Genomic DNA, 281023 nt, shown 5'->3' with positions numbered 1-281023 from the left:
ATCCTCCCTCTCAGAAGGTTGGAGCTTAGAAAAGAACCGGGGATGACTGAATACAGCTCACTCGCTTAACAACTACAACCACTTAAAAGGGTCTAACTTCCAGGCACTGTGTTGTTTATTTTCTACGTGTAATTGCATTCCATCTGTCAACACTCCAACAAGCAAGACCCATTGTGTATATACAAAGCACTACACATTCTACATATAATTCTTAATTAAAAGTATTATTTACTTGTCCTGGCTGGGTGGCTTGGCTGGCTGGAGCGTCGTCCCATACACCAGAATGTCGCAGGTTCAATCCCTTGTCGGGAAGCATCTGGGAGGCAACCAATGGATGCTTCTGTCTCACATCAATGTCTGCCTGTCTCTCTCTCTCTCTCTCCCTTCCTCTCTCTCTAAAATCAATAAACACATCTTTGGGTGAGGACTAAAAAAAGTATTGTATATTTAAAATTACTTTTCAGAATGACACAAAGCTCTCACAAATGCTAATAATTAAGTCAAATGTTTGCTAGACCTTCTGATGACCTCGCCCATTTTTCCCCTGGTCCTTTGCTGGTGTCGCCAACATGTGCTTAGTCCTTCTTTGAGGTAATTCAGCACTGCCCACAGAGAGGGAACATTATTATTATCATCATTTTGCAGATGAGGAAACGTAAGTGCAGATGGATAAAGAAGAAAGCCCTGCAGTTTGCAAGTGGTAGAAACAAGGTTCCAACCCAAGTCTGTCTGTTTCCAAAGCTTCCCCCTTCTCTTTCACAAAACCTCCATCTCAAGTGGGAACACTGAGACCCAGAGAGGGCAGGTGGCTTTCTCAAGGTCACACACATAGTTGAGGTCCAGAGCCAGGTTAGAACATTCCCTTTGGCTCCTTCCACCAGAGCCCTTTCTCCCTGATGCGGGGCCTCTCTCTCCAGCCACGGGGCTGCCTGGGTTCACTCTGTGGCCGCCATCGATATGAAACGGGTGAAAACATTTCAGTTACATTTTCTCCTCTTGATAGGTGAGAATTTTCCAGGTCTGGGCACCTTTGAAATCTCCCAACGTCAGCCCTCATCAGCTATAACTGGCACTTCTGCTAATAAATTGAGAATGTCACATCTCCCGAACTGCATTATTACTGTTTATAATTTTGATTGTTCATTTGCATACGAAAATTAGTCCTGTGACATGCGTGAATTTTATTTTATTCTTGAACTAATTATAAACAAGAATGCCACATTATTTACATAACTAATTATTGTCCCTTATGTTCCAGTTTTTTAAATCGGGGGGCCCATTCGCCATCGGTTAACTATGCAGATGAAAAATCCAAGAACATTTCTAAAGTTTAGGAACTTGTTCTATTTGCATCAAATACAAATTTCTTTGAATGAGAGATAATATGCTTTCCATTTTAATAGGCCTAAATTAGGTTGATCTTAATTTATGGTTAATTTGAATGAATAATTTCTGTCTACCTGAGTCTGTTTTTTCAGCTGCTCATTGTAAATGTTTATTAACCCATAAATCTGCTGCCTGCCTTTAGGAGGGAATTTTAAGGCCTCCCAGACTAGAAGGAATGCAGTGTTGAGGGGGCGGGGAAGTAATCAGGAAACCCTGGAATGTGTCCCTGCTCTGTAAGTCACATGCTGTGTGCCTTTGGGCAAATACCTAACCCTCTCTGAGCCTCGGGTTTGAATTAGATTGCTGCTAAGGTTCTGATGCTCTCTAACATTGTGGCAGGGCCCAAAGGGACAATGTGAAGAGGTCTTGGTATCTTCTTCATCTGGCCTTTGATTATACCTGCTCCCAAATCTCCCTTTTCACTAAGATCTTAAATATTCTCTCATTGGGAGCTGACCCATTTTGTTGGCTTCTACAAAAAGAGGCCAAAAGATCCTACCAAGAAAAGTTCTGGAAGGGCTACCAAGTGAATGATGGAATTCTAGGCACTGGTGACCCTTTGGGAAGACGGGCTGGGTAGATAGATGGCTTTGCTGGGACTCAGTGGAGGCTCCTACCAGCCTTTAATTGCACCAGGAAGATAAGACCACACTGCTGTGTCTACAGGAGAAAGAAGGCTGTAGCCCAAAAGACCTGGATTCGAACCCCTGTTTGGTCTCTTCCCCTGAAAGATGACTTGAGCTCTCTGAGAATTAGTGTGTCACATTAGAGTAGTGACCCTGCCTACTTCTCCAGAGATTGCTGGAGGATTAAGTGAGAGAGTAATAACCCAGAACACAGCACGTGCTCAAATGCTGAATCCGTAAACAAGACACGATGTCGAAAGTCCACAATTTGGGTAAGGAATTCAAGCTAATGCCAAGACAAACGTTTTCCTCACCCAATGTCCCCTGACCCTGCATCTCCCCCTCCCCCTACTGCTGAGGTCAGTGACCTCAAACCCTCATCTCTTCAGGTACAAGCCCAGCCTGTACCTAACAATTCCCCCGAAGTTCATGTTCCAACAGGGAAATACAAGGGAACTTGCCTCCTTTACCCTGCCCCAGATTCTGGGATTCTTTGGTCCAAGACAGGGAACAACTACCAGATACCTGGGACTGAGAACATAGACTGTAGGCAGCCACGTTTGGTACCACATGACCGCCTGACCCTCCCCAGCCAGAGCTGACTGGACCAAGGGTTGTCACCTGACTGAAAGGCAGCCAATCCACAGGCCTGCATGCCCGGCTCTATGCCAGGCACCTCTAACCCAGAGACCCTCTCCCCCACTGGATGTTTGGTTGTTTAAGTAAATGCCTGAGTATTGTGTGCCAGGTCCGCACTGGGGAAGAAAAACAATAACTCACCTATTCTACATTTTGTGGTTGGTTGCAAAATAGCCACTAACCCCACGCCTTTGGCCATGGGATTCTGAAGTGCCCTCCCACACTGGCACTGAGCTGGACCATGGGACTTGCTCTGGCCAATAGGACTCTAGCAGATTAGTCTGTGGCTGGAGGATGGGACAGGGCTGAAGGCCCCAGGCATCTCAGCAGGGTCCATCCCAGACCAGCCAGCAGCCAACCCCTGAGCAAGTCCAGCAGCGCCCAGAAGGACTACCCAGCTGGCCCAAGCCATAAACAATAGTGCTGTGGCTTGCGGTTGTTTCACAACATTATTCTTTTCCCACCTTTACTGACATACAATTGACACATACATTGTATAAGCTTAAGGTGTACAGTGTGTTGACTTGAGATATATTGCAAAATGATCGCCACCATAACCTCAACTTTGTCACACAATTGCCATTTCTTTTTTGTGGTTAGAACATTTAAGGTTGATTCTCTTAGCAACTTTCAAATACATAGTACAGTATTATGGACTATAATCACCTTGCTGTACATTAGGTTTCCAGAACTTATTCACTTTATAACCGGAAGTCTGTACCCTTGGACCAACATCCCCACCCCCCAACCTCTAGTAACCGGAGCTCTCCTCTCTATTTCTGTGAATTTGCCTATTTTAAGTTCCACATATAAGTGATATCATACAGCATTGGTCTTTCTTTATCTGGCCTATTTCACTTAGGATAATGCCCTCAAGGTTTATTCACATTGTCACAAATGGCAGGATTTCCTTCTTCCTCGTGGCTGAATAATATTTCACGGTGTAAATACAGCCCATCTTTTTTACCCACTCACCCACTGATGGACACGTGGGTTGTTTCCGTCTCGGCCGTTGTGACTGCAGCGACCGTGGGAGTGCAGACCTCTCTCTGAGACCCTGGTTTCACCTCCTTCGGATACCAGCCTGGGAGTGGAATTGCTGGATCATACGGTAATTCTATTTTTTAAATTTTGAGGAACTTCATGCTGTTTTTGATAACGACTGCACCAATTTACATTCCTACCAGAAGTGCACCAGGGTTCCCCGTTGTCCACATTCTTGCCAACACTTGTTACCTCTTGTCTTTCTGATGATAGCTGTTCTCACAGGTGTAAAGGGTATCTCATTATGGTTTTGATTTGCATTTCCCTGATTATCAGTGATGCTGAGCACATTTTCATGTACCTTCTACGGCATCACTGTGTCGATAGATAACCAATACGCAGTCGTATATCGCTCTACACTTCACTAAGCAAACTCCCATAAATCATTTCATCTGAGCCCCCATTTCCTCATCCATAAAAAGAGATAAATTGCTTTCTCTAGCTCATGCAATTAGCAAAGAAAGGGAGGCCTTGTTCTCCTATTCATTCATTTCCACAGTCACACGCACAATAAACAATTAGTTCTCACCTACTGTTTACCAAACATGGTCCTAGATGTTGTATTTTCAACAGGAAGAAAAACAAAAGACATAAATCCCTGACCTCATTGAGCTTAAATTCAATTTCCCTTTTAGCGTTTATTTATTCATTCATCACATGTACACAGAATACTCCCGGTGCCTCTGGCACAATATAAGCAGGTGAGATTAGCCATTTGCCTTGAAGGTATGAGAGTGTCGAGGAGCAGATGCAATTTGGCTTATTGCCTGTCACACCCACAAGATGGGACTTCTAAAAACATGAATAAGAGAGACAAGAACCCCAGACAGGTCACAAAGACACACCTAAGTCTGGTTGCAGGCAGAAGTGAGAGTAAAATCCTTGTTCTCCTGGCCTGGGTGGGACTTTGCATTCACACAATTATCCTTCTGCTAAATTGATAGGTTAATTTGTTCAAACAGTTGTTTCTGTAATTAAATGAGGGCATCAAAGAGAAGCTACAGCAAAGGTGTCTTACGGAGCTCTGCGAGCTGGAATCCGGTGACCTCTGCCCCAGCCTGTTCCTTGATCAGACAGGGGAATATGGCCATTAATTGGGTGTTTTAGATACAGACGCAGATGTCCAAGCAGTTGTAAAGCTAAGTGGCCCCAAAGTTGCCAAGGAACTGTGGTTGGCAGCTTAGCTAATGACACATCCTTTGTTTTTCTAAGTCTCGCTATCTATTTATTATTCAAAGACGTTTGGAGTTGGAAGGGACCATAATTAGAATGAGCAGCAACTCTCCCTTCTCGCAGACAACCTCTCCAGAGCGTTCCTGAGAAATGAGAGCCCTCCAAGCTTCTCAGAAATGTCCATCAGTATGGAGCTCAGCCGCCTCGTAAGAAAAAGGAACCAAAAAGCAATTCTTTATGAGATATCCATGTTAGACACTAAGTTCACCAGATCTTGAGCATTAATTGGCTGCTGCCCTTCTTTGCTGCACAGCTCAGCTTAGGGTGTGGGGGGAGGGGTTCATTTGTCTCTGTCCGTGGTCCTTAACTGAAGTCTTGGCTCACGATGGCCCTGTGTAGTTCCTTCCGCCCCTGGAACGCTGGTGAAAAGAGAAAGGAGGGAGAAGGAAAAAGGGATGGAGAGGAGAAAGAGACAGAGACAGATGTTACTGGAGAAACACCACTGTTTTGATATGGTTTTCAAGTAATTACAGTTACAAGGAAGAAAATTGCTTTCCCGTGGAAAGTCAAGAGAACACTTGCTTCTCCTTCACCACCCACAGCGCGGTGTTGGTGAGTGCCAGGCCATCAGCCTGTGGCTTTTGTTAGGCTCCAGTTCCTGTGTGCAGGTGTGGCCCTGCCCAGGCTTCGGGTGCAAGAGAATGTGCAGGATCCCAGCTTTTGGGACTGAGTGAGGCTGCTTCTCATCTCCGCAGTGGGGCTTATGGCCAACTGCCAGGTGGCCATCACCAACTAGAAAGGCTAAGAGATCAAACTGAAGAACTGGGTTCTAATCCTAGTCCTGCATTCGCATGCTGTGTGACCGTACACAAGCATCTTTCCCTCTCTGACTCTCAGGTATCTCAGCTCCAAAGCGAGGGAGCCAGGTTAAGTGGATTTGAGGTTCTCCATCCATCCTCTGACATTCCAAAATTCCTCAGGCCAGTTTTTTTTCAAGGAGTAAAAGAAATGACCATATTTCCATTTAAAATTGCCAAGAAAACATTTCACTACTACTAAGCAAGTACTCGGCCAAGCAGCAGAAATTTAGGAATGTAAGTTCTTTAGCATAAAAAATACACCTTTGCTTCCCCTAGAGCAAGCCCCTGACCATCCAGGGCCTTCTGTGTTCACTGCTTTACCCACCTACTCCTCACAGCAACCCTAGGATGCATACAGGTTCCTATCCCTAGTTTGCAGAGGAGAAATTGAACTCCCAGGAAACGAAGTGACTTGTTTAAGGTCACCCAGAGGAGCTGGCACGCTACACACTACCTGTTTGAGTTCAAGTTATTTCCACTCTAGTGGGCTGCCACTCAAGGGTCATTTTGAACATACAACCAGATAAGACATATCCCACACTGACTTCAGGGGAAATGCCCAGGCTCCCCAGCCCCTCTCCAAGAGCTCTGTCCTGACTTCCTGGGTACCCAGTTCCCACTAACCCTCATTATCTACTTATTATTCAAAGACATTTGGGGTTGGAAGGGACCATAATTAGAATGAGCAACAGACGAGTTGTGCTTTTTTTTTTTTACTGGAATACGGGTGATACCAAGCTTCCGTCCCCAGCAGAGAAACCTGAGGCTGGTGTTTAATTAGGAGGCCCCTGATTTCTGTTGTGACTTCAATAACAAGCGCTCTGATATCTGTGGAAATCGTTAACAAGCAGAGAGGCAACAGGGCCTGCTCAGGACTCGTGCTAGAGAACGTCCAGGGGGAGAAGGAGGGAGGCAGTCCCTTCTCCGGAAGCGGGCTGCTGCTTCCGGGCCAGGTCTAGGACTTGGAACCAGACTCAGGTCAAGGAGGGGAGCGCTGGTCTGTTTCCAGCCCCCCCGCCCAGGAAAAGCTACTCTGTCTTCGGCCCATTCTGTGCAACCAAGGAAAGGTCTCCTAGAGTCTTGAGTCTCAGAGCTGGAAGGGACTTGAAGGCCACCCCTGTCAACTTGTGCCAACTCTGGACAGCTCCCAACGTGAGGGAGCATTTTCTGTGATTAAGATGAGATCCGCGTCCCTGAAACTTGTACCTCTTTGTGTCTGAGACGGTCTTCTCTGCTTAGACACTCCCCGAGCACACAGGCGCTGAAGCTGATGTTCTGTGTCAGAGGCTGGGCAAGTTTCCGGGGACATAATGGTGAGCAGGAATAGTCCTCGTCATCAGTGGGGACGTGGACACGTCTGACATCCCCCGAGCCTGCTCCTCTCCCGTGAAGAAACTGTAACACACATTGGTTCCTCACTTGTGTCTTTGAGGACACGGTCTGGCCACTCACCCATTCGTCATCTCAGAGTCACAAACCTGACACACATGTCAGCTCCCTGGGACACGTGATCACGTCCCACCTCACACACACCTGACGCCCACACTCACATGCTTATAATTCAACCTGTCGAAAGACAGTCTGTGGGTAGCTACCAGGCCCCAAGGGGCCACGTGTGAATAAAAACGGGCGTAGGTTTTGCCTCCCCAGAGCTTTCAGGCTGCTGAGAGTGAGAGGCACCCGTCCAACAGGCACAAACTACGTGTACCAGCGCCCCTGGTGCCAGGTGAGACGGTGGGAATGAACAGGTGTGATGAGTGAGGGAGGGTGATGAGGGGGGGTGGGGATGGACTCAGTTGGGGATACAGTGTTGGAGGGGGCTCCTAGGGGGAGATGAGCTTTAGGTCAAGACTTAAAGGCTGAACGGTCGCAGCCATGTGACGCCAGACAGGAGGACGAGCACAGGGAGGCCCCACGGTGACCATCCAGATGGTCTTATCCAGTGTGGGCGGGGCCACGCCCCCTCTGATGGCTCCAGGGCAGGATCTGTCCCAGGCCTCCCTCCCAGCCTCTGCTAGTTCCTCCATAACTCCAGTCTTCGGTGGAGTCCTCCCCGTGGGTGTGTCTGTCTCCACACCTCCCCGCTTTTTACAGGAATACCAGGCATTTTGGATGAGGGGCCAATCCCACTCCAGCATGACCTCATCTTAACTAATTACACCTGCAAGGTCCCTATTTATAAATAATGTCACGTCCTGAGACACTGAGGGTGAGAACTGCGACACGTGAATTTGGGGCGGGGGAGACACAATTCAACCTATAGCGCCTTCCAGTCCCACGTGTCTTTGTCTAAAGGGAGCAGGTGAGTAATGAGGCTCTGAGGGACGAGGACCGTGACAGGTGTCAAGCCCCCTCCCTCCATTCTGTGCCACCTGCCAGCCTCACCCCTGTGTCCCTGAAGCCTAAGGCTCTGCTTCTGGTCCTAGGGTCATCCCGTATTAGTGCAGCGTGGGGCCGCGCTCTCCACAGAGGAGCAGCCGGGAAGCAGAGCGGAAGCCCCGGTCCCTTCCAGACGTGGCAGGTGAATATTTCATACAGTGCGACGGAGTGGAATTCCATACAACCACCTTCTGCAAATGCAACATGACACCTCATAATGTGGCGATATCAGTACAGATCCAGCCTCCCAGCAGCCTTAACCCTCCCGGTAATTCCTTCCATATTGTACTCATGTTACTGTAAATACGATCGCCAAGCTCGGGCCTTCGCCGTGGCCAGACGATCAGGGGGGATCGTCCCCATTTCTATAGCGGAGAAGACTGAGCACCGCAGAAGGCAGCAGGCCCTCGATCCCGCAACCGGTGAATGGGGCAGAGAAGAAAGCAGAGGAGGGATGGGCAAGGTTACTCCCCATTCCACGTGAAGGAAGACATGGGGAGAGGGACAAGGGGCTTAGCATGTCAAGGCATGGTCGAGGGTAAGGTGGAGGAGGAGTGAGGAACAGATGTGATTGGACAGAAAAAAAGCTCAGTGCTGGGGTACAAGCAGGAAAGAAATGGGGCCCAAAGGAGTCATTAGTGATGGATGGGCTTGAGCAAGAGGTGAGTGGATGCTGGGGGGAGAGGAAAACCAAGGTCAGGCCTCCATAGGGGCAGCCCTGGGTGTTGGCAGAGAGAGGTCCCATGCCAGAGGCAGGTGCTTGCATGCTTCCTCCTCGGGGTAAGATAATGAAGCAGAGGTGGGTGGGGGTCCGCCAGTGCCAGATGCTAACAGGCCAGCAGAGATCTCACCCCATGAGGAGAGGGACTGCTAGAGAACATAGCCATCCAGGAAAAAAGAGAGGCTGAAAGATAAATGCCTGTGAACTTTATTGGGGGCACCTGGATGAAGCCATGCCTGAAGGCCTACTACTAGAGTTTTCAACTAGATGATCCAATAAAGGCCCTTTTTCCTTTAAGCTAGCCTCTACCTCCAAGAGTCCTGCCTGGCTCAGGTGACCTGGCAGTATTGTAAAAGGAGGGGTTCACTTGTAATTGGACTGACCAGCATGTTCATCACAGCTCTGCATGACCTTGCATAAGGCACACCACTCTTTGAGTCTGTTCCTTCACACCCATGATGTCCCAGAGAGAAGGACAGAATAAAACAATACCTGTAAAAGCAGCTAGATTATATTAGTTACACCCAGTCAATGAGAGCTTACCTTGAACTCTCCCCCAACCCCCACTCTCTGGTCCCGGTACCCCAATGAGGAAAATGTGGATCTTAGCATTAATGATCTGGTATGTTCCATACCCCATATACTATCTTATACTGTCCTGCTCTCCCCCACCCTTTGCAATATTAACAAAAGCAATCATCCTGTGTGATCTTGTGCCAGCGACATAACTTCCCTGGGCCTCAGTTTCCTCAACGTGTATAATGAAGACATTAATGTTACTTACCACATGGGATCGTTATGAAACTGAGGTAATGAACATAAAGTCTTAGAACAGGGTCTGGGACATAATAAGGGCTCAGTAAATGCTGCTGAGTTTGTTGGTGGTGGTAACGCTAGTAACGAGTATCATTGTTATTGAGCACCTGCTCCGGCCTTAGTTATGCATTACCTCCCCTAGACCTTGGCGACAGAACTCTGTGAGGCGGGGGAGGATGTCCCAAAGGCACAGATGGGGATGCGTCTCAGAGAAGCTGAGCTGCTCACCTCAGTGTTTGGGCCGGGATTGAACACGTGCAAGCCCCAGGTGTGTCAGGGCCACATGACATCGCCGCCCCAGGGCGGCGTCCCCACCTGCATCCAGCCCGCCACGGTCCCCGGACTTAGAAAGGCATCTTTTTGGCACTCAGTGGTGCAAGCCCTCCTGAGAACGTTCCCAAGTCTGCTTCTCGAGCCATTTCCCTCTTAAGCACACTTTCTGTTCGTGTGAACGAAACCCACTAAATGGTATGGTGTCTGCTCTAATTATAGGCTCCCTGGCCCGTGCCAAGTGGAAGCTGGTTAATGTACACTTGAGTAGATTTCAAGTCAGATTTTGCGAGTCCCCAGCATGAGGGAAGGAGGCCAAGTTCTCCTTTGGAAGAAAAATAACAGGAGACGCTGGCATCGTGTGCGCGTTCCCAGTTCTCCTCCGGCTGGAGCAGGTGATGCCTTCCGCTTCCCAAGCTTCTTATCCTCCTCGCCCTGCCCTTTTCCAGGAGCTGGGGAGCTGAGGGTAAGGCCTGGGAGGTGCCACTGGGGAGCGGCTGGGACGGAGGGGGTGCAGCAAAGTGGAAACGGGGCTTTGGAACCAGGGGAGACTGGATTCTGGGCACGGCTCTGCCTCATTTCAGCTTCCGCTGCCTGTCTGAGCCTCAACCTCAGCATCTACCCAGTGGGGGTGCCAGTACTTTCCCCAGGGGGATCCAAGGACGTGTGCCACCGTGCTGACTCAACACTGATCCAATATTTACGTATGGCCTAGCTTGTGCTGCCTCGTACCAGTTACTGCCGCGGATGAGACGCAGCCCTGGGATCCTTAGGATGCCTGGCCTCTCCGGGAGCAGGCCTCGGATGCACATCTTGTCCTATACTGTGACCAGACAAGGAGAAGGCCCCGTAGGAAGGAGGGGCACCTGATCCAGAACTGATGCATCACAGAAGACTTCCTGGAGGAGGCTTCATGTGGGAAGAGCCCATGCAAAGAAAGACCCAGAAGGGGAAGAAAACAGCACGTAACAAAAACATCATTTAGAATGGCCGAAAATGGGGGTGTGGGAGTGGCATAGGCAAAATACAGAAATGTTTTTTTAAACCATAGCATTCAATAGAGCCAGTCAAAATAACATTAACGAAGAATAGTATGTAATGTGGGGATTATTTAGGAGTGCTTGGGTGAGTAACAAATGGTGAGGCATAATGATATAAAAGATAAAATAAAGTAATATATGTGTGAATGTGCTTTAAAAGAGTCTGGAAAGATATATATAAAAATGACAATAGAAATTATCTCCTAGGGTGGGATTGTAAATGTATTTTTTTCAATTTCCCAATTTACTGCAATGAGCATGGATTGCATTTGCAATCAGAATGTGGCCCTTTCAATAGCAGGACTGTCAGTAGTGCAGTCAGCAATGTGTAGCCGTCTCCCCAGCCTCACCGGGGGATGACGTCCGAGCACCGCGCAGACCTGCGTGTGGGCCAGCACAGTGAGGCCAGCCCTGGCTCAGCAACGCCCAGGCTCCTGCCGAAGGGACTCGAGCTCCTGGGTGCAGGGTCCAGGAGTCCTTTCCTCCCGCCCCTTCACTCCCTCGTCCTACAGGTATCAGTGGGGCAACCTGTGGCTTGTGGGGGCTGAGGCTACGGAGCTCCACAAGGCCTGCCTCCGACCTCCAAGGGCGGAGTCTGGGAGGAACACAGGTGGGAACTCAAATGCCAGGAACCAGTTCGAGTGGGAGTGGGTTCCACCCTGGGGAGGAAGAGCAGTCACCCAGCACTTCCAGCAGACACACACACAGCACACACACTCAGGTCACCCACACTCACACAGGCCCCCTCACTCCTCAGCACATTCATGCGCACACTCATGTACTCTTACACTCGGCTCACACATTTATTCACCCCTCACCAACACACTCAGCTCATGCAGCACCATTTATTTATTCCACAACACATTCACACACACTCAGCACATGTAAACTCACATGCACGTCAGTTCAGCAACACACATACATGCATTTGCACACACACACACTCACCACACAAGCTAACCAACAGCACACTCATACACATACTCAAAATACACTGAACACACACACAATGAACACACCCATAAGCTCACCAACAACATACACAGATACATTTATGCACACTGGACCCACAAAGCTCATCGAGAACAGATCACCTACACACTCACACTTATTCACATACACACACTCACACACACCCCTGAGTGCTGCATGGTGTTCAGTCAGGGCTTCCTTCATCGTGTCTCTTGTTTCCCCAGGACCCTGACGTCTCCATCCTAATCCTGACCCCAGACAGCTCGGGCCACACCCAGCTCTAGGGCCCCCTGCCTACCACCCAGCGCCCACGGGCTGTTTGGTAAGTGATGCTGTCCTGCGAGCCCCTTGCTCACGAACCTGCACGGCTCCACTCACCTACGAGATCAAGTCAACGTCATGTCTGGGGCTGCAACATCACTGCTTCTCTCACAGCTCGTAGCCTCACTGACTTGCGTCCCAGGCACAGCGCTCGGTGCCGAGTGGACACCCACAGTGCTGTCCGTCGAGGCGGCCTCTCCGCCGTTCCTCAGCGCAGGTGGATTGCCCTGCTCAGGCCGCCGCCCTTCCCCTCCTGTTCTGGCCCTGCGGGACTCGCAGTTTGTCTGTTCCCGGTTTCCCTGGGCTTCCGCCGCTTTCTCATCAGAAAAGCATTCAGCAGCCACACGTGAGTGTGCCGGACTGCACAGCGGGCATTCTGCACTCACGGTACTTCAGTGAAGCCCGCAGGAACTCTTCATAGGGGAACGAGAGGCCAAGAAAAGACTCGTGCCCCTGGACGGGGTGGGCGTGGCTTGATCACAGCTGAACTGAGCACTGATTGTAGTCAGACACTGTGATGAGCAATTTACGTGCATTATTTTACTTAACGTCAATAGCAACCCTACGAGGCATTATTGCCATCCCATATTACAGGTCAGGAAGGTCCCAAAGGATGAAATCACATTCTACTACAGTGGCTCTAACAGTGGAGACTCAGGGCTACTCTTGACATAAATCCAATTCAAAAAAATAATAAAAAACCTCTTAAGCCATGTAACAGATAAGTCAAAGGGGGACAGCATCAGGCATGGCTGTATCCAGGCACTCAGTGTCTGTTCTCCATCTCTTGGTGCACTTTCTTTTGGATAGTTTTGCTCTCAGGCAAACTCCCCTTTCTGAAGGTAAGATGGCCAAAAGAGCTCTATGGGTACCCCAAACCAACTCAGCAACCACCGCAGAAACCCAAGGTCATTGGACCAACTTGGGATTACGTGACCATCTCACCCACTCTCTGAACAGAAGGACTAGAATGTACTATTGTAGAAGAGGGTCATTCGTGTGAACGAAGAAGCAGAATCTTTTACCAAAACCCACGGAGCCGATATGAGGCGGCCGCGCTGCCATCGCCGCTACACAGGGATTTGACCTCACACCGCCTCGCTCTCAGCCTGCATGTTAACCAGTGTGCCCCAGTCCCTCTATTTTGATTGCCTCTCCCTAATTCCCTGGCCCTGGACTGACCCCTCTCAGAGTCCCCTCCTGCAGCCCTCGGCACTGAGCGCTGGTACTTAACAGTCATGCCAGCTGAGTGATGGATGGCGGCTGCCGCAAAGGCTCTTCAAAGGGGACGGGCAGCTGCCGGCTTGGAAAGGACACTTCTGCAGGGACAAGGCCCACATGCAAATGCACGCCATGGGGCTACCTCAGGTTTTTCTGTGCCGGCCCCTCTGGCCCCCTGCCTAAGGACCGTGAGCAAAGCAGAACAACCCAGGCTGCTGTGGAAGGCAGAAATCTTAGCAGAAATGAAATCGTGAGTCGATGCTGGCAGCCCAATAGCTGTGCGCCCCTTTGGAGTCTCAGAGTCAGCCCTGGATGACGACGCCCCAGGTGGCTTCTTGCCCCATCTCTCCATCATGCAAAGCAGGTATAGACAGGGAGACGCCTCACCCAAAGCACGCATAGCCAGGGAGTGACAGCAAGGCTAGAACTCATAACAGGAAAGAGAAAGAGAACTGATATTAACTGTGCACCTACTATGTGCCAGGCCCTTGCAGGGGGCTTTTGCCAAGTGTTAGCTGCTGTTCCAACCACAGGGCAAAGCCTTAGGGACACATAAGGGTCCCTCAGGAAAGGGTCTGAGTCCTGCACTCTGGCCCAGCTTGCAGTGTGCCTTTCTTTGCTCAAGTCCCTGCTTATCTGGGACCTGGCTTCTCCGTTTAGAAAACAGCATTGAAGCCCCCAAGGGCGCTTCCGTCTCAGTGTTCCAGATGGGGCAATAAAGGCCATCCCTGCGGTATGGGGGCCCCTCTGAATGCCTCGTTAGCTGCCAGAGCCAGAGCTTTAGCACTGACACCTGGGAGGGGAGCCTTAACTGACAGGATAGTCCTCACTCAGAGACCAAGCCCCTCCCTGGGCATGGAGAGCACGGGCCAGCCCCTCTGCCCTCCATGCCCAACCTCTTCCCTCACACTCTACACCCAGGTGGTCTGGAACACTTGAACTTCTAGGAACAATTCTGACCTCTCACCCCCAGGCCTTTGGTTGGGCTGTTCTCTCTACCTGGGGCTCCTTTTCTCCCCACCCGTTCTCCCCTGCTAGCTCCTACTCACACTTGTTTTTCCACTGATTTTAGAGAGAAAGCGGAAGGAAGAGGAAAGAGAGAGAAACATCGGTTTGTTGTTCCACTTCTCTGTGCATTCGTTGGTGGATTCTTGCATGTGCCCTGACCGGGGATAGAACCCACAACCTTGGCTTGTTGGGACGACGCTCTAACCAATGGAGCTACCTGGCCAGGGCCATCACACTTCTGTTCTTGCTAGGACATCACTCCCTCTTTCCTTACTTCACCCCAAGTTTATTTAGGAGCCCTCACCCCTGTGCAGCCCCAGGACCCTGTACTCCCCCCATCAGAGCACTTTTTTTCATTTTTTCATTCTGCAGTTACAGTGGACATTCGACATCGTATTAGTCTCAGGTGCACAACACAGCGTTTGGACATTTACATGACTTACAAAAGGATCCCCCGGTAAGCCTAGGACTCACCTGACAGCACACGCAGTCGCTGCAATAGTATTGACTGTATTCCCCGCGCCGCACTCTCCACCCCCGAGACTGTTCTGTAACTGCCGGTCTGCACTTCCTAGTCCCTTCGCCTCCTGCACCTGCCGCCCAACCCCATCCCACCTGGCAACCCTCGGCTGTTCTGTCCACAGGTTTGTTTCTGCTTCTTTGTTGTTGTTGTTGTTGTTGTTGTTGTTGTTGTTGTTGTTTAGATTCCACGTATAAGTGACATCGTATGTCATTTGTCTTTCTCATTTGTATTTGTCTTTCGGACAATACACCCTAGCTGCAACCATACAGTCCCAAATGGTAAGGTTTCACTTTTTACAGCGAACTAATGTTCCACTGTACGCACGCACCACGTCTTCCTTGTCCACTATCTTTTGATGGGAGCGTTTCATTCATGTACCCTTAACGTGATTATAAATAGTATTTGTGTAGTTATTGCCATTTCATTGTTTTCCAAGTGTTCCTGTCACCCTGCTCTGTCCCTTTCTTGTCCTCCTACGCTCTTCTTCTCTCGCATGCTGATGCCTCTCCACGGTGTCGTGTGGAGAAGACCCTCTGGGGACACTTTCCCTTGGGCTGCAATGTCCCATCAACCTGTCTGTCTCCCCTGCCAGACGGTGAACTCCTCGGCGACCGGACTGAGTCAGATCACAGCTGGAGCCTGGGTTCTGGTTCTGTGCCGCCCGCTTCCTGGCCATGTGACCTGCAGGAAGCCTGTTCATCCCGCCGGCCTCACTGCCTCCCCTGTGAGCCAGGGAGGATGCAGAGCTCACGGGAAGTTGCTCTGGGGTCCGAGTGAAGTCGGGTTCACAGAGAGAGCTCGGCGGGGGGATGGGACGAGTCACATTCCTGGCAATTTTTAAGAGGCAGATGGTTTACAATGCCATCCTTACTGTCTGTCCCTCCGGTATCCAGACTCCACTTTTCTTAGAGCTCACCGAGCCTCCTGTGGATTGCTCTTGGGGCTCCTGGAATGCTTTATTGTGCATCTCTTTTAATGCATAGGGAGCTCCGGGAGAGAAGTGTCCTCAGCATCCAACACGTGGTAAACACTCAGCGGATACTGAATGAATGAATGAATGAATGAGTGAATGAATGAATGAGTGAGTGAGTGAATGAGTGAGTGAGTGAATGGCGACACCATCCAAAAAAGGCTAGCCTGCCTGCCTCTCACCTGAGTAAAGGTTGAACTACTTTAATCCCCTTCTAGACTCCTAAATCAGGCACGGGGTGACCTCTCCCACAAAGCCCAGGCCAAGGTCACGGCAGGGAGCTGGGAGATAAGGGAAGCAGGGGGGCTGGGAGGGGGCTGCCGGTCTGAGCTCATTGGAAATGCGGAGAGAATCCCAGGGCGGCTGCCTTCCCTGGCAGGGAGCGCGGGAAAAGACAAGAAAAATGAAGCCACCGCAATCTCATTTTCTGAGGCCTGCAAGTCAGCCAGGAAATAGCTATTATTCCATCGCTCTGTCGGTATTAAGTTATTTCCTTCACTAAATACGGGAATGTTCATGAATATCTATTGAGTCCCAGGTACGACACCTCCTGGCTCTGAGGCTGAGGCGCTCTGCCTTTACATTCCTCCAACAACACCCCTCAATCTTGCTCTGAAGTGAGAGACAATAGTATTTTAAATTGGTTAATAAATCTCAGGATTGATGCCCCTCGAAGGCCCGGGAACTTCGTCTCTATTACTCGAATAAAAGGGATCACATTTTACCCACCGCCAGGCTGGGAATTTGGGAGAGTGACCCGAGCCAGCTGCTCCCAGCTCTCCCCGGGGAGGGGCGGGACCGAGCTCCCCGGCCCCGGGGTCAGAAGGAGCCCCTTTGGCAGCTGGGAAATGCTCATTTTTCTAGCCAATTTGGGCCAGTTGGACATCTTGGGCCACTTTGATTTTGATGTCTTTGTACTCAGCCAGTTCCCCTGGATTCAAATAAAACACTCAGAGCAAACCTCCAGGGCCTAGGGGGGGCGTCTGGCATCCTTTTAAAAAGCACCCGGGTGAAGAAGATATGGATGGGGGTGTGCATGCATCTCTCAGTGGTTGGAAACTAACTCCAGGTGCTGGTTTTTCCACCGCCTTCCTGGGGGGCACAGGTGACCTTGGCATCCCCCTGGGCATGGAGGAAGCTGTGAAAAGCCCAGCTGATGGGGAACAGAAATGGTATACCAAAACACCTTCCCCTTTGAAGAATTTCTTGCACCTACATTGTGTCCTTTTCCTAATCCATCCCCACATCCTCCCTAGGAGGAGGAGGAGACCCCAGTCGTTGTCCAAAGAAAGGCATGTCCTCAGGTCGGGATGTTCCCTGCATACCCAGCACCCAGCGCAGGGCTGGGACTGAGAAAATAGTGGCAGGACAGGCTGTGGTACAATGCCCCCAATTTAGAGATGGGCCAACCGAGGCTCAGAGTGGGCACATGGCTTGCGTGGCATCACGCACTGAGCGTGGCCTGTCAACGATTCAGCCAAGACAGCCTGTGCACCCACATGCCCAGGCACGGAGCCAGGTGCTGGAGACTCAGGTGCAAACTAAAATGACTTGGCGGCCACTCTGATGGAGCTCCCATCTCCGGGCGGGGCTGGCAGAGAGCACTTGGGTGAATAAAGAGATGAGCAGGTCGGCTTTAGGTACGACTAACCGCCGAGAGGAAATGAAACCAGACCATGGGGTGGCCAGTCCTGGGAGTGGTGGACTATGGGAGTGGGGCTGTTCCTCACCCCTCCTGCAGACCCCGGAAGGCGAGGGAGCTGAAGCATGTCTCTGAGACCCAGCAAGGTCTTCGGGGGCAGAATTATACCTGATCAGTGCCCGGCCCAGGACCTGGCTCACAGCTCACGTGCAGTATTTTGGGGTGACGGATGAGTGCAGGGTTTTCATTATTATTAATAATGCTCTTCCCGTGATTCCCCATACCTCTTTCCCAGAGCTTCCCTCAGAACCCTGTCTGTGCTTCGTGACTGTCTCAAGCCAACAGCCTACGAACTCCAGCCGAGGTGAAACCCTGGCCAGGGGGCATCATTTCCTAACCATGTCACATACATCCCAGGCCTCCTTGTTGGCCCCTCCACCTCTGATCCCACCCTCTCCAACCTGTCCCTGCACGGCAGCCATAAGGACACCTCAGAAGCACCAAGTGATCATGTCACTTGCCATCTGGAACCTTCCAGGGCTCCTGCTGCTCTGAGCACCAGATCGAAGGCACCAGACTTACCTGGCACTGCTCCTGCCTCACCTGCTCCCAGCCACCACGGCTGAGCCTCCCACGAGGGCTTCCATGCCTTTGCCCACACTGCTTCCTCCCCCTGGACCGGCTTCCCCTCCTCCCCGTCACCCTGTTCAGCACCACCTTCACCCTGGGAGCTCCTGTTCAAATGTTAAAACTCGGATCAGGAGTGATCTCCTCCAGGAAGCCTTCCTGGATCTCCAGAGAGTGTTTGGTGCCGCCCTGGGCTCCCACCACTGCCCGGACTCTCTCCATTACGACACGGACCCTGGGCCACGACCCCTTATTTCTTTCTGGTGCCAGGGGAAAGGGGGCTCTTCCCCCAAGTCCGGAGAAACACACAGTGACCCACCCATGGGGGGTGAGATGCAGCGGTTAGAGTTATTGGAGTGGAAATAAAAGGCTGCTGCCTCGTGGGCACCCATCCGCTGTGGAAAACCCAGCCTTGTCTTCACCAAGCCCAGAGGAAGGGTCGGCAGTTCTGTGCCATTGGTTCAGGCCCTGTCAAAGTTCGCCCAGTTCAGTCTCTGTCCCCATCTGGCTAGCTTCGTCCCTGTTTCCAGCTGTGCCCAGCCCACGCCGCGTTGCTGCACCCAGGCCGGTGCTCAGAGCCCACACAGGGGCCTGAGCAGTTGCTACAACACGGAGAGAGACCGTGAGAACAAACGGGCAAACACGTGTCATCCAGAGAGAGGCCTTTGTTATGTTTTCACTACATCACCTCGGGCTTGGGACAGACCAGGGGCCCTTTCAAACTGACCACGCTCTTTCCCGACCTTCCGCAGGCTTACGCGAAGCCTTCCCCCGAACCAGCCCGTGTCCTAGATCCTCAGGGGTTTGGTGTCCTTAACTGATCCACACCTTTTCCCAGGCTAGGCTCGGCCCCTTAGGGCCACCATCTAACTTCCTCCTGTGCGAGGCCCAAAGTAGGAGCGCCTGTGCCGTCTTGGCTTCTGCACCCCGCGGAGGAATATCCCCCCCTCTTCCCCCGATAATCCCATCACCGCACCCACCGGAGGAGACTAAGTCCCTTCAGAGAAGGAGGCAGCGGTTCCCTGGGGAGCCTTCCAACGCCTCCGTGGCTTCCTAGTGAATGGGGTTTCGTGTCCAACTCGGTGTGCTCCCTCCCTTTATTTGTAACTGACCAGCTACCTACGCTAACACTTCCATGCCTGCTTCTTGTCCTCAGGGCGAGACGATGAGAATGCCTCATATTCACTTTTTATCCCGGCACCCAGCAGGGGACCCACATAGAGGTGCCAGCCGTCACTGTCGGTGAAATGATTTCTCTTCATCCATTAGGAGAGACGGCTTACAAAAAGGCCCCCGCTCTCTGCCCTCCCCAAGCCCACGCGCTGTGCGATGTGACTTTGAATTTCTTCCCATCAAAAGAGGAAGACTGCCCCCCACCTCTAGGAGCTGGGCTGGCCGTGTGATTCGCTTGGGCCAGTAGAATGAGGTAGACATGACATGACCAGCCTGTTAATAATGCTTTTCTTGTCATTTAGGCCAGTCCTGACCTTGCACCGGAAGCAGCTCTGCAGCTTGAACCCTTTACCATGCTGCCAGCCCCCAGACAAGCAAGTCCAGGTCAGCCTGCTGGAGACCCAATAGGACATGTGACCCAGTCAATTCCACCACCCCAGCCAACAGCCAGTCAACCACCGAACTCAGAAGCGAGGCCACCCCAGACCAGCCAGCCACTAGCCAACTCACCAGCCTGCATGAACAAGCCCAGCTGGGGCCTGCCAAGCCTAGCCCAGATCAGCAGAACTATCCAGCTAACCTGTGAGCAGAAAAAATAACTTATTAGTATGTATACACTTCTGACACTATGTTGCTGCTTGTTATGCCGCATTATCATAGCAATGGATAACCGATACATTCACCTAGCAGATTGGCCTCCCATGCCTAGCCCCGGGTACATGGCACATCACCGCTTCCGATCCCTCCTGGAAACTGCCTCCCAACCCAAAGGCTCCAGTCATCCAGGTCTCTTTGAGATTGGCCAAAGCACAAGTCCCAAAGCTGCCTCTGAGGGACCAGAGGGAACATGACCCCCAGCTGACCAAGTGACATACTGTCGCAGGTGAGATGGAGGAGCTAAGCACCAAGGCTCTTTCAGAAAAACCTCGCAGTCTGGCAAAGGCCTTGGCCAGCGCGCTGAACTCCATCACGGGAATAAAGCCAGACACATCACTCTTTTGGACAAGCAATTTTTTTTTGCATAATTGACATTTCTTGGCATATTCTCTCCTTCTCTGTGCACAGCCTTCCTTTCATGTCACTCATGCACGTACCAGACACTCTGAGGTGACTTCCCTTGAAAAGAGAATGCCAAAGGGACCTCTGGCTTCCTACCCTTAAATATTCCACTTGTTATTAATTCCCTGAGGAGTCTCCTCAGCTCCAAATATCAGGGGAACAGAAAGGGGGAAGGAGGGGGGAAACATGTTCTCAGAACAGTTCTTTGTGCTTGAGATTCTTTGGTTTGTATTAAAATATTCTCATCTCCCTATAATTTATGAGCACTCTTGGCACTAAGAGGGTTTGCTTTGTCCCTGATCCTCTGTTCTGGAAATAAAACTAACAGTGTCAGAGAAGAAATCGCGGGGGGGGGGGGGGGGGGCAGGGGGAGCAACGGGCCAGATACTTCCAGAGTGCCTGATTTGAGTGGTCAGAGAAAGGCTGGGCAGACTCATTTCCTGCCCCCTCTTGGCAGGGAGGAGGCCCAGCAGTAGGCAGGCACCTCCTCACCCTCGATCTTATTCAGTTTCCACAACAGTCCCGCCTGGTGGATACTATGGTCATCGCCACGCCCCTTTCTCAGAGGAAGACGACATGTCTTCTCAAGAGCCAAAGCTGGTCAAATATGGGTCTAGGACTTAAATCCAGGAGTAGCCGACACCCCAATGCTCTTACCAGCCAACCATACCATCTGGAGGAGGAATGATCAGGGAGGGCTGCCTGGAAGAGGCAGGACTTAAACCTGAGTCTCAGAGCTGCTGGAGTCCCAGTTAGCTGTGTTTTCTGGGGGCAGAAATGCAGCATTCCTCATGTACTCAGTTCTCTCTAAGACCCTGAAGGGAGAAGGATCCCTAATTCATCCAGTATCATTTTTTTTAAGTACATGGGTTCTATATTTCCTCCCTTTCATAAAGATCTCTGCTGCCTGCATGCCCGTGCTAGCTGAGCAAAATTAAGCCTCCTGAGCTTGGCATTCGAGGTTCTTGGTAATTTTCCTCAACTCTGCTCCTCGGCTTTCCACCTCATTACTTCCACCCACCTACCCACACACACATCGGCACACAATCAGCACTTCACCTCTGCATCTCTCGTGGCATTCCCACTGTCCGCAATTCCCTTCTCTGCCTAGTAAACTCCTATTGATCCCTCAAAGCCCAAGTCAAATTCCTCCCTTGGAGGGAAAGCTCTTGCTTCACCCTGTCACCAGCACAGTCCTCTGTACCTTTCTCTGATGAGAACCAGCACAGCAGTAGCGGGTCCAGTGTGATGTCTGCCCCCCATACAGACAGCTAGCTTCGCAGGAGCAGGCCAGGTTTTATAGTTCTCTGAATTCCCACGGCTCTGGCAAGGGGCCAGGCCTTTCATCCAATTGTCAGTAACCACAAGGGTTGGCTGGAAAAATGAATGGAAGAATGAATGAATGTATGAATGAATGAATGAATGAATGAATGAAAAATTTTAGGCTTTCAAGAATATGAGAATCACTCTTCTGCTCCAACCTCCAAGCCCGTGTCTCTCTCTCTGCAGCTGCATTGGCCAATAGGTTGGCCATGAACTACGTGTGGCTTTGAGTACTTGAAAGGTGAATAGAGGCTCTCTGTAAAGTAAGTGTGAAATACCCTTGGAATGAAAAAAAAAAAGGTTAAAAATCTCATTAGTCATCATTCATTTTGATTACATATTGAAATAACAATGTTGATTTATTGGTTAAGTAAAATACCTTATTGAAACTAATTCTACCTGTTTTGTTAAAATAAGGCTATTAGAAAATCTAAAATGACATGTGCGGCTCACATCGTATTGGTACTGAGTACCACTGCTGTAAATGACAAAAAAAAACTGTCCACCTTTTGGAGTTTCACTCTGAGTTCAGCCACTTCCTGGCTGTGTGAGCGTGGGCACGCAGCTGGCCCTCTCTGGGTGTCAGTCTCCACACCTGTGAAAGGAGGGCCATCCTTGGAGGTGACTGGGTGGGGTCCCATCATTATATTTGCAGCGCCCAGCACACACTTGGCAGCGAGGGGCCTCCCTTTCTCTCTCACGAGCGGGCTGACTGCCTGTGTGCCCGGCCAGCTACTGCCCCGGCAGGGAGCAGGTGCAGGGAGGGCGTCCTGGCCAAGGCTCGAAGGCTGTCCCCCCGAAATCTCCATGGGACAAAAGTCTCAGGTAGGGTGTCAGACCCGTCCTTAGACAGGCTGGTCCTGGAGTGAGGTGAGGCGTTCCAGATGCATCGATTGCAAAATACGACTGAAGATTCTTCCCATCACTGTATCCATCCCTCACCCGGACCTCCGGTACCTCAGAACCCTCTGTGACCCTTGCCCTGTGCCCACCCCTCGCTCACAAAGCTGTGCAAATAAGGAGGCAGGTGAGAGAGGCAAGACCTGGCACTGCCCTCCTGGGATTTCCTGCCACTTCCAAGACTCTGAGCCGCTGTGCACACCCTGCTGGGAACATCTCCGGTTTCCTGCGTCGTCATCCTTAGGGTTCTCGGGGCTGCAGGAAGCGGGGGGCTCTCTAGCCAGGGAGAAGCCTGGCATTGGCTGAAGGCAGACAAGGCAAAGCGCCTGCTTGCCTTGCGTCCCTGAGAGCAGAGGATGCCTGCCGTCCGACCTTCCAGGGACGGGAGACAGCTGACTGTTCCCAGGCAGCATGGAGACTGATCTGCCCCGACGAAGCCCACAGAGGTTGTGATGACCCAGGGACGCACCTGGCAGGGAGTGGGGACACGGGGACAGGGTCCCGGGGGCTCTCAGGCCACCTTCCCATCCAGAACATACGCCTGCTACCCGAGAACCCAGACCGAGTGGCAGGGCCAGAGAGACCTAGGGCGGACGGGTCTGGTCCTCACCCGCCACCCCGCCCGCCGTGTGCCCTGTGAGACCCTGAGCAGCTGCTCGCTCCTGTCCGGGACTCAGCGACCTTTCAGACCCTCCGTCGGGTGTGAGACGGACAGCGTGCGTGATTCTGAATGAGACGGGCGCTAACAGTTGCAAACTTGTCACTTTGGGCCAGTGGCCACACACAACTCTCCAAGCCTCAGTTTCCCCATCTGAGCTACGAGGACATTGATACTTCCTCCCTCGCGATGAGGTTTCCGTGGAAACAGCGTTTTTTAATCAAGTGCTTAGCACAGCGTCCGACGCCCAGCAAATATTCATTACACAGAATTATCCGTGGTGGGCTGCTACACCACCTCGAGGAGCGGGAGGAGGGGAAGGAGGCGAACTGATTTCCAGCACCAGGCGATTTGCACGGAGCGAACACTTGCACCGTGACTGATTTCGAGCCAACGGTTTAACAACTGGCTTACAGAACTCCTGAATATTTAACAATGGGCTCCAGTGAGCCGGCTCCAGCACCGCGGGGCCATCTACTCCCGTTGTTAGCGTTGTTGTTGTTATTATTACTCAGCCAGGCAGCTTTGCTTTGGTTTCTCCTTTCACAAACCCACGTAAGATTTCCCATCGACGTCGGGCTCTGCAGGCTGAGAGTGGTCTGAAAGCCATCGAAGCAAATGATCCGGCAGGGTCTGCTGCACCGCTACGTAACGCCCCAGGAGTCCCGTGCCTCTTTGGAGACCACTGTCCACAGTCCCCGCAAGGCACAGAAATCTGCCCTTGTCCCTCACAGACCTACGATAGGCAAGTTAGAAAATAAACCCAAAGGGGAGGCACAGAAGGACTGAGAAATGAGATGCTTTCTGACATTTTAGCTGTGTGGCCTCAGGCAAGTCACTCAGCCTCTCTGAGCCCATCTCCTCGTCGGTTCACAGAGATGCTATGGGGGGTGGGGGGCGGTTAAGGTGGTGGAACATATTTGAAATGCCCATCACAGAATAATGTTCAATAAGACGTAGTTATTATTAAGAATACTACTGCCCTGGCTGGCCAGGGTGTGGCTCAGTGGGTTGAGTGCTGCCCTGAAAACCAAAGGCTCACCTGCCTTTTGGATTCCCAGTCAGGGCACATGCCTGGCTTGTGGGCCAGGTCCCCAGTAGGGGGCGCAAGAGTCAACCACACATTGATGTTTCTCTCCCTCTCTTTCTCCCTCCCTCCCCCTCTCTCTAAAAAGAAATAGGTAAAATTAAAAAAAATACTACTAACAACACAACCACCAGGTTTGGGGTCCCCACCCCACCACAGAGGGGGCTCCCAGGCTTCCTGCTAGCTGTACAAGTAGCACCACAGAGCTGGGCCCCCGGACCTGAGCCTCCCCATCTCCCCCGCTCCCCACTACCCGGCTTCCACCCCCGTGCCAGGGCTAATTTATTTCCTTCAGAATCCTCAAAGTCTATCAAGCTGCGGAGCGGTTGGACGGATTCTTTAATTAATTGATGCAGAATCAATGAAGAAGTGATTGTTTTGGCCCTGGCTGGGTAGAGACCCATCTCAGCTGCGGAAAATAAATAGATGACTTTGAGCAAGGTGGTGGGGGAGGTGTGATTTATTGAGCTGTGTTTGGGCTGTGAGTCCTAAGACCCAAGAGGCCCAGCACCTGCCTGGGGAGACAGGACGGAGAAGTAAAAGGTGGCCCACTCACCACCCTTGAGTCCAGGAGTTCTGAGTCCAGGCCTCTACAGCCCCACTTGCCAGCTGTGTGGCCTTGGCAAAGTCATTGCCCCTCTCTGGGCCTCAGTTGCCCCAAGGACTGCGGTGAGGATTCAATTCTGACTCGTGCTTCAATGGGGATGAATCTTGAAAGCATCATGCTACGTGAAATGAGCCAGATACAGAAGGACAAAACTTGCGTGATTCCATTTACCTGGCGCACCTCAAATACGCACATTCACGGAGACAGAAAGTCAAGTAGAGGTTCCCGGGAACGACGGCAGGGAGGTGGGGAGTTACTGCTTAGTGGATACGAAGCCTCTTTTTGGGATGATGGAAAGTTTTGGAAGCAGAAAGTGTGGTGGTTCGCACAGCACTGTGAATGCGCTCAATGCCACGGCTCTGCACACCTAAAAATGGTTAAAACGTCAACTCCGTGTTACGTCTAGTTCACCACAAGAGAAAACAAGAAAAATAAGGTATGCCATGTGCTTGGTACTGCCTGACTTCTAGAAAGTGCTCACTACGTATACATGATGATGATGATGATGATGGCTATTATTATTATTACTGTTATCATTTTAAGATCACTGGGATGAAGTGAGGTGTTCACAGATGTAGTAGGCTACAAAATATGACCAAGAAATCCTTCCCATCCCTAAATGCATACCTTTTAAAAAGGGACCTTGCAGCTTCCATCAAGAGGAAGGGTCTGCCTCCCAGCCTTGAACCTGGGCTTGGCCACGTAACTCGCTTTGGCCAATGCATTAGCTTCCCACGACCATTGCCAGTTTGTAACTCGCCACAAACTTCGTGGCCTACAACCGCACACGCCTGTTCCCTTGTATTCCCAGAGGTCAGAAGCGATGCTTATCAGGCAAAAGTCAAGGGGCTGATGGGCTCGTTCCTTCTGGACATCGTAAAGGGAGAGTCCCCACCCTCGCCGTCCCCCTCCCACTGCCTTCTCCCCTTCTGGAGTACGGCTGGGCGTCCTGCTGAGAAAAACCTCTGTGAGGACACCAGGCCTGCCCCACAATTCAGGACAACACCCCATCGCAAGGTCCTTAACGGAATCACACCTGCAATGTCCCTTCTGCCATACCAGGTAAAACACATTTACAAGTTCCAGGAAGGAGAACCTGAACACCTGAGGAGGGGGCCCTGGGGAGGCACAGCTGAGTCTGTGACAAGCAATAAGACTTTCAGCAAATGTGACATGAGCAGAAGCTGGAGAAGTGCCGTGACGTAGAGCTGGCCCTCTCTTGCTGGGCTGGAAAATCCTCCGCCATCATGGCTGCAACCCAAGCCAGCCTGTTGGACTGCAAGAGGCACATGGCCCCTACACCCCAGGCAACAGCCAGCCCACCCCGAGTGGCAGAGCCATCCTGCCAACCAGTGGCCGGTGGCCGGCAATCGTGCGTGAGCCCAGCTAGGACCTGCAGGAGAACCTTCCGGCTGAGCCCGGCTCCGACTGCCGACCTGCAGAATCCTAAGTTCAGTAAGTTGTTCTTGATTCAAGCTACCGCGTTTCATGGAGTTTTGCACACAGCAAATGCTAACCAAATCACCAGACAACCACTGAGAAGGTGAGGGAAGAAAATGTTTATTAAGCACCAACTGTGTACAAAGCACACTTTTCACCTGATCTTGTTGAATCCTCACAAATTCCTCACAGGCAGGTATTAATTGTATCCATTTTATAGATGAGGAAACTGGGTCTCTAACACGGGAAGCGATTGGCTTAAGACCACACGGCCAGAAGGTTGCAGAACCAGGTGTCAACCTCAGGTCCACCTGCCTCCAAAGCCATTGACCTTCCAACAGCCCCATCCTGCTCTCAGATCACACTGAGTCGGCATCGTTATCTGCACCACCGCCTCGCTCGTCCCGAGTCGCCCTTCCAGCAAACTCTGGCCACCTGCCCATGCGTCACCCATCCAGCCACCTGGCCACCTGGTGGTTATTTTTCAGGCGGGAGAGCCCAGTATTAGACATTCAGACTGCCACATCTGAGTCAAAGCCCAGCTCTGCCTTTTCCTGGCTCTGTGACCTGGGACAAGTTGATTCACCTCTCTGTGCCTCGGCTTCCTTGCCAGTAACACAGGGAACATGATAGTTTTACTTTGCTGAAGGCTCTGCAGGAGAAATGAGGACTGGCCAGGAAAACACCAAGCCCAGTGTCTGGTACGTAGCACATGCTCAGTAAATGCTACCGTTGCCCTATTCTCAGGAGCCTGCACCAGCGTTGTCCCTGGGCCGGTGAGGAAGATGCCAGGGTTCACCCATTTCAGAACCAGCTTCCTCCACCCGCTGCTTTTTCTTGGCAAGGAGAAGACATCTCAAAGCAGCAGGAAACAAGAGCCAGTCCTTACTCAGGATGCCAGGGCCCCTCGCTTTGCCCCGAAGACCCTCTCTGAGCCTCCCCTTGTCGAGCCTCAGTTTCCCCATCTGTATTATAAGGGGGTGAAGCAGCAGATGGCTCCATCTCCCTCTGCCATTCTGTAAGTTTGAGACTGTGAGCTGTCCATGCCCCTTCAGCCGAGGAGTGCCGCTATTTACTCCTGATGACGCCCACCCCCTCCCGCAGCCCGTGATAAATTTGCATTGGGGGCTGGATCCAAAAAGAGGAAAAAAAATAAATAAATAAAGGCAAGAAAGAAAGAGGGCTGTCTTTGAAGTGAGTGACATGAATTATTTCGACCTAACTTACTAATTAAGACCTCATTAGCAGCCCAAGTTTGTGATAGATCAGCAGAGGGCTTGGCACAATGGTTTAATTTAATGATTTCTTGCATTACTTTGTTAATCATCTTTAGTCTGATTTAATTTATGCCAATGTGACTGTCCTAATTTCTAATTAAGGCATTGATGGCGCAGACGGCCGCCATAGCATAAGAATTTCAATCAAGGCTGATACAAAAGCAGATACTCGTTTTCAAGGCCTGTGCATTGGCAATTTGCTAAGCCGGCCGCTCATTGTTTTATTACCCCACCCCCTGCCCCCAAAGGTTGGGGAGGGTCTGGTCTTTGCCTGCGGCAAAGGGTTTCTCACTGATCACAGACCTTTACAATCATCGATTTTTTTAAAAGGCTCTGAAAAAGACTTTGAGATTAACTAGACCAGCCTCCTCATTTCACACAGGAGGCAGCAGGGACCAGAGAGGGTGAGGGGCTCACCCAAGGTCACACAGCAAGTTATCAAGGCAGTGAGAGGAGACCCCAGGCTCATGCTCTCCTCCACCACCGCCCAGCCGGCAGCCCCATATGGCAGCTAGGGGCTTTTGCAACTGCCAGGGATTGGGGTCTGTTCATTGAAATTGGCATAATGCTAATCACACCCAGTACTTGAAGGTCCGGCTCTGAGCCTGAAATTCGACATGCATTTTTCTCAAATCCACAAATCAGCCCTCCTCATGGGTATTATAACTCTCTTCCACCCGTTTTACAGATGAGAAAACAGAGGCTCAGAGAGGTAGAATGCCTGCCCAGGTTCCCACAGTGAAGAAGCAGGATTCGAACCCAGGTTGGTCCAATTCACAAGCTTGTGCTCTTATCACTGCCCTGGGCTGCCTCGCCAGGTCACATCTGTGTCTCCATAGTTGTTTGTATTAACATGATACCTAACGTGTATTTAGGGCTTACCACGTGCCAGTTGCTGTGCTAAACCTCTCATGGGCGAATCCCATCCAACCCTCACAACACCCTGCAAAGAAGGCGTCATTACCACGCCCAGTTATAAAGAAACCAAAAACCAGAGAGGTTGTGTGAGCTGCCCAAAGTTGCCCAACAAGATGGCAGTGCCCAGGCACTGAACCACGCTCTCCTGTCTCTTCCAACTCCAAAACCTGCTACACTGCCCCTCTCTCCCAGACCACTCTGAGCATGGCTAGCTGCCACGGGGGGGCTTCGCCTGCCTGCCCGGGAGCTACATTGTGCCTCTGGGCTCCTTTTGTGCTGACAAAGGCAGCCTGAGTCATGGAAAGGGCCAAGAGCCAAACGCCTTGACTGCGTCCTAGTTCTGCCACTAATTTGCAAATCCTATCTCCTCCCTGGGCCTCAGTGTCGCCCTCTGCAAAACTCGGGGACCGGAAGAGTGGCCCTCCAACACGACTGCACATCGGAACCTCTGGGGTTTAACCAACATGTGTCTGTCCCCCACCGCAGACCTGATGAATCACAGTCACTGGGGACAACAGACTAGGATGGTAGCCAGCATCCCTGGTGATTCTGAATGATTTCAGCTGGTCACTCTGACATGACCAGAAATATAATCTGGATTATGCGACACAAACTGCTCTTCCCCCACCCTCTTCCCTAGCCCAGGAAGTGGTACCCAGATGTTCAGAGCGAACACTGGAAGTGTCCTTGGTTCCTGTCTCCCTGGCTCCCGACATCTAATCCATCATTGTGTCCTGTCAACTCGACCTCCACATACATCCTAAAGCCCTGACTTCTCCCCACCCCACCCCCCGCCCCGGCCTGCCTTTAATGGCTGCTGCACCTGCTTCCTCCTTGCTCCACTACTGACAGCTTGGCCCCTGCAGTCCGTTCTCCTCCCAGCGTCCTGAGGACTTTGGCAAGCTATAAATCGGACCATCTCCCTCTCCTGAGTCCAATCATCCAGTGGGTTCCCATGATATCTAAAATTAGAGCCAAACTGAGGGTCTTCCCACTTGTACCCCCCAGTACTCTCTCCTTAGACACCCCGCTCCTGCCCCACCTGGCTGGCACCCTGATCCGTGAGCTAGCCTCAGGGCCTTTGCACCTGCTGTCCCCTCTGCCTGGAAGTCAGTGCCCCAGGCTCTTTTTCCTGGCTCTCTGCTCCTTGACAAGGCTCCCTAACTTTCCTCATTAAAGGGACCCTCCGCGTGTTATTCTGCACCCCAATAGCCTGCTTGATTCCCCTTGCAGCTTGGATCACTAGTATTTGAAATGATCTCATTTTCCTTTTGCCCATGTTCTACTCCCCCGTGATGCTGTGATATAACGAGAAATATATATTTGGTCTTTCTTCCCAGTTTTGGGCACAGAGCCCCTGAAGCCCTTGGATTCTCCTGAGCGACCGGGAAAGAGGAATGTCTTTTGTCCTTCACAACAAGCCCCTTCCAACTACACCTGGGTGGCTGTTGGCGAGCTGGCGTTTGGACTGCCCCTGAGGATGGGGGACTGGTCGCCAGTGGAGCCGGTGTGATTAGCAGGTTGGAACTTTCACCCCACCCTCAGAATCCGGGGAGGGGAGAAGGGCTAGAGATGGAGTTTCATCACCCATGGCCCGTGAGTTAGTTGGTTGTGTCTACACCATGAAGCCTCCATAAAAACTCTAAACAACAAAGTTTGGAGAGCTTCCACTTCTGGTGGCGAACACCCCGAGGTGCTGGGAGGCAGGTGCACCTAGAGAGGGCGTGGGCGCTCCGCCCCTTTCCATACACCTTGCCCTGTACATCTCCTCCATTGGCTGGTTCCTGAGTTACACCCTTCCTAATAAACAGGTAACGGTAAGTAAAATGCTTCCCTGAATCCTCTGAGACATACCAGCAAACCAGCAAACCAGATGGGGCTGTGGGAACCCTGATTTGTAGCTGGTTGGGCAGAGATGCAGGAGGCCTGGGCTTGTGACTGGGTCCGAAGTGGAGGCAGTTTGTGGAACTGAGTCATTACCCGGCGGGTTCTGCACTCACCCCAGGCAGTTAGTGGCCGAATTGAATGACAGAACATCCCGTTGGCATCCCGGAATTTGGAGCATTGGTTGGTGTGGGAAAAATATCCACAAATTTGGTGCCAGACCATTGTAAGCAGTAGAAGAAGAAGTATTCTTTCCTTTTAGCTGGCATGCATAGTAGCACAGAAAGAGAGTCTTCCTTTTTATCCCCACTAGAGTGTCACCTCCGTGGGACCAGGGCCCCACCTGCCTGGGGCACCAGCGTCCCCATGGCACAGCTCCCAACACACAGCATGGACCCCCAAAGGACCTGTCAGATGAACAGTGGGGTGAGGGGCAACATCTGTGTCCCTGGTCGGAGCTTCAGTCCTTGGAGACGTCCCAGAACAGGAATCTTTAAGAAAGGACATCCCGGGACCCGGCGTGCACAGGACAGCCTCAGACCACACAGTGAGGACACTTGACCGCACCTTCCCGAGGTCTGCTCCGTCCTGGAGACCCAGGCTCTATGACGCCCTTGAGTCCAATCCTGGAGAACTAAAAAGTTTGAAAGAAAGTACATCTGCTAATGTGCAACATTTATGTTAGTCAATATAGATTTATTTAATGCAATAAATGACATAATTGGACTTTTATTTCCATAATATATTTTTCCAAGATAACTAATATTTTGAGGGCCCGTGGCCTGCTGATGTCTCCTGAATGAACATATTTCCTATATTATTACTCTTGTATAAAACTGACATTTAAGCAGTTTAATAAATGAGCAGTTATTTGACTTGTATCAGTTTCAATACATTCCAGGATATTAATAAAATATATTTCATAAGCCAGCTCCATAAACCATGGCCATAAAAATCCAATGATTTATTAGCGATACACTTGCTATTAGTTGGGACAGATACTCAAAATGCCATTAGGGTTAAAATAATAATCAATCAAACTAATTAGGCCCTATTTTTCATATGCAAATATAATTAAGCATACATTTCTCCATAACTTTAAGGCGAATTATTGAAGCTCAACCTCGTATGAGGAGCCCCTCACTTGAGTTAATGAAATGACATAGAGTCTCGAGTTGGGTATGCAAACAAAACCGATGGACCGTTCCGGGCTTTGAGGATCATGAGGAAGGTGGGGCAGGGGAGGAGAGGCTGGGAGAGAAGACCACCCTTTTCACCTGAGCCTCTTCTTTCTGAGTCTCTTCATCAGGTGATGCTAACTGCAAGAAAGTTTCAAGACTCAAAGTTTCAAGACCCAAGGAGGGCAGGGGTGACGGGTCCCAGATGGTGCCGTGGGCAACAGCACGGGCTCTGAACTCACACTGCTGTGTTCAAATCCTAGCCTCCCCAACACAGTGGACCTTGGGCAAGTTAACCTGCTTCTGAGCCTCCATGTTCCCACCTGTCAAATGGAACAATGATGATGATAGCAGCCGCATACACCTGGAGATTGGCTGGAAGGAGTGCACATGTGCCCGGGCTCCAGGAAGTGCCCCATAAACATGAGCTGGTTTTTTTACTGAGAAGCAGCTTGTTCGCCCCTCCCCACCCCGCCACCCTTCAGCCACTCAGCCACTCACTGGCTGTCCGGCCTCTCAGCCACTCGCTGGCTGCGTGACCCCAGGAAAGTCAGCTCCTCTTTCTCTGGACAGTCGGGGGGTTAGTCTGCATGACTGGGTAAGTCAGAACTAACAGTCGAGGACATTGAGAAGTGATCATCCCTAACCATTTTTCTGCCTCTGTCTGGGTCTAATTCGCAAGCCTAGTTGCACCCAAGGAATGAGGACAGAGGGGCAGAGGAAACCAGACCCAAGTCAGGATGGGTCGCCAGAGCATCTGGGACTGGTCTCTCTGAAGAAACGAGTCCTAGGGAGCAGAAGAGTCTAGACTGCTTCTGGTCCAGCCTGGATGCTTAGTGTATCGGTCAAGACCAAGGGTGGCAGATGCTTTCTGTAAAGAGACAGATAACAAATATTTTAGGCTCTGCAGGCCATACAGTCTCTGCTGCAACAACTCAACTCCGCTGCTACAGCATGAAAGCAGCCGTAGACTGTCCCAGTAAAACTTAATTTACAGACAGAGGCAGCGGCAAGAGGGGTGGGACTCATGAGCCAAGGCAATGTCAGCCGATGCAACAAACAGACCCCAAAATACGCAATGGCTCCACCATGGCAGATGCCTATTTCTAGCTGCTCAAAGCCCAGTGCAGGCATTCCTGGTCCGGCAACTCTCTAGGATGACTTTCTTCTAGGACACAACAGAGACCCAGGTTCTTGCCATATTGTGGCTCCTCCAGCCTTGATTCGAGCTCTCCAAGCTCACTGATATGAATTACATCTGTGGACAGGAGAGAACATGCAGGGTCATGCCTGGGAGGGCTTGTGGACTGGGCCCAGCAGGGGAGCCCATTCCCTCCACACACACTGGACTAGAACTTGGCCTGATGGCCACTCCAGCAGCAGGGGAGGCTGGAAGGGGGACCTGAGCTGTGTGGCCTAGAAGAAGACAAACAGAACAGGTGAGGACGTGGCGGTCTCCACCACTGGAGTGAGAAGAACCTTGACATGTCTGGATGTAACAGGACCCTCTCCCCTTCTCTGTTCCATCTTTTTCTTAAGGCTGCCGCCCTGACAAGCAGCCTAGTTATTCTCTTGGAGGTACTTCCCTCGACTTCCAGGGTCACCTGCCCACCCCCTACCCTCCGTATCCCCTGATGTTTACCCAGGACAGCCTACCCCTTAGCCACCACCTCTCCCCCTCAGCAGGCTCCCTCCGTCCAGGGGACAGGGTCAGGTCTGTCTGTGTCCATCTTCACACTGACCACCTGGGAGATGACCGATGAAAAATAAGTAATGAGTAAGTAAACAAGTAAGTCTAAGATGAGTTACAATGATCAAGCACGTGAAAAACTGGGTTTTAAAAATAACAAAATAATCAAAGGGAACAAAGAAATCGATGTGGCATCTCCCTGGAAGAAAGTTCAAGAAGGAAGAAAATCCGAACATTTTGGAGAGCCCAGAGCCAAATGTAGCCACCAGCTGCGACAGCTCAGCCCTAAAAAATATGAAAGAATGTGCCCATGTGCATGTGTGTAAACGTGTGTATGGGTATGTGTGTGTTTGTGAACATGCATGCGCAGCGTCTTATGTGCATGCATCTGCACGGGCATGGCATGTGTGTAGATGTGTGCATGTGTGTGCATGTTTGCGTGTGTGTGTGCCATGTGTGGGCGTGTGCATGCTTGTGCATGTGTGTCATGGGTGTGGGTGTGCTTGTGCATGTGCGTGCGAGTGTGTGTTGGGTTATACTGATCTCTTTGTCTGAGACAAGACCTCATGACTCCATCCCTAACTCTGTGTGGTTTTCCAGCCCTTTTTCTCCTCCTCGGGTCGGAACACACCAGGGCTCTGGAGAGGAGAAAGGTAATTATGCCCAATGGGTGAAGCGCAAACTCAGCAGTTTTTGCTAAATGGCTGTGGGCCCTCCAAGGGACATCCATGGCCAGAAACCTGGCTTCAGCCGGAAGATGTATTTCCAGCCTCAGGGAGGAAGAGGAATGAGGTGGTTGGGGCTTCTGCGGCAACGGCCTTTTTTTAAAAATCATTTCGAAATTAAATTAAATGATATTAAATTAGCAAAAGTGCCAGGGGAGCCCGGAAGTCACTCAGATAAATGGCCCAGGCTGGGCATCTTAGAATCACGGAGACGTCAGACGCCGGGGCTCCCGCAGACCCCCGTCCCCCGGCTCCCGCCCAGGCCCTGGGTCCGGGTGGTCTGCGCAGTTTTCACAGAAGCACGGAACAGGGCACGCGCTCTCAGAGAGCCTGGCTCTGCAGGTCTCGTGGAGCGGGGCTTGGTCCCGTAGGAAAGCTCCGAGGAGGTGATTCAGACACACGCACCCTTGGTGACACAGCAGGAACTCACCCCACCCCCTGCCTCGTGCTGAGAAGGGAAAGCGGGGGACTTGCTAGGTTCCCCCCACGAGGCGCTGGATGAGCACAGAGGGACATCAGAGGTGGTTCGGTCCCCATACTGTCTCCTTCCCACAGAAGAAGATTCAGGGGGCCTCCGGGGAAGGAGACAGGGGGCGTCTAGGGCGGGGAGGGCTTTCCCGAGCTCTGGCCCTCAGCAACGCGTTCAGCACATGTTTCCCACGCAGCCTCTGTGGCTCGTGGGCTGCTCCGGGCACGCAGGACCCCGCGGCGGCAGAGACCCAGCCAACAGCAAGCCAGGTAATCCCAGCGCTGATCAACGCTGCGATGGGAACAAAACAGGAGTCAGAGACAGTGACGTGAGGGAGGTCACTGTAAGCAATCAAGACGGCTGCTTGGAGGTGGTGACATTTGACCAGAGATGTGAATAATGGACAGGTACATCCAAGGATGAAGAATAAAGAGTATGATGGGAATGTCTAGTGGGCTGGGCGGGGAGGTTAGTAACCTCAGGGGAGGGGTCCAGGGGAAGCCTCCCTGAGGAAGCAATCTTCAAGCTAAGAACAAAAGGAAGAGTCACGGTCAGTCAGGGAGAAAGGAGCAGGGAAGAGGCTCCATCCATCCATTCATTCATTCATTCACTCATTCAGCCTTTTAGTGAATCCCTCTTGAAGACCTACTGTGCACCAAGCGCTAGGCTGAGTGACAACAGCCAGCAGTGACCATGACACCATGTGCTACCTGCCAAAGACAAGGGCAGGTACTGGACAAGGAACCACACCAAAGTGGGGTGCTCGACCTCGCCACTATGGGCACCGGGGCAGGGTCTTTCTCAGTGGTGGTGCGGGCTGTCCTGTGCGTTGCAGGATGCTGGGCCACGTCCCTGGTCCCCGCCCACCAGAGGCCAGTAGTACCTCCTCGTCATGACAACCAAAACCTCCCCAGACATCGCTACGTGTTCACTGGGGCAAATCAGCCCCAACAGTGGTGAGACCCAGCCACTGTGCCAGTGTGGAGAGAGAGACCAGTGATGCCATGTGTGTGTTCTTAAGAGGCGGTAGGAAATAGCAGAAAGAGTTCAGGGAGGGACCTCTCTAATCCAGACCCTAAAACCTTCTGGCTGGGGGGCCTGTGTGACACATTTCTGTAAACCTAGTAGACACAACCATGCCCCTCATTTTAGCAAAGAAGTAAACAGAGGCCCTTTAACAGCTGAATGGAAGGCTGGGGGCGGGGAGGGAAAGGTTGGGGGAGAGGGCAGGACAAGGAGGGAGCAAAGGACACACGGAAGGTGATCCAGATTCCTCCCGCTGGGGTTCGAAACTGCCTCCTGGCCAGGTCCCCGCAGGGCTGCCCCACGCAGCTCAGCAAAGGGTTAACCCTCGATGTTTATTTATGAACTTGGCCTATTACTGTAGCGTAATTTGAATACAGTGCCTATGAAGTTTTTTTATTGCCTGCTATAATTTCATTTTTAAAGCTCTCCCTATGCCATACTTTATAAATGATATCTCAAACAAGAAATAAATTCCGTGTTGCAGCTGTGTTAACTGTATTTACCCATGGGACACACTATTTTGTCCTTGACACAAAGCCCTGGAGATTGGGCTGGGAATTGCTTTGGCAGCTTTCTCTTGCTCCCGCACCATGCGGCTGAGAGAGCTGCCGTGGGAGCCCCTGTGACTCCCTCTGACACCCCACAGAGCCCCCACTGCAGCCTGGAGGGGCCCAAGCCCCCGCCGGCCGGGGGAAGCTCCGCGAAGCCTCTGGTCTGAGAGCGGCCGGGGCCCCTCTGCAGCTGGCTGTGTGGACGTGCCAGCCCCCCTGGGCCCTTCTGAGCCTTTGGACTGGAAAATAAGGGCATCGGGCACATCACGGGCACCACTCCACGCTGCCCCCTCCTCACCAGCCACCGGAAGCCTCCAGAACCTTTCCCTCCTCCTCTCCCGCCTCCTGCAGTCTGTGACGGAGTTTAGATCCTTTCTGGGTCTGCAGAGCAAGGCTCAGGACCCTAAGTCAGCTGCTTCTATCATGTTGAGCTATTTCCCCCTTGAAGTGAAAAGATACAGATCGCGCAGGACTCAACAGACAGTAACAATAGCTTACATTCATGGGGCACGTGCTCCTCGCTGGATGCCGTGCTAAGGGCAGATGGGAGCACATTGGATGTTGACAGCAGCCCTTGGAGCTTGTACAGCTCTCCCCGTTTTACAGATGAGTACACTGAGGCTCTGCAGCCGGAGAAAGTGCCCACTCAGGCCAGCCCAGGGAGATTAGGAGAGGAGGTGATAGGGGATACCATCTTCAGCCCTGCACCCCACGGTGGCCCACATTAGCTCGTCACAGGAGCCTCTCTCCCCGGCAAAACCAGAAGCAAAGGGACCCTGGAAGGACAAGTTCTGATGGCAGAGGGAAGGGTGTGAAAGGCAGGGCAGCCTGTTAGGGGCAGATATGTCCGTGAAGAAAGGCACCAATTAACCAGATGGGGCACAGAGCAGGCCGGGAGAAGAGAGGGAGGCCAGAGCTGGCCCCTTCCTTCCACAGCACAGAATAACTGACTCTTCTGAACACTTCAGCCTCGCAGAGACAGAAACTCAGGGTGGAGGGCAGGCAGCCTGGGGTTCAAGTGCTGGTTCTGGGCTACAAACCTACTTCCATCTCCATGACGAGGGCCAGAGGCCTCAGGTCTCTGCAACTCAGCTTCTCCACCTTTAAAATGGGGACAGCAGGCAGGGGGTAACCTCAGGGACAGAGGCATGTTGGCATGGAGTTAAAGGGACCCGTGTTCCAATCTTGAATTTGTCACATACTCATTAGTTATAAGAGCTTTGACGAGTTGACTCACCTGGGTATCAACTTCCCCATCTGTAAAATGGGGATATGACCAATAGGTCGTTTGGGGGTAAAGATACCCCAGGCAAAGCACTGGCATATACTAGGTGTTTAATAAACAGTGATTGAAGGTGGCTTGAAGTATCTGGCGGTTGAGAAGAACGTGGTCTTTGAAGTGTGAACATCTTAGCTCCCTCCTTAGTGACTTTTTGTTGTTGGCTCTTGATTTTCTCATCAGGAAAATGGGAATAAAAATGTGTGCTTTACAGGAATTCTAGCTGAAAGGATAGACAATACTCTCGCATGCCTCTCCCACGACCAAGAGAATAACAGGTGCCGGCCAGTGCCGGGCTGGAAGGGAGAGGGAGCCGCGTGGACACAGGCCAGCCTGGATGAGCCACACCCCGGCTGCTTGAGCGAGTCCAGCCATGGTCAGCTGAGCCCAGCGTGGATGAACCAACCCTCAGCCACCCCACAAATCAGTGAGAATAAATGATTACTGTTTTAAACCACCACATTTGGGCTGGTTTGTTACACAGCATATAGAATCCTGAGCTAACTGATACAAGGAACTCAGTCCACAAGGTAACGTCTATAGAGTCATACATATGGTGACTGTTAAGGGGCACAGCCAGGTGCCAGGCACTGTATTCAGCTCCTAACGTGTTGCACCTCATTGGACCTTTCCGACCACCCCAGGAGGAGAGTGTATTATTACCATCATCTCACAGACAAGGGAGCTGAGGCTCAGGAAGGCATGGTCATTTGCCCAAAGTGACACAACTAGGAAGAAGTCCAGTTCGGATAAGAAACCCAGACACATTGGACTCCAGAGCCCCCACCTTGAACTATAGGGCCACGGAGGCCTCCAGGCTGTCAGGGTTCAAGCCCAGCACCCAGCACCCAGGACATGCGGGTCTCTGTGCCTGGACAGGCAGGTGGGGGCAGGCCAGCTGCATCTGGCCAACAGGGACCCTGAATGCACGCAGTCTCTTGCCTGCTCAGTGCCCCCACCAGGGCCACCCCCCCCCCCCCACAGCCGTTCAGGCTGAATACCTCCCCTGCAGCCCTCCGGCACCGACCCCATAAATATTAAACCAGCGGTAATTAGGGAAATCAGTCAGTCACTGCACTCGGAGCCCCGCCGCCTCCCCACCAGGCCCAAGCTGCCTTTGACTAGGGAGCTTTGTTTCTTTTAATTTGGGGACCTCATACAAGGCATGTGTCAGGGACCGGGACATCAAGCTCATCCCGTGTGAGCCTCAGCCCCTCCGGCAGAGACCCACCCCCTCGGGGCCTCCACGGGTCTGTCAGGAAGCGGCAGGGGGGCTCCGCATGGAAGGCGGTGGGGGCGGGGGGACCAGAGGGTTCCTGTCAAGGCCTGAGACCCCCCCAGGGGACCCACATTGTTTTTGTGGATCATGTAGCATCAGGCTCTGGTGTCACCGCTTTGCAGGGCTAATGACACAATGCACGGTGACAATGTGTCACATCAGAAAACACAGCCCCACGTGCACTCAGGTGGGACTGCGAGCCCCAGGGGTGCTGAGGGAACCAAAGATGGGGAATCTCCAGCAAAGGGGCTGCAGGGATGAGAAGGCACGAAGCCCACCCGTCCCCCCCTACCCCGGGGAAATAAACAGCCAAACGTCCCGGCAAGCCTGGTGGAGTTGGAGGGAGGGGGAGGAGGAGGCAACCCACACATAGTCACCAAGAATCGTGGCTTCTGCGGGTCACGTGGCTCCCCAAGTGCCACCCCATGGGCCTCAAGTCTCAACAACCGATCTTGCCCGATCCTAGCAACATCCTGATTGGGGAGATGTTAACCCCTTGTACCCACTGGAGACCGAGGTAACTGGCGCGGGCGGGTGGTAGCAGCTGCAGACGTGGGCTCTGGAACCACAGGGAGCTGTGTCCAAATCCCGGCCCCGACAGTCCCTGGCCGTGTGACCTTGGGAGACTTACCTGACCCTTCTGAGCCTCAACGTCCTCATCTGTAAAATGGACATAAAAATAACGCCTACCCCTGAGAGGGTTCCACATGAGCATACACAGGGACTGCGTCACACAGCACCTGGTACAGAGCAAGTCCTCGTCATTGTCATTGTTCTTACTGAAGATCACACACAGGCCGGAAGCGCTGGAGGTGAAATTCAAACCCAGGTCAGTTTCACTTGAAAGCCCATGACCTCTCCCCTGCCTCTCCACTTCCTCCCAGCACCACACCTGCCACCCAGCCAGTCCCCAGTAGAGTTTCCTTTTCCCCGAGATCGGCAACCCATCACCCAGCCGGTGGCATCACGGGACAATCACAGCACCCACATCGGTGCACCGGGTTTCACACAGGGTGTCCACACGGGCCTCAGACACGAAAGATGGAAGAATTCCCATTTTGCAGCTGGGGAAATTGAGGCTCAGAGACGATGAAGGCATTGCCCTGTGGCCCCCAGCAAAGCAAGGACTGGACCCAAGACTAGAACCCCAGTCCCCCAGCCCCCAGCCACTGCCCTTCCACCTTTGGTAAGAACCCCTTCAGCCTGGCTAGCCCCTTAGGGTTGACACAGCAACTGCATCTGTTGTACTTGCCCCCCTGAAACCCTCACAGGAACACTGAGCCGGTGTGAACTCCCCTCGCTGCACGGGGAAGCTGAGGCCAGGCTGGAGGCCTGCCCCGGGCAGGACCTCAGAGCGCGTCAGAAGCGGAGCAGGGGCTGGGATCTGGAAATCCCATTCCCCGGGGCCCGCCTCCCTCCTGGAAGAACTGGGGCCCCTGTCTGTAGGCTGCCTGGGCGGCCCCCATCAAAGCAGCCCCACCAAAAATGACAATGCTCCCCAAAACCAAAAAGCCTGCTGTGCCCAGCCTGCGGCCCGGAGATCCAGCCCCATGGTGGCTGCCCAGACCTGCCCCGTCCACGCACCTGGGCAGGACGAAAACCAAACCTGCGACCTGACAGAGCCCACACGAGTGGCAGGTATTAATTGGTGCAATTAGGCGGCCCCTTCCCAAGGCCGTTGAAGCTGCAGCATCGATAATTAGACTCAGATTGGAATTCCTCTGGCTCTGCGTGTAAACAGGACACTCTTTCTGCAGTTGCAGTAAATGATTCGTTTAAGGGGGAAACATTTACTGTAATTTGAAAGGAACTATTGACTGTATTATTAGCGGATGTGAGTGCCCAGTGGGGTGACAGGCTTTACACTAATCTGCCTTTTGCCCAGGCCAGAGGAAAGAAATCTTTGGAAGGAGGGTCCCCCAGCTATTTTGGGTGACCTGGTATTAGAGTCGGAAAAACCTGGGTCAGACTCTGTTGATCCCCTACCTGTGTGCTGTGTGACCTTGGGCAAGTAGCACAACATCTCTGAGCCTTCCTTTCTTCATCTGGAAAGTAGGAACCATACTAGCCCATAACTTGCAGGGCTGCTGTGAAGATCACATGAGCTAAGCACAGAGAAAGTGCTAAATGAAATGAGCCATTGTCATTGCTATTAATAACAATAATCATCATTATAACAATAATCATCATTTTCATCTTTGAAGAATTCTTGGGGGACCCAGAGGTGCCCACAGTTCACAACCTATCCACAAAGGGAATAAATCAAAACAAACAAACAAACAAACAAACAAAAGTTATAATTCATCCAACAGATAGTGGCTTTGACATTTATAGAGCACCCACTGTGTACAGGGTTGAATCAGACAAGGACCCTGCCCTGTGGGTGCTCAGAGTCTTTGCTGACAGACAGACAAGAAAAAGGGCACTGGCCCAGACCCCACTTCCCCAGAGAGCGCTGCCCAGTCCAGCGGGCATGCCCACCTGCATCAGCCCCTGAGACCCTCACAACTTGGGGGTTGGACATTGGCGCCGCTGTGCTCACTGGAGGGATGAGAAATCCAGAGTTTCAAGTCGCTCACCCAGAACCGCACGGCAGAGACACAAGTGTGGGATCTGAACTCAGGCCTGTCCAGGCCGAAGCCCACAACAGTCTCTTGGCCAGTTCCCTCCATGGGGCGGGGGGGTGGTGACAGGTCAGGAAAGTTCACCACCTGGCAAGGACCCTCCAAAGGCCAAGATGCACCTGCTGTCCCTTGTCCTCCTTCTTGCCACCGCGCCCCCAAGGGCAGCTCCCCCAGGACTGTCTGCACCCCTCACGGGCGCCCACTCTCTGCTTTGCTTGGGGCCTCACCCCTTTGGGGCGCCCACACCCATTCCTACAGGCAGCCCTCTGAGACGAGAGCTGAGTCTGGGTCAGGCAGACCCTGGTGTCCGTCCTTCGTGCAGCAAGGCCGAGCCGGGCGGCCCGGCCCTCAGTTGCCACACCTGCTGAATGGGGACAAGGATAGAGCGGTTGTGGCGTAAATACGAGCTCCATGAGGGCAAGGAGTGTACTTTTCCTCTCCATCAATGCCTTCCTGGCAGGTAGGAGACACTCAAGCATAAAAGGAAGGAAAAATTCAGGACGAAGAGAGGGGAGAAGAGGAAGGAAGGAAGGAAAAAGGACAGAAGGGAAGAAGGCTGGGGAAGAGGGGAGGGAGGGGACATCTCCACCCTTCAATCCCAGCTCTCCGGCCTGCCTCTCCACAAAGCTTCCCAGGGTCTTCCCTAACTCGGGCGACACACAAAATACGCAAAATCTATACACTGAGGCAGGTGCCTCCTTGCCGATGGCACCAACTCTGCAGGGACACCTCCGGTTCCAAGCCCGGCGAACAGTCATCCGGCTCTCTGGGCCTCGAGTTCCTCCTCTGTGGGAGGGGTCGGAAAGCGCAGCAACTGCCCCACTGTGGCGGTCGTGAAAAGAACTTGGGTGGTCTCTAGAAGCGGGTAGTGCCTGAGAAACAGGCACGGGGTAGAGTTCACTTACCATCACCACCCCTGCCTTCCTGAAACTCAGTCCAGGTGTAAAATCATGAGCTTCGAAGCCCAGCTTTTCCCCCTCTTGCCTGGAGGATCCTTTCTCTTTCCTGGGCCTCAGTTTGTTCATCTGTCAGATGGGCATGATGATAGCTCCGCCCTCACAGGGTCGTTGCGGGGTTTGAGTGAATTCATGTGGATACTCCACACAGTGGGAGGCCTAGTGTTTCCGTGTTGCTCCCACCGCTGGCCACAACTGCTCATGGTAGCCCTACTATGTGCCAGGCCCTCTGCTAAGTGGCAAGAAGGCACTGACCAATGCCCTAGGGATTCTCACACCATGCTTACCTGTGGGGCCCCCACACGCATTCTCAAATGCCCTTTTCCTCTCTTACTGTTCCCAGGGAACAGCCAGCCCCTGGGGACCTGCACCATTTTATGAACCTGCCCAGAGACCTCAGGATCTGGGGGGAGAGGCACCCTCACATTCCCCAAGCAGCTTCTAACTTGTCAACTTAACCCACAGGTGCTCAGCCAGCCATAGGCACCTCCCCCGTCGTCCCACAGGCTCCTCCTCCAACCAGGCCTCCGGGGCCCAGAATTGGTTGAGCGTCTTGACCCGCTCCCAGGCCTGGCCATTACCCTCCTTCCCTCACCCTCAGCTCTTAACTAGCCGTTGGTCTCCCGGCCTTCATTCTGCCCCTCCATCTATGCTCTGGATTTTGACTGGAGCCAAATGATTTCTATTCCAACAGAAATCTTATTTCAGGCCCCTGCGCTGAGTCCCTAGAGAGTTTTCCATTTTCTTAGAATAAACTCATCGCCTTCAGATGAAATCCAGAGAGTTGGAGCCTCCTGCCCGTGCTCGGTGAGTCTTTGCCACTTGCCAGCCTTCTGCTCCTCCCTCCTTACCTCCACTCCAACCTCCCTGCCCCTGCCCACCAGCCCCCAAAACCCCTCACCCACCCCCACCCCCAATCACGCTGCCCACCTGCTTCTGCCAGCCCCAGGGCCTTTGCACTGGTGCTTGTGTCTGCCACACAAGCCCTTCCCTCCCCTTCTCTCTGCTGTTGCTTCTGTTGTGTTAGGGCCAGCCGCATGTCCCAGAACCTGCCTGGTCTCCAGAGCCATCCGTAATCACACTTCCAGCCAATCTCCCCCACTTTCCTCCAACTTCCAACCCTGACCTTCAGAAAGGAAGCTCATTCACACAGAACCACCCACCTGCGTTTGCATCTTGCTGTCTGTGGAGAAGGACGAGGTGCTGGTGGGGAGGGCAGACGGGGTGGGGGGGTGATGCCAACGTTTATCCGGTGCCTCCTGGGTGCAGAGAGCTCCTTCATAGGGTGGTCCTGTCGAATGCCCATTCTGCAGATGAAACCACTGAGGCTCAGAGAAGGAAGCACCGTCTTGAACCAAAGGCCGTGTGATGCCGAAGCCTGGTTTTTCTCTGCAGCTCCTGCTGGGCGGCCCTGCTCTGTGCCAGGCCTCTGCTGAGCGCTGGGAGCGCTGGGTGTGCAGCAGTGAGTAAAACCCGCAGGCTCTGCCCTCACACAACGGGCAGTGTGGCACCCTGACACCACTCTCCCCCAGGGAACTCCGGGGGAGAGGAAGAGGAGGACTTTCCCTAAATTTGAAAATTCAGAATATTTGGGGGCCTGCTTGCGCAAAGCTGGTCAAACGGGTCGACTTACGCATCCAGAAAGCAGGCGGGAGGTGACGCGCTTCGCATCACAGGACGTGCCGGTGGAGGCCACCGTCTGGAATTCTGACCCTGGAGGAGGAAGGACTCAGGAGCGGAAGGACCCTGTCTAGTCCATGGGCTGTGCTGTGACCCAAACATCCTGTGAACAGTGCCCCCCATCTTGCCCCCTTCTGGGTCCCCAACACTGTCTGAGAACAGGAGCTGTTTATAAGCAGGTATGCAGGCTGCGGTGAGTTTCGAACCTACGCTCTCTGGGGTGCAGAACTCAGGCTATTTATTCGCTGACCCAGGCCGCCTCCCCGGGAGACGGCACAGGAGCCCAGCGCCTCCTGTGTCCTGGGAGGAGCCTCCTGTGTCCTGGGAGGACCCGCTGGGGCCTCGGAGGGGCACGGGAGGAGGGAGACGTGCGGGTGGGGCGGCGAGCAGCCCGGCAAGGATGTTTTAGTGCCCCATGAAAGCCTGAATAAATAGTGTCTAACCTTTCCCGCTCCCGCTCCCTTATCTCAATATTCCATTTAATAGCACCTTTCAGGCCCCACTAAAAGAATACGAGGGCTGTTATATCAGCTCTAAGTCACTGTTACAACAGGCCTGGCGGTCTCGGCTGCCAACGAGGCCTCTGCTGGGCGATCCTGGCTCCTCCGGTCCTCGTGAGCACCTGTGGTTCCAAAGATGCCCAGCGCCCTCGTCCCAGGCCCACTGGGGCGCAGCGATGACGCCAGGGGGTGGGGCTCTGCCAACAGCCTGCTGGGCTTGCTACGGAGCAAAATGCTCCAAAATCAGCATTCGTGTTCCAGGGCTGCCTTAACCGAGCACCACAAACTGGGGGACTTAAACCACAGGAAGGTGTCACCCTGCAGCTGTGGAGCACAGAAGTCCAAAATTCAAGATGTCGGGGCGTCGGCAGGGTCGGTTCCTTCTGAGGGCCACAAGGGAAGGGTCCGCTCCAGGCCTCTGTCCTGGGCTTGGAGATGGCCGGCTTCTCCCTGTGTCTGCGCATCTGTGCGTGGAACACAATAATCGCAACAGAGGGCGTATCTGCCAGCTAGGTACAGCGTCCCCTTCACCACACCTGTCCCTCTGCACCGGTCCTTCCCTTGGTCCTCCAACGACGTCACGAAGCAGCCACTGTCCTCTCCAATCTTGATGAGCAAGGACAAAGGCCCCAAGCGGTCAGGGGACCTGCCCAAGATCACACAGCCCATACACGGCCAAATGGGGATGCCAGCCCAGGCCTGTGCGTCCTTCCCCACGACACCACCTGTGTGGCCCTGCGACCGGGACATCTGGGCGTGACTGCCTGCTCTGTCACTTCCTAGCCGGCTGTCCTGGTGTCTCCCTGGCTTCATCTGAAGCTCAATCTCCTCATCTGTAAAATGGGGGTAAATAAAGCCAGGCCCACAGAAAGGCTGTTCCCAAAGCGGATTTGCTTTGTTCCCTGACGGTGCCTTCAAATAGATCCTATGTCACTCACAGGTAAACTCATTTGGACTCCGCACACACTCGGAGATAACAGGCAGGCAGGCAGGCAAACACTGTGCCCGAGTGTGCAGCGTGTGTGAAGATGTGTGTGTCCCTTGGGTATCAGTCAGGTGTGCTTGTGAGCAGCGGTGTCTGTGAAAAGGCGCCCGTGTGTTGGGCGTGCGTGCACGCCTGGATCCCGTGGGGCCTGCGTCTGGAGACCTGCGCATGCGTGTGTTTTCGGGGCAGACGTGTCTACCAGCTGGGCTACGTCTTGGTGAAGAGACAGGAAGGAGCACGTGGCTCTGTTTGCGCATGTGTCTGCTCTGTGTTCCTGGGCGCACGGACACCTGGTGCGCACCTGTGTGTGCAGGGAGGTGACTGTGCATCTGGACGTGAGCTCGTGTGCATTTGCCTGGGCGTGTGTGCTGTCCGCCTGCGCTGTCTGCCCAGATGCACACGCGTGTCCCCAGCTGTGCTGACGTGGTTGTTTCCCTGCGGTTGCCTGTCTTGGGGCACGTGTGTGTGTGTGCCCATGAGCACATCTGCCCATCTGAGTGTGGGAGCCTGGGCATACACACTCTGTGCCCGTGACCGGGTCAACCCAGGGCCTCAGGTGTGCGTGTGGCTGCATCCCGTGCCTCCGCCAGCCCGGTCTGGAGTGTGTGTGGTCGCTGCGCGCAGGGTCCAGCGCTGGGGTAAATGAGGCCTTTTCCGCCCCCGGCTGCACCCAGGGCCGGCGAGCGGCTGCGCTAATAAGGCTGCTTTCCCCCAGGCGGTGGCTGCCGGAGCAGGTCAGTGAGTCCCAGCCTCGGGGCTGGGCTCCCCGGGCCCTCGCCAAGGCTGCCTCATCAGCAGGCCCGTTGCCGACCCTGACCCTATGCCCTCCGGCAGCCCAGGGTCAGCACGGCCCCTGAGTGACCCCGGGGGGGACCCATCCCTCTGCAGGCTCCATCTCCCCTTCTTTACTGAGAGACTGGCCCCCAGTCCTGAAGGGCAGAGGGACCAGGACCCACCCGCCTGCACCAGACTCCTCTTCTCTGGGCCCTGACCAGCCTTGAACGTGGCCTGTCAAGGCCTCAGTCTCCCTTGCTATAAAATGGGGCAAGGAGTTGACCTGAAGGCCACGGCTTGGGCTTTTGGGATAGGCCACGTCCCTCAAAGCTCGTGGTAAGACAGCCAGGGGGAGGACGAAGCCGGGAGGGGAGGGGCTCATCTCGCAGTAAGATCCTCACGGTGAAGGAAATGCCCCATAAATGCTCCCTGCAGCCCAGAGCCAGACTAATGATAAGAATAATAATATTAACAAAAGTAACAATAATGACAGCTACTGTTTACAGCTCTTCCTAATCTAGCATGGCGCTGGGATGGTTACTATGATCACGGCGAGTGTTACATGGTGCTCTCTCTGCTTCCCTGCTCAGGATGCACGGCTGCGCCCCACCCATCGCCCCACTCCTGGGAGCTGCCTGCCGGGAACCGGCGCTCCCGACCTCTCACCAGGGCTTAATTAGGTCTTTCAGAAGGCAGAGCTGGCCCAGGGCCTGCAGGGAGCTTGGGGCAGAGGAAGCTGCAAGGAGGGGAGGAGGTTTCTAGAGACAGACAAAGCCGGGCCGGGCGGGGGGACCCCCTGACTTGGGAACACGCCTCTCTTCCTCTCTGCAGCAAAACCCAGCTCAAAGCAACCCGAGCACACACGCACGCACACACACACACACACGCATGCACACACCTTGCTTTTTAAGCTCCTTGTCCATTCTTTAACCTGGAGCAAAAGCTCCACGAAGCTTCATCAAGCCCAGACAAGGCTGAGATGAATCCCTCAGAGTCAGACGCACCTGAGTTAGAATCCTAGCTCTGCCTCTTCCCAGCTGTGTGACCCCGAGTTACCGACTTTCCCTCTCTGAGACGCTGTTGTCCCCTCTTGAAAATAAGGGTGATAGTTATGCCCAGGTCATCACGGGTGTCTGTGAAGATTAAGCAGTAAAATGCAAAGAGTGAACTTATCCCAGTGCCTGGCTCAGAGTCAATCCTTCTGTGTCAGCAGCATTGTTATTATCATTATTCAGTCAGACTGGGGATAAGTTATGCTGCTGCAACAAGTACCTCCCAGATCTTCACAGGTTTATTTCATGCTTGCACTGCATGTCTCTCAGGCTGGCACGGAGTGGGCAGGCTCTCAGTATAGTCACTCAAGACTCAGGGTGCTGGGGCACAGCCCCGATCTCAAATGCTACCAGTGGCTATGCAGAGGGAGCAAGAGAAATCCGGAGGGTCTCCCACCAGCCATTAACGGCCCCAGCCTGGAAAGGAACACAGCCTCGGTTCATGGGCCAGAACTAGTCACATGGTCCCAATACCCACAAGGGAGCCAGAAAGACAGAGATCTGGCAAACAGTATGTTTGCCTCCTGCAATAACAAGGGACTGTGCAGAATTCTAGAACCTCACACACAGAAAGAACCTAGTTTCGGATTAGGGAAGAGACTGACCCGAGGTCACACAGCAAACGTGACTTCAGAACTGGAGCCCCCCACTGAGGTACCCTGGCTTCCTCACCAGCTCTTTCTTGTTCACCCTACAGCACCCCCTCGACCCCAGCAGCTCAAATGCACCAACACGATTCTGGCCAATGAAAAACCTCCTGGGAAGATTCTGGAGGCTTTCCCCCTACTTTTTACAAAAAAAAAGAAGCTGAGAAGTAGAAGTGTCTCCCCTAGTTTTGGATGTTGTTGTGTGAGCATGAACCACAGCAGCTATTTTGTGACCATGAAGAAATACTGTTGAGGACAGAAGCCCACCCTCTGAGGAAAGCAGAGTCAACATATGGAAAGAGCAGATCTTTGATGATGTCATTAGCCCTGGAGCTGCCCTGCCCCACCTCTGGGCCTTTTGTTACACAAGTTGATAAATAAGTCATCTCCCTCCTCCCCCAGAATACTCCGCTGTGTGGGCCCCAAGAACACATCATTGGGCTCCATCTTATCATCTGTGATCAGCACAGCACCGCTCATAGTTGGCACTCAGTGTCTGTTGAAGGAATGAAGTGACTCAGACATGCCTGCTCACTCATTCATTCTTTTCTTCCAAAAAAAAATTCACCAAGCAAAGCTCAGGAGGCCAGACCTCTCTGTTTTATTTACTGCTGGACCCCAAATGCCTGGAACGACGTCTGTCACCGCCTGGATGAGCCCCCCAATGTTCACCGAGTGAATCGGCAAATGAACTGAACTCCCTGCATGGCAAGGGTCCAGGCTAAGGCTCACCTGTGCAGTCGCAGGAAGGGAAGCCCCACGAAGCTGCGAGGGTCAGTGGCAGAAATACTGCGTCAGTGCTGCATGTCCACCGTCCAGCTCCGTAATCACGCAGCCCGCATTCTGCCGGGGGAAGGCACACCGACAGCAACAGCCCGGGATGAGCAACATCACCCTGAACCCCGACCTCCTAGGCTGCAAGCCCCTTGCGGGCAGGGCTGGCTTTTGAGGAAGTGTCCATCCAGGGGGTGGTGAGCCTGGGTCCTGCGTCCTGCGTCCCACGGGAGGCTGAGGCCCCTCCGCTCCTCGCCAGATGGCTGTGCCAGGCTCGGCATCCATCATGGCAACTGGTCTCAGGGAAAACAGAAGTGACGCTTGAGAGATGGATGTCAACAGCAAATGGGCTGTGATGATCATGCGACTCCATTTTCCCCTTAATATCCATGATGAATAAACTTAATTACACGGAAAATTGCTGCCATTGAAGAATGCGGTGCGTGCAGCTTCCTGGTGTGGCTTAGCGCTTCCTCACTCTGCCAGCAGCCGCGCCAGGGTTCTCGGGAGGGGACCAGCCACCGTCACCGACTCCGGGATCGGCCTTCCCAAGGACAGACTCACGTTCCAGGGGAGACAGAATGACCTACAGATGAAGCAAGAGAATGTCAGCTCTGAGAAGACCTGGGGTGTTGGTTTCATCCAACCGCCCATTTTACAGATGCAGGTAACTGAGACTCGGGGGCTGGGTGGAATGGCTGGAATCAGGGTCGGGGAATAAAGCGTGGTCTCTTCCTGTGTGTTGCTCTGACTCAACCGACACACAGCACACCCCTGTCGGTTTCCACGGCTTCAAATATGTGGGAAACTGACCCATGCCAAGAGCCTCCTCCATCATGGGCAAAATTCTGAGCACGGAGCCACACCAGAACCAGTGCTCAACAACAGTGAGCTGTCTGTTGCACTGTTTTTGTTGAAAAACATCATTACAGATTTTAAGCATTTTATAAAATCAGTTCACCCAGAATGGAAGGGAATTAAAAAAATTAGAGTTTGGGAGGTAAGACATCTAGGTGCCGGGACAGCCCCTGTCACTGATGAGCTCTGTGCAATCTACAAAGCCACACCCACGCCAAAGCCTCAGTTTCCTGTCCTGTAAAATGGACATCATACTCTTTCCTAACCATCAGCGGGCTGTTGGAGGCTCCGGGAAGCCAACAAATGTCCGAGTTGCACAAATGTGTAAGAAATTGTGTGACAGTTGAAACGGGAGGGTTCAGCACCCTCTCACCACACAGCCAGTCATTAACAGAGCATCAGCTCGGGCAAATGCCTTGGGGACTTCCGGTCCCTACAAGGATGGGGCCCAGCTTGCCCAAAGCCAGGTGGCTGGGGTGGGATGCGGCCAGGCAGGAATAACAGCTGATATCTGTACACGTCCTTCGTCATGATCCTGCAGACACCAGCTCTCGGGCCATGACCTGCCGAGGGAGGGGCACAAAGATGGGGAAGGCACGGGCTCTGCCCTCAAGGAGCATACGGTCTAGAAAAAGAAGGAGACACAGCATCAATCAATTCACATGGCGAATGGACAACCACCAAAAGTAGCTACAAAGCATAAGACACAATCAAGGAGGACTCTTTGGAGGAGTGTGGGCTTGAATGAATCATTCATTCCATTCATTCACTCATTTGCCATGTATGCACGCAGTGTGTCTAGCAGGCTGGAGATGCAGAGGTAAGTAAGACAGATGTGTTCTTGCTTTATTTGACCCTACAATCTATGAGATGAGACTTCCAGACAAACAAGGGGCAGCAGGAAGGGCACTTGGAGCAGAGGGAACAGCATGGCAAAGGCACGGAGGTATGAAGCATTTCGGTATTACCAGAGCATAGACTCCTAGACAGGAGATGAAGCTAGAAGAGACACCTCTCATAGGCACTTTGCTAAGATGCAGAAATATCTCATGCTCCACCTTGCACCACCTACTCCTCTCAAAGTACACTGTGCAACAGAGGATGGATGAATAAACAAAGTGGTCGATCCACACAACGGAATATCATTCAACCATCAAAAAGGAATGGCATTCCGACACCTCCTTCAACATGGGTGAACCCTGAAAACGTTAATTAAACCAGATACAAAAGAAAAAATATTACATGACTTCACTTATATAAGTCACCTAAAACAGGCAAATTTATAGAGGCAGGAAGTCGAATAGAGGCTGGCGGGGACTGGGGGGAGCAAGAGCAGGGAATTAGCGTTTAATGAGTTACAGAGTTTCCATTTAGGAAGATGAAAAAGTTCTGGAAATGGATGGTGGTTATAGCTGCGCAACAACATGAATGTTCTTAATGCCACTGAACTGTACACTTAGAAATGGTTAATAGGGCCTATGTTATTTATGTTATGTATATTTCACCACAATAAACAAAAGTGCGCTGTGCTACTCTGACCTATTGTGTGTCTTATAAATGCTTAGAAGTTCATTTGCTCATTCAGTCACCCCACAAATATTTATTAAGCACCAACAACATACAAGGCACAGTTCCAAGCACTGGGGAAGCAGAGGCAAAAAAAAAAAAAAAAAACAGACAAGGACCCCTGCTGGCCCGGGGATGACAGGAATGCAGGAGCCAGACAGTAAACAAGTAAATGCATTAATAAACCAGATAATTATAGATGGTGATGAGCTCAGAGGGATATAAACAGGGCGATGTGCTGGGGAGAGACGGGAGGGAGGTTTTCCACTGCGGAGAGGGCGGTCTGGGCTGCCCGAGGAGGCAGCGGGTCCCCGGAAGTCTGCAGGAAGCAGCCAGGCAACCAGCTCAGAGGCCAGCAAGGCCTGATATTTAACATACATGTACCCAGACCTTCCCGGTCCCGGCCCCGCGAGGGTACTAGGGCCTGGGAATCGGTCCAGACGTAGCTAAGACTCAGAGCCCCACATGTAAGCATTTTCCACACTTCCCCATCCGAAAGCACTTCCGTTTTTCTCTTTATGAAATGTATTGGGGTGACATTGGTTAGCAGGATCACAGAGGTTTCTAGTTAACATAGAAATGTATCATAGATACATAGAAAAAAAGAAAATGCTTCCGTATGTCTAACCTTCCCCTCTCTTGCTGCAGGCACCTCTGTGGGATCTTCGTGGAGACCTTTTTTGGAAAGTAGCCCTCACACTGACCCCACCAGCCACCACACCCCCTCCAGACTCTGTCACTGTCACCTGAGACCCAAGCGCGGGGGGATGGGGGGGCAAGGAGCCTGCCGCCACGCAGGTGTTGCGGGTGAGACGCACCAGCGTGCGGGGAGCTGCCGCCCGTCAGCGGCGATATAATTAAGTCCCAAGCTGGGGCCGGGCCCATTAGTGCCTTTAGATCATCCAAAGGCAGTGGTTTCCTTAATGAAAGTTCTCTATTACAAAATTGGGCTTCCATCCATCTCCATTACGGGGGGCAGTTTACCTGCTAATACGCACACCGCGTGCACTCCCTGGCAGGGGGTGGCGCCCGCGCGGAGCTGCAGGCGGAACGGGTTTCCAGGCTCCAGGAGGGTGGCGGACACCCCGCCCCCGCTGCCGAGACCGACGGAACACCGGGTCCTCCGGGGGGCCGCTGTCCGCCAATGTCTAGGGGACGCAAGTCGGTGGAGATGACCTGGGATGGGAAAATCCCGGCCGAGACTAGAAGGTTCTGGCCTCGGTGCGGAGGTGCATCCGGGGTGACTGGAGCGATGACTCTCAGGCAAACAGCTGGGAGACGGGATTTCCATCCCAGCCTGGTCAGGGGGGAGACGGTGGACGGGACAGGCCAGGAGGGCTTTGGGGAAGCTGGAATCTACGTGGGTAAAATTTGGCAAACACGTCACGTCCCTCTGTTTTTATAATGAAACTACCAGTCATATGAGATGCTCTGAGGTGGGAAAAATAAATTATTTCATTCTGATAGGTCCGGGGAACTTCGACCAATTTCTCCCGGAGAGTCGCAGTGCACATCAGAAGTTTAAGTCCCTAACGAGGCCCACAGCCGAGACACTTGTTGCAACCCCAGCTTTTGTAGCATATTTAATCACGGGTCTGAGGGAAGGCGACTTCAGCCAGAAGTTTCTGTTGCCTCAGGTCCTAAGTCAAGAAGCCCCTTGCGTGTCTCCTCGTGCCCCGCAGGGAGGGAGAGGGGGTGGCAGAAGAACGAGCATCCTTTGGGGGTTCACCCTGTGGCCCCCTCACCAGACCACGGACTCCACATACCTTGTCTCATTTGATCCTATGAGGTGTGTACTCTTGTGACCCCCATTTCGCAGATGAGAAAACTGAGGTTAAAGGGAGTCAGTCGCTCCTGTCCCTGTGCCTAGGAAAGGAGCCTTATCCCAGCTCCAAGCGTGAGCTCTTCGGCGCCGAACCACCAAATCCTGCTCCCTGGGCCTGCCTCCCCACCAGCACCTCCGTTCTCCCCCTTCTCCCCCTGCTTCTTCACCTTCACAGCCTGCTTTGGGAGCCAAGAGGTTAACCTCTCCCTCCTGTTTGCCCACACTCAAGTTCATTACGCTGACTAATTGCTTCAAAGTCAGTGATTCCACCACCGCTAATGGAAAATGTATCTGCAAGTAATAGATTAATTGGCCACTTATGATCAGCTCTCAACCAGAGGCTCGCTGGGCACGCTGGACTCCCCCAGAGGGTCCTTGGGGAGCCAGGACGGGGAGCCAGAGGCTGCACTCAAAGGGGCCTTGAGGGTACCAGGCCATCACCCTGAGAAACACCTGCCAGCTGGTTCTGCCCTGAAGGAGATACATTCGGCTCCCTTTTCAAATCATTAAAATGCAAGCCTGTTAACTTGAAACGAATGGAAATCTGATCAGCAGAATAAACCGCCAAATATCAGAACCCCGGCCCATCAGCTTCCCTTCCCCTCACTCCAGACGTGAGGGAAGGAAGGGGGGCTTGCTTCAGAAGAGTCGCAGTAATTAAATACAAAGTAACAGCTACCAGTGTGCACTGTAGCTACGGTAAAGTCTCCAGCATGGTCTCATTTAATCCTAGCAACAGCCCAGGAGGCAGGTGCCACCATTATCTGATTTACCGAAGGGACATGGGGCCCAGAGAGAGGCAGCCACCTTCTCAAGGCCATGAGCAAGGAATTGAAAGAAGTGGCCTGCGGGAGATCGCAGGCTTGCGTGACCCGTTGTATCCACTGTCCCAGGGCTTGGCAGAGGATAGGCCAGGGTGGGTTGAATGTGGCCCTGTGCCTGTGTTTGTAAATAAAGTTTTATTAGAACACAGCCATGTTGTTCATGTATATACTTGTTTGCATGCATTTATCTGTTCACTTGCATACTAAACCATGTTCATTTATATACTGTCTTTGTAGCACAACTGCTGTATGAGTCACTGAAACAAAGACCATAGAGGCCACACAGCCTGAAATATGTACCATCTGTCCCGTTGCAGAAAGTCTGCACACCGACGCCAGACCAACTTCCGCTTCCCGGCAGATGGGACTGGTACCTTGATGAAATGAGGGGGGTGCACCACGGAGAATCTAAGGGAAAGCCGTCCTGCAGACCCACTGACTGACTGCTCCTGGTCATAAGGAAGGTCTTGTGCGTGTGGAAGCCAGGAGCTGGAGCTTACTTAGGACTGGGGAGAAACCCAGGGAGGGAAGTGCTGAGCAGGCACACAGTAGGCGCTCCATAGATGCTCGGAAGGCGAATGAAGAACACAGCGGGAGGTCTCAGAGGTTGACCTCCGCAGAGCTTCCCCGTTGCCTGCCTGGTGCACGCCAGCGCTGCACCCCCTGCCTCCTGGCTCCCCAGCGGGGCTGGTCAGGGAGTTTTACCGGCTGAATGAGTCGCTGGAGGCTGTGAAAACATGAGGGCTTTTTCCTTTAAGTCTCCCCTGGAAGTCACCTCAAAGCATTTCCCTGATCGATTGGCTCTTCTCCTCCTTGTAGGAGCCCTCCCCGGGGAACTGTTTGCCGAAAGGAATCGGCCAGTTTGCATTTAGTCACCTTTCTCTGACCCAGGAGATAAATCTCTCTTAGTTTGGTTTCTCCACAGGGGGTGCGGATCCTGGGAGCCCCCGCCCCCCCCCCCCCCCCCCCGCCCCCGCCATGCACTTAGCAAATGCTAATTCAGATGCTGGTTAGTCCAAAGTGGGACTGATCTGGGGGCTGCGCCGGCTCGGCTTCCCTGGGAAACACGGGTCTTCTCACAAAAGGAACAGTTGGTAAAGGCAGAACTACAAAGGCACGTTTGAGCTGCGTCGAAGCATGGAGACTTCTTCTGGGGACTCCAGCAAGCGGGTCGCAGCCCTGTGAATGGGGGTGCCGTGGAGAGGGAGAGAGAGGCCCGCCCTGGTAGAAGGACGCCAAGCTGGACGGGAAAGGGATATGCAAGCACACCCTCGAGGCCACAGGCTGGTATGGCAGAGCCCCGAGTTCGAATCCCAGCCGCCTTCCGACCCAGCAGCAGGATGCTGGGTGAACAGCTTCCCTCCTGAGCCTCAGTTTCTTTGTGAAATGAGCATGATGCTGACCTCACACGCACCACTCTCACGAAATGGTCTTGAGGACCAAAGGACCTTCTGCGTTTACAGAAAGGGCTTAGCACGGGGTGAACTCTCCGTGAGACGGTTGTTCCCGCTCCCAGTATTATTACCACTACGGCCGTGGCTACCCGAGTGACGCGGAAAAGCAGAGGCTGTTTTGTGTACGCTGACCGAGACCTCCTCCCTCAGACGCACGTGGCTGGCCTGGCCCATCCCCACACCCCCAGCTTCTGCTTCCCTTAGAGGACGTCGTCCCCGATCTATCCAGATCTCTAGATCCAGTCGGATCTGTCCAGAAGAAACCTCTGGCTTCCCCCAAAGAGGCAGACTTTGTGCTCAGAGATGCTGAGCCCCTTCGTTAATAACACTCTGTCCGTCATTGAGAGACCCCCCCTCCTCAGAAGGTTTCCCTGGGCTCAGAGTGGGCCCTTTCAGATTCTGTAAAGTCGGTCTTTCTGAGGAGGGTTAGACTCTTTATCCGCCCCTCCCCAGGGGCGACAACAGGTCGGCGGCGGGGCCCCTACCCATGGGATCCATCATGAGGAGATAGTGTGGGCACTTCAGCCTTGCTGAGGTGGAATATTTTTTTGAATCCTCACCCAAGGATATGTTTATTGCTTTTAGAGAGAGGAAGGAGGAGAGAGAGAGAAAGAGAAACATTTGGATGAGACACATCGGCTACCTCCTGAACGCAGCCTGACAGGGGATCGAACCCTCAACCTGGGTACGTGCGCTGATCAGAAATCGAAACTGTAACATTTTCAGCCCACAGAACGACAGTCCAACCAACCGAGCCACCCAGCCGGGGTGTGAGGAGAAATGTTTTGAAGCAGGCCAGCGTCCTGGTGCCTCTTCCCTCTCGCGGGAGCATAGCAATGAAGAGCCCAGCACCGGACAGACTGACCCCCTGTCCGATCTCAGACCTGTCCGTGTCTAGCCTGCCTGGTGGTTGATGACTCTCTCTTGGCCTCAGTTTCCTCATCAGGAAAGTGGGGGTGCTGGCTGCAGCAGCCTCGTGGGGTTACCCTGAGGTCGGCAGGGAGAAGATACCACACAGCCCCGGACTCAGAGCCTGGCTCGCTCCCTGCGCTCCATAGACGGGCCCCTGACTGCAAGTCATGACCTTCATCTCAGTTCCAGACTACAACTGACTGGTGCCTTTGGGCAAGTCCCTGCCCCGCTCTGAGCCTCAGCTCGCCCCTCCTGTACTCAGGAGCGTCCCTCCCCGCTGGGAATGCACCACGCTGTGGCACGCTCCCTCCTCCCCCGGTGTCCCTGCCAGGTCTGAGCATCTCTGCTCTGGAATCTCTGCAAATCCCTAAATAGGGGAACTGCCTATTCATTATGTCCTTTTTCCCTGCAGCAGCAACTGGGGTTTGCCAAAGCCCGGGTTCGCCCTCTGTCCTCCGATTCTTGGAACCACGTGGGCGCAGACACACACACACACACACACACACACCCCTTGATAGAACAGACACCTCCTGCCACCCTCACCCTCCCTGCCCCCTCCCACGTTCATCCAGAAGTCCTTGTCACAATACCCCTCCTGGGACCAGCAGGTGGGAAATGTCATTTCGGATCCATTACCAGAGCTCTCAGGTGCTTAGAGGTGATCAACACCCGTCCCGACGTCCACCCAGGGAGGGGCAGTGGCCGGGAGCAGCCCACGGCCCTGCCGAGGGGACCCGAGTCGGTCCCCCACCCCCTGCAGCTGCCGGGTACCACCCCCCGGGGCCCGGCAAGGAGGGCTGTCTGGGGACCGGGGACCCCGCCGCTCTTTGTCCTCAGATCTCCCCGCCACGGCTGATTTGAATAATTCAGCAGTGCCAGGTCTCCTGGGCACTATTGTCTTCAGTGAAGGCAAATCCGTCGCCTGCTCGGCCTGTTAAGAGGGGCCTGCCTGCTGCCTTTTTCTGTAAATCAGGATTAATGAGACGGTGAGGGGAAGCGCCGAGCCCTGGGCAGCGGCGCTGGCAGCCAGCTCTTCCGAGCAGCAGGCCTCAGAAGTGGCTCCGTCTCCATGTCCTCGGGCGGTCTTCTGTGGCAGTCATCAACCTGTCGATAACTAGCTATCACCCAGCCTGCCAGGCCCGCCGCGCCTCTCTGCCGGCCCCATGGCTCCGGGGGAAAGAGGAAGCAAGAGAGAGGGGGCCGTCTGCTAGCGGGCTTTGCCCCCCGCCCCTGGCAGCCCAGCGGGCCAGGGTGGTGCCAGGGCCAGGGCTCCTTTCCCGCGGGCGACGCCCAGGAGCCAGATGTGAGAGCTTCCCAGCCCGGGGCTAGCAGACAGCTTGGTAGGTTCCACGAAGGCAGGCCCTCAGTGCCTGGCTTTGTGACAGCTGCCACTCACCTGGGGCACAGGGGACAATGCCCTTGTGCCTCTCCCTAGTGGAGACTCCCTGTCCCTCCATCTTCCTTAGAGGGGCTGAACGAGTGAGCGCTGGTTATTAAATGTATATGCTGTGTGACCTTGAGCAAATCACAGCCTCTCTGGGTCTCCACTGGCTCATCTGGAAAGTGAAGATAAAGACATTTGTTCGCCCAAGAGGATGCTGAGAGGATTCCAAAGTACAGAGGCTTGTAAATCCGTTCCAGCAGCTGGCGTCCAGCCTGCAGTCACGTGTGGTTACATTGCATTAGCGTCGTTATCATTATTACCTCCAGAATCGTGCTGTTGTGCATGGTGCGGTCCCCAGCCCAGGCCAGGTCGCAAGCTGTCACCTGTCCACAATGGGGTAGGCACAAAGAAAAGGGTAATTTGAAACTTTTGTAGTAATTTGACGGACAGCAATTTTATATTTATTGACTCTAGTCATAAAAAGACGCAAGGGCTTGGATTTCACATGTATTTCATTTTTCATTTAATTCTTCTGAAATTCCTATTTTACCAAGTGTCATTCTGCAACAAATTGGAACTTAAACAGAAAGAGAGATACTGTCCCTCAGCACAGGGAGGGACGAAGGAGTGTCTGAACAAACTCCACTGTCACAGGAGTCCCTAGGGGACTTGTTAGGTACAGACTCGGGTTCATGGGCCAAGGTAGGGCCCGAGCGTCTGCATTTCTAACAGGGGCCACGGGGATGCCGACGATGCCGGCCCAGAGACTGCACTAGTGAGGGGGTGAGTACGGAGCCATACCTGCTCCCCGACCCAATCCATTCCCTCTGACCCCCTCACCCCCATAGGTGCTGCGTCCTAGCCTTCCCACAGCTGTGTACTCACCGAGGTCTCCAGACGCAGAGGTTACGACGTTTAGACCCCGCTACGAAAGCGGAGGCCTGTCAGGAGACCTCACAGCAGCAGCATCCAAGGGACATGTGTCATGCTACTGCTATGTGCCAGGCTGTACATGTGAGGCAGTATGGTGCCCTGCCCCGGAATGCCACCTGCAGCTTTTCTCTGTGCAAGTGTCTGAGACAATGCATGCCAACTGTGAGCATGGGGACAGGCAGCCAGCACGCAGCCAGCGGGGGAGCTATTATCACACTTGCTCCTCGTAGCAGCTCTTTAAGATAGAGGTGTATCTGTTAGCTATTGCTGCGTAACAAACCAACCCCAAGCCTAATGGCTGAAAACAACACGCATGTATCCCGCGTTACCCATGAGTCTATGTGTCAGCTGGCTCACTTATGCATCCGTAGTCACCTGGGTACCAGGTGTTTTAGAACAGTCTCAGCTGGGACAACGCACGTCTATTTCATGTGGCTTCTCCTCCTCCAATAGGCTGGCCCGAGCTGCTTCTTATGGGAGCCAGAGAACAGAGTGAACAAAGCCTTTTGAGACCTAGGCTTGAGACGGACATACCATCACCTTCACCACATTCTATTGGCCAGAATAAGCCACATGGACAGCCCGGAATCAAGGGGTGGGAAAAAGACCTTACCCTGAGAAGGGGGGAGGTGTAAAGTCACATTGCACAGGACATGAAACAAAGAGAGGGGGAGACACAGGGTTGTTTTTACAGACTCATCCTTATCCCTCCTTCCAGATGAGGAAACAGAGGAACGGAGAGGCTCGGGGCTTGCCTGGGGTCAGGAAGCAGCTAGAAAGGCACAGAGCTGAGTTCTGGCAGAGTCTGCAAGCCGTGCCCCTGACCCCTCTCCCAGGGTCATCGCTGTGTGCAAAAAGGAAAAAAAAAAAAAAACCATTTTGGTAACTGAATACAGCCAAGGAAGAGGATTTTCAAGCATGCCGACATCTCCAGGGGAGAGCATTGCCCACTCGGGCTCCTGTGCCGCCCCTGCCCTCCAATCACGAGCCTGTTTCCCACCCCCTGCTCCCCACTTTCCTCCCGGGCCCGGCAGCTTCGGGCAACGTACCTTTCCCTCTTTTTGCAATGGTCCCTTTAACACGGGGGTTTCCTAACAAGACAAATAGAAGGGCGTGGGTGGCAAGCAGAGCTCCTGTGTGTGCTCACAGGATGGGGTGCAGCGAGGAGCTGAAGGGAGCCCAGAGAAGCGACATGCACAGGCTGAGGGGTCCCCAAATCCTAGAACCGAGGAATTACGTACCTCCAGGTGCGCTGTTTGCCCATTCGGGGAGCAGGGAACTCTTGTTTTAAAACTCTAGTGGCTTTTGTCCTGGCTTCCTCAGACCCCCACCATCCCAAAGGTACCTGTGGAAGGCCCTGGGAACGGGTCACCCCAGCACAGGTGTTCTAGAAACCCAGGCGGTGTAGAGCTAGAACTTCCCTTGTCTGTCATTGAGTCCCATTTCTGTACAAGCCCGTGTCCCACCCGGTGGCGGAAACGCCATCACAGTCCACTTAGGGCCAAATGCCCTCTCTCTCCAGGGCTGTGCCTAAATTCTGGGGAGATTACAGTAGGCCAGCTTGCACATATTGCTGATCAATAATGGCCTTAAAACAATCCCAAAACGTAGCAGATTAAAATGATAACAAGCATGTCGTAAGCCATGTGGGTCGCTCTAGGTCAGAAATTCCCGGGGAGTCAGCTGGGTGGCCTGGCTCCAGGTCTCTCGGGCCGCGGCCGTCCGGCACCAGTTGGGGCTGCGGGCTCATCCAGAGGCTCGGCTGGGGCTGAAGCCTCCCACTCCAAGGTGGCTCCCCCCCTGCCTGCCTGCCTGGCAAGTCAGTGCTGCCTACTAGCCAGGGGGCTCGAGTCTTTCCACAGGGGTGTGATATCCTGAGAGATATAATTCGGTCTGCACCCATTTCTGGCACAGAGCTCCTGAAACACTTGGCATCTTCTCAGTGATGAGGATGATAAAGGCGTCTTATATTATGTTAACGAGACGACTTTCGGACCTTACCTAAGGAGCGGGCTGGGTGCCAGAAGAACCAAGCACAGGGTCAGAGAGGTGGAGTTCTCGGTCCCATCCCCCTGACCTCTGAGGAAGGGAGAAGGGTTGGGAGGTGGATCACTTGCCAGTGGCCAATGGTTTCATCAATGACGACTGAGTCATAAAGCCCCAGTAAAACTGCAGAAGGGCACCGCTGGGAGAGCCTCTGGGAGGGTGAATGCGCAGCGATTCGGGGGCGGGGGGCGCCCCGTCTCCACACCTTGCCCTGTGCGTCTCTTCCAGCTGGCTGCTTCTGAGTTACATTCTTGTCATTGACACCAGTCATCTCATAAGTAAATGCGTTTCCTGAGTTCTGTGAGCTGCTCAAGCAAACCAGTCAAGCCAAAGGATGGGGTCACAGGAACCCCCGATCTACAGCCTGTGGGTCGGAAGCCCAGGGGACAACCTGGACCCGTAACTGGCATCTGACCTGGGAGAGGTTGGGGCAGGGGGCGGGGCTGACCCCTCACCCTGCAGGACTTGGTGCATTCTCCAGAGAGTGTCGGGCTGGAGTTGAATTGGACACCCAGCTGCGTCACAATTGGTGACGTGAGGAAAACCTCCCCACTTCGTCCCCACCCCCGCCCCACATACATGCACTGACAACTGAGTGCGGCACTGTTCATGAGCTTCCCCTGAGAGCGCTCGGGCATCCTCCCAGCACAGCTTCCCTCAGAGCTGAGGGTCCAAAAGAACAAGGTAGAAGCCGCAAAGCCACTTATGACCTCTCCTCAGAGGTCACCCACCGCCCCACTGTGCAACACAGAGCCCACAGACGTGCCTGACGGAACGCAGGGAAGAACGTAGGAGAGCGTAGCGAGGAAGAGGGGTCACCTGGCTCTTGGTGGTATATTCATCCCCACTGGCTTCCGCGGAGCCATCCTCGCTCACCTGTGGCCCCGGGCACACACACACTGTAGACACCCTCCTGACCTCACACGCTCTGGCCGCCCTTTCTCACGATGCACCAGCGTCCACACTGCCTTCACTTCTCGCCCACTCTGGTTCCACAGCCCAGGGAGCCCTGTCTAGTCTCAGAGACTCGATGCCCGGCTTTGATGCCCTTCCAAATCTTTTGTCATAGGCCCGGTCCCTGGCTGGCTTTTAAAATTCAAAAGCCAGGAATTCAACTTCCTCCGTATCTGTGTTCTGCTGTGTCATCCTTTCCCTGAGGCAAAAAAAAAAAAAAGGCTGCATGGTTTGCCTGCTGCCTGCAGACAGGACTGGCCACAGGATGTAAATAAAGGCACCGAAAGTTAAAAAGAAAAAAGACAAAAAGAGAGAACCTGAGTCCATATTTTAAAATTTTTCCCTGCCAGGGTAAAGCGCTATGTCGATGTAGGTTGTCTTTGTCATTTCTGTCAGCTTCCACTGTGACCCTGGAGGAAATATCTGATAGATCCCCATTGATGGATGAAGAAACAGGATCCGCCCTGGTCAGTGGCTCCGTAGGTTGGAGCCTGGTCCCGCACACCAAAAGGTCATGGGTTGGATTCCCCCTGGGGGTGCATACCTAGGTTGCGGGTTCGATCCCCAGTGAGGGCACAGCGCATGTGAGAGGCAACCGATCGATGTTTCTCTCTCTCTCTCTTCTTCTCCCTCTCCCCTCCTTTCCCTTCCTCTCTCTCCAAACTCAATAAACATATCCTCAGGTAAGGATGAAAAAGAAAAAGAAGCAGGATCAGAGGTTTGATGGCTTGCTCAGCCCATATCCAGGTTGGTAGCCTATGTGGGGCTCAACCCCAAGTCAGCGCTCTGGCCTCTGGCCTCCGCCTTCCTCCCTCTCTGACACCTGCTTCCTTCGAGGCCCTTTCCTTGCCGCTGAACAGATACACTCCTGGAGCATGGTTGCCTGTCTCAGGCATCTTGACAAGAAATAAGAATTCTCTTAAGGTAAAGGTGGGCTTCTAGGCCCAGCCACCAGTGAAACAAAGACCAACAGAAAGTCCCTGGAATCACACACCAGGCGGCCTCCTGCTTCACCCACAAGGGAGTCCGACCTTTCAGGTGGGGCGGGCCAGATCTGGAGAGAAAGAGAAGCAGGTGGACTCACAGACAGAGCAGCGGGAGGGGAACAAATGGGAGCGATCCACTGCACCCTCGTCCGACAACCAACCTCTCCAAGGAGTGCCAGCTTCTGACCTTGAAACCAGCACTAGAAAGTTCTTAAGTTTGAGCTCCTAACAAAGAACAGATGAGACACGGAAGAAAACCGAAGGCCACTGTATGCTTGCCATATCCCTTGCCTCAATGCAACAGTTGTCAGGAACCACAGATTGCCTTTTGCAAGGTGTCACATCCACGATGGGGGACCCCCAAGGCAACGAGGGGCGTTTCGTCTCGTGGGTCTAGGCCTGGCAACCACGGGCAAGCAGGCAGCGGCTCGTGTACTGACGTGTGAGGGTGAAGGTAGTCACCCCACGGGGTTTCCCAGAATCCGAGGGGCTGCCGCCAGAGGGGTGAGAGGCAGAGCTCGGGGGCGTGCAAACCTGAGTGCAGATGTCGGGTCTGCCATTGTTCACATGACCTCAGGCAAGTTCCTCAGCCTCTCCGGGTTCCTCATCTGTAAGGACCTTTAATGATTTAAATAACTGATGCAGAGTGATGGTCTTATGGCAACTACTAAAAAAAGACCAAGAAACAGTACGCGTAGTAGAAATGGTGCCGTGTGTTCACCAAATGCTCATCTGTCCGGAACACACCAAAAACCGCTCTCCGCCTTCCGTGTGGGTGGGTTCACGCGACTGGTTCTGTGGGGGGGAGTGATGAGCACCACTTCTGAGGGGAGGCCATTAGCGGTCCCTCTGGTCCCCTGCACATGAGGCAGCCTCGTGCGGAGACGCAGGAGCCTGGATCACTGACCGCCGTATGGAGCACAGCTGCCCTGGCCACAGAGAACTTCACAGGGAGAAAAAAGAAAAGAATAAAAAACTTTGCTGATCAGGTTAGGGGAAGGTCGCTAGAGTCACCCAGCTTATCCTAACTCAGCATTCACTGTTATCATCGGTGGTCTCTCACATCAAACACATGATGTTTGCTTCATCCCTGTCTCTGCTTACCATCACCCACTTCCTCCTTCCTGCGCCCAGCCCTTGACCATCTGGCATCGTCTCACTCTTCCGGCCACACGCTGGTCCCTCGTACCTGACGGCAGGTGTGGCTACTCTGGTTTTGACCTTGGACGTGGGCAGTGCATGAGACTGCACCCCAGCCACCATCATCCCCAGCACACCCCTACCATGGATGCCCTGCCTCTGGACCAACCGGTGTCTCCCAAGAGGGGTTTGGATGCAGATTTCAAAAAAAAAAAAGAAAAGAAACGGAAACTTTCTTGGAATAATTGAGCCACAAAGTGCACATCCCAGGATCATCATGTCTGGAATCAAAGAAATGCAAAATCAAAGGGCTGTAGGAGTTGAGGATAGAGTGCTGAGGAATCAAAGAATATTAAAACCATCGAATCATAGAAAACCACGGAACTATAGATCCCAGCTGAGCCGCAGTGGAAGTTTGGCATGCTGGGCCTGCTCTACCCTCGGGCAGCTATCTGCATGCGCTGTTATGCAGGAGGGCTGTGGGCTAGGGAGGGGTGAGGCGTGCGCTCGGGATCTTGAAAGAGAGAAGACGAAATAAGTTGTCTCTGACTCCTCTGGCTCCCAGAATCTCACCAGGGGATCTCGGCAGTCTTTTTCCTGACGCTACACTGACCTCTTGGCAAAGAGTTTCCCCTCCCCTTGACTAGGCCTGGACCTTGGCCCTGGACTTGCGGGGTCTGTATCACCCAGTTGTAGAAAGAATCCTGCTAAGTCAGTCTAGAGAGAATCCACCCACCCCCGCCTTTGCTGTCTGGCATCCTGGCCTGCCTTAACAAGAACCCTATTAAGTCAGCAGCAAGCACCGCCCCTACCCTTGTCATCTCTCCGTGATGTTTCCTCTCCCGCTCTCACCCTCAGCCTGCTCCTTGCCTATAAAACCCCACCCGTTTTTTTCTCTCTCCCCTATTGCAGTAGCCCTGAATAAAGTCTTCCTTGCCAGGTTAATGAGTGTCAGAGTGATTTTTTCCTTACCGTTTTTCAACCAATGCACTGTTATACAGTGACCATGAAACTCTGTGCCTGTGGAATATTTTTCAAAATAAAATCCAATGGGCAGCGTTGCTCAGGTTGAAAGTGGGAAGTGAGCCTGAGGCCCTTCTGTGTGTCTCATTATTGCCTCCCTTGGCAGACCTCACATGCCCCGGGGTCCCCAAGCCCAGCTGGGAAGCCACTGGGGAGGTGAAGCAAACACTGGACAGTGAGCCCGGTTATCAGTATCGCAGCAGCACCGATGCTCTCTTCCACGTGCTGCCCTCTGCCACACACGCCAGAAGCCTGGAAACTGCAGTTTCCTACCTCCCTGGCCAGCAGAATTCCTGCTCTGGTGTCCCCACAGCTTGGTCATTGTCTTTTTCTCATAGCACTGTCATACTGTACTCATAGTACATTTTCTCATAGTTTCTGTCATTGCCTGCATGCCCTCCAGCCAGGCTCCGGTATCAGCAGCATCGCCCCCTAGGTAGGCAACCCCTTCCCCTGGCCTGAGCTTCCACTCTCCTCACCTATAAAGTGGGGCCAACCGTGTCTCCTCTGCAGAATTGCTGCAATGGGGTTGCAGACACATAGTGAGTGCTCCCATTCTTTCTTCTCGCTGTCCCTAAAGGGCGGGGGGCTGCTCAGGCCTTGCCCAAGGTTGCAGAGCACTTTAGTGGGGCACTCGGGTTTGAACCCAGAGCTCCCAAGGCCCAATCCCATGCTCCCTGACCGCAGAAGAAGGTGTTGCCCGGCGTTCTCACCAGGTATCCCCGGGAAGTACTCCCATTGTAATTCCTTGGGCTTGGAGCAAATCTTAAAGTTGCTAACAGCCTGTTTGCCACCGTGCCAATTTGTAATATTGATGAATCAGGAGCTGGGCTTGGCGCTGGCTGTGGGTACAAGTGCCCAGAATATTCATGAGCGGTGTTGCCATTCCCTGATGGCATCGCTTTCCCTTTACAGTGTGATTATTCCACAGCACGTCACTCGTTCCAGAGCGGTCTTGTAATGCCACTCCCACATCCCAGCCTGGGCAGACCGCCCTCCTGCCTGGAACTGGATCTGAGGCCCCAGTTAGGACCATCGGGCTGTCATAAGTACATAGGGACACGACAGGACATTTAAATGACCTGCACTCCCACCAGCACGGAGGTGGAGGCACCCACTCTCCACCTTGGCACTCCAGTGACAGGCAACCAGCTTCTCATTCAAGCCCATGGAACAAAGCACCATTTTGCTAACCCCCACCCCCAAGGTCTGACCTGGACATTTTTCTCGATCCATGTCTTCTCCCCAGAGTGAGACAGCCGGCCTGTCCTTGCACCCCCAAAAAAGCTAAGGTGATCTGAGCTGCCATGTGCTCTTCTGGTTAAACATTTATGCTGCAGCTTTGGTGGGTAGATAGATCCATATATGGGTCTGCATGATGAGGATTAAATATTAAGAAGACGCACCGGCAGGGATTTGGCCGGCCTGAATGAAATGAAACCTGGAGGCACAGAGATTGGATCTGAGTTGGGGGGGAAGGGGCAACAATTGAGAGCTTTGAGGCTGGTCCATGGCCAGTCTGGGCTTGGACTGCCCTGGTGGGAAGCAGCCCTGATGCACCTGCATGGAGTGGGCACACTTGTCTTGTCTCTTCTCACCTCTCTGTCGTCTCTTTCCTCCTCTTCCCTCGATCTTTCTGCTCCCTCCAAAGCTGGCCTGAGCAGTCTTTCCTTCCAGCCTGTGCAGGAGCACTCCAGATCTGACTGCATTTTACATTTTTATTTGATGAGGTTTTACGAGCTGACTGGCTCCACGTGGCACAAGTTGCAGGAATGTGTCACAGGCCTGGCAGAGACTTGAATTGAAATGATTCTAATTATGTGTGATAATTTTTGCATTCTAACATAAAACAATGTTACCAAAAAAAAAAATCCCATTACAACGGTTAAAAGACAAATCATTTAGCAAGTCCCTTCCTTTATTACTTTATTAGACAATTTACAAGGCAACATTTTGAACGTTGGGCTCGGGTGATGGCCCAAGGCTATCCAACTGTAAGTTGCACTGAGAAAAGGGAGTTCATCTCTTGTCATTAGTCAGAAAGTCAAATGCAATCATGTGGACTCCAATTGGCTTGTCAAATTAGCCACTGTTTCAAATCATTAGCACGGCAGAGCATTGCAGGCATGGAGAGAAGGTCCCCAGCTCTGGAAAGAAGCAGTTAGCCGTGGCCCAAGATGTTTTAGATCACCTCCTCCAGGCAGGGTCCAAACATCCAAGATCCTTTCCCAGAGGCACCCCCTCCTGGAGGAATGATTATACACCATCCTGCTCCTTGCTGGCCGTCAAGGTCACGTGACTTGTTCTGGCCAATGAAAGGAGAGCAGAAGTCATCCTGCCACTTTAGGGCGGAATCTTTAAAAGACAGTGCTTGCTTTCCCACATGTCTTTTTTCTCTGTCTCAGGAACAGTTCTGTGCTAGAGAGAGGCTGCCCCGGTGACCTGAGTCACAGGTAAAAATCACTGGAAGCAACACAGCAGCCAATGTGGAATGTGATGTACATGATGGAAGTGTAAGTAAGGGACATGCAACGTGACGGGAAAATAAACCTTTATTTTTTTTAAGGGTGACTAACTGCCCTAGTTTCCCAAGGCCTGAGGGGGTTGCAGTTTTAAAACCAGGACAGTCCCAAGCAAATGGCCTCAATTTATCTGGCACTGAGGGACTTCTTAGAATGCTGGACTTTGAGCACTTAAAATCCTGGGCAAAGCAGGACAAGTCCAGCCCCCTATCTTGGGCAGCCACAGCGATTTCTGGAGATGCTTGTTACCTCCGTGTGGACTTAACTGGACTAAGCAGACTCATATGGACTGAGTGTCTGTGTCCCTCCAAGACGCCCACGGTGAAGCCCCAGCCCCAGCATGGCTGTCCTGCGCGCTGGGGCCTCTGAGGAAGCAATTGAGGTGTCTGATCTGATAGGATTAGTGTCTTCCTAGGAGGAAACACCCGCGAGCTCTCCCCCCCTCTCTGTCCCTGTGTGCACGCAAAGGAGAGGACTCATAAGCACGCAGCAATAAGGCAGTCATCTGCAGTCCAAGAGGGGGGCCTGCTGGCACCTTGATCTTGGATTTCCAGCCTCCAGAACTGTGAGAAAATGACTATCTGTTGTGTAAGCCCTCAGTCTGCACTATTTTGGTCTGGCAGCCTGAGCTGAGACAGGGACCCGCACACCCTCACTTGGTAAGTGAGGAAACCAAAGTTCAGAGGGCCAACGGGGCTCCGTCGAGGTGCCATGCCGTGAGGGCAGCACAGAGGCTCTGAAATCAAATGAGTCAAGGTTTGTTTTCTGGCCCTGATGGTTGTGTTTCCATGTCAGCTTGACAGGGCTGAGGGAGGCCCGGATAGCTGGTAAAACGTTATTCCTGGTCTTATCTGTGAGGGTGTTTCTGGAATAGACTGGCACTCGGATCGATAGATGGAATGCAGAACACAGCCTGCCCCAATGCCCACAGGCATAATCCAGCCCAGGGTGAATTGGCTCTCTCTCTCTCTCTTTCTCCCTCTCTCCCTCTCTGCCTGAGCTGGACATCCATCTTCTCCTGCTCTTGGGTATTGGCACCTGTGCTTCTTGGACTTCAGACTTGGGCCAGGACTTCCATCATTGCCTCCCCTGGTTCTCTGTTCTTCAGGTTTGCACAGGAACTACACCGCCAGCTTGCCTGGACCTCCAGCCTGCAGACAGCAGATGCGGGGACTTCTCAGCCTCCACAGCCATGTCAGCCAGTCCCTCATAATAATTCTCTTTCTGTCTATCAATATATCTACATATGTCCTATTGGTTCTGTTTCTCTGGATAAACCTGACTCATGCACTGGCTCTACTGTCTGTGCTCCCTTGGACAAGGGTCACAGGTCAGCCCCCAGTAAGCAGACTCCATAAGACTGAATCTAGTATGCAGGAAGTGCTCCTGGAATCAGAGCCCATGGAAGAGAAGAGTAGGAAGCAGGTCAGAGTAGAGGGAGAGCTGGGGCTGTGATGAAGGTCCAACACAGGTCCAAGTGGACCCTCCAGGGGCTCTGAAGCTGCAGTGACCCTTCCGAGCTGTCTTGAGGTGGGGCGAGGAGTCAGGCATTTATTCTCCTGCATCTATCCATCATGGGATGCAGGCTGCCTCCAGAAGGGAGTATCATTGGGTGAGGCAGCTCCCAAAGAAGACCACTTCTGGCAGCTAAAGAATAAACCCTTCCTTCCCAAGGATCTCAGCGACCCATCATCCAACATGGCAAGTTACTCAAACAGTCCGAACCTCAATCCTCAGCTGCGGAATGGGGCGAAGAGTGCGTATAGGCTGCAAACACCGTGTAGATAATTAGTTGCGACTCACAACATGCCAGGCCCTAGACTAAGAACTTTACATGCATTTCCAGCTTACAGAGATGTTTGGAGGTTGAATGAGTTAAAACAGGTAGGTGCTTAAAATAGTGCACAAAATGATGCACAATAAGCAATGCATGTAACAATGATTATTGATACTAATATCCTGCATTTGCACAACTGCTGCCATTTTCACTGGCCTCCTTCCCCTCATGGTAGCCAGAAGGATCTCTCTCTCTCAAAAAAAAAGTCAATATTGCTAGGTCAGTCTTCCACTCTAAAGCCTTCTGGAGACGGCTGCTCCCTGCTAGATAAAGCCCACGTTCCTTTCCACAACTTCCAGGGCGTTTGCTACTCTCTCCCCCTGCCCTCCCTGCACTTCCGCAGCCTCGCAGCCAAGTGTATTGAATGGCTTTCTGTAAGACCGTGTACTTCTGAGCCTCTGCTCATGCCATTTCACCCGCCTGGAATGCCCACCTGTTCCCCTCCCCTGCTTGGGGAATTCCAGCTTTTTTCTCCAGACTCAGCTCAGGTGTTACCCGCTTCAGAAAGCCTTCCCTGCCTCCCAGGCTACGGAGCCACTTCCCCAGGGCCCCCTGGTCTGGCCCCAGTCATCCTTCCTGGATTCTGATTCTCCACGGGAGAAACCGTCTGCCCCGTTAGACCGAGGAAGCAAAGAGTACTTTTGGGTTCCAAGAGAGCTTTCATTTTTCAGCCTCTGAATTCCTACCCCTCACATCAGAGGCCTGGTACACAGTAGGCGGTCAGCAAACACTCACTGAATGAATGAGCATTTGGCCCAGTCCTTTGTAGTTTAATCATGGGAACTGGGAATCATTTCTCTGTCTCCGTGGAACCTACCTAGAAATTCAATTTGAAATCCCTGAAAACTAGTTGCAAATTCACTAACCCCCTGAGATATAAATGAGTGAAACTGGGCCCATGGCTTCTACAGCCACCAGTAATGAGCATTTTTCTACCTGCAGACCTGGCCGGGCACTCTCGAGACTTGGAAGCAAGAAGAGCCACCTCCCAGGGCCCCTCCTGGCCCCTGCTGGCTGCGTGACCCTGGGAGAGTCACTTCCCCACTCAGAGCCTCCCATGCTTCCCCTGTAAAACGAAGGATGGTGATGAGCTGAGTTCTAAAACACAGGCTTCCCACTCTAAACAAACAACACAAACAAACACTGCTCCCACAGCTCTTCAGCTCATCGACCCGAGACTGCTGTTTACTCCTGAGAATGTCCGAGTGATTCAGGGCCAAAGTCCAGCCCCTGGCCCTCAATGCCCGAGCACCATCAGCTCCATAGCCTCTCCAGGCTCCTCTCCTTGCTGCGCCCCCTGCAGGTCCAGAGGTGCATTTCACCTCCCCTATTGTTTCTCCATCTGCACATCTCTCCCTGGCACTCGGGATACCGTGTGCCAGGTATACAGGCCGTGCTCAAAAAACACTGTACAATGTATGTGTCATTGTGGTTAATTTGTGTCCCCAAAAAGTGGTGTGGAAGTCCTGACCCTGGCTACCTGTAATGCGATCGTGTTTGGAAGTAGGGTCTTTGCAGACGATCAAGTGAAGATGAGACCATGAGGTGGGTCCTCGTCCAGTATGACCTGTGTCTTTATAACAAGGCCAAACTCGGACTCGGACAGACATGCACAGCGGGAGGATGCTGTGAAGACACGGGGAGAAGGCCTTCTGCAAGCCACGGAGTGCCTGAAGCCACCAGAAGCTGGGAGAGAAGGGAGACCAGGCCTCACTGTGCAATGCATCAACCCCCCACGGAAGGAGCGGGGAGCCCTGGACCTGGGCCCCAGGCCTGGCTCCACATGGACTGGCCGTGTGTCCTGGGGTGTGTCACTGTCCTCTCAGGGCCTCAGGGCCCCCACTGTAGACCACATGTATGTTTGTGTCCCCAGAAATCCATGTGTTAAGCTCTACTCCCTAATGCAAGGCTGTTAGGAGCGGGAGCCTCTGGGGAGCAAGTAGGCCATGAGGTGGAGCCCCCACGAATGGGACCAGGCACATGAGGACACAGGAGCTGTCCACGAGCCAGGAATGGACCTTCAGCAAACACCGTGATCTGCAGGCACCTCGATTGTGGACTTCCCAGCCTCCAGAACTGTGAGAAATGCATGCATGTTGTGTAAGCTGCTCAGTCTATGATATTTGTTACAGCAGCTGGCTGAGACGGTCACCATCTGTAAAATGGGGCTGGGTTCGTTATAGAGTTCCTAAACACCTTCTTGTTCTAGGATGAGTCATTTCTATAGGATGAGCACCTACCACATATAAGACACTGGGCTAAGCACTCACCAACCCCTCAACATTCCCCCCAAGTGCCCACTTTGTACCCAGCACTATGCCAGGTGAGGGGAGACAATGGCGACCAAGACAGCTGCAGCCCCTGTCCTGGTGGCACTTTCAGTGTAGGGTTCCACGACATGCGCCGGGTCTTCATATCAGCAAATGTCAGGGGGGTGGGCAGGGGCGAGCTCCCAGTGAGCCCCTCCTTGAGCCAGACAGCATCAGTGGGGCCTCAGGCTCCTGTGGGCTGGGGGCCCCGGGAGCCAAGCAGACGCTTTTCTGATTGTCGGAAGGGAGGCAGCTAGGCTAATAGTGATGCTTCCAGGCTTGGAAATCTGACCTCAGGGTTCCCGAGGGCCCACCACTTCTTGGCTACAGGGCCTCAGTTTTCTCGGCTGGAAAATGGGCTTAACCCAAGCCTACCTCGTGCAGCCGGTGAGCACAGCATGGGACTTAACTCACATGTGGTGCTTGTATGAAGGCCCAGCACCCAGGAGGTGGCCAGTAAGTGGTGTCCACTCTTTATTGACCCCTAGGGAGCAGGCTAAGGCTGAGGGGTGACACCATCGGGCAGCCCTGGCCCATGGGCTTGAGCAACCAGCCGCCTCCTGTGACCTTGTCAATTTTTGTTCTTTTTCACTAAGCAGTTTGGAAACTGAAGCAAGAGGATGAAAAACCTTGCCCGAAGTTATTCAGTGAGCTGGGGGCACAGTCCCCTGGATCGCTACCCAGAGTGCGTCCTCCCCACCCCTGCCCGACTCCTCTCCCTTTTCTGGCTTCCCTTCCCCTCCTCTTTCTGTCTCTCCACAGCATCTGATCACTGACCACCCCTCTGGGCCCAGCATGTGCTCAGTCTTCCCATCCCCACCTCACGGAGCCTCACAGCAACCCCACCAGGGAGAGGCTGGGACTGGCCCCATTTTACAGGTGAAACAACTGAGGCTCTGCAGAGGCAAGTGGCTTGCCTGTAATCACACCACTAGGAAAAACCAGCCTTGATCCCTAAGCCCCCCGTACGCCGTAACCCCGTCCTCGCCCTTCCCACCAGAATAATGAAGCCTGGTGTCACGGGCAAGACACCACCACCCCAGTGGTGCTCACCTACCAAATTCCCAAGCCATCTCTACAAGAGAGGAACTCTTACCCCATCTTACGGAGAAGGAAACCGAGGCTTACAGAGGCCACATCCCTTGCCAAGTGCAGCCAGCAAAGACACTGTGGACCCGGATTTGAACCTAGAGCCTGCTCCCTTGCATCCGGAGTGTCGCCACATGAAGCCACCAGGACAAGAGTGTGTGGCAGCTTCGGGGCTCGGGACACAGCCCGGGATGCAGCCCGGGATGCTGGCGTCCTCCTCACACCAAGGGCAGCCACAGCACAGGGAGGTGGCCAGTGGGCTCAGCTTAAAAGTTCCGCCCTCATCTCTGAAGAGACAACATCTCCTCATCCCCCGCCCCCTGCCCCTCCCCCACAGACGTGAGCCGAGTGCCTGCTCCAAGCCAGGCCCTGGAGACCACAGGGAGGAGCAAGAGCCAGGGAAAGACATTTCTAGAAAGATGCGGGAGAGGCAGGAGGCAGCATCGATGAGAAGTGGGTGAGGTTCCCCCAGTGTGGTGGGCGTGGGCCTGTCCGCCTGCCTGTCAGTCTGTCTGTCTGGAGCAGCAGCAAGGCCGAGCCTTCCCAGGATGTCCCAGCACCGCAGCCCTGGTTTCAGGACGGGAGGCCCAGCCGGGCCGATCCGGCGCTGCTTGGGGTCAGCAGAGCCGTGACCTACAGTCTCCTCGTCTCCTGGTCTCCTGCAGCTCAGCCTTCTGGACTCACCAGCCACCTGCAGCTTCTGGGCCAGAACCCTTTTGTCCGCCTCCGTCCTGCAGCGGGCAGCGCCCTCGGCTTCCCGCTGCCCTGGACGTACCAGCTCAGGCCAGTGCCTGGGGGTGGGGGGGCGTGGTCTGACCACCGCCTTGCAGTGACCCCGGTGTGCGTTCCTAGTCCGCATCTGTTGCAAAACCTTCATCTGCCTTAGTGATCCCAGCCACAGCCTCAGTTACCAAGGGCCCGCTGGGGGCCGGCTGCGTGCTAGGCTTGCCCAAGGCTCAGCGCTCATCCCATCCTCACAGCCCCCCCCCCCACCCAGAGGCAGGAGCAAGGATCCCCGTGGCACAGACGAAGAGACTAAGGGTCAGAGAGTAGTAGGTGCTGCTGGATTCCAGCCCAGACCTGTGTGGCTCCAAGGCCTCTCGTCCTGATGGGGAGCAGGGGCTGCACACTGTAGGCAGGGACCTACCTTCCCAAAGTCCTGGAGCCACGTAGACAAAGCCCACTGTGTGGGGCCTGTCCCGGGCGATGCCTGAGGACTCTCAAGGCCGAGGGCAAGGAGCCCTTCTTTGAGTTGCTCTTCAAGAAAAGGCTGTGTGACCGCCATCAGGTGGCTCTGCTTCTCTGAGCCTCGGCTGCCTCAGCCGTAGCACAGGGGCAATGACGCCTGCCTCTGAGACTTTCCTTCCAGACTCAGGCCTTCCCCACTGCTGACTCCTTCATGGAGCCCAGGCTGGACGGCATGGCCGTGTGGGGGTGAGCACCCAGAGAAGGCCATGCCGCACTGGAGCCACCACCACCCTCCACCTGACTGTGCAATGGTGACATCTGGCTCTCTCTGCTGCCCTCGGAGTCATCAGCAGGACACAGAGCAACTGTGCTTGGTGTTCAGGCTCTAGAGAAACGTTCATTGGACAGCAGCTCGGGGACTGCCGCCCATGTGTCCTGGTACCTGTCACCTGAGGGCGAGCGCCGTGTGTCTCCATGAGCAGCGCCCTGCAGCGTTCTGGGGGTGTGGGAAGCCGGGGGCTCCCCGGGGGAACCTAGAGGCCACCGTCATCCCAGCTACAGTCATTGAGCAGACCCCTTGTGCTTGCACCCCCGTGTTGAGTCTCACAGCAGCCCCCGGGGGAGGTGTGATGATCTCCATCGTACCGTGGAGCAGCCTGAGGGTCGAAGGCACTGAATGGCGATCCCAAGTCACTGAGCAAAAGCGATTGCCCTGCCAGGATCGGAGCCCACACCGATCGGTGTTTGGTCGCCGGGCCGGTTGTCTTCCCCACTGCTCCACCCCTACCAGCCTGAGAAGACCACCAAACCCCGACCAGACCCCCACAGGAGGGCGAATGCCCCTCACCCGATGCAGCAAGAACACTGAGTTCCCAGTCACGCGGAGCTGGGTCCTCGGCCTAAGTTCCTGACACAAAAAGCACAAGCAACAGGCAGAAGAACAGACACACTGCGCTTCCACCAACATCTAAAACTTCTGTGCTGCAAACAAAACCTCAGAGAAAGTGAAAAGACAGCCCCCAAAATGGGAGCAAAATATTTACGAATCACAGAGCAGATAAGGCATTGTATCCAGCTTATAGGAAGAACCCTTGCAATTCAATGATAGACAACCTAATTTCTTTAAAAACAACGGGCACAGAATGTGAATAGACATTTCTCCGAGGCAGATACACCAATGGCCAATAAGCACAGGAATAAAGGATGCTCGAAATCATTAGTCGTCAGGGAAATGCAAATTAAAACCACAATGAAACGCCACTTCACACGCGCTCGGATGAATAGAATCGAAAAGTCAGAGAGTAACAAGTTCTGGCGAGAATGTGGAAAAATCAAAACCCTCGCAGATTGCTGGCGGGAACGCGAAACGCTGCAGCCCCTTTGAAAACAGTCTAGCACACCCTTAAACAATTAAACACAACGCTCTTGGCCGACCCGTCACTTCCACTCCTGGGAATTAAAAACACATGCCCACCAAAACCCCACAATGTTCATACAGCAGTCTTCCAAACAGTCCAAAGGCGGCAACAACACGGACATCCATCAACAGGTAAACAGATAAACGACATGTAGCACGGCGATGGGGTGGAATATTACACGGCCATGAAAAGGGACACAGCACTAGCCCGTGCTACGACGTGGATGAACCTTGAAAACATTATCCTGAGTGAAATACGCCCGTCACAAAAGGTTGCATATGATATGATTCCATGTACAGGAGATAATCCAGAATCAGCAAATCTGCAGGGACAGAAAGCAGATTAGTGGCGGCCAGGAGCTAAGGGGAGAGCGGACTTGAGAGTGACTGCTAACAGGTGGGGAGATTCTTTTGAGGGCACTTAAAATGCTCTAAGACCACACATAGTGGTGATAGCTTCACAACTCTGTGAATATACTCAGAAGCATTGAAATGGTCACTTTAGATGTGTGTTAATTTTATAGCATGTGAATTATATCAATAAAGGTATAAGAAAAAGCCATCCCTGGCAAAACTCCACCGTTGCGTGACCCTAGAATACAGACTTCCCAGCTTCAGCCCTCAGTTTCCCCCTCTGAGAAATGGGTTCATAAACAGCTCCACCTTTCATGAAAATCAAGGAGACTGTGTCTGGGGCTTAGCACACAGTAGGTGCTCACCCCGAACACGGGTGCTCCCCCAGAGTGGGAGGTGACAGGGGGTGGCCTGGGCAGGATGCGCCGCAGGAGGCCAAGCCTGGCCCTGGCGGCAGGAAGGACTGGACAGAGGAGGATGCTCATGGCCCACGACATAATTTAGATGGATGGCGGGGGCCATCCGTCAGGCTGAGAGCGGGCAACCCGGGAAGAGGCCGTGGGGGAGCCCATTACCGTACACGTGTTAACAGCGCATCCTTTGTACCGACAGCCGCGCGGGCGCGGGCAAGGGCCGCTCCCCGCATTGTCTGTGCGCGGCGACCGCGCTGTGATGAATGGGCCGCTCGCGCCTGTGGCACCGCTGTCACCTGGGTACCACGGGCCAAGGGCGACACTGTGTGGTTGTTTCGGGAACTGCGGGCCACCCAACGGTGGGCAGAGAGAGCCAACAGCAGGACCCAAAGACACTGGCGCATTATATAAGTCCTCAAGAAATCCAGAGGACAATCATTACTGTTGGCTTTTATTTCCCAGTAATGAAAAACAAGCACAGCCAAGTTCAAAACCAGGGTTGGTTTCCAGATAAATACAGGACACTGTTAAATTTGAATTTTAGAGAAATAGCAAGTACTTTTTGGTATGTCCCAAATATTTCCTGACACATACACTTTACAGAAATCAATCACTGTTTATGAAATCCAGATTTAAGTGGGTGCCCGGCTTTGCTGTGTTTTGCATTTCTAAATCTGGCAGCTCTGTGACCGGTGACTTTGAAAACAACACTTCCCTTCCCCCTGATTTCATAACATAAGAATAGTCTAGCCCTACACCTATGTGACGATACCGACGGGATCGCTGCGTGGATTCAGCGAAGTGATGTGTGTAAAGGGCTTAAGGAGAATCAAGGTCACAGCCAGTGGGGACTGAAGTTCTCATATTCACACCCCATCTGAGGAGTCTAAGGAAGAAATGGCCCAACATACTAGAAAGTTCCAACAGCCACTTATTTTCCTGGGCGCCAGCAAGCCCCCACCTCCGTGCCTCCGCGGGTGCTGCGCCCTGCGCCTAGGCCGCCCTCCACTCCCGGACCGACTGACTCCCATTCCTCCTCGGGACTCTGCCCCTCTGCTTCCCTGTTCAGAGTCCCACCCACGTGCTTCCTCCAACCGCTCGTCATTCACCATTCGCTTCATCTCAGACCCCCTCCTGCCAGCCTGCCTTTCACCTAATGGGAGAGGCAGCATCTTATTCCACTGCCTCACCAAGCACATAGTAAGTGCTCAGTTAATGTGTGTTGAATGTGCTCAGAGGCATCAGAGATTACTATCTTCCACTTTATGGCTGGGCAATAACAACTAACCGTAAGTGCCTGGGGTGGGGTGGGGTCTGCTCTGCCCCTTTGCTGTAGCCTCAGCATTCGGGGCGCACTAACCAGATCTGCGGAATGAGTCCGAACCGCTGACACCACTGAGCAACGTGTGTACGGCCCAATGCCAAAATCTTTAAACTTTTTCTCAACGATTAACTCTTCAGAATAAGCCTGTGAAATAGATGCTATTATTAGACCCACTCTACAGAGGAGAAAGGGGGGACACAGAGAAGCAGAGTGATACCCTGTACCCAAGACGACATAGCTGTCCACGGAGGGTCCACACCTCAGCCCGGCACCGGCTTGGGTGCCCGCCCTCCCCCACGACTCCCCTCGGGGGTTTCGGTGTCGGACAGACCTGAGCCTGAACACCAGCTCCGACCCTCTCCAGGGAGCAACCTCAGCAAACCTCTTCTTCTGCCTGAGTCCCAGGTCCTCCCATTCATAAAGGGGAGCGAATGAAGCTACCAACCACGCAGGGCGATGGGAAAGAATAGAAACCGTTTGTGGGAAACGCACTCAGCAGGTGCTCAATAATTGGCAGCTGCCCTGGTACTCACCGAGGTCACCGCACAGCCTCTTAGCGCCGCTGCCCTGCCCCCTTCCAGGTCAGAACACTCCGTAGTGGCCAGTTCCTCCTAGAGACAGAAAAACAGTTGGAGAGACTGCCATTGAGTTTCCCCCCAGAAATCAGTGCCCCCGCCAGGCTGCAGGGCAGGGAAGGGACTCTCGGTGCCTGGAGCCCTGGCCCACCTGTGGAGGCTGGGAGACAGGAAGCAGGGGCCGGGCGCAGGACTCTTCAGGGCCCCAGCCAACCCTCCTGCCCACCTGGCCACGGGACCCCACACTAAGGTCAGAAGGGGCGGGTTGGGTGGGGGTGCTTTGGGGGCCCAGAGGCACAGTGGCGAGACACCCTGTCTGAATCAGGATTCTCTCTAGCCCATTTCTGCCCATTTGTTCTTTCCATCAAAGGTCTCACGTCCCCTACTTCATTCATTTATTGTGACTGAGTGAACAAACAACATTTATAAAAATATTCAAGCAAATGAGTAAGAGCCCCTGTGTAGTTAACAGTAGGGGCCCAGCACTGTGCCTCCTACTTGACATAAAACAATCATCTAATCCTCACGGCCATCCTGTGGATTATTATCCCTGTTTTAAAGGAGAGGAAATGGAGGCTCAGAGAGGGAGAGTAGCTTGCACAAGGTCACACAGCAAGTTAGAAGACGGGCTGGAACTTGATCCCAGTGCTCTCGATGAATTTCTAAAGGGCAAAGAGGAGAGGCCAGGCATCCCCCGCAAACCGGCCTCCATCCTGCAGCGCGAGACTCCTCCCTTCCCTCTGCCCAGAAGCCAAAGCCAGTTTTCCTGCCATTTTAAAAGGGAATTTCCCCTCCACCTCTTCCCCCACCCCCAGCATATGCCCCCTTCCCTCAGGCTCCTCCCTCCCTCTCTCTCTCCATCTCCAACACTAAGAGTTACCAAGGTAACCACATCACTGACTTCCTCTTTGTCTGGGGCTCTGGGAGGAAATTCATGAGCCACGCCCCTGCTCACTGCCCCTGATGATGACTTCCACAGGGCAGCATGGGGCTGGACCACCAGTTCAAGGCCCCCTCACTTCACCCCAGCCATTCCAGCAATTAGGCCCTGGTGGCAACTCCTGGTCACAAACTGCAAGTCCCAAGGTGCAGGAGGCTACAGTTTGGGGGCTAACCTCCAGGAGATGCCCTTCTGGAACTCTGCAGCTGGGACACAAGGAAAGAGCACACTCTGTGCCTGGCCTTGGCCAGCATTGTGGGTGGTAGGGATAACACCTACTATGTGCCTGACATTGCAAAGCACCTTGGGTAGCACTGAGAATAGCACCCACTAAATGTCTGGGCCTTAGCTAGACACCAAAGGTGCCCAGAGGACAGAGCCTACTATGTGCTCCCCTCCATAAGGAGATGATGGAAATGAGAGAGGTCTGAGAACTCATTATGGAGAAACAGCCATTTGAGCCAAGCCCTGAAAATCTAATTTGGACATCTAACCAATAAGTGTTGAAGAAACCAAAGGGAGAAAATTATACTCTCTGAGTTGTAACTATGTACCAGGCAGGCTCCTTGCTTTAAGCAACAAAGTCAGGACTTGAAGTCAGACTCATAGGATTCCAAGTCCCCTGCCCCTCACTGGGATATCTGATGATATTCCAGATGGTGGAGTCTTCATCAGCTTGTATCTCCGAATAAGGGGGACAGGAGCCAAGCCCCCACCAGCCTGAGGAGTGTGAACAAAAGATCGGCTTTTGTTGTTTTGTGCCACCAAGATTTGAGCCACCCAAGATTTAGGGGCTGTATGTTACTGCAGCATGTCTTAACTTCTTCTGACACCAACAGTCCAGACCAAAATCCTAGGTCTGACTCTGATTGGCTGGACGTGCTCCTGAGACTCATCATTGAACCAATCACTGAAGGCACAGGGCAGGAGTGCTGTAATTGGCTCAGGCCTGGTTCATGGTCCTGCTTCCAGAGATGGGGGATGGGAAATCAGCCCCACTCAAACTGGTGGATTGGGCATGGCAGGTGGCTGCTTCAGAAAAGTGGGAACAGATGCTAGAGAGGCCAAACCATCATATGTCCCCTTCCAAGGGCCTCCTGGAGGAACCTGGGTAGGAAGTTCCTACATTGAGTGTGAGAGGAGTCCCCAGGCTCCTTCATAGGCCAAGACCTTACACATCTCTGAAATTTGTCTGGAAGGAGATTCCATTGAGTTCCGTTGGCCAATGTTGCTCCTTCCTGAGTCTCAGGAAGTCCTTTGGTTGCTGGACGGGCATGCTGGGCAGGCGGCCATCTTTCCTCGAGAAGCGTATGGAGGACGAACCTTGAGAAGGGACTCACGGGGACGAGGAACGGCCAGCTGGCTCCTAGCTGCCCAGGAAGGTGGAGGGGGCCGTCTGCTCAGAGCGTAATCAGAGGCCAGTGTGGGCAGCGCTGTGCACCTCTTCCCAAAGCCCACATCTTTCCCCATCACGTCTCTCCTTCAGGACCTTATATGACCCCCTCCCACCACCAATTAAAACCAGCATTTAATGAGTACTTCCTGTGACCCAGGCACGGCCCCAGGTGTTCCACAACACCACTGCCTTCTCTCTCCCTGAGCACCTCGTGAGCAGGTATTAGAGTTACCCCGTTAGCGAAACAAGCAGAGGTGTGCTCAGGAGGGCATGGCTCCCCAAGGTCTCACCACTCGAAACACAGCCCCTGGTCTTTATCCACCCAGTCAACACATCCTCTTCTAAAAACTGTGAAAGATAATCTGGCAACACAGAGAGGGAAGAAAAGAGGAAAGTCCCCTAGACTTGCCACACCCACTCCAGCCATCTCCAAAGAAGGTGCCTTTAACTCTCTGTGCACGATGCATCCAGATGGCTTTCTATGCTCGGGAAATACGTGTGAGCGCTTAACATGTGCCATGAATGTGTGAGGGCGTCACCGGTGATTTTGAGAAAGATGGGTGTGCAAATTTCAAATCCATCTAGTTTTTTATCATCTTAACTCGTCAGGATAGGGGGTGAGGGGCTGACAAGAAGTTAAAACCCAAGTTAGAGTAGATCTCTACTCTAACTGGCACCAAATTACCCAGTGACACCCCCGACCCCCACCCCACCACCTCCCCCAGAACAAAGTCGAAGGCCCTGGTACCCAGAGGCCCTGCCAGATCTGGCCCTTGGTCAACCCCAGCATCCGTCACCACCCAGGCTCGCTCCCCTCCAGCCACACCTCGTTGTTTCGTAAACTCCTGAGACACGCTCTGCCTCGGGGCCTTTGCACCTGCTGTCCCGCTGCCTGCAACCCTCCCAGATATCCGAAGGGCTCGTAGCCTCACCCACTCGGCGTCAGCTGTCCCTTTACTGGAATTAAACTTGGATTCTCCCCCCTGAAACATTCCACGACCCTTTTACTTTCTTTGATTTTCTTCATAGCATCTAAGATCCTCCAACATATTGTCCAAATCCAACTAGACTGCAGCTTCCATGCAGTCAGGAACACGTGTCTGTTGCATCCAGGACTGGCTCCCCGGGGCCTTCGAACAATGCCTGCCCAGCACACAGTGTGCCCATGATTTTAAAAAAAACTGTTAAACAGATAGATTAATGAAGGGAAGTTACAGCTGAGTTGTCCACATGGCTCAGACATGCCTGAAAATTTTTTTAGAACATTTGAGCCTCTTACATTCTGGAAACAGCATCCAGGGTTGTGAAACCTACCAGGAGAGTCATGAAAAAAGGGGTGCAGGGTTGAAACAAGACTGTCCCCAAAAGCCACTTTCTGCAGATGTCCTGTCCCAGCTCAGCTCAGGAGGGCAAGCCAAAGGCCCAGTTTGAAGGGTCTCAAATCTGAAATCCTCCACCCTGACCCCATGGCCTCCTGCCCCCCTGGGCCTACGAGGAGCAAGGGTCCTAGAAACCCTGAGCGTAAGCAGGACTGCAGGGGACCCAGCTTGCTTGGGCTGCTCGGTCTCAGGCTGCTGCCGCCGCCACTGTGGGTTCAGGTCCCCAGGTGTGACTTATGCCTCAGGCTGAACTTCATTTTCTACTTTTTGAATTCTGCTCTGGAGTGTTTTTTTTTTCTCCTTGCCCTTTTCCTGGGTCAATGCAGTCCTGGTATGTGATTTACTGTTAATGGTATTGACTGCCTAGGATTGAGCCAAGAAATGGAAGAAATTGCTTTTTCTTTCTTTCTATCTCCTGGTTGACAACCCAGTCTTAGCACTGGGCCGGCCAAGCTTGGCAAATGCACCAGGCAGCTGAGGGAGCGGGGTTCATGTGCCTTCACGGCGGAAAGGTGACCCGGGGACCTGGGGAGGAAATGAACAAGGGACTGTCAGCTAACGGGGGTCCTGTACCCGCCTCCCTTCCAGGTTCCCCCTCCTAAATAAGATAAAGGCTCAGAGAAGGGAGGGTAGGAGCATAGACTTCAAACCAGCCTCGGACTGAAGGCTACGTGGCTTTAGGCAAGTTTCTTAACCTCTCTGAGCCTCAATTTCCACATGCATGTAAGATGGAGATAATATTGTGCTGACCAAAGTGTCCGTTTGTTTTTTTTTTTTCCATACAATGGCTCTAGGAGCATTTAGTTGTCTTTAACTTCATTCTAGACAATTTTGTTAGATGGTATTATGACAGCTGTCACATCAGCATGCATTTAAAAAGAACATCAAAATTGGTGAATTTTTGTGTAGCCACTTTCATATTGAAGTTGAAAGAAAATAAGCAACGTTTCCAGCATATTGTGCTTTATTATTTCAAGAAAGGTAAAACGCAACTGAAACACACAAAAAAACAATTGTGCCGTGTACAGAGAAGGTGCTGTGACAGATCGAACGTATCCAAAGTGGTTTGCAAAGGTCTGTCCTGGAGGTTTCTCACTGGGTGATGCTCCACAGTGGGGTAGACCAGTTGAACTTGAGAGCGATCACATCGAGACATTAATTGAGAACAATCAACATTCTACCACTTGGGAGAAAGCCGTCATACTCAAAATACCCAAATTAATAAAGTTATTGGTGAGAATGAAAAATGTGTCTTTTATTTTACAGATAAAACTGTATGGGCTTTTTGGCCAACCCAATAATATCCTCCTCACGGGTAAACTGTGACGTGATCAGACACAAGAAACACTTTGAATCAAACCTACGTCCTGGTCAGAGCACAATCTATTGTTCTTCTCTCTGCCATCACCATCATCATCGTCTCCATCACTCCATTACTGCACAGTCTCTGCTCTGTCCACACACAAAAGCAAGCTCTCCCTTTGTTCCACGACAAGGATCTAGGAAGCCCAGAGGATTTTGACGGTGTTTATTTGCTGTGGTGGGTCATGCATAACGTAGAAGTCAGCACTGTCCCCGTTGTTGGGTGTGCACTCAGCTCAGCGACGGGGACTCCGTTCATGCTGTCGTGCACCCGTCGCCACCATCCGTCCCCAGAACTTTTCATCTGGCAACGCTGAAAGTCTGTGCGCACCGGACACAGAGTCCCCCACTTCCCACTTCCCAGCCCCTGGCAATCACCATTCTCCTCCCTGTCCCTGTGAAGCTGACTCTTGTATGTGCCTCATGTGGGTAAGAGGACCATACAATATGCGTCCTTTCTCGCCTGGCTTGTTTTCACTTAGCATGATGTCCTGAAGGGGCATCCGTGCATACTGTTGCGCGTGTCAGTACTTCATTCCCTGTCGTGGCTGAATAATATTTTACTGCACGGGTAGACTGCATTTTGTTTCTCCATTCATCTGGGGGGGCGGTGGGTATCTCCCACCTTTCGGCTACTGTAAATTGTACTGCCATGAACAGGGATACAGCCTAGAGATTTGCGTTGTTGTAGCAACACTTCCTCTTCTCCCAAATGAGGGCTTAGCTGCAGCTAGTCCTTGGCACTCAGCAGATATTCGGAGCTCCTCTCCTGGACCACACAGGGAGCCAGGCCCAGGACGTCCCCCGATGAGGGAGGCAGACGCTGCCCTGCTCTCCTGGCGCTCACAGTCCTGCGGGGAGCAGACCAATAAACACACAGCCAGGCAGAGACATCATCACGAACTGCGGTAAGTGTCTGAAGGGAAAAAGAGGGGGCTGTGAGAGGAAAAGGGGGCACCCTGCCTCATCTGAACCAGAAGGACGTTCTTAGAAGGAGCCTCCAGAGCAAGCTCCTTCCTCCTTCGCTCTAAACAGAGAACAAGCCCTGGCTGGCATAGCTCTCTCTTGGATTGAGCATGAGCTGCAAACCAAAGTGTCACAGGTTCGATTCCCAGCCAGGGTACATGCCTGGGTTGCAGGCCACAGCCTCCAGCAACCGCACATTGATGTTTCTCTCTCTTTCTCCCTCCCTTCCCTCTCTAAAAAAAATAAATAAATAAAAATAAATAAAATCTTTTAAAAATAAAATAAAGAGAGAACAAAGGCCATCTGAGCAGTGGCTCAGAGGGTCTGTCACTCAACTCCCAACGACCAGAGCATGTGGTCACAGTGACTGTGGCTGCATCCTGGGTGCACCTCATGCCAGGCCGGGAGAGCCAATGATTAAACTTTCAGGAATTTTGTAAACCGGCTGTGAAATGCAACCATCAGTAAAAGTTATATTATATTAATTTACAATTAAATCATCTCATGCTGGTGGCATCACTCTCTCTCCTTCTCTAGACAGACCTTCCACCTTCTCTGTGCAGCTGATGCCTGCCCCCCAAACCTCAGTGGAAAAGAAGCTTCCTCCTACCAGGTGCATATACCAATCCCATGGAAAGACTGATTGGTCCTGCGTGGGTCATGTGCTTTCCTCTTCCACCAATCACTACCATCAGAGGGGTTGGATGCTGTGATTGGTCAGACCTGGGTGGGGGGTGGGACCACCTCTGCAGCCAGGATTGGCAGAATCTGTTTCTAGAAGAGGAATGGGGAACCCTTCCTGGCAGGTGAAGTTCAACAGTCCACTCCAGGGAGGTGCTTGTGTGCTGGAAATGTTGAAGCAACTGTCCTGAAGGTGAGAATAGTTATTCTCAGAACGAAGAGACAAGGGTGTCCGTACCTTCCACATGGACTTAATACATCTAACAAACTGTCTTTTCACAGTGCAAAACTGATCTCGTAGCTCGAGGCTGGAAACCGGGCAACGTCCCCGTGACCTGCAACCTACACACATCTCCAGGCTCATTCTGAGCCCTCCCCTCCTCTCTCACGGTGCCCCAGCCCCACACTGGCTTTCCCGGCCTCCCTTCCCAAGATCTCTCACATGGGTTTCCTCCACCTGGAATGTTCTTCTCACTCCTTTACCCCATCAGTCTTTCTCATCCATTTCCCCTGCACGCACCATAGACCAGGGAGACCAATTTGTCCAGCTCACGCTGCGTCCCTACAGCTGAGCACAGCACGTGGCACAAAGCAGAAGATAGTCAATAACCACTTCTAAAACTGATACGTAGTAGGTATTTATTATTCCAAGGGTAAGGAGTCAGGAACTCCCTGCCTTCTCCACGCAGATTCATTCATTCTTTTCATTCCGGCCACACTGCCTCGTGGGCTGGGGGCCCTAACAGAAAACAGGAAAGCCTTCTTGCTTTTGAGAAAATCCTGGTTGGAGGGGAGAAGATGGCAGAGAGGGTCGTACCAAGAGCTGGCAGAGCCGGGGGGTCGGAGAGCTGAGGACAGGGTTTGTGAAGGCAGCAAACACTTCCCAGAGAAAGTGAAGTCCCGGATGAGGAGTGATAGAGTCATAGAAATTAGGTGGGTGAAGGAAGCACCCACGGGGGGGCTAGGGGTACTGCGGTGGGAGTGGGTAATTCCAGGCAGAGGGAACAGTAACTCGGAGGCCTGGAGGCCAAGTGCAGACGCATGTGGTGGAGAGAGAGGCGGGGAGAGGCAGAGCGAACGCGAGTGCGTGCTCGAGATCAAGAGCGAGCGCACAGTCTGGGAACGCACGGGAGCAGCCAGGAGGGTCTCTGGAGACAGCAAACCCAGAACAGCGTCTAAGCCACCATAAGGACAGTGGACTTGATCCAAACAGGGGCACGCGGCCCCACTGAAGTGCATTAAGCAAGGGCGTGACACGTGCACAGAAATCTTCTCCGGCTGACCCACCATCGCCTTGGGGACTCGGGCTAAGAATTAGTATCAGTGCGAGGGCGAATGAATTTAGACGAATGAATGACCCCACGGAAGGGGCGGTGGGGCGGGGCGGACAATCCCCTCCTTTTGAAGTCAGTATTATAATCCTTGACGTTCGGGACCCTCACACTCGAGGCCCCCAAAAGCATAGAGCCACAGAAAGAGAGGCACCCCGCCTCGCAGACCCGGGGAAAGGGGGTGTGGCCCTGAGCCTTGCGGAGGCCTGGAGTCACAGAATCGTAAACGACGACGAGGTCACTGTTCAACAGCGTAGGGGACTCAGTGGGCTTGGGCGGCCCGAGCCCTTGTGAAGTAACACGAATTTTCTTGAGGAGGTGGCCTTGGTTTGCCTAAACCTCCTTCATCCAGGGCCCCAGCAGGGCATCTGGTCCCACTCCGCAGCTGCTTCCCAGGGGTCCCCACCCTACTTTCCCATCTGCTGTACCCCCTTTGCAGCTGCTCCCTGCACCCCTCTGGCCCAAACCCCACTTCTTCCTGCTGGGTGCATGAATATTTTCTCAGCTAACATCAGCCCTTAAGGATAAATGCTGTTTGGGGTTTTTTTTTCTGCCTCCCAGGGTGCCAGAGTTCAACTTAATTTTCTCAGATTAAATAAAATTTCAAAGTGTCAGTCCCCGGCAAACGGAGTTGGAAGGTGGTTGATTTCCTAACCCGATCGCCAGTCCAATTACAATTTTTAATCTATATGTAGATAATAGTGAACAAAACCCCATAGAAATGTCAAGAGTGAGGAGGTTATTAGCTTAGTTTTAATTACTGTCGATCATTCTTAGCGACTGGAGGGACCCGGCAAATTAGGGGAAGGAGGCATTCCTCGCGCAGAGTTCAGCGGGGCCCCTGGGCGGCTGTGCCACGAAGCCACCCCCGCCGGAGACCGTGCTGCCCTGTGAGTACACGGCCCCCCCACCCCGCGCCCGCCCGCCCCCACTTCCTGCCCACAGAGGCCTGCGGACTTGGTCTTGGGCCGGATCAGTCTGCACCAGCTGATGCGATGTGACCGCTGTGACCGCTGTGACCGCGCACCTTCCTGCCCCAGCGTGTCCCCCAAGGCTGCGCGCCGCGCCGCAGCCCGCTCCCACCCTCCTCGTGTCCACAGTGTGGCTGGAGGTTACTCTTTTGTCTCCGTGATAGCGGTCACACGCGCTCGCGGAAGGGGGAGAGCTGGCAAACTCCAAGCGATGAAACGTGGAGGAAAGCAAAAATAGCCTATCCTGGTCTCACCAAATTAAACAACTGCTCCTTGTTGGGGGGTTATTTTTATTCTTATGAGTGTGTGTATGTGTACACATATATACATGTGCGCATATGTGCACACGTGCACGCATATGTACATACATGCATGTATGTACAGAATAAAACATGATGTATACCTATGTATAAAATATATGGTAAAATAAATATAGACTTAATCTTAAATTGATGTAATAATATAAAAATTTGTTGTGTTTATGCTATTTACATAGTTATAAATATAATATAGTTGCAATTATATAATATATAATGTAAGTGTTATAATTATATGCATGCACACAAATTGGAATTATACTGCATGTGGGTTCTTCTGTCCTACTTGTTTTTGCTGCACATCATATCGTAGCATGACTACGATCTGCAAACGTCACTTTAGCAGCAGCCGAATATTCTCTAGCCTTGATACACCACACATGTCACCAATCCATCCCTTGTTTTTGCACATACAAGGCCAAGGTCTATTTTAATAGAGAACTGACAGTACTTTATATTTGATATTGCACCCTGGTCTTTCCACTACGCGTTAAGTGGTTTTCCATATCTTCATAAACTCTGGGACTATCGTCTTAATAGGCCGCTCAGCCTCTCACAAGCATCTTTCAGGATGTAATCCATGCCCAGCCCTGTGCCAAGTGGTGGAGATGGAAGGATTAGAATCCATTACGCATTAGAATCTGCTAGGGCTCCTGACCGTGTAGCCCATACCTTTCATTAAGCCGAATAGACATACCAATCAAATTAGCCATTCTGTTGTTGGAGATCAAGGTGGATTCGTGTTTCTCATATTTGTAAATAGCACCAGCTTTTACACATTTTTGTATGTAAACTGTTATCTCTATTCTGAAGCATTTCCCTCCTTATAAATTCCCCAGAATGCAATGAATGGGCCTGAGGGTATGAATATTTTTAGGGCTCTTAGTGAGAAATCTGGTTTCTATTTAAATGGAGTTTTAAGCATGAAACTGACCCAAAGCAAATACAAAGAAAAAAAAAGACACAAAATTTGACCCAGGGGCGCTAATGAAAGAATAGCAATATCTCATACATGGACAGAGATGTACAATTTTTTACACTGTTCACATTTATTATGTTATTTGTCAAAAAATTTTTAGAAACTGTGTAACAGCATTCTCCCAAAGGGTCGTGTTAGCCCTGCTGGCCATTGGCACCGGGATTCTAGGCAAGAGAGATACGAACCTGTTTGTAGTTTTTCATCGGCACATTAGGCATTTGTGCAGAGAAAAAATACAAGCAGATCCAACCCACACTTTGCGAGATCCGTTTAGAACCCACTGAGGATGGAATGAGAGACGTGGGGTTTACAGTTCAATTGGAAGACAGACACTAAGCCCGGAAGTGTAGGGGGGCGGGGCGTGCACATAGACCGCCCCCACCGGGTGGCTGAGAGGCCAAGGGAGACGCTGTGCCTAATCAGAACAACACAGAATGGCAGTGCCAAGAGATGGGTATCACGCCTAAGCTGGTGGGTCCCAGCAAGTCCAAGGTCTCAGGGAACTTGCCTTCTATTAAGTATCCACATGTGATAAGACTCCAATGGCCAAACTTTGGACTTTCCTTGGGTCAAGAGATTAAAAATGACCCTTTGGGCCTCCTGGGCTGCGCATTAAAAAGCACCCATGTCGGGGCTCCCTTCTTAGAGGTTCTGCATCAGTATTCTCAAGGCTTCCCCAGTGGACCTAAAATGCAGCCACAGTTAGAGACCCCTGGTCAAGACTGCCTTCTTTCTGGGTGTAGCCCTGCCCACACACGGGGGCTGGAGTCCACCGCCTTGTGGATCTCTTCCCGGGCTGGCATACCCAAACTTCCCCAGTCCTTTGCTAGCAGGATAATGAGGCTAATGTCCAATCAAGCCCTAATGAGGATTGATTTGTTTATTAAGCTGCAATTATATGCCAGGTGCTTCCCGCTCCCCCAGCCCTGGAGACTCAAGGACAAGCAGGATACAGCCCTGGACGGCTGGGGACGCAGGGGCAGGAAAGAGAAGGCAGAGCACCTGCATCTTCAGGGACTCAGGGTGGACTTGGGGTCCAAGACCCCCGAGCAGTCTCAGCGGCAGATCAAATAAATACCCAGCATTGCGAGAGTCCGGGCAGACTCAAGTCTGGATTGTGCGCCTGCGCGGGAATCCCATCGGCGCATGGGCAACAGGACTCTAGGCGGAGGACGTGCTGGAAGACTGGTGGAGTAAAGGGGAAGGCTGTTGTGCTAGGGAAAGAAACCCAATCGGAAGCAGAGGGCAGTAGGGGAGATAACTACACTCTGTTCGGCAAACTATGGGAGCCCATCCTGAGAAACTGGGCTTCTGGAAATGCCCCCTCCCTCCTGCCACCCAGCTCCCACAGAAGAACTAGTGTGCAAGTTGGGGAGACTGGCCTGAGCACTCCCCACAGACGGGGGTTAAGGTTTGGGAAGGGGTTTCATGACCAACCATTTATTCTTCTTCTGCAGTGAATACCTGCAAAATACCCCCAAAACAATATCCAAATGGAATGCTTACCAATAATTGGACAACTCCCCTCCTGCCCCTGGCCTCAGGGAAAAGCTAAGCTAAAGGATGCAGCACAGAGGTGAGAGCAGGCACTTTGTTAATCAATGTGTTCTCTCTCGCCAAAATCAGGGTCTGCGCCTCATTCATCCTGAAATAGTCGGGGCCTGGCCTCCTGGAGGCACATTGCAAATATTTCTGAGCATGAGGAATGTGAATAGAATGAGCAGGGATGACAGTGAGCGGGGTAGAGCCTAAAGCAGTGGGGTAGAAGGAATTGTGTGCACAGAACAAATGGAGTGCCGTAGAGTGGAGTGGAGTGATGTATTGTATAATGGGACAGGGCATAAGAGGATATGATGGGATGGGAGGGGTAGAGGGATGGGGTGGGGTGCCGTGGTGTGCACTGCAATGGGATGGATGAAAATGAGCTCAATGGGAGGGAAAAGAAAGGAATGGAATAAAATGAAAGGGATGGGATGGGATGGAACAAAATGAGCGGAAGGGAGGAAATGGAATGGAATGGAATGCAATGGAGTGGAATGGAGTAAAGTGGAATGGGATGGAGTGGAGTGGAATGGAGTGGAATGGAGTGGAGTAGAATGGAATGGAGTGGAGTGGAGTGGAATGCAATGGAATGGAATGGAGTGGAGTGGAATGGAGTGGAGTGGAGTGGAGTGGAATGCAATGGAGTGGAGTGGAGTGGAATGCAATGGAATGGAGTGGAGTGGAGTGGAATGGAGTGGAGTGGAATGCAAGGGAATGGAGTGGAGTGGAATGGAATGGAGTGGAATGGAGTGGAGTGGAATGGAGTGGAGTAGAATGGAATGGAGTGGAGTGGAATGGAGTGGAGTAGAATGGAATGGAGTGGAGTGGAGTGGAATGCAATGGAATGGAATGGAGTGGTGTGGAATGGAATGGAGTGGAGTAGAATGGAGTGGAGTGGAATACAATGGAATGGAATGGAGTGGAGTGGAGTGGAATACAATGGAATGGAATGGAGTGGAGTGGAGTGGAATACAATGGAATGGAATGGAGTGGAGTGGAGTGGAATACAATGGAATGGAATGGAGTGGAGTGGAGTAGAATACAATGGAATGGAATGGAATGGAGTGGTGTGGAATGGAATGGAGTAGAGTAGAATCGAGTGGAGTGGAATGGAATGGAGTGGAGTGGAGTGGAATACAATGGAATGGAATGGAATGGAGTGGAGTGGAATACAATGGAATGGAATGGAATGGAATAGAATGGAGTGGGTGGACTGAAATAGAATGGGATAGAATGGGATGGGATGGGATGGGATGGGATGGGATGGGATGGGATGATAGAATGAAGTGGAACTGTATGCTACAGGGTGAGGCAGGATAAATGGGATGGAATGGAAATGGGCTGAATAGAACAGACTAGAAGATGCCCATTTACCTAAACTGGGCCAGCAGGACAGAGGATAGGGGTCAGGGGATCTAAACTCATGTCCACTCACAATGGAAGTCCTTCCCCTCTCTGGCCTCAGCTTCCCCACATGTAAACTGTGTGTTGGAACTAAACCGCATCTAAGAACTCACCAGCTCCGACACTCTTTAAGTCTTTGCAGCAACCGGGTAGTCATAATTCAAAAGGTATTTGCTGTGTGCTCATGCTAGGCCAGGCCTCATGCTGGGTACTCAGTCTGGTCAGGAATCCAGACAAGCCCACCCAGAAAGCACACAGTTTTAATGCAGGTGACAAGGATGTTGGCTCCAAGTGTCCAGTTGTCCAGCAGGCTGAATTTCAAGTCCCCTGGAATGGTCTCTAGCCTACCACCTCTGCTGACCCCAGTGGATCCTGAGGCCCCAGTGGATGGACAGCTCAAACTGAAACTCATAGGTTATGCCCCCAACCAACAGCCCATGTAGGCTGAAAAACGTGTCTGGTGAGCCTTGGAGTCAAGCACAAGACTGGCATTCTGGCCAGTTCTCCCCATTGACCAGCAAATGCCAGTGCAGACAGGAGCCGGTCAGTCTTAGTTTTTGAATGTCTCAACAGAAGGTTCTTCAGAGGGCTTCCGTCTGCTGGGGACATCTTTATCAAGGTGTTTGTCTCACATCCTCAGCCCCACCACCGGGTACCTGCTTGATCCTCCAGTAACTTGAAGGGGGGCCCAGTTGATCTCCAGGTCACCCACTGTGGAGAGGAGCTGGACCACTGACTATGGCATTCAAAGCCTGATAGGACCTGGCTCATGCCTGAATGGTCAACCTCATTCAATCATTAATACAATACCAGGTATAGATGCTGACTAAGCACCATTCTGGTTCATAGAGATTCAATCATGAGCAAGACAGACACCACTGCAGCCTTCACAAGCTCTCTGCTCAGTGGGAGACACAGATAGGCCACCAATAATGCCATAAATAGCCTTACAATTATAACTATGAGAAGTGCAGGGGATGGAAATTAGGAGACCTCTAAGCCTCATTCTGACTAGTCTCCGTGTCAAATCCATCACCGTTCTGCCAGATGAGACTTCCTTCCGGTCCCTGAATAAGCATGTTCTCCCTCACCTCAGGCCCTTTGCACGTGCTGCTCCCACTCCCTGGAGGTCTCTCTGCCCTTTATTGTGCCCTCTGCTGCATAGCCCCTGATGCTGTGAGTGTTAGCTTAGAGGTCACTTCCTTCAGGGGGTTATTCCCAGTGTGGGCCGGGCACTCCCCTTCTGTTCTGTGCAACATGCTGTTTAATTCCAAAACAACAGTTATCACAGTGAATGCCAATTGCCTTTTGCTTTTCTGGCTAGTGCACCAGGCTGGGGATGTCACTCCTGCATCAGGAGATTTTTATTGAATGAACGAGTCAAATCCTTATACTTTGTTCAGTCTCATTCGCTACTTGACAGACCCTTAGGTCCTTCAGCGCCCCACCCCACCCCCATAAAAATAGATGTCTCTGCACTCTTGCCTTATTCTGCTGCTATTTCTCCTTGGCAGGGGAGACTGCGAAAACTGGAAAAATTCAAAGCTGTTTTTCAGTTATAGCTGCAGAGCTCAAAGGCCCCTCTGGCCAGCTCCCTCCTGGGCGCTGGAAGCACAGAGAGCACCAGAGGAGAGAAAGCCAGGAGGGGTGCAGGAGCTCTGAGTCCTGTCTTCTGCCCTCTCCTCCATGACAGGCTGCCTGCCACCTCGGGACAACCCCAGTGGCTTTGTGGGGAGAGGCAAACAGTAGGTAGGGTTGTGGCTAGCATGAGGTCACTGCAATGTACAAATTTCAAGTTCCCTCTGGCAGACAGAAAATGCCCCCTCACCCAAAAATGTTCATGACCTCATCCCCAGAATTTTGCATGTCGAAAGCGAAATTGCAGGATTGATTAAATTAAGCGTCTTGGGATGGGAAGGTTATCCTGAATTAGTTGAGTGGGCCCAATGTAACAAGCAGGAGGCAGGAAGGTCAAAGTCAGATAAAGAGATGTGAGGACGGTGTAGAGATCAGAGAGAGAGGTCTGAAGATGCTATTCGCTGGCTTTGAAAATGGAGGAGGGGCCACAAGCCAAGGAATGCAGGTGACATCTGGAAGCTGGAAAAAGCAAGAAAACCAATTCACTCCTAAGGCCTCCAGTAGATACAGAGCTCTTACAACACACTGATTAGATCCTTGTAAGACCCCCTGTGGACCTCTGGCCTTCCGAACGATCATGTAGTACATTTGTGTTGTTTTAAGCCAGTAAGTTTGTGGTAATCTATTACGGCAGTAATAAGAATCTAATGCACCCTTCCACCCTTCAAGCTATGTCTGCCGAATGCTGGGACTCAGGAGGGATAGATTTCCTGGTGGACCTAGAACCCTCTAAGCAAGGATTGCTCACACTTAGAGCTGTTCTGGACGGATCCTGAGAATCGGACCAGGTCAGCTTCTGTCCGGGCCCCGATAGGCACTTCATTCATTCTCTCCTTCCTAGATCGTCTGTTTCCTAAGGAACAGACAGTTCACGGGATGGTGTCTTCTTCCTCTTCCATTGGTGCTTCCTGTGGCCAACTGCCCTCCTGCATCATTAGTGGAAAGGGAAAGGAGCTGAGAGAGGGACCATCACCACGAAGGCTCAGATTGGGGACCAGTATTAAGTGACAGCACCCTACGATGGGTTACAATGTTGTACCTCCCTCCTCTTTCCAAGATGACTCTCTAGACCCAGCCCACAAAGGACATGAACTTGGACTCACGCACACAGTAGCAGGATGAGTTACCCTCACTCTTTCCTGCCCCCCCACCCCTCATACTCCAAACACGCTGTCCTCGCTGAGTAAGTGGAGAGATCCGTGGACGGATCACCTAATTCAGTCATTCACCGGTCAGGCCGAATCGCCTTCCACTCCCGTCTGGGAGCCGGCCCAGACCTTCCAGAACTCTCTAGCTCCCATGCTGTGCCCTGGAGACACACACACACACAACAAAAACATCCCAGGCCCTGAAGCATCAGACACTTTTCAAAGAAAGTCAAGACGCTGTCACATTTTTTTTTCTCCCCTCCCAAAATTAAAATGTGCCTCCAGTATAACTTGTTATCAAAAATAGAAGCATTTTATCTATCTTTATTGCAGAACAGAGATTACATGGAGACATTCAATTTGGAGTCAATTTAAATTTCAATTGTCTGTGAAATCTAAATCAATAGGGTATAGTTCAATGACGCTTTAATAAAGCAGGACATAACGGAGAAATCATTAGGAATTACATATGATAAGAGATTGGAGCGAAGCCTCCGTAATGGTGGCAGGGACATTAGAAAATTACCCCCAAGCATTCGCCAGTAAACCAACTGCCTCCTTCCCTCGCGAGACGCTAAAAAAGCTTAATTGTGTTGTGTGCCCCGAGAATCCATCTCTGTCAGCCTGGTGATTGGGGAACAATTTACAGTGAGTGACAAAAGCAGGGGGTTTGTCTTGCCCGCCGTGTATGGGTCGTGTTCCTCCACCCAGATGCTTCAACACGTGGTAAGCCCTCTCCAGCTCTAGAACTTTCTGTCTTCTCTCCTCCCTAGTGATCTCCTTTCCTCCAGGGGAGGACCCCTCAGAGGATCCAGCCCAGGGTAGGATGCTCAGAGGTCAGGAGGAGGAAGCAAAGCAGCTGAGTAAATGCCCAAGCTTTGGAGAAAAACAATCCATGAGGGAATTCCAGCCCCTGTCCTGTGTCTCAGTCAAGTTGCTTCACCACCCTGAGCCTCCACTTCCTCCCCTGAAAAACAGGTACACAAATACCCACCTCAGAGGTGGGTGCTTTGTTCAGTGCAAGAATACTCGTGAGGGCCTCCCATGCGGGGAGCAGCGGGGCCAGAATGAGGGTGGGGCGGGTGAGGCATTTTCCTTGAGTGCAAAATTAAGGGAGTGCCAAAAGTCTCGGGACTCAACACGGATCATTGTTTTGATGCATTATTTTTAAAAATCAAAATGAAGGCCAAAAATCCATAATGACAAAAATATGAAAACTGTATGTGAAGACCAGGTACCTAAGCTGTGCTGAGTGGTATTGGTGCGGGAAAAACTCAGCAACAGCCCTGAAACCTGTCTTGGTGTAAAATCTTCATGCTTGGTTTCTCGTGAATATTTTTTGTGTTAATTTTGATCTCTTAAAATGTTGCATTGAAATAGTGTTTATCTTGAGGACCGAAGTTCTGTGTGTCCACCCCTCTGAAACAGTGCGCCCCAACGAATATTTCACTGGCTTCGCCCCAGCCCTGCAGGGCAGGGGGCAAGGTGTGTGCAGCACAGAGGACAACGGCAAAAACCAGACAGACCTGTGCGCTACCCTCACGGAGCCCTGGCTTTAGCAAAGGCGGCAGACAAGTAAACCAGTAAACAGAGTAACTAAGGGTAGAGTGACTACCGTTAAGTCTAATGGGAGGAACATGGCTCCGAGAAGGGCAATCACCAACTCAGATAATGACCGCTGACACCAGCTCCAGACTCTCCATGCTGGAAAGGTCTCGTCACTCGCACCCACAGAATCCTGCTGTGAGTCCAAGGGTTAACTCCGTGGGGTTAGAATATTCAGCCCTGAGCACCCCAAAGGAAGGACTTGACTGGCTCCTGGGAGGTCCCTTGCAAGCTCCTGGAACATCCCGTCTAACACGAGGGTCCTTGTGTGCCTGGCACTCTGGGCCACACTGCTCTACACTAACAGAGTGATTTATGGGGGGCTCAGCCCACGTCTCACCAGTTGTCCCCTAGAGAGGCTGAGTAATTAAGGTCAGTTCCGTGGGTGTCCCATGCCTTTGTGACTGGCGCCCCATGGAAACACTGGCCCCCGAGGCGCAGGGGAGCCTTCCTGGTGGGCGACACTATGCACATGCTGTCTCGCGGCTTTGCTGCCAGAGTGAAGGACTGTCCACAAGACGCTCTGGGAGAGAACAGCAGAGCCAGCCGGCTCCCAGCTGCTCCCGGACTCCGCCATAGGCTCGTTGCCCTCCGCTGCTTCTAACCCGCGTCCTCCCACTGACCAAACCGTAACCACACGTGCGGGGCCCGGCAGAAGTGACGCCGGCTTGAGTGTGGTCGGCAGGGTCATAAAAGGAATGTGATCATTGATAGTTTGAATTTGAACATTTCACCTAAAATGTCAAATGGAGTGCTGGAGTGTGACATTGTCATGTCACAGAATGACATGCGTATGACGTTGTAATAAAAAATGGGGGTGTGATTCGTGCCAGACTCCCCTCTATAATAGCTCCTTGGAGTTCTGTGTGTCCTTCCAGCAAAGGACTCGCAGGGACTCTATGTAACGCATTCCCTGAACTTGAATGTGACTGGGGCCACGAAATGTGTGCTCAAAAATGGCTAACATGGTAACGTGTTGTTGTATATTTACTTACTGTACAAACAGGGCGGTGATCTTTATATTCCCGGCAACTGCACGTAGCATGTGACTGAAAGTCTCGAGCAGCCCTGGAGAGAGTGGGCTGGTTATTGGATGGACAGACGGACAAACAACCGAAGGGCTGAATGCATGAATCCGCTGGTGGTGAGGGAGAGAAGAGACCACAGCAGAGCTTTACCTGAGCCGCCTGTTCAGCAGCATGTCACCTCGGGGACGTGGGACTCCAAGTCCCCCAGATTCACTCCATCTGCAGCCCTCGTTCACACTACCCTCTACGCGACACCCCTCATTCTACATTTGCCTTGAGTCATCATTCTCCCGCCTTGGCAGGGCTGCCACCAATCACCGTCGGGCTCCAAGCGAGATTAAACATCCTCAGCAGTTGGTTTCCGGCCCAGATTGGAGGATCCTGGCTGCAGGGGAGATGGATGGAGGTGGACGGGGCTCCTGGGGGAGGACCGGGCAGGGGAGGCCAGTGCCGCTCGGGAGCCAGGCCGCGTGGAATTTCGGGTCCCGCCTGGACCGCTTCTCACCTGTGTGGCCTCGGTCAAGAGGCATCCCTTCCTTGAGCCTCAGTCTCCTCGTCCTCTGCGTGGGGTGATGACTGCACCTCATTTGGGAGAGGGGGCGTTGGGAGGACCCGGTGAGAGAATTAGCATGGAGGCTGTACAGAATGAGACCTTTTTTCCCAGCAGTCATTACAACGAAGGTGGGAGGGGTTATCTCTCCGAGTCCGAGGACCTGGGCCTGAGCCCCACTGTACTTTCCGCTCCCCAGGCCCGGGGGGCCCTCCAGAGTCACACGTTCGGACAAGCAGAGGGACAGTGTGAAGGGACCAGCTCTTCAGAGGTGCAAAGTCCCCTGACCCAGATGTTCGGGCTCCTCCCCAGCCTCTGCCCTCATCCCACCAACTGCAGCCTCTGCAGGTAGGTCCTTCTGCGTCCCAGGCCCACCTCCCGGGTGCCTCACGGAGCCCTGAGCCTGGCAGAGCCGACCCTCGGTGAAACAGAGTGAATGGTGTCCTTCAGAGCCATCCACCCCCAAGGTCACTGACACCTGCTGCTGCCCTGAGAGGGGACTGTGACTCTTTTTCACAGATGACCATGGAGCCATGCCTGAGGAACCCCTCAGCACCCACAGACACCGCCAACCCCCAAATGGAAACAACCCCAGAGGAAAAGTTCCCCCCAAGAGTGTAAATTTTCTTCCTCACACAGTGCTTCACTTGTCTTGATTTCTGGCATTTTCCAGGCAGAAGAGACCCTGCTCTTGGTGCACTCATACCCGGCGAAGAAGCCAGGGCTGGTGGGCCATTCCCAACAGCACACGTTGTCTGAGCGCTCACCCCCTGCTGCGTGCGGAGCTAGCCGACTTCAGAGCATCGTCTCATTTGAGCGCCACACACCCTGTGATGCGGGGCCGCTGCTGCCCCCACGGTCCTGGAGGAAACTGAGGCCCAGGGTGGTGAAGCCAAACATGCCTGTGGAAAAGCCCAGAGTTACAGCTGCAAGCAGCAGAGCTGGGATCAAGGCTATGCCTGCCTGGTTCCAAAACAGGTAGTGAGCTCCCCATTGCTGGGGGTATCCAAGAGTCTGGGTAATCACATAGCAAGAAGGTAGTAGAGTGAATTCAGGAAGGGGGAAACTCCAAAACCACAGCTCCACGAAGAGGCTCCCTCTACAATAGGGCTTCTCAATCTCAGCACTACCAACATTTTGGACTGGATAATTCTTTGTAGGGGGGGAGCAGGGGGCTGTCCTGTGCATTGTAGGACATTAAACAGCATCCCTGGCCTCTACCCACCCCAGAGGCCAGTAGCAAATCCCTGGCCATACCAACCAAAAATGTCTCCGGATATTGCCACATGTCCCTTGAGGGGAGGGGGACACAAAACCTCCCTTGTTTGAAAACTGCTGCTCTGTGAGAACTTTTGGAAAAGTCAGTAGCCATCCATGAAGACCAGCGCTGACAACGAGGTGCAAAGCTTTACCCCCCTGCAGTGCCGTCTCGGCAGACAGCGGTGCACTGCGGCAGCCCCTATATCACGGCAGGAAGGCCGTACGTCTGCTCCCGCTGTCAGCCCCCTGGAGGGGCAGGGGGGATGTCGCTGCACATTTGGAAAACACAGAGAGGGAAAGAGAGCGGTGGGGAGAGAGGGAGGGGGAGCAGGAGGGAGGGAGACTGAAAGCCCATGACCTTAAAACATGACCTGAGAACGCAGGCAGGATTTGATCTAAATGCAACACAGTCGTGGCATTAGCACCAGGCCGGGGCCACCAGGATCCCAGCCGACTCCAAGCTGCTACTACAGGGCGTCGGCCAGGCCCCGCTCTCTGAGCCATGGTTCGACATTGAAGAATCTCGCATGACAGCCCCGGAAGGACCCTTGGGAAGTCGAGAGCTGCTGATCCTGGGTTCCGAGGGTGTTGCCAGGTAGAGGGCGCTGGCCATGCGTGCTGGGCACCTTCCCTCTGCCTCCCCACCCAGATTCCCTCTCCCCTCTTCTCCCCCCGACTCTCTGCCCAGGGGTGGACCTCAGTGGACGGTGACGGGTGCCTTCTGGTTGGGTCCTGCCGATTCGAGGTTCAGAGGGCAATGAGAGGGACCGGGAGATGGAGGTCAGGGTGCTGACACCCCCTCTTCCACTCGCCAGGGCCTCAGAGGGCTGGCTGCCTCCCTTCGCTCCTGCCCAGAGACCCCCTCCATTCAACCCTTAACATTCCCTCGTCGCCTCTTCTGGTACTCGCCGCATTTCAGAAGTCTTGGCTGGAATGACCAAGAGGCAGAACCCGGGCGAGTGCAGTTTGTGTGGAGGGCTGAGGGTGGAATGAGGGGCTCTAAAAGGCCCCCCCACACCCCAGATGCAAATGCCTCCTTCCACAAGTCCAGGCCCTGCTGTGGTGCACGACACTCAGTCCCCAAAGGGACACAGGGAACAGGCACAAATTATCCGGATGCAGAGACACATTAGGGAAAGAGAGAAAGGACTGCTAACACCACATGAGCACCTACTATGTGCCTTCCATCTTGAGGACTCAGCAAATATCAGCTTTACATTGCAGAGATCACACCCCTTACTCCTCACGGCAGGGCAGCGGGGTGGGCACCACAAGCATCACAGTTACAAATGGAGAAACCCAGGCTCAGAGAAGGCAAGTGACTTGCTCAAGGTCACACAGCAGATGTGTTGCTTCTCTGGCTGGATCTCTGGCCTAACGTCCGACCTGTCTGCTTTCCATCACACCTGCTCACCCCTAAGCTGGAGGAGCCAAGTTTAAAGCGAAGGGGGGAAGCCCGAAGAGGTAGGGACAGAAAAGGAGACATTTGAGGGACAGTCCCAGTCTCGGGGGCTCCATGACATGAATTAGCTATGTCATGGAGCCCCCAAGCTGGACCTCAGTTTCCTTCCAAGTACAATAAGGAAGGAGCTTTACTCGGCCCACCCCCACCTTGGGTTTCTCCTTGCTCTGACATTCTGCACGCTGCCAGTACTGGTGGAATTTAAGACAGCCTATCCAGCCCTGGCTGGCATAGCTCAGTGGATTGAGCACGGGCTGCAAACCAAAGCATCGCAAGTTCGATTCCCAGTCAGGGCACATGCCTGGGTTGCAGGCCATGGGCCCCCAGCAACCGCACATTGATGTTTCTCTCTTTCTTTCTCCCTCCCTTCCCTCTCTAAAAATAAATAAATAAAATCTTTAAAAAAAAAAAAAGATGGTCTATCCAAATCTACCCTGGACCATGGGCAGGTTTTGACCTAACTGAATATTCTTAACAATACACTTTTTAAAAAATATTTTATTTCATCTTTATTGTATTTCTTTCCATTACCATTTAGTCCCCTTATGCCCACCTCTGCCCAGTGATCACCACACTGCTGTCCATGCCGATGAGTCCTTTTCCCTGTTTGCTCAATCCCTCCACCCTCTTGACTGCTCCCCCAAAAGAAGGCATGTGCAATGGTGCAGAAGGGAGGGGCCCCCACTTCCGCTTTCCACCTGTCCGCTCACCTGTGTCCCCGAGCAGGGCACTCGTGTGGGGGCCTCTGTTTCCCAGGATGCAGAAGCAGGAAATGAGCAAGACCTGACTAACCCTCTCAGGCTGTGACTCAGACCAGCTGCTTCTGGGCTCCATTTCCAGTTACTTGTTCCACGGAGGTGGGCGGGGGGGCATCATCAGGGCTAAGCTGGGTGCCAGAGAGGGGGGTCCCAGTCCCCATGTGGTGCCCTTGCGCCTACCCAAGTAGAGATCTCAGCTCCTCCCGTCCCCGCACAGGGGCCAGCCTGGCCCAAGGCTGTTAGAAACACAGGCTTATCTCTCTGAACAGATCAGTTCTCGCTAAGAACCCATTTGATGGTCTGATTATTCTTGGCTCCTTGGTCTTAGTTATATAAGGAGCCTGCTTGGTATTTCCGAGAATGTAAAACACTCCTCCAGCCAGGTCTTGCTGGTCTCTGTGCAGGGACGATGTTATCTCTCATTATAAACTTTTACCCAAAATGTTCTTGGGATCCGAACCCAATCATGGTCCAGGTACCGTGGATGTCTCCTATTCTGTGGGACTGTCATCGAACCGTGGTTTGAGGGAAATCCCCCAGACGCAGGCTGTTTGTGAGAAACACACAAATGACATTTTAAAAAATACCAACCACTATGCTACGAGGCTGTTATGTCCAAGAAGGGATAAATCAGTCAGAGAAAACGGCACAAAGAAAAAAAATCTGATCTGACCTTTAATTTGTAGGTAGGACAGGGCATGCCCGGAGGGGACAGAGGGACAGCAAAGGTGTGGAGTTGGGACAGCAGGAGGGTGGTCAGCAAGAGGAGCCAGGCGCGGGGAGAACGGGAAGGGCCCCAGGAATCAAGGGAAATCAGTTTTCATAGACACGGTGGGGCCGGATTATGAAAGCCCTTGAAGGGCAGACAGGTGGAGTTCGATATGGGAGGCACTGGGGAGCCTTAGAAGGTATTAGAGCAAGAGGATAATACACGATACAGTCCATCTCACGATTCGCAGATTTTGTATTTGCAAATTCGCCTACATGCAAAAATGTGTGTGTAACCCCAAAACCAGTATTCAAGGTCACGTGTGAACGTGTAGAGAACAGCCCAGAAAAATGGAGTCGCCCGTCGGGAACGCTCCCAGCAGAGACTGAAGAAGGTGACACCCTGCTCTCTTGTTCCGGCTCTCAGACTGCAAACCAGAGTCCCTCCCCAGGTCTGTCTAGGGCCACGTGTTTTGCATTCAGACGTTTCACACTGGTGTTTTGGCTGCTTTTGCTGCATTCATGTTTTGCTTCCACTTGATTGATTTTGCTGTTTAAAGCGGCCTCCGGGTGTGGTGCTGAAGCGCTGTCGAGCGCTCCTAAGTGCGAGGAAGCTGTGACGGGCCTTACAGAGGAAACTTGTGGCTGAGATAACCTCCGCTCCGGCATGAGCTACAGCGCTGCTGGCCCTGAGTTCGATGCTAATGAATCGACGATATAAATTAACTCAGGTATCTTGAAACAGAGGCACACATGAAACGACGTTATGTATTGATCGTTTGGTGAACGCATTGTGACCACAGACTTTCAGGAACCTAACCCTGCAGGCCCCCTAGGAGCGATGGTTCAATGCACGCTAATTCGGTGTGTGGGGCTACTCCATGGACCGCAACTAGCGAAAACAATGGGAATCAATCGCACCAGCCTTTGGAACTGTATGGAGGCCCTGAGACCAGCAAGTAGAGCCACCTCCCAAGAGCATGGACTTTGGAGCCAGTGCCTGGGTTCGAATCCTGGCTCTGCTGCTTACTAGCTGTGTGGCCATAGGCAAGTTGCTTAGCCTCTCTGTGCCACCATTTCTCATGCATAACACAGAGACAATGCTTGTCTCTTTGTCACCGGGCAACTAGGAGAATTTAAATGTGGTAACAACTGTAAAGTATTTAGGAGGCTATCTGGCATACAATAACAAATACACTTCACATGTTACATGTTTGTTAAGTAGATAAATGAAGAAAGGGACCAAAACAAAGAGAAGAAGAGAAACTGCCTCATCTCACAAGCAGGCAAATGGAGTCAGGAGTAGAGATGGCTTGCCCACGGCCAGCCGAGACCGGCAGAGGCGGGCTCTTCCCCAGGATGGCCTGGGATCGCTGACACCGGGGAACACAGGGCGAGCCTGCTTCCATGACTCAGAGGTGGGATGACACCAGGCGGCGCTGGCAGCAGCCGGCACAGCGGCAAACCCACAGTGCGACCGACCGAGGGACCCTCCGGACTTGCCACTTGCTGCGGGAGCCGCTCCGCACCGCCCCGCCCGAAGCCCACCAGCCGTTCACCCGCCTCTTCAAGCCGCAGCCAGACGGATTCCAGGGCGCTCTCTGCTCAGCCTCTCCGTCTCGCCACTCAAGAATTACTAGGGCTCGCCAGGCTGTGCCGCCGAGGAGCAAGAAATACGGCCACGGCCCGGCAGAAACCTAATGAGAAACTGAACACGGCCAGACAGAAGCTTAACAAGAAATACTGGCCCGGGAAGGAGAGCGGGCTCCACAGCCCCAGCCGGCGGCCCGCCGCCTCCCGCACCGCCTATCGATCCGGGAAGTAGATAAACGGGAAGATATACGGCAGGAGGGGCCCGGGGCTGATGAAAGGGGAAGAGAGGGCCGCTTAAATCAAGGGGCAAGTGCCGGGCGAGAGCGGAGATAACAGGATTTGTGTTTATGGTTAACAAGGAGACTCGGCGGAGGGGCTGGAGGAGACGGGTGAGGACTCCGGGAGGAGGGAGAGAAGGGGGAGGGGGGGTGGGGGGGGCCGCCCCCTGCTCCCAGTAAATCACTGATGAGAAGAGGGCAAGTGCCTGGACCAGCCGGGGACAAGTGCCTGAAGTGGCCAGCTCCGTCCTGGCCCATTGGGTGTGTCCCCATCTGCCCTTCTCCCTCGGCCCTCCGTGTCCTGCCTTCCCTGGGCACCGCCGAGCAGCGGGAGGTGTATCCATGCCTGCCACCTCCTCCCGCCAGCGGGATGGAATTCAAAACTCACGCTGAGACACCTCGGGCAGCAGCAACTGCCCGCTGGAAGCTTCCTCTCTGCTCATGGCTGTGTTAAGAGCTTCCCATGTCCTATTCTACCTATTCACTCGGGGACTGAGGCACTGGGGTTGTGCCCGTTGTACAGATGAGGAAACTGAGGACCCCAGGGCTAAGGATCCGCCCCAGCGCCGTAGAGTTGTGTGGGAATGTGAGCCCAGGCAGCCGCGCTTCCCAGCCCGCTTTCCTGTTCGTGACTCTCGGCTGACTCTGTTTCCACCCTGAGCACTCACCCCGAGTGGCAGACCGTGCGCCTCCATCTCAGCCCGTTGGCCACCTCAGGTCTCCCTGTGCCTGTTCCACGCGCACTGGCCACGTCTCCTCTCAAGGACGAGCCAGGGAACCGCCCCCTCCCTGCCCTGGGTCTTCTCCGAGGGCACAGAAGTGGCTCCAGCACCTGCAGCTGGGACGCAGGGGAGTTCACACCCCCGGGGAACCCCAGGGTGGGAGCTGAGGGGTGAGTGCTGTTCCGGTCCCTCAGGGAGACAGTCCTGAGTCCGTCCGGGCGCAGCTCCTCGGAGGCGTCCGGCAGAATGAAGCCCCACTACCCACAGCGGTAACAGCCCCATAAGGCCCGGGATGTTGGTTCCCCTTCCTCCACGTTGCCCACACCCTCACCCCTTTCTCGGGCACCCAGGACCTCATCTCAGGCTCTGCTTTGGGGAATCCAGGCTGAGGCAGGACTCCACCTGCCTTAGACATAAGAAGACACAAGAAGCAGGCCCGGCTAAGCCAAGACAAAGTTGTGTGTGGGGGGTGAGGGGGGTGTCGTATGAGGAAGGGCGCTTCTCTTCTCTCCAATTTCACTCCTCAGCCCAGAAAATTGTCATTTATTTGCTAAATCTAACCGCCCCATCTGGGAGCCCGGACATGGTTTGACAGCCCTGGTGCCTGTGCTTGCCCCTCAGCTGCGCCTGGGTTCTAGGAATCGGCTGATGCCAAGACATCTCCAGAAGGCTCACCAGGGAGGGGCAAGGGCATGGATGGTGTTTGCATCCCCATGAGCTCTGGGCCACCCTGACACAGAGCAAGAATGGGACAAACAGGACCCCAGAGCCCTCTGGCTATGGTGGGAGCCTCACCTCTCTGGAGGTCACGTGATCCTTTTCAAAATCTCCCCAGCCCGTGACTACAGCACCTCCAGGAGACCGAGGCTGAAAGGTTGCTATCCCAGAAACAGGAGCCCAAGGGAGTCAAGGTCACCCTTTTGCATGGTGGTGGCAGATGGCTTCTCCCGGTCTGCGCTGACTTGGCTGTGTGGGGTCTAAAGACGGAAGAGTGGGAAGAGGTGTGTGTGCGCAAGAGTGCTCGATGTCACCTTCCTTGGCAAAACCCTGAGACTCACTGAGAATGGGAGACCCCCCTCCCCACCCAGGGATGACACAGTGAACATCCTGATTGGGGGAGGGGAGCATGCTTTTGGTATCCTTGTCCAAGAAGCACGCCATTCATCCACATATGCCTCCACTCATTCCACAAACGTTTACTGAGCACCTATTACGTGCCAGACCCTGGGATCTGGCATCACTGTTATGAAAGGGATATCGGGAGCCCTTCCCCCGTGGAGTTAGCCACTCAATGGTGAAAACAGAGAAGACACAACCAGATAAATAAATAAAATAAACTATGATGAGTTCTTTTAAAAATTCATGGTCTATGATCCTTATTTGATCATTAAATACAATCCCTACTTTTCATCCAGTAGAATGGAGTTCTAGAAGCCAGCTTTTCTGTTAGAATGTCAAATAATGAACTTCAGGGCCCAGGCTTGACACCACAGGTCTCCTCAGTGACTGGAGAGGGTGGGTCCCAGAAGCAGACAAAGGGGCAGGCACCCCCCCCCCACCGCCCCCCTGCAGTGGCCGAAGCGCAGACACTGTCCTGCACTGGAAAACAAAGTTCCAAGAGCCCGATTTGATGCGACGTGAGGTTGAGAACGTTCCCGGGAGCACCCGGTCTCCTTCCCCAGCGCCATGTGTGCGACTCTTCAGGCTTGTGTGAGCGCTTGTACCTGTTAACGACATGCAGCTCGCCTTACAAGTACACCGTGAGCCAAGGATTCTTAAGACTTCAGAAGTGGTTGTCACATCCTGTGAAAATAACTTCCAAAGAAAATCACGCCATTCTTACTGACAATCCTACCCGGGAACGGGCTGCCCGGGGAAGGACGTTGCACTGGGTGTGTCCGTGTTCCCAGCAGAAGCAGGGACAAGACTGCACCGTCGCCTCAGAGGAGACTTGGTGGTCCTTCCCTCTTGTCCCTCAAGGCTGACGGCTGGGTGGGGGGAGGCCTATGTCTCTGATCGGTTCTTTCTAACAAAAGGACTAGGTAGGAGTCTCGTTCTATAAGAAAATGATTTTGATTTGATGATTAGGAAAGAAAATCTCAGAAGAGGCATTAAAAAAATGCTACAAAGCTGAGACCCAAGAGGTCCCGCCGTAAGGAGCAGGAGAAAGGGTGTTCTGCGAAAAGAGACAGCAAGCGCAAAGGCCCTGGGGCAGGAGTGAGCTCGGTGAGTTTGAGAAACCCAGCAGTCCAGGAAGCGGGAATGCAGAGGAAGTAGGTGGACAATAATACAGCACTTGTGGGTCTGTGGAGTATGCATTCTATTCTTCTGGGGACGGGAGCCGATGGCTGGCTTCTCACAGGGCAAGTGAGCTTTCAAACCAGAGGCTCGGAACGCCCAGCATGGCTGCAGGACCAGGATGCAAGCTCAGCCACTGCTGGTGCTGACTTCTCATTCCACAGTTCACTGGATGCGTAAGGGCAAGGCTCTGACCCAGCAGCACATCGAGGCTCAGCACGGATGGATTTGCTTTTAAACTTCTCACAAAGTTGCTTCCACTCTATAAATATAGATTCCCTTGGTCTGACACAGCAGGAAAAAAAAGAGTTCTTAAAGCCAAAACAATAATAACAACAACAACAAACCTGCCTGCTCACATCTGAAAGACTCACAGGCTTAGAGCTAGACTTGTTCCGGCCTGAGCCAGGCTGGGGCAGGAGGGAGGCTGCTGTCTGTCCTCAGCGCTGAGTGGGAAACGGGGAAATAAAGGTGTTTGGAGCTGGCTCTCCATAGGGGGGCTTCACGAATCCTTGAAACTGTCAAAAAAAAAAACCCACCCATATTTGGCCACTGTGAGGCTGTTCGGTTCATGCAGACACCCTGGGAACCTGTGCCCCCCCTACCCCCCGGCGCAAAGACCCACTTGTCTCCCACCCCCAGCTGAATGGGCAGCATCTCAAAGACCAAGGACACCAGCGGTCGGCATGGACGGTGAGGAGCTGGGATGCGCGGAGGTTGTGTGGGGGAACACGAAAGGGCACAGGCTCTGGGGACACTGACTAGCAGCCACCTAAAAAGGTAAATATATACCGATCGCATGCCCAATTAATCCTGCTCCAAGGAATTAAAGCAAATGAGAACACAGATCCTCAAAACACCCCCGGGCAACGATGCGCACAGCGGCTGGATTCGTGGTGGCAGAGCCCGGACGCGCCTCCCGTGTCCATCAACAGGAGAGCGGTGAGCAACCTGCGGTTCATGGATCCTGCGCAGCATGAAAAGGACGCGAGCTGTTGGCACGGGCTGCACACAGACGACTCTCAGAAACGTCCTGCTGAGTGAGAGGAACCAGACACAGGAGGGCACTGGCTGTGCGATTCCGTTTACAAGTTCTAGGCTGGGAGAGAGCAACCTATAGTGCTAGGAGTCAGACCGGTGGTGGTGTCCGGGGCTGGGGGGGCTGCCTGGGGAGGGGGGACAAGGGCATCTTCTGGGGTGCCAGACATGTTCTCTTCAGATAGGGGTGCAGGTTACACAGTGCCTACTTTATCCACCTGACCCGACTGTGCACTGAAGATGGAGCATCTCACTGACTGTCAGGTATATCTTATTTTTTCAGTGTCAAAGTAAATGAAATTTACTTACTCTAGAAGGCTTCTTGACCTCCTCCAGTCTAGAGTAGGGGCTGGTTTTAAACTGGACACCCCCAGAAATGGACTCAGAGTAGGTATTTGCATGCAGGTGGCTAACTTGCTAGGAGAGAAGGAAGTCAGACAAGGAGGGGAAGGCAGCCAGTGAAGGATGTGTTATGGGGCAGGTGACCCCTGTGGGCTGCAGGGCTCGATCCTGTCACTCAGAGGACACGGGGTGAACGGTCACCAGGGGGTGGTGAGGAAGCCGGGGATTTATACACCAACTCCTGGAAGTCATTGATTGGGACGTAATTCACCAGCCCTTCCAACTCACCAGAGCACGGGCAGAGCAGGTCCAGTGGCCAGAAAGAGCCCCCGAGGGAAAGAAGTGCAGAAATGTGGAAGTCAGCCTGGTGTGGGCCGAGGGAATACAGGCAGGACCCCCCTGCACCCCGCACCCCACAGCCAGCTGCAGGCCCCGTCTTGTATGCAGCCACAAACTCCTATGTGCACAGAAATCTCATAGTAGCAGAAAGAGTGATTCAAAGCTCGGTCATGGCATGAGGCAGCTTTGACCTCAAATTCCAGCTCTGTCACTTTCTACCCTGAAACGGGGCCCTGCGCTGTTGATAGGACACGGTGAGATAGTCCTGCTCCGTGCTTACGGCGAGCCTGGCTCATAACAGGGGCGTCAATAAACAACAGCAGCAACAAGGAGTTACTGTTGCGACTACAGAGGGTCTCCGGTTGACTTAGGAGTTTTTGACTTGCTCCTTTTCTACTTCACAAAGGCGTGAGAGGGATACCCATAATAGATTACACGAGATAGTCGACACTCGATAATAAAATGGGCTTAGTGTTAGATGGCTGTGCCCAGCTGTAAGCTGATGTAAGCGTTCCGAGCACATTCCGAGTGGGCTAGGCTAAGCTATGATGTTCAGTAGGTCAGTGTATTAGACACATTTTGGGCTTAACGATATTTTCAACTTGCAGTGGGGGTTTATCACGACATAACTGCATGGCAAGTCAAGACCTGTGTCCATTCATTCTCTTTGCCCCAAAAACGGTAAACATTAACATTTGCCACTAGAATTTCCCTCTCTTCAATTATTTTTAAAATTTAACTGCTGAAAGAGAGAATACATCGACTGAGTTCCAGATCCAAAAAGTATTAAAGGATGAACTATGGAAATTCTCTCTCTCTCTCCCTGTTATATCCGCCACCCAGGGGCGCTCCGCACAGGGGACCCGGGTGGCCAGCCTGTTGGAGCGTTTTCCCAGAGATATTTTCACACAGCATTCTAACATACTTTGGGCTTGCTTCTGTTTTTCCATGGCTGAATCCGGTGCACGATGGTATTTGATTTGGCATAAGTAACATATGCATGTTTAACGTTCGATGTTGAGATAATTTTAGAGTTACAGAAGAGTTGCAAAGATAACACAGACAGTTCAGGTAAGAATTTCACCCGGCACCCCCTCCCCAGCGTTACCATCTTGCATAACCATAGCTCATTGGGCAAAACTACGAACTTGACATTGGTGTCCTATTATTAACTATACATAAGATTTATTCAATTCCACACCTTTTTTTTTCTTTACTAAAGGGGATCCAACCCGGGATAATGTGCTGCATTTAAGTCATCATGCCTCCTTGGTCTCCACCAACCTGTGACAGTTTCTATCTTTCCTTGGGTTCATGATCCTAGCACTTTTGAAGGATATTATGCAATTACTTAAATGTAATGAATTCATATGTCTTGCTGTCCCTGAAGACCCCCAGATGCTCCACACTAAAAATTGCTAGTGCGAGGAAGAGGCAGTAAGCCCTTTATTGCTGTTATTCCCACAGTAGGCCTGCAAATTCAGATCTCCACTGTTGCTGTGTGTCTTGTATAAGTTTCATTCCCTCTCTGGGCTTTAGACTCCCCTTCAATGCAACAAAGCAGTCCCAAACCACGTCAGCATTTCTGAGGCTGTGTGGAACAGCGGTCTAGACACTCTGAGACCTCCTGGACATCCCCATGTATGTCAGCAGGGTAAGGGCACTCAGAAGTCTGAAGAAAAGACCCCTGTTTCAATACTGTGTCTCAAGGGAAGGGCAGTTACAGCCACGTTCCCGCTAAGCAGAGGGCAATCCTGAGGCCTAGAGATCCAGCCAGGCCTCCACTGGGGGAAGTGATCATACTCAATAAAAAACAAATTGGTATGAAGAGGTCACACAGCTCAACAGCCATGAGACAGACAACCCAATGTTTTCACTCCAAACAAAGTTATGCCAATGACCAGAGCGCATGAGAAAATGCTCGATATCACTAGTTACTGGGGGAATGCCAATCAGAATTACGGTGAGAGGTCACTTTGCACCCCTGGGGACGGCTCGAATCAAAAACAGGACAATGACAAGTGTCGGCAAAGACACAGGCAAGTTGGAACATTCCCACACTGCTGGTGGGGTGTCAGATGGTGTGGCTGCTGTGGAAAACGCTTTAGTTGTTCTTCAGGTTGAACCTAGAGTTACCATACGACCCAGCACCTGTGTGTGCCTGTGTGTGTAGAAATACACCCAAAACAATTGAAAGCACGTGTTCAAACAGATACTCTAAGCCAGTGTGCACAGCTGCATTATTCACCACGGACAAAGGACAGAAACAGCCCAAGTGTCCACCAATGGGTGAGCGGATAGACAAAGTGTGGTACGTCCATGTGATGGAATACCACGTGCGAACCTCAAACATCATCTGAACGGAAGCAAGCCACGCACATAGGGTACGATTCCATTTACATGAAGTACCCAGACTAGGATTCCACTGATGCGAAACCCTGGACCACCCAGGCATAGAGAGCAAAGGCTGATCCATTGCTTGGCTAGGGCGGGGGCAGGGGGAGGGGTGGGGGGGACAGGGAGTGACTGCTAATGCGTCTGGGAGCTCCTTCTGGGATGATGAAAATATTCTGGAACCAGAGAGCGTGAATGCACCTGTGTCCCCTGTGGGGTCCCGACGGGCACATCGTGTAACCTCTCTGTGCCTCAGTTTCCTCAGCTATACTATGAAATAACGGTACCAAAGCTACGGTGAGGGCGCGACTCAAAGCGCCTGCACACACTGAGCGTTCTCTGTGTGGAGGGACCAGGCCCACTCTCCACCACACGGGGCAGAATTCTTTCGGCCCCCACCCCGTCGTGGCACCGCTGGACGCCCGAGCTCCGAGGGTGGTCCAGTCTCTTCCCAACTTCCAGATGCCCACGTGCCTTTGGGATGACTATGTCACCTATCATGTGTTCGCTGTTTAGACGGGGACTAGGGGGTCTCCGTGCCCCCGGGGTGGAAAGAGCCTTTGTGAACCGTTTACACGTGCTGATTTAACACGATTTCCAACACAGGCGCTCGCTCCGCTCCGCAGAGAAGCCCGTTTACATGGCCTCGGTCCAGCTCTCTTCAACCCGCTGGTGGCCGAAAGCCGAGAAACCGGAGCCATGGGAAACATCTCGTCCTCACCGAAGCTCTTGGCAGGGCTTGTCCCTGGAAACCCAGTTCGTTAGGAGGCGAATCCCAGGGCAGCAGCGCAAGAGCAGCTCAGAGAAGGCGGAGCCAGTGTGAGGATGCCCTACGCCCCCTGCTGTCAATCAAAGGCGGTTCTCCAGGATCCCAGACTCTGACCAGCTGCGGCATGCCATCAGAGAATCCCAAGCTGGGAAGATTGAAGGGAATTCACCGTCTCTAAGCGTGAAGTCACTTCCCCGAGGATCGGCGTCGCACTGGTGGACAGAGAGAGTCACGCTCCTATTCAGAGATGGCTTTAAGAGACATGCATTTCCTCAGACTCCGTCCAGGGGGTGCTGGAAGGCAGACACCATCCTGGCCCCCGGGGAATAGGCCAGCCCAGGGGATTCAGCAACACGGTAGGAGAGGCAGGGAAGAGTCACTGGAACTCCCTGTAGAGAATTATTGAGGAAAGATGTTGGCTGTCTCTCTCTGAGCAGCAGACCTTCTAAAAACAGGTATTAGGCCAAAATAAAAAACGGATAAAATGTGTCCAAGTGAAGGGAAAACTGAGTCCGCTGAAATTAACAGGTGTCCTTATTGCAGGACTTGTCACTGCCTTTAACGTGGCGCTGTGCCCTGCAGGTCTCAGACCCTCTGGGGAGCGTCTCAGAAAGGCAGACGGGCCGCAGACCGATGGGGTCGGAAGGCCCAGAAGGGAGACTCGGGACACTGCTGTGTCCCAGGGCCCCCAGGTTCCCTCCTGAGGGGCAGCCGGGCGGACCTGGAGCCTGGAACATGGGACTGCTAAGGACTGAGTGCTTGTGTCCCCCAAATTCATGTTCAAGTCTAACCCCTGCCACCCTGATGCTATTTGGAGGTGAGGGATTTGGAGGCGATGGCTTTGGAGGCGATTAGGTCATGAGGGTGGAGCCCTCGCTGATGAAATTAGTGCCTTTATGAGAAGCCTGAGAGCTAGTTCCCTCTTCCACCACGTGGGGAAACGAGGGGGCCTTGGCAGTCTGCCCCCCAGAGCTCTCCAGAAGTCCACCCTGATCTCGAACTTCCCAGCCCCGGAACTCTGAGGAATAACTAAATGTCTGCTATTTGCCTGCCACCCAGTCCACAGTACTTTGTTACACAGAGTCCAGCCTCCGCCCAGCCTCCGCCTCTGTGTCTGTCCCTCTCCCTCCCCTCCCCCTTCTGTGAGAATAAATGAGAAGGGCCTGTCCGCAAACCAGAAGGAAATTCTCACCAGATCCCTGACCTGCCAGTGCCTTCACCTTGAACTTCCCAGCCTCCAGGACTGCGAGAAATACATGTATGTGGTTTAAGCCACCCGTTGAGGGTGTTTTTGCCACAGCGCACTAAGGTAGGGACTCCTGAGCACGTGTTGTTACGTGTTCACCCCTTCAGCGTACGTTGGCCTGAACCCCGGGTCCAAGCTGTGTTCATCACCCACCCCCCCACGAGGAGGCCCGCTGTGCAATGGAGGTCCCATCCTGGCGTGCCCGTGAAGAGGAGCCTGGTACACACACCCCAGCCCAGGACAGAAATCGCCCAGCGCTCCAGAGCAGATCACGCACCTCGGTCCCCCAGGATGGCAGGGCCTCTTTTGGGAGCTCTGGCCTTGACCTTGTCCTGACACACGGGTTCTGGGGCTGGAAGGGCGCTCGGGGAAGCCACCAGTGAGAAGTCTGCAGAGGCCGGAGGAAGGGCGGTGTGGGTGGTTCCGCTGAGGGGGCCCTGACGCCATCAGAGAGCAGTGAGTGGGTCTAGAGGAAGGTGATCTCTAAAGGTAGGGGGACTCGGCCACGTCTGAAGTCTTGGTCCTGTCCCTCTTCTGCAGGATTTCAAGGGGCTGACCTCCTGTCGGAAGGTCAAGTTCCTCCCAGGGCCCACACTAGCCAATTCACTCTCTGCCATCAGCCTCATCCTGGTATCCACAACAAAGCAGCATGGGGTACTAGACAATCACACTATTAGTCCAAATAATTATTTTAAATCGTCAGTTCTTCTCTGGACAAGGTACTGAACATTTCTGAGCCTCAGGTTCCTCGCCTGCAAATAAATAAAGTAGAATAAAATCTACCTACCGGGATGGGGAAGGTTCAACAGAAAATATCCCAGAGCACCAGAAGATCTCCAACCAACGTGAGGTGCTCCCGCGTCCTTGCCTCCTGCTTCCCCGAAGGGCTGTGCGTTGCAGAGGTGAGAGACACGGGACAGTTCTGCCACCCGCCTGCACTGTGACCTGGGCCACCTCCTGGGCTCTGCAGGTGTTAGGACACTCTTGGTGAAAAAGAAAGAGACTCACTCAGATGAACTCAAGCAGAGGAGGGAGGGAGAAAGAGTAATTAATATAAAAGTGCAGGAGTGACTCATAGAACCTGAGCTGAAATGCATCCGGTTCTCAAAAAAGGGCTGAATGGACTAGGGAGCGTTTTCCCTCCTTCCGTTTCTAACCAGTTCCCAGTCCGCAGGCCAGAGAACAGCCTTCGACACTGCCCTGAGCACCCAGGCGGGGCCAGTGGGCCCACTGCCCGTAAACCTCACTCCCGCCTCCCCAAGGAGGCTTCCAGGGGCCCCACGTGGGCTGACTCTGACCCCGGCCCACTCAACAGCGTCCACGGGTGAGACTACAAGGCTTCGTCGGCCCAGGCTGAGCTGGCCCTGACCCCGACCAACCCACAGTGTCCACGGGTGGAGCCGTGTCCCGGAAGCACCACCACTCCTGCTGTGACCGTGTGGGTGGAGAGAGGAAGGGACCGTCCCGGAGAACAGAAGGTGGGCGTGCCAAACGATGAGGGGCTTGCCAAAGTGAATGACATGTAACACTAGGCTTCAAGGACGTCCCCTCTCCAGGATGGGGCAGACCGGCGACGGAGACACTCCATTCCCACTCAGAAAAGCCTCTTCCAGGGGCACGACTCCGGGAGGCCAACGCCACCAGCACTGGGTGGGAGAACCTCCCAGAAGTGGCACCAACTGCCACCCCAAAGCCATCCCGGGACCTGACAAGCTAATTAATCACAATTATTATTTATGGCAGTGCCAGGCCACCTGCTCGTGTCACCAGACATTAGTTATTGCCGGGAATGATGAGTCCCGGGATGTAGAGCATGCTAAAAATATTAATCTACAAGTGAAAATTACTTTAATTGGATTTCGCCCTTGGGGTCGTGTCAGGGGCCCCCTTTCAATCAGACTTGTCCAGTCAGCACGGCAGACCCCGGCCTTCCAAATTGAAACTGTGATTGGCTGGCAGAGGTTAATAGAAATGTTGGGAAATAAATAGGTTATTGATTGATCATAACAATCAGCTGGCTCCAGGCTTACCTTCCTGACCTCGCCCACCCAATTTTACGGCAAACTCGGTTAGCATCTCATTATAGATCACTTTCACAATGCTGTGTATTAACGAGCAGATTATACGGCGGGGGGGAGGGGGAGGGGAGTTCCTACCGGGGAACTGAACCCTTGGCAGAAAAACGTGGCGAAACCTCCTGCCCAACTCGGGGGCAAGGGTGCTGTGGGGAACAAAGTTGCTCCCCTCCGGTCCCTGCCACGGCCTCATTCTCCCACTCAGCACACGTTTGGGCGTGAGCCCGGTGCAGGGGACCTGGGGACGTGGCACTGTGTTAGATGCGACCCCTGCTCAGGAGCTCACTCGCGCCCAGAGGCAGGGCTCCAAAGCACCCGTGAGCATAAAAATCACATGGCAGGTGGGGTATTAAAAAGGCAGCTTTGGGGGCCTACCCTCTGAGGCTCTGATTCAGAGGGGCAGGCGTTTTTAACGAGTCCCCCAGCTTGAAAATCCTGATGCACTTGGAGAAGCGCATGCCGAGACGCACTGGTCTGAGAGTGGAGAGAAAGAGCCACGTAAAGCAGCAAAAGTCAGAGCTCAGAATGCTTGGCGGGAAGCGGGTCTGGAGTCCCCGGGCACACGGGGGGAGGTGAGCACAGCTGAAGCCGGACGTCGCTGTGCGGCAGGTCACGCTGGCACTGGGGCCCGGCTTCCGGGGTGAGCTCGAGGAGCAGGGAGCCCCCCTGAAGGTCGCTTTTGACGGGCACCGGTGTTGTGCATGCCGCTGCCCCCCAGAAGGACCCCGGGTGTCTGTCTTGGCCCTCGAGGGGCCAGCGGCGGCCGGGCTGGGAAAGCGCGCACACAAATAACCCTGGGCGGCCTCCTCCATGCCCAAGGGCGGGCGCCTCACAACGCACACACCCCCAGGGGCTGTCGTCTTGTTGAGCCAACCTGACGGTCACACGGGTGGGGAAACCGAGGCTCGGGGGGATGCAGGGGCCTGCTGGAGGCCCTTCCGGACAAGGACACACGTCCAGCGGTCCTGCACTGAGGGGCTGCAGCCGTCTCATCAGGGAACACAGCCCCTCCAGAGAGGGCAGGGCGGGCGGGGGCGAGGGTGTGGTCAGGGTCACAGGGAGCCTCAGTGACCAGTGGCCTGGTCAGCCTTTAAGACAGTGCTGGGAAGCCCTGACTCCCAGCTAAGCTGGGCTTCCCGGGGACTTTCAGGGTGCTGAAGGGAGTCATTAAGAGAGACCCTCCCACCTCGGAGGTGGGGAGTGGGGAAGAACAGGAGGCCAAGGGTCACAGGTGGGGCCCCAGAGCAGGGGGAGGGGCAGAGGTGTCTCAGCCTGGGTGTCTCTGCCGTTTCTCATCCAGACCCTCCACAGACTCCTCCCTCTCTGGGCTCCCTGCTGGCCCCTCCCCCTCATATCCCCACAGCCTCCCGCACCGGCCTGGCCTTAGCTCTGTCCCTCCACATACCAGCTCCATCCCGCCCCAGGGCCTGGGCCCTGGCTGGTGGCCCTGGCTGACGATCCCTCCCTCCGATGCGGTCTGTCGCTGACCCCATCTCCGAAACTCAGATGCCACCTCCGCCTCTGCCCAGTCTGGTCCACCCCTGGGCCACCCTGTCCCATGCCCTGCTTTTACCCCTTTCTCAGCAGCCCACGGTGGTGGGAGCGCCTGCCCTGTTTGCCTCCTGGTCTAGCACCCGCCTCCCCCACAGCAGGGTGGGGGGGGGGTGGTGCGTGTTGTCAGGCACAGACAGGATGTGGTGGCCGCAGGGCCTTCTCCCGGGCTCAGGAGAGGAACGAAGAGGAAGACACAAATACAAGTCACAAGCTGAGACCCGGGGCGCAGGGCAGATGAAACCACCGGACTAGGGTTCACCCGCTCTAGACATCGCTTGTGTATCGGGATCCCTGCTCGACGCGAGCAGTCGTGCGGCTGGTGAGGAAGCTGCCACGATTGTCCCGGATGGAAGCACCGGCGGCTTGGACCAGCGCAGGGAGATGGGACAAGTGGACAGAGCAGAACCAAGAGATAGGTAGGAGGGAAGATGACAAGACTTGGCAAAGGTTGACTAGAGGGTGAGGGAGGGCGGAAGGATACCTCCCACGGTTCTCCTTTGGGCGCCGGGAGGCAAGACAGTGGGGGTCCTCCCTGACGCGGGAGAGGCTGGCAGCGAAGGAAACTTGCAGGCGAGGGGAAGGTCCTGAGTTCAGCTGAGAAGGAAGCAAAGTTGAAGTATACTGGTTATCCTTTCTTACGCAAGACATGGTGGCTTGGAACGAGAGTCATGTCTTTTGCTCCTGAACAATTGGGCTGGGCTCGGTGGGGACACCGTGTCCCTGCTCCATGCCGCATCCGCTGGGGCGGCCCAGCCAGAGCTACAAGACACACCTTTAAGACAGTTCACTCACACAGTTGTCTAGTTGGGAGGAGCGGGGAGCTCGGCCAGGGCCGTGGGCAGGAGGCCTCTTCACAGCTGCTGGGGCTTCCTCACAGCACGGCAGCTGGGTTCCACCACAGTCGCAGGCCCCCCGAGATTCAAGGGGAGAGGCGGAGTGGGCCTCTCCCCGGGGAGGATGGCTGAGGAGATTGCAGTATCAGAGGAGCGTGTGGGGCAGGAGACACCGTTGCTGCCGTTTGGGGGAAACACAACCAACCCCAATGACACCGTGTGCACTGCACGCTTAGCCTGCATGGGGGCATCACGTGCGTGGGGCCCTTTCACCCTCACAGTCACCCCAAGAAGGAGGCGCTGTTCTCACCCCCGTTTACACGCAGGGGCACAGGCAGAGGGACTGGCCCTCCATCTGAGTCTCTGAGTCAAGGTTTGGAGCGGGAGCTCTCCCACCTCCAGGCAGCTCCGGGCAGAGCTCAGCCCCACTTCTCTCTGCGCCTCAGTGCCCAGCACAGGGCTCCGCCCCGACCCTGCACCAGGGGCGCTGGAGCTGAAAGAGAGGCTGGAATCCGAGACCACGTGGGCCCTGCAGGGGCTCCAGCGCTCCCAGCCTAGGAACCTGGGAACGTTCCAAGCAGCTGAGGCCTGACCCCGGTGCCAAGAGGTGATGTCTGGAATGAGTTCCCTGGTGGCCCGGTGGCCCGACAGTCCCCGGGATTGCTGGGAAAACGTCCCCACCGCCCTGGGCTTCCAAGGCACCCTCATCCTGGGGCCCGGCTGGCTGGAGGTTCCAGGGCATTCCTTACATTCCAGAGTCTTCTCTGGGAGCACTCCTCCTTCCCACAAGAAAGGCCTCTGGCAGGGGGATGGGGACACCACCGGGTGCGTTTCTGCAGAGCCAGCTCTCCGGGGGGGGGGGGGGGGGCCTTCATGCCCTGCACCCCCCTCCCTGTGGTTTTGGCGATGTTGGGGGCACTTTGCATGGGAGAATCTGTTTATCGGCCATGGCCTGGCGAGAGATGTTGACAGGGAGATGGCCCCCATGACTGCAGCTCCTGGAGGGGGGGTGGAGGGGGGCGCGCTTCAGGCAGGTTCAGGAGCTGGGGGCAGGAGGAGGCCCGAGCCCCAGCTGTGCTGCCTGCCAGCTTGCTCGGCAGTGTGGTCCAGTCACCCCCTTGTCCGACCCTCAGGCCCGTCCGCCTTCCTCCTGGATCCTGTCGGCAAGGCACACCTGCCCGGGGCCAGGAGAAACCACGGGCGTGTGAGAGAGGGACCGGGGGCCCAACACACGCTCATGCTTTGCATCCGCCCTCTGTAACGGGGGACAGTGTCATCCCCATTTTACGGATGGAGTGACTGGGGCTCCAGAAGGTGAGGTCGCCAGCCTTAAGTGACACCGTCAGAGAAGAGTGGATCCGGCCACTCCCGAGTCACCTTGGGCACCACCCACTCCCGAGGCTCAGCTGGCTCCCTGTTCTAATCACTGGACAACACCTTCTTGACCTCTGACCCTGGGGAGGCCCGCTCGGGGTTCCCAGGCGACACACACATGAAGCAGGCAGCACCATCCCCGCCCTTGTGGAGCTCACGCGGGAGGCAATAAAGGAGCAAATAAATATGAAAGTGCAATCTGTACCCAGCTCTCCAAGGTCAGGGGCCACCTCACAGACGGAAGGAGTGACGGGAGCGAGAGGCCGGCGGAGCAGGTGACCGGGGTCCCCCTTCCTGAGAGGAAGGAGTCGGCCTGTGGGGTGACCCCCCCAGAGGCGTGATAACCATATTGAAACCAGGGTCCCTCAGCCTCCAGCAGTGCGTCTTTGGGCAAACCTCTTCCCTCTCTGAGCTTCGGTGCCGTCCTCCTGTGACAGGGGGGATGGAGAAACCCACCTCTCAGACTGGTCCAGGCCCCTCACAAGGCGAACCATGCATCAACCATGCAGAACAGAGGCTACGGCAGCCTTTTATGTCAACCCAGGGGGGCGAAGGCAAGGGGCTGGGAGGGCAAATGGGGGCAGACGGGCCTGCCCGGAGGAGAAGAGTGACAGCGGGCCCTGCGCTGCCAGAATCGCCGGTGTGATCCATCTGAAGTGTCCCTTGATGAGAGAAGCACGGTGAAGTGGAGGCCAAGGTCATAGTTTGCCCATTTTGCAGGGAAGAAAACTGAGGCTTAGAGAGGGGACATTATGCAGCTCGACTTAAGAACAGACGCCCTCAGCAGAAATCGGCAGCGCTTTCCCGGAGCTGCTATATCCTCAGCTGCCTCCCCTCCAGCCACTTCCTCCCCCGACCCAGGCAAGGCCCCACCCAGTGCCTTGGAGAACTCTGGAATCCAAAGAGTATCCCCATAGAGCCTTCCCAAATACCTCCAGAGGGTAGCCAGGTTTCCAAGAACAGAGACTAAGAGTTGATCTTGGAGCAATACCACCATCTTCTGGCCATGCCAAAGAACTGCAGCTCTGGCTTGGCCTCTTTGGGCTCCTACAATGGGCTCCCTGACCGCAGGGTCCGGGAGCTTGTGATAAACAAAGAGACCCACAATAGACAGGAATCAGACAAGAAAGGGAGGTAACGTAAATGGGGATAAGTGTTAAGCAAGAAGCAAACAGGCCTTGTTACAGATCAGCAGCCCTTGAGATGAGGCCCGAAGGTCTGGGGTCGCAGAGAGATAGTAATTTGCCTTTTTCATCTCGTTCCCTCGCAAGTTAAGTGTCCAGTGGAGCTTTCCAGAGGCTCATTGACATGATATTGCCACAGACTAACTGTGGGAGCAGATATCAGAATCCAGCAGAATTTGTCTTCAGTTCAGTTAAACATTAGAGATTTACCCAAAAAAAACAAAAAAACAAAAAGCAAAGGTAAAATAATGCCTCTCACTAAATTCATTTTGTTTTGGAAATACATAAAGAATATGTTATTCACATGGGCATGCAGTGAGTTTATTTTTTCTCATTAATTATCTTTCAATGAAATAATAAAAAGTCTTTTAAAACATCTTAGTTCTAGTTTCTAACGTGGTAGACTCTGTCTATTCCTGACTGCGGTCACACCTTCCCCCACGCAAGGTGCTCCCTGTCCTTGCAGAGCTGGCCACAGTTTGCAACTTCTTACCCACCAGCTCACTTACCGCCTCCCTTGGACTGCGAGCCCCACCCCGGCGTGGGCGGTGCCTGCCTGCCAGTCAGGCCTGTCTCCTGGGCCCCCAGCACCCAGCTCAGCACGTGTGCCCAGGTAAGAACATTTTGTGGAATGAATGAAATGGAGAACCAGCTGAGCCTTGCAGGTGGGTAGTGCCCAAGCAGACTCGGAAGTGACCATTTCCTCTACCGCAAGAGAATAAAGGGGTCCCGAGACCAAAGTGTTTGAGGACCACAGTGACAGAGTTACCACAGTGGGGTGGCCAGGGGAGACGTCTCTGGCGGGGTGATGCTCGGCGGGGACCGGCAGGCCACACACAGTTCGGCCATGTGAAAAGCAGAGGGACATATACACCAAGCAAAGGGAGCAGCCAGTGCAAAGACGCTCGGGAGAAAATAAGATAGATGTGTCAGAGAAAGAGAAAGGCTGGCATTCCGGAGTCCAGGCCAGCACCCAGCACACAGGCGGACACAGAAACACGGCTGGGTGGGGAGAGAAAGAGCTGAGAAGAGACCGGTGGGTGGCTGACACTGCCACCAGGGGCAGAAGGAAGTCATCTAGTTAGGCCTCTTTTAGTCCTTTGAGGCCAAAAGGGCCTTAGAGGTCCCGTATACAAACTGCTTCTTTTACAGAAGAGACGGAAGCCCAGAGCAAGAAGGTGGGCTCCTCAGGATCACCCAGACCAGATGGCAGCAGAATTAAAGCCAGAAGCCAGGGCTGTAGGCACAGGGACCGTGTCCTTTGGGGCTGGACAGAGTCCAGCAGCTGTGGGGAACTGCGTGCGCGTGCAGGCCGGCATTCGCACGCAGCCTCTGAGTGCTGTCCTGCCCCTACAGGCCTGCTTCCGCCCCCACTCCACGCTCCCTCCTCCCCACCCCGGTGTCCAGAGCTTCCACAAGACCAGCAACCCCACTCCCTCCTCTGTCTGGCCAACAGGAGGCGCTTGCCTCTCCTGGCCCTCAGGTCCTGCCAACCCTGAGGAATTCCCAAGTCTTGTAATTGCACCTTGAGCCCTGCTGTGCAGACCTGCCCCTCCCTCCTACCTCGGGCTGTAACCTCCTCCAGGGTGCCCACCACCCACACCCCCGCCTACTGTAAAACAGGTCTGATGAAACCCCTGCGATGCCATGGCCATTTTATTTCCATGGGTTAATTGTCCCTGTCCTTCAAGGCTTTGCTCGTGTACCAGTTCTTCCAGGAAGGCTTCGGCTGCCACCCCACCCTCACTTCACCTCCTCCTGACCTCTTTTCCAACAGCCCCCCCCCACCCACATATCCCACCACCCAGTGCCAACTCAGAATGGAATGCGGGGGGACATCTGTGCATCGCTCTGTGGGACCACTCCCTTGCAGTCCCTGACAACAGTCCCACCAGGAGAGAGTCACCCCATCTTACAGAGCGGACAGAACTCGGAGAAGGAAAGACAGCCCCGAGAGCTCACGGCAGGTGAGAGGCAAAGCTGGGATTCAAACCAAGGTTTGTCAGGAATCTCAGTCCTAGAACGGACTTCAAGTTCTTAAAAATACCCCAGCAGTGGGGGGGCTGGGGGGAGGCAGAAGAGGGTAAAGGGGTGGGAGTGGGGGGTGGTAAATGGTGATGGAAGGAGGCTTGACTTCGGATGGTGAACGCACAATACCATACACAGATGATAGAATGGTACACCTGAAACTAACATAATTTTATTAACCAATGTCACCCCAATAAATGCAATTTAAAAATACCCCAGCAGACTGGGCTTGGCTGTCTGGAACACGACTCTGAGGAAGATCCTGAAGATGCATCCAGCTTCCCTAGGAGAGATAGGTGATTGACTAGCAATGTCTGCCACGGGTGCTGGAAGGGAGAGGTGCGATGTGTGTGTCGCGGACTTGCCAGCCTGACATCACCACACACTGAACTGAACTCTTTCTATTTTCTCCGTCACCAAAGAGCCCTTTGCCTTCCCAATGAAGAACCTGGCTCTTCTTTGAAGCCCCGTCCTGGGCACAAAGTAGTGCTGCCAGACAGCTAGATGACAGGTAGATGATAGATGGATAGATAGATAGATAGATAATAGATCAATAGGTGGGTGATAGACAGAGGTAATGGCTGCACAATCTGAATGCACTTAATGCCACTGAACTCTACACGTAAAATTATTAAGATGATAACTTTAATGCTAAGCACACTTTCCCACCGTTAAAAATAAAACTGCCGGATTGTATTGACATCTAAGGTCATGGTCGTGAGAAAAGGCAGACAGAGCCCACCCACTCCTGCCCCTGGCTCCCTCCCTCCCCGACACCATGCATCCTTTTTGCCAAATAAGAAAGAGGCATCCTTTGGGTGTGAATTGGTTTTTAATATCAAACTGGCATTTAAACAGAAAATGCGACATTCGTGGGTGAACACAAGGAGCCAAGTTTATACTCTGTTGCTGGATCCACGTAAAAATCTGATGTTTAATCTACAGCAGAATTTCCGTCCCTGCATTTGGCATCCCCAGGAGGCAATGATATGGAAAAAGCCCTCTCTGGTCTGTTAAAGTAAAACAATGGGTCCCAGAAAAGGCTCTCAAGAGGGCCTTTGGGGTCCCCTGTGAGCCGAGACACCCTCGCCGCTCCACATGCCCGCACTTGGGACCGCACAGCCCTCCAGCAGGGGGCGCAGCGGCCATGCCCTGGTGCTGCCCACCAAAGGGTTAAGACCCCTTTTCAGATCCCACCCCACTCATGAGATCCTGCTCCTAATGAGCTTGACTTTAGTGGGCTCACGGCCAGCGTGAACACCAGCAAGCCCGGGGCGGGGTGGGGGACCAGGAACACACAGTGTGCCTACTTGGGCCTGGTTTCCTCCGATATGAAGTCAAGGACACACACTCACTGCCATCACCCGTCTCAAAGGTGGCCTGTTCCCAATCATTCTGTCCCCAGGGCCCGAAAGCTCATTGCCCACCCACGGATACACATTTTTGCCCTTCCCAGGGCCAGGGTCTGCCTCTTGGATGCCTACTTCTCCCCACTAGCAGGCCCCCCCTGCAGCCGTCCGGGACGAACAGGTTCCCACTCCAATGAAACTCTCTTAGACTTGCAGCTCATGGCCACGCCCCCTCGGATCTCCAGTGGAAGCCATCTGCCCCCAGGGACCTGGAGGACCCGCTTTCCAGGCGACCCCTCTTCAGAGGCGGCACTGTCACTCGGCCAAGCCGTGGCCCGGCCTGAACGCTGCGCTTTTTGCTCCTTAATCATTGTAGCGCCACCTCCCACCCGTGCAAGTTTATCTCCGGATGGACCCAAGGGTCCTCCTGCTTTCAGGATGCTCTAATCAGTTACCTAAACTTTGACCGGAGCTCATGACAAGCTCCTCAAAATTCCACCTGGGCCAAGCTGTCAGCCTAAAACACAGATCCAACACCTCCCCCACTCAGATCACATCCACGGCCCCCACTGCCCTTAGGACAAACCCCGCATTCCCCGGCAATACAGCTGGGTACACGTCCATTTCCCCTCTGTCGCCCGCTACACTCCCCATGAACCCTCCAGAACCTCTCTGACCCCCAGAGCATTGTGCCCATGGTGCCTGCTGCCCGGAACTCATCCCCACCACACTCCCCTCAGCCGGGGCTCCACTGAGAGGTCTCCCTCTGCAGAAAGACAACCCTGAGTGCCCACACCCTACGCCGCCCCGCACCCACCCGACACACTGGCATTAAAGTGCTGGAGACCAGATGCTGCGTGGCCAGCACTCACCCCCAGTGCCTGGCACGGCGCCTGGCACAAGACGTGTGCGTTATGATCCTTGCCCACATCCTGGGTGCTTCCACAGCCCTCAGGGTCCCTGCAATGGCTCCCATGCCCCCCTCTGAGCTGTGTAAGCTCCATAATGGAAAAGCTCCTGTGTGGATCCCAGCAGCCAGAGCAGTGCTTGGCACAGAGTAGGTCTTCAGCAGCATCAAATCTTTCTTTTTTTTTTTAAAGCATCAAACCTTTGTAGATGAACACAAAGGAGTTGCCTGGCAGAGGAAATTTGAGCTTCCTGCTTCAAGTGAAATGGGGCAAGACAGCCACTAGAGGGCAGCAGGCACGTGCTTCCCCAGTGCAGCCTCCACCCCTTCCCTGGCCCAGCCAGCAGCCAATGCACCTTCTCCAAGCTCCTGCTGGCGCATCCTCCTCTTGTTCCCTTTGCAACTCAGGCCTCACTGCCAGCTCCACTCGGTTATCTCAGTGCATGGCTGCCAGAGAGACTCTCAGCCCCAGACCAGCACCCAAGGACCCTGTCCCTGGGCTGATCCAACCGTCCAGGTGCTGCTGCATGAGCTGCTCTCCCCCATAGACCCTGACTACCAGACGGATCCAGCAAAACTGGCCCCTCTCAACCTGGTGCCACCTACCCCCCTGCTCCCGCTCCCCAGGAACCCCTGGCCTCCTGGCTTCCTCTCTCTGCTCCCAAAGGACCCTGCTTCAGCCCTTCCAAACTCCCTTCCCACCAAAATCCCATCATCTCAGTGCAACTAAATTGAACAGAAATTGAGAGGAAACTGAGCTACTTAACGCTAAGGTGTAAGCAGGGGAATATTCCAATCTAAAGCTTTATGTCCTGGGGCTCCCAAAACTCCAAGGTCCCCAAATTGAGGCCTCTGGGCCCTGGGCTGGTAACTGACAGTGGTTTCACACGTAAGGGCACCGTCTCTGAACACACCAGAGGGGCACGTTCAGGACTCCCAGAGCTGCCGCCACTCACATTGGCTAGTCCAGCTCTGCAGCTCTGAGGCCCGAAACCCTCACGCAGATAATGAGGGGTTGATAGGATGCGTCCAGTGGCCAACCCCTTTGAAGGCTGACTCTGCTTCCTGCCCCGCCCCCCTCAGCAGACACCACTCCTCCATCAAGCCCAAGCCACCCCCAACCCCCCGGCCCTGCACCTCCTTTACAGCCCCTCGCTCTTTACTGACTTCAGACGGTTCTGACCCAGGGCAGTCTCCAAGCCCGATGCTACTAGCTACACCCCCGCCGTGTTAGTCAGAGTCCAGATGGGGGTTAGCCCCGACCCAGCCATGCCGCCATCCACGCTGTTAACAGTAATAGTGAGGAGGAGTGTTAGACCTGGTGTTAGTCAGGAGGAAATCCACAAGGAAATCCACAAGCCGTTAGTTTCTGCTGAAAGGAACAGACCAGGAGGGCAGGAGTTAGTTGAGGTTGAAGGAGAGGTTAATTAAGAGCCGGTCAGAGCCAGGCTAAGAGCCTGGAGCCCCCAGATGGGCAGGGCTGGCTGTTAGTGGCCAGCCCCCCCGCCAGGGGCAGCCAGGGCAAGGCAGGGATTAGCTGGGTGAGAGCAAGGGTTAGCGCAAGGGAGCCAGAGAGTAGCCCAAAGAGACCGAGGTGCCTACTGGAGGTGAGGTGCAGAGTCACCCCCAGGTGTGGCCCTGGCCTAGCGGCTGGCGGGCTCTGGGTGAGGCGGGCTGGGGCCAGGGTGTGGGTCCAAACAGGCCGGGGGGTCAGGGACGAGCTCCCAGCTGGCCTGAGGGGTTGCAGAACCCTATGGGGCTCTGGGGTTCATTTCTTGCTTCCCACTTCCTCCTTCTGCAAACTCCAAACCCAGATCTCTGCTTTCCTCCCTGCCTTCTCAAGCTCCCTGGCAGGAGCAGCCCCTCTCAATGACTTCCAGTAAGACAAATGGCCCTTATCTACTCCCAGTGCGGGAGATCGAGGATCCCAGCCTCCGGCACGGGAAGGGCCCCTCTGGCTGACTTCCTGTCGTAGGAGCAACCACTCTCACTGGTCTCTTGGCCACACCTTCTCACCTCCTTGTGAGCAGGCCAAACATGCTCCTCTTGCTGACTTCCGGTGTAAGAAATGCCCTTCTTCGCATCCTTCAAATACGGGAAATGCTCCCTCTGGCTGACTTCCTGTACTAGATGCTCCACTCCGTAGTTTCCAGTATGGGAAAAGCCCTATATATTGGCTTCCCTTTCTGACTTCTAGTGTGAGGCAAGCCCCTTGGCTGACTTCCAATGCGGGACACGCCCCCTCCCGCCCCATTGACTTCCTGTGCAACACCAGCTTTCCAAAGGGGAAAGTTCGATCCTCGCTTCCCTCCAGAGGAGGACACACGGGCCCCTTCTCTCTGATGATCCCTTGTCTGGGAAAAGCCCAGAGCGCCACACTCTAGACCCACAGGCCTCCACACGCACACCCCAGAGGTTGCCCTGGTCCCGCTCACTCCCAGTGGCAACCAGACTTCCGCACGGAGGAGAGATGCTCAAGTTCGGAGGCAAGCCTCCGTGTCCACGTGACCACCTCCTCTTCCTTCGGGCCACCCGTGCGGTCAATGGGGCTGTCCCCTGCCTCAGACCTGGCCCCGTGGGCTCTGAACTCAGAACTCACAGCCCCTTGGGGCAGCCAAGTGGAGCATCTGCCTGCAGGGCCAGCCCCAGGCCATCTGCTTGCCAAAAGGAGGGAGGACCAGCCCCCGAGGGGGCCCAGAGCTCGGCAGGGCTGGGGTTAGTAAGAAGAGAAAACGGGGTTAGTAGAGGCTGGGTTAGTAGGTCAGGGCACAGCACCAGCAGACAGGGGCACCTCAGCAGACACACACGGGAGGCACTAGGAGAAAAGGGAGAACGCACGCGGGCCCGTTAGTTTGTTAAGGGACGGTCGGGGTGCACTCGAGACCCCTCCGGGTTAGACGGGTTAGTAATCGCACACAAGAGCCGCCTACAGAGAAGAAGGCTGAGGAGGAGGAAGAGTGGGGGGAAGAGACGGTTAGGGGTTCAAAGCGAGTGTCTGGCCCCAGGCAGAAGGGTCTCTGTGCAGGACACCCAGAGGACCCAGGGCTGGGCAGGATTCATGGTCAACCAGCTTTTCTGGGTCTCCCACCCTCACCCCAGCTCCTTTTTGTTGTTATCTTAAGTATCTGCCACTTGTCAAGTCCTTAATATTCATAGGACTCCTCACTGAATCCCTCGAGGTAAAGATCCGGACTCCCAAACCACTGCTGAGGAAATGGGGTTCAGAGAGGTGAGGTGACTGCTCGAAGCCGCCCGGCAGGAAGTGGCAGCGCCGATGAGTCCTACTGCACGCCCTGCCCTGGAGTGCGGGTCTGCACAGAGACCCCAGGCCGTGGGCAGGGCCTTCCGGAGCCTCGTCCGCCCCCATGTCCCCGCCCCTTGAAAGGCCCTTGAGCTGCAAGGTTAGTAGGGTCAGGCTGCGGGGAGTTAGTAGGGCATGCTCGGGCCTGGTTAGTGGGTTAGTCGGTTGGCGGAAGGCCAGGCACCTGGTCACACGCCACAGCGTCCCGGCCGAGCCCTGGGTTAGTGGGTTAATCACACCATGCAACGCTGCCCGGCCCCTCCGGCTGCAGATCCGGAGGCCTCCCACCGCCCCCCAGCCGAGGAGCCTGGCCTGACCAGGGCAGGGGGTCTGCCTCCCAGCCCCACAGCCCCACCCGAACCAAGACCATCCACGTAGACCCTGCCCAGAAGCATTCTGCTTCCCGGTTTCGAGACTGTGGGCCTCAGAGGCCCTCCCCCCGAACATTTCAGTTCCCCTGAAAATACACCTCGCTCGTCTTGGCTAGAAACCCCCTGCTTGGTTCTGGTCAGGCCCTTCCCAGAGGGCTGGATCCTGTCACACTCTCACACACACACACACACACACACACACACATCTTCCCATGAAACAGCCGATGCCCCAGAACCACTGTGTGCGGTGGGCTTCTCTTCTGGGCACCACCAGCTGGGCCTCTGGCTGCTCCAGCCACCGGCTGTCTCCGCCTCCTCCCCGCTCTGCACTGAGCTCACCAACACCCAGCGCCAAGGTCAGACGTCCTTGCCCCTCCTGGTCTATGGCCTTTCCAGCCCATGCTGAGAAGCACCTGCTTGCGCCCCACTTCCGGCACCTCCCACCACTGCTGTAACTTTCCCACAAAAACCTCAGCATTTTCCCAGGTCTCACCGACACTCTGTTGAGAGAGAGAGACTCTGCCCAGTACAGTTTGGGGGAAACACCTCATCCTCCGTCTGTCCTTGAGTGTTCAGTGTCCGCCAGCATTGGGAAGGTTCTGCTAAGTCTTACAGTACAGAAACCTACTGAATTTGAGCTCACTTTTTTTTTTTTTTAAAGAGCAATGGCCTCTCCTGGAACTCACTTTGGAAATCTCTGCTCTAATTCCGCGCCCCCCACCCCAGCTCCCGCTGGAAGCTCTCAGCTAAGCTACATCTTTCTCAACTTTCAATGCCCTGATGGGGTCGGCCTTGCTGGGAAGTCTGTGCAGGCCGCTACAGCCCACTCGGGGACCTCACCCCCACACCCAGGCCCTCAGAACCTGGGCCTCCGCACACGGGTTTCTGCCCCGCTCTCCAGTCCTCCCTGGGGAGCTGGCTTCCTCCCACCCAGTGAGGCCGTGAAGTCTGAGCGTTGGGACCGTGGCTGGATCCTCACCCACACCCTCTCCCTAGTGGCTGCCCTGGGAAGGGCTCCCAGTAGACACTCGATACTGATGTGAGGAGGGGAATTCAGATGCCCCAGGAAGCTTCGGAGCTACTACTGTGGAGGCCACCAAAGGCAGCCACTTCCCCAAGCTGCTCAGAGACGGGTCTTAAGAAAACAGGCAGGGGAAGGGCTGGTCAGAAACACCTCTGGATGGGAAGATGCTGACTCTCCAGTCCAGAGCACCGGAAACAAGGCGAATCCTAGATCTAAACTCCCGGGATGGGGAGCGTTTAGTGAGCACCTGTTAAAATGCAGGCCCCGTTTCCAGCACTTGATGCCACTGAATACCCCCAGACCACCCTCCCTGCAGGGGAGCAGATGGCCCCCGCTACAGAGTGGAAGTCAGACTCGCAGAGGTGAGGGGACGGGCAGAGTGCGCACCTCAGCCCAAAGCCCAGGCTCTTCCCAGGGTACCCCTCTCCTGGGGGCTCCTCCTCACTGTCCTGAGTCCAGCCAGTTCTGTGTGTCCCCAAGGCACCCAGGGCCCCCCTAGCCCAGGCCCCCCACACTCTGTTACAACTGCCTGCAATGGGCTGGTTGGTGTCCCTCCCCAAATTCACAGGTTTCAGCCATGACCCCCAATGTGACTCTATTTAGAGACGGGGCCTTTGCAGAGTTCATTAGGGCTGGATTAGGGTGGGGCCCTAATCTGGTAGGACTGGGGTCCTTGTAAAAAGAGAAAGAGACACCTACCCTTCCCCAACCCCACCTCTGGGTGTGTGCACGAGAAAAGGCTGTACGGGGGACACCGAGAAGGTGGCCACCTGTGAGCCAAGGAGGGAGGCCTCCGGGGAAACCAACCCTGGCACCTTGACCTTGGACTTCCAGCTCCAAAACTAAGAAAACACATTTCTGCTGTTGAAGCCGTTCCATCTGTGGTACTCTGCAGTAACAGCAGCCCGAGTTGACTGACACCAGCCCCCTCCCCCCCCTGGGAAAATGACACCTAGCTTTAAGCTTGCCTGAGGAAGTACCAGGGCGGGCCTTGTGCAAACGCTGGGCCCAGCGGCTCTGGAAGGGCTGGGACGAATGGGGAAAGGCAAGGTGGCCGTGACTGAACCTGTGTGGTGGGAGAGGCGCCGGGCCTGCCGGGCCTGCCCTGCCTGCCCTGCCTGCCCTCGCCCCACAACGACGGAATCGAGGAGCAGGGCTCTGAGGTCCCGCCCGCGCCCTTTGGGTGCTGGGAGCAGGGGCCAGGGTCTGTCTCCTGGGGAGCCCCTGGGCTGGGTCTCCTCCTGTCTCGGCAGAAACTCTCCTCTTTCAGTACAGCACACCCATCCCACCCCCCACAGCCGCCCCTCCCAGACCCTGACCGCCTCCTCCCAGGGGCCATCAGAAAGAAGGCGAGCACGAAATAGCCCCACCCAACAGCGTCCCCCACAGCGAGCACCACTCGCAAGGCAGATGGCGCAGAACAGACTGAGCGGAGCCGCGTCTGCCCTCCCTCCCACTGGCAGCTCCTCCCGACTCCCACCCCGAGCGCGCTCCTGCCCCACCCCCACCCCCAACACACACACATCCTGTGGGGTCCGTGGGACCCGGCCTGGGGGAGGGTGGAGTCAGTGGGGCCTCTGCCCAGGCTGGCTCCTCCCACCGGCAGACATTCAAGGAGGAGCCAATTCTGCGCAAAGTCAGAAAGTGAGGGCCCCGGAGGTGGGTCCAGGCGGCTGCCGAGGGGGCGGTGGGCTGCCGGCCGCCCTCACACCCCTGGAGCTGGCCTCCCTGGCCAGGTCCCCATGTCCCTGAGCATTGACCAGGAGGGCCCGGTATCCCTCCAGGAGAGGCTCCATCCCAGAAGTCGGGCAGACGAAGGTCTTGGGAGAAAGAGCGAGGATTCCAGAAAACCACCGGAGGCTGCTCCCGTGCCCCTGCGGCCGCAGTCCCGTGGGCTCCAACGATGAGACCAGGCCAGGAGTCCCGGAGCGACGGGGTCACCTGGGGGAGGCACAGCGGGTCAGGATCGGGGCACAGCCTTCGTCCCCAGCACCTCAGGTCCGCCCAACCTGACGCCACATCGGAGCGGGGACACCTTCCAAGACCCCCAGGCTCCCTCCTGTGCCCCCAACACCTAGACAGGGTGTGGCTGAGGGCTCTGAACGCTACGAACTTTTAGAAGAACAGGAAGTGGTAAAGCCGTGGACACCCGCCTGGTAGGACCAGCTCGGAGAGGAGGAAGCAATCAAGGCCACCCAGGGCCAGCCCTGTGGGCAGCACGACCCAGGGCCAAGGGTGCCAGCGGGCAGAAGGGGCCTTCAGAGTCCTTGGGAGGCCTGGGTTCCTTCTACAACATTCCCGCCAAGGAGACCTCCGCATCGCCCTCCCAAAATACACAGCACACACAGACACACGCACGCATACCTCCCAGGACGGGGAGCTCACTGCCTCACCGAGACTGTGACAGGGCACATTCTCACGCGATCATCTGCGAGGGCAGAACCACGTCTACGGTGTTCGCTTCTGGATCGTCGGGCTGGGAGAGGGCTTGGTCCGTGCGAGTGCTGAGTGAAAGGAGATGCCGAGGCCGCTGCCATCCATCCGCCCCCACCCAGAGCACACAGAACAAGCCTGCTTTTCAAGAGCGGAGGTGTCTGGCCAGGCCCAGACCTGGGGCGGGGTCTGAGTGGGGAGACAATCTCCCGGCATGAAGTAAGTTCAGTGGGCCCTCCCTCCCCCACGCCTACCCAGGCTACGCCTACCTGGCCACGCCCAGCCAACACTTCGGTACCCCGGGCCAGGTCCCGGCTCCCACGTACAGCCCCACAGGCCCATCCTGGAAGACAAAAGAGCCAACCACACTGCAGGAGAAAACTGCAAGCAGCCCCCTCCCAGGCCTAGACCCAGACCCAGACCCGAGCCTAGGCTGCATTCTCTGCTAACAAGAGGAAGGCTTGAGAGCCAGAGAGGCGGGGCCCAGGCACGTCACACTCCTCCTCCTCCCTTCCTCCCACCCCAGAACAGTTTTCACCCACTTGCCTGGTCCCCAACAACAGCGGAATGGGACCCAGGAAAGACGGAACAGAGTCAGGAGTGGGGAGAGCGGATCCCAGCTCCGCCCTGCTGGGTAGTCCTGGAGAGTCTGTCCCCCCCACCCCGGAGCCGTGGGACCCTTCCAGCCCCGACAGTCGCTGCGGTGCACAGCAGTGGCAGTGGGCAGGACAGAGCAGGGGCCCTGGTGCTGCTCAGCCACAGTTATTTTTCTGCCCGCCCCTCCGTCAGGTGCCCACTGATTCTGGCTCGGACCATCTCCCGGGTTTTGCCCTGGGTGGCAGATAAGCCACCTTCGTCAACTGGCAGGCCTGGGCTGGAAGAGTCAATAGCCCTCCACACATTTCAGAACTCGCTGCCGGCACCTGGGACGTGGGGCACAGGTCTAGGAGTGGCACTGAGAAGAAGGGGTCCTCCGGGCAGTGGCTGCCGTCCCCACTTGACCGCCAAGCAAAGGAGCCCTGGCCGAGTCATATAAATATGATGACGAGGGGCCGACACTGAGGACAGACCCAGCCTCCTTCTGAGACCACATCTGCCACTTCTCAGATGAAGCCATTCAACTCGGCCTCTCAGCACTTCCTACCAGTGGGCTTTCTAAAATACTAGCCTGGACGCCCAAAGCGGGGTGTGGAAATTACCTTTCGTGGGGCCCCATCACGTGGGGACAAGCTCTTTCTTTGTGGCACAGAGGAAGAAAAGTGAGTGAGCCATATCACCAAGGTCCCCTCCCACCTGGGGACACGTGCCTGCACAGACCAGGAGGGGCAGGCTGGGAGGCTGTGGGCTGGTAAGTTCGAATACTTATCTGCAAGGCGGCCTCCCCGCGAGGCCTTAGCCATCCGGAAGCACTCGGAAATCCCCTTCTCCCACTCTGCCCCAGGAACTTGCTGCGCCCTGCAAAGACGTCCTCCGGGGAGCACCATGTGACCAGAGAGACCCTGTCCCCTGGCCCTTGTGTGCCCATCCTGGAGGTCAGTGAGACGATGGTGTTCTCATGGACAACGCTAGCTCCCAGGTCAGGCTGACAGCTGTGTAGGAGAGAGTACAAGAAGGCCCTGAGGTCAGACAAACACAGATGAATCTGTGGCCCCCAACCCCATGTGTCCAGTATGTGACCCTAAGTTCATTCTCCAAGGCTTAGCCAGCGCCTGGCACACAGTAGGTGTTCCAAAACCTACTCTTGCCAGTTAATGACTTAAACTTTGAGTAAATCTTGGGGGGATACTGATGTCCCAAGAATTCGAGCCATAGTTTTCCTGTGGCATGGGTGCCCCCTGGCAGTGAGGGGAAGAGAGGGGAGAGACGACACCCAATAAGGAAGCACAGGTCTAATTCAAACCCCTTCTTAGTGACTGGACTGACCACCCACAGTATGTGCATCAAATGGAACCTGCTGGGCAGTGAAGAGGGACAAGCTGTTGGGACACAGGACAGCACGGATGAACCTCAAAAACGTACAGAGTGAAAGAAGTCAGGCACACGCGACCACGTGCTGGACAGTCCCATTGACATGAAATGCCCAGAGAAGGCAAACCTACAGAGAGGGCAAGGAGACCAGTGGTTGCCTGGGATTGCGGGTAGGGTGGAGATTAATGGTAAATGGGTGCGAGGAATCTTACTGGGGCAACGGAAACTCTAAAACCGATCGCTGGCGCTGGGCGCACAACTTGGTAAATTTATTGAGAATCACTGAACCGTGTGCTCTTGAAGTGGGTGAGTTGTATCATTTAAATTATGCCTCCGTGAAGTTAGACCAAAAGGGATAGAACTTCTGATTCATGCAAAAACAAGTACAAGCCTAAAAAACGTGGTGCCAAGTAAAAGAAAGAAAGAAAGAAAGAAAGAAAAAGAAAAAAGCCCAAACACAAAAGTCCCCATATTCTCGGCACCGTGGAATGAGCAATCGTGCCCACAGGATAGAGAGCAGACTGGGGGTTTCCCGGGCCTGGGGCTGGAAGACGGCTGGCAGCGGGCATTGTCGGGGGGATACAATGTTTTCTATGTTGATTGCCATGGAGGTTGGCTAGGCGTATGTCTATTGAGGCACATTGAAATGTACGCTTTAAATGGGTGCGTTTCATTGTACATAAATTATGCCTCAGTGAGGTCATTTTTGTAAAACTTGTTTCCATGTGATGACAGAGGACAAGAACCGAGGCGGGCGAGATGAAAAGCCACACAGGGACCTGGTGGGGGCCCCAGGGCCCAGCATCTTCGCATCCACTAGCCCAGGAGAGCCATGCCCCACCCACTTCAAGCCAAGGTCAGGTGCCCCAGCGGAGAAGCTGTGACTGAGGGACTGGAGCCCAGAGAACCCTGGAGGCCCCGCCTACCTCGGAGGTCCAGGTCTCAGCATGCACGGATTTCACGGTAGACAGGCGTGAGCACGGTGCTGGTCTCTACCGCCCCACGGGCGCACCGAGGAGAGGACGGGTCCTCTTGGCCGCTCCTCCGATGCTGTTAGGGCCACGGTGGCCTTGTGAACGTGTCTGGAGCGACACAGGCAGGCGGAGAGATGCCTCCACCTGTCATCAAGAGAGAAAGAGAGAGGGGCGGGGATAAAGATGAACCCATGGGCACGCTGGAGCGTAGACACAGGGTCCTGGTCTGAAATCACAGCCTGTGCCCAAAACTGATCTCTTCGGATGCAGAGCAGAAGCAAAGCAGGAGACTGCAGGGTATCCAGGCTGGGCTGGTGCCAATCAAAACACCCTAACCCACTGGAAAGGACCGGGGCTTTAGGGTGCGGGTCCCTGTCCTGCTCTGCCCCCCGGCGCAAGCGCATCACCCTTCTGGGTCTGGCTTCCTATCCACAGTGACTGTGACTGCCCAACCCCAAGGCTATTATGGGGATTAAATGGGACGATAAATACTCTCTATCCACTTGCATTCTCTTCTACTGCGGAGTGCAGGCCGCTCACTAACACTGCCCAGAGGCTGTTCACTCCCCCCGCCCCCGCCCCCAAACTCTGTGCGCTGTTCCTGGTAACGATGAGCAGCTGCCAGGAAAACATGCATTCGGTTGCATCTTAGGATCCCGCTGGGTTTTGAGGTTTTTCCCTGACTCTGGAATAAAATAGCAGAGATAAGAGGCTTATGGGAAGCGCTGGCCTAAATTGCTCTGGATGAGTGAGCGCTGGGAAATAAGGAAGCTCCCGGGAACAACACCATGTGCACGCAGGAGACAGGCTGAGGGGCACAGAGGCTTCTGCAGGGGCGCAGAACGTACCCTTTCTAGACGGAGTCAAACAGCACACCCAAAGGAGGAACTCCGGGACTCAAATCTCCCTCAAACGAGGGAGCCTCTGAGCTGGGGGGGAGGGGAGGGGAGGAGAAAAGCAAGAAGGAGGGAGAGGAAGGTCAAGGAACATTGCCTGAGGACAGATACTAATAGGGCACACCTTCATCTACCTGACGAAACAGGAGCTGGGTTTTATTGTGCCCATTTCACGGATGAGGAAACTGAGGTTCGGGGTAAAGTGCCTGGCTCCAAGATCACCCCGAGAGAAAACGGCGCAAATGGATTCTAAACAGGCCTGCTGGACCCCAGCGGGGCAGAAGATGTCTGTTCAAGCGTGGGGGTGGGGATTAAGTGCGGAAAGACCTGAAGGGGGTACTGGCAAATGGCAGACACTGGCCGGCAACATTAGTGTTACTGGGAAGACACTGGGCCTCGACTGCTAAACCGTCTCGGATGGGCTTACTCTAATTACTTTGACGATCTTGAGACGATTCGTCCACTTTTAGGAGAGGCAGTATTGTCATGCAGTGCAGTATAGTGTCATAGTTACAAACACATTTCAGGGTTATACCAGATTCAAGTTCAAATCCTGGTTCTCCAATGAACGCGCTGTGTGACCAGGAGCTAGTCACTTCACCTTCCTGAGCCTCAGCTGCTCGTCTGTAATGCTCACCTCCCAGCCTTACCGCGGATGACGCAGTGTCTGGCGAGAACCTCGGTAAGTGGTTACCAAACAGTAGCCGGAGCTGGTTAATTAATGATCTACTCCTCACCCCTGAGCACACAGCAGTTCAGCCCCTCCCTCCCTTCCATGCATCATTCAGTAACCTCCAGAGGGGCCCACCTGGCACCACGAGGCAGAAGGGGACACCTGCCACATCTGATCCAATCAGCAGACAGAGGGATGGGGAAACAGATGTCACCCTCAGCAGGCCCCTGCCTCTGCCCCTGAGTATCTCCGGCTATTGTTCCCAAGCTCCAGCTGACAGATGAGCCCTGCGGAGGAGAGGAGAGGAGGGATCCCCTGGGAACAAAGGCTTCTGCTACACGTTATTCACCAGCCCATTGAACCTGCACAATGGGCCCAGCGCTCCAGAAACACCCTACCCGCTCGGCCCAAGGCTCACCCGGAGGAACCAACAGCCCAGGACACACGAAAGCAGAAAACCCAGCATCAGTACAGGACTCAGGGGCCGTGGAAGTGAACTCCGGGAGTACACGGTGATTGCACTATAGCAGCAGGGTCTTCATGAAGCACCTACTGGGCGCCAGGCATTTTACAAACGCTGGTTCAGAGCCTCAGCCTGTTAAAGCAGGGCCCCTGATTCCCACGCCACAGACCAGGAGACTGAGGCTCCGGGAAGGGAAATCGCCTCCTCACTGAAGCCCACACAGACAGTAGGTGGAGGGAAGGACCCTTTCTCTTCCCAGCGCACCGCCCGGCCTCGGTGACTGATAAATTCACAAGGTGTAGTCCTGCCCTGGGCCAAGCACGGATCAGGTCCAGAGACAGACACTTAAAATCGAAGGTGGACACAAAGAAAACAACCCGCAGGCCCAACAATAGGAAACTGAGCAGAGCGAGTGTGTGTTTATCTACTTCTTGAAACACCAGCCCCCTCACAGCGATTTCTGCAGAGGGCGTGAAAGCGTAGAGAGAGCCTTTGATGTAACTTTGCTAAAGCCGTACACCTCCCGCACAGTCTCAGCGAGTATTTTCCGTAGAGAAACAGGTACCAGAAGAAGATTCGTGGAAACGGCAAATACAGAAGTTACTCTTGGGCGATGGAACTACGGAGTTTTCTTCCCTTCTTTTTCCTCAAATCTTCTACGATTATCATGTGTTTATTAAGTTTATTAAATTCGTAAAAAAAATCCCCCCAAATCATAAAATTCTCCTTTGGAAGTGGGCGGAGAGAATGATTCTCCTGAGGCTCCCGGTAAGGAGTTCGGTGAAGACGTGAAGACCAAGCCCTCTCCTCCGCTAAAAAGTGGAGAGGTGGGCAGGAAATGCGGGGAGAAGGGTGCAGGGTAGATTGCAAAGTCTTTCTCCATGGGGGGGGTCACTACGTAATAAAAGAGGTGGGCTTTGGGGGCACAGGGAATGTCACCTCCAAATCCTTCATCGTGAAAATAACTAAACTCAGTGTGGGTTTTCCAGGCCACCAAAAAGCTAGGTGCTGGCAAAGCGTCTCCGAGGAGACCATTGTGCCCAGACTGCTGCATGGTTCTGGGCCAGGGGTGAGGGCAGACGAAGGTGGGGAACTGTTCTCTCAACCCGAGGTCCGTCCACGGGCCGGAGGAGAGGGCGGCAGGGGTCAGAGCACACGCCCAGACGTCCAGCCCCACCCAGTCCTGCTGACTCATCCCCTGGCCACGTGGCGCGCACGTCTGCGTATTTGAAGCTCCGCCCCTGAAGTCTGAGCGCCGCTGTCCTCAGGTTTCCCTGTCTGTCAAGTGGAATTACTCATCCCTACCCCCCTACCCCACCCTACGCCCAGCGACCGAGAAGCCCCGAGACGCTCCCAGATGGGAATGTGCGTTGGAAAGTAAGGCACTGCGCCCCTGGGTCGCGCTCCGTCTGAGGCTGGCGGCGAGGAAAACAAAGCCGCTTCCAGCACGTTAACTCACCTTTCTCTCCCCACCCTCCCCGCACTACTGCCTCCCTCCCGTCTTCCCCCAGCCGCAGGTGGGGGCCTTTTCCCCGCCACGGCACTGCAGTGGGGTGTGCGCGCCAGCCATCCCGGCTCGCGGCAGCCCCTGGTCTGGAGCCCGGGATGAGGGTGGGAATCCAGGCTCGCGGGGCGTCCCCCTGCCTGCACCGTCCAAGAAGCAATTTCTCTAGCCCAGGGCCCTCCGCTGGAGGAGAGGAGAGAGCTGGCCCCCTCCCTGCCCAATTCTCAGCCTCTCCAGAGAAGGTATTGGCGAGGAGGAGAGGTGGGCAGGGAGCTGGTGGCTTCTTGGGGTCTCTTCAGCCCCACTTGGGGGTGTAACCTGGGCTTTAGAGTCCGACATACCTGGACTCAGAATCCCTAGCTCTGCGACCTTGGACGCGCACCTAACCCTCTCTGGATCTAAATTTCCTCACCCTTACAATGGGACTGTTGTGATTCGCATGCAAAGCACTGAGCCTGCTGTTGGCATGGGGTTAGCTCTGCGTAAACTGGTGGATCGTTATTACAATTATCAATGGTTTTCTGCCCCTCTCCACCCTTTTGGAGCCACACACAGGACTCTAGACATCTGGAATTTTGAGTCCCAGAAGTGGAGCATTGGTAGGAGCTAGTGGGTGGGTGGGTGGGGTTTCAATGTGAGGGAAGGGGGCTCCAGGGCTCTGCTCCACCAACCCACCCTCACCCCCAGTTCTGAGCCCACTGGGCTCTGTCCACGATTTGGTCAGTTAACAGCTAACCCGGTGGATGGGAAAGGCCCAGGGTCCCCTCGTGTCTGTCTAGGAGCGGTGGGGAGAGGAAGGTCTTTGTTCCCCGTCCGCACTGCTCTCCCAGCGCGTCCTTCCCACTTCCTTCCCCGGCGCCCCACCCAAGCCGGCGTCTTGGCTGCATTTGATAACTGCAGGCTGGAGGGAGAGGCTCTTCATCCATCAAATCAGGGGCACTTTAGGCAGCGTTTGCCATCCCCTGAACCCTGCCTGGGACCCTGGGACCCTGCAACCTACCCTCGGGGGATTAGGCTGTTCCAGGGGCGGAAACAGGGATACCTGGGGAGAGGGCGCTGTGAGGATGGGGCGGCGGCTCACCTCGAGTCGGCGGTCCTGCGGCTCGAGTGCAGAGGTCTCTTTGTGCCCGGGCTCACAGCGCAGAACTGGGGAGCCCCTGCAAGCGCCTCCCATCGCAAACTCCTCCCCGTACTCGTCCGCAGCCTCCCTCCCTCTGGTCCCCCGAGCGCAGCCGGCATCGTCTTTGTAGCTGCTGCAGCGCCCAAGAAATTTTAATGCGGGAGCGTCTGGCAGGCGGAGGTGCCCCACCCCCGGCCCTCGCCTCGGCCCTCCTCGCCCCTCCCCGCACCCTTGCCACACCGCATTCCACCCCCTACTTCCTCCCGGGGGTCCGGGCCAGGGAGCAGGGGTGCGGCCGGGAGTGGGGGGGCACCGCTGCCCCCACCGCACAAGGGGACCGGCCTCGAGGCGCGCTCAGCCTCCAGCATCCCGGCCCGCGGCGCTGCCATGGCAACGCATACCCGGCTGGACCCAGCAGCGGAGAGCTCAGAGATGGAGAGGCGCGCTTGGGGTGCGCGACCGCGGACCAGGGGAGCGGAAGCCTGGACCCAGGCGTACCAGAACCAAGAGACTGGTCCTGGGGTACCAGCTGCTTAACCCGCACAGCCTCAGCGTCTGCCTCTCGGTTTTCCCTGCTGGATGGACACGTGCCCGAGGTGGAGTCGAGATTTGAACCCAGCCTGGGACTTCACACCCATGTTCGTGACACTCCATCGTTTAGCCTAACTTTTATAAATTTGGTGTGGGTTTTTGTTTTGTTTTGTTTTGTTTTGTTTTTTCACTGTCCACTCCTTACTACCTACTACTTCTAGAGCTAGAAAGGAGTTCCAGATCAGCAGTGCCAACATCCCTTAGAATGTGAATTCTCAGGCCTCCCCACACATCTCCTAGATCAAAACCTCTGAGGTGGGGACCAGAGATTTGTGTTTTCATGAGCCTTCCAGAATATTCTGAGGCACATTCAAGCTTGAAGACCACGGTTCTGGACCAGCGATTTTCAACCTTTTTTTTTAATCTCATAGCACACATAAACTACTAAAATTCTGCAGCTCACCAAAAATATACTTTTTGCCGATCTGACAAAAAATAGGTATAATTTTGATTCATTCACGCCAGACACCTATTGTTGGGTTGGCTGATGTTTTTTTTATTTGACAGTCTAAGGGGAAATGGGTCAGTGCCCCTGACTAAATAGTCGGGCGTTGCATGTTTTAAAAATTCTGCAGCACACCGGCTCGAGATCGCCATTCTAGCCGCGACGGGGGCGGCTCACTTGGTTGGGCGTCATCCGGCAAAGTGATGGTCCTCGGTTTGATTCCCCGTCAGGGCACAGGCCTTGGGTTCCGGTTTGGTCCGGGTCTGGGCATGTGCGAGAGGCAACCCATCTGTTTCTCTCTCACATCAGTGTTTTTCTCCCTCACTTTTTTCCCCTGCCCCCTTTCCCTCTTTCTAAAATAAATGTTTAAAAAAATTCTTTTTTTAATTAGCCCTGGTTGGAGTGGCTCAGTGGAGTGAGCGCCAGCCTGCAAACCAAAGGCTCACCTGCCTGTTGGATACCCAGTCTGGGCACATGCCTTGGTTGTGGGTCAGATCCCCCCAGTAGGGGGCGCTCCATAGGCAACCACACATTGATGTTTCCTCTCTTTCTCCCTCCTTTCCCCTCTGTAAAATAAATAAAATATTTTTAAAAAGAAATCACTGTTCTAAGACCATCCCAGTGGCCTCTATAACTACACCGTCCTGGGTTTAAGTGTCAGCACTGTCCATGTCCCTTAGCTGATTCCTAAAATTCAGTTTCCTGGTCTGTAAAGTATCTGTAATATTAGAATCCACCTCTTAGGGTTTTGTGGATTAAATGAGGAAATACGTGGGCAGGGGTGCCAGGTAGGGATGCCTGGCATTTACTAAGGACTCAAAAACATGTTTTTATTATAGTATTATTTATCTTCTTTCATTTTCACACTCCCATGTACATTATTTATCATCTTCACAGCTTAGATAAGGACATTAAGGCTCAGGGGGGGCAAGGAGAGCTGCCCACAGGTACTCTAAGGGATCGGGAGGGGACGTCCGAACCTACCACTTCAGGTTCCAAGTGTACTAGCCATCCTCCTTACTGCCCGTCTCTTGCTGGGACCCACACCTTTGATCTTCAGAAACCCCAGCCCCGATTCAACAAACCTGCAGCCCATTTCCAACTATCCCGGCCCAAGGTCATTGCAGGAACCTGGAAGGCCCCAGGGAGGTCCCACATGCAGCCTCCCCCTGGGCAGAGCCAGCGGTTCTGCCAGAGAAGACCCACGTGGAGCAGGCATGATGGGGTGAGGCCGCAGCACTGGCCGCAGCACACGGCCACACTGCTGTCGTTACCCGGCCTGGGAGCTTCTGCTGGGTCGCCAGACCACAAACAGAGGAGGGGATGGTGCCCAGTGTGGCATGCTCCCCACGAACACAGGGGGTGCACAGGAACCGCTCTCTCCTTTCAAGGACTCTCAAGCCACCTTCTCTGTAGTCTGTCCCTGAATTTCCTGAGGATCAGCCTATCGTTTCCAACATCCATTTGGGAAAAAAATGAAGACACTTGCCAGGTCCCGATGTTCAACTCTTCTTCTGTTCCCTGGGGCTTCTCGAAGCTGAACAGTGATGAGTCCAGGGTCCCATTTCCAAGCATCTCGGCCCCAGGGAAAGCCTTTCCAGGGGAGCAGCAGGGTGAGGGGGGGCAGGAGCGGTGAGTATGAGCAGCCCCCGTGGGCTCACTGCAAGGCGATCACGTCCAGCTCCGTGGACTCAGGGCGAGCCTTACACTGAGTCACGCGAGGAGGGGCAGACCCCGCAGCCAGCAGACACCAAAACCAGTGTGGGCTTGCCTGCTGTCCTCTGTGCCTGCTTTTCTAACACAGCACCTGTTTTTTATCATGGGTTGCCCAAACTGGCCACCCTGAGGAATTCAGCTGGTCCTTTGCCCTTCTTCTACCCACCTGCTGAGTGCTCTTACGGTGAGCAAAACCGTCCTCAGCATCCCCCACTTTCCCGGGCGGGGTCGGAGACCTGCAGCGCCTGCTTCCTCTCCTGTGGGCCCTGGGCAGTGACCACCTCCTCTGGGACCCACATCTAGCTCAATGGCTAGAGCTGGCGTGCTTCTTGCTCCCCATCAATGGCACTGTGACCCTCACTTTATCTTTCGGGGAGACCCAGGACATGGCAGAGCACACCCCAAGTTGGTAAATGTCATCCTCACCACATCTCGCCAGTCTTCCAGGTGACGTGTACGGGGCTGACTTGGGCCCCGAGAGCCCACGAGCCAGTGACAGTAGCAGACGGAAAACCCAAAGAGAAGCGGCAATATTCTCTCCAGTCTCTATTGAAAGGGGCCTGAGCTGCTTCATATGGAGTGTCAGTTGCCATGACAACAGGGAAGTCACCCTCATCCTGGAGGTCCACTTCAGAATAAAGTTTGCCTCTTTAAACTGGACCAGGTGGGTACTTCACCTATTCCCATGAGACATCACAGCTTCGAGGATCCGCCAGCTACATAGTCTCTGGCTCACGACACAGCCCAGCAGCCCAAGATGTCCAGGGGAGTTCCAACCCCGGTAACATGTCCAGCAGTGGGAACCCAGGGGTCCTCACCTCTAAAGCAGCCCCTGCAGAAGTGCCCCTGAGCTCTCATCTGTTGGTTTGTTCATGTTTTGAAGTGAACTTCACGTAACGTAACACAAACCACTTTAGAGGGAGCAATTCAGTGGCATTTAGCACGTTCCTAGTGTTGTGTAATCACCACCTCTAGCTGCCTCCAAAACATTTCATCGCCCCCAAGTAATACCCCTCACCCCTTAGGCAGTCACCCCTCCCCAGTCTCTCCTCCCCCACCCCAGCCCCTGGCAACCACAAACCTACTTTCTATATCTGTAGGTCTACCTCTTCTGGTTGTTTGGTATATAGGGAATCATGCAATAGTTGTCCTCTCGGGTCTGGCTGATGTCACTCAGCATGACGTCTTAGAGGGTTATCCATGCTGTTGCAGGAGGTATCAGTACTTATTCCCTTTCAATGGCTGGCTGCGAGCCCATCACATGGCTATAACCCAACTTGCTCACCCACTCCTCCACTGGCAGGTGGGCATTCGGCTTGTTCCAACCTTTCGGCCATTGTGAATAATGCTGCTGCGAACTTGCGCATCCAAGGATCTGTCTGAGTCCCTCTTTTCCATGTTGGGGGCACATACCTCTCTGTGCCTCTTTTTATGCTCCTCGGTGAGCCTAGTCAAGGGGTTCTAGGGGAGTGGCCAGGTGGGCTTTCTCACCTTGTAACCTAAACTATTCTCTCTCTCACACACACACACACACACACACACACACACACAGTGCCACCTCTCTGCCTGGCCTCAGCTGCGGGAACCCCTGAGGACGGGCTCTGGGAAAAGCCAGCTTTTGTCTGCCCTCCAGCCACATTATTAACCGAGACTGCACTCCCATCAGGCTGTCCGGGGAGCTCCTCTCTGACAGCTGTCTCCCCAATAAGTTTCACCCAGATAAATGATTTCGTTCTGCTGCAGCCAAGCAGCCACCCCTGCCGGGGCTGAGGATGGGGCCACCTGAATTCGGGGGGGAGGGGTGCTGGTACAGCTGAGGAGAAGGATGTTTGGTGTGGCGGGGGGGGGGGGGGGGGGGGGGGGGGGGCGGGGGGGGCGGGGGGGCGGGGGAATGCCTTTCAACTATTCCCTGTAGCTACAAAAGTTTCTGTAACCATTTAAATGGTTACAGAAGGGGAACTTGACCCCTTGACCCTTGCTTGACACAATTCTAGGTGCTTTACCCGTATACACCCTCTGGGGAAGGGTTGATATCACCTCTGGCTGACAGATAAGGTAAGGGAGGCTCAGAGAGGGGAAGTGACCTACCCAGGTCAGCCAGCTAGAAAGTGGTGAAGCTGAGGTTCAAAACCAGCATGGTCTGACTCCAGAAGCTGCACTTAGAAGCTCTGAAAACTGTCTGTATTTGCGCTCAGCTCTTCCTCCCCCTCGGAGAGATGCACGGCCCCACAGCAGCTGGACAGTGACCCTGCCACCTTGCTGGGGTCGCCCTGGGGTCCGTTCAGTCGCCCTGCCCTGGGCACATCCAGAAGCAGTTCATCTTTGCCTCAGTCTAGGAGGGACATCCCCTGTTCAAGATCATGGCCATGGATGAGTCGTCTGGTGCTCTCCAGAGTCTTACCTGTCCTGCCCCGAGTGGAGGCCTCACTGTGTGGGGCCAGCCGTCCCACTACACAAGGCATGGACAGGAATGTTAGTCTAGATCATCCCAGATGCAGACCCCGAGACAAGGGTTCATATGCAAGCAGTTTATCTGGGAGGCGACCCCAGGAAGCATTGATAACGGCGTGCAGTGGTGAGACAGGGAAGAAAATGAGAATGCGTTGATGAGAATATTGATCTGCTAGGGCTGCCACACAAAGTCCCACAGACCGGGTGACTTCACGGGAATGTATCTTCTCACAGTTCTGGAGGCTGGAAGTCCAAGATCAAGGTGCTGTCAGGGTTGGTTTCTCCTGACGCCTCCCCGCTTAATGTGCAGATGGCCACCTTCTCACTGTGTCCTCACACGGTCCCCTCCACGGGCACCCTTCTGGTGTCTCCTCTTCTGCTTGTAAGAACCCCAGTCCTACCGGCTTAGGCCCTGCCCTGTGACCCCATTTAAGGTGAACGACCTCCATACAGGCCCATCTCCAAGTACGCCACGGTGGGGACCTCGGGCTTCACCATATGAATTTCAGAGGAGCACAGTTTGGTCCCCAACAGCAAGCACGTCGTGTGGGCGGCCAGGATCCAGTCCTGCTGAGGTCCTCCAGGGCCACCTGAGGGCAAGGAAGCCAGGGTGTTTATACACCAACTCTCGCATGTCGTAGCTGAGGGATGCCCTCTGCGCATCGTCACCCCTCACCGCCGCCTCCAGGCTGCCCCAGGAGCAGAGCAAACACCTGCCCTTCACCAGGAAAACCATCAGGGTCACAGAGGTCTGCAGTGCAAAGCCACTGGGGTGCCTGGGCATGGCGCGTGTCAAGGGGACACCCACAACAGGAACCAGTGGCTCATTCATTCCCTCATCACCCTCCCACTGCCAAATGCCACGCCATCGGAGCCTACCCCGGCCTCAACAAATCCAGGGTCACCCCAGTTTAAGAAACGCCCCCCACTCAGTGCCAAGCTGACACAGACAGCTGAGCCACACGGGGCCCCGCCCTCCAGGAGCCCACAGCCCAGTCAGAAAGCAGAAGTCACTGTGGTCAGCACCGTAATTAAGGAAGTTCAAGGAGTTTATGACACTCTACATTCGTGGCACAACAGGTCTTCAAGGTCAAGAGAAGGCCTTCCAAGGGTCAGACACTGTACCAGATACTGAGAGTCAACACACATAAAAATAAGTACAACACTTCCCATCACTCATTTTTTTTCAGGCCCTTTTCAGTTTCGAGGGGGCAGAAACCAGTCCAAGGCATAATGGTTTCAGGCACAGCTGTATCCAGGTGTTCAAACATTACTAGGCATCTGTCTTTCTCCAGCTGCCTGCAGGAGGAGCTGGGAGGAGCCCACCAGGAGCTGCCAGACCCGCTGCCACGTGACAGTCTTGTTTCCTGCCTTTGCTTCTGGGACTCCCGACCAGGGCCAGCAGCTAAGATGTGGACATGGGAGACAGACAGACGTGAGTGTGAATCCCACCTCTGCCCTTTGCCCTACCGTGTGATGTTGGGCAAGGAACTTCCCCCTTCAGGGCCTCAGCATCCTCTTGCAAGAGGCAGATAACATAACCTCCCTTGCTGGGCTCCTGGAAGAACTCAGTGGTCCGAGTGGGGAAAAACGTGACCCCGTCACAGGGTCAGTAAATTCTCGCGCTCTCTCTCCACCTCTCTCTGTGGGGACCATCATTAGAGACTCTCCAGGACCTGGGGCTCTTATTCCCGGGAATTGTTACAAGGGGCCTAGGACACTGAACAGACCCAGCGCTGTCTGCAGAGCATGTACTTAACAAGTCCCGCCCACAGATACACTCGCTCTCTTTCACGTGCGCATCAGGCTGTTGGTTCGACTCGACAGGTCAAGGTCAACTCCACAGCACATTCACGGTCACTTTCTTTATCATCAGCCCTTGTCTTCCATCCCCATGACCTAAACGCATATCCTCAGCTTTGTGGAGTCCGTGATCAATTTTCTCCTAAGAAAATGTCCAGTGGACCTAGTGAGGATTGGGGCCCAGAGCGAGGCTTAGAGCCTAGGAGGTCTTGCCTGAGGTCACAGGAGCCTCCCTGCCCGCCCCCCTGGTTCCGAGGGTGCCTGCCTCCCCGCCACCCCCCCCCCCACGCATGTCTTTGTCTGCAGCATGTGCGTGCTGTGCGGCTGCGGCCGGCGTTCCCGCTGCTTCTTTGTCTCGGCTTTTGTGTGCAGACAACAGAGAAGGGGGCAGGGTGTGTGTTGCTCTCATCCATTCCGTCTCATTATCCATCTGTCCATCTGCATGCAGACCCCCTCCAGACGCCCCGCACCTGCTCCCGGCCCTCCCGGCAGCCACAGCAGGTGCTGCAGCCGGCCAGCCGCTCACTGCCGCCGCCGCCGAGGGAAAAGCAGGAAGGCACAGGCGCAGCCTGCAGCCCCCAGCGCAGCCGCTGTCTCCCCCCCCTCGCCCGGCCCTCCCACCGCATCGCCTTTCCCACAAACACAGATGCTGGCAGAGCCAGGGAGGAGCCCGGGTCAGGGGAAGGAAGCCATGCAGCAGACTTTACAAAGACCCCCCTCCCCTCCCCACCTGAAGCCGTCCTCCCCTCTCTCTCCCTCATCCCCAGCCCCATTAAAGTTCCCTCTTGAACGTTTCACCAAGTCATCCTCCCCCCACCCAGTGCCACTGTGGTTTCTGTCTGCATCGTCCCCTGCTGGGACCTCTGGCTTCCACCCCAGGTCCTTCTGATCTGTCCCCTGACTCAAGCCAGAAGACTCTCCAAACAAAAAGCTGACCTCGCCACTCCCCAGCCCACAGCCCTTCAGCAACGTCCTACCCGTCTCAGGATGAAAAGCAAGCTCTTACCTTTACCTGCAAGGGGCCCTGGCTGGCCCCTGCTGACCACTCGCTGAGCTCCTGCCCCAGCCACACACTGCCCGGCCCAGCCCAGCCCCGTCCAGCTCAAGCCTCATCATCTCTGACCTCCGGGCAAAAGTCAAGTCCATTAGTTACACACACTCCCTGGTTGACCCATGCTACTCTCCTTCGGGCTGTTTCCGTTTGGGATCATATATTCAGTTGCTTGTCCGCTGTGCACACGCATGCAGACAGACACACAGACACACTCCACCACCCAACTGTGCGATCCCCATGGGAGAAGAAATCTGCCCTGGCTTTCCATGCCGTCATCACCAGGGCTTGGCACCCTGTCTGACGCACAGGAAGCCTTCAACATATGTTTGTTGAAAGAATAACTAAACGTAAAATGCCGCGGTTCTGGGAGGCCCCTTCAGAACCATTTTATAGATGGATGAACAGAGACCCAGAGAAGGAAAGTGACTTACCCCAGGTCTCTCTTCCAACGTGGCCATGCTGTCAGGGTCATCCTCCTGTCCCTGAGGCTCCCTGAAGGTCTGCCTCTCCTTTTGAAGCCAACCGGACACTTCACGCACCCACCCTGAGATGGCTGCAGATATTCGGCCCCCTTTCGGGGACGCACCTGGCTCTGCGAACTGGTGGTTGTATGAGTGTCTCTTGCTCCAAACACCTGCTCCTGTCTCCTCAAACGCCTCTGCCTGTTCCCTCCCCATTCCTGTAGCCTGGGGTCCTCTCCCGGACACAAAGGCAGTCCTAACCCCACCCTCAGTGCCCTCCCCACTGCAGAAACAACACAAAGCTCTTGGGAAAGGCACTAAGGGATGATGCTTCCTGAATGTTCGCTGCGTTTCACGTTCGGGGGCTGAATGCTATAAATGCAATAGCTGTAATGGCCCAATGGTGCGGGTGTTGATTTCATCTTTGTTTGACAGAGGAGGAAACTGAGGCCAAAGGGGTCCAGCTACAAGGGTGTGAACCAAGATTCAGCCCCAACAGTCTGGATCCAGACCCAGGCCCCACAGAGCCCTCACCTCACCCTGGTCCCATTGCACTTTCCCAGGCTCCCATCATCCTCTGCTTGACCAGCAGCTCCTGCACAGACCTCCCTGCCCCTCCAGGGCTCCATCTAACCCAGCCTTCCCACCCCCGCACGGCCGTGCCGCAGCCATCCTGCAGGACAGTGCATTCTTAATTTATGAGATGCATCTGGGTTTTGTGCAAATCAGCCGGGAGCGCTGCAGTGCCTGCAGCCGGGAGGCGGAGGGTCTCAAGGCCAACAGCCCTCCAGGAGGCAGGCAGGGGCTGGGCTCAGGGCACCAGGCTCCAGCAGGGTCACCCAGTGGGCCTGCGGAGCACAGAGTGGGACTGGGGGTAAAGGGATCTATTCTTTGGCTCCCCTTGGCCTCCTGGCCTGCCCCAGGCGAGCGGCCAAGAGTCCTTGGTTGGGGGTAGGGGTGGAGAGATGGGAAATAGGGCGGGAACTCTTGTTAACTGAGCATCTCCTGAAACCCACACGAAAGCCTACAAGGCAGGGAGGCACGTGGCCACCTTATGGGAACCGGGAAACCGGGTTTGGGTTTGCAGAAAGTTGGCAAGCTCTTTCTGAATGTATAACTCTGATTTGTCCCCCCCTCCCCCCCAAAAAGAGGGGATTTAATGTGGTTTATAAAGATGTCCTCAGCAGAGCCAGAGGACTAAATATAAAATAAGATATAAAAATCGGGCCAAAGAATATAAAGTTAGGAATTCAGTTCCAAATGCCTGCCACATGGCTCTATCTAGTTGCTAATAAACCTATGGACATTGGTTCTGAGCATCCCAACAGCCAGAGAAAAAAAGGGAATGCAATTGGTTTTGCAAATGTCCAAGGTCTACACGGAAAAAAGAAATTAGACGCGCAAACACTGGGCTGTGGCAAGAATTAAGAACAGAGAAGGAATCTCAAGCCCTCTCATCGTATATCATAGCTCTAATTCCCCCCGCAATTGGCCCGCTGATCCCTTTCTTCCTCCGCCCCTTCCCCAGGGCCCCAGGACCGAAGTTTTCCGACAGCACCTTGGACGGTGTATTTTTGTGTCACCACTAGGTGGCAGCGCGGCGCAAGTCTCTGAAGGAGGTTTTTATATTAGGGGAGACGACCTCTGCGGTGGTGGGAGGGGCCAGGACGCGCCTGAGGAACCTCAGTGAGGTAGGTGCCACGCTTTCCATTGAACCTCAACAAGGAAATCAGTCTCATGCTGGGCGTGAAGAGGGCTGGAAGGAAGAACCCCGGACGGAGATGCGGGAGCCCCGGGGTCTCTGTGCCAGCCTGAGCACATCGAGTTGCCTCTCCTGGCCTCAGTCTTCTCATGCGAGCAAGGGGTGAGTATGCCCCCTGGAGGAAGAGGAAACTGAGACGGGGCTGGAGATGATCATGCTCACTAACGCCAAGAACAGTCAGAGGGTAAAGGACTGTTCCCTAGCCCTGGGGGAGCTCCCTAGCCCTGGGGGAGAAGAACAAAGGCCCCCAGGGACCCTAGTTGGGACAGGAGGGGAAGTGGTAAGTTCTTTGTTTCCTTGGTGGGCTTAGGGGAGTAAGAGTCGGGACTTTCCACAATATAAGTGACGGAAACTTATCTTAAAAGGTCTTAAGCCAGGCCTGGCTGGTGTAGCTCAATGGATTGAGCACGGGCTTCAAACAAAAGTGTCACAGGTTCGATTCCCAGTCAGGGCACATGCCTGGGTTGCAGGCCATGACCCCCAGCAACCCCACATTGATGTTTCTCTCTCTCTTTCTCCCTCCCTTCCCTCTCTAAAAATAAATAAAATAAAGTCTTTTTTAAAAAGAATGGCTTATTTTTTAAAAAAAAAGGTTTTAAGCCAAAAAACGTGGGGAGAGGGTGTTTTGGGCCCATGTGACAAAAGGCACACGGGTGTCTGCGTGTCTGCGTGTCACTCTCCCCGTGCTGGCCCCTGCCTTCCCCTACACCAGTGTCATTTCCAGGCTGCCTTTGGTGGCAAGTTCTGAGCTCACACACTATTGCTTCTCAAGCCCAGCTCATAGAGGGCTTCTTTTTCCAGATGGTTCCAAGCGAGATTCCAGAGCTGACTCTCACTGGCTTAAATTGGGTCATGTGCCCATCCCTGGCCCAGGCGTGGTGACTATTATAGGCCAGACCTGGGTTCTGTCCTTGCCTGTGGAACTAGGGCAAATCAACCCCTTTGGATGCATTCACTCAGATGGTGGAGGGAGGCATTCTTTACACTGAAACTGGGACTCCTCCCAGACGCTGCTTGCTGAAGATCCCCAGAAGGTAAAAACAGCAGACCGCCCCCTCTGGGAGGAAACTGCCTGGACCCCCAGGCCTGCCTCCGCGACATTTTGTGTTGAGAAGATTCAGGAGCACCTGGCGGGGAAAGACAGGGACTCCCCACCTGGGAGATATTTCCCCTCCGTTCACCCTGTGATTATGGCTACTGTAAACAGAGGCTCCAGCAAGTAGAGATGGGCGGGCACTCACCACCCACAGCTCGGGTTTGTGCGAAGCTCAGCCCCCTCCCCCCTCCCCCGCCAGGTGGGGGCCTCCCTGGCCCACACCCCCATTAGGCAGCAGTGAGGAAGGCTCAGACAGAATGGACGTGGGAGCACCAGGCCCCGTGCCCACGCAGAGTGGACACTCTGTGGATGCTCTTTCGCCCTCCTTTCTGCAAAGGGCTGTGGCGATGAGCTGTGAGCATAGCAGTTGTCACCAGTGCCACTTGCTAGTGACAGTAGGCGTTCCATGCAGGCGCTTCTCCAAGGGTGTGCAGGAAGAGACATTCTCTCTCTCTCTCCCCCCTCCCTCCCCTCCCCTCCTCTCCATTATCCCTTCCCTCCCTCCCTCCCTCCATCCCATAAACACACCCAAGATGAGGCGTCTTCACCTTCTCACACCCTTTTATGTAGGTCGTTTCTTTCCTTTTATTTGGCCGTGTCCACCACCATCGTTGTCACTGCTGCTTTGCTCCAGGCGGGGGTGGGGGAGGGGACTCAGTGGGGCAGTAGTGAGAAGGGCATGTGGACAAGAGGAAGAGCTGGACAGACCAGACGGAGGGGACCACAGAGGGAGCAAGTAAGGAGGAAGAAAGAGAAAGCCTCACATGGCGTCGCATCTGTCACAGCACCTTTTCAGGTATCCCTTTCCTTGACCCTCACAATGCCCCCCCCCCCCCTTGGAGAGGTGAGGAAACTGAGGCACAGCGGCCCCTGAAGCTCACCCTGTTTAGAAAACCAGGTATGTGCACCTCCAAATGGCCGTGACCTTCTGTGCCACACTGCCCACTCTGGGTGTGAGTAGCTGGGTGATGAGGCTGGAGGAAGCAGCAACATAGGCCACCTTTGCTGTGTTGTCCTGAGCAAGCGCCTTCCCCACTCTGGGCCAAGAGCACAGGCCCAGACCCTGTGATCAGTCCTCTTGGCTGAGTGCCGTGTTCTGGATGATGGGTGTTCTGTGCTTACCACTTACTTCTGAACAAATACCATCAATAATTCAAGTTCCCTCTCCTTTATAACCTAGAAAAATTGGTCTCCTGGCAAGAAATGAAAAATAATTTCACGCTCTCCTTCCTCCCCTCCCAAAATCGTCCCTGACAAATCGTCTCTTTATTGCCTGTCACTCCAGCCATCATCACACATCTGGGGTCCCATTTTTCATGGTCGCTGGTCTCGCTCTTGGCTCTGACTGCAACTGGCCCTTAATAGGGCCATCAGCAGATTCCAGTGAGGCTCCTTCACTCATTCATTCATTCATTCATTCATGAAATATTGTCTGTTTTGTTTCCAAAGAGTGAAGGCTTTCTTATCATAGATGAGACACTCCCCAGTTTTTTATACTACAGTGTGAGGGGTTGCTTTCTTAACTCTTTATATTTTTTCTTTTTAAAAGCAAATCTGATTTATTTTCTGTTGAATTCATTGGGGTACCATTGGTTCACAACACCATGCAGGTTTCAAGCATAAAACTCAATAAAACATCATCCACACACTGCGTCGTGGGCCCACTGCCCCAAGCAAAGTCTCTTTCCACCCCATTCCCCCACTTTCCCTACTCCCACCACCTACCCCCCAACCGCTACTTCCCTCTGGCTATCACCACACTGTTGTCTGTGTCTGTGTGTTACTCATATACAGTTTTTGGTTAATCCCTTCACCTTATTTTATCCAGTCCCCCGACCCCCTCCCCGCAGGAGATCGGAGCAGAGGTCTGTGGTGAGATAAGCACCAAGAAGAACCAGCCTCCCTGTCTCTCCCATCTCCCATCCCAGGCCCATTCTCACCTCCTGCAGCCCTACGGCCCCCACTCTTCCCCCGCCGCAGCTTCTCTCCCAGGACATCGCAATCCGCTGCGCACCTGTGTGCCCTCCCCATCCAGCTGGCTGAGAGGAAGGACTTTCTGTGTCTTCCTTACCATTCCCCCGCCCTGGTGCCCAGTAGAGCCCAGGCAGATGATCGTTTGAATGAATGGAATGATACAATGAGGGGTTAAAAATTAAGTGCAAATGTTCCTAAATGTGTCCTCCCCTTCCGGAGCCAGATAACAGTATTTCGTCCAGCAGGTTGCTCAGACCGCCACCCCTTCCTGTCTCTCCAACTCACTTAAGGCAGAGGAAGGTAGTGCAGAAAAAGAGCCAAATGGCTTATGACTGTTAAAGATAATCTATAGAACAAAGAACCAGGAGAGAGTAAGGAGTAGAGGAGAGAGAGAGAGAGAAGGAGAATGAATATGGTCTCCCCGCTTAGGCTGCGAGTGGAACGGAAATGTATTTCTTGGCTTTGAAGACTTTCCTTGGAGGGTGGCGGATGTTCAGTGAGAGGCTCCAGGGTGGTGCGTGTGAGAGAGAATGGGGGAGAGAAGGAAAGAAACTTCTGCCAGGGGCCGGCACAGGCTCTCTCCATGCATGGCTTTAAAAAACACTAGCTGGGAACAATATTTGGAAAACAGCGATCATAAATGCATGCGCATCACATAACAGAGCCTCAAATTCTTGAAGAAAAAATATCAGGAAGAAAAATGGACAAAACTAAAGGGAGTGGGAGATATTGACAGCCCTCTCTCAGGAACTGATAGAAAAAATCAGCAAAGACACAGAACTATCTAACCAACAGTCAACCAACTGAATCTAATCAATATTTACAGAACACTCTACCCAGTAGCTGCAGAATTTAAATAATTTTCAAATCTATCAAAAATAGAACACATACGGGACCATAAAATAAGTCTCAACTCACTCCAGGTTATTGAAATCCTGAGTCTGTTCTCTGATCACAATGGACTAATATAACAAACAAATAACAATAAATTATCTAGAAAAATCCCAAGTATTTAGATAACACACCTTTCACCCATGGGTCAAAAAAAAAAAAAAACCCCACAAGGGAAACTGGAAAATATCAAACTACAAGACAATGGTGCTCGCTTCGGCAGCACAGGTACTGCATGCTAATGAAAACTGTAATCTGTGGAAGTAGCTAATGCAGCGCTCGTAATTTATAGCTCTAAATGACTGTATGGAGTGAAGGCGGAGAAAGGGGACTAAACTTAGTGGTTCGAGTCTCCCTCGAAAAGCTAGAAAAATGAAAAGTAAAGTAAACCTGGAGCAAATAGAAGGGAAAAGTACTAAGCAGCAAAACTCAGTGAAATAAAACACAGACAAATGGTAGAGGAACTTAACAAAGCTAAAAACTGGTTCTGGAAAAGGACTGATAAAATTAAAGTGCGCAAGCTAACACCGGACCTTTATTACTTTTTTATTACGTTCAGGTTATCGGGCGGACCGTGCACGCGTGGACTGGCTCACGTGGGTGCTGGGTCCTCGAGGACTTGCAGGGGGGGCAGTAACAGCACCTCTGCTCCAGACAAGCGCAGGCTCAGGGGTCGGCGCTGGCCCTCCGGCTCACTGCTGGATCCTGCGGACACTCTGCACCTGGAAGGTCTGGGCGTGGGTGCCCCACTCCCGGAAGTGCTTGTAGTCGCCTGAGTGGTGATCACACTCCAGCACGTACTGAAAGCCTCGGTAGCCTGGGAACTGGGAGCACACCCAGCTGGGGGAGGGGAGAGGCAGACTGTTACCCTAGGGAGGCACCAGCATGGTGGTCGGGACAGGGACAAAGAGACCCCTACTGCCAACCCATCCCAGCCGCCGTGGCCTTCTTTTGGGGCCCAGCAGGGGCCCTGGGCTTTCTACCACTGTGCCTTTCGTCATGCTGTTCCCTGTCCCAGGAACACCATTCCAGCCATTCTTAGCCCGGCCAAGTGGTATTTATCCTTCAGGTCTCAGCTCCATCATCACTCCACCAGTGCAGGGTGGTCTGCACTGATCTCCAAATTAGGGCACAGTCCCTTAATGTAGCTTTGGAGCATTCACATGATGAGGTAATTAAGAGATTACTTGTAAAATGCCCCCCTCCACATGTAGTAAGCTCCTGGGGGTAGGGGTGTGTGCACCTGGTTCATTGTCCTCTCGGGTGCCTAACACAGTGCCTGGCACAGGGCGGGGCTCAGTGAATGCTGGATGGATGGATGGATGTAAGGAAGGATGGATGGAAGGATGGATGGATGGATGGATGGATGGATGTAAGGAAGGATGGATGGATGGAAGGATGGATGGATGGATGGATGGATGGATGGATGTAAGGAAGGATGGATGGAAGGATGGATGGATGGATGTAAGGAAGGAGGGATGGAAGGATGGATGGAAGGAAGGATGGATGGAAGGATGGATGGATGGATGGATGGATGGATGGATGTAAGGAAGGATGGATGGAAGGATGGATGGATGGATGGATGGAAGGATGGATGGATGGATGGATGGATGAATGGGTGAGGAGTCATTCTTTCCCCCTCCTTCCTTACCCAGAGGCACTTCCAAGAAAAGGCCTATTCTTCCCATTCATTGACCCCTGTGCTGCCCAGGACTGGACAAAACCTGCTATCTCGTTTTTCTGAGTAGACTCAAGAACCACAAGAGGCCCACCCTACTCTGAAACAATGTAATTCTCTGGTAATGTCTGAAAAAATTAAAAATCAAAAACCCTATCTGGCCTACCTCCCACCTTCACCCACCTCCTGCCTATCAGGAGCCAGAGGGCACCTCAGCAGGTGGGTCCAATGTCCTCCCCAGCTGAGGACCTCACGTGCAGCCTTCCCCTGCCATCTCCTATGTAAAAAGGGTGGGAAGGGGCAGTCATGTGTGGGCTCAAAGCTGGATTCAGTCACCTCCCCGCTGGTGGACTTGGAGCAAGCTGCTTGACCCACCTCTGGGTTGTGGCTGGCCGTGCATCCTCTGCTCTCTGGTGCTGGAGCCTGTCCCCCTCCCCCACTCAGCCAGTGTGGGAAAGTGCTCACTCTAGCAATAAGCATGTGACCAGGCCTAGCCAATCAGAGCACCCAATGATGGTGGGGATGGTGATTGGTTCTGAGTTGAACACATGACTGAAGCTGGACCAATAAGAGCCTTTCCTGGAACCTTTGCTGGGATCACTGAGAAAGAAACTCCTTCCCTCAGGCTAGCTGAAATGCTAGGATGGAGCTACTACGTTGCCTTCATATGGTAAGAGCCTACCTAAGGATATAACTACACTGGCGAGCAGGGCAGGAGGGGGAGAATAACAGAACCTTGCTGAAGCACCTGGATCCAGCTGTGCCTGAAGCTAATTGCAGGGGCCAGTAAATATCCTTTAGGCTTAACAGCAGTTTGCTCTGGGTGTCCATTGCTTGCAATCCCAGAAATTCTGCCTGGCATCTCACTATGTTACAATGTCCTCTCTGGAATGTGGGCATCAGAGCCCAAAAGTCACCAGCACATTATTGTCACAGGAGGTGTCCCTAACCCTCCCGACATCCTCTCTTTCCCTGCCAGACAGAGCTCTGGATCCACTTACGCCCCGGATTGGACATGGAAGGAGCCCACTTCGTTGCCATCCCATCCCATGGCCTGGAGGGAGGAGTAGTCGTCACTCAGCTCTCCTTTCCTGCCCAGGAAGTTCTCTCGCTCGAAGATGGTCAGCCTTGAGTCACGGTGGTTCTGCAGGCACAGAGAACAGGGTCAGGCCGTCAGGTGCACAGCTGGGAGTCCCGCAGCCTCTGCTGCCCACCCCTGCCCCGCCCTTGTCTTCCAAATCAGTCTCCCTGCAACCCTTTTGAAAGGGCAGTAAGGCAACAGGCACCAGAAACCTTACAAGAGGTAAAGAAACAAGAAAGAAAAGAGAGGAGAGGAGAAGGGAAGGGAGGGGAGGGGAGGGGAAAAGAGGGGAGGGGAGGGGAGAATTCAACTTGACTCTCCAACAATAGGAATCAGGAGGTAAACTGGCCTATCGCGCTGTGGTTTAGAGCAGGGTGCAGAGATCTGGGTTCCAATCCTGCTCTCCACTTACCGGCTGACTGAGCTTACACATGTCTCTGAAATACCTTCTTTTCAGGCCTGTTTCTGAGGACTCAGGGAGGCGGGTTTGCCTCAGTCAGGGTCCACCGTGGGTCCCGGGTCAGCACAGGACCTGGGCCGCTTGTGGAACGAATGGCCAAATGGTCCTGCTCACGGAATGGAATTCTATGGAGCTCGAATAAATGTATGGGTGCTATAAGTTAGATTTAATCTCCCGGGAGGATCGTTGTGACAGATTTGCCCAGTGAGAAACACTGGTTTCCAGGCCTTTGGTTTGTTATGATTTAATTTTATCACAAAGTGATATGCGTGTAGCTACACAGATCCAGAAATAGATATTGAAATCTCTGGCACTACAAACAATGGGCCGCTATCTCAGAGGTGTGGGTGTGAGTGATTTTTATTTTCTTATTCTGCCATGTCAGGGTTTTTCCTGAATTTTAGATGATAAATATGCACGCCTTATGTGATTTTTAAGTCAATAAAAGTCATTGTTGATGAAAGAGATAATACACCTTTCAGAGCCTTGATGGTTTTTTTTCATCTGTAAGATGGGAATAATAATAATAATAATGCCTTCCTCCACCCACAATCCACAAACAGTGGCTCAAATATGAAACTGGGAACACAAACACCGATCATGAACCAGGAGCAGGAGCTAGAACCCTGCCTCCGGCCTCGCCCTGCCATCGCCGGCACCCAGCTCTTCCCCCTCTCCCTGCGTCAGAAAAGGGGGGCGTACGGCATCCATGTGTCTCCCTCATGTTTTAACTCTGCTCCCGCTGTAACCGAAGTGGTAATGGGTGGAACGTCTGTGGCGGGTTTGTCCAGATGCTGAACATTCTTCTTCCCCACAATATGAGTACTAGGGCCCCATTTCATGATTTAAAATAAAAAAAATAGGCCTGGGAGGCAGGGGGCGGCTGCCATGTCCCACAACTTGAAGAAGAGACCTGGGAAATCGAACTCTGGGACATCCCGTTCCCAAGCCCCCATGGGAGGGCTCAGGCCTCCCTGGCAGGAGGCGGCGGCTGGACTCACGGCGCAGGCCACGGGCCGGAAGGAGGTGAGCCGCTGGGCAGGGTAGGCCGTGTTGCCGCTCCAGGCGTCCCCGCATGGGTACTCGCCCCGCTCCAGCACGTACTGCTGCCCTTGGAAGCCAGCATGCTCGAAGCCCACCCACCTGCGGACAGAGGGCGGAGAGCATAGGAGACGAGAGATGAGACCCCTGGCCCAGAGTTCTAGACCCATGGTTATCATGCAGGGGGGGACTCTGCCCCCCAGGGGGGCTTTCAACAAAGTCTGCAGATGTTTTTCATGGAGATACTGGGAGGAGAGAGCAGGGGGTGTTTGCAAATGGCATTTAGTGGATAGAGGCCAGAGATACTGCTAAACCTCCTTCAAAGCACAGGACGGCCCCCATCCAAACAGAATTATCCAGCTCCGATTGTCAATGGCACCGAGGTACAGAAACCAGGTTCAGACCCAGCAGCCCACTGACTCGCCGGGTGTTCCACGGGGAAGGAAATGCCCCATGCCACTGTGTGACAGCCTGCAGGTGTCCCTCTAGGCCATGTGGGCAGGGCTTGACCCCAAGCTAACGTGAGCCTTGAAGGGATTCCACGTGATCCTCTGAGAACATGGGAAGATGGGCAGCCTTGCGAGGAGCTGCCACATGCCAGGTCTCACCCGTCTCCCTTCCATGGGGCGGTGCTCAGCCGCCTCCCTGCTTCCCGGGAGAATGGGACTTTCTTCCTCGCCACCCTGGAGGGTGCAGCGCAGGTGACAGCTGAAGCATACAGTGCCTGCCCCTCGCCCCCCCCCCCCAACTCAGCAGCAGGGGGCCCAGCCTTCTTGCTGTCAGGTGGCCCCTGTTGTGGTAGTGCCATCCTATGGGACAAGGGGCACAGCAGGCTGACACCATGCTGACCTTGCCCTTGCCATCTGTATATGTAATACACTGTCTGGTCTACCTGAGCTTGTTGTCTCTTTTCTGGCCCAGTCTGCTGGCCTGCTGGACGCGCCCCTGGACAGGTCACTGTCCCCACCTGAGCCCCAAGTCCCCACCTGCACGAAGCAGAAGCTGGAAGGGTGTTCGCCTGGGTGCGAGAGGCATAAATACCACCTGAGATGACCTTCAGCGGCACTCACAGGCACAGCGCGACACGACCCCACACGCGGAGAGAACACTGTTCTCCTTTCAATCTGCTGTCCAACCTTCTAGAAACTTCTGGTCGACACAGTAGCCATTAGCCACATGGCGCCAATCAAATGTAAACTTAAATAAATTAAATTAAATCAAAGCTCCGGGTCTTGAGTCGCACTAGCTACATCTCAAGCCCTCCGTGGCCCTTACGGGGCTCGCGGTTCCCAGACCGAGGGCGCAGCGGTGCGGTACTTTCATCGCTGCAGCAAGTGCGCCCGACTGCGCTGATCTAGAGTCTCGGGGTGGTATGGGTGTCTCCTTAACACCTCCGTGCACCTCACCAAATAAAAAAAAAACAAACATATCTCCTGCTCAGTCTTGGTCAAGCAACAATGTTCAACTAAAAATTAATAGCTTTTTTTTACTATATTTTAATGGTTCCCTTCCATTTTGGGTAAGTGACGTTCCGTCCCAGCGCTCCACTCTCAAGGTCAGCCTCTGCAGTGCCCTCTCTCTCACCTGGTGCACGGAATCAGTGTGGATGGCGCCCCCTCCCTGTGGGCGGTGCGCACCCTACAGAACCTTACGCTGCCGTTCCACGTGCTTCCCGGCACTTCCGACCCACCGGAAGTGACAGCCCGGGAAGATAGGGCCTAAAACATCTAAAGGTTCCGGCACCCCTCTCTAGATCCCCTGCTGTCTCCCCGACCCCCGGCGCAGGCTCCCCCGGACTCACGCTCCACTCAGCACTTTCAAAGAGCGCACAGTCTCAAAGCCAAGTTCCAGCACGCTGGGGCACTCCGTGGTGAACTCATGCCGCCGGCCCTGGAAGCCCTCCTCGTCCCACACCACAATCTAGGACAGAGAGAAAAAGTGAAGACCCACACTACAGTCCTGGGGGGCGGGGGGGGGGGTGAGGGGTTAGGGGTTCACTCCAGGACTCAGGATGAGGCAGGACAGATAAAGTGGGGATTGCAAACTCGGATGCCTCCAGCAGCCAGACTGGTAAGGAGCACGCTGGCCCAGCGCCAATAGGTGGCGTCCGCACAGCGCCTTGTCATGTGGGGATGCGGGCCAACTTCCCGATTTCTGAAGACGGTCACTGTACCTGGGCCCTTCAACTTTTTAAAAGCGGGTGGCAAATTTAAGGGTTTTTCTTTAATGCACAGAGGAGGCCAGCAAAATCATGCCGGAAGACCGTGCAATCACCAGTTTGCCATCTCTGCCAGAGAGTGTGATGGTTAAATCTGGGGACCAGAAGACCCAAGTTCAACTCAAATCCCTGTGTGTGACCTTGGCCAAGTTCCTTCCCCTCTTTCAACATAGGTCCCTTCCTCTGGGAAATGGGCCCTCACAACTGTGAGGTGGGGGTTCCATGGAGGTGGGGGTTGTCCTGCACCCAGGTTTGACCCGTGCCCCCCACTTCCCAGGCACCGCCCACGCCTCTTCCTACCTTCCAGTGGCCCGCGGCCTTGGTGCACTGCAGGGCCATGTTGCTGCCGTCCTGCACGAGAGAAGAACACGGTGACCTTAGCCCTGACTCTGCGCTCTTCCCTGATGCTGACGTCTAGATGAAGCAAGACAGGGATCCAGATGGGGTCCAGAGGCGCCTGGGCTAGAGGCAAGGCCCGGCATGGGCTGGTCCCTGTCCTCCCCTTCCCACTTGCCTTGCTTCCTTCCTGTCACCATCTCAAAACTCGCCCGCTCTGGTGGAGATCAAAGCAACAGGACTACGAGAATGATTCTGTTTTTAAGTGAGGAGAGCAGGTACGGGTCTTGATGTCTGGCGCCTAGCCTGGGTTAGGATGAGGAAGCCATGCAGGATGACACAGTGATGTCCCCAGGACTGGGGACCTGGGCTCCCCTGCCTCCCAGGATACTCCCTCCGAGTTCGGATCCCACCCCTTCTCCAAGCCTGGGACTCACCGAGGACGGACCCAGAGAACAGGCCGGACCCGGGACCCGGCGAGGTCAGGCTCTTATAGGCAGGGCGGGGAGAGGGCCTCCGGGAGACAAAGCCCCGACTCAGCAAGGGAGCAGCGGGAACAAAAGGCTGCCCTGCCCGGCCGAAGCCCCAGCGGGGAGGCGTCAGCACCACTGGCTTCAGCTGGGAGGGAAAGGGGTCGGCAGCCTCCCGCCCGGGATCAGCCACAAAGAAGGCCAGAGGAGGGAGGTCAGCCTTAATCAGCTCCATGGGACCCCTGACTGCAGCAGGAAAATGAGCACTGGACAAGGAGTCCAAAAACCAGGCCCTTCCTAGCAGTGTGACCTGCAGCAGGGCATTGCTCCTCAGTTTCTGCCTATCAAATGGGACAAAAATAAACCATGTCGCTGAGGCGTTGTGATGTTATATCACGCAACTGGCACAACATTCAGCAAGTGCCTATACCTCTCCCCCTTCTTACGCTACTTCTTCTTCTTCCAGCAGGGGCAATCGGGGTAGGCTTCCTGTTGGAGGTGGCATTTAAAAATAGACTCTGAAGGGGGAGAAGGATTTGTAGAACGTGAAATGGAAGGAAATGCTTTTCTAAGCGAAAGTGCAGAGGTGGGAACTTAGGATGCGTGTATGGGAAAGAGCCCGACTGAGCTGGAGTTCAGAACGCCTGAAGGAGTAAAGGGAGCCAGGCAGGAAAGGTGCCTGGGCCCAGGCCCACAGGACCCTCAAAGCCCATAAAGGAGTTCCGGTGGCTGTGTGGGCAGACTGAAGGAGCCAGTGCGTGCAAACGTGCTGTGCAGTCTGCACCACGCCTGCCAAATAGCTAGGCTTTGTAGAATTTGCTTCGTGCATCCTCTTCCCGCACCTTCTGATTCGACCTAAAAGGGGCTTCTCACAGAGTAGGCACGAGCATGGCAGAGACCAGTCTGGGTGAAACCCAGGGCTGCCTCTGAACAGCTGGGCAACCTGGAGAAAGTCTGATCTCAGCCCCTGGCCTACATAGGGGCGACGTGGGTCCCTCTGGGGGGATTCAATTACAAGCAGCCCCGTCAAAGGCAGGGCTTCCATAAAGGGTTGCCTTAAGGATAAAAGGCTAAGAGTGCAGCCTCGGCAGCCAGAATGCCTGGGTTTGAATCCCGCTCTTGCTGGCTGGACAACCTTGAGCGTGTTAACTTAATCTCTCCGAGCCTCAGTGTCCTCATGCATGAAATGGGTACAACAGAGTGAACCAGGTCAGCCTAACAGACAAGGGTAAGTGAGGGAAAACGTGAAGTACACGTGAACACACGGGGCACGCAGACAGCATTCTGTGCCACCATCACCACTGCAAGGAATAACCATTTTTACTATTAAATTGTGATTCATATAAAACCAGGAGTGCATAGTTTGAAGAGCTTTGGCCCAGGAGTTTAAAAGATGTGACTTCCCAAGTGCATTTTATGGATGAGCCCACAGGCTGAGAGAGGGGAAAGGAAGCTGCCTCAGTTTCCTTGTCTGCAAAGAGGATCGGCCCAGGAGACCCCCAGCATCAGAGTGAGGATTGCAGGAGCCAGGTCACCACTTGGCAGCCCCCACCTCTGTGCCCACCCTCTGGCAGGCAGCCCTGTTGCCGAGGGAGAAAGGACCAGACATCCTGGCCTTGAAGCCCAGACCTGTGGGTGGCCCCCACCACCCATGTGTCTTGGCCCCGTTCCTGTGTCCCCTCCCGTGGTTCCTGCCTGCCTCCCAGGCCTTGGCCCGGGATGAAAGACTGAGGAAGCACCTGGGATGTGAGGGAGCGTGGGGTTGGGTGGAGGGGCAGGAAAGATGGCTGGCTATGGTGATTTCAAGGCACAGCGAGGCTCTGAGGGAAATGTGGGTCCCTGGATCTCTGCAGAAGAGGCAGGAACCTGGGCAAGCCCTCCCTCTCCCCCAAGCCCACCTGGGGCAGGGCTGGGGGAGGTCAGACTGCAGGCTGACCTGGCTCAGCAGTTCATCTGGGTTCCTTCAGCCCTGGCTCTACTGTGAGTTCACACCATGCAACCTAGTTGAAGTCACTTGTTCCACCTGGACTTCGTTTCTCCATCTGGGAAATGAGACAGTTGGATGCTAGGACTTCTGATATCTGTTCCATTATTCTGGGTCTATTGCTCTGTTGCGCCTGTCTCTCTGTCTGCCCCCCTCTCTCCTCCACTCTCTGGCCCCCCCCCCCGTATTTCTGTCCCTGTCATCTTTCTCTGTCACTCTCCACTTCTCCCCATCAGTGTCCCCATTTCTGTCTCCCCATCTCGGTTCCCCTATCTCCCCCATACCCCACCTTCCATTATGATCCACTGTGACCATCTAGTCCCCCCCAAATTGATAAAGCACCCACTCTGTGTCAGGCCCTGTGCTAGGTGCTGGGGCCTGGGGTGACAGGGTGTGGTGGTGGTGAGGGCCTCCTAGAGGAAGCTCTGAGAGAGGTAGTCACGGTCCCAGCCACCAGCTCTGTCCCTGGAGTCAGACAATGGGATGGGGCAGAGGAAGGGTCCGTAGGCTGGTCAGGAGAAAGCAGGGGGAGGAGTCTGGGCCCACTGTGAGCAGAGGAGCAGGACCCAGGCATTAAATCAGGGGCATTAAACTCATGTTCACCAGAGACCACATCAGCCTCATGGTTGCCTGCCTACAAAGGGCTGAGTGTAATTTTAGGACTGTATAAATGTAACCACTCCTTAACTAGGGGCCAGGGGTAAGGAGCTCGGCATTGCCACAGGGTAGAAACGAGGTGCAGGGCCTGATAAAACAAGGTGGAGGGCCGGATTCGGCCCGCAGGCCTTGTGTTTGCGGCCTGCGCGTTAAATAGTCAGCACTCCGAGCACAGAGAGATTCCTCCAGCCCTGTCCCTCCGTCTAGAAGCAGGAAATGAAGCCAGGGCCAAGGTCGGACATCATGAGAATGAAACATGCAGGCCTCCCCACCTGGGCCAACTCCCGACTCTGACCTCTCCGTGCCCAAGCTGTGGTCGTCTGTGAAAGGGGTGTAATGAAAGTGCCAGTAAGGTGGGCTGTCCTAGATACTGACCAAGATAACATGGGTCGGGCATTTGGTGTTGCGCCTAGCACCCAGCAAGCCCCCGTAAGTGGCGCTGTGGATGCTACAACCCCACGCGCCTTCACAAACCACCTCCCCCTCTCCAATGCTCATCATCGCCCTCTTTCCCGTCCAGCGTCCAGCAGGGACGCGGGGCCAGCCGCCACAGAGGCCCTGAAGAGCAGAGACCTGCCGAAAGGCACACGGCACACAGTGGCTGAGACGGGATTCGAATCCAGGTTTCCTGCTTGCCAGGGGCTCCCCTTTCCCCTGCTCCCAAGTTGGCAGCTGTTGGGGACCCGACAGGCCCCCGGGCTGGAGTCTCCGAGTGCGGCAGCCGGGGAGAGATGGGGTGACGTCCCTGCTGACCTGGGTGTCTGATGTGTGTGCCGGGCTCACAATGGAAAGTGCTTCTCTCTGCACTAACCCAGGGAGGGGGCGGCCTCAGGCCCCCCACCCCCACCCTGGCTGCACACGCGGGGCCTGCTGAGCCAGCTCCCTCTTTGTGCCACAGACTATAGGGCCTGGTGTCTGCCAGACTATAAAGTGGGGGGTCGGCCCCGGTGACCCACAGCACCCACCTGTCTGTCTGCCTGTCCTCCCGCAGGAAGTTACAGGTGCCCAGGTAAGAGGGAATTCACTGAGAGCTCAAGGGGAGGGGAGAAGAGAGAGGAGCCAGAGAAGGGGGGAGGCAGAGAGAGCAGTTACGGAAGAGTTAGAGAGAGGAGGTAATTAGGGAAAGCGGGGAGAGGGAGGGAGAAGAACACACGGTAATAAAGCACAGACAGAGGACTGGGCAGAGAGATACAAAGGAAGCAAGATGCTGGAGGAGGGAGAAACAGGCGTGGGGTGGGGAGGAAATGAACAGGAATATATCTCCAGGAAGAAATGAGTCCGGCCACCAGCCCAGGGAGTGTTGATTCACAGAATGACACAGGGAGGTAGGCAAGAGCCTGGAAGCCACAGATGTGGCCCAGATGTCTGGCTTGCCCGCGGCGGGCAGTGCTCTCCAGAGTAATAACAGTCTTTCCCCGGGACAGGTGGTGGGGACGTGGGGGGGCTCCTGCAATCCACTGGACCACAGGGTCTCAATCTGAATTGTCAGGGGGTCCTCAAATCCCTGGGGTTTGTCTCTAAAATGAAAGGGGGCTTTCCCCTCCATGGGGACAAAGACAAAGCATTTGCCAAACACTCAAAGGCATCCATGACCCCAAAACAACAAGGAACCACTGAAATTCGGGCCACAGCCCTCTCCACCCAACGCCTACACAGCCACAATCCTCATTTTAGAACCCGGACGTGCACTGAAGACACCCTCTGGGGACCTCCCTCCTTCCCCAGTCCCAGGCCCGAGTCTGCACCCACACACTCCTCCCCGGAGAACTCGAAGCGGCAGTTTGGGGAATGAGACGGGAAGGGGCATCCATTCCCTCTCTGAACAGACCTTAGACGAGAATCCCCTTCATGTCGGGGGCTAAGCCAGGTGCTGGGGACAGAGGGTGAAGACATCAGAATAAGTAAACAGCAGAGCATCTCACAACCCTGCTGCTGGGCCCAGCCGCTGGAGCTGGAATTGGAGTCCTGCCACTTAGTGGCTGTGTGGCCTTGGGCAGGTCAGCTTCCCTCTCTGGGCCTCAGACTGCTCAGAGCGGGTGAGACAGCACCTGCAGCACGGGGTTAGGATGAGAACCCATGAGTCCGTGACTGCATCCAGCGGAGCCTGGCACACCTACCCTGCACCCAAAAGCGACTTCCTGTTATTAACCTGGTGAGGCAGATTGGAGCTGCACGAGCAAAGAAGTGTGATAAAGGGTGTGAAAAACTACGGTGCACAGTTTGAACATGGCAGGTGGAAGGAAAGGCAAGACTGGTGGAGGGCTACGCCTGGTTCAAGGCCTGGAGGAAGTGATATCGGGCACGCATGCTCCCCAGCCAGGAACTTCTCGCTCGGGGAGGGAGGTCAGGCCAGAAGACTTCGAGGATTATGTTTAGAAAGCGAAAATCAGACACGAGTTGAAAGGCACTTGAAAAATGCAGGGGCAGGGGGTATGAGGGTGGGGAGGAGGCTTCGGGGTGCCACCCCTGAATTAACCTCGGCAAAGGTGCCTTTACAGGCGTTTGCTGGTGGGAGCCATGTCTCAGCCTGCCAAGACCTCGACCCCAGCGGCGGTGAACCCAGGGCCGGATAGCAAGGGGAAAGGGGCCCCGCCCACAGGCCCCGCCCCGGCCCCAGCATCCACGCCCAAGCCCGCGGCCAAAGCAGGGGAACTACCTCCCGGGAGCTACCGGGTAAGGACCTTGGGGGTGGGGTGACTGCGTTCCACCCCACGCTTCCTCCTCCCTCCCTCCTCCTCTCCTCCTGCCAGTCTCTGCCCTGCACGAGCACGTGTTGTGAGTTTGTGAAAGCGAGAAACAGAAGAAGGGAAGAGAGGGGACTGCCTCAGCGGCAGGAAACACCTGTCGCCAGAGGTTCTCTAAAGTCAGCAGGGTGGCCCCCCCGGCCCTCCTCCGGAAAACTGTCCCAAGTTCAGGCCGCACGTCCTCCTGGAGAGCAAAGGCGTTCACACAGGCCCCCCGGGGGGCTGGGTTGGTGGGTTTCCCCCCAGCGGCACAGACCTGGTTCCCCGCCTTTGGCCCCCCGCGTGCTTTCCTGTGGTCCCCGCTGGCTGGCTTTTATTACCTAGTCTCTTACCGGATGGTTTATTTTTATTTCATTTGTAACGCGCACCTACAGACCCACCACCCATATTAAAAGCTAAAAAAAAAAAATCCTCTAATTCTAAGGGAAATGGCCGCCACCAGCCCACCGCCCTCCTCCCCCGCTCAAGGTAACTGCCGTCTTCACCTCGTCCGTTCACCGCTTGCTTTGCTGGCGTGTTAATGCATTTTAGGCGCTGTTCCTTTAAAAGTATTTATTTGTTGTTAATGTGTTTTCAGCTTGTTGAAATATGCCATATGTGGTCATTCTGGGCTTTTCCTTGTTTTTCACTCACTCTGAGGTCCCCAACAGTCATCCATATTGTTTCACATTGCTTGGAGGCCATTTCCTCTTCGCAGCTGTATGGTTTTTCAGAGTGTGACAGTCACTTGTATGGTGTGTTACTCATATTGCTGGTGATGGAGTGAGCACAGTAGGGGGCACTCAACGAAGCTCACCTAAAGAGAGGGCATCCGAGAAGGCTTCCTGGAGGAGGTGATGTCTGAGCCTGAGGCAGAACAGGGAACGTGAGCTCTGGGATGGGGATGTGTGGTGGAGAGGGTGTGCCTTCCAAGATAAAGTCCTGGAAGGGAGACCCATCAGTTCCTAACAATGGTGCAGATGCTAAGTTCAGAAGTAGAGGGAGGGACCATGGAGTCATTTCACAGGCCATGGCTCATGGCACACTCTCCTGGGATCTGTACATGACCTGCTTTCACTCATAGAGGGACTGAATACATTTTCCTCCAGTTTGGAGGTGCACCTTTCCACTCACCCTGCCCCTACCCCACCCGGGGCTCGGGGCTTCTCTCCTCCAGCTGGTGGTCTTTGAGCAGGAGAACTTCCAGGGCCATCGGGTGGAATTCTCTGGGGAGTGCTTGAACCTGGGAGACCGCGGCTTCGACCGAGTGCGCAGCCTCATCGTCGCCTCTGGACCGTGAGTGTCAGGCGGGAGAGGAACTCTCTTGCTGCCAGAGTAAAATAACAATAAAGCAGCAGTAGCTACCGTTTACCGGGCATCTGCTCTGTGCTAGCAGAGACACACATATTGTTTCTAGTCTTTGTGTCAGCTGAGGCTCAGGAGGTGATTTGATTATCATAACGTCACACTGATGGCGGGTCATGGTTCTGGGCTTTAGAGCAACACTGCTTCTAGTACTGAAGGAGCCCCGCCCCTCACCGAGGGCAGGAGACCAAAGAGCCGGTGTCTCCCAGCTATCTCCTCTCCTGGCCATTGCAACCCTAAGAGTAACAATAAATATCTGTTGAGCACCCACTAGGTGTCAGGCACGGACTGAGGGCTTTACCTAGATTGCACAGCACTGTTTGAGGGAGGGACTGTTCTTATACCCATTTGACAGATGGGCAAAGTGAGGCTCGGGCCCCCAGGAATAATTTTCCCTTAGACGCAGTGGCTGTACCAGCTTCAGCCCTGTGGACTGAAGTGAGAACACACAACAAGACCCACGTGGCCCCATTGCTGCTTGTCTCCCCAGCCCAAAAGCCTAACCCTAACCCTAACCCATACCCCCAAGGGGTATGGTCAGCCTGGATGTCCAGCATCCTGGGGGTCTGTGCAGTACTAAGAACAGAGATGGGCTCTGAGTTCAGACAGCTGTGGAACAAGTCCCCCAGACCTTGCGCAGTCTCTAAGCCTCAGTGTTCTCATCTCTGAAATGATGCCCCTACTCCCCTCCGCTGAATTCTTCCAAACCCTGAAGGAGATCTTGCAGCTTGGGGCTGGCACGTCCTGGATGCCCGCCCGAGCAGGGCAGGGACAGGGATAATTATGAGCCTTCCCCACGGCCCTGTGAGTATAGCTGAGTCACCCTGGTTGAGTGTGAGGGGATGGGGGGGCACATTTCTATATCCTGCAACCGCCGCCACCCCCAGTGTGGTCAACACAGCCTCAGCTCCACCCCCATTCCTAAAGCCCAGCTGGGGACAGAAGCTGCCGGATGTGGCCAGTTTGAGTTTGTAAGCTTTTTTCAGTGCCAATGATTCAAACCCAAAGTATTTCTCCTCAAACAAAGCCACAGCTGGTCTTCAGTGCATGTCCCCGGGCTGTGTCTGATGGAGAAGGAACAGAGCCTGTGGTCCAGGGCCCCTGGTCTGTGTCCGGACCACCAGAGATGAGGGAAAACGATGGTGGGGGAAAAGGTCGGAGACGATGAGGCTGGCGGGGGAAGGGAGGAGAGGCGTGACCTCGGCACAGGGGCCTGCCTGCGTGAAGCCTAGGAGACCTCCACCTGCCACCATCGTGTGACAACCCCTCCAAGCCTCAGTTTCCAGATCTGTAAATTAAGATTCCTACCTTAGCTCTTTCCTTGCTCCCAAGGCTCAAATGAGCCATAGGAGATGAGAAAAGGCACTGAAATAAGCATCAAACATTTCTTGCTCATGTAGCGGTCCTCCCTGGGCACCACAAAGAGGACGGGGCGGCTGGGGGAAGCAGGCAGTGTGGCAAGACCGCGTCAGTGTCTGCCTCTCCCTGAGCCCGGCCCTCCGGGAGTTTCCCTTGCTCTTCAGTCATAAAATGCACGATTTATTGTGCTTTCTCTGTGCTGGACTTGTTTTGTAGATTCCTTTTTTAGACCCTCACAACATCCTGACAAGGTAGATGCAGTCATTTCCTCTCTCACTGAGGCTTACGAGACGAGTTTAAGGGACTTGCCCAGATTCATGCAGAAAATAAGTGATGAGCTGGGATTAGAGCTCAGGGCTCTGTTTCCAGAGTCTGTGCCCTTCACTCCTGCCTGGCACCGTCTTCCAAGGATCCCTTTGCCATCCACCTATGTATCCATCCATCTATCCGTTTATTCTCCACCCATTTATTCATCCATCTGCTTACCACTCCTTCCTCCCGTCCATTCTCCATCATGCAGCCATTTGTCCATCCATCAATACATCCGTCCATCCTTCAATACATCCATCCATCCATCAATGCACTCCCATCCATTCATGTATCCATTACCCACCTACCCACTTACTCACCCATTCATCTACCCATTCATTCAACTATCAATTCATCCATTCATCCATCCATCTATCCATCCTTCCATCCATCCATCCATACATCCATCCATCCATACCTCCCTCTTTTTCTTACCTACTCTAGACCATGCAGGGCTTATCCTCCCATTCAACTCCGTTCTGGAAGGATAAGTCTACATCTTCAATCCTGTCACTCCCGTAGGGGTTGGCTCATTCCTCAGACAAGACTGGGGGCTCCTGGGACACATTCTGTTTCAGCCATGGTGGTAGCCACCTCTCCACCCTGTCTCCCTGTCTCCTTGGGTAGAGGAAGGTCCCAGCGGCCCCCAGGGACATGACACTGGTGTCAGCGTCCTCTTTTGTTCCTGAGAACACATAAAGAGCAAAGGTCAAGGGGTCCCTTAGTCTCAGCCTTCTCATCAATGAAATGGGGATCCTCCCATCTCCCCCAGAATCCCTGGTCCTTCTGATACAACCTCCCTTCCTTAATCAGGCTCCAGAAAGGAAAAAAGCAGGCAAAGCCCCCACCTGTCTTCCAGCTTGTAGTCAGTTTTTGTTGAGGAACGAACACCTTCATATACACAATCGCATCTAATTCTCACAGTGTCTGAGAGGTGGACATTATTATCTGTCATTTCCCTTCTACTGCCTGCATACCAATTACTGAGTGCCTTCTGTACACCAGGCCAGTCTTTTGTATTGGTTTGTATTGATTTTTAGAGAGAGAGGAAGGGAGAGAGACAGAGAGACACTGATTTGTTGTTCCACTTATCCATGCATTCATTGGTTGGATCTTGTATTCGCCCTGCTGCCCTCACCGGAGATCGAACCTGCAGCCTCAGCGTATCGGGCATGATGCTCTAACCAGCTGAGCCCCATGGCCAGGACTGCTGGGTCAGTCTTTACTGAACCAATGATTTAATCGCCTGTATCAATTTTCCCCTTTCCTCTCTACCTGGAGAACAACTTCTATTTAATATATTTCATTTAAAAGGACCCTTTTAAACAGAAATAAATATATTTTAAAAGAACCTGCACATCATTTCCACAGACGGAAAGCTGGTGTCTCTTGCTGTAAGTGAAAGGGGTCCGTAAAAATGACCACGATGAGCACAGAGCAGCGCTGTCTCACTGTTGTCTGCGCGGGGCCCTGTGCTCGGGCCAGAGCCGGCTCTCCCTTTGCTACAAAGACGGAGATTAGCGTCAACGGCACATTTGGCACCCAGTAGAGACTCGGCTGTCTGTGATCAGGTTTCAAAGGAAAACGTCTTCTTATGTGGTCTCTTACACCCGGTCCTCCTAGTACTCAAATCATGAGCGAATCCTACATCTGGGGGAACTTTTTCTCACTTAATTATACATGTTGTCTCGTTTAATCCTTCTCCAACTCCAGGAAAATAGGGGGTATTAGATGAAGAAATTAGGGCTCAGTTTCCATAAGCCACTTGCCTATGGCCACAAAGCCAATAAGTGGCGTAGACTGGAATCCAACCGCTGGCCTTGGGGGCTACCTTGCCAGTGGGCGAGGGGCTTCTGCTAACACTTCCTCTCCTTTCCGCCTTTGCCCCTCCTGGCCCTCCTCACCCTCCCCATCTCTCTCGCATCCAGCTGGGTCGCCTTTGAGCAGTCCAACTTCCAGGGGGAGATGTTCGTCCTGGAGAAGGGCGAGTACCCACGCTGGGACACCTGGTCCAGCAGCTACCGCAGCGACCGGCTCATGTCCTTCCGCCCCGTCAGGATGGTGAGTGGCTCCTGGACGGGGCCTGGGGCATCGGTGGGGAGGGCCGGGGCAAGTCTGAGGTCTGACAGCAAGCAAGCAAATGGGAGTGAGCAAGGGAAAGAAGGAGGGAATGGTGAGCAGGGAGGTGTGGAGACCTGTGAGTTGTCCAAGGAGAGCATCCTAAGGCCTCTCTGATGTGTCCAGCCCCAGTTTGGGGCCCTGGGCAAATGAGAAACATGAAATCCATTTGTTTCCTTCCCTGCTGCTAGCAAGAGGGGACCCAACCTCCCAGGGGTTGGAGCTAGAAACCACAGTGCCTTCCTTGATTCCGCGTGTGGAATGTTTCCAATTCCTGGCTGCACAGGAGACCCTCCTGGGGAGCTTTGAACATCCAGGTGTCCATTCAAAACATCCAGCGTGCAGGTGGAAACCTGTGCCGTGGCTGAGAAGAGGGGTGTTGTGGAAAGGCACCCGGAACTTCTCAATGAGAAGGCAATGTGCTGAACTAGCCCTTTGATGATATTTAACTAAGTTAAATAGTATGACTGAAAGAAGACTCAAAGCCAAGGTAGGTGGAGTTGTCCCTAAGCCATTCACAGTTTCTCCAGAAGTGTGTTGACTGTGACTCATCGACCAACCACGTCTTCACTCACCAGCACCCAATTTCTCATGGTAACCCACTTGTGCCTCCCCGGATGGAATTTTCCCAGAGAATTTTCATGGGTGGCCCCCTGTGAGGCCAACAGCCAGCTCTTCGGGCACCACCCGACTTATCTTAACGGATTATTCAACCAGATGGTTTCTAACGTTTTTCTCAGAATTGGAGGCTGAATGATCAGCCTTTATAATGGACCCTTTGTAAGAATTCATAGATGTATCTTTCTATCATGGAAGGGCCTTTAGATGGCAATCTAGGTCAAGGGAGTTTTTTGGAAGGGCCATCAGCCAGGGCACTTGCAGTGGCTCCTACAGCCCTGCTGTTTGGTGCAGTGGGCAGTAGTAGTCGTATGTGGCTGCTGAACGGTTACGTCTGGGCCAGGCCAATGGGATACATGCTGTACATGTAGCACACACACACCAGACGTTGAAGACATAGGAAGAAGCAAAATAAGAATGTAAACTATCTCATTTACATTATTATATTGGTTACCAATTAAAAGTATAGTATTTTGGACGTATTTCCTTAAGTCAAATATATTATTAGAAAAAATTCCCAATGCCTGGACCCCTCCCCAGACTGATGAAATCCAAGTCTCTGGGACTAGGATGCAGGCCCTGCTCCCTCCGTCATGCCCCCAGGCGGACTGTGCAGCAGGGCCGAGAGCCACTGGTCAGGTTAAACTGGTCCTTTATCTCTGCCTCCATCCTGCCGTGGGCCACCTTCATCTCTGCCCCTGGACATCGCCAGCTCCCTCCACACTCACTTCCCTGTCTCCTTCCCAGCCTCCTCTACTGGATAGCTAGAAGGATCTCTAAGCCAACCATCTTCCACTTACAGTCATGCGTCTGAACACTATTGGTTGATCTGTTTCCGCTGGGCTCTGTGAGAGGCTCCGGCTGCAGCTCTGCACAGGACAGGCATGGTCCCTGACTTCGTGGGAGGCAGCTATTGAAACCTTATCGTGGAAATCAATCTGTTATGACAAACCACTGTGGTCCGCGCTGCACAGGGACCATGCAGTGAGCGTGCTAGGAGAGCGGAAGGGAGGGACTGGAGGTCTGATGTTGTGGGGGAGGAGTGCGCAGGGGGTGATCAGAGAAGACAGCTCCTGAAGGATGGACATTGAGTCAGCCATGTGCAGAGCGGTGGAGAAGCCTTCCAGGGAACAGTGAGCACAAACTTTCTGAAGCTAGGAGAACTAGGTGTATGGCCCTGGCCAGGTGGCTCAGTCCCTGAGCATCGTCTCCCATACACCGAAAGGTTGCAGATTCAGTTCTGGGTCAGGACACACCTAGGTTGTGGGTGCGGTCCTCAGTTGGGGCACATACAAAAGGCAACCAATTGATGTTTCTCTCTAATATTGACGTCTCTCTCTCTCTCCCTCTCTCCCCCCACCCCGCCTTTCCTGTCTCTCTAAAAGCAATGAAAAAAAAATGTAATTGGATGAGGATAAAAAAGAAAAAATCAGCCAGAGGGAATGGAGGGGAGAGGGATACCAAATCGGACAGGAGAAATAAAATGCGTCTCTAAAAGGGTTTGCCCCTTGCTGGCTGCGCGACATTAATCAAGAACTTACATCTCCGAGCCTCTGCATCCTGACTGTAGTCATAAAAATAACAAACAAGAATTCTGAAGGTGCGCTAGGCATTGTGCTAAGTGCTCTGTGTGTATCAACTCATTTAACCCTCATGACAACCCCATGAAGCAGAGGCTGGCAGCTGTTCTCACAGGTGAGGGCGGCCCTTCCAGGCTGGACAGCAGCCATCCTGGGAGAGCCCCGAGGTGGCCTGAGCAGACTCTCCACGTCCCGGGGGCCCAAACTAAGCTGCTTCTCTTTGCCCCGTTCATACTTCCCATGCCTGACTCGGCCTCTTCTTCCCCAGGACTCCCAGGAGCACAAGATCTGCCTGTTTGAAGGAGCCAACTTCAAGGGCAACACCATGGAGATCCAGGAGGATGACGTGCCCAGTCTCTGGGTCTATGGCTTCTGCGACCGCGTGGGCAGCGTGAGGGTCTCCAGCGGAACGTAAGTGTCCTCCTGCCAGACGCTCAGCCCCTGCTTCAAGCACAGGCAGACTTGGCGTCCGTGCCCTTTAGACAATGCAACATCAAACACGTGGGAAAGGCCACGGCCTCTTTCTAGTCCTGCCAGTGCCGGTGGCGGGATTTCCACCAACAGAACTTTACTCCTCAGGGAGACGGAGTCATTCTTTGATGAGTTACAAGTCGGTGTAAACAAACCTGACAACAGCGTCTAGAAAGCGGGGAGATGGAGACAATAGGGGCTTCTAAACCCGTATTGGGATTAAAAGAATGACTGAGTGGAGGGGGCAGAGTTGGTGCACAGATGAGTGTGGGTGGCTCTGGGGAGAAAGAGGTTCAGAGAAATCCAGAGCCCCTGGGGCAATGAGCAGAATGACTTCTGAGAGAGGAGACTGTGTCATCAGAGAGACTCGACTCTGCCCAGATCTGTTGTGAAACCTGGGGGAACCCCGTGCCCCTCTCTGTACCTCAGTGTTGCTATTTATACAACGGGTACACGAAACTCCTTGATGTGAAGGGGCTCTTTCAGCTCTGAACTTTCAGTATTTGAAACGTTCTAAACAGAGCCCTGTGATCCCATGTCTGTGGGGAAAATGGGGGAGGGTTAGATGCCCAAAGGAGGTCATTTTATCCACCCCTGTCCCCAAGCAACCAGGCCAGACACCCCGGGTCTCCTCCAGGTAAATGTAAGGCTTCTACCTCTCTACCGCAGACTCTTGCTGAGCTGCTGTAAAACTGTCAGGGCCCCGGCCTTTTTCTTGTTCATTTCTTCTTCCCTGAAACTCACATCCCTGCATTGAAGTCATCAGAAATGTACTAAGCAGTGCCTGGTAGGAGGCAGGCACTGTGCTAGGCACACCGGGGAGGAAGGGATGAATAAAGCTCAGTTCCTGTTGTTGGGGGCCTTCCTCAGCCTAGCAGGGAGACCCACGTGTGTCTGTGACATGGTCTACACAGGAGGCCACAGGAGGAAGGGCGGTTTCTGGGGAGGTGTGCTGGAGTGGAGGACAGGTCAGAGGCTTATGTGAGGGGGCTCATACTGGAACCAGACCTTGCAAGGTGGCCATCCCCACTTTCTAGCGGAGACTGCAGGGAGACATGGAGGACTGGGTGGTCCAGGCAGGAGTTTGGATGGCGGACAATGAGGCTGGCCATCTCTACACAGTCCTTCTTGCTTCCTCCGCCCCCGCAGCTGGGTAGGCTATCAGTATCCTGGCTACCGCGGGTACCAGTACCTCCTGGAGCCTGGTGACTTCCGGCACTGGAACGAGTGGGGGGCCTTCCAGCCCCAGATGCAGGCGGTGCGCCGCCTGCGGGACAGGCAGTGGCATCGCGAGGGCTGCTTCCCAGTCCTGGCTGCGGAGCCCCCCAAATGAGTCCATGTTCCACTGCTTGTCCCTCCTCTCACCCCTTCCTCAGGTTCGCTTTCCCCCTATTTCTCATGCAAATAAAAGTTCCTAAAGCCAGAATGTCTCCTGAGTCTGTGACCAGATGTGTGCCTGGAGTTACCTCACCGTTGCCAGCATGTGCCTTCGCCAGTCTCAAATAATAATAATAACAACAACAACAATAATAATAAATGGCAAGCCCTGCAAAGTTCTCTACACACATGCTCTTGGTATATCTTTTGAACTACTCTAGGAGGCTGGTATTATACTTATCCCCACTTAACAAGTGAGGAAATCGAGGCTCAGAGAGGGGGAGTGGCGTGCCCACGGTCACACAGCCAGCGCTGTGTGGAGAACTGAGCCCAGACAGCCCGGCTCCGGGGCTGCGTTCCCCAACAAATCTGTGTTTTCAAACTCTACGTCCTCACGCACCATTCTCATGTTTTTTCGCCCTCTCGCCTTACCACCTGTTTTGTTATTTACTTAACATTTTTATTTAAATAGACTTACTATCTTCCACTTATATGCCTTGATTTGTAAATAAGACTTTATACCGCTATGGGAAGTGGAAAATCAGCATCATATGCCACAGATACAAAGCAACCTTATAAATAAATACAATTTAAAGAAGGCCAAGTAGAGAGTTCTCAACAGACGCCACTGCCTGAGGGAGGCTCAGCCTGCAACCTGCTCGCTCTTTGACAAAATGGGTGATTAACAGTGTCAGAGGGATGAGAGACGGGTTTGCACCAAACTAAGATTTTTCTCCCTGATTTTATCAAAGGTGATTGAAAAGAGCATTGTTTTCTTGTATCTGATTCAGTGTTATTTGATCCTGGGTCCAAATTCCACCTAGAATCATGTCTCCCACTGCAAATGGTACATGCCCTACTTTTTAGAAATGTACACCGGGCAATATTGACTCCCGTGTCACCAGTTAGCATTGATTGATGTCATTAACCTTTAATCCATGCGGGAAGCCTGGGGGAGGTGTTTCCATGGTTATCTTCGTGGGGGAGAGGGGATAGGTGAAGGAGGCCTTGAAGGATGGAGCAGGAGCTTGCTTAGTGGAGAAGGGGGAGGCGGAGGATATCCCAGGCAGAGCAAAGAGCGGGGTACCCGCTGATGCTATAAAAGATGTCCTTTCCCGAAGACATTCGATTGCCGTCTACCAGACATGACTGGTATAGATAGACCTGTGATGCCTGCAGTGTGGACGTGGCCCCCTGTGCTGTGCTCAACTTGAACGACTGACCTTGGGCCCCCAGGAGCACCGTGGGCAAAGGCACGGAGACTGGGAGCGCTTGTGGCCGGCCCAGGCGAAGCTTACCGAGGTGGAAGCTGTGGCTGGGTGGTTGTGGAGTGAGAGGAAGCAGGTGCGAAGGGGATGCTGAGTGAGGCAGGAGATGAAGCTGGAAAACAAGACGGGGCCTCCTGACACCGCTCTGTGGTTTTGCTGAGCTTCGAAGTAGAGGTACTGCCTGACCTCGAAGGTCTTTCCATCCGGCCCACGCATTCTCCCTCTCCCTCCCACCCTAGCTCCCCCGCCTCCACCCTCCAATTTGCCCCGCAGCTTGTGTTAGAAGGAAGGTTGTCCTGTCTTGGCCTAGAAGATGGGATTCCTGGGCAGGAAGCAAGAGATACCCGTATTAGCCCTGATCTACTGTTAGGAGCCGCAGTGCCGGGCAAATCACTTCTATTTCCTGGGCTGTATTCTTCTTGTCTATAAGATGACAGCTCAAATGGCCACCCAGCCCCGAGATTCTGATGGTGGGATTCTGCGGTTCCGATATTCCACAGTTCTTCCAGATTCTGTAATGTATCTCCAAGCGTCCACAGTTCTTGGATTTCGGAGTCAAGCTACGTAGATTCCCATCCTCAGTCCCTAAGGTCTGTGTCTGCAGCTCTGAAACTCTGCTGTCGAGGAGCCCAGCCTTACAGCCTGAGCCGCTCGAACCTGGCGTCCGTGTTTCCTCGGCGCTAAGACCTCACTGGTGGCAAGATGCCCCCTGATTTTATGCCTCAAGAAAGACAAAGAGAAATACTATCCATGCCGATCAAACACAACTGTTCTCTGATCACTTACAATTTGTATTCCATACATGTTGAAAAACTATTTTGGACTTCTTTACACATAGCCATTTTGTTTTTGGTGTATTCATCTTGTGAGTCCGATAAAAGGGAAACATAATAGAAATGTATCAGTTAAGTTCATCCTAAAACCTCTTTACATTCATTCATAGTCTCAATCTGGATGACTTTCATCTCAAAGTTGTCAATAGCGTTCTTTTCTCAAGGGTGTTAGATGGGAAAATGTGCATATTCGCATTGCTGACACAGGACTCGTACACTGGGCAAACAACAACTGGAAGAAAATAACAAAGTGATTACGTTTATTTAACTTCTGCTAACACATTTATGAATAAACAAAGCATGCAATAAAAAACAGAGAAGTTACTAAAAGTACAAGAAAAAATAAATAACAAAGATAAAAAGAACCACATAGAGGAAAATGACGCGTAGAAAGGCTAGGAGGGAGGGAGACATTACAGTTCAACAGGACCTGTTGTTCCCTTTGCGGGTCCCAGTTTCAACACGCCTCTTGAAATGTGAGTCTCTCACCACCTGAGGCAGAATTTCAGAGCTTAAAAGGTGTCACATTTTTTTTTTTGCCTCAAAACTGAAACTTTGAGTTGGGCACGATATTGGAGGTGACCAGTGGAGCTGAACTTGACCAAGGAGCCACGCTGTTCACAGCTTTCTCCGGGGCCCCTCAGCACTGGTTTTGACTCTGCATTATTTGCCCTAAACACAGGCTTCAGAATGCAATGCTGGACGAGCTGGGGTGTCCCTGTGTTTCATTGCTGGATCCCAGCTCGTGAGTCTCTGAGTCGCAGGCCTTTGGGAAGACAAGCACCTTGGTTATGGGACACCGTCTTCTGTCCATGGCAACAGGAGGCAACCCAGTCTTTTGGGCATTAAGATATGGACACAAAGCCAGCAGTGTGTGTTCAAGGGGCAGGCTGTATGAGGGGGAGGACAACCCAGAGGCATGATCCCTTTTGTCTCAGCACCAGATGCTGGACACACAGCAGCTGAGTTTTGGGAAAGAGGCATGGTGCCAGGGTGCCCTGAGGAGATTCCAGACAGGTGAGCATCTCTTTAGAGCTGTGTTGCCATGACAGCCAGTCACCTGGATCCGATACCCCTGATCAGAGTGCTTTGTGAAACCTGGGTACTCAGCTAGGCGTGGTAACCCTCCATCCTTCCAGCAGGAGGGGGGCACCTGACCCTCTCTCTGCCTTGGCTTCCTGCCCAGGGCTGTGACACCTGCTTCCATCACTGTACGAAGTTTGCATCCCTGCCCTGACATTTACCAGCTGTTGCTCTCGGTCAAGTCAGGTTGCCTAATGGAAACTCTGTTCCCTCATCTGTAAAATGGGAGTGGTGACAATAAAACCATAGCAGGTTGTAGGAAGGGGTAAATAAATGGTCAGCTTGAATATAATCCTTACAAGGTGCTGGGAGCACAGCAAGCCCATCATCAGTATCATCTTCTCAGATGTCAGAGCTGGAAGGAGTTTTAGAATCAATGTGTGTCTTACGCCACATTTATTCTTCCTGCTTAGGAAATTTTTTTTCATGTGATCATTTTTTTTTAAGATTTTATTTATTTATCTTTAAAGAGAGGGGGAGGGAGAGGGACAGGGAGGGAGAGAAACATCAATTGGTTTCCTCTTGCATGCACCCCAACGGGGGACCGGCCTGCAACCCAGGCATGCGCCCTGACTGGGAATGGAATCAGCAGCCCTTCCCGTTCCAGGACAACAACATGCTCAACCAACTGAGCCATGCTGGCCAGCGCCATTCTTCCTGCTTTGAACAAATAGTGACTTACCACCTCCCAGGTGCCAGGTTTCTCTGGATGCTGGGGATACAGGTTGGGGGAAAAGAGTAGAGGCCCTGCCCAGCTGCTTACAGAGTGGGGGAGCAGACAGGAATGAGCTCTTTCATCTGCCTTCAAAGTCACATCAGATTCCAGTGTCTGTCCCATCAAGATGTTCTGGGGGTGCTGTTAGGTGTCCTCAAGGCAGCCAGCCTGAGGCCCAAATGGGTTTGCTGAGCTGGGGGGCTGAAAGGATAAGGCCCAGCCTAAAAACCAGGAGATCATTCTGGTCCCCTTCCTTAGCCCTGCAAAAGATCTGCCAATTCTGTCTTCCAAACAGCTCTGGAAATGGATGCTCCTTCCCTGGGTCAGCCAGGCTTCCCTGGAGTATTTCAACAGCCTCGGAAGCAGTCTCCCTGCCTGTCCTCCACCGTGCAGCAGCCAAAAGCATCTTTGTAGGAAGCAAAGATAACCACGTCTTTTCCCTGTTGAACACCTTCTACCTGTCCCTTGCTGCAAGATGAAGCGCTGACTCCTCCCCAGAGCCCAGGAAACCCTGCAGCATCCAACCCCTGCAGACCGCTCTGACATCCTCTCATCCCTCCCCCACATCCTGACTACTCTTTAATTTATGCAAGCCCCCACAACAAAGGGCCTTCCTGCTGAAACTTTGCACCTCTGGGTGCCTGTCACTGGCGTACTGTTCTGTAAACCCTCATCCATGTTTCAGGCCTCAGTGTAAGGCACAGTATAAACCCCACCCCCTCCCTTCCTGGACTGGGTTAACCCACTAGGTTCCCAACTCCCCAGTGCTTGTTGGAGGGTCCAGCTTCCCCCACTTGGACACAGGGCCCTAGTCCTCCCGGTACCTGCTGACTCCCAGTGCCCCCTGCACAGGGTGCCCAGGAAATGCCTTACTCAGGCCTCTTCCCTCCCTCGATCTCTATTTCTCCACCCACAAAGGAACATTACAAAACACCCAGCAGGGCTCCAATGCAGCTAGTCATACAAAACCTCTAATATGTGCACAATCAACACTAGATGATATTGGTCTATTGATTCCAGACCATTCATGGCCAGCTCCATGAGGGCAGGGGATATTCCATTTTGTCAGTTCCAGCACTTTCTGCATGGCGGGCTCTATTTATTGGACATATGAATGAGTCAATGTATGAGCTATGGCGGAACTTGCAACTTAGCATCTGTATGCCTTGATTTCCTTAGCTGTAGGATGAGGATGATAATAGACCTAACACAAGGCTATCAAAGGTTTAAATGTATAAATATAAAGCATTTAAAACAATGCCTGGAGCCTAACAGGTGATTTTCATATAGATATAAAATGTTTGTTGCTATGGTTGTAACTATTACTAATACTTATTTTAAATAGTTAATATAGATGTACAGTAAAAATTAAAAATTCAAACAGAACAAACAACAAAGGTTTTCAGTGAAAAGTAAGCCTCTCCTTCCTTCAGGTATTCGGTGCATACGCATTTATGCACACACAGATCAATTATATGCCCATTTTATAGAAGGAGAAACAGAGGCGAAGAGACATTAAATATGTTAGGCTGAGCTGAGATCTACCGGCCCGAAGTTTTATTTTATTCACATATATTGGGGTTTCTCAAACTCAGAACAATCTACATTTTAGGTTGGATGGGGGAAGGGGGTTGTCCTGTTCATCGCGGGACATGTAGCATCCCAGGCCTCTACCCACTAGATGACAAGCCCCTCCACCCCCCAATTAAGACAACGGAAAATGTCTTCGGTATTGCCAAGTGTCCCTGTAGGTAAAGGGGGCAGGGGAAAATCATCTCCTCCTTGAGAATCTCTCATATATTTAAATATATATGAATATTCCCTCTCTCTTTTTTCTTTATTTTATACTAAAGGTAGCGTAAATGCACCCTGCTCAGGTTCTAGTCTAGTTTTCTCGTCTTACACCACTTCTTGGAGATCATTCTACTCCTTGCTTGCAGACAGAAGGGAACGTCTCTTACACAGAGCTTCCTCAGGAGGTAAAAAACGGTGAGCGCTGGTGCTGGGAGTAAGCCAGCAATCAGACCAAGGCTTCCGGGTCGGGGTCACCTCCGGGGGCACCTCCCCGGGCACCTCCCCACCGCGCAGCCTGGAGGCGGGCCGGCGGGAGCTGGGGGAAGAAGTCGTGGGCGTGGCTTCTCCGGGCCCGCCCCGGAGCGACGTCACGGCGCTGTGGCCCCGCCCCCCGCGCGGGTGCCTCCCCTGCCTACCCCGGCCCAGGCGGCTGGCGAGCCGGGAGTCGCTCGCTGGTCGCTCGGGCCGCTTAGCTGCGCTTCCGCACGGTAGGTGGCCCTGGGGCGGCGCAGGGAGCCTCGGCAGCAGCCACCGGCAGGGGGCCGTTCGCCTGTCGGCCTCGGGCCCTGGGGAGCCCTCGGCCCTCACGGTGTCTCCCGGGCCCGGCGCGGCTGCCGGGGCTCCGGGGCTGGGTGCAGGCAAGGAAGGCAACGCGGGCGCTTGGGTCGAAGATCCCCACCCGCCGGCGCTCCTAGCGCTTTCCGCGTGGTGCGGCAGAGACCCAGTCCAATTCCCGTGCGTCCCGCTTTGTACTCTGCACCCGGGAGGCGCTCAGTGTGTTTGTGTGTGTATCTGTGTGTGTGTGGCGGAGGGCGGGGAGTTGGGGGAGCGCGGCGTGTCACCGCCATCCGAGTCTTGGGACCTTTCCCCGGCTGCGGGGACCCCCAGGCGGGCGCCAGGACGGACAGGGGGGCTCGTGCAAGTTAACTTGCAGCGGTCGCGGAGTTACGAGGCGAGGCGTATCAAAAGTGGGGTCATTGGGAGGTGGCTATTGCTTGCGGGAGACGGGCGCGTCGAGAACATGGGGTAAGGGAGACCCTCATGAACTTGGGGGTCACATGGGAGGAGTGGGGAGAATTTTGGCCAGAGAATCCCGACTCCTGGCAACCTCCCCCTATCAGGGTGAGGTGGACAGAAGGTGCCTCATAAAGCCGGGACTAGGAGGGTCACCGAGGCTGGGCACGCCTGACCTGGCAGTCTTTATTACTGTGTGGGAAAGTACGCAAAGGTCCTTGCCCTTGGGAGGAAGAGTGAGAACCCCTTGATTCAGCAGGCCTTAGAAAGCACTGTGCCTATCACCCTGCCCCTTCGGCTCTTACAGATGGGGAAACTCAGGCTCGGATAGGTCACCTGTCCGTGGTCCTAGGTCCTACAGCTGGGATGTGGCAGAGCTTAAACTCACCGTAAGACCTCCTGGTTTTTGGTCCTGTAGGGATATTGGAGACGGGGCTGGACAAATCTCCTCATCCTTCGGAAGCCTCCTTTCTTGGCACCCTGTCCTGGAAGCTTTCCTTGGTATTCCCCAGGCATTGTTGGGTGTTTCCTGTTTTGAACCCCAAAGAGGTAGCTGGGCCTTGACCTTACTTACCAATTTCCTTGCAGGTCTGCCTCCCACACTGGGCGGTGGACAGCCCTTGCATACCCCGCCTCATATCCTTTCATTCCAGCCCGGTGTCTTGGTGGTTAGGCCAAGTGTCTGGATTCGGGCAGATTTAGGTATGGTTCACTCTGGTTGAGTCGTGATGTGGCCTGGGTGAGTCATTCTTTCTCCCCCAGCCTCAGTTTCCATAAGTGCAATATTGGGTTCAGTTGTTAACCATTTTACCCCATCATACCCCATATTGTACTCAATAGGTAGGTTTCTATCACCTTATGTTTGAAAACCTCATGTGATTGGTTTTATGGCAGCTTTATTGAGATAGAATTCATATCCCACACAATTCACATTTTAAAGTATTCAGTTCAGTAGTTCTTAGGATATTCAGAGTTGGGCAACCATCTAAGTCTAGAACATTTCATCTCATTCTAGAACAGTTTCATCCCCGAAAAAGAAACCCTGGGACCGTCAGCAGTCACTTCTCATTCCCTCCTTCCCCATACCCCGGCAACCACAAATCTACTTCCTGTCTCATGTATTTGCCCGTGCTGGGCATTTCCTGTAGATGGAACCATGCCTTGCGTGGCCTTTTGTGACCGGTTCATCCATGTGATAGTATCAGTACTTCCCTTTTTTCAGTATTTCATTAATTTTTTGATAGATTTTTATTTATATCTAGGGAGAGGGGAAGGGAGAGAGAAAGAGAGGGAGAGGAGTATCCATGTGAGAGAGAAACATTGATCCATTGCCTCTTGTACATGCCCCAAACGGCTATCAAAACTGCAACCCAGGCATGTGCCCTCACCAGGAATGGAACTGGCGACCTTTTGCTTTGTGGGAGGGAGGATGCCCAACCAACTGAGCCACACCAGTCAGCACTTTGTTACTTTTTATACGTGAATAATATTCCGTTGTGTGGGTAGACCACAGTTGTTTCTATCCTTTATTAGTTGATGGACATTTGGGTAACTTCTACTCGTTTGCTATTATGAATCATGCTGCTGTGAACATTCATGTCTAAGGACGTACGTTTTCAATCCTCCAGGGTAGAGCCCTAGGAGTGGAATTGCTGGGTCACATGGTAACTCTTTGTTTTCCAAAGCAGCATAGGAGGGTTCTGATAATCTTACATAAATTTGAGTCTTCTCTGAAGTAGTTATAATCTTTTAAAATCCCTGGCTCTGATACACTAAGTTATAAATGATCTTCTCATACATGTGAATTCAAGGGCCTCATTAGCGGAACAGGGAGTGCCCTGCAGGTCACCAGCAACATCTCTGCGACCATCAGTCAGGGAAACAGGTCAAGCCTGTCCGGCGCTTCGCGTAGCCTGAGGTGTGTGTGCAGTTTGTCCTTCCTGTAACAGTGACAAATGCTTGCCGAGGGTATTCACCCAGGCCCTGGGCGGGACACGAGGAGGCAGTGAGGAGCCCAGGGCCTCCCAGCGCCCACCCTAGGACCTGCACAGGGCCTGGTGGTTCCTGTTAGGAACCTGCGGGCGGGGCCGAGGAAAGTGTAAACTGCTTGGATCTTCACACCCCAGGCCGATGGAGGGTCCCCTTGAGAGCTGCTGATCCTAGAGGCCAGGGAGACCCTTGGGTTTCCTAGGCTGCGACCCACAGGGAAGGCCTGTCCCTTGGCTTCAGAAGGGAATCTGGTCCTGCCCCATGCTGGCCCCCCGTGCTCATCTGAAGTTTAACTTTCCTGGTGGCCATCGAGTGGCTTCAGTGAGACACTTGAGACCAGGCCTTCTGGCGGCTCCATCTAGCCTCTCCTGCTTTTATTCATTTGTGTCTACTTTTCCTCCCTTGCCTTTTTAAATCCCAAGTCCCTGTGCAGGAAGCACTGGGGAGCCTGAGGAACTGGAAACGGCTTTGAGGAGACTAGGCAACGCCCCTCTCTGGGCCTCAGTGTGCCCCGCTGGGGAATGGGCATGGGCTGAGCCAGCATGGATGCAGGCGGATGAGCAGGGAGACAGGCTGTCATAGGCTGTTACCAGTGTTACTTTGTGGGTCCATTTGTAGAAAGAGGGGCAGTTTACACGTGGCCAGGATTAGTGATTTGAAAGCCCAGATGTGGCCTGCTGGCTGGTATTGGCCATGTGGCATTGTGGAAGCTTGTCTGGGTAGCCACAGCTCCTGGTCTCCCCACTCTCCACCTGTTGTGCTGCCCGCGAGACCCCTTGCTCTCTGTAAACACATTGGCCCAGTTTGAGGCCTCTCCAGAGAAAGTTCTGGGGTGCCATCCCTTACCACACCCCTTCTCAGGTATCCTTCCCCCCGGGCTATGGCCTGAGGAGGGAGGATTCCTGGGAATGATTCATTCAGAGTATCTCTAGAGTTGAGCCAAGTACCGGGAATTGCGGGGGAGGACCTTGGAGGGTGGGGCTGGAGCCTGGGGCGGAGCCACGTGTTGTCCTGTGCTCAGATGGCAGGCAGCAAGACGGGGTATCCGGGTATCCGGCTTTTGCCAAGTGGATTCTCGAGGCAACCAGACGTTTCACCCAGGCTGCTGTGGCCAGAAGGTGGGCTCAGTGGCTGCCTGCTCAGAGGCTTGCGTCTGCATTAAAATCCCGCTGCTCCTTTTAGGGTTCATGTGTCCGGGCCCATTGGCCGCCTTCCCTATGCATCAGTTTTCTCATCTGTGGCTCAGCGGGCAAATCCAACCCAGCGCCTGGGGTTGTTGGGCAGGCGGGGATAGGGGTAAAGTACCTACCCGGCCACCGGGCAAAATGTGGGGGCCCTGCTCAGACAGGCTCTTTGGACTTTGGAGTGTGTCTCTTTGAGAGCCAGCTGTCATTATAAAGGCCTTTTATGTACTTGAACGCATTCAGTTCTCCCAACAGCCTGTGAGGTGAACAGGCTGAGGCACAGAGAGGTGAAGTAATTTGTGCAAAGTCACCCCGCTGGGCAGTGGGAGAGACGGGATTTAAATCCAGAGTCTACACTGTTAACTACCATCTTACCCCCTATCGCCACCCTGTCCTGATGCCCAGCGCATAGAAAAAACTCAGAAAATGTCAGTTATTTTCCCACTGTTGTCTAATTATTACTGTGTGTGTTATAACATTATTGTATGTTGCTAATAAATGCTCATTCCTGTCCCTTTGTCCACACTCTTCCCTGGGTGGACAGAACAAGCAGGGTCTCCGCGTGTGAAGTTGAGATTCCCATCTCCCCCTTCCCCCCACTCCCTCCCCTTCCCACACTCCCATCAACAGTTGGGGGTGGGTGAGAGCTGGGGGGCCGTGGAGTCCCAGCGCTCCTCCAAAAACACTGGGTCACACCGGGCAAGTGCTTCCCCTCTTCGAGACTCAGTTTCCCCCTCTGTGAAATGGGTGTGTTGGGCTAGAAAAGAAGCTAGCTGCCAGTCACTGGTTTCGACTCACAGGGTGGTTTTTGTTTGGCACCTGTGGTGTTTTATTTTAAATGGAGCCAACAGTCAAATATTTTTTGGAGAGCAATTCCAATGTCTCGCTTCTCTTGGAAACTCAGGAGCTTGGGCCAAACTGGAGCGGCCTGAAGCTGCTGCTCAGACGGACCCTGGGCTCCCCGGGTCACTGCTCCCCGCCGTCACGTGGGCGCCCTGCTGGCCCCAAGGGCCCTCTGGCCCAGTGCTGTCGTCAGGGCCCCGAGGGCACCATGGACCTGTCCAGGTGTCGCTTGAACAGCAGTTCCATGGCTTTAGGAGCACTTTCCTTTTGAACCAGCGCTTTCTGTGCCTCCTCAGAGTCCCCCCAGCTCTGCGTTTCTGGGACGTCCGGGGCTCTCTGAGGTCTCCTGATGCCTCTTCTGCCACTAAAAACCTTCAAGGCTTTCAGTGCACCGGAAGCTTGTCCCCATTCCACGCTCCCCGGATGAGGAGCCCCTGTCTCTGGTCCCCAAGGTCCATCCCTCCCCTGGTTCAGGCCCCCCAGCTAACCCGCAGTGAGATGTCCAGGGCCAGCCTCAGTCCGTCTGCTGTGAGCGCTGGCGAGCGCGTGCCTGTGTCCCAGCGCACCTGCGCCGTCTGCACAGCTGCTGCGGCCCCGTCTCACACCCTTGCTCTGTCCTCACAAGGTACCAGGGAGGCCACCCCATTTTCAGAAACTGAAGCTCAGAGACACTTTCTTGAGGTCACGCAGGCCCGACAGGACAGCACCAGGATTTAAACCCAGGTCCCCCCACCTCCGGAGGCTTCCCACCGCAGTGTCCATCCATCCCGTCACCGCATGGACATCTGCGGAGCGACGCCCTCCCTCCACTAGCCTCTGCAGTCACTGTGTGTCCCCAGCACCGGGCCCTGGGCCTGGTTCACACCATGCACTCGGTACCTCCTTGAGGAATGGGGACACGTGGCCTTCAGGATTTATGAAGCCACCAGGTCTCAGTTTTCCTGGAATTGACCCTCTGGTAGAGGTGTCAGATGAAAAAAGCAAACCGCATCTCTGACCCGAGGTGCTGAGCTAGGAAGTCGGGCACAGCGCCTCTCAAACTTGAATGCTCACACAAGCCCCCTGGGAACCCTGTTCAAGTGCAGACTCAGATTTAGCAGGTTTGGGGCCGTGCCTCTAACCGGCTCCCTCGGGACGCCAGTGCCGCTCCTCTAAAGCCCACACTTGGAGCCGTGAGAGCAGAGGTCAGAGGTCAGCAAGCTGTACCACCGGTGGGCCATATTTGGCCCGCTGCCTGTTTGTATAAATAAAGTTCTGTTGAGACATAGCCATGCTCATTCATTTACATTTTGGTCACTCTTTCTCTGCGGCTGCTTCTGTCTGCAGCAGAGCCGAGTAGTTCCGACAGAGGCCATATGGGCCACAAAGCTGAAGATATTATCAGGTCCTTTACAGAAAGTCTGGCGGTAGCTGATATAACCAGCCCTTCGGTGCCTGTGAGTTACATTTTGCAGTTTGGTGAATGTAAGGTGGCGATAATAACGGCTATAGTTAAGTGAGTGTCTACCGGGTACTTGGCTCTACACCGTCATAGTAACACTCTTGTCTCCATTGTATAGATGAGAAAACTGAGGCTGTAGGAGCCAGGTCACGGGCGCAGAGTCTGTGGACTGGGGAGTGGGCGAGGCCCAGGGAGCCTCGTTGTCTCGTTCTTGTTTTACAGGAGCTTCTGCCTGGAGCTTTTTCCAGAGCACATGGAGGGTTTTGTTTGGATTTCAGCCTGTCCAAGGGCAGTAGGGTGCCTTCTCTTCTTTATTTGTCTCTTTCCCCATCGAGTTAGCTGGCTAACCCATGCTGGGAGCCGGCACCCTGCTGAGTCCTGAGCAGGTGTGGGGAATTCACACCTCTACACATTCCAGCGAGGTCACACAGGGTGCTCTGCACTTTGGGAGACACTGGTATAGGGGCGGGAGATGGTCAGGGAAGGCTTCCTGGAGGAGGGGGTAGACATTATGCCAGTAGAATGTAGCTGGGTAGAGGAGGGCAGGAAAGGTTTTCTAGGGGGTGGGAACCACAGGTGCAAGTTTGGAGATGTGAGATGCCATGGCCTTGGTAGGCCTGGTTTGCAGCTTAGAGATTTAAATACATTCGTGTGTGTGTGTGTGTGTGTGTGTGTGTTGGGGCTGGGTGAGGGTTAAACTTGGAGGTCAGCAGGGGTCAAGTCGCAACGCAGCCTCAAATGCCCCACCAGAGATCCCCAATTTCATCCTGGAGAATGAGTTTTCCTCTCCAAGTCCCCTCCACTCTCTGGTGACTTCCAGGAGAAAGTCTCTGCTTGGTGCTGACTTAATGCTTCTCTCCATACTTCCATCGTTTAATAAGGACAGACTCCTGCCGGCCTCCCCTGGGCCCCCTGGACAAGCGGCAGCCTCCAGCCAGGAGGCCTCGGGATTGCTTCCTTTGCACACATTTTTGTTACTTTTTAATTATGGCATGTTTTTAAAATTTAAGCCAGTGGGTTATAGTTTGCTTTGAAAATATTGAACCTATTTAACAAAAATATTGAGAGTAAAGGGGTTTCTGGATATAGCCAGTATCGGGAAGGCGGTCCTCAGCAGGTGGGAATTTGGGGAGCTTGGTGGCAGGAGGTGGGAGGCTTGGAGGGGGCCGGTCCAGCAGTGACCTTGCACTTCATGTTCTGCTCCTCCCCTGAAGCTTCAGGAGCCTTGACTGGGGGGCCGGGGATGACTCTGTTAGCTGTGGTGGGTGCGGGTGCGGGTGCGGGTGCGGGTGCTGGTTGGAGCTGAGGCTCCTGTTCCAGGCTGCTCCTGCTCTGCCTGTCTCCTTTTGGTCTCTATTTTTGTCTTTCCTTGTCTCCTTTCCATCCTTATCTCCCTCTGCTTGTGTCTCTTCCCCAGACTCTGTCTGTCTCCCCCTATCTCGGTCCCTCATCGCTTCCCTCTCCAGCCCATCCCTGTCTCCTTCCCCCCAGTTCCGTCTCCCCCAGGTGTCTGGCTGGCTCTCTCCACGTCTGTGTGTCTGTCTTCCTCCCCCACCTCCTGCACGACTTCCCCTTCCCTCCCCCCCTCCTCCTTTCCTTGCACAGGCCGGCAAGCGCAGCCCTCTTCCTTTCTCTCTGTCCCACTTCCTTTGGCTGTGAGTGACATCCTGCCCCAGGACCGCTGGGACTGTCGCTGAGCCTGCCGGCGTGGGAGATGGTGGTACGCCACTTCCCTGTGCAGAGGTGGAGGCTCAGGGGGAGATGGAGGCTGAGAGGCCCACACTGTGCTGCTGAGGTTCCCAATCCCACCCTACAACCTCCCACCAGCCCCTGGCCACGCCTCCCCACCCCTCGCCTCTGGCCCCAGGGCCCTGGGGGAGGGAGAGAAAGAGGAAGCCTGGGTTAGGCTGGATACCATTTTGGGTTGGGTTTGGGTTGGGGTGCTCAGCAAGGCTCATCCCTTGGGGTGAGGAGTTAATTACCTGCCTCTGGGGCGCCTGCCCGCAGTAGGCATGTGGCCCCGCCCACCCCGCCGGCCCCAGGCTGTGTTCAGGATCAGTTGGCCAAGAGTTCTGGGGAGAAGAGCAGATTAGAAGTTGAGTCCAGCCTCTTCTTTTCACAGTTGGGGAGGGAGGCCTAGGGAGTTCGGATGACTTGCTCAGGGTCATGGGGTACAGACGGGGTGGGACCCACCCCCTGCTAGCAGGGAAGGGAGAATGTAGCTGGTGCATGCTCTGACGGGCCCGGTGGGTGCCACGTGAAAACCTTCCCTTAGGAGGTGGGGGACTTGGGTTCGGGGCCCTCCCCCACTCCTGTGGGACTCGGGACAAGCTGTTCCTCCCCCGAGGCCCTGGAGGTCTCTGCACCCTCTAGGTGAGGACATGCACCTCGGGTTTACCCTGTGCCTGCTCTCGGGCAGAGGCTGCAGCTGCCCCAGGCTCGGGAACCCCAGTTTCTGGTTCTGTGTTGTCTGCTCTGTCTTGGATCACAGGGCTGCTGTTATATCACAGGGCTTTCGGCAAATTAGCCGAAAAAACCCAGGAGGAGGAAACGGGGCTCCCAGCCTCTAAGGATTGTGGGGAGCTCCTTCTCTTGTCACCGGAGCCTGAGATCTGGCCCCTGCCTTCTGCTGCCTTCCCCCACCCCCCCAGAAGGTGTGCAGGAGTGGAGCACTGTGAGTGAGCGAGCAGTGTTCAGTGTTCCCTGGCCCGCCCGTTCACTGCGGCTTGCTGCGTCCCAGGCCCAGACTCCCCCATTCGGAAGGCCTGGAAGGGGCCTGAGAGTTTGTCTTTCTAGCAGGTTCTCTGGTGCTGTTGATACTGCTGTTCTGGAACCCACTTTGAGAACCGCTCTAGTAGAGGCTAATGGCTGCCAGGTATAAACTATCTCACTCTCCAGAGAGGCGCTTTTAATATATCCCCATTTTCAGATGAGAATAACGGGGCACAGAGGAATTGGGCCATTTATCTGGGCAAGTGGGGGAGTGGGATTCGAACCCAGCCCTCCAGCAAGGGGCTGAGGGCTCATATAGGTGAATGCTGGGAGGTGAGACGGGTGGGGGTTTGGGCCAGGTGAGGAGGGCTGGAGTTTTGCCTTGAACCCCAGAGGTCAAGGAGCACATCCTCCCGCTGGGTGGGAGGCCCTGGGTGGCCCTGGGGCGCAGGGTGGCAGGGTTCACAGCACAGATTCTCATCGCACGGTCCGGAAAACCAGTGTGGCGTGAAGCGCTGCGAGAGTGGGCGGAAGGGGACGGCTGCCCTTCTGGTGGGGTCAGCTGGTGGGCGGCAAGTTCCTGGTGGGGCTCGGCTGGGGCAGGAAGTGATGGGCACAGCCGGCCATACCTAAAATACCCGTGACTTGCTGATTTCTGAGCAAATAGGTGCATGGTTACCTTTTTGTGTGTAGTGTCATTGAAACGGCACAAGGACCCTGGAGGCAGGAGAAGCCTTGATGTGGGATAAAGGTGGGGCCTTTGGCGTCACACGCACTAGAGTGGGAACACCAGCTGGCTCGCACACGTGCTGTGAGGCCTCGGGGCAGTCACTCGCTCTCTCTGGGCGTCCGCTTCCTCCCTGTAAAGCAGGCATCATAACGGTGATCATCTCTTGGGTTGCTGTGATGATTATAGGTGAGATTGTGTGGCGCTTACGCAGAGAAGTACTCAGTGCTTCAGAGCAACAAGGAATGCATCGTTCACCCATTATATAGATGAGGAAACTGAGGCTTGGAGAAGTTCAGGGACTCTCACATAGCAGTTTGCTCCCCAACCTTGTTCCTGGCAATGCCCAGACAAGTGCACAGATGGGAACACTTTGCAGGGAGGCCCCAGGCCTCCTCACAGCCCCAGGCCATCTTCCTTTAGGGCAAGCCCATTCACTCACTTCGAATCAGGCCCAGAAGACAGTGATCTTTAAGGAGAGGCCCCTTCTTCTGCCTGGGTTTCTCTCTTGAAGCCTTTAGAATCCTTCCTCTTCTCTCTGTTCTAGAAGCAGGGGACAGGGAGGAGGGTCTCCCAGCCCTGGGCTGCATTTCTCCAAGAGGGAGGCCGAGGGGCAGGTCAGTGCCCTAGGAAACTGGACTCCCTGCTATGTGCTGCCTCAGAACCTGGCCTGCAAACTGTGCCCCTAAAACCCCCCACCCAGCCAGCCCTGAGTGCCGTGGCTCGGTGGATGGGGCGCTGTTCCACAAAGCGAACTGGTTCGATTCCCAATCAGGGCATATGCCTGGGCTGTGGTTCTGTCCCTGGTTAGGGTGCGTGCTCGAGGCAACCAATCAATGTTTCTGTCTCTTTCTCTTTCCTTTCCCCTCTCTCTAAAAATAAATAAAGTCTTTTTTTTAAATTTTATTTATTTATTTTTAGAGAGGGAAAGGAGAGAGAAAGACAGAGAGAGAGAAACATCAATGTGCGGTTGGTTGCTGGGGGCCGTGGCCTGCAACCCAGGCATGTGCCCTGACTGGGAATCGAACTGTGATGCTTTGGTTCACAGCCCGTGCTCAATCCACTGAGCTACGCCAGCCAGGGCAAAATAAATAAAATCTTAATAAAAAAACCCCTCACCCACCATAGATGCCCTAAAGATCACCAGGGGGTAAGCCTAATGCTCCTTGGATGAGCCACAAAAGCAGGTTTCCGCCGTCTTATCTGGGAACATCACATCCGGGAACAGTACATCAGCAGGCACTTACGCTTGCTTGCTTTGTTCTTGGTCAGGCTCTTCCACCTTTTGGCTCTCAGCCATTTCAAAACCTCCGCAAGAAAGCAGTGCAAGGTAATGCAATAAAAAAACCCCAAAACTACAATCAGGGGCAGGGGAAGGGGGAAGTTAACCAGGAAATTTCTCAGCAAAAAAGATCAGAACAGCCCTCTGACCTTTGGGTGAGGATATTCTGTAGTCGGCGTCCCCAGTGGGAAACTCAAGTTCATCACGGTGGGGGAGAAGTGAGAGTCGCCAGCTGGCTCCAGCCATCACCCTGAGTCTTCAAATAAAACTTGGGAAATTTATTGCTTGGTTTTGTCAACCTTTTTTTATTTTTATTTTTTTAGGGGCTTTATTTATTTATTTTTAGAGAGGTGGGGGACGGAGGAAGAAAAAGAGGGAGAGAAACATCGATGTGAGAGAGAACATCGATTCATTGCCTCTTGCATGTGCCCCGACTGAGGACCGAACCTGCAACCTGGGCATGTGCCCTGATGGGAAATCAAACCCGTGACCTTTCACTTTGTGGATTGACACCCGGCCCATTGAGCTACACTGGTCAGGGCCATTTTTGGTTTGTTTGTTTGTTTAAGGCATGCGGGGCCTGGGAGCAGACCACTTGAGTGGTAAGGATTCAGAGGTCAAAAGAGCCTGTTACATGTCTGTATCAGTTGGCTGTTGAGTTGTATCAGAACCCTAATTTCAAATAACTTAAGGCAGCAAATGAAATTTATTGCCTCAGGTAAATGGAAAGTCCAAAGGCAAATTGCCTTCAGGTACAGCTGTATCCAGGTGCTCTAATGTATCAGGGTGCTGTCTGTTTTGCTGTCTTAGGTGGGATTTCATCTGTGATGGCTTTGTTCTCAGGCATTAACTCTCAATGAGGTGCCAGCCCTTTGCCCAAGCAGAGGTGGCAGGGAGACAGTTGATGTTTGAGTTGTGTTTTGAATAAGGAGATCTGGCTTAGAGATGACAATCTAGGAGTCATTGGCCTTCAGGAAAAGAGGAGAGCCAGGCGGGAGGGAGGGGAGATGGCGGCAGAGACAAGTAGAGCGTATGGGACTCCTGCTGTCTGTGCCAGAATGGCCTGGCCCAGCCTAAGGAAAAAGCCTGAAAATTGTCATGCGCCAAGGGATGGTGGGAGGGGGGCGAGGATGACAAGTAGACATCACCTCCTTGGCTTCCGATCAGAAGCCACCTCAGCCCGGCCGCACATTTATTGAGTGTGGGTTTTGGGGTGTACGTGCCAGGAAGTGGGGTGTGGGTGGCACGATTGGAGGCTGTGTCTCAATTCACCTTTATGTTCCCGGTGCCCGGCACCAAGCCTGGCCCTGGGAGAGCTCCTGCCAGTGAGTGGCGATTGAATGAATGAATGGAGGCCTGTGTGTGTCTCTCCGCGCCGACAGGAAAGGTGTGTGGGTGAGAAGACAGAGGACACCCAGCCAGCAGCGTCACTTCCCTGTTTGACAAGTGTGTTTCCTTAAGACTGTGTTTGTGGAAATCTGTCATGCCTAGAGAAGCGTGCACACATCCTAAGTGAGCAGCTCACTGAATTTTCAAAGTGCGTCCCAGCATGCCCTCTGCAATCATGCACTCCCCAAGGGCAACCACCATCCTGAAGTCTCCTACCGGGGATTAACTAGGCCTGCCTTTTTACTTCATACGCATAGAAGGTGCTTTACATGAGTAGAAACACACACACTTGTTTTCTTTTGTATCAACTTTTTTTGCTCAGTATATCTGAGAGATCTATCCGTGTTATGGTGTGAAGTTTTGGCTTGTTCTTTCTCCTGGCCGTTTACATTTATTTATTGTATTTACTTATTTATCCATCCTCTTGTTAATGGGCATTTGAGCAGTTGCCAGTTGGGGGCTATTGCAAGTGGTGCTGCCAGGAACATTTTGGGGCGCACTGCCAGGGAGGGAATGGTTAGATGCGTTTCTGACAGTGTGTACTTAGCAGTGGACTTGCTAGGTCATAGAGGAGGTGAGTGTTCAGCTTTCATCTCTGTTATGCCAAAGAGTTTGTGCCAGTTTACCCTCCTCCCAGTGGAGCATGAAAGTTCGGGTTGCATCTCACCCTTGACAGCACTTGGTGTTTTGGGGGTTTTTTTTTTTTTAGCCATTGAGATGTACAGCGGGCCTATAATGTACTGTTTATTTGCATTTATTTTCCTGGTGGATGAGATTGAGTACCCACTCATATGCTTGTTGACTAGATAACCTCTGGTGTGAAGTATCTCCTCAAATTCACCCAAAATTCTAGGGAGTTGCCTGTGTTCTTCTTATTGATTTCACAGAGCTCTTTATATATTCTGGGCACAAATGTCTTGTTTGATATTTGTATTGTAAATATCTCCCATGTGTAATTTCTTTGGATCAGTATGAAGAGAAGCCAGGAATACCAGGAATTTATTCATCAGAACACAGGTCAAGCGCTTCATCTGTCTGAGCCTCAGTTTCCCTCTGTAAACCCAGCAGAGCATGTAGCCCCGTGTTTGGTGTATAAACACAGCTGTGATTAGTAGCACATTTGCTGGCATGAAAGAGCCCTGGACTAAAATGGGCAAAACTTCCCCTGTGGTGCTTTTCGACCTGAGTCATCGCTTTTTCTCAGGCCACTTCTATAAATACCTGTTAAGCGCCTACTATATACCAGTCTCTGGCCTAAACTTGAAAGTACGTCAATGAACAAGACTTGGTACATTTGGAGGGGGTTGCACCTGGGGTAAGTACAGGGGAAGCACTCACTGGGCCAGGGCATCGTGGAAGGCTTCCTGGAGGAGGCGAGCTTCATGGTAGCGAATACCTGAGTAAGTGTCTTCTGTTCTGCATACTTGGTGCCTTCTTTGTGCCAGGCACCGACTCCCAGCAGTGGGGATCGTGCCCCCAAGGAACATTTGGCAACGCCTGGAGATATTTTTGGTTGTCATGACTTGGGGAGGGGGTGCTACTGGCATCTAGTGGGGGCTATTCAGCATCCTTCAATATACTGACAGTCCCCGAAACTCAGAGATGAGAAACTCAGGGTGTGCACAGAGGCTGCGCTCACTGCCTAGGATGGGCCTGGGAGGCAGGTGCAAGGGGCTGTGGAGGGCAGACAGTGAGGATGTCGTTGTCATCATCATCGGCCTGTGCAACCACTTTGGGAGGGAGCCACAAGCCCCCTGAGGCTGTGGAGCCCTGGAAGTGTGGCGGGCGAGGCTGAGGACCTGAAGTTTTCATTCTAATGCTATAACTTACCTGTAGCTTTCAAAAGAAATACTCGAGTTTCTCAGAAAACTTGGAAGTATGAGTGGAACTTGTTGGGGATGTGAACGCATTTTTTCAGCTGCAGGTTTTATGAACCCTCAGTGCAGGTTGGGTTGGGTGAGTCCGCTGGAAATGCGTCGCCCTCGCCGAGGCGAGCTGGCCTGCGCCTGGTGTCAAGGCCCAGCACCAAGAGGGGGGAAAAGGGAAAGTACAATGTCTCATGACTTTTAACTTTTATATTGATTCTTACGATGCTCATGTTAATTTTATGTTGATTGTTATTATATTTAGTTTAATTTTCATTGATTAATGATGATCTTGTGGATATATTGGTTGAAATAAACTCTGTTATTATATTTCATTTTTAAGATTTAACATTTTGTCATGATAGTTGACAACATATATTAGTTTCAGGTGCACAACATAGTGATTAGACATTTATTAGTCATTTACGAAGTGATCACCCCAGTAAGTCTCTCGCCCGCCCGGCACCATACCCAGTCCTTACAGAATTGCTGACTGTGCCCCCCGCGCTGTACTTGGCCTCCCCGAGGCTGGTTTTGTGACTGGCAAGTTGTGCTTTTGAATCCCCTTCACCTTGTCACCGATTTCCCCCCAAACCCCCTCCCTTCTGGAAACCACCAAAATGTTCTCTGTATCTGTGAGTTTCCGTTGTGTGTGTTCCTTTGCTTTTTGGATTCTCCACATAAGTGAAATCATCTGGTATTTGTCTCTCTCTTTTTTTTTTTTACTTACTTCACTTAGCGTGGTACCCTCTAGGTCCATGCATGCTGTGGCAGAGAGCAAGGTTCTGTTCTTCTTTACGACCGAGGAAATACGTACCGCGTCTTCTTCCTCCGGTCACCTGCTGACGGACACTGAGGCTGCTTCCACGTCTTGGCTGCTGTAACTAATGCCGCAGTGAACATAGGGGTGCGTGTCTTTTCGAAGTAGCGTTCTGGATTTCTTTGGATAAATACCCAAAGATGAAATTGCTGAGTATGTGGTGGTTCTGTTTTTAATTTTCTGTGGAACTTCCATGCTGTTTTCCGTAGCGGCCGCACCGGTCCGCACTCCCACCCACGGTGCACCGGGGTTCCCTTGGCTCCACACCCTCGCCTCACGCCTGCTTGTTGGCTTATTGACGGTAGCAATGCTGGCAGGTGTGAGGTCATGTCTCACTGTGGTTTCATTTCGCTTTTTTCTTTCTTGATGTGGCCGCTGGAAAACTGAAAACTCCACGGGACGCCGTGGGATCTTTGTTGGATGTCACTGTTTGCTGTGAACCGTGGGGAGGAGCCGGAATGTCATCCTGAGCCTGAGGGCTCCTGGTTTCGGCCAGGGTGATGAGCTCAGGGGTCTGGGGTAGCTGTACCCTCCGGCCACAGTGGTGATAGAAGGTTCCAGAAGATGGGCAGGCCTGGCCATAAGGAGACTGCGTAGCCTGGAAGGCCTGCACTGCAGCCTCAGAGAGCAGTCCCGACCCCCAGGCAGGTAGTGCCCGCTGCTGTGGATCCCTGAGCAGGTAACCAGGGCGGCCCCAGTGTGAGGCGGAGTCTTTGGGGAGAGGCGGACACATCCCGGACCGGCCGATCCTTCAAAAGTCCTCCCGGCCAAGAGCCAGCAGGAGAGACCGCGGCCGCCGCTGCAGGGCTTCCTGTTCCTGGCAGTCTTCGCCCCAGACACCGGCCCGGCCTCCCCTGCCCTGGCTGCTCCCTGCACCCGGCTTGAGTTTGATGCCCTGCCTCTGGCTGCCGGTCCCGCTCGTCACTGCTTCTCAGCCGTGTAACCTTGAGCAAGTGGCTTCCCTCCCTGGGGGCTGCCAGCTTTGCATGGCCTCACCCATGTCGCACCTAGAGCGCAGGAGATGTTAGAGATGCCTGTGGGTGACAGGTCTTCCTGGGCTGGGTCTTCGGGTGGTGACAGTATGCAGCTCTGAGGGAGGAGGGGGTGCATGGCGCCCTCCATTTTGCGGGTGGTCTCCCATGTCCAAACTCTGTGTGGTGTCCCCCTTTCCCTGCTGAGGAAGCTGAGACTCAGAGAGATGAGGTGGCTTGCCCGGGATGACAGAGGCTGAATTCAGATCAGGAACGCTGACCTTTTAGGTCCTCATCTGTCCTCATCTGTCAAGTGGAGGAGTAGCAGTTTCGACCACAGCTGGTTGCTGTGAGCGTGTAAGCTGAGTAAAGCAGCCCCACGGCAGGGCTCCTGATGGCGGCTCCTGTGTGTTAACTCATCTGCTCATGAGTCTTCCAGCTGCTGTCTGTGCTGAGTGGTATAGGCCCATTTTTCAGGGGAGAAGACTGAGGCTAAGATGTGTAACTGGCGAGAGCAAAGCTGGGGCCACAACCTGCCCTTGGCCTCGGAGCCCGTTCTCCCCACTGTATGGCCCTGGCCCAGAGCCCTGGCATTTCCTGTTGTGCCTGGGGAGGGTCAGGTTGCTCCGTCCCCGACCTGGCCTTGCGTCCTGGATGACTGGACATGAAAGGGAACGCAGCAGCCTCTGCAGCGGCAGCACTCACAGATGCCCAGCCCACGGAGACTGTGCCCACCCTTGAACTCTCCTTCCTTTACTAGGGGAGCATGCAACCTTTCCGCCTTCCTCCTCTGAGCTGCTTTCTGATGGCCAGAGCTGTGGGGCAGGAAGCTGGCTCGGAACATCCCCAGGCGGAGGCCAGATCTTAAAAGCTAGAGCTGAGAGACGCCATAGAAGTCATTTCCTCTGGTGGTGTAGACGCCTTGTTTGGCCTCAGTCTCCACATCTGGAAAATGGGAGGAATCATCAGCTCTGGGTAAACAGAAGCGTCTGACAGTGCCAAGTGGGTGCAGAAGGGGAACTTGCAGGGGAGTCTCTGCAGGCACTTTGGGAGTTTCTGCTAAAATGGAAAGGCTGCAGGCCCCGAGCCAGCTGACCTCTCATAGGTACCTCCTGGAAGCTGCACTGGTCGGCTTTAATGTGCATGGGAATGCCCGGGGGGCTGGTTCAAGTACAGAGTCTGGTTCAGTGCCTCTGGGGTGGCACGAGCCAGCTTCCCTGAGACCTTCCTGATACAGTCCGCAAGGTCCTAGGGTGGCCATTACACAGGTAACAGGGTGCGTTCATCAAAGATGACCACGGCCTAAATGCCCCTCGGGGAGGCCTCGGCCAAGTGCACGGTGGGCCACCCCTGCCGGGGATGCTCCGGAGCAGTTGAAAGGAGGGAGGGTGATCCATTGGGGTCTCAGATCGATGTGCATTGTCCTCAACGAGGATGCAGCACCCTCTGAGTGCTCGGACTCTGGGTGTGTCATGAACTGACGTGACCCCCGTGCTGGAGCAGGGTCTGGCACACAGCAGGTGAGGTGCTTGGGTGACGTGTATTGAATGTTGGAGCAAATACATTGCTATGGAAAGATCTCCACCAGTCAGGGGGACCCAAGCCAGTTTCAGAAGGATACGCATGCTCTGAGTCCTCTCAGCCTTGGCGTTGCTGACCTTGCGGGCCAAATGGTCCTTTGTGTTGGGGGCTGGGCTGGCCTGGGTGGGCATTGCAGGGGTGTTGAGCCGCATCCCTGGCCTCTGCCGGTTAGATGACCCTTAGTTGTGACAACCCAAACTGTGTCTAGACATTGCTGGTTGTCCCCTGAGGTGCAAAATCGGCCGTGGTTGAGAACTGCTGGTGTGATGTGCTAGCGTGTGGGTGGAAGGAGGGAAGGATGGGTGTCCATGAGGGTGGGGGAGGGGCCCTGCGGGATTTCCGTTCAGGTCGGTTTTGGCTGTAACCTCAGAAACAGGTGAGGGTGGCTCCTTCGTAAACAGATCGCCAGTGGTTACCTCTTAGAAACAGGGGACGAGGATGGGATTGGAGACTTTCCTCCAAAGAGACTCAAGCCTTGTCTGTTTTTTTTTGTTGGTTTTTTTTGTTTGTTTTAAATACAGAGATTGTATCTGTAACCTGAGTAATCAAGTACATTTAAGAAATGGGAATGGTACAAGGACCCACTTGTAGAGATGTGAGGGTTTAATGAAAACAGAGTGCCTGGCACGTAGTGGGAGCGCAGCCAAAGGGAAACATTGTTGTTTTATTGTGTCGCATCCCTCTGGCAGCCCCTCAGTCTCGACCCTCTTTCCATATGGGCCCACTGGAGCGCAGAGAGGGGGAGGGACTTTCCCAGGATCACACGCACACACGTCCTACAAGTCACACCTGTGGTCTGTTTCAAGTCCCCCCGCTTCTGGATCGCTTGAAGTTCACCAGCCCGGCTGGCACCAGGGAAGCGGGCAAGGCTGGAAGTGGCAGGGGTATGGAGCCTGTGATGGAGACCTTGGCAGAAACAGCCTCTGTAGGTGGGCACTGGCTGCCAGCCCTGTGCAGCTTCAGAATCATCCTGCACCTCTCCTGCTCAAACACCCCCCATGGCTCCCTAGTACCCCAGACTGAATTTCCTTTTTGTGCCTGCTGGGTTAGCATTCTGTTACCTACAACAGAGTCTCCATGGCATAGCTGGATTCCAAATACTACTAATAGTAATAATAATAATCAGAGCACCTGCCAGGCACACAGGGTACTAAGTGCTTTACATGCATTATCTTACGTAATTTTTACAAAAGCCATAAGCCACTGCTGCTAGTCTGATTCTCCTTTTACAAACGAAGTCAGTGATGCCCACAGAGAGGAAGTGTCTTGCCCAAGGTCCCCCAGCTATGACCCACTCAGGAGCTGCAGCTCGACCCCAGAGCCAGCCTTCTACCGGGAGCCACCCTACCTAACCTTCTTGGGAGAAGAGAGCAGCATGCTGCCAGCAGGGAGGGACCCAGGTCTGGGTGTCCGGAGAGCCGGCCCTGACCTCGCTGTGTAACCTTGGCCGGACTCTCTGGCCCTGCAGCAGGCTCTGTCCCAGGCTGCCAGGGCTTCTTCCAAGGCCGGCTGTGTACTTGCAGGGCTCAAGGTCCCCACATTATGTAACACCCCTAGAACTCACCCTGATTGCATTTTCCCGTTCCTTTATGTCGCGTCACGCCACGGATACGTATCTGCTGTAGAACAGAGAAGGCAGTGGGCAAAGGGGGGAATCAGCGAATCTCCGGTGAGCCTTCCACGGTGTATCTTTCTGGACTATTCTTTCCAACGTAAACATTTACCGGCATGGGATCAGATAACCTGTTTATCACCGAACAGCTTATCCCAGATGCCTGTCAGAGTAATGAATATTTTTTTACAGACCGATTCGGGCCTATTAATGTTGTACCGTGAATATTTAATTAGAATATCTAATTAGAGATGCTGCTACATTAATAGCTGGCATTTACTGATATCCTCCTCCTGCCAGGTCCTGCCTGGAGCACTTGACAGTCCTCCCAGCAACCCTCTGAGGCAGGCGGCTCAGCCCCATTTTACAGAGGAGTAAACTGAGGCTGTTGAAGTCAACGGGCCCCAGGTCTCATGGCCAGTCCTCGGCAAGGCAGCTGTGGGCATGTCCCTAGCCCCTCCCCTCCCCGGTCCTCCTCCCACGGCCTTAACCATTGGGCAACCTGGCCATGTGCCTCCATGTTCTCCTGATTCCCTGTGTCTTTGAGGCGCGTGAGCTAGACAGCGCTAGCCAAGGAAGGAAGACCAATTAGGAGAAGCCACCATGGTTGGCGGTAGCTGGATATGCAGCCTTGGCCAAAAAGGGTGAGCGCTGCTGTTGGAAACAGCCCCGCCCCCGGGCAGGAGAAGCACCTGCTGCGCGCAGGGATCTGCCAGAGCCGTCTGGGGTGCGGCCCACAGCTGGTGCCTGGGGTGCAGGGCCTTGTTCCGCTTCCCTCCGGCCCCCTGTGCAGCGCCTGGGGCCAAGGTCAGCCCACCTCAGTCCCTAGTGTCCCCTCACCCACTTCTGGCTAAATATCTGAGGTCACGTGCTGGCATGCGATGCCAGCATGGGTGGACACCTTGCTTCTTTCATAAGAGTTCTGTCATCTCCTACTTTTTAAAAGAAAATCAAAACACTTAAATCACGCTCCAGAACATACCATCAAGTTCTTCCTGGTACAGACCCCTGCTGGGCCTGAGGGTGATGGTGGAGAGAGGAACAGGGCTGCGGTGGGAGCCAGGCCCCTCCCCGGGCAGGCGCGCAGCTCCTGGGTCTGTGGCCGGCCCCCCAGGGGCCCAGGAGGTGGGGTGGGAGGAAAGGACATCTTTATTGACTCAGTCTCACGCTCCTCCAGGTGTCGGAGGCGGCGGCAGATCTCTGCAGCTGGGCCGATGTCCAAGGGAAGCCGCACATGTGTTGGTATCGCGTTTCGGTTGCTGCAGACACCTCTTCTCATTCGCACATGCAAATCGTAGTCCTCACCTTGTTATCTGTCGCTGCAATAAAGGGCCACATGGGTTACCGTGTCACAGCATTCTTTTATCTGTGTTCTCAGCCAGATTTTACTGTGCGGTAGTTGGTGTCATTACAGTCCTCTGCATTTTGTTCCATTTAGTGACACTCTTCTGGGCCCGTAGGTCTCACCAGATGGTCAGAAGGGCCCACGGCACAAAAAGAGTCACAGGACTGATGAGACCTGTGTGTGAGGCCTGATGCCACCCCGCACCGCTGCAGATGTGGGCTGCCACCCCCCTGGTCGGGTTTCATGTTTGTGGCCTGGTCTGAGGGGAGCTTTCTCCCTTGTGGGTGTTTGGGGGGATCAGCAGTGGTGTCTGTCTGTCTGTCCATCCATAGAGGGTGGCACTGGGCCGCTCTGGCATGCCCGGATAGGGGCTCCCATGCCAGCTGCATGTCACCCATCCTGGAGTCCACCCCGTTCTCCGTGAGCATTGCACTCCCCGTGCCTGACCTGGGTGGGTGCCCAGGCAGGAGCCCTGGCGCACTGACAGCAGGGTCCCAAGCAGCATTCTGTAGAGCAGGGCGAGGGGACCACACTTGGTAATGTAGATCCCTGGGCCTCCCTCGTAACTTCCAATCAGAATATTTGGGGGTGGGATCCAGGGATGTGTCCTTTAGCAATTTCAGGAGATTCTGATGCACTTGTGGGTTTGAAAACACCGTAAAGGAAGAAATAACATTGATATACTAACAAAGCTCTGCTCCCAGTGCTGTGTATCGGTTCCTGTATTTAATCCTCGCTGCTGCTCTTAGTGTCCCCATTTCACAGATGAGAAAACTGAGGCACAAAGAAATCATGTAACACCTTCTTGTCCCCTCTATCTCCCAGGGCATTGTGGCTAGGAATCAGCAGAACCAGGACTCAAAGCCAGGTGTGTGGGCTCCCACTCCAGTGCTCACCCCCATGTCCAGAGGCAGGGTCCTGTGTGTGTGTGTGTAGCAGGTGCAGGAATCCCTGGCCCTAGACACCCACTCCGGGCCTCCCCTATTTGCATTGTGCACCAGACAGGGGTCCCACATGTCCCCAAGCAGGCAGCAAGGGCTGTGCCAGGCGCTAGAGGCAGGGCTGGGAGTTGGGGGCCCGGGGTTAGACCTGGTCGCCACCCTGAGCTTGACCTTGGACAAATAGCTTCCCCATCTGTGTAATGGGCAGGGCAGGGAACTGGGGGGCTGGTTAGGAGCTTGGGTTCTGGCACCCCACAGGCCTAGGTTCCGGTTCAGACTCAGTCAGTTCCCAGCTGTGTGACCTCGGGCTGAGCACTCCCACTCTCTGAGTGTCAGCTCCCCCCTGTCAGAGGGGACTAACGCAGTGCCTGCCCCCGGGGCTGTTGTTAGAGGCCAAGCGTGTATGAAAGTGCCGGGTGCACCCGGGTCTCTGCCTTAAGTCTTTCCTTGATGCCAGACCAGATGCTGGGTGACTCTGTGGGCGTGCGCGTGCTGCTGTTTTTAAAACATCAGTCCTTTGTTTTCCTGAGTTGTACAGTTTTCTCTCACCCACCAAAGGCCGGCCCTGTTGAGATGGGGCCCCAAACTGAAACATACCCCAGTTTCATCGAAACTCACTGCATTTGCATTTCGTGGGCTTGTCTGGGTTCTGCCAGCACAGGGCCAGGGGTTGGCGGACTCTGGCCTACGGGGCACACCACGCTGGCGGCCTGGTTTTGTGAGGAGGCTTTCCTGGAATGCCGCCACCTGCACTCCTGGACGTGTTGCCTAGGGTTGCGCTCATGCTGCAGAGACAGCGTGGAGTTCCTGCAGGAGGCCAGCGACCACCAACCGACCACCTGGCGGAAGCCATTGGCTGTCGGGCCCTGGGCTAACCCACCTCGCCAGGCCGCTCGGTTCTCGGGGTGCGTGTCCCTTCCGGTCTCCGTCCCTGTGCTGCGATGACAGGGCTGACAGTCTTCAGTGCTGACAGTTTTGCATGTTCACTCCGTGCCAGGCTGGATGGGAGTTGTGGAGCTCCTCCCGACTCTTTCCTGCGGGTGTTATTCCCATTTCTCAGATGGGAACAGCGAGGCTCAGAGAGCCCCAGAGTCACCCAGGAGACCCAGCCTCTGAGTGGGGGAGCCGAAATGTGACCCCTGCCCTCATCGCCTCCCGCCCCCAGCTTGTGTTGAACTGGGTCCCAAGGGGGAGGTGGGCAGCATGGGGGGTGGTCCTGCTTTGACCGTTTTAGGGAAAAAATGCAAAGCAAGTCAGGAAGGAGAGATCCTGGATTGAGGAGGAGCACGGGCTATGGAGAGAGAAGGACAAGGCTCCCAAGCTTACCAGCTGTGTGGCCTTGGGCAGGCGACCCGCCCCCCGTCTGAGCCCCTGTTAGTGGGTGGTTAATAAGGGAGCGTGAGATGGGGTGACTGGGGGGAGTGTTTGCGAAGACAGAAGTCAGTGGTGTGTTGGGAATCCTCAGCTCAGTGCCCCCCCCCAGCAGTGCCCAGTAAGTGGAGCTTGTTTTTAAGGCAGCGCGCCAGCCTGTCTTCTCTTTCCCCCCTGTCGAACCACCCCTAGCACTTGTATGCTCCAGCCTCAGCCAGCACCTCGGAATTACTGTTTTCCTCTTCCTCTCGCCCGTGGAATCTGGTAGGCTTTTCTGGGCTGGCTTCCTTCCAGAGTGGGTCAGAGGTCTCCGATTCCCAGGGGCCCTGCCAGAGAGCCCTGGTCTGTCCAACTCTGCCCCTGAGGGCGGGGGCTTGGGATGGTGAGGGCGGTGGGGCCCAGTGGTGGAGGTCGTAGCTATGGCAACGGAATGTTTGGGAGCTGGTTCCCACAGGGAGGGCTTGCAGGACAGATAGCTGAACTCAGGCGCATGGGCACTGGCTACTGCTCCAAGGCCACCCTGTAAGTGCGATGACCTGCCACCTCAGCTGGTGGCCTGTGCTCCAGCCCCGCTCCCGTGTCTCGGGAACCTTTGATCTGCTGAGCTTGGAGAAGTCACGCTGAATTAGAAAGTTCAGGTGAGTTGGACCCAAGTCAGTGAGGTGTCAGTGTGACTGTTACCTCGTTCTCTGACCTTCCATGGCACGGCTGTGTCTCCCACCGCGGGCATTTCCCTCCGCACATCTGTCACAGGTGTAATCACTGTCTCACACGCTGGATGTGTTCTTCCTGCGAGACTGTCAGCTCCAGGGGGGCTGGGCCCTCTGTCTGTCGCTCTTGCTGTGTCCTAGCGTCTTGATCAGTGCCTGGCACGTAGTAGGCTCTCAGGAAGCACTTGTGGAATGCATGAACCTGGGCCTAAAGGGGTCTTGAAGATTGAACAGCCGCCTCTTTCCCCCCTCCCTACCAGGGCAGCCCATGGGTCGGTGGGACGCGTGAGCAAACTCCCTGCCGTCCTCCCTGCTGCACGCGTGTTTACGAGCCGCCGTGACGTGACGCCGCAGAGATCGCCGGGGGGCCAGCGGAGCCAGACTTGGAGACTGGCCTCTCCGCTCCCTAGGTGTGGGGCTTCTGGCTTTAGTTTCCTCAACCTGTCAGACGGAAACAAAAATCCCCGCCTTAGAAGTTTCCGCAGAGCCCTGGCCAGGTAGCTCAGTGGGTCAGAGCGTGTCTTCGAGGCTCTAGGTTGTGGGTTTAATCCCCGGTCAGGGCACATATGAGAGTCAACCAGTGACTGGGTAAGTGAGTGGAACAACAAATTGGTGTCTCTCTCTCTCTCTCTCTCGTTCTCTCTCTCTCTAATCAGTGGAAAAAACTGTTAACAGTTTCCGCAGAGGATGGCACTAGAAAACGAAAGCCAGCATGTAAATAGTGCGCCCTGCGCACCGGGCGCTGCTCTGACACGTCCTGACTTGGTCACGGCTCCCAGCACCCGGCCGCACTCCAAGGGCCCAGTGCCCCCTGTGCGCTGCCCGCATCTCCGTGGTGCAGACGGGAAACTGAGGCCCAGACAGGGTAAGCGACCGACCGAGGGCACACAGTCAGTAGCTGGGGGAGCTGGGATGTGAGCCCAAGGCGTCTGGCCCCCGGCTGTAATTTTTCAAAATACTTCTCATTTTATTACTATATGGAAAGGCGAAATGACAACACCGAGAAAGTTTGTTTTCGGGAGAAAGATCGCCTGCCGCCGCCGTGCCAGCCCCGGTGGCATTTTGAGTCTGCTTCCTTCTTGTCTTTTTTCACCTGCGGCTGGTATTCGCCGGTGAGTTTGGTTGATTTGGTGTCCGCTTTCTGGCCGAGGCTTGCTCGCCCGGCACACACTTGGGCCTTCTTCATCCGTGAATCAGAGAACGGGTCTCTCACCCACCCACCCACCGCCGGGCTGTTGTGAGGATAAAATGGGGAGGAGCATGGGAAGCCCTTGGCCTGGCGTTATGTATACAGTGGAGCATAATAAAGGCTTGTGCTTCTTCTGTAAGACAAAGAGGGCTCATTGACCTCCCCCCATCCCCGCCCCTCACCCCCATGCCTCTCCCTTGTCTCCGACGTCGAGCCGTCCAGCAGAACTCTGTGCAGACCATGGCGAGGGTCCCAGCCCAGGGCCCTCAGACCCTCCGGGAATGCCCGGCTCGCCGGTATTTCAGGGTTTGTGCCGCGCACAGAGTTTTCGTCGTTGCTTTTCTTTCTTCTCTCCCCTCCCCTCCACCTTCTTCCCTCCCCACCCTTCTCCTCCTCTTTCCCTGAAAAATAATCGAGAAGCCATCCTTAGCTCCTAGGCCACACAGACGTGGGTCCAGGGGCGGCTGTGGCCTGAGTGCCACCATTTGCTGCTCCCATGCTGGGTCTGCACTGTCCAGTCCAGGGGCCACTGGCCACCACGTGGACCCTGGGCACGTGACCCGTGGCCAGCACAAATGAGAAGCTGAATTTTAAATTTCCTTTCATTGTACTTATTTAAATGTAAGTGTTTCTTCATTGTACTTCCTTTAAATGTGTTTCTTCATTGTACTTACTTGAAATGCAAGTGGCTAGTGCTCGGCTTTGGACGCACAGCTTTAAGGGGCTGGAGGCTCTGACAGCCCTGTGCCTTGGCCGTGGCAGGACCCCTCGGCCGAGGGGGCTGCCTGACTAGCCGGCCTCCCCGGCTCCCTGGCATCTCAAGGGCACCCTGAAGGCAGCTGGGCCCGAGCCATCTCCCTCCCTCCCGCCGCCTCCTTCTGGAAGAGCTTCAAGTGCTTGGTCCCTGATTGTTTGTGTTTGTTCCCAGAGGCAGGCCCGCCCTCACTGGCCACCCCTGCCCCCGGGGTGCCAGGCCTGTGTGTTGTTCTGGGGCCAGGAAGGTGGGGGCCGGCGGCGGTGGGTGCACCTGGGAACCTTCGCCATCTGGGCTGAGAGGCACTAATTGGGCTGGTATTTAAGGATCGGAAAAAACTGTACAGAAGTGAGAAATCAGGGGCCAGGCAGGGAGAGAGGACAGGGAACTGCACCCAGTTTGTCTCCGTCGTGGCTCCAAGGAAATAACAGCTGCGATTTCCGAGCACCTGCTGTTTTCTTATGGAAACCTCCCCGCAGCCCGTTTTACAGAAGCGGAAAACCAAGGCTCAGAGGAGAGACAGACTGCGTAGTCAGGGAGTCGTCCGACTCCAAGCCTCACTCTTAACCACCCTTGCCTCCTGGAATGGCAGACCCAGAGGGTAGAAGTTGGGCCTCAGACTTGGCATGCGATTCTGCCCAGTGGTTTCCCTTCTTGGACCTCAGTTGCACTGTCAGTAAAATGGGTACACAGAGACCTGGGGCACCCTGATGCGGTGGCACCCCAGCTCAGGTTCTCGGCTCACACCCTGAGAGCTTCATTCCCTGTAGGCCGGGAGGGGTCAGACTCCCAGCTGTGACACCTTGGGCCGGGAGGATCCCGCCCTGTGCTGCACCTTGTCCCCCCGAGCACTTCCCCCCCAAGTCATGCCCCACTGGGCTCCTCTCAGGGTCCCAGGCCCTGTCCGGGGCACCCACCCCCGATGCACATCTCCTCTGCTCTGCAGGGGCCAGCGGGAAGACGGCCTTGGTGAGTGGTCCCGGGGGCTGGAGTCCAGGGCTGAGAGTGCCCGGGAGAGGCGAGTGCAGCCGGAGTCCCCCGGAGCCTCTGGGCGCGGTCACCTGCACACCCCCGGCCTCCATCACTGGATGCCCCAGCAAGCCTCCCGGACAGAGCCGGACCCCAGACCCTCTGCACCCCCTTTTACCAGCGCTCGATGGTCCTTGCTCAGCACTTCACACATGAGTTCCCCGAACCTCCTGAGAGCTCCCTGGGAAAAGGTTATTCTTACTCCTTTTTATTTTTGGAGAGGGGAACGGACGTTCGGAATAATGGAGTTCCTCGCCCAGGCACCAGCTGGCAAGAGGCAGAAGGGGCATTTGAGCCCGGAGCTGGAGGGCCTCGAGTCAGAGGCTCTCACCCTCCCTCGCCACTGCCAGGACGCCAGGACGCCTCCCTCCACGGAGGCCTGTGGGGTGATGGGTGGAGGGCGGGCCCAGGTGCCTGGGCCACACCCTCGGGCCCCTCCAGGAGTGGCTCTGGGTGCCCAGGAGGCTGACTTCTGTGTCATGGGTCGCCATTGTCAGGTCACCCTGCTTTTGCTCCTCTAGCCGCCCTTCAGGTCTTGGCTGTCTTCTGCTCACGTCTGACCCGCCTGCTGTGAGCTGTTTTCCCCTGGTGGCAGCGACGGGCCTCTTGCTGGGGCCTGTCCTTGGCCTGGTCCCCCGGCCGTGGGACCTTGGGCAGGTTGCTTCCTCTCGCTGAGCTGCTGGGGTGAGGCATGCTGGCCCCAGAGGTCAGAGGGGACCTCCTGGATGACACGTGGAGAAAGCTCTAGCACAGTCCGTGCTCAACACGTGTGAAAACACAAAACCCGGGGGCTTTGTTTCAAAGTGCTGTTGCCGCATGAGGGACCAGTCTTACGCAAAGCTGGCGAATTGATGACATTTTTCTTATTCCGTCTGTCCCTTCTCCCAGGAGTTTCCCCCCGGCCTTTAGCATCCAGATCACATCTAACCCCAAAGAGGCTTGAAAGGATAATAGTGGCCCCCGATCCCTGGTTTCCCTTTTTGTGATTTCAGTTACCTGTGGCCCAAAAATATTAAATGAAAAGTTCCAGAAATAAGCAATTCCTAAGTGTTAAAGGGTGCACCATTCCGAGTGGTGTGACGAAGTCTCTCGCAGCCCCACCTGGGACGTGAGCCTTCCCTCTGTCCGGCGTCTCCAGCCGTGTGCGCTCCCCGCCCGCCAGCAGCCCTCTCGGCTGTCAGAGACGAGCGTCTCACTCTCCCGGTGCTTGTGTTCACGGAACCCTGACTGTACTACGTAATGGCCCAAAGTGCAAGAGTAGTTTACACTTTGCACAGGTGTGTACGGATAGGAGAAACACAGCATATGCTGTGCCTGGGACCACCTGCAGTTTCAGGCATGCACGGGGGGTGGTCGTGGAAGGTATCGCCAGGAGAAGGGGACTACTGGGTGCACAGTGATGTGCCCACTCTACCTTCCCTTTCTGGAAAGATCTTTCCCAGATTACCGCCTTTTCTCCCCTTCTCTGCATCCTCGCCCCGCCCCTGCCATTGGCCTCTGCTCCCTCAGATCTCAGTTCTCACTCCCCACTAAGTGTCGGGAAGAAAGGGGGGTTATGCTAATTCAAACTAAAGTGTGATGGACAGTTCCCCAGGGGTATTGACACTGAAGTAACAATAATAATCTGCACAACTCTAGTCTCTGGTGGAAGTAGAGAATTTCAGTGAGCACCTGGAGAAGCAGAAGGACCCTCTGGGACTCCTGAGTGGCTGTGCGTCCTCTTCTGCCCTGCCCCCCGCCAACAGTAGCCCCGGAATTAGACTCCCCACCTCAGAGCCTGAATTTAGGGCACCTGTGAGCCCCAAGATTATCAGTAGCAAGTTTCTGGGGAGAGGGTCCCCGGCCAGTTTCTGATGTTCAGGGGCCAGTGACCCCAGAGGGAGACCCATCCTTGCTTTGTCGGTCCCTTCTAGAACCCTCTGAGCACCTTTGAGGTCAGTGGACCCACCCCTCTGTGCAGGGGAGGAAACTGTGGCTTTGATGAAGGAAGTGACTCTCCCAAAGCCACGTGGCCAGGAAATGCTAGGGCCTCTCAGGTGTTTCCACCCCAGGCCCAGGACCTGGGTGTTTATTTTCCATTTGCTGTGGGCCGAAGGGCACCAGGCAGGCAGTGCCCTTAGGGGTGGAAAGGTCCTGTGGTGGTGTCAGCTGACCCAGATGTCCAAAGGGGAATGCTGTCTCCCCACTTCTCTCCCTCCGGACCCTGTACTGCTCCCCAAGCTGCCGGCGGCTCCCCAGTCGTGTGGGACTTGGCACTGGCTGGCCCCTTTGCCAGGAACACTCTTCTCTCTCTTCTCTACCTGGCTGTTCAGAACCTCACCTGCTCACTGCTCAGAACCCAGCACAAGGGCTGCCTCCCGCAGGAAGCCTTCCCTCACCCACGCCGTAGAACGCGCCACCCCTCCCAGGTGCCGGTCCATGGCATGCGTGGCCTTGGGGGGCTGAGACTGTGTTGTGTCTCTTAGCTCCATAGCCCAATTCCTGGCACACAGTAGGTGCTCATTAAATGTTAGAATAAATGAATGACCAATTATCATGGTAGAAACTGCTGATATTCCGTCTAATGCTTCCTGTGTACTAAGCACATTCTTAACTACTTGGGGGGGGGTCATCTAATGTTCATTATTAATCTTTGATGTCGACACCCTTAGACCCATTTTACAGATGAGGCTCAGAGAGGTAAAGTCTGTTGCCCAAGCTCACACAGCTACATAGGAAGTGGCAGAGCTGGGATTTGAACCCAGGTCTGCCTGATTCTTTGAATGCTCAGAAACCTCAAGCCCTGGCTTTGATTCTGGAGAGAGATGGGAGAGGACACAGAGTCTCAGAAACATGGCAGGGGCCAGGCAGAGAGGGGCTGGTGTGGATGGAGGTTGGCTGAGTGCCCAGCGTCCGAGTCTGCATGTCCTGTATTGGCTTCGGTTGCAAAGTCAAAGGGTCTTGCGGGTAAACTGGGGAGGAGGGCAGATCTGTCCCTGGAGGTGACCAGAGATGGAGCGGATGGGCTGGGTGGGCCCTGCTCTTCCAACCCCTACCTGAGGAATTGCCGCTGAAATCTGGTCATCTTTGGTGCAGTGCCCCGGGGAAGTGGTGGGGCAGGAGGGGGGCCGGTGTGTGAGGAGCACAGGGTCAGGGTTATAGTTCATGTTCTAAGTTATGCCCTCCCCCCATTCCCACATCAGCCCCACCCCAGTTCCGGGACACCAGCATGAGCCTCCAGACTCACCTCTCCACCTGCATCCTCTCACCTGCAGGCCCTCTTTCCAGGGCCACCCCTTTTCCCAGAGGGTCTGCCTGGCAGCACCCCCATCTTCCCCCTCCACCCCTCCCCGACCCCAGAAGCCTCCTTTCAGGTTCTTGAACACCCCACACCTCTCCCATCTTGGGGTCTTTGCACCCTGTTTCATCTTCCTGGAGCACCCTTCCCACACATCTTCACATGGCTGGCTCCTTCTCCTCCAGGTCTTGGCTTGTTTGTCACCTCCTCCGGGAGGCCCTCCCTGCCTGCCCTCCCTCCTCCGTTCCCTACTCCATCCCTCCCACGGTGTCTGGCTGATTTCTTTGCAAGCCGTTACCACAGTCCAGCCATAGCTGGCGTGCCATTTGCATCCCCTGCCAGGACATAAGCTCCTGGAGGCCAGAGGCCTGGCAGTCTCATCGGCTCTCCTGTCCCCAGTTCTGAACACAGTGCTGGCACCGTTTTGAGTTTCGTAAGCATTTATTGAATGAAGAGTGAGTGGATGGGGATTCTGGAAGCAGCCCAGACCAGGGGATTCCGTACCTTCTCCTGAAAAGCGTCTCGTGCAGAGGCGGAGCGTGTTCATTCAGAGCAGACCGGGGCCGGCCGGCCGGCCTGGGCCCCACTCTGGACCCCAACTTGGCTGCCGCCCCGCGGGGGGCCCGTGAGCAACCTCCACAGTGATCATTTCACAGCAGTTAGTCAGTGCCAGGCCCTGCTCAGTCACCCAAGGGGCATCCGTAAACACGTGCTGCACACCTACTAAGCGCCAGGTGCCATCGGCACTGGGAGACAGCCATGCACAAAACAGGCCAAAACTCTGTCGGGAAGGGTGTGTGGCTGGACTGGATGTTCCGGGGCATTATTGATTGCCACAGCTTGTCTAGTCCATGTTTCAATGATCAGTTTAAAAATAATTCCTCCCTCCACAGATCAGGTGAGGAAACTGAGGCATCGAGTGGTTGAGGAGGTGGTAAGAAGGGATTTGAACTCAGTCTCTCAGGCTCCCTACGGGGTGACGATAGCACTTACCTGTAGGGTGGTTGGAGGACCTGATGAGACCACGTAGGTGACGTGCCCAGCCTGGTCTGCTGTGACGGTCACCATCCTCACGTTTGTTGTCATCGGGGTCTGTATTGCAAAGGGTCAGCAGCTGGCAGGCCTCCCTGACCACCCCTGTCCCTCTCTCCCCAGATGTGAGCCCGGTGGGCCTCCCGCTGACCTGTTGCTAAAGCAGGCCCCCCACCCCAGGCCCAGCATGCGCCTGTCGGTGCGGAGGGCGCTGCTGGTAGCCGGCTGTGCCCTGGCCCTGGTCCTGGCGGTCCAGCTGGGGCAGCAGATGCTGGAGTGCCGGGCAGTGCTGGCGGGCCTGCAGAGCCGCCGGCGCACCATGCGGCCGGAGCAGGAGGACCTGGTGATGATGGGCATGGACCACGAGGAGTACCGCTACGGCAAGGCCATGCCGCTCATCTTTGTGGGCGGCGTGCCCCGCAGCGGCACCACGCTGATGCGCGCCATGCTGGACGCCCACCCCGAGGTGCGCTGCGGCGAGGAGACCCGCATCATCCCCCGAGTGCTGGCCATGCGCCAGGCCTGGTCCAAGTCCAGCAAGGAGAAGCAGCGGCTGGACGAGGCGGGCGTGACGGACGAGGTACTGGACGCCGCCATGCAGGCCTTCATCCTGGAGGTGATCGCCAAGCACGGCGAGCCGGCCCGCGTGCTCTGCAACAAGGACCCCTTCACGCTCAAGTCCTCCGTCTACCTGTCGCGCCTGTTCCCCAATTCCAAGTTCCTGCTGATGGTGCGGGACGGCCGGGCCTCGGTGCACTCCATGATCACTCGGAAGGTCACCATCGCAGGCTTCGACCTCAGCAGCTACCGCGACTGCCTCACCAAGTGGAACAAGGCCATCGAGGTGATGTACTCCCAGTGCATGGAGGTGGGCAGGGACAAGTGCCTTCCGGTGTACTACGAGCAGCTGGTGCTGCACCCGCGGCGCTCCCTCAAGCTCATCCTTGACTTCCTCGGCATCGCCTGGAGCGACGCCGTCCTGCACCACGAGGACCTCATCGGCAAGCCAGGCGGCGTCTCCTTGTCCAGGTGCGTGGGGCCCCTGACGGTCCGCCCAGATCCCTGGGCCCGGGGTGGGAGGCCCTCGGTGGGAAGATGGGCTCCTTGTCTCTGAGCTGTGCGGCATTGACCAAAGCACTGTAGCTCTCTGTACTCAGCTTCATTGTCCAAAAAAATGGGGCAGTCTCCCTTCTCTTTTCTGACAGAATTGGCCAGCCTTGAATGTGCTTCATAGGAAGGCTTTAGTGAGCACAGGTTGAGGACACAGATTCTGGAACCAGGCTGTCTGGGTTTGAGTCCCAGCTCTGCCCCGTCCCAGCTGTGTGACTTGAATGAGTGACTCGAGACCTCTCTGTGCCTCCGTTTCCTCATCTGTAAGACAGGGCTCTAATCTGTCTGCCTTACAGATACTAGACACCTGTGAGTACCAAACAGGGTAACACAGGTCCGGGGCTACTATTATTGTCATTGTTAGTGTTGACACTGTTTTACTGGAACACTCACCTTCCTCACCATCACTGCCCAATAGTAAGTGCCTGCTGCGTGGCAGGCACTGAGTGAAGCCCCCAGCAAACATTGTTCTTTTAATGCCCACAGCAACCTGAAGACCTAGGAGCTCGCTTATCCCCTTTTCGCAGATGAGAGACTGAATCTCCGAGAGGAGAAGCTATTGGCCTCAGGCCACGCAGCCAGCCACGTGTGGAGCTGGGGTCTGGGCCCAGGCCTGTTGGACTCCGGGGTGTGTGTGCTCAGCCTCGTCCTCCCTCCTTCTGCCCCAAGCTGTCTGCCCTCCTCCTTCGGGAGGCCGAGCCTCAGCCTCTGCTCAGACCCGGAGCACGGGCACAGGGCAGGATGAGAGGGAACCAGCCCCCTGTCTCTGTCCTGATCGGGCCAGGGCACCCTGGAGACCCCAGTGAAAGGGGGCCCTCCTGGGCCCCGCCTCCCGGTTTCCTTCATGGCTGGGTCCCTCCAGGCTCCATCCCCAAGAGCTCCTGATCCCAGCAGGGCGAGTCACCCTGGTGAGGAGGTGCTATAGCTGGGATTTTGTAAATCCTCGTGACAAAACACCAGATTACCAAAGAAACGCATCTTTTTTTTTTTTTTTAATATATTTTATTTATTTTTAGAGAAGGAAGGGAAGGAGATAGGGAGAGAGAGAAACATCAATGTGCGGTTGCTGGAGGCTGTGGCCTGCAACCCAGGCATGTACCCTGACTGGAATCGAACCTGCGACACTTTGGTTCGCAGCCCGCGCTCAATCCACTGAGCTATGCCAGCCAGGGCTTAGAAACGCATCTTTATTGTAGGGAAGTAGAAGAAATACACAAAACAAGAAACAAAACCCATAATCCCACCACCCAGATTTTGATGTATAGCCTTCTGGTCCTTGGTCGGGGGCCACTGACCAAGCCGGAGCCCTACCGACGGTATTCCTCTGTGACCCTCTGTATTTGGGTCCGCTCCCCCGTGGCCCCGAGTGCTCCTCCGCCCGTCATTTTGGATGGCTGCGCAGCATTCCACTGTGTGCATCGCTCTGTTCTGTCACCACTTCCTATTCGTGGGTTATTTCTAGTTTTATTGCTTCATATGGAGCTTTGCTCCCATTCACGTTCTGAGCTGCATCTGTGTTATTTCCGTCCTGGAGATACGAGGGTTGTGGCAGAGCCTATGCATGTATTGGAGAGTTTTGACACATTGGCCGGCGTTGGGATTTAAATCCAGGTCTGCAGACTCCAAGTCCATGCTCTTCCCACCTGTCCACACCCTTGCCCCCTCCCCAGGCCTCACTCCCGGTCCTGTCCTCCTTTTTGTTTCTGTTTTTTCCCCCAAGTTATCTCTTAGTTGGGATGGGAGCAGCTAGAAAAAGCCCATGCATCCTGCAAGGCCCCTGGAGTGTACCCGGTCGGATCGCCATGAGCCAGACGGCTGGGTACGCCAGGTCCAGGGGCCAGGAAGGAAGCACACGGAAGGTGATGGTTGTCCGTTGTTACAGCGCAGAGCTGAAAACAGCCTCGGTGTCCGGGAATGGAAGAAGCAGCTGTGCAGGGATGTTGCACAGCTGGAAGGAAGAATGCGTTAAATAGAAAAAAAACAGTAACCAATACATATAGCATATAATTTCTGTTTCAGAAACTATGGGCAAAATTATAGATTTTCTGTGTGGGGGTGGGGGAGGAAAGGAGAGAGAGACAGCCGACACCAATGTACTATATACTCTTCTATTATTAACTTACTTACCCCCAATAACACCCCAACCAATAATGTGGATACTGTCATTGTTCCCATTCACGGAGGCGGAAACTGAGGCCCAGAGAGGAGTAGTAACTCTCCCAAGACCACACAGCTGGTGTTGGTACAGCTGGCATTTGGCCCCAGACACTCTGGCTGCTGAGTCAGCTCTTAGCCGCTCTACTATTTAAATTACAGAGAAGGAACTGGAAGGTTGTGCTCCAGAATGCCGAGACTGGGTCTCTGTAGGGAGCCGACGGGCTGGGAGTGGTAACCAGAGGGACTGTTAGTCCCACCATTAGTGTTCGATAATTATTTCTCACGAACAAAATATGCATCTCTGTCACATGAGTAAAAGGTTATTTGTAAAAGGTCAGAGACATCGATAAGGCAGGATTTAAGCACCACCGGTGTTCGCTGCCTAGCACTGTCCTCTGACTTCCCATCACACGCTGTTGCCCCCACTGCACAGAGGGGGTGGGGCGATGCCAGGTGACGACTGCAGTTGCTGCAGGCCGAGCTGGCTGGGGGCCCGGTCCCCCAGTCCCTGCTGCTGCCCCAGAGTGACAGAGCAGGGAGCCTGCCCGGGTGCCTTCCAGCCTGTCCTCTCTCTCCAGGATCGAGCGATCCACAGACCAGGTCATCAAGCCTGTGAACCTGGAAGCGCTCTCCAAGTGGACGGGTCACATCCCTGGGGACGTGGTGAGGGACATGGCCCAGATCGCGCCCATGCTGGCTCGGCTTGGATATGACCCCTACGCGAACCCTCCCAACTACGGCAACCCGGACCCCATCGTGATCAACAACACGCACCGGGTGAGTGCGTGTGCACACAGGGGGGCGTGCTCTTGGGCCCTGGCAGGGGTGTGAGCCCCGGCTATCAGAAAAATCAGTCTCTTGATGCCTGAGTCATGGCCAGGGTGAATCGTGTGGCTGCTCGTATTTCCCTTTTTGCTTAGACCACAAGGAAGCTCAAAGCCGACTTATCTCTTACCTCTTCGAATCTAACTCACAGGCCCATCTGTGCACTGATTTTGCTTTATTTCTCTACACTTTCTTACCCTTTTCCACCTATTTCTCTGGCTGTTTTTTTTTGTCTGTGTATTAAAGCACTTCGAGTCTTTGTTGACGCTGGGCATAAATAAACTCTTGGTCCCTTTATTTCCCCATAAGGTTTTTAATGTGGATTTCTCAGACAAGCATGAGTGAAGGACAGCTTGAATTACTTTTTAAATCCCCCTTAGTTAAGGTGGTCAAGGAAAACGACTTCGAAGAGATGTTTCGAAAGCGTAAAACAAGTAGGCTAATTCTGGATCAACGAAAGTTCACAAGTTCGTGTTCTTATTTACATGTTGCTGTCACAGCTTCTAGTTTTCTTTGGGTGCCGTGTTCTGACTTCCTTATGGGCACTAAGCCAGAGGAAATATGTGAGGATGGGACCCGGGCCAGAGGAGGGGCCCCACCAGCCGCCCCCGGAGTCTGCACCGAAGCTGCGCTCAGCCTTTTAAACACACGCTGCCATGGTCCTGGTGTTGCATCTCGAAGGGAGAAAGTCGTTCCTCTCTCAGGTCTCCTTGACTCCTTCCGTGGACTCAAGGAGAAAGACCCCGTCCGGTGCTGATGAGCCTTGAACACCTTCCCAGGGTGGGCGAGCTCTGGTTGTCGCAGAGAGGGTTTGCCAGCCCTCCGTGCTGGGGGCAGCACATGCCCATCTTTGGGCCTCTGCTTCCTCTTTCCCACGACATCGGTGCACTTTGCAAACGTCTATTTGTGGAGGTTTGCAGAGACCCAGTGCAGACACCCAGACCACAGAGACAGTGTGGCTGTTTGCAGCCTGGGTGTGTTTTATTTGACCATTTTTAGGATCAATACTGATTGTCATGTGTTTATTTTTTGAACAATAGTTATTATTCATTCCACTGTACTTAGGTGTTTTATATACTTTTCTGTACGTAGGCTATATTTCACAATAAAAAAATTAATTAACTTGGTTAGAAAGGAGCAGAAATCTTCCTGAAATGACTTTGACATCCAGCCCCCCGCCCCCGGGGTGCTTCTCCGAAGCAGCGGTGGGGGCGGGGGTGCAGGACAAGGCCCCCCTTCACCGCGGGTTCCCAGCCCGAGGCCCAGCAGCGGCTCCTCTGAGGTCTCTTTACAAGGTGGGGAGACCCTGTCTTTCCCAACGTGGGGGTCAGAAGCTCCCGGAGCAAGGCCTGACCCTGCGTGTTGCATAAAAAATTCCAATGCGTGCCGATGATTAAGCTGGGCTCCTGCAGCCGTGTTGTGTGTTTGACATGGAAGGTGTTCCCAGTTTTCTTCCAAGAGGTCTCCTGCCGGGGGGTCCCGCCGTCTCTGCGAGTGCCACACAGTCGTTCAGTCCCTACAGGGGTTTGATGTCACTGCAAAGTTAAGTTCCCTTGTCGAAAGCCTTGTGTGTGCGCATGCGTGTGCCCTCCGTGTTCCTGTAATGGATCCTGGGGTGCAGTAAACTCTGTGACGGAAAGGACCCCAGTGTCAGTGAAGTCGCCTGTGCCTGTGTCGCCCATTACAGCCACCGCCTCCTGACCTGGCACGGCCACCGACCTGTGACTGGTTCAAAGGTAGAGCTGCCGTGAGGGTCAAGTACACACTGAGTTTTGAAGTTCCCGTCCGGAAAAAATGCGCAATTTCCCATTGGTCGTTTTTACTTTCATTACATCTTATGTGGACATTTTAGATCTGTTGGGTTACATGAAAGGTATAACTAGAATTAATTTTAGCTGATTCACTTTTTAAAATTTGTTTTAAAAAACTGTGGCTACTAAATTTTAAATTGCACAGTTGGTTCATATGGCATTCTGGATGGCGCCGGTCTGTACTGGCCTTTGTGCTGCGAGACGGCGAGAGCCAGGAATCTGCTGCCCGCCTCTGGGCCTTCGTCCCCGCCCGTCCTCTGCCGGGAATGCTTCCCCTTCCGCGCAGCCTGGCCGGGCTTCTTTGTCACCCAGGTCGCAGCTCAAAGGTCACCTGCTCCGAGAGGCCCTTTTTGAGCACCACTAGAGACAAGCTGCCCCTTCACCCCTGACCACATCGCTTGTTTTACTCTCTGTAGCACGTCAGTGTTTTGATACGCTCTTCCTTATTTGTGTTTGCTGTGACGTGTGGATCGCCTGGCTACCCCTGAGACGTGGAAGCTCCTGGAAACCGAGAATTTTAGTTGTCTGGTTAATGTTGAACCCCCCGATTTTAGATAATGCTTGGAATAAGAGGAGCTCAATAAATATTTGTTAGGTGGGTGGGAGGAGGGAAGGAAGGGAGGGAGGGAGGGTGATGGATGGATGGATGGATGGATAAGTGGATGGAGGGATAGATAAGAGGATGGATGGGTAGGTGGGAGGGTGGATGGGGGTGGAGGTAATGAACTAAATTTTATTTTTTGACCATTTCCATGAGAGTGATTTTGTTTTTCTTTTTCTCAGGTCTTGAAAGGGGACTATAAAACACCAGCCAGTCTGAAAGGATATTTTCAGGTTAGAACCCCCCAGGGGCATTCTGGATTCTGTTTCCCCGGTGGCGCCACTAGCTAGCTGCACGACCTTGTGCACTTTGCTTCTCTCCTGTGGGGGGCAGCTTCCCCACCAGAAAAGCTGGTGGGTGGGGGTCCGACCAGAGGTCATCTAAGCATCTAACCAGCCAGGGCTGGTCTCCGCTGCCCACTGCCTGGGCCCCTCCCTTCACCTGGTCTCCTGGCTTAAATGCAATTGGAGGGGACTTGGTGGCATCTTTCTGTCTTTAGCCTTACATTCAGTTTTATTTAAAGCAGCAGTTCCCAAACACAACCCAGCGCTAAATTTTCATCAGCCTACCGAGGAAGGAGAACGGTGAGGGTCAGGCAGTGCGGGCATCTATGCGACGTCGACGCGCATGCGCTCCTGCGCCCCGCCCACATCCCCTCGGCTGTGCGGCTCCCACGTCGGGGATGTCCCCCGTCCCTGGGAGGTGGTCCACAGGTCGTGTCAAGAGCTGCCCCTGGATGGCCATCACAGCAGCCCTCCTGGTGGTACGGCACTCCCTTGTGAGTGAAGTGGCGGTGCCAGTGTCCATCCTTGCAATGTGTGTGTGTTTTGTTTGATATGGCAAATAAAGGGCGGGCCACCCTGCGCCAGTCCCTTGTTTAATGACCGAAGTCAAGGAGTCCGATTGCCCGGGGACTCGGCTTTTGTGCACACCTCCCTTCTTTGGGGAGGGGCCCACACTCCCGTTGTGGGTATCCAAGGCCCGTCGCTTGCCGCTGTGAAATCGTGTTGCCAGAATTAGTTAGCACTCACGTCATGCCTGTTTTATTAACCAAAGCAGTGATGTAGCAAGAAGCAAACAGAGGCAGGGCTGAGAGGAGTGAGCCGCAGTCACAAACTCTCTTCATTTCTGCCCGTCGCCTCTCTTTGCCCGCCCAAACAGGCACTTTCAAGTTCACCGTGATTCCAGTGTATGAGCTGCTCTGTCTGTAAAACAGTGGGTTTCGCACTTGCCATCTTGGGTGGCTATGCAGTCCTCTCTGGAAGGCAGTGTTTTTACGTGCCGCCAGTTACTTAGCTGTTGCCTGAGGCCATTTACATTTTATCTGGAATGATGTTGTGTGCGCAGCACCCTAGTCTTGCCTCTCTCCTGTTTGGCAAGGGGTTCGGGGTGGGGCTCTCTTGACTCATCTCCTTAGAATACATTTTTAAGGAGCAGAATCAGTGGGTGGAAGGGTCCAAATATTTCTGTGACGAACAACAAGGCTACAATTGTTTCACAAAAGAGTTGGACCACTTTCTGGCCCCCTGCACGGTAGGGTGTGTTCGAGATATCTGGCTGGCCCCGGCTGTTTTTCACTCTGTAAGGAACACAGTGTGAAGGGATGGCATGTGCTCTGCCGTCATCCTCAGCGCTCCTCACCAGGAGAGCCACCCTGCACGCCCTCCTCCCCTCCTCGACCCTCCCCACCACTTCCGTCAGGATATTGCAAACACTGGAAGTGCCCGTAGGGCCATAGTTACGTAAACGGTGGCACGTGGCATTGTATAGCACCATAGTGGCCGTCCAAAATGGTCATTGTGAAACCGAAAACATGGGGAAGCATTACCCAGCAAGACAAAGCAGCTCACACACTAGAATTGCAACTAATGCAAAAGTGTATACTTGCTCCCTAGGCTCCAGACCCCCTCCCCCTTCCAGGTCTTGGCTGTTCCCTCTGCCGGGGATGCTTTTCCACCCCGAGCTCTGCGTGGCTGGACTCATTTTCATCTTGGAGAGCTTTGCTTATGGGGTGTTTTCAAACAGTAACAACCAGTTCTCTGGACGCCACCTGGGTGCTGAGTTCGGTTCCGGCCCCGACGCTCAGAGACAACCTCTGACCCTGCAGTCTGAGGGCCCTATCCCCTGAGGCTGCCCCCACCTCAGAGGCCAGCTGCAGTGGGGTATGCAGGATACCCACATTTCTGCCTAGACAGCTACACACTTGGGGTTTCCTGCACCCCTTACTCCTCAGGTTTGGTAATTCTCTGGAACAACTCACAGGAGTCGGGAGAATACTATGCTTCCTAGATTATGGGTTTATTATAAAGAATACAATTTAGGAACAGCCAGGCGGAGGAGATGCACAGGGCAAGGTGCTGGGGAAGGGGCGGAGCGTGCATGCCCGTCCCAGGTGCACCAGCCTGCCAGCACCTGTGTGTGCTCACCGACCCGGGAGGTCTGAACCCGTCACCGAGGGACTGCTGCGGAGGCTTCCCAAAGTAGGCGTGGTTGGTTCAGTCACTGACCGTCTGTTAGTAACTCAATCTCCAGCCCCTCTGCCCTGCCCAGAGGCTGGGGGGCATGGGGCTGGAATTCCCAACCCTTCAATCATGCGTGGGTCTTTCTGGTGATCAGCCCCCTGCCCCAATACTCCCTTGGGTCCCCCAGCGGTAGTCATCTCATTAGCGCACAGAAGATGCTCGGAGGTTCCAAGGGTTTCAGGAGCCGTGTGCCCAAAACCCGGACAAAGACCGGAGGTTTTCCACGCACTGCAGCCTAAAGGGTGTCCCCTGAGCGGCCTGCCCTGGGCACCTGTGTGCATTCGCCCCAGCGGCGGTCCCTTCTGTTGTCAGCCCATTGTGCTGCCCGGGGCTGACACCGTCTTCCCTGTGCATGTGCTTGACGGTCTCTCTCCCCCTCAGAATGTGAGCTACACGAGCACAGGATTGGGTCTGTCAGGTTCACGTACCCCAGCACCTGGCACGTAGTAGGTGTGCAGTGGATATTCGATGGGTGAGTGTGTATGTGCCTGACTGTGATGCTGAGGGGTGAACCCCAGGGCAGTGAGACCCTGGCACCCCGACCTGGCCATGACCCCTTCCTCTGTGTGTCGTCTTTTCCAGGTGAACCAGAACAGCACCTCCTCCCCCTTGGGAAGCTCATGATTTCCAGGTAGGCCCTCGCCGGGGACCCGCTTCTGAGCCCAGGGGCCACTTTTCTGAAAAGCTTGTTCTTCCAGAGCCTCCCCGGGGAGGAGTGCCCCCAAGGTGGCCTGACCTAGCCCTTGGGAGGTTTCCATGGTGACAGACCGGGGAGCTATTCATAGAAGCAAGGCCGGTCTGCCAGCCCTGGACGGGGCTGGGGGCAGGGATCACTGCCGAGCCAAGGAGGAAACGGTTTGTCTGGCACTGGGGGGGTGCACTGAGGACCAGCATGATGGGGGATTCTACAACCGTTTTTTGCACAGAATGCCGTCTGCTAGTCCAGCTTCTATAAACAGCCGCTGGTTTGGCCCAAAGCAATTAATGTTCCGATAATAGCCACAAGCAGTTCTGGTCTAAGAATAACCCCTGCAGCGTTGGGCCAAGCGTCTCCGTGTGCCCATTTAACCCTCAGCCTCCCTGAGAGGCGGGCGGCACAACCGTCCCATTTCACAGAAGACCCAAGCCCAGAGGAGGGCTTCGACCCGCCCGAGGCAGACAGTCACCAAATGGCAGACTTATCCCCCAGAGTCCTCTCCCCCAGGGTTTGCCTTTAACAGTCAATTTTAAGTGCGCATGTGTCCATCCGTGTTTTGCTAAGCGGTAGTGGAATGGGTTCTGAACTTGGAGTTGAACTGAAGCCAGAGATTTCAGAACTCACTTCAGGTTTGACTCGACTCAGCCTCCCTTTTCCACACCAAGGGTGGTCGGGAGATAAAGTGAGCCGACCGGGGGGCGAGCGGGGTGGGTAGTGCTGGGCCCTGCTGTGGACCCGGGCAGTGGGGTCCAGTGACTGAGCTCCCTTCCCCATGCACCTCAGCCTCCCTGATCAGGTTCAAGGTCACTGACATGCACGGGTATTTCCCCATGTCTTTTAAATGGAGAGAGAGCTTCTAGCCCAAACTTTAGTTTTAGTCTCCTCATTTTTAAATAATCAGATTTTTTCATCTTAAAAACAAAATCCACTTTGCACCAGCCTGCAGGGCTGGGGACACTCAGTCCCTATCATTTACCACGGTTCCCATCTTAGGAGGGAGCACATTTTTTTATAAATTGATTTTTGAAGGGGGGAGAGAGAAATATCGATTTGTTGTTCCACTTATTTATGCATTCACTGGCTGATTTTTATATGTGCCCTGCTTGGGGATTGAACCCACAGCCTTGGCATATGGGGACAACTCTGTGACCAACTGACTGACCCAGCCAGGGCCACCAGGGTCCCCATCTTAAATTGTGTTAAGATCCTGGAGTTCTATTTAATTCCAGAGAAAAGAACCCTCATATGGAAAACAGGTTTTCTCCATGTTTTTCTCTTCCTCTTATTTTCCTTGCTCTGTTTCTACCAATTTATTAGAATTCTGAATGTTCTCTGTACCAAAAGTCAGATATTTGTTGCTTTACTGTTACAATGAGATTCTGCGTACAGGACACGTTAGTTAATTCCTGGAGTTGTAACCAAACACAGGTTCTGCTGCCAGCTGCAGCGAAAGCCAGACTCGTGAGACAGGTGCTGATGAGAAGGAAAGGGGTTTCTTCAAGCGCCCGCCACCTGAGGAGATGGGAGACTCTTGTCCCAAAGCCCATCTTAACATCTCAGTGCAGGCGGGGGGGTTATCAGGGAGGAGAGGGGAAGCAGAATCAAAGAATTGGGGGGCGGGGAGGGGACTATAGTCATACGGGCAGCATCCTTGCTGGTCCCTGTACACACCTCTGCGGTCAGCGTCCTTGTGGTGCCATCTGACTTCCCAGCTCCTGGGAAGGACCTGGGGTCCTGAGGTCGGGCTGCTTCCTAGGTTCACACAGCAGTGGAAACTGCTGAGTGGCAAAGTACAGTCAAAACAAAGCAAAACAAAACAAAACAAAAATGCTTTTAACATATAGGCTCTAGCTTTGAGAGAAAAGTCAGGTTTGAGTAACAAGCTGGGTTTAACCTTTACTAAGAGCAACATGGGTCGCTTTACATGAATTCTTTTGTAAGCTTACTTCGTGAGTACATTCTCCTTTTGGTTCTATTCGTTGGCTAGTCAGGCCAGTATAAGTAGTACAGCACATTCATTCCCTGTTACAGTAAAGCATTGGCCTGGAAATGCTAACCCTCCCCCCCCCACCATGTTCATTGGCCTTTGCCACGCCATCGTGGCCACTGGCTCTCCATAAATAAGAACAGTGTATCTGTGAGGTCAGGGGAGTGCAGGTGGAGATGTGAGGAGGTGGCCAAGAAATGTAATTTAAATTCTCTCTGGCCGTCCGGGATGCAGAGCGATACCCTCGCATCTCATGTGAATAGGTGAAGCCCACGCATCCTGCAGTCACACACACGAACATGAAAGGTCTATTTCGGAGCTGTTACTCTGGGCCTAACATGCCTTTCTCCCCGACTTTCAGATCTCTGCGAGTGGCTCTGTTGCCAGGAAGGGCAGAAACTCTGCGCTGGAGTGGAAATCGGACCTCGAATCCAAGCATATTGCTTGCTGTTACGGGACTGCTCACGAGGAATGTATTTGCTTCTGTTTGCAAAGCCTGGACCCTGGAGGACTCTTCCTGAAACACTCTGCCTTCGGATACTCTGGGATGGAAAACGAAGAGTGTGGAAGTAGTCAGGCCTTTGAAACTTAAGTATTTTATATTTTTCCCCTTGAGAACTTTTTTTTTTTTTTTTAAGAAAGGCGGGAACTTGGCCACCCCCCCGCCCCCCCTCGCAGGACCGCCTCGGTGGCTTCGTTGGCCAGGACAAGGCCCACAGCCTGTGCCTCTGCTATTGACTCTTATTTTTGAATTCAAAGAATCTATTTAAAAATTTAATATATGAGGCTTTCTTTGATTCTTCCTTAGTTCTCAATTTCACAAAGAAAAAATATATTGTTGACTACAGTGAAGAGGGGTCGTCTGTCTGTGCCTTACTTCACAGAGCACACGGGTCCTGTTTCCGCAGCTTGAATCTGGTCAGGTGGATGGGTGGCGGGCGAAGGCTGGAGGGAGGGTCCATGCCAGGCACGGCTCCAGCCTGGGTCGGGGTCCCCAGGGGCACCAGCTCAGGTTCAGTGATTTGCCCGAAGGACTCACAGAACTCAGAAAAGCCATTAGACCCGAGTTTATGGTTTATTGCAGCGAAAGGATACAGATTGGAATCGGCAAAGGCCCGTGGGGCGGAGTCCAGGAGAGCCCAGGTGTGAGCTTCCGGAGTCTTTCGGATGCGCATCACTGCCCTGGCAGTGCTGTGTGACCCTGTGTGCCCAGCGTTGCCACCCGGGAGAGCTCACCTGGGCCTCGGTGTCCGGCACTGTGTATTAGGCAGCAGTCACGTAGGCGCAGGGCAACCACATGACTAACCTCAGTGACTTAGTCCCCAGCCCTTGCAGGGGTCACAGGATAGAGCATGATCCAGGGTCCCCACTGCAAGTCACCTCGCCAACACAGACTGTCTGGCCTGCTGCGGTTTATGGTTCCAGGTATTCTGAGGGGCTCTTATTGGACAGAATATTCCGGGAGCTTAGAGGAGATCGCCTGGAGTTGTTTGGGGGCCCATCCTTTCTTTGGCCTGTGCCGGCCTTGAACTCTCTAAGCCTGCTGCATGAACCTTTTACTGCTCAGCTCCCAAAGGCTAAGAGCACAACAGGGCTCAGAACAGTTCTTCATCTATTTTTTTTTTTTTAATTTTCGTTTGTCGATTTTAGAGAGAGAGAGAGAAACATCAACCAGTTTCTCCACCTATCAGTGCACTCATTGGTGGACTCTTGTGGGCACCCTGACCAGGGGTCAGACCTACAACCTTGGCGCATCAAGGTGACGCTCCAGCCAACTGAGCCACCCGTCCAGGGCCAGTTTTGCATCTTTAAAGGTGGTAATAGTGAAGCTTTGGGAAGGAAGTGACTCAGGGGTTTGCGGCGCGGATTTTGGAGTTGGGCCAATTTAGCAGAGGAGTGACTCGAGCCTTCATTTCTTCATTTGCAAAAGAGGGAAGTTCAACTTCCCGGGTTTGTTAGGGGGGGCTGATGGGTGACGTGAGCAGGGGTGCTTGCGACGTGATGAACCCGTGGTGCAAAACAACTCTCGTCTCTCCTTGCCTTGAGGAAGTGCGTCGGGCTGGGCAGCGGATGGTTGTGAACACAGGAAGCTCACCGTTAACACTCGCCGGGAAGTAGAAGACATCCAGCCCCGTTCATTGTTCCACTTTGTTTTTTTTGCTACAAAACCAACCAGCCCCAAAACTTAGTGACCCAACACCACTTATTGCAAAATCTCAGCTCTGGGAGTTAACGGGAGTGTGCAGGGCAGTTCTCGCAGCCAGGGGGCGGCTGGGACTCATGCCAACGGGAGGCTCCTTCATTGGCAGGTCTGGCCGTGGGCCGGGGTGGTCAGAGCATCAGAGGCTTTTGCTGGGCGTCTTTACCATGTGGCCTCTCCACACGTCTTGCTTGGGCTTCCTCGTGGCACGGCGGTCCCAGGATCGTCAGATTTCTGTTACGGCAGCTGGTTTCTCCCCAGAGCAAGTGCTGCAAGAGGCTGGAAGCGGCACAACCGCTGGCCAGTTCAGGGCGGTGCCTGGAACCGGCCCAGTGCCACTCACCCTCGTTTGTCACAGCCATCACAGGCCTCGCCCACGTTCGAGAGCGTAGAGAAACGGGCTCCTCTTGATGTCGGCGTGGCGAGACCACAAAGCAGAAGAGCTTGAGAGGTGGCAGACAGGTGGCCAGCTGTGGAAAATAGTAGCAGCCACAGTCATAAAAAAAACGATCAACCTTACCTGCAGGTCATCAGATAACCAATGAATTCATCAAGTCTTCCCTCTCTTCGGTTAAATGTATGTCTTTATCAAATGTTCCCTCTGTTCAATTAGGGTGCAAAATAAAGACCTGTCTTTGAAATTACAGTGATTCTGCCCCCCCCACAAAACCTAGGTCATCTAAAACCCCAGCCTCACCTTGGGGCCAGAGATGGTTCTTGCTACTGATGGAGCTCCTCCAGGCCCCCCCGAGCCCCAGATGTGGGCCTAGAACCAGGAGGACATCTCCTACCCTCTGCCCTCCTTCTCTGCCCTGAGCAAACACTTCAGGGTGATTAGCAAGGAGAATGCCACTCCTTCGGGTGACAGCCCTGGCTCCCCTCACTGGGCATGCCCTTGACCAAGTGGCCCTACTCCAACTTAAGCCCTCCCATAAGTCTGGATTATTCTCACCGAACTTTGTCTCTGTAAGTAACAGCTGTTTTTTTTTTTTTTAATGCGTTGTTGGTGAATTTTTTATTTGGAGCTAACTAGATTGATAGGAAGTTGCAAAAGTAGTACAGAGTCCGCACAGCCTCCCCAGGGCTGACGCACGGCTGGGATCAATATCAAACCCAGGAAACTGGCAAGAGCACGGAGCTTATTTGGTTTTCTCCATTTTTGGCATGCATTGCTGTGTGCGTATGTTCAAGATTTTGTTTTCTTTGAATGGCAGAACCTTCCACATACCACCCCTTACACACACACACACAAACAGACACACAAAGTCACGTGTGAAAGCTCAGTCTACAAAACATAAAGATGGTTGTTCTGATGAGGACCCCATGCCTGTCCCAAGCTCCAGCGGCTTCCTTCTGAAGCACTTCGTCACAGTCGGGGTTTTGCATGCATTTGCCTGGTGATCTGATTCAGGTTGGTCTTACCGAACTGCCAGCTGAATGAGTATGGGAACCGTCATTTTTAGTTACTCACCATTTACCCCACATCATACCTGGCATGGGGAGGGTTGTGGGAGGCAGCGTCCAAGGTGCCCTGGGGGTCCTCGCCTCCTGGTTTTCATGCCCTTCTGCATGATGTCCCTTCGCACACTGAAAAAGGACAGGGTTCCAGAGTAACAGAAGATGGACAGGTAAACTTGAATTTCAGATCAAACAATGAATGACTTTTTTAGTATTTTACATACTGATATTGCATAGGGCATACACTAAGATTTTATTCATTATTTGTCTGAAATTCAAATGGAACTGGGCATCCTTCCTTTATTTTCATATGCTAAATCTGGCGACCCTAAATAGGGCTGACCACACAACCAGCTGGATATTAGGGAAGTGACAGTGTGTGACTTCTGAGGCGAGTTCATTCAAGACAAAAATAAAAAACTGTGACTTCAGCCTTGTTATCTCTGGATTCAAATCAGTCTCGAGGAGGCCTGTCACTATGTCCCGAGGACACTCAGTGCCCCAGTGCCCAGGTTCATGTGGCAAGGAACTCAGGCCTCCTGCCCACAGCCAGCACCACTTACGTATCACCTTTTACAGTGTTAACAATTACCTTCGAGCAGAGTCGCTGGAAACAACAGTAAACATTATCTCAGTTTCATAATGAGTGAATGAATGAATGAATGAATGAAGGCTGTGGCTCCTTGTCTCACCTGTGTGCTACTGAGGATGCTGGCTTTACAGGAAACGCCTCAAGCCGGTAGAACATCATGTCCCAGCTTTACAGAAGGACAGAGTGTATACAAGTTCTTGAAAGGGTAGAAAGCTATCTGTAAGAAACATTTACAGGGAAGGCAACTTTGCTCGTCTAGCTGATCTGAATCTTCAATTCAGGACACGATATATATTTTTATGACAAGATTCAAAATAAGAATAAGCCATGTGCCACTGTATAATGTCACTGTCCTAGAAAAGGTACTTGTGCTAGACTTTAAATATATCAGCTTTGAAATGCCACTTGTGAGTTGTTTCTATGGTATCAATCTATTTCAAGTTGTAACTGAGCAAGGATTTTTGCCCCAAAGTCTCTTGAAGGCGACACAGGAACAGGGCAGGATGGTGCAGGCTGCCTAAAGGAGTGATTAGGTGTGGACTCGGGTGGCTAATAGAGACAGCCTTGGGCAGCTGAGGACTTGGAGAGATGACACATGCAGAGGGCCCGACATTGTGACCCTGAACAGACAGGAATCACTTGAAGTATTAGCTCAAATGAGCAGACAGAAATGGTCCCAGGCATGGAGTAGCTGAGAAAGTACCAGCCTGGAAGTCTGAACTCATGGGTTCCAGAACTGGCTCCGTCCTCGAACTCGCTGTGTAGCCCTGGGCATGCTCCCTGTGGCATGGCCGCCTCCATTGCCTCATCTGTGAAAAGGGAGGGCTGGACCGACGAGTGTCCGAAGGCTCTGCCAGGCCCCTGCAGCGGAGCCTGGTTGCTGGGCAACCCCTCTGGGAAGGCTCCATGTCTGAGTACCTCACTGGGAATCCAAACACGGGTCTGGATGTCCTTGAGCCCCAAAGCAAGGGTTTCTCTGGGCAGTGACTAGAGACCAAGATGGATATGAGATCCTAAATTGAAACCTCTGGCTGCCTTTTTTCTTGCTTTTTCTGAGTCTGGGTAATTGAACCCAAAAATCCCCAAAAAACCTTTCAGGCTGAGAGACCTTCCATGCAAAGGTATGAGATTGGGTCTTTTAAATGAAAATTAGCCACAACCACGTATGCAGTACTTAACTATTTCAGGAGCTTTACGTGCTTCAGTTAGCCTCATCCCCTTTTTTTGGTCCTGAAACCAACCCTTGCAAAGCAGCACTTTCATTGTCCCCACTTTACAGATGAGCAAACTGAGGCACAGAGAGGTGAGGCAGCCTGCCCCAGGTCCCAAACCTAGGAGGCAGAAAAACAGAGATTGGGATACTTGAAGTTTTACTCCAAAACCTTTTTTAAAAAAACTCTAAATGAAAAAGCTTTTTCTCTGAGTCACTGGAAATTAAGTTGCCTACTTGATGCCCTATCACCCCTAAATACTTTCAGATTTCCAACAAAGGCATTCTCCAATGTAAATGCACCCCCCCCAATCAGGGTATTAACATGGGCACATCACTACCATCACTCCATGGAAACCTCAGGCTCCATTTGAATTTTGCCAGTTGTCCCAATAACTTCCTTTATAGCAAAAGGATCCAGTTCAGTCATGATTGCATCTGATTGCCATGTCTCAGTCTCCTTCAGTATGGAAGTTCCCAGGTCTTTGGCTCTCACCACCTTGGCACTTTTGAGGATTACAGGCTAGTTTTGTACAATGTCCCTTTATTTGGGTTTGTCTGGTGTGTCCTCGTGATTTGGTCCAGGGTATGCACTTGCAGCAGGAATATCACAGGAGTGACGCTGTGAGCAGGTGGTACATGGTTGTGATCTGTCCCGTTGTTGAGGATGCACACTCAGATCCCCTGAGCCTCATTCTTAATGACTTCACATGAGTCCACAAACCTCTCTCTCCGGAAGTCATGTGGTGGGATCCATTTGGCAAAGCCAATCCATTAGTTCCTCATGATCAAAGTAATTACACCTCCATAAAGTCTAGTGTGAAGCTACAGACTCAGCTTCAGAGAAGCCAAGCTGTGCTTATATTTTTGGCTTTGGGCTATAAATAGCTGTGTAAACATTTTCAGGCCCAGACTCAAAAGGGCTTATCTCGTCTCCTTGTTTCCTCCACCCTGCTCCTTAGGGAAACTTTTGGTCTGTTAAGACTCTTCTCCAGCCTCCCACCCCTGCTCTGTACTGAAACCTCACTTTCTAGTTTCTTTCCTGAGGACATACTTTGGGTTGGGCACAGTGACAGTACATGTCACTAGGGATACAGAGACTATTTAATTCCAGCCCTCGTTCCTAAGAAGTTGGCATTCAATTAACTTCATGTAGGTTCTCATTTAATCAATAGCAACCGCAAGACATTGGACCCAAGTCATTTGACTTGAAGTCCAGTGCTCTTTGTTCACTCCACTGTTTGCCCCTGGGATCTTTCTTTCATTGGGAGGAGATCAAGAGAACATACGCAAACGTGAACAGCTAACAATTCCTAAGCACCTACTGTGTACTGCGTACAGTTGTAATCGCTTACATATTGTATCGCATCGGATTGTTCAATCATTCCGCAGAGGAGAAAACCGTGGCTTAGAGAAATATAATGACACGCCCAAGGTCCACAGCTGGTAAGTTGCAAGCTGAGACTAGAACTCCAAAGCCCGTGTCCCTACACAGAGTCCACAGCTGGTGAGGGATTCTCTGGAGGGATGATTTTGTCCATTGCATTCTCGGAACTTGTTGAAAAGAAAGAAAATGGAAAGATTTCGTGGAGGGAATACTTGGGACCTCTCGAGTTTGCGCATTCATTCCTTCATGCCCTCAAAGTGCTATATAAGGCTCTGTGACCACACGATGCTTATACGGAGAGACCCCGAAAATACAGGATACAGTCTTGACCTTCATTATTCCCATATGAATGCCGTGCTCCGGAATTGTGGATGTCTCACACAATTCCTCACAACTATCCTATGAACTAGTCCTATATCCTCATTTTACAGATTTAGAATTCCAGGCTGGCAAAGGAGGCTCGGCGAGGTCCACACCATTCATTACAGGCTGGGCGTCGCCACGAAGCCCAGGGTCGCGGCAGGGAAGCCGACTTAGCGGGTCGGCACCACCCAGCCACGCGGGTCCCTGAACGCCTGAGTCTCCTTTCTCCATCTCAGCTTGGCCTCTCTAAGCCAATGACGCCCAAACCTTCCGTTGCTGCCATGGCAACCAGCGCGCCATTTCCGCTATTGAGAACGTCATTTCCCGCGCGCCGGACCGGGCACATCCGGGTTCCGACCTCCAGAACGGCGCGCGCCTGTCACCGAGTGGAACACTGTTTGGGACGTCGAAACTGGACGAGGCGAGCTGGGCTGGGGAGTGGAAGGAACGGGAACACCGTCCCAGGAGGGAGTAGGTACGAGCACCCGGGGAGGCAGGGCTCGGCCTCGCGAGTGGGGGCTTCGCAGACAGCTCTGCGGAGGCCGGGAGGGGGGCGGGGCCGCTCGGGGTTACCGGGAAGTCGGGGCCTGGGTCGATTTGGGAACCGAACCTACACCGCGAAGCCTGGACTGTAGGATAGAGAGACGCCGGAGCCTTTGCATCAGGTCCACCTGGTTTCAAGCCTTGGCCAGCTGTGGAACTTAGGACAAGTTGTTGTTAACTTTTTTGAGCCTCATTTTGCTCACCCGGAGCGTGGAAACGCTGATAGAACCAATCTGGTAGAAGTGTCTTGATGTTACGTTAGATTGTCACTCCGAAGCGTCTAGCAAGTATTTAGCATTAGCCGAGGGCTCTTTAACTCGTGACAACTCTGTGATCGTTACCATGTCCAGTGCCCAGGGAGGCAGTACCATTATTGTCTCCCGTGTTTACGGGGCGCCGCGGAACATTTTTTTCCTTCGCACTCCTGGGTGGGTTGGATCCAGAGGCACCCAACCGGTGCACCAGTGAGTAGATTGAGCAGGGAGAACTGTCTAATGAAGCTGAGCAGGTAGACACTGCCTGTGCAAGTTCATGAACTCCCTGTCCCTGAAGGCTGCTTGCGGCAACTGGCAAACAAAAGTCACAATCGCTGTCATGTAGTGAATGTATTACTGTGCAGCGCACCACGCTGGGAACTTAGTGTGCATTTAATACTCACACACCGAGTGCCTGTTAGAGTGGGGATTTGAACTCGGCCTGTGATTTTAGCTCCCGATTTCTCAGTCATTTTGCTAGGTACCCTCTCCCCCCGCAATGTGATAATAGTAATGATGATGAAGGTGATGGTGGGACTGCAGTAACAACTGTTGTTCCTTGAGCACTTTCTCTAAGTGCCAGGTCATTGAGTCTGCCTTACAAACATTCTCTGAGGCTGGTATGCTAGTTAATGCATTTAAGAGACTGCTGAGTCTGCTCATCCAGTTAATGAGAGCTGAATTTTCTATTATAGTTGAGCTGATTAACTGTTAAGGTAGTGTTCTTTTTTTAAAAGATTTTATTTATTTATTTTTGGAGAGGGGGGAAAAGAGGAGAGAAACATCAATGCGTGGTTGCTTCTTGCCTGCCCCCCCACTGGCACCTGGCCCGCAACCCAGGCATGTGCCGCGACTGGGAATTGAACCGGCAACCCTTTGGTTCACAGGCTGGTGTTCAATCCACTGAGCTGCACCAACCAGGGCAAGGTAGGGTTCTTAAGCATAACTACTTTCCAGATTATAAGAAGAGGTTGGTTCGTGTTTTGGGGGAAAGCTGAGCCTTAGGGTCTTGTCAAATAGTGTGTTTCAGAAAGCATATTCTGAAGAAACCACTTTTTGGGACTGACGAGGATCCAGATAGAAGTCTGTCTCAACAACAGAGAAAACAATAAGAATGTGGAGTCTGGGATGAGTCTCCAGTTTCCGAGGCAATCATTTATGGAATAACTTTTGGTTTGCAGGTCTGCGCTCAATCCACTGAGCTATACCAGCCAGGGCTCAAGTCATTTATGGAATAACTTCAATGTTATTCTTCTGCGGTTTGTGTGAGAAATGTTCTATGACACTGAGTAGGACAAGGAGATAACACGATTGAGAGTCACATGGACCGCTGGGACGAGTCTTTGTTCCACCTGTTTTATTGCTGATTGTTTTTTAAAGTATGTTTTTAATGTCTGTGTTTGGAATTGTAACAGTGATTTTCACGGACTCTGAGTTCACAGGACGTTCTGAAGGTAGTAGGGAATGGGGACTCACAAAGGAGTCTTCTCTTGATGCTCTCAGAACTTAACCACAGACTGTGCCTTTTTTGTGTGTTCCTTTAGTGACTGGCCATGTCACTGTCCCACTTGTACCGGGACGGGGAAGGCCACATGGATGATGACAAGGATGAGAGGGAGAACTTTGAGATCACTGACTGGGATCTGCAGAATGAGTTCAACCCCAACCGCCAGCGGCATTGGCAGACCAAGGAAGAGGCCACCTATGGAGTGTGGGCAGAGCGGGACTCGGATGAAGAGCGGCCCAGCTTTGGAGGCAAACGGTACCAGCTAGCGTGGGGCCACTTCCCTTTGCAGCCTGGAAGGGGCTGGGGTAGATGGGGAGGGGTTTGGGGGGTACCCCACTAAATATACACTTCTCTCCTGGCCTTACTGAGTCCCATAGCTGAGATGTCAGCCGGGCAGGCTCAGCTTTCTCTTTAGGCCGGAGTGCTGCCCTTTCGCTGATTGAGTGCTTGCTGAGCGGTGATGCAGGGCCTTGTGCAGTAGACCCAGCCCTTGCTGAGAGCCCAGACCCTGGTGGATGGAGATAGGCAGTGATCAACAGTGTGGAACTAGGACTTGGGGCCTGGGGGAGAGCACATTTTAGGACTTCTGACCTGTTCGAGAGGGCAGGGGAGGTTTCTTCAGAGAAGCGACCGTGGAGCTGATGTGAAAACAGAAGGTAACTAGGGTGGGAGGAGAGGCCAGGCCCTTGACGGGAGGCAGCAGGGTACCATCCACGAGGATGTGCGTGGGTTTGCGGGCCGCAGTGGAGAGAGGGAGCGGGGTATAGTTTGAGAAGGCCCATGGCTCTGTTAGAGAGGGTGGGGCGGGGGCAGAGTTACGTTTGGGGAAGCCCTTTTTGCTGATGTACAGAGTGTGTGGAGCCAGTGTGGGCAGGAAGCTCTGTGAGGGGCCGAGGCTGCAGTCCCTACCGAAGGGGCAGAGGCCCTGGCTAGGATGGTGACAGATGAGAATTGAGGCCGAAAGTCTCCTCAGTGTGAAGTCATGTGTGTGGGCCACACTTTACTCACCCAGAGTGTGTAGCAGGTTTGGGTTTGTCTCCTTGTCCCCATCCGTGGCCTGCAGGCTCCAGCCCACTGAGATTGTGCCTGAGAGAAGAAAGTAGAGTTCAGCCTCACCTCACCTGGCAAGGAGATCTGAAAGTGCATGATAAATAGATCGGAGGTCAAGGAGTGCATGATCACAGGATAATAGCAGCCAGCACCTGTTGGCTGCTTGCTTGTCCTGGGTTCTCACGTGCCCGGTCCTGTTCACCTTATGAGAGAGGTGCCGCAGTCACCACCCCATGTTGCAGGTTAAGGAGCTGCAGCCGAAGGCCACACGGCTAGGCTGTGAGAATCTGGGCCTGTCTGGCCCTAGAGTTCAGGCTTTTACCCACTAAATTATAGGGCATCTTTTAGGAAGGAATTCTCTGTTTTGTTGCTCTCGTGGCGATGTTTAATTTCTAGGTTAGTCATTTTGTAAAGCATCACTTTATTTTGCAGTATTCCCAGGGTTTTTCATTAGAACCTTTTCTCTGTTGCTTTAACCACATAATACAAAGGTACTGGTTTCAGTTTACACAAAAGGGAACTGTGGTTAGTGACCTATGTTAAGTACTGTTCTTGAGGCAGTCAGTTAAATTAATACTTTCTGTCTCAAGAGTTAATTTCTTTTTTTCTCTTTTTCTTTTTTTTTAGACTTTATTTATTTTTTAGAGAGGGAAGGGAGGGAGAAAGAGAGAGAGAAACATCAATGTGCAGTTGCTGGGGGTAGTGGTCTGCAACCCAGGCATGTACCCTGACTGGGAATCAAACCTGTGACACTTTGGTTCACGGCCCATGGTCAATCCACTGAGCTACACCAGACAGTACTAAGAGTTAATTTCTTAGATATTATAGTTTAGTTTTCATTTGCAAATGAATTTAATGGACACGCACTTTTTCTTAGTTCGATATAATTGTTAATATATTTTCCATTCATATAATCTCTTTTAATGTGTTTTTATTTATTTATGATTCTTAGCTGTCAAAATTTCTCTTTGATTTTGCATTTGAAATAGTGTCCAAAACAAGTGCTTTGTCAAGTAAGTATAGTACACCGGGCTTGGTACTTTAAAAAAAAATGTGAAAGGGAAGTTGGATTATCACATCATTTATTGAATATTCAATCCACTCTACACTGATACGGACAGCTCTTTAGGCAGAGAGCTGACTTGAGCCCGTCAGATAAAAATGTTAAGTGTGGTAACAGAAAGCCAGACCTGGGACCCTTTAGATATAAGTAAATGTGTTGCTTTTTAAATGGATCCCATGAGCTCCACTGTCAGGAGTCCTTCGGCTAGCCGAGTCCCCACAGGGCATGGCTGTGGAGGAGTGCTTTCCGGACTGCCCCACGGGCGCTGTGTTTGCCTGCAGGGCCCGAGACTACTCCGCACCTGTCAACTTCATCAGTGCCGGGCTGAAGAAGGGGGCGGCAGAGGAGGCGGAGCTGGAAGATTCCGATGATGAAGAGAAACCTGTTAAGCAGGATGAATTTCCTAAGGACTTCGGACCAAAGAAATTAAAAACGGTAGCATCTTTACCGAAGGATCGTGAGCTTAGTGATATCCTTGGAAGGTCACTGCAGCCTAAGCATCTCCCAGCGAGCGGGACGGTGGGGGACATGGCTGGAGTCCAGTGGTGGGAGTCTCCTTGTGGTGGCAGGTGCTCCAAGGTGGGACGTGTGCAGTGCCGCCCCTTTTCTGTCCTCACACACACCACAGATGTACATTCAGTCTGGGTGACATGTCACATAGTGCTCCGTGGCTGGCAGGCCAGTTTTCCCATTGGCCATGCTTACTTTCTTAGGTTTCTCTTTTTCTTTTCCATCAGCTAAGCTTTGATGTTTCTTTTCAGGGTGGCAATTTTAAACCCAGCCAGAAAGGTTTTGCAGGAGGAACCAAGTCGTTCATGGATTTTGGCAGCTGGGAGAGACACACAAAAGGAATTGGACAGAAGCTGCTGCAGAAGATGGGCTACGTCCCCGGGAGGGGCCTGGGGAAGAACGCACAGGGTAGGCACCGGCACCCGCCTCATCTGGATGCGGGAGGCCAGGCGGGGGGAAGGAGGTGCCATGGGGCATGGCCTGCCGTTTCTCCCTTGGAGGCACTCAAACTCCTCAGCAGCCTGGCCTAGCACAGACAAGCTGTGCTCCCGAGCCACCTTGCTGTGTCAACCTCAGATGAAGTGCTTGTTTCCGCAGGAGGAGAGGGCTGAGGTCTAAAGCGGGTGGCAAGTCCATAGGTGGAAGACAGGCCTCTTTTCGGCCTGTCCAGTGGTTCTAAAAAAGTTGAACTTGTTGCCAGCACTTAAAAACAGACAGGCTCACCTAACATTCCAGGTGTGCCTGGCAGACCTGGTCCAGCTGGGTCACAGCTGCTGTGGGGCAGTGCACATGGCCTGCTCTCCACCATGGCCTGCTGCACCCCCCCCCAACCCCACCCAGTCCGCTTGACTCATTCCCATTCATCTTCCCGGGCCCTGAAGGCATGAGAGCTCATAGTCCCTGCTGACGAGAGTTTCAGTTTTGCAAACATAGGGAATATCCATAAAACATTGTGTGTAGCTTTTTTTTTAAAGGTTTTACTTATTTATTTCTAGAGAGGGGAAGAGAAGGAGAAAGAGGAGGAGAGAACTATTAATGTGTGGCTGCTTCTTGCATACCCCATCCTGGGATCTGGCCCACAACCCAGGCACGTGCCCTGAGTAGGAATTCAACTGGCAACCCTCTGGTTCGAGCCCACACTCAATCCACTGAGCTACACCAGCCAGGGCTGTGTGTAGCTTTTTTAATAGCGAGAGACATGTAGCTATGAACGTGGCTGAGCAAATCCTGCATCAGTGACCTCCAGCCTCGCTGAGACACGCTGTCTCCTCTTGGCCTTTGTCCCACAGCCCCGTCAAGACAGCCCCTCTCCCAGGCTTTCAGCTCCTTGGTGCCGGGGCCACTCACACCAGGCAGCTGCAGCCGTCCCGCAGGAGACGGCTGTTCTTGTCCACGAGCCATTGCCCGGGCACAGCCCCGAGTGGGTGTGAGCAGTCGTGTGCTCTGTGGTTCACAGGCCGCTCCCTGAATCACGGCACAGGTCAAACCCACGTTATGTGTGGGAAACCCTAGCTGATGAGAAACCCACAGTGTGAAGTGGAGATAGTGGTGACTGGGAATGGGAGTGGGGCGTGTTCGAACTGAGATTTCAGCAGTACTAACTGGAAGTGGGAGGTGGGGGAAATTTTTATTGAAATGTGGTTTTGTTTATGAACTCTTATAAGAACATGTATTTCCAGGGCTTAAGCACATTATAAAACGAGTTGAGCGCAGTTGGTATGAATGTAAAATAGATGGAGTCTCAAATGCAGCTTCACCTGCTTCAGTCAGAATCAGTATATTATCTGAGTCACTTCACGTTCCATATCAGAGGCTCCCGAGTGAGCGGAGGGTTCAGCTGCCACAGTTCCCTGTTACAAACAAACGCTCCAGCACAGGATGAGCCCGAGGGGAACGGGGGTCTGTGCGCAGGACATAAGTGGCCGCTCGTCAGCAGACTGCTCTGCGGCGGTGTGAATGCTCAGAAGGTGTGATCGCACAGGACGTGAGCAGTGTCCGGGGCAGAGGGGGCTCCTTCCCGGGCCACGTGGCACGGTGGGTCCAGGAAGTGTGAGTTCACGGGCTGGCCTGTTAAAGTGCAAGAACTGCCATGATCTGAAGTCTCTCTTTTTCTCTTTTGCCGAAATTGTCAGGCATCATTAACCCGATCGAAGCCAAGCAGAGAAAGGGGAAAGGCGCCGTGGGAGCCTACGGCTCGGAGCGCACCACCCAGTCCCTGCAGGACTTCCCCGTGGTCGACTCGGAAGAGGAAGCCGAGGAGGTGACTGGAAGCCGGGCGGTGTGGGTGGGTGGCGTCTGTGCCGTTCTCACTCGTCTGCTCCTTCGTTTGCTCACGCGCTCATTCACCATCGGCCTCCTCGTGGTTATTGCATGGCCCAGGGCCTGCGGCAGACAGGCAGTGCATAGTCAGCGACCGTGGGGTCGGAAAGAGCAGTGAGTGCTAAGAAGTGTGAAACTAGAAAATGAGACTGGGGGTCACGGGTGGGGAGGGTGACACTCTGCCAGTCAACACGGTGGTCAAGGAAGAAGACATTTCAGTTCCCCAGGCAGAGGAGAGGGCATTGGCCCCAGGCTCGTCAGAGGCCAGAGGGCACAGGACAGCCCCGAGCGTGGCAGTGAGGAGGAGCTGAGGAGGTGTGGTGGCAGGGGGGCAGCACGCCAAGCGGGGCGGGGAGGGCGCGCGGAGATGGGGGCCCACGCAGAGATCGGGGCCCACGCCACCTGGCCTCGAAGGCCAGTGAGTGCTAGGCTGTCATCCCACGCGCAGCAGGAGCCACCTGCTGTCAGCCGTGTACGCTTTGCTGCAGAGACAGAAGGGGCTGGCTCTCCTGATCCACGTGTGACTCTCTTCCCCTTTGCATTTATGGGGGAAGCACTACGCTGCGAAGACTCATGTCATTACCGTTCTTGTCCCCGACCTTCTTCTTTTACTGAGGAAGGAGGCATTTGATAGTGGGGGGTTGACTGCTGCAGCAGGGACTCTCAGACCCAGAAGCTAACGGGCACCCGGCATGCGGCAGGGTGGGGCAGGTGAGCCGGGTGAGAGACAGCAGGGCGTGGTGGGGCCTGAGGCCGACTGGTGTGGGCATGGCCCGTCTGAAGGCGCCGTTTCTGTTCAGCTCTGGGCAATTATTGCCATGTGAACTGTGGGCCCAGTATTGCCTGATTCAATGCCCAGAGCAGAAGTCCAGATTTTTTTTTTTTTTTTTTTCAGAAAATAATAGCAAGTGTTAGACCAATGTGAGAAAAACAAAGTGACGAACAAAACCCACTCGTGGGCTGAACCCCACCGCCCTCCGTCTGACAGCCCCCTCCTGTCCTTTAGCGCACCCTGCAGAGCAGTTCTGCAGCGCCGCTTCAGTTCTGCCTTCCCGCCCAGGGGCCTGCTCGTTTACCCTCATTTCAAATTAGAACCAGGGTTTCGTGTACTTAAAAAAACCGCTTTTTGTTGTGTTTCTAAGTTTTACATGAGGTAAGTTCAAAACTAGCAGCGTGCCGGATACAGGAGATGCTCGGCAACTGTTGCTTTGTCTTGATTTTTGTTTCTCTTTCCAGTCTGACCCATGCCTTCTGAATCTCGTTACTTGTAAGAGGGGGTGGGCTTCCAGGAGTATCATTAGGTGGGTTTAGTGTCACACGGGCACGGTCCTTAGCACGGAACCTTGGGGACACCTAAGATAGCAGCCACTGGACTACTGGATGTCTGTTCGTGGTCTCAGTGGCCTGCTGCGAAAAGTGGGCGTGCTTGTGTGACGGGCTGTGTCCCTCTGGTTCAGGAGTTCCAGAAGGAGCTGAGCCAGTGGAGGAAAGACCCCAGCGGAAGCAAGAAGAAGCCCAAATACTCTTATAGGACAGTGGAAGAGTTGAAGGCCAAGGGCAGGATTAGCAAGAAGCTCTCCGCTCCACAGAAGGAGCTGTCTCAGGTCAAGGTACGTGGGCCCCGGGACACCTGGTCTAGAATGGGGCACTGGAAAACACAAAGTAGTCCCGCAGCCCAGAGTCCGTCACCAAACGTTTTCTGAGGTTTCTTCGGGGCCTCTGTCCAGGACTTTTCCCCAGTCCTGCTTTTCTCACCTGAGAGCAGCGTGCCCCCATTCAGTGCACTCACACCTTCAGGAAGCTGTCTAGTCCCTGCTGCGTGCCCGGCACTCTTCCCTGCACCCAGGTAGGGAGACAGCCTGCCCTTCCTTCGGAAACCTGCAGCCGGGAACTACCGAAAACCCAGTGTGGCCGTGGTCTTCAATGAGCGCGTGGCCCCGGGGGGAGGCTGTTCTGAAACTGCACCGCGTTTACTGCTAGACCTTTCACTTTTCTCTGGTTTCGGTTTTTGACAGGCGTGGTTTGTACATTAAGCCTTGGCTTTGTTTCATTTTTTAAGGATAGCATCTTAGAAGAACAGTTACAGAACAATCAAGGAACAGGATGGTCTTTAAGGCTCTTACATACTGGAAAGGGGTACCTCACTCTCTGACCAGGCGTGCCAGGCAGTCCTCTGGGCACACCAGCGCTGCGTGGGTTATATTTTAAGAATAGATTACAGCCCTGACCCACGTGAGGCTCCGTTGGTTGGGCGTCGTACTGCAAAACAAAAGGTCATAGGTTCAGTTCCCAGTCCCAGCACATGCCTGGGTTAAAAGTCTTAAAGAAAAAAAGGACAGATTACATTATCACACAGTCATGTGCCTAGTCTTAGGTTTTCCTGCACTCCCCTGAGTAGCCAGAGAACAGGGTGGCAGCTGTGTGTGGTAGTCTGCTGTGGGTGCGACAGTATGGTGGCCCTCAGTCGTGAGTGGGGCTCTCAGTGTCAGGGTGCCGTGCTTCAGGTTATCTGAGTCCCGGTGAGAAATGCAGCCGTGCAGGCCCAGCCAGGGGTAGCCTGGACCCGAGGGTGTGTTTCCCGCGGGCGTGGCTGGTGCAGATGGTCCTTGGCTCGCACTCGGCAGAGACGGTGGTGAGTAATCCGTTCCAGTGCAGTCTGTGTGCCAGCCTCCTCGGTCTTCTCGGCACGCTGGCGGGAGCTCATGTCCTGGGTTGCCTTGGGCCAATAGCTGGGTTTTTGTGTGTTTTATTTTGTTTTTAAATTAAACTTTTATTGTATATTTTAGACAATTAGGCAGTACAGAGGCAAAAATAAAATACTATTTTCCTTCCTTCCTGTAGTTTTCAGATCTTGATGTACATCCTTCCAGATCTTTGCTGAAACATACATGTTTTTTACCAAAACGTTACTTTGATTATATGTGCTTTATTAGCTGCTTTGATCGGAGTAGCCTCTACTTTTCCATGAAAATAGATTTTCATCTCTACTAGACAGTCTATATTCAAATTTCATCAGTTTTCCTAAAAAGTCTTCTCCACCTGCTTTGTCCAAAGGGGCCCCGAGCCGCCTCTAACACAGGGCAGCACGGACCCCTGCCCTCGCCCGGCCCCGCTGGCTGAGCAGTGTGCTTTCACACCCTGCCACTCGCGCTGTGAGTCCCCAGCCTTTGGGGTGTCATGTATAGGGCAGCACTGCTGAGTGCTGACCTGTCCCCTCTGCCATTCTCCAAGGTCATAGACATGACCGGCCGGGAGCAGAAGGTCTACTACAGCTACAGCCAGATCAGCAACAAGCACAACATCCCCGATGACGGGCTGCCCCTGCAGTCGCAGCAGCTGCCGCAGCCCGGCAAGGAGGCCAAGGCCCCAGGCTTCGCGCTGCCCGAGCTGGAGCACAACCTGCAGCTGCTCATCGACCTCACAGAGCAGGAGATCATCCAGAACGACCGGCAGCTGCAGTACGAGCGGGACATGGTGGTCAACCTGTCGCACGAGCTGGAGAAGATGTCGGAGGTGCTGGACCACGAGGAGCGGGTCATCTCCAACCTCAGCAGAGTCCTGGAGATGGTGGAGGAGTGCGAGCGGCGCATGCAGCCCAACTGCAGCCACCCCCTCACGCTGGACGAGTGCGCCCGCATCTTCGAGACCCTGCAGGACAAGTACTACGAGGAGTACCGCATGTCCGACCGCGTGGACCTCGCCGTGGCCATCGTCTACCCGCTCATGAAGGAGTACTTCAAGGAGTGGGATCCCCTCCAAGTGAGTCGCTGCCCCTGGTCCGGGCATGCCTCAGCCACAAGAGTGTGCCCGGGGGGGGTAGGGGGGCTGTCAACCTCGCCCTTTCAGCCGCCGTGTTCCTCCTCAGGACTGCACCTATGGCACCGAGATCATCTCCAAGTGGAAGAGCCTCCTGGAGAATGACCAGCTGCTGTCCCACGGGGGGCAGGACCTCTCGGCAGATGCCTTTCACAGGTGCTCTGGGCAGCGGTGCAGAGCGTGCCCGCTGCCGTCCCTGGGGGGCCGTGGAGGACCGCTGCCCGGGGCGGGGGGCACCGGCCTTGATTAGCCCCCTGCCACGTGCAGGCATGCTGGGGATTTCAGTCCCCGTTCATTAGTTCGCCCCGCGCTTGTCCGGTGTCTGTGGAGGAGCGTGAGTGTGCTGGGCGCACCCTGGCAGCACAGCGGACGGCCTCTGTCCACAGTGACTGGAAAAGGCAGCCATAGCCAGGAGTGGTCCCGTGAGCCTGCGGTGCGCACTGGGCACAGCAGTACAGAATGTCGAAGGCGTGCACCTCTTTGGGAGGGGTTTGAGGCAGGGTCTCTGAGGGGGACATTTAGTCTATAGCCCATAGGGCGAGAGGGGTCAGCTGTGCAGAGAGCTCAGGGTGGAAAAACACGCGACACATTGAGAGGGGACGTTGTGCAGGGGCCATGAGCCTGTGTGACCCCCCCAGCAGCCCTGCCAGGCAGGCGGGCACTGCCTGGAACAAGAGCCCCGGGTTGGGTGGGCGGCCAGGGAAGCAAGGAAGAGGGGGCGCAGGTCTGCTCAGTGGGGGGACTGACTGATGGCTTTCGGACTGCGTTTCCAGGCTGCACCTTTGTCTGCCTTACTCGGGAGGCGTGGGTGCTGGGGTACTTGGCGCGCGGTGAGCCCGGGCAGCGCAGTGAGCCAGCCCGCCCCTCTTTCTCCCGTAGGCTGATATGGGAAGTCTGGATGCCTTTCGTTCGAAATATCGTCGCCCAGTGGCAGCCCAGGAACTGTGAGCCGATGGTGGACTTCTTGGATAGCTGGGCGCACATCATCCCCGTGTGGATCTTGGACAACATACTGGACCAGCTCATCTTCCCCAAGCTGCAGAAGGAGGTGGGGCCCCGAGCCGGGGGCAGCTCGCGGGTAGCCACGGGGACTTGGCTTTGTTCTTCCTCGTGCTGCTGAAATGCCTGCAGCGAACACAGCGGGGCATTTCATGTTAACCCTGGTCTCGTCCATGTTAACCCTGGTTGTTCAGTCAGCACTTTTTCCCCAAAGCCCCACTAACAAGGAATTCTCTTGGTTTCTTTCTTAAAACCAGGACTGCCATTTCTGAGACGTAATGCAATTGAACGGGTGTGTTTATTTGTGGGTCAGTGTCTCTGTTTTGAGGAAATGCAGTGCAGAATGCCTGCCAAGCACCTAGGCTGCCTCTTTGTACCTAACGTGTCCCTCCACGAGAGAGAGACTGTGTCCTCCACACACATGTGCGGGACTGGACCTCGGCCATGAGAGCACACGGCCTCCTCGCCATGACCCACGGGGCAGGGCATCATGGGACTGCCCCGCAGGCTGCGTGACCGCCCCTCTCCCGCTCCTCCTGCAGGTGGAAAACTGGAACCCGCTGACGGACACCGTCCCCATCCACTCGTGGATCCACCCGTGGCTCCCCCTCATGCAGGCGCGCCTGGAGCCACTGTACTCCCCCATCCGGAGCAAGCTGTCCAGCGCCCTGCAGAAGTGGCACCCTAGCGACTCCTCTGCCAAGCTCATCCTCCAGCCCTGGAAAGACGTCTTCACGCCTGGCTCCTGGGAAGCATTCATGGTCAAGAACATCGTGCCCAAGCTGGGTAAGGACACGGGGAAAACGCATCCACGTCCCGCAGCTTGGGGGCCTCGGCTGCTCTGGCAGCGTCACCACTATGCTTCCGAAACGAGGCCTTATGTACGACAGAGCTGGTGAGCACAGGGCGTTTCTCACCGTAGGAGGCGCCGTTTCCGTGCACTGAGGCTGAGTGTGAATGAAGCCGGGTCCTTACGGCAGTGACGGAAAGACCGTGCTGGCCACGTCAGACTCAGTGTGCCTGCCTCCTGGTTACTCATTGGTCTGGTTTGGGCTGGTAGCACGATAGCCACTGATAATTTGGTATTAAATTTGAGTTATTTCTGGGTTAGAGAGGAAACGGACCTTTAAGAACGGCCATGTCAGGAGCTCCCAGCTGACTGTTAAGAGCAGACCAAAGGCCGACACTGGCTGGCGAAGACTGCGCTCTTTGTGCTTCTGTGGCTTTGCCTCAGAGAGCGGGTCTCTCTTCCAGGGATGTGTCTCGGGGAGTTAGTCATTAACCCCCACCAGCAGCACATGGATGCGTTCTACTGGGTCATCGACTGGGAAGGGATGATCTCCGTCTCCAGCCTGGTGGGGCTCCTTGAGAAGCACTTCTTCCCCAAGTGGCTTCAGGTACGCTTGTTTGCTTTGTGCTGAGGTGGGACGGGGGCAGGGAGCATTCGCTTAATTCCTGGGTACCTGGCAGATTGCAGTGCTATAACCGTGTAACAAAAATAAAATGCGTGGTAGGATAGGAACGAGTTAAGCAGTGACAACAGTAACTGCCATTTCTGGACAATTTGCCATGTGCCAGATGTTCCAAGCACTTTATTTGCATGATTTTGGGATGCGACACCCGTGTTGTACAGGCCTGAGGCTCAGTTCAGGTGCAAGGCACTTAGCTAGCAAGCTGACCCCAAATTCCACCTTCCTAAGTGCCTGGCTGTTCAGTCCCATAAACATCACCAGCATGTAGGACGGTGGCTAAAACATAGGTTCTTCTTAGAAGTTTTCTTTTTTCTTCTTTTTATTAGAGGGGAAGGGAGGGAGAAAGAGAAGGAGAAAAGGATTCATGTGCAAGAGATACATCGATTGGCTGCCTCTCACAAGGGCCCCAACTGGGAACCTGGCCCACACCCTAGGCATGCACCCTGACTGGGAATTGAACTGGTGACCTTTTGGTTTGCAGGATGGCACTCAGTCCACTGAGCCACCCCAGCCAGGGCCTCTTTAGAAGTTTTGATCCCCTTCATTGCCTCTGTGGATGTAAGTTTCTTACTTGTTCCTTTTCGGCAGGTGCTGTGCTCCTGGCTCAGTAACAGCCCAAACTATGAGGAGATCACCAAGTGGTACCTGGGCTGGAAGTCCATGTTCTCAGACCAAGTGCTGGCACACCCATCCATCAAGGACAAATTCAACGAAGCACTCGACATCATGAATAGGGCGGTGTCTTCCAACGTTGGTGAGTGGGGGTTCTGTTTGGGATGTCCTGGCACTGAGTTTCTGAACACGCAGATGGCACAGAATCAGAGTGCTCAGGTACCCTGGGCTGACTACAGCGTGACTCACCACCTGCTCCCGCAGACACCGACCCAGCCACCAGGCCAGTATGCAGCTGGCGAGCACCACTGCCAGCTCTCCTGGGACTGGGAGGGCATCTTTCCCTCAGTGGGGACAGGTTTGAGCAGGAGTCACACTGTGTGGGTCTATCTCCAGTGCCCACCGTCGTAACCACTGTGCTGTGTGGCTTTTTGGGGTTTATTCGTGTCTGCTCGGCCAGCGTTGGGTGTGCTACTCCAGTGTAAGAGCTCACAGTGGAGTCAGGGCACAGACTCTCAGTAGTTGCTTAACGCCTCTCAGACCATTTTCTCTACCTGTAAAACCATCACAATACCCATCTTCTAGGTTTTATTTAAAAACCTAAAGGGACTGAGGTACTGTTTGTGTATAGCGCTCAACAGGTGTCTTCGTTGTGTCAGAAGTGGGCAGCAGACTGTTCATTTAATGCCTCCTCCCCACCCGCCTCAGTTCAGGTGAGCGGCTGCCTGGACCAGGGGCCCCGGGCACCTGCACGGCCGCTCCGTGTCCATGTGCGCACCCCTCAAAGTGGCTGCTCTGACCGTGTCTCGGATGAGGTCGACAGGGCCAAGAGCTTGTCCAGGGTCACACAGCTTAGGAGTGGCAGCTGTGATTGGAGTTTCTGTTTCGTGAGCCTTCACTTCTTTCCACTAAGTCTTTTACACAGAAACAGGGTTGGAATTCACAGGTTACTTAATATTGTGCAGAATGAAGCACATACACTTTTTTGCTATTTACCCAGGCCCTTCTGGGGGTATCAGTGGGCTGTTCTCATGCTCTGCAGACACTCCTGCAGCCGCCCCAGCCCCAGGCTCCTAGCACTGCTCCCTGCCTGCACCCTCAGCTGGCACTGGGCACGTGGGCCTGCTTCTCTGTCCTCCAGCATCTAGGCTTCAGCTCCCCATGTGCACTTTAAGTTCGTCCAGGCCCAGAGGCCTGTGTGGTAAGGTTCCAGCTGGGTGTCAAGGTGCTTGATCATCCGTTTTAGTGCTTTGTGAACTTGAGGCACAGCTGCCCTTCGGTGAGTGACAGGTTTTAGAGAGGTGCACCCAGCTGCAGCCTAGATTCCGTGCGTGCTGGGACACCCCTGCTCACCCCCTGCCCTCCGTCTCTCCCAGGCGCCTACATGCAGCCCGGAGCACGGGAGAACATCGCCTACCTCACCCACACGGAGCGGAGGAAGGACTTCCAGTATGAGGCCATGCAGGAGCGCCGGGAGGCCGAGAACATGGCCCAGAGGGGCATCGGCGTGGCCGCCAGCTCCGTGCCCATGAACTTTAAGGACCTCATCGAGACCAAGGCCGAGGAGCACAACATCGTCTTCATGCCCGTCATCGGGAAGCGGCACGAGGGGAAGCAGCTCTACACCTTCGGCCGCATCGTCATCTACATCGACCGGGGGGTGGTGTTCGTCCAGGGCGAGAAGACGTGGGTGCCCACCTCGCTGCAGAGCCTGATCGACATGGCCAAGTAGGCTGTGGCAGGAGCGCCGCACCCGAGGGGGGCCCGCCTATGAATAAACAGTACTTTACACCCCCTGGAAAGAGTGACTTCTGTATTCACCAGTGCTCCCACCAGCCAGGCCGCCAAGGAGGGCTGGGAAACACGGTAATGCCGTTTTACCCGGTTCCTCCGCAGCGCACCGTCCTCTGCACACAACAGCCAAGCTGAGGGGTTTCCTGTTCCCTCCCAAAGGGGCCCACCGTGAAGACAGAGTTCTCTGCAGCCCCGCCATGGCGGCCTCCCCTTTAGTGTCCGGCAGCAGCTGCTTCTGCCCCAGCTGACACCAAGTATGTTACAGCAAGTTCGAGTCAGTGGCCGGAGGGTCTTGTGTGGTGTTCCTGATGATTTCAAGGTCTTCACAGCCCCGATAATCTGGTTCTTCCCGAAACGCCCAGGTGTCCGTGGAGAGCTGGCTGAGCTTTCGGACAGGGAACCAGTGGACAGAGGTGTCATTAAACGTGTCCATGTACCGCGGAGTCTGAGGGAACGCGTGCTCCTCCAGTCCCTCTAAGACCTGAGCACAGAAGAAAGAGCGTGAACTCCATCATCACAGCAAAGCCCCCTCTGCCTTCAGTTCGCCCCCACGAGTGTCTGCCTGCACGCGTCTGGGCGGTGCGGCTCCCAGCGACCGAGAAATGGGAGGGCTCCCCTCGCTCCCTCCTCCGCCCGGCCCCTTCATTCAGGTGGATACCTTCGCTACATAGGCGTAGTTTTCCTGCAGAATCCTCGTCAACAACCTGGAAATAAAAGATTTTAAAGCACAATTAGGGGGTACGAGAGTGATTTTACCTAACTTAAGACAAACAAAAGCAAGGCAATGTAAATGCAGTAAGAACTGCACAAATTGGGGGTGTAGCGTAGGCGTTCTGCGGAAAATGTGACTGTCCTGGTCACTGCAGCCACTTCATCAGGGAGGAGTGACAGAGCAGACACCTGGGCATCACAAGACAGGAAGGGCACAGGTAGAAATCCAACAGTTTTCCCCATTTAAAAAAAAATCTTGCTTATCACAAGGGAAGGGAGGAATTATGGGTAAAACGCCCCCTTTAACTTGCTTTAGAGCCTGACCTGGGGCTGGCCTTTCTCCAGCCCTGGACCTAGCATCATGTGCAAGGGCACCTCCAAGGAGTAGTTGCAGGAGCGCGTGCTACTCGCGGGCCAGTCCACAGGCGCACCTCGGGGGCGGACACCATCTCCACATGCCTGGCTCACCTCTCCTCCAGCCCTCTGAAGCTGTTCCCGATGATGACCACCCTGGAGAGCGCGTCCACCGACCAGTTGCTCCACAGGAGGTTGTTGTACAGCGCCGTGCCGCAGTGCAGCATGTAGAAGATGGTGGGCGCCCCGCAGACGCTCCGCTTCCCTTCCTGCGGCGAGCACGCGCGGGAGTGTGGGCACTCCTTACAGTGAGGGGCGGGAGGGCTCGCACCACACACACACACACACACACACACACGATGGAAATGTAGTTCCGTGAGCCGACGGGTGCGCTAACGAACCTACCGCAGTATTATCACTGTGCAGTGCACAAGTGTCACTCTGCACCCCTTAGACTCACACAACGTTACATGTCAATCACAGCGACACGGCTTGGGGAGAACGAGCTGAGAGGAACGCAAACTGAAGCATGACCTGGGGAACCCCCACACTCCACTGCGCAGCAGTAACGTGAGTGGTGCGCACGAAATCTGGGAAACTGCACAGGGCACAAAGGAGACCGTGACGGCGGGGAAGAACTTGTGCTCGCTCAGCAGCTGCGTGGCCCACGAACACACAGAGCTCTGGTCAGCGGAAGGGCCCCTTGGGTCTGTGACCACACAGGCAGGCAGGGTGGCCATGGTCACCATCCCCATGTCCCGGGTCTGGTAAGCCCGTTTCCAGTGTCACGTTCCCCAGACCCCTATCACAGCTGAGCCCTTCGCAGATGCCCGGCCGTGAGACCTGCTGCTCCACGGCCACACTGCTCGGCGAGGACATGAGGTCCTCTGTTTGCCGTCTGGCCTGGCCTCTCCTCTCTCCACTGTCCTCACAGCTTCCCTTCTGTGAACAACAAACTGGCTGTGGTTCCTGAGCAGCCAGCTCCATGCAGGCCGGCCCCTGCAGCCAATACCTAGTCCACCTTCAGATCCCAGCTCCACCCAGAAGCCTTCCTCCACCCCTCAAACAAAACGGGCCTCCTTCCCGGAAGTCTCAGTTCCTAGCATGAGGCTCTGCCACACTGTCTGATTCATCGTTTGCTTGTTTACAGGCCGGCTCCCACTTATCTCGGGCTCCCTGAAGCTCCTTGCCTGGCACAGAGCAGGCACTCACTCAGAAAAGATGATCAGAATTAAATGGCAGTGTTTTAGCAGCTTGCCAACGTCGGCAAACAATTCCCTCGTCTCAGCTGGGCCTAATTTCCATGTTTCATAATAAGCAATGAGATGGCAGTTTCTCGGAACAGGGAGGACTCAAATGATCATAATCACCAAAGCAAAACACAACTAGATTCAAAGACATCGGCCCATACTGGCGTCAGCCCTCTGCTTATGAGATTGTTTTTCTTTTTCCAGGCCTCAAGAAATGTCGAGTTCCAGCTATTTTAGGGGATGTAGGGGTGGACAGAGACTTCGCCCACAGCCCACAGCCCACAGCCAGGTGCTGAGGGTGTGACGGAGCGACAGTTCCGAAGGGAGAGGATGTCCTGACCCCTTTTATCGCCCCCCTTGGAACAGTAATTCCAACCAGAAAGCTGTCATGTGATGCACCGAGACTGAGGGCCCTTTACTATGCAGCACTAACAGTAAACACCAACTCAGCATCATTTCGGGACACAGACTCATCAGAAAACGTGTAACCCTAACGTGTTCTGGCTCACGCCATCTGTGTAGTTTGCTTTTCTCTGACAGGCACACCAGTGCGAGACGTGGGGGACCGGCTGGCCGCTCGTGATGGTGCTGGGAGAGCGGCGGGTGGCGGAGAGGACGGGCTGCCGTTTCCCAGGGGCCCGGCTCCCACGGGCTAGAGGGTGGGGTCAGCTGGCCAGCGGTGACACAGCCCTCCCCACGCCCCCTTCCTAGACCACTCACCTCGTTCTCCTGGAGGACAATCACCCCAAGGGTGTGGAGAACCGCAATTTCGAGCTGGCTAAACAGAGGGTCATACACCCAGCAGTGACTTCGGGGAATCTGCAGGCGGGAAGGAGTTACTTCAACCCAATGCCTGTGTGCACACCGTGTGCAAGGCCCAGGGAAGGGCGAAGAGAGTCCAAAAGCGTACCTGGCACTTTTCCAGGAAGAGAAGCAAAAATGTCAGCTGGGTTCTAGCTATGACGCAGGTGGCAAAGTTCCCAATGCCGTAACACACACACTTCCAATTGCAGGTCCCCGAGACCGGGGTCTCTCTGGGGGTGGAGCCGGGGGCCACATCTGACTCACCTGGTGGCGAGTCGAGGTGCAGCTTCCCAGTGGCTTCCGAAAGAGCCCCCACAGGGGCATTCAGTTGCTCCAGGTGTTCCACAAGACATCTGTTGATGGTTTCTGAAAGAGCAGGCCCCCAGATGCAGTCAGGGGGCACGCCCGACCCTGTGAAGCAAGTCATCCACAAGGGAAATCCCAGATGCAGGCAGAAAAGGCGTGGGGCGGTAAGAGTTCCAACTCCTCAGAGAGAAGGGCTACTGGCTCCACTCCCGAACACGCCTGCCACGTGCAGCCGTGTCCACCAAGGACTGACCTCCAGGCCTCTGCGCCCCCGTGGCCTCCAGCTTCAGAGAGGGTCTCAAGAAGAAACAGCTCTCATTTACTGGTTCAGTTTCTACCTAAACTTCTAACGTAAACTCATTCTAGTTTAATAGGAGGTCCCTGGTAAATGCCCTGAAATTCTGACTTTTTTAAAAAAAGATTTTATTTATTTTTAGAGAGAGGGGAAGGAAGGGACAAAGAGAGGGAGAGAAACATTAATGTGTGGTTGCCTCTCATGTGCCCCCAACTGGCCCACAACCCAGGCATGTGCTGTGACTGGGAATCGAACCAGCGACCCTTTGGTTCACAGGCCAGTGCTCAATCCACTGAGCCACACCAGCCAGGGTGGGAGTAGGAATATTTAATGTGTAAAAAGTTACACCATATGATTTCACTCATATGTGGAATCTAATGAACAAACTGAATTAAAAAGCAAAATAGAGACAGTCATAGATAGAGAGCAGGAAGATAGCTATGGGGGTGGAAGGATGAAGCAAAAAGGAAAAAGGACTAGTGGACATGGACCACAGTGTGGCGATCGCAGGGGAGGGGCATAAGGGCTTCAATGGTAATACAAAAAAATGCAATAAAAATTTTTTTAAAAGGTAGATTGCAGCTTCTGGAGTCTAACGAAAATATTCTCATTAAATCTTCTCATATAGAGGTGGTTTCTCTTGCTTCTCCTTTTATTATACTGTTACTGAATTTAGCTGCACAAATCTGTATGCAAAACAAAAAAGCTGTATGTCCCCACAAGAAGATACCAATTTTCACTTAGCAGCAAAGACACCTTTAAATAAGACCCTACAGGAAAGGTTGCATGGAAAACTGGCTCTTTTAGTCCTTGCTGGTAAAAGAACTGGTAAAAGCTTTTTGGAGAACAACTAAACAATGGTATCAAGTTGGTCACTGCTTTTTTTACCAAATAATTTCATCTTTGGGAATATATCCCAAGAAGATCATCCTAAACTTGGTAAGAGCTTTATGCATAGGTGTTCGTTGCAAACTCATGATAACTAAAACAACAATAAAGGAAACAAACTAAATGTCCCTCAGTAAAAACTGTAACTACTGTAAATGCACTCCATGTGTTAATATTATGTTCAGGAAGAGATTATAGCTGGGAAAGAGTATACATTGTAATCTCAAGGGCAAAGAGCAGGATAATACTGGGTAGGCTAAGAAGTCCATCATTTTGCCCATAGGATGGCTCTAGTAGTGTTTAGCTGTCTTTAACTTCACTTGAAATAATTTTGTTAGATTGTATATTGTGACAGCTGTCATATTTGCATGCATTAAAAAACAACAATTTATCACCTAGCCAGGTAGCTGAGTTGGTTAGAACATCGTCCTGCTACGCCAAAGTTGCAGGCTCAGCCCCTGGTCAGCACACGTACACGCATCAACTAATGGATGCATAACTAAGTGGAACAACAAATTGATGTCCCTCTCTCCCTCCCCTTCTCTTTAAAATCAATAAAATTTTTTAAATACTTAAAACTGGTGAATTTTTGTGCAGCCATTTTAATACTGAAGATGGAAGACAATACACAACATTTACAGCATATTATGCTTTATTATTTCAAGAAAGGTAAAAACACAACTGAAACCCAAAAAAGATTTGTGCAGTATACAGAGAAGGTGCTTGACTGGCTGAACATGTCAAAACTGGTTTGTGAAGTTTCTTGGTACTATTGACATTTTGGCCAAATAATCCTTTGCTGTGGGGCTGCCTTATGCACTGGAAGATGTTTAGCAGCACCTCTGGCTTCTACTCACTAGTAGCCAATAACAGGAGATAGCTGCCATACTCAAAATATCCAAATAGATAAAGTTATTGGTGAAAATGAAAAACGTGTCTTTTATTTTACGGAAAAAACATAACGGACCCTTTGGCCAACCCAATATAAATTCCAGTAGTAGTGAGGATGACAGCTAACACCCATCGCCTCCTGTGTGGCAGGCAAGAACTGTTCTAAGCACTTGGCCTCATTTAATACTCAGAATCACACTACAAAGTACGTATTATCACCTCCATTTCACAGGTAAAGAAACCGAGGGTCAGAGTTAGTGAAGAGGCACAAACACAGAGTTGTGACGGCAAGTCAGAGTTGGAACCCAGCACGCACACTGCTCCGTGAAGCAAGGTGTCATCAAATGAGGGTGGGATTCCTTTCTTTGCCCGTATTCAGGCCCTCCTCCCATGCCTACCACCCTCGGTCTTGGTGAGGTGGTACTCACCTACTGCCAAACTCCAGAAATCGGAAATGAGCAGGTCTGCCCTGTTGGAAAAGAAAATGGTGTGATAATCTCCCTTCCTTCTCAGGACCGTCCTAACAGTGACCCTCCTCCTGGCCACAATCTGGATGTGGGGAGAGCGATGGAGTGTCCTCAAACGCAGAGCCACCCTCAAGTGACAGGAGGATAAGGTGAACTTGTGTAAAGCAAGAACACATACTGCTGAGGCTCAGATTGTGCAGCAGAGAGGGCTTCCTGGAGGAGGCCCCCGATTCCTGGGGACAGGTCTGGGTCTGCTCCATATCCTCAGTCCACAACAGAGCTGGATATGAATGGACAAGCCACAAGCCACTGTTCAGGGGGCTCAGAGAACAGACAGAATTGAAAAAAACATCAGCTCTTGTGTTCCTCACAGTGGGCGAAGGAGAGCTGGGATATACAGGGAATACTCTAAACTGGTGACTGTGCACAGGAGAGCAGCATGTAAAGGCGCAGGCTCCTCTCAGGGCAGTGGGGAGTGCACTGTACTTGGGGGTGCAGGTAGAAGTGGGGAGCTCCTGGGGGATACCAAAAAAGTTGAGGACGAGGAACAGCAGCTCGATAAATGTGAAGTGCCTTAAGAGTTCTCCAAATCCCTAGGCGCCCCATTCTCTTTGGCATCTTCAGATCCTAGAAACAGTCACTGCTGCTTTTTTTCCTCCAGCTCAATAGCTGGTCAGCCCACTTTCCGATTAGCGGTAACCTGAGTCACCACCATCTCCTGACCTGAATTCCCAGGGAGGGGAGCATGTAAACTTTCTTTCAGTTGAGAAGATCCGTCACCTGTTATCTGAAAAGGTGCTAATGAAAGCTGTTTTATATTGAGCCCCTAAAGGACCACAAACAAAAAAGGCAGTAATACAAAATGACAAAAGTAGGTAACATTTATTGTGTGTTTCCTTCGTGTTAAGCACTATTCTAAGTGCCAAAATACAGAGCAAGGCATGGAAGGATGGGAACTAATGGAGCACTCTGAAGCACAGGTTTTGGGGTTGCCAAGACATGGGTTTGATATTTGGCTCCATATGCTGTCTCTCTCTCTCTAAAACTCCTCGCCAACAGGATCCTAGCGAGGCTGAGGTGTTAAAATTGATGAGGTATGGAGAATGCTCAAGCCAGTACCAGACACTTAGCAGTTCAATGAACTAATAAGGATAATTACGTGTTTGTGTTGTTTCCCCGGGGTTAGCACTAACCACTAATATTGGTGTGACATCAACAGCAAACACTGGTACTGCGTTTACGACACGCAGTGTGAAGGCACTGTTCGGAATAGTTTACATCTACCGACTCACTGAATACTCAAAACAAGCTACCGGTACTCTCTGCATGCCCACCTTACAGATGAGCAAACTGAGGCACAGAGATGACATAACTTGCCCAAACGTGACGCATATGTAATTGCAATAGGAGGAATGAAAACTTTTATTGAGCGCTTACTACAATCCAGTCGGCAACAAGCTCTTAAGCTCCGTGAAATCCTCACAATAACCCCTAATGGGTTTGCGCGTACTCCCACTTTACAGATGGCGAGACGGAGGCTCGGAGAGATTCCCACGGGCGTGAAGATTCGGGCGCAGGGCAGACCCAGCACTCACTCGGCCTCCCGGATGCGACGAAGCACGACTCCGCAGTCCACCTCGGGCTCGGGCTCCGCCTCCGGGTTCCGGGCCGCCGCCACTTCCTGTGGCCGCGGACCACGAGCCGCAGAGCGCCTTCTCCGCGGAGCCACAGCCTGCCAGGGTTCCAGCGCCGCCGCCGCCATTGGCCTCTGACGTCATGGGAGCGCGGCGCTCTCGGTTACGTCATCGCCGCGCGCCAGCGCCGCGGAACCATCAGGGGGCGGGAGGCGCGAGTGGCGCGTGACGCTGGGCCTCTCCGCCGCGCGCGTAGGTACTTGGGGGAAGTCACTGGTGCCCCGCTACCTCCCACGCTCCGAACCCCGGTCCTCGGGCTGCCTTGGCTATTCTGGCGGGTGGGCAGTCCCGGGACGCTGAGGGGAGGGACCGCTTGCAAGAGCGCCTCGTTGCGGCCTCTGCTCCTTAACCGGCTCCAGATTGAACCCTGCGCCTTTGCCCAGCAATTCCCAGCCCCCTGGCACCGAGGCCAGACACTTCCCAGTGCCCTGGATGGTGACCGATCGCTTCCTAACCCTTCGCAGTCGTTAGTGACTTTTCTGCCCCGCTGACCCACAGGGGCCACTTCCTACACCACCGCGACCACCACCACCTTCAGGCCATTGCCGGCCAGTCTGAACTTTCCTGTGTGGTTACTACCACTTCCCAGGCTGCCAGAACCTTCTGTAGTTCCCAATCCCTGCCTTACCGCAGCGCCATTACCGGCCTCTTCTGGACCTTTCAGAGATAAGAGAGTGGATTTCGAAGTGTGGGGCCCAGTCCTCTGGGAACAAGGGATAGGGGATGTCAGGCTGCTGTCCTTGGTTCCAAGAGCTTAGATACGTCTCCACAGGCATCCACATATGCTTCAGAGAATAGCGTGAGTGTGACCCTGTGGAGGCTCTCCCCAAGATACTGAGAATTGAGAAAAAATAGATTGTGTAGACCATCAAAGATTCAGCGGGGTCCTCTCTAGGGACTTCACTCTACCAAAGGAGCTTTAAAAATCTCTATTGTGCTCCCAGGAGGATGACAGATGGCAAGCAAGCATTTGAAACCATGTCCCTGGGGAGGTTAATCTTGGAGAAAATGACAATAGGGATACAGTTATGAAGAGACCAGAAGGTTGTCTTGTGGAAGGATTAGAACTTGTTTCATTTGCCTGGAGAGTGTTATGTAGACCATTACTGTGCAGCGGTTGCTGGGAAGCCAGTTTTAGCTTGGTGGAAGGATAAATTGCACACTATGAACTGCCTATGTTCAGGGAGTACACCAGACAGTCCAGGTCAGTTTTGAAGAAAGAGTGCAAGAGATAAAGATTAGAGTAAATGATACTAGGGTGCATGTGTTCAGACTCTGAAATCCCCTGATAGTCTGAGTTGTCTTCTTGTAGGGGTTCAAAAGTCACTTTGTAAGTTCTCACCATGTCTTTTTTTTAAAAAAAAAGATCTTATTTCTTTTTAGAGGGGCAGGGAGGGAAAAAGGAAACATCCATCTGTTGCCTCTTGAATGTGCCCCAACTGGGATGCGCCCCAACCAGGGACCCAACCCGCAATCCAGGCTTGAACCATCGTGACTGGGAATCAAACCAGCAACCTTTTACTTTGTGGGATGGTGCCCAGCCTCCTGAGCCACACCAGTCAGGGCAAATTCTCACTATGTCTTTTGGAAACTTACCCTGCTCTGGAATTCTGTGTGTTCAGATAACTTTTGGGCTGTCAAGGTGACAGTTCCTTATAATCTGAGTTCCATTATTACTGCAGCAACTGCCTTTTTTGTAAAGCTGTCCTTGACACCCAGAGCTTCTTCACCCTAGTCATTTAATTTGTTCTTCTGTGAGACACCGCCGTTCCAGAATCTGAGGGATTGGGTGTCCTGCTGCCCACTCTTTTATTTTGAAACTATTTTTGACTTTCTAGAAAGCTCTTTTGAAGTGTGCCATTTGCTTAACCATGCTGGGTCACATGTTCTCTTGTGGGTTTCTGAGATAATCTATTCCTTGTGTTTATTTTAGGTCTAAGGCACTGATGTTTGAACAGGAAGCTTCAAAACTTTTTTAAAAGAATCTTCAGAATGGCTTTGAACCATGCAAGCTAGAAGTCGCCCCGGAACACCACCAGCTTCAGCATGCGTCTGCCCTGTTGGGCTTTCCTGGCGAGCTTTTTGAGGCGGTCTGTCTGCGGAGAGCCAGCGAGCTGACGGCCACAGAACAAGATTAGTGGATCTGACTTTTCTGGTAGAATTCTCTTGCTTTGTTACATTCTTTCCCAGGGTTCTCAGGGGCATGGAGGTATTCATGGAACTGAAAGGCTTGCTAGGAGGGAAGTAGCACTTTCATGTGGAATGAAAACTAAGCAAGCGGCAGCTGTGACTGAAAACACGTAAGCCTCCCACGTCTGGATGCACTGGATCGGGGACCCAGAGAAACGGTCACTGTGGGGGAGAGGAGCCATAGCTAGAGAAGAAAACCCCAATAAAGAGGATGAGGGTGACTGGAAAGTAAATGGCTGCCTCCACCTCGACAGAGACGAAGTCAGCCTCATGGTGAGTAGCGAGGCCTGCTGTGGTTTGGTTCCTGCCTGGCGGCTGGACAGATGTTTTGGGTTAACTGAAAACCCCCAGCCAGATTGTCTTGATTTTATTAAGGTGGGGGGAGCCATTTTCTTCAGAGCAGCTGGATCAAACCTGTGAGCCTTTCCTCACCCAAACTGACGTGCTCTAACCTTGCAAGTTTCTTGCAGGGTTCGAACGAGTCCAGCAGTGCTGGTAGATTGTAGGGAAACTAATCGTGCATCTGGCTCTGATCATACGGGTGTTGGAGTCTTCACTTTTTTTTTTAATATTTTATTTATTTATTTTTTTAGAGAGGGAAGGGAGGGAAGGAGAGAGAGAGAGAGAGAGGGAGAGAGGGATCAATGTGCGGTTGCTGGGGGTTCTGGCCTGCAACCCAGGAATGTACCCTGGCTGGGAATCGAACCTGGGACACTTTGGTTCCCAGCCCGTGCTCCATCCACTGAGCTACGCCAGCCAGGGCTCAAGTCTTCACTTTTGAAAGACAAGACATGGTTGCGCTGCAGAATGACCCCAGGAGGAGAGGTTCGGCCAGTCTTCAGTCTGGCCCTTGAAGAGTATTACACAATGCTCGCCCGCAGCTCCGCTCCCTGCTCAACCCCACACAGGTTACGCCTCTCTTGTGATCTGGTTCAGCAAACGTGAACGGAGGAGATGAAAGGGAGAGGCCTGGTTTAAATAGACTGAGCAGGGTTGGGGCCTGACAGTGTGCGTGTGGGAGGCAGACAGATGGATCGGTTCACAACGGCCCCCGAGTCTTCTCGTGTGTGCTTGGGTGGGTGGGGGAGCTTTTACCCCAGGACCCCAGGGAGGGGTAGCTCGGGGCCCAGCAGCGGGGTTTCTGAGTTGAGAATGAAACGTTTTTGAGGCTTTTTGATCTGGACCTGCCCTGAAGCCAGCCGCACGTGGGAAAGTGAGGAAAGCAGACTGTGTTAGTAACAGCGTTAGTGCTCGTCACCAGCAGATAGGGTGGGAGCCAGAGGGGGTGGTGGGGGGCTGGGGGGAGAAGGGCGCAGGTGACAGCAGAGTGGGCATGGCCCCTACTTAGGCTGGAACCTCATAGGTGTGCTTTTGGAGGCTCAGAAGTAAAATTCAGGTCCAGCCTTTGTGGAGTTTGCCTTGAGATCTCGAAGAGGTTATTATTATTCTGTTACAGAGCAGACTATGTGACTTTAGGGGAGAACAGAGAATTACGGAAACCAAGAAGAGAGATCCCTGTGGGGATCAGGAGTTTGATGAGGGATTGTGTTTGAGTTGCCCTCCTAAGGTGTCGATGGGCAGAGAGGGGTTCTGTGCTTCTCAGTGGACTCGAAAAGGCCCCAGTTTTTCCTCGATAGACTCATGTCATGCACTGAAACAGGCAGGTCACTGTCGCCCTGTTTTCGCTGGGGCCCCTTTGCACACTAGGCTCTCGGCCACGTCTGTTAAACGAATCCGTAAGTTCCTGGCAGGGGGGACGATTCGGGAGATCAGCGTGCCCGAGGTTGTGAGGAGTGCATCTGCGACATTCCTCATTTACTCTGGTATCAGGGCCTTAAAACACAGTTACCGAGCCACGTGCGCACATAGTTAAGGTGCAGTGTCTCAAATGGGAGGCGTCATTGTGGGCACTTCGTCTTCCCTTAGCTGTCTGTCTTGCACGCAGATGGTTTCACGGCTGGGGAGAGGCATGTTTCTAGTTAGGCTCAACCGCACTTAGGAAATGGTTTTCATCTATTTGTAGCCACTGGGTTCTTTCTCCTCTGGCTTTGCAAACCCAGAGTAATGAGCTCTTCGCGGGCTGGGAAACAGGAAGCTGTGCCTTCAGACGCCCCAGTCACTGGATGAAAGGAGACACGGCCCCACTCTGTTCTCTCGCCAGGTGGAACTACTTTTTCCTTTACGATGGTTCAAAGGTAAAGGAAGAAGGGGACCCGACAAGAGCTGGCATTTGTTATTTCTATCCTTCTCAGGTAAGCCACACAGCTTGTGATGGTTTTGTGGGAATTCACAGAACACATTTATGCCTCGGGTGGTGACTTTTCAAAAGTGGCTTTCATTGGGACAGTTTTCTTTGGATAATCCAGGCAATTACTGTTTCTACTCTCTTACACTTAGTTGTCCTGTGTCTTGTTGTTCTGGTCTTAAAATTCCCAGGCTGCTCGGTACTTCCATCTTCTTTAGCTCTCTGTTGCCTTCATGACTTTCTCCATGCCGCCATTGCTTCCGATTTTTGGTCGGCTCATGAACAAAAACAGCTTTTATCAAACATATATAGAAGTAGAGAGGAGAGTATCATGAGCCCTCATGCCTGTCACCTGCTTTGACAGTTATCAACAGTTTCTCAGTTTATACGACCTCACCTAACCTCTCTCCCCTCCTTTTTGTTTTCTTTTTTAATGGAGTATTTTGGAGCAAATCCTGGACATTGTGTCGTCTCACCAGATCAAATAACATCTTTAACTGGAAAGGACTTTTTGTTTTAACATCACACCTAACAAAAGTAACAGTAATTCCTTACCATCATATAGGGTAGTGTCTATATTCGGATTTCGCCTTATTATCTTAGATGTTTCTTAGGCCTACCTTCCTTCATTCTTTCCTTCCTTCCCCTTTCTCTCTCTCCTTCCTAATCAGGATCCAAACCAAGTTCACTATTCCATTTGGTTACTTGTGTGGTAAGTGCCTCTAACTGGGTAACAGTCGTCACCCACCCACCCTTCTTCCCACTCTGTGCTGCTGCGTTACTGAAGAAACCAGGTCATCTGTGCAGCAGAATGTGGGCATGTCCCACGCTCTGGATTGGGCGATGACTTCCTCTCACTTCCTGTCACTTAATGTCTTGTAGCCACTGCATTTCCTTTAAACCAGCAGTAAGATCTAGGCAGGGGTGTCTAACATTTTGGCATCTCTGGGCCACACTGGAAGAAGAGTTGTCTTGGGCCACACATTAAATACATTGTGACACGTAATCACAAAAAAAATCTTACAACATTTTAAGTAAATTTACGGTTTTGTGTTGGGCCGCCTTCACAGCCATCCTGCAATGCATGGAGCCTGTGGGCCACAGGTTGGACACCCCTGAATTCTGGAGCCTTGGCTAGGTTCAAGTTCATTTCTTTGAGGCAAGAATTCTTCACAGGGGACGTATACATTTTCTGTCCATCACAGAGTGTCTGGCTGCCCCACGGTGGAGTTAATGCTCCCGTGGATTAGAGGGTCTGTGAGTGTGCTCATGTGGTTGCCCTCGGGCGGGCTGACTGGGATTAACCTGGGCTGCTCTGCCACTCCGCGGGGGATTTGAATAGGCATGGAAGGCTCAGGCCTCTGCCCACGCATGCAGGTTAAATTATGTTATAGCCTGTAATCCTGGGAACAAAAGCACAGTTCTGTGGAATCATCTGCCATGCTCACTGTGGGTGTTCCGTGCCAGCTCAGTCATCCCGGGCAGGGACCCACCAGCTGGGTCTAAAAACAGCCAAAGTAACTGTTTCAGGCTTCACTTAAGGTCTTTGTCACGTGTCCTTCTTTGTTGTTGTTTTGACAACCCTTCAAAGGGCCATTCTTAGTTCAGGGGCCACAGAAAAACCAGCAGCCAGCTAGCTGTGGCCTGCAGGCTCTGCCTGCCCCAAGGAATGGCAGAGTGCGGCAGTGTCGGCTCCCTGCCTGGGATTTGCTTCTTTCCCCAGACCCTGCTGGACCAGCAGGAGTTGCTCTGCGGGCAGATTGCCGGCGTGGCCCACTGCATCGCTGACATCTCCGGCTCTCCGCCCGCGCTCATCCGTCTGCGGAAGCTTAAGTTCGCCATCAAGGTGGACGGAGATTACCTCTGGGTAAGTGGGACAGGCAGAACCAGTGCCTCTGCCGCGAGTCATTTGTCTCGGCGATAGGTGTCGTGATGGTGAGGTTTAGGAAGTAGTGCTTTCTCAGGCTCTCGAGCCTGGACTGTCCTCCCCTCCCGCCACAGTCCCCTGCCGCTCCCTGCAGGCGCCCGTCGTGACTGAGCGCTCCATAGCGGTGCTGGCATAGCCTGCCTGCGCGGGGCTGGTTCCTCTCCTTTGGAAGACTTCAGCCAGCCTGCAGAAACTCTCTTTATTCTGTGCTGCAAATAGAATTTTTAGTCCCTATCTTTTTTCTTTGTACTCTCGACACTGCCACACTTCCTGGGTCAGTGACCCTAAGACATTGGTGCATGTGTGTCAGATTTCCAAGAACAAGTAAAACGAAAAACATAAAAACCATTTGTTTACAGCTAGTAGTACCATGAGCTCTAAAGTGCTATTTTCCCATACCTACACTTATTTTAAACTATTTCTGAGCAAAAGGGGTGTGTAAGGAAGTATATTCAGCTTTGTAGGTATTATTTCCAACATTTTATTATGAATTTTTTGTAACACACCAAACAGCCAAGAGAAGTTTACAGTGGATACTCATGCAGTCGACCTTTGAACATGGGCTTGTACTGCATGGGTCTGCTTATGTGTGAGTTTTTCTCAGTAAACACAGCAAGTGTATTTTTCTTATGATTTTCTTAATAATACTTTGTTTTCCCTAGCTTACTCTGTTGTAAGAACATAGAATATACGGTAACACACACAACATGGGAAATATGTGGTACTCGACAGTTTATGTTATTGGCGAGGCTTCCAGTACACAGTAGGCCATCAGCAGTCAGGTTTGGGGGAGTCCAGAGTCGCATGCAGATCTTCAAGTGTGGGGGCGCCAGCGCTCCTCACCCCCGAGTTGTTCAGGAGTCAGCTGTACCTCCTGGGTCCCGTCGTGGACTTCGTGTTACATTTGCTCTGTCCCATCTCCGCTCGTCCTTTATCTTCTCATGAATCCAGTTTTCATTTCCGTGCTTTTCCAGGTCACGCACGTTAGTGGGCTCTTCCTCAGCCCCCAGCCCCCATTCCTTCATCATTCCTGATGTAAACTAGAGTTCAGTGTTTGCCTGTGGTTCTTTTTTCTTTTGAGGTAGAATTTACATGTGACGAAATACACAGATCCTGAGTGTGCCACATGGTGCATTTGGACTGATGATGCAGCTGGCAGCAGAATCCCTATCAAGATCCAAAATGTCCACATCACCCAGAAAGCTCCCCTATGTCCCTACCCAGTGACTTCTAACCCCCACCCTCTCTCGGGCAACCGCTGCTGTGCCTCTCCGCCCCGTGGATTAGTTCTGCCTGGGCTCGAGCAGCGTGTGTGAAGTAATGCACGTGACATTCCTCTCTGCAGGCGTCCGCCGTGCCACCTGGCGTGTGTGAGACGCACCCCTGCTGGGAGCATGGGCCGTGCCTGCCTTCCCCCTGTTGGACTGCATTCCATCATCTGAGCGCATCAGCAGCCTCTTCAGTCTCCCTTTTATGCTCATGTGAGCTGTGTCCCTTGGGGGGCAGTCACGAAAAGGCTCCTGGGAACACTCCTGTACGAGTCTTTTTAGTGGACATAAGTTTTCATTTCTCGTGGTGAACATCTAGGTGTGGAATTGCTGGGTCATGGGGTAGAGATGTGTTGATTTTTGTAAGAAACCGCCAGCCCTCTCCCCGAAGTGCTTGCATCACTGCACGTTCTCACCAGCAGTGTATGAGGATTCCATGTACCGTACTCCATATCCTCACGATGCTGGTGGCGGTGGTCTGTGTAGTTTTAGCCATTCTGCTGGGTGTGTAGTAGCAGCGCGTTGTGGTTTTAATTTGCATTTCCCTAATGACTAATCATGCTAAGGCTTTTTCATGTGCCCCAGGCCGTTTGTGTATCTTCCTTTGACACGTGTCTGTCGGAAGCTTTTGTGTATTTTGTAAATTGGGTCTTCTTTTTTTTATTGAGTTGTAGGAGCTTATATATATATGATAGGTGTGTGTGGGTGTATATATAAAATATATACATATATATCTTCTGGATACCAGTTCTTTGTCAGATGTATATAAATATTTAAGATATTTTCTCCCAATTTGTAGTGTTCCTATTAATTTCCTTAATGTTGTCTTTTGATGAGCAGATGTTTCTAATGTGAATGAAGTCTGATTTATCAGTTTTCTGGTTATTGCTTTCTCTGTCCTGTCTAAAACTGTTGCCTGTCTTATTGGAGAAGATGTTTCCATTTTTCTGGTAAGTTTTATAGTGTCAGTAGCTTCTAAGTTTAAGTCTGTAGTCTGTCTTGGGTTACTGTATGTATATGCTATGAAGCAGAGGTCAAGGGTCCTTTTTTTCCATACAGATACTCAGTAGTTCCAGCACACTGTTGCAAAACTTTCCTTTCCTGTTGGATTCTTCCCTGTTTGGCTCCTTGGTCAAAGGTCAGGTGACTGCTTGGTGAGGGCCCTCTTCCGGGCTGTCTGGTCTTTTCCGTGGATCCACCGGAGGGCTCAAAGGTAGACGCGCTGTCTCTCAGTCAGGTAGGGCAGGCCCCCAGCCGTCTTCTTTTCCAACATAGCTTCGGACGTCTCAGCTGGGTCCTTCGTATTCCTGTTGTAGAGTCAGTGTGTCAGTTTCTGAAGAGAAGCTGGTGGCTGCATTCAATCTGTAGATCAGCTGGGGAAGAAGTTAATATGTATACTCTGCCCAGAGTGTCCTTAACCCTTGGGTTGCATCGGTGGGGAAAACAAAGGTCCTTGCCTCCATGGAGCTTACATTCGGAGGGGATTTTAAATTTACTTTCTGCCAGGGTTTGTTGGTTTGCTTAAATTTCTGATGGTTCCCTTAGGAAAGATTCTAGAGGTAGAGTTACTGAGTCAAAGAAGAGGAGGGCCTTTTTCAGGCTCTCGAAACAGGTGGCCAGATTGCTTTCTAGCTGAGCAAGCACGTATCTTCCGTGGAACCCAGTGCTCCCCAGCACTTTGAGCTCCAGAACTGTGTGACGATGCAGCCAGTCTCTGTCCTCAAAGCGCTCTGCCGAGGTAGGGGCTGAGATGGCCGTTTGTGAAGCAGTCTGAGCCCAGTTTGCGGCGAAACCCACGGGAAACATTCAGCGTCCAGATACCAGGCCTAGCAGTGCGAGGGTCCGAAAAGAGGCCGGCGTTGGCTAGAGTGATCAGAACAAGCATCCGGAGGTGCTAGCACCTCTGAGGGGCCCTGAAGGGGGTGGGAGGGCCCTGGGCAAGTGAACCGGAAGGAGGGCATTTCCGGTCCGGCGGCACGAGCACTTTGTTCTCTGTGGGGACCAGCGTGGCCAGGCCGGAGCGGAGGGTCCATGGGCTGTGCAGTCAGTCTGCCGTGAGCCCTGGGTGCCGCACTCGGGCCTGTGCCCGGAGTACGGGAAAATGCCTGTGTCCCCGGCTTCCCTCCTCACAGGTGCTGGGCTGCGCTGTGGAGCTCCCTGATGTCAGCTGCCGGCAGTTTCTGGATCAGCTGATTGGATTTTTTAATTTTTACAATGGACCCGTTTCTCTGGCTTACAAGGTAGGAGGGCAGCGTCGAGGAGTCTTGATGTGGGGCCCTTGGGCAAAGCCAGTGTTACCAGGATGCAGCGCCGACTCTGGGGTCCGTTACACTCTGCATGACCACCTGTGCCCAGCGACAAGGTCAGGGGCTCCTGGAGCTGCTCTCAGGTGCCTGCGTGCCCCAGTGGCGTGGGCCACATTCACTCCAAGCGTTTCTCTCCATCTCCCCCCACCCTCATGGGGATAGGTGGAGAGAGCAGGGCCTGGTTGCCGCCCTCCCCCAGCCAGTGCCTTGAGTCCGTGTGGCCAGGTTATCTGGATGGGAGGGTGGGAAACTGTGTGTTTATAGGAGTTCAAAACAGACCCCCCCTCCCGCCAGTGTCCTGTGCGAGGAATAGTCTTTGTGGTTGTTGGTATCCCGTGCCGAAGAGCACGATCTCAGGCGTCCCGTGTCTCTCAGGATCTCAGGCGCTGACCTCAGGCTGTTCCTGTTTCAGAACTGTTCCCAGGAGGAGCTGAGCGCCGAGTGGAACACCTTCATTGAACAAATCCTGAAAAACACCAGTAACCTGCATAAGATATTCACTTCCCTCTGGAACCTGGACCAAACCAAAGTAACCTCCTCCCCCTTTCCCGTTTCACGCGTAGGAACAGAGCTTTTGGACGCTCTCCTTTCCCCCTTGAGTGAGCTGTACAGCCGGCCGAGGGGACTGGGGTGCAGCGTCTCTCCACCGGGGGTTAGGCCTGCACGCGATCCCGCGGTGCTGCTCCCCGGGAGCTCGGGCAAGCGGGCCCCTCCGGCACCCGGGCTTCCCGCCCAGAAAGCGGTGCTGTGACAGCTGCCTCTGGGAACCGGGGTGGTGGTGCAATGACAGTCCCTAGTGACACAGAGGAAACACTCAGGGCATTGTCGTCATGTTGCTAATGCCCCAGACATGGAGAACCCTGTGATCTGAGAGTCCCCGTCTCCATCGGTAGCTCATGATTTAATCTGAAAGTGCCCTTCTCATTGATATTACTGTGTGGTTTTCGTTGTTCTCGACATTAAAAGTGCCCAGGGCTAACTTTTTAGAGATGAGGTCACCACATCTGGGAGGCAGTGGCTGGGAAGTGCCACTCCACCCACCGTGGGCGTTCGGTGAGACGTGGGCTGCCCGTGCGGCTGGCCTGGTTGCCTGTTGCTCTGTGGCCTTGATCTGAGGTGGACACCACATCCACATTGTCCGGCATGTTAGGGACCTTGGACAACTGACTTCTTACAAGGAATGTGGCACCGGGGTGCCTCCCTGAGTCAGAGCGTGATGTTCCCCCTCTATGTCATGGAGTAGAGTGCAGGGACCCAGTCAGACGTCAAGGCGGCTCTGGTGGTCGGGGTCTCCTGGTGAACATATGCTGTCCCCTGCGAGTAGCCGGGGGCCCTACCCACTGAGCCTTCCAGCTTCTGGAGAGGCCTCCTTGTCCCGAAGATTTGGCATTTTGGGGTGTCGGGCTCTGGGTATAGAGAGGACACGTCGTTACATGGGACATGGACTCCTTTTCCAGGCCTTGGGTGACGACCTGTCCACTCGTTGTACAAACCCCCGTTCCCCTTCCCTCCCCGCTGACGGTAAGCGAGGCGCTCTTCCTGCCCGCACAGGTGGACCCCCTGCTCCTGCTGAAGGCGGCGCTCATCCTGCAGACCTGCCAGCGCTCCCCGCACATTCTGGCCGGCTGCATCCTCTACAAAGGCCTGTGAGTAACGCCAGACCCCTCCTCCACCCCGGGCCCTGCTGCGCACCCGACCGTCCAGGTCGCAGGCGGGAGCTCTGTCTCGGGCCAGTTCCCAGTGGGCTGGTTTGGCAGATACCAGGCAGTTTAGATTCGTTCTGGGGCACTACCTGTCTTTGAGCGAAGCTGGGAAATTGGAAACTTTTGTGTCCAGAAAACAGGAATAGAAGAGGTGGACTTAAAGAGATCCCTACAGTTCTCAGGATGGGGCATGCCTTTACAGTTGCTGGTCCGTGTAATGCAAACACAAGGCCCCCAGGGTCGCCAAGCATTACGGTGGGTAAGAGGGCAGATGTGTGCCGCGGCCTTCCTCCCGCCGCTCAGCTTGGCAGAGCAGCGTTAGTGCTGCTGCTCCGGCTCCTGCCAGCCTCTTGGCTGGATCCGTCTCTTGGCCGGCCTCTGAGGTCGGTCTACAGCTCATCACCCACTCGGAGGGCCTCTTCATGAGCCGAGCGCCTAAGAGGCACTGCACGCATCTCCCCAGGCCACTCTCCCTGGGGCAGGCAGGGCCGGTGCTCTGGGCCCAGAACTCTGGCCACCAGAGGAAGTGTGCTCCCCAGGCTCCTCGGCGACTCTGGTCTCACAGGCTGTGTTCCCAGTCCCAGCTTCTCTGTCTACCCGCTGTGTGACCTTGGGCAAGTTGCTGGATCTCTGTTTTCTCTTCTGAGAAACAGAGATAGTTTGTGGCAGTGAAATGAGGTGACAGACGGAGGACCAAGCATGGCCCCTGGGTCCCCGTGGCCCTCCACACATCCCTTCCCCTTTTCTCACTCCGATGGTTCCGAATCAGCCTCCAGGCTCCCTGTGGCTTGGCTGTCAAAGGTGGTATGTCTTTTCCTCTTCATATTTCGTATTTACTTTTTATTTCCAAAGTATATACGGAATGCACGAACACATTCTCACTGTACAGAAAGGAGCCCAGAGAAGCACACAGCGCAGTTGAGAGTTCCCCCCCGCTCGCCCCCCTCCTGCCCGTCCCACAGTCAGCACCCGGGGAGCAGCCCGCCTCTGTTCTGCCGCTGTGCTTTCACACGTCCGCACGCACACGTATGTGCGGGTCATGTTTGGTTCTGCTCTCCGTGCGAATGGGATCCTGTGGTTCCTCCACTCCCTGCAGACCGGGGTGGGGAATGCTGGCCCCTTAGACTGGCCCCCCTCGCGGTAGCTGCGCATTGACCGGTGCTACGGCTGTGCCGTGATTAGTTCAGCTCTTCTCTTCTTGATGGGAGTTTACATCGTTTTCCCATTGTTTCCGAAGGTTTCGCCTTTTTCCCTGTAATAAGTGGTCTTCTGCATACTTCTTGGTACAAGCCAGGTCAAAGGGTTTGGGCATTTAGGATTTTGATAGGAGTTGCTGGAGTTCCATCCATGAGGGCGTCACCAGTTGACACTTGCACCAGCCGTGTCCCCAAGGTCCTGGCCAGCGTGGGGCGTTAGGGATCTTTTCAGCTCCGAGGCCTGCAGTGTATCCCTTCTTCTCACACTGTCCTTGTTCCTGTGTCTGACCTCCTAGGATCGTTAGCACCCAGCTCCCCCCGTCCCTCACGGCCAAGGTCCTGCTTCATCGAGCTGCATCTCGGGACCAGGTATGGTAAAGCCCACCCACTGGGCTGGGATGTGTCTGCGCCAGGCAGCCGCTGGCAAGGCTGAGCCACGGGTGGGAGGGTGGGGGTGGCTGTGGGGGTGCTTGTTTCCCTTTGTCTTGTCTTGACCCCGGGCCTGGTGCTGCGATTGTCCTCAAGAGTGAATTCACCAGCAAGACTGAGAGAAATTGCTTCTTCCGCGTGGTAGACTTGGATGGTTGGCTTTCTTTCCGTCCCGGGGGACACTGGGAATGGGACTTCCCGCCAGGATGGACCTCGTGTCACAGAGCAGCTGGCTCTTCAGAGGTGCTGAAGGGTGACTCAGGGAATCAGAAACTCTTCTACGGTGCTGCCATTGTGTGTCTGTCAGTTGTCTTCACGATGGAACGCACTGTGCGTGCTCACTGAGGGTGGCACCGCCCGGGGTTGAACTGCACAGTGAGCTTCGCTGCCCATCCCGGGCGCCCCCTCCAGTCCTCTTTCTTTTGTGTCGCCTGCTCACTCAGCCTGTGGAGTCGCAGGCTCGCACGCACTGTAAGGTGAGCTCTTTGCACTCACTGAGTCCGTGGACACTTAGAACGGTGGCGGGCTTCTCGCCGGGCTGCTTCCCCATCCCGGGCCGCGGTGTCTTCAGAACTGCCTTTCCAGCAAACTCTCCGAGCAGCAGTGGGTGAAGGGTGCCTGTGCCTCTCTCCCTCGTAATTCCGCCTCCAGGATTCGGTCTAAGGAAGCTGTCTGCCTGCTAAGAAGGTTTACACTCATGACTTGAGCACGACAGGCTTTGCGAAAGTACAACGTCAGATCTGGAACGTCTGGGGTAGGACTTGGCACAGCTGCCTGCAGGGACAGTTTCGTCGGCCTGCTCTCGAGTTCCCACGGCGGGCTGGCTGGTTTCAGCAGGCACCATAGGGCCCACAGAGCCGAACGCCCTCTCTCCCCCGTGCAGGAGAGGTTTGCCTTCTTCGCTGGTCGGGAGGACCCGGGCACCTATGCCATTTTAAACCCCGTGCGGTTTTACTCGGCCATTTACTGTGGCCAAAGGGGGTTTAGTGGCAGGACTCGTGTCTTACTGTTTAAGCCATAAAATAGGATTTTATGTACTCCTCCTTCACAAAATAGGATTTTATATAGCATATTAAAAAAGGGGTAAGCGTAAAAGAAAATATGCCTAATAATTACAGCATTAGCTTGTGGGTGAGAAAATGATACGTGATTTTTTAAACGAGTTTTTGTCTAGAGTAAGCTTCAGTAGAGAAAGCAAGCCCTGTCGTTCCGCAGTGGCGGGAGTCGTGTGGCTAGAAGAGCAGTTCTGGTTCTGTGTGGCTGTGTCCTGCTGGAGCCTTTATGTTGGGGAGGCCGGGGAGCTATTTTGAGAAAATTCCCAGGTTTCTCACTTTGATTGTGACTCCAGGTAAACCCGAGAGATCCGGCATGGGGTTTTGTTTGGGTCTAACCCTTTCCCAGGAGGGTCACGGAGCCCTCACGTCTTAGTTACCACAGAATTCGTGTGAGTCCTGTGCCAGGGCCATGGCAAAGGAGGCTGTGTTCTAGGGGCGAGTTCTCTCGAAGTGCAGGAGAGAACGAGAATCCCCACTTTTGTCCCTGGAGGGAGAAGCTGAGGAACCAGAATGGAAACCCTGCCCCGCAGCCCGAGGCAGCCCAGGCTCTCGCCTGCCCCCGCCGTGGTGGTGAGCAGGCGGCGTGGGGGAGCCGCTCCTCCATCTGCCTCACTGTTGGCACGCGGTGGGGACAAGCGCTCTGGGACAGACTCATGTGATGAGCAGATGGCCCAGCGCAGCCCCGACGGCCAGGTCAGGAGGAGGACGTGGCCCCCGGCGCCAACTTCTGTGTGTGTTTCTTTTCAGAGGACGCCTGCCCGAGGGGCTGCCCTGCAGGAGCGCGGTAAGTGGGGAGGTGCCTGCTACAGCGGAGGAGGGTGCGGCCTTTCCTGCCCCTGCCCCTGCCCCTGCCCCAGGCCTGTGGCCGCCACCCCGTGTGGCTGCCGCAGCTGCTCAAAAGGACAGGGAGATAGCGCAGAGTCTCGGGCGCAGAGTCAGCCGTCAGAGTCCTGACTGTGAGTGCGGCTCACAACTTCAGGTGCGCCTGCTTAAAAAGTTAAACTTGCCGGGTGGCACTGGTTAGTGACGTCAGCCACTGGTTGGCGAGTCCCCGCTGTGCAGCAGAGTGTCCGTGTGCTGCTTTGTGCGCGCTCGCCTCTCCAGCCCCTCGGACCCTCCCTAACTTGCCGGAACGGGCTGCTCAGACGAGGCCCCGGGAGCCGGGCCAGCGGAGGGGGAGGCAAACTCAGGCGCCAGGAAGGCCTCGTGCGGCGTGGGGACGCATCCCCCGGGGGCTGTGGTGGTTTATTCGGAGCCTAGGTGGGGCACGTCCCTTTTGTCCCAGTTCATGTCTTCTTTGTGTAAGTGCCACATGTACTCTTCCACCAAACGTCACCCTTCTCCACGGCGGGGGTCGGGGTGCCCACACGGGCTCTCCTGCTGATCACGGGCGTCAAGGCTGAGGTTCTGTGCTCTCGCTCTGGGCTGAGGAGCGCGTTGCCACTCTGCTCGCTGAGCTGGCGTTTGGGGGCCCTGCACCACCCCGAGAGCTGTCACTGCTCTCTCCCGCCTCTGGTCTAGGGGAGGGCCCTGTCCATGTTGCTCTGTGATTCCAGGAGCGGCCCTGCCCCCGAACGTGCGCATCCTGCCTGTGTTCGTGACAGAAGAGGAGGCCGCCAGTCTCCACGAGTTCCCAGGGGAGCACGCGGCTAGGTGAGGGAGCACGGGGTTGCTCTGAAACCACGCTGTAGGGGCTCTCTCGTGCGGCTTCATCCACGCCAGCCCCTGGTACATCCCGTCCCTCCTGAACTCCATCTTCTCCGTGCTCTGGCCTGCAAGGGGCTCTGGGGCCTCAGCACACAGATCCGAGGCAGCTGCTGCGGTGACATGCAGTGTGGGCTTCAAAGCCCAGCTCTGTTGCTTAGCAGCTGTCCGGCTTCCGTCAAGTCCATTCAGCACCCGAGCCTTAGTTTTTTCTCTTTAACATGGACCCTGTGGTATCTACTTCATGGGCTCACGGTGCAAATTGGAAGTCGAGTTTGTTCAGCGCCCAGTACAGGGCTGGCTCGCTGCAGACCTCCAGATGTGGGTGGTTCTGACTCAGCGGGTCCTGCCACTGTCGGTAGGCGACCCTGGTATTGCTGTGCGAAGCTCTGAGAGCCAGGCACTGCCTTATTTTTACACCCGTGGTTTGGCCTCCGAGGCTCTGCGGCCTCGGGTCCCCATTGGTCTCGGACAGCGGTGCATTAGTCTCCCCGGGAGGGGCACTTGCCCGGTGCCCAGGGGCTGTGCCCTCACAGCTCCCTTGTTTGGCAGCCCCCCTGCGTCTCCAGCCAGACCCCAGGAGCGCTCTGCCCGGCGTCCTTCGAAGGGCCGGAGCCCATCTGCCCTGAAAGAAGACGGCACCAGGCGTGAGGAACCCCCGGCCTGGACGGGGGCAGCCACACCCAAGTCCAGGTCCCCTGACTTGGCCTGGCCAAATGGCAGTGGCGAGAACGGGCACTGCCCTGATGGTCACCTGGAGAGCACCCAGCCTGTGAGCCCGCGTGGCGCTGCCCAGGACCTGCCTCCTGGTCTCCGCTGCGCCCTGGGGAGGGCGCCTGCCTTTCCCGGGGGCCAGGAGGAACTGGACTTGTCTGAGATCCACATCCCAGAAGCTCAGGAAACGGAAACATCCTCAGGTTATTTTGCCTTTTCAAATGTGTGTGCCTCCGATGATGGTGACTCTGGCAACGTGGACCCGAAGCTCCCCGAGGCCCTGCCTGTGGGCGCAGCCGTCGGAGGCGGCCTCTCCTCCTCTGCACCTGACATGCTCGGCCAGAACGGGGCCCTGGAGCAGCACGAAGACCTTCCTGGGGGCAGCAGCCACGACCCCGTCCCCAGGGGAGACCTCCCCACCAGAAGGACGAGCTGGCCGTTGTCATCGCCTCGCTTAGGTTCGAGGCAGAAAGGAACTAAGCTTCCAGTGCGGGAACGTGGCACGGACTGGTGTGTGGGTGGGGATCCTAAGGACCACTCAGTCCTCGGCCTGGAGTGCCACTCGGGCTCGGCAGACTCTCCAGAGGACGGCCCCTCTGCAGGCAGCGCCGACCCCAGAGAGACGGCAGCATCCTGTGGAGAACTCGTGCGTGTGAACCTCTACACTCACAGCGTCAAAGGGCTGGTGCTGTCCCTGCTGGCGGAGGAGCCGCTGCTGGGGGACCGCGCCGCCGTGGAGGAGGTGGTGAGTGTGCGCTGACCCGACTCGCCCTTCTGGCGCCCGCCCCGCCTCCCGAAATGTGGACAGGCCGGGGAGGCTCTCCCAAGGCCCTGCCTCCCTGTGCAACCCTGTGCGGGAGTCCGAGTTTACCTGGGCAGGTGGTGTGGGCGCGAGTGAGAGCAGGCCCCGCGCAGAGCATGTTCTGTTGCACTTCCCTGCTGCCCACAGTGACTCGGGCAGGGAGACCAGGCTGGGGTCTAGGTGCTGGCTGTGTGACAGGGGGTCCTCATCAGCCGTGCGGGTGGTGACAGGTCCTGCCCTTCCAGCCCCAGTGCCATCTTGCGGACAGTGACCACATGCACGGCATTGCTGTGCCATCGCCACCTCTAGCAGCCTCACTTCTGAGCCTGGGCAGCTCTAGGATGTGAGTTGGCTGGAGTCTGTCCTCCGCACAGGTCACAGCCAGTGTCCAGAGTTTGCCGGAGGCCCCTGAACTGCACACCCAAGCAGAGCTCCTTCCTAGAGGGCCAGGGACATCTGAAGTCCTGACTGGCTCAGAAGACACTCCTTACCCCATTCCAGCCCCTTCCCCGCTTCCCGTGGTACCTTCTCAGGGCCTACCCTAGAGATGCAGTTGCTATAGTAACAGCCTGTCTGTAGTTGCTGAGGAAGTGGGAGCAATAGGAATAGGAGGTTGAAATTGCTGCAGGGCAAATGGTGTCCTGGGGCTTGCCTTGTTTTTGTTCTTACATCTGTATTATTCTAAGTGTCTCATTAGCATGTAGGACTCATGACCCTCCATAAATGAGCAAGTCACCTTGGAGCTTAGAGGAGGAGGAGGGACACAGCTTCCTTCCTCAGAGCCCCAGGCCAGAGGCTGCTCCCCGCCAGACGTGCCCGGCTTATCTCTCCCCTGCTGCTTCCGTTCCCACTTTCACCACAGCTCTGGGTGGCGTCTCCAGCAAGGACTGCAGTTCCTACACCTGTCTCCCTGCCAGGCTGTGGTTTCCGCGGTTGCTCTGCTTAGCCTTGAGCTGTGGACATGTTACTGCTTCAGGGTCCAGTGCCTGGGCGCAGTCAGGCAGATACGGTATCTCTCTCTTACCTTCTCCCGAAAAAGAAAAAATAGTTCAGACTGCACTTGAAGGAGGAAGTAAATTAAGATGTATTCTGTGCACTCAGTACCTGCTAACTGCTTTACATCTTTTTCAGCCAGGCTCGAGAACAGTTCTGGTGGGGGGGGGGGCGGGGGGCGGCATTGCAACCCCCATCTTACCAGCACGCACACTGGGCCTCGTCCAGATAAAGACCTACTGCATGTGGCGTCCCGGAGTTCTTGTTTCTCGTCCCCCACCCTGGCCTCCCTGGCCTGCGTCGATGTGACCTTGGAGTGGTCGGCAGGAAGGTGGAGAAAAGGGGGAGTGCCCTGCCTTCCGTGACTCTGCGCATGTGGACATGCCCCTTGTCTGCCTCAGCCCAGTCCTGTTGTCAGGGCAGTCAGTGCTGGGTGGGCCCCAGGAGAGAGTGCAGCGTGAGGGAGGGAGAAGAGCTCATCCTTCCCGGAGAGAGCGGGTGTAACTAACTGATCAGCTTGCTGGTCCGACTGGGGCTGGAGGGCCAGACACAAAGGCTGTCTGTTGTGTAATTTTGAGAGAGATCCTTTACTGTCTTTTTGTCCCAGACCTGGTTTCTGTCCACTGCTGTCTAGAAAAGCAAGGGTGCCTGCAGAATGCTCAGCTGCATCTCAGAAGTGACAGTGAGCACACGCCCTTGAAAGGGCTCCTTGGTTGTGTCACACACTGCCAAGGCACCCTGGTGTCACTTGCCCCTTGTGTTTCAGTGGATCAGCTGCCACTCTGTGTCTGCCCAGGGTGGGCGGCTCGGGGGCGGATGGCGAGGATGAGCCCAGGAGCAGCCAGGAGAGATGGGGATTAGCTCAGAGAGAACGGACTAGACTCACACCAGGGGGCAGCAGAGAGCCACTGAGCGCTTCCTGCTCAGAGCCCAAGATACTCTTCAAGTGCAGTGATCACACCGGTTCTTCCTGGCTACGCAGGGCACTGAGCTGTCCGTGCACAGCAGATGAGGCTGGGGGCTAGTGCAGAGTGTAACCATGAAATGTGAAAGTGCACCCCTGCCCCGTGAAGCTAGTGCTTCTGAGTGGATGCGTGTGTCATGGCAGTCTCTTCACCTCCTGGCGCACTGTGACATTGGAGCTTTGCTGTGGACCAGAAGCAGGAGGGCCCAGGAATTAGCCCTGGCTCTGCGTCACTGTGAGCTGTTGCGAGGGTTGCATATGTAGTAGTACGTGTCGGGGTTGGCAAACCTTTAATGCTGAGGAACACGGAGATGTTTTCCTTGCTGAACAACTGTTCAGCTCTGCTGTTACAGCACAGAACTTCAGACTTGTGAAAGTGGTGTGGCTGTGTTCCGTAATACTCCCTTTATGGACACGGAAACTGGAGCTTCAGTAATTTTCACATATCACGGGGTCGTTCATTTGACGTTCCCCCCAACCCTGTAAAACTGTAAAATCTGTTCTTAGCTCTCAGGCTATACAAAACCAGAGAATGGGCTGGATTTGGCCCAGGCCATGGTTTGCAGACCCCAGTATATAGGAAAGCACTTGGTTGCTAGTGAAAAATTGTCCTTGTCATCTGATGTAGTGTCTTGTGCTTGTGCATTTATGGTTAAGTGGTTTTATCTTGAGTGCAAGTCAGGCAGAAGATTCCAGAAGCAGAGCTCAGTGCCTACAGGGAAAACCCAGGGTTTGGCACGTCTCATTCTCTGTTCCCATCATTCCCTTCCCTTGGGCACCCGCTCGGGATGGCAGGGCTGTCTGTGACCAGGCTCCCCAGGTCCGGACGCCTCCGGGAGGCTGTGGTTTGACTTCCCGGGGGGTGCTGTGTGGGCGCGCACATCTGTTAAACTCCACTGCTTTGGCTGCAGCAGCGATCTGAGCAGGAGGCCTTTGACTCACCTTCCTTGACCACATGTCCTTGGACTTCACCCTACCCCTCTGTGTGGGCCAGGTCGCTCTGAAGTGGGATGTCCTGCCACGGGGCGTGCTTGCCTGCCCACTCATTCCTCCGGCACTGGCTGAGCACAGCCCAGGAGCCCGGCACGCTGCCAGGCATTGTGCATACACAATGAGCGTGTAAAGTTAGACCTTGTGTGTCTAACCAATTGCCTTTGAATGTCATTGCAAAGATGTTCGGACAGAAAGACCAACTTGAACCCGCCACCAAAAGTAACCCTGCGCCTTCAGGACGCTCATCTCAGAGGCCTTCTGTGTGCGTCTCTGCACTTCCGTGCACACTGGCTTTCACACAGGCCTGGAGCAACAGTCACCCATGGACAAGTCGTGTGTGCTTATTCACAGCGATAATTTTCATTTTTTAAAGATTTTATGTATTTATTTTTAGAGAGAGGGGAAAGGAAGGAAAAAGAGAGGAGGAGAAACATCAGTGTGTGGTTGCCTCCTGCATGCCCCCTACTGGGGACCTGGCCTGAAACCCAGGCATGTGCCCTGACTGGGAATCGAACCCACGACCCTTTGCTTCACAGGCCGGCGCTCAATCCACTGAGCCACACCAGCTAGGGCTAATTCTCATTTTCTTGATTCTTTACAAAAATGCATTTTTCCAAGGTTGCACTTTAGAGTTTTTATGCTATTTCCACTCTATCAGCTCAACACCCTGTAGTAGTCCCATTTTGGGGGTGAAAAAAAAAGAGGCATGGAAAATTCAGTAACTTGCCCCTGACCGTCTGGCTGGGAAGAGACTGAGCCAGGATGTCCTTCACCTGAGATCCATCTGCTGCTGGCCTCCTTGGGACAGTGGCCTTCTCGTGGCTGGAGCAGCCTCAGGGGAGCCCCAGGAGGCTCCGTTTTAGACAGTCCGTCAGGACACGACCAGTGTACCTGGAAAAGCCCAAAGTGGAGCCCAAGAATACCACACAGCTGTAGTAGAATATTTGAAGGGTGAAAAAAGGAAATCATTAGGTTGCACTCACTATGTATGGTTTGATCTCACTTGTATTTTACAAAGAAAGCATCATACCAAACAGCGTATTCCACTGTTCTCAGCTGCACTTGCACACGGCTCTTCTCTGGGAGGGTTAAATGCAGGTGCCTGGGCCTCGTCAGCCCGTTCCTCCTCTGACCCAGAGCACAGAAACCATCTGACAAGCCTCGGCCCTTCCCAGCGCGGTGCCCGGCTGGCACTGCTCTGATGCGGCTGAGAGTGGTGAGCTCCTCGCAGACCTCGGAGGACGGGCCAGCCCAGGCCCAGCTGAGCAGCCCTGGGGGCATGGGGCGGCCAGCTGTGGTGCTGTGAAACGTTGGGGCCTCCGTGGGAAAGGCATCGCTGGAGGGAGAGCACAGGGGGCTAATAACAGTGGCTGTTTCTGGCTGGTGGCATTAGAGGCCATTTTTCTTTGCTTTCTACTTCCCTTTAAAATTTATTTTTGTGCCCACCTCCGTTTTCTGATTTTTCTACAATTTAAAAAAGCATTGAGATGTAAGGCCAGAAGTTAATATTTCACTAAAATCGGGTGAAAACCTCGGGCAGAGTCCCTGGTGCTGAATCAAGGAGCCATGCAGATGCGCTCGGGATGAGTCTGTGCTGGGTGTGGGCCCGCGGAGGTCAGCTCTGCAGCCGTGACCCCGGTGGGCTCCTTTGCAGTACCACAGCAGCCTGGCCTCTCTGAACGGGCTGGAGGTCCACCTGAAGGAGACGCTGCCCAGAGGCGAGGCCACCCCCTCCAGCAGGACGTACAACTTCACGCACTACGACCGCATTCAGAACGTGCTGATGGGTAAGAGGCCAGGTGTGGGCCCCAGGCTCCTCCAGCAGGGGGCGGTGCCGTGCAGAGCTGGCTGCTGCGCAGCCGGTCAGGGTGCAGCTTCCTCACTCGCGGCCCAGCTCCCACTGTGTTTAAAATGTGCTTGGCAAACACTTCCTTGCTCATTTGTCTTTTTTTGGCTGTTTCTCCGGTCTTTGGAGAGAAGCACACACATGTTCAAATATCTGTGATGAGGTTCTGCCTCAAAACTTTGGTACTCATGCACAAACCAGCGTTGCTTATTATTGGGGACAGAGTGTGCTCTGTTGCTTGGTGGCAGCTTTCGGGGCCCAGCACCCTCGGCAGGCCTCTCCCGCCCGGCACCCCCACTCATGGCTGTGAGCCCTGCTCGGTCCCAGCTGACAGTGTGGGCGGGGAGGTGTGTAGAGGGGTCGCTACTCACAGCCTCTGTGTCCTCTTCTGGAAGCGAACCTGCCGCAGGTGGCCACGCCCCAGGACCGCCGCTTCCTGCAGGCCATCAGCCTGATGCACTCCGACTTCGCCCGGCTGCCCTCGCTGTACGAGATGACCGTCAGGTGAGCTTCCCTGAGAGTCCCCCTCACAGTCCTGCACCACCAGCCGCCTTCCTGGGGTCCCAGGCGGGGCCTCCTGCATAACTAAATGAGGAGCATTCCAGTTACTGTCTTCCAGGCCTTCTTTCGTCCCCCCGGCTCCATTGTCTGCCCTCATGCTTCCTGGGCCCCATCCCGGGGCTCAGGCCTGTGCTAGTCCCCGGGCTGCGTCAGTGAGGGCACCCGAGGTGCACACCAGCTCGGAGCTCTCATTCGTCCCCGGGGAAGGAGTGTGTCTGTCTCCTTGTCATGAATGATGCTGGGGTGATGTCATCTTGCAACCTGACAAGCCGTCCAGCCTTCTCCCAAATCCGTGCGGCACAGCAGTCCCCGCCTCGCCCACAACACCCCCGAGACACCCGTGGCTGGCGGTTTGGTGTGTGCTGCTCCAGCTTGTGTTGGTTTTAGTTTCTGTTTGTTGTATGTAAATTGTAGATTGTTCGTAGTTAGTGTTTTTTTAGTATTTTTAAAATTATTTTAATAGTCTTTCTTCTAGAAAACAGGGTCACACTAATACTGTTTTACGAGTTCCTTTCCCACTGTGTCGCATGTCCAGAACGCCTCCGTGCCAGTAGGTAGAGACCTGTTGGTTATCACCGTAGCGCACAGTGTTTAACCAACCAAATTCCCTTTCTCCCTGTGTGCTTCTCTGCGAAACCGCAGCAGGACACAAGGCAAGTTAGATGGTCGGAGGGGTCGTGTCTGCCATAGTCTGTGCGGTCCTGGGGCCGATGCGGGCAAGTGATTCGGGCTCCTCCTCGTGTAGCAGTGAGGACACGGAAGCACAAATGAGACAGTGACTTGCCCCAGGGTCGCATCCTGGGGAAGTGGCAGAGTAAGGGTCGAACCCCAGTCTCCGGACTCTAAGTGATGTGGTCTTTCCACACACACCTCCAGGCTCAGGGCAGTGTGGTCGAGGGGGGGGGGTGCCTGGAGCCCGGGCCCCCGGGGCCGCGGGGCTCTGAGGCCTGCCGGGCGTTTCGGCGGCCCGGTGCCCTCCGCAGCCAGCGGTTCGCTCTTCCCTTTCCACAATAAGCGTGTCTTCCTGGCTTTACGTCAGCGCCGCCCGGGCTGGCAGCCTAGATGTGGTCTGTGCCCACGATCACTGGTTTGGGAGTTTGGGAGCTGGCTTCAGTGGGCGTGGGCGTGAGTATCTGTTCTGTGAGCAGTGGAAAGAAATAAAATGTCGCATCTGCGCCATCGGCCGTGCTCTGGGCCTGCAGCACCTTCTCGGTGCTGAGAGGGCTTTAGTGTTGGGGTATGCAGCTTGCTTTAAGAACAGTAACAGAAACGATGCCATTTCTTAAAAACCATGTGCTGAGCAATATATATGTGTATGTATGTTACATGTGTATTATATATATTAAATATACATTCCTCATTTAATCTCTTTAAAAACCCCAGTGACGGGATGTGCTGCTGTCAGACCCACTTGACCGACGAGAGCGCTGGGGCTCAGAGAGGCCGAGTCACAGCCGCAGGCACACGGCCGGGCTGGGGTTCGCTTGTTGCCACCAGGCCCGGTGCCCATTCGTGGCTGTAATGACGCAGCCATGACTTGTCCTGCTGGCCCGGTGGGGGCCACAAAACACACCGTGGGCCTTCTGGCCCCTTGGGGTCCAGGAGGGAGAAGCTAGAGGAGGAGGGTAGGCCTTCCTCCCTCCTTGCGCAGAAGGAGAGACCTGGGTGAGGGGAGCCTTAGTGGTCCCCGGCTCCGCCCTCTTTCACTAGATGAGGGAGACGGGCCCAGTGGGGAAGTGGTTCAGGACAGGATCCAGGAGCCCGCTGGTCGCCTGGCCGCAGAGTCGGTGCTCTCGGGTGGGTCCCCCTTGGCACCAAACCCTCATCCCTCCCTCTACTTCGGTGTCCTCAGGTCTCCCACCCCAGTCTCCTGTCCCCTGGCTGCCCTCGCTCCTCATCCGGCCGCTCTGGTGTGCGTAGAGGATGAGCCCCCCTCAGACGCTTGTCACTGAGGCCGGACAGCACCACGCGCCCCCGAGCCTCAGGCTCCTCCTCTGTCAGACGGGACGGTGCCACGAGTGCGTGAGGAGTGAGGGTGGGCCGGGCTACGTCCCGCACAGCTGCTACTGTATCGGCAAGGCAGGCGCCCGTCAGGTCATTCATTCAGTTGGTCCAGCTTAAGGCCGTGTCACCTGTGGCTGCGGCCACCATGGACAGTCCGCTCGGACAGTCCCGGCATTTAGGGAGCTGAAAGCAAGATGGTTATTGGCACCGAACCTGAAATTCGGGTGAAGAAGTGGGACCCAGGGCCGTGACAGCTGCGCCCGCAGCCTGAGGTCTGCCGAGCCGCACTTGAGCACCCTCGTGCGTGGCCTCAGGCCTGCCCGGGCCGTGCCGGACCGCTGCCTTCCCCCTCTCTCCCGCAGAAACGCCTCCACGGCCGTGTACGCCTGCTGCAGCCCCGCCCAGGAAACCTTTTTCCAGCAGCTGACGCCGGCCGCACGGAGCTCCGGCTTCCCGAGTCCCCAGGACAGTGCCTTCAGCCTCCCCGGCAAGGCCAAGCAGAAGCTGCTGAAGCACGGGGTGAACTTACTTTGAACTTGGCTGCAGTGGGAAGGTCATCACCCCGGGAGGTGGCTGTCCAGTGGAATACCAACAAAGGAAGCACTGCCTTTTTAAACAGAAAAAACTTCTATTTTTCTGGAGTATTCCCTTTTTAGGAACTTGGGATGCTTGAGTGTTTGATACTCCATTTAAAGATTGGCGTGGGACAGGGTAGTCCTTCAGGACCTGGAGTGTGGGATAGAGACCATTATCACACACTGGCAGTGCTGGGGCCTGGACAGGCGCTGTGGCTCTTGCTCCTTGCACCCGAGAGGGACAGGGCCGATTAGATCCCTGTCACCCTGAGCCTGAGGCGCCTGGCATCTCCTCAGCCTGTCTCCACAGGAATTCAGGTTGGCTTTTTCCCATAACCTAGCTGTCCCTAGTCCAGTGTATTCCAGCCGTGTCTGCCGGGGTCGGTGAGGGGTGGCCACACAGAGGAGCTGGGTTCGGAAGCAGGCAACCCGGACGCCTGCTTCTCAGAGTGTCGTCCTCCCGGGATGGAAAGTCCTCCCGGGAGGGCTGGGCCAGCCGGGTGGAACCGCCTGGTCTGAATTCTGGCTCCACACTGGGAGCCTGTTCTGTGGGGTACCTGTCGTGGGGCAAGTCTCGAAAACGTGGAAGGGCGTTTGGGGGTTAGTGGTAACCAAAAGCCCGGGGTGCAGAGATCGGAGAATCGGGTGGGTCTGGGCCGTGCAGCTGCCGCTCCTGAGCGAGGGTCCCCAGTGGGAGCTGGCAGAACGTGGCGGGGCAAAGGCAGAGCCGTGCTCTCCAGCCGTCGCCGTGTGTGCCGTGTGCGAGAGAGCCACATTGCTTTGTGTTTCTGGGCCGGTGTGGTCACCTCGGTGCTGGTCAGTACAGACACGTTTTGAGAACACGGTGCAGACCCCAGGGTGAGCACGCCGGGCTGGCCAAAGGGTCTGCACGGTTTTTCCATAAAGTAAAAGACACGTTTTCCTTTCCACCAGTAACTTTACTGATTTGGGTATGTTGAGTATGTTGGTCCTCTCTCACATGGTATAACACTGATTGTTCTCAATTAATTAATGTCTCGAGTTGATCGCTGTCAACTTCAACTGGGCTACCTGACCATGGAGCATCGTCCAGACAGAAATCTCCAGCACGAAACCTGGCAAACCACTTCTGACACATTCAATCAGTTACAGCACCTTCTCCATACACGGCACAAATCTATTTTTGCATTTCAGTTGTGTTTTTACCTTTCTTGAAATAATAAAGTGTAATATGCTGAAAATGTTGTGTACTTTTCTTCTACCTTCAGTATTAAAATGGCTGCACAAAAATTCACCAATTTGGAAATTTTTTTTAATGCACCCTGATATAACAGCTGTCACAATACAATCCTACAAAATTGTTTTGAATGAACTTAAAGATAACTACCCTACTAGAGCCATCTTACGGGGAAAAACCAGATGAACGTTTTTTGGCCATCCCGATATTTACCAGAGTGGTCACTGAGTGTTAACCAGGAGATTCCATTTGAAGACTGCCATGTTGATAATCCCATGTGAGTGAGCAAAGGCCCAAGGTGTCTGACCTGGGGTCTTTTTCTTCCAACGACTTTCCAAGTCAAATAAAAAAGCCTCAAGTGCCATTGAGTTCCGAATAACCGAACACACAGTAACATTTCTAGTGACGAAGGTAAGGGCTGAGGTGTGAGTGTGTGTGCACCCACTTTGCATGTATGTTTTTCCTTGCCTGATCAGCGTGGCCAGGCGAAGAAGGGGCACCTCAGCATGGCCTCTGCGAGGGGGACGGGTCACGGCCAGCTGCCCCGAGCAGCCCCAGCTGGGCCCTCGTCGCCCTTTCACCCACCTGCCTCCCGCCGGCTGGCCTGAGAGGGCGATCTTCCAAGATGGAAGGGGATTGTACCTCCGCCAAGGGTAAATGCATATTTTCTTTCTTCTCTGCTAAATTCTCCAAGAAGAAAATCCATGACAAGCCTCCGGGCCGACCTCTCGAAGATCCTTCACCACTCACACGTAAGACGATCCTTTTCCTCTTCTCTGGCGGGGTATTTTT

The 281023-nt window shown here is 53.9% G+C and overlaps 6 protein-coding genes and 1 long non-coding RNA gene across 18 annotated transcripts; 4 read left to right on the top strand and 3 right to left on the bottom strand.

The window, feature by feature from the left end:
- Nucleotides 1–129238: 129238 nt before the first annotated feature.
- On the bottom strand, nt 129239–138509 carry LOC118497849. 2 transcript variants are annotated; one of them, XR_004900357.1, is made up of 5 exons: nt 138042–138509; nt 133458–133649; nt 130833–132152; nt 130495–130634; nt 129239–130071 (listed from the first exon to the last, which is right to left on the bottom strand). It is a non-coding gene; the product is annotated as an uncharacterized LOC118497849 (long non-coding RNA). The 2 variants fall into 2 exon arrangements; XR_004900358.1 differs by having other exon boundaries at nt 138123–138509.
- A 14418-nt stretch (nt 138510–152927) lies between these two features.
- On the bottom strand, nt 152928–159717 carry CRYBA4 (crystallin beta A4). 3 transcript variants are annotated; one of them, XM_036014945.1, is made up of 7 exons: nt 159657–159717; nt 159432–159525; nt 159184–159234; nt 158467–158585; nt 156626–156767; nt 155085–155227; nt 152928–153245 (listed from the first exon to the last, which is right to left on the bottom strand). In XM_036014945.1, exons 3-7 carry the CDS (start codon nt 159220–159222, stop codon nt 153098–153100), a joined length of 591 nt encoding a protein of 196 aa, XP_035870838.1. In that variant the 5' UTR covers nt 159223–159234; nt 159432–159525; nt 159657–159717; the 3' UTR covers nt 152928–153097. The 3 variants fall into 3 exon arrangements, with proteins under 3 accessions (XP_035870838.1, XP_035870839.1, XP_028383793.1); XM_036014946.1 differs by lacking the exon at nt 159432–159525 and having other exon boundaries at nt 159657–159678; XM_028527992.2 differs by lacking the exon at nt 159657–159717 and having other exon boundaries at nt 159432–159561.
- Nucleotides 159718–163269: 3552 nt separating this feature from the next.
- On the top strand, nt 163270–174296 carry CRYBB1 (crystallin beta B1). 3 transcript variants are annotated; one of them, XM_028527989.2, is made up of 6 exons: nt 163270–163339; nt 164829–165003; nt 166231–166349; nt 170015–170147; nt 172671–172813; nt 174023–174296. In XM_028527989.2, the coding sequence occupies exons 2-6, from the start codon at nt 164848–164850 to the stop codon at nt 174204–174206; spliced, it is 735 nt and encodes a 244-aa protein (XP_028383790.1). In that variant the 5' UTR covers nt 163270–163339; nt 164829–164847; the 3' UTR covers nt 174207–174296. The 3 variants fall into 3 exon arrangements, with proteins under 3 accessions (XP_028383790.1, XP_035870836.1, XP_035870837.1); XM_036014943.1 differs by having other exon boundaries at nt 163280–163339; nt 164810–165003; XM_036014944.1 differs by having other exon boundaries at nt 163290–163339; nt 164817–165003.
- A 6033-nt stretch (nt 174297–180329) lies between these two features.
- Nucleotides 180330–223360, top strand: TPST2 (tyrosylprotein sulfotransferase 2). Its single transcript, XM_028528626.2, has 6 exons — nt 180330–180431; nt 211145–212050; nt 214867–215065; nt 217708–217758; nt 220630–220678; nt 223093–223360. Exons 2-5 carry the CDS (start codon nt 211209–211211, stop codon nt 220669–220671), a joined length of 1134 nt encoding a protein of 377 aa, XP_028384427.1. The 5' UTR covers nt 180330–180431; nt 211145–211208; the 3' UTR covers nt 220672–220678; nt 223093–223360.
- Nucleotides 223361–230260: 6900 nt separating this feature from the next.
- Nucleotides 230261–246611, top strand: TFIP11 (tuftelin interacting protein 11). 5 transcript variants are annotated; one of them, XM_036014950.1, is made up of 13 exons: nt 230261–230362; nt 232283–232500; nt 234640–234793; nt 235120–235276; nt 237001–237128; nt 238645–238797; nt 240419–240946; nt 241053–241159; nt 241883–242051; nt 242545–242788; nt 243257–243399; nt 244063–244228; nt 245463–246611. In XM_036014950.1, exons 2-13 carry the CDS (start codon nt 232292–232294, stop codon nt 245816–245818), a joined length of 2514 nt encoding a protein of 837 aa, XP_035870843.1. In that variant the 5' UTR covers nt 230261–230362; nt 232283–232291; the 3' UTR covers nt 245819–246611. The 5 variants fall into 5 exon arrangements, with proteins under 5 accessions (XP_035870843.1, XP_035870844.1, XP_028383355.1 ...); XM_036014951.1 differs by having other exon boundaries at nt 230269–230412; XM_028527554.2 differs by having other exon boundaries at nt 230269–230416.
- Nucleotides 246102–253638, bottom strand: SRRD (SRR1 domain containing). Its single transcript, XM_028527555.2, has 7 exons — nt 253442–253638; nt 251808–251848; nt 249106–249365; nt 248916–249014; nt 247060–247214; nt 246539–246584; nt 246102–246361 (listed from the first exon to the last, which is right to left on the bottom strand). The coding sequence occupies exons 1-7, from the start codon at nt 253606–253608 to the stop codon at nt 246140–246142; spliced, it is 990 nt and encodes a 329-aa protein (XP_028383356.1). The 5' UTR covers nt 253609–253638; the 3' UTR covers nt 246102–246139.
- HPS4 (HPS4 biogenesis of lysosomal organelles complex 3 subunit 2) lies at nt 253602–279911 on the top strand. Of its 3 annotated transcripts, none has more exons than XM_028527961.2 (14): nt 253602–253736; nt 255474–256003; nt 257892–257982; nt 259699–259842; nt 263303–263410; nt 263889–264005; nt 265028–265122; nt 266672–266744; nt 268607–268643; nt 269416–269512; nt 270116–271022; nt 275684–275816; nt 276271–276379; nt 278803–279911. In XM_028527961.2, the coding sequence occupies exons 2-14, from the start codon at nt 255963–255965 to the stop codon at nt 278972–278974; spliced, it is 2124 nt and encodes a 707-aa protein (XP_028383762.1). In that variant the 5' UTR covers nt 253602–253736; nt 255474–255962; the 3' UTR covers nt 278975–279911. The 3 variants fall into 3 exon arrangements, with proteins under 3 accessions (XP_028383762.1, XP_028383763.1, XP_035870847.1); XM_028527962.2 differs by having other exon boundaries at nt 253655–253732; XM_036014954.1 differs by lacking the exon at nt 253602–253736 and adding an exon at nt 253798–253818.
- The last annotated feature ends 1112 nt before the right edge of the window (nt 279912–281023 follow it).

The sequence above is a fragment of the Phyllostomus discolor genome, chromosome 13, assembly GCF_004126475.2.
Source record: "Phyllostomus discolor isolate MPI-MPIP mPhyDis1 chromosome 13, mPhyDis1.pri.v3, whole genome shotgun sequence".
NCBI classification, from domain to species: domain Eukaryota; kingdom Metazoa; phylum Chordata; class Mammalia; order Chiroptera; family Phyllostomidae; genus Phyllostomus; species Phyllostomus discolor.
Note: the sequence above shows the minus strand (reverse complement) of the source record. Positions and strands in the feature narration are given on the sequence as shown.

Bases quoted from the DNA above. Each gene is read 5' to 3' on its own strand.
- CRYBA4 (XM_036014945.1), bottom strand. From the start codon at position 159,222: ATGGCCCTGCAGTGCACCAAGGCCGCGGGCCACTGGAAG. The intron at 158,586-159,183 runs GTAGGAAGAGGC...TCTCTGTCCTAG, and splicing joins AGGCCGCGGGCCACTGGAAG to ATTGTGGTGTGGGACGAGGA. The intron at 156,768-158,466 runs GTGAGTCCGGGG...CTCTGTCCGCAG, and splicing joins TTGAAAGTGCTGAGTGGAGC to GTGGGTGGGCTTCGAGCATG.
- CRYBB1 (XM_028527989.2), top strand. From the start codon at position 164,848: ATGTCTCAGCCTGCCAAGACCTCGACCCCAGCGGCGGTGAACCCAGGG. The intron at 165,004-166,230 runs GTAAGGACCTTG...TCTCTCCTCCAG, and splicing joins TACCTCCCGGGAGCTACCGG to CTGGTGGTCTTTGAGCAGGA. The intron at 172,814-174,022 runs GTAAGTGTCCTC...CCGCCCCCGCAG, and splicing joins GTGAGGGTCTCCAGCGGAAC to CTGGGTAGGCTATCAGTATC.
- TPST2 (XM_028528626.2), top strand. From the start codon at position 211,209: ATGCGCCTGTCGGTGCGGAGGGCGCTGCTGGTAGCCGGCTGTGCCCTG. The intron at 212,051-214,866 runs GTGCGTGGGGCC...CTCTCTCTCCAG, and splicing joins GGCGGCGTCTCCTTGTCCAG to GATCGAGCGATCCACAGACC. The intron at 215,066-217,707 runs GTGAGTGCGTGT...TCTTTTTCTCAG, and splicing joins TGATCAACAACACGCACCGG to GTCTTGAAAGGGGACTATAA.
- TFIP11 (XM_036014950.1), top strand. From the start codon at position 232,292: ATGTCACTGTCCCACTTGTACCGGGACGGGGAAGGCCACATGGATGAT. The intron at 234,794-235,119 runs GTAGCATCTTTA...GTTTCTTTTCAG, and splicing joins GACCAAAGAAATTAAAAACG to GGTGGCAATTTTAAACCCAG. The intron at 243,400-244,062 runs GTACGCTTGTTT...CCTTTTCGGCAG, and splicing joins TCTTCCCCAAGTGGCTTCAG to GTGCTGTGCTCCTGGCTCAG.
- SRRD (XM_028527555.2), bottom strand. From the start codon at position 253,608: ATGGCGGCGGCGGCGCTGGAACCCTGGCAGGCTGTGGCTCCGCGGAGA. The intron at 246,585-247,059 runs GTGAGCCAGGCA...TTTTATTTCCAG, and splicing joins TTCAGAGGGCTGGAGGAGAG to GTTGTTGACGAGGATTCTGC. The intron at 246,362-246,538 runs GTATCCACCTGA...TTCTGTGCTCAG, and splicing joins ACTACGCCTATGTAGCGAAG to GTCTTAGAGGGACTGGAGGA.
- HPS4 (XM_028527961.2), top strand. From the start codon at position 255,963: ATGGCTGCCTCCACCTCGACAGAGACGAAGTCAGCCTCATG. The intron at 264,006-265,027 runs GTAACCTCCTCC...CTGCCCGCACAG, and splicing joins GGAACCTGGACCAAACCAAA to GTGGACCCCCTGCTCCTGCT. The intron at 269,513-270,115 runs GTGAGGGAGCAC...CTTGTTTGGCAG, and splicing joins CCAGGGGAGCACGCGGCTAG to CCCCCCTGCGTCTCCAGCCA.